The sequence below is a fragment of the Chanodichthys erythropterus genome, chromosome 10 (genome assembly GCF_024489055.1).
Source record: "Chanodichthys erythropterus isolate Z2021 chromosome 10, ASM2448905v1, whole genome shotgun sequence".
In the NCBI taxonomy this organism is placed as follows: Eukaryota; Metazoa; Chordata; class Actinopteri; order Cypriniformes; family Xenocyprididae; genus Chanodichthys; species Chanodichthys erythropterus.
Window position 1 is genome coordinate 40,793,777 of NC_090230.1, and position 288,358 is coordinate 41,082,134.

Genomic DNA, 288,358 nt, shown 5'->3' on the forward strand with positions numbered 1-288,358 from the left:
ACACTGATACAGTCTGATAAATGACCATGTTTCTCATAGTGCTTTGCCGGAAACTCACCCGGAGGGATGCATTACTCTAACAAGAACCAAATATACCAATAAGAATTGAAATATTGCCACACTTGGATGAGGCTGACAGCACACACAATCATCTCTCAACACCTCAAAGTCACGTAATCCACAACGGCACACCAGCAATTATCACGCATTCAGATGTAACGGTGAAATGTAGGTGAGGGATTCAGTAGGAAAGTATCTCTCATTGATGATTAAAGCAGGCAAAGCCACAAAGGAAAATCAATTTGCATAGTCTATGTTAGTTACATGCCTGCTATACACCTGCATGCACTGACAACTTTCACGTTGTTTTTATTTCATCAAAGTCGACTTAAGCCTCTTCTACCTTCCTGACCTTTTATTTATTTTCTTCTAACTTCCGTTACCCAACGTTGTGACTTAAGCACATGGCCTGCTGAACAATAGCCACTTGTGTTATGGAGAAAAACAACAATCGGGTAAGCTGGAGTAATCCGGCATCACAAGACCAAGCTGGAACTGAGCTTGTTGCTAAGGCTGAATGAGGCAAGGGCTTGACCTTTGACCCTGGGTCCTCCACCCCGCATGCCATAACCCGTTCAGAAAACCAAACCTTCAGAATCACTCAAGTCAACGTAAATGGCAGCATATCTACTTAAATATAAAGCCAAATGATGTCTATATTCATGATGATGAGGATACACAAAGAAAAAAAAATCATATAAATGACCTTTGAAAATACATTTATGGCATTGTAATATTAAACACAAATAAAAGAACAATACAATATTAAATAATGACAGAAAGGCCATTAGCTTCCACTAATGAGGTGATCTGGGTCACACTGTGCTCACTGCATTAACCATCAAATAATGTCAGACACCAGTAACTGCCACACAACAGCACTTGCACAAGTTTAAAAGGGTCCTTGAAGGCTCTTAAAAGCTTTCACCCACTCTTTCAGACACAACTTTGTCATATCAACTTTATATGGGTAGACACCATATTTAAATCGCAGACAAAACATTGATAATACATCAAAAAACTACAGAACTTTAGCATCAATAAACTTCATTTAAGCGATTAGTCGACTAATCGCACGTGTTTATCAGTAAGCCGTATAAATCATAATAATGAACCTTTAATTGCCTATATATAATACATAGTAGGGATGGGCGATATTATCGTTTGCGATAAATACCGTTGAAAATTTTCCTCCCAATAAAAATTTGTCTCCTCGCAATAATTACCATAAGTCTAGTTGAAACAATATGTCTAGTTAAAACAAGCACGCATGACGAAAGGCGGACGATAGGCGGATGTATATATATGAGGTCGCGTTAACTGTTTTTGTTTTTTAGCAATGACGGAAAAAATATGAAGGCCGTCCATCATTTTGACAGATTACTGAGGTTGATGTAGCTTGTAAATGTAATTCCCACCCCTGTCCAGTAGGTGGTGAGCGCGCTCTCCAGTGTGGCAGCAGAGCGTGAGTTCAGTCTCCAGAATAAAATGATGCGTTTGATACTTAAATAATTCAGTTTCTAATCCAGTTCGTTTTGTTATTTTTCTTGCTGACTAATGACTATCAAGTATATATATATATAAATAAATACCTGGAATTATCATGATAATTTTTTAGTCCATATCGCCCATCCCTAATACATAGCCTAATCAGCACATAAGCGCACGCATAAAGCTTGCCACAGTGCACCGGCAAAAATAATAATTATGAATGTGTTGTGAAAAAACAGTAAGGAGACTGTCTAAACATTTTAATAATTTATTGATAATGTTTTCTGTCTCGCCATCTCCACAGTAGTGGGTGCGCCTATATGACCGTAACGAGTTACATATCTGAGAATATTTGTTTTCCACTTGAATTGGTTGAGAATTGCTTGACATTTCAAGCTTTCTATAGATATATTTCTCATGTCTTTGAGGCATGTATACATTGAGACGCTGTTAACGGTCTGTTCCTCACGGATTATGCAACTTCACTACAAGTTTTTTTACCCCTGTGAAAAAGTGACTAATGCAGTTTTTAGTCGACTAAGCCTCTTCTAGTCGAATAACGATTAGTCGAATATTAGCGGGCCGCCCTATATTTTATATACCCTTTAAATTATATATATATTCAGTTTTCATTTTAATTGTAGTAAATTTAGAAATTAGTAATTTAGTAATCAGTAAATTTTAGTAATGTTGTTATGTGCTTTTGTAATTTTTTATTAGTTTTTTAATATTTAGCTTTAATTTAGTTTTAGTACTTCAACAAAATTATTTTAATTATTTTATTATTTTTAATTTTTTCATCAAATTTGTTTTTATTTCACCTTTATTTCAATAAAAAAAAGGTACTAATAATTTGTTTATACAATAAAAACACTGCATATAAGTGACCTTGAGATGCAATTTACATGTTAAAAATAAATATCTATTTAAAAGAAATACCATCAACTGAGGCTTTGACACTAGGCCAGACATCCAGGCATATCTTTGTGTTTTACATACTAATCTTGGAATGAAAGACTACACACAAAGAGATGGAAAGTGAGATACTGTACTTCTGCCAAATATGTTTGCCAGGAATCGTCAAAATAGAGTGATTTAAGATCTTCAATATGCGCTCGATGTGAGCCCCACACCTTTTCTGAACAAGAAAACAAGCTGAACGTAACATTTTTCTGTACTACATTTACCCATGACTATAGATCAGATGCCCATTGGCAGTAAGGACTGCAATGAAAATACAGACTGCAACCATGCTTTTTCTACCCTTAATCGATGTGGAATTAAATGGTTGGCTGGTTTGTACTGAGTAGAGAAGGGAAGACAGAACAAATTGAGGTGAATCAAAGAACATGACCGATGAAAATCTGCATAAAACGTATTAGAGGACATTCGCAGATGTTGACAGTGAATAATTCAGACTGAAAACTCTTGCGGTAATACCAGAGGCATAAAATTTATCATGTATCATTTCTTTCTGACTTATAAACAGGTCTAACAGTGTGCTCGTACACACTGAGTGAAAGTGCTCATGCAAGCAACAGTAGTTCAAATCTAGCTCTACTGTCCCTATAGTGGTAAAAAGACAAAAATAAAACTTGTTTGGATCTGACTCAACAAACCCCCATTTTTGTAAGCTGTCCACATATCCCCGGCAAATGTAGCGACACTTCAAATGTACAAAGTGATAATGAGTCAAAAGATCAGCATTCCAGCCTACAAAGCCGACTCAAATCCTCTTGTCCGGCTTATCTTTCCCTTCCAACCCGCAGGACTGTGCTCTCAACACCAGAACCAACATAATGTGGGTCCTAAATAACCCTCTTGAGCTGTTTATTCCCCCAGCATGCAACACAATGGCCCTGTAGTGCTGGAAACAAGAGTCGGAAAGCTTCTCCTCTCCATCGCTGCCTCTGTTCTTCACTCTCGTTCTCTCTTCCAACCCTCCCCTTTCTGTGCCTCTCTCTACCGCCCTCCCTCTTCTAGTCTAATGCCAGACGAAGAATGAGTCAGAGCGGCGAGTACGCCAGAGGGCATGTTGGAGGACAGACCCTTTACCGGTGCAAGATTTTACTAGGCCAGACTGAGTTCGAGCCCACTGCGAGACCTTGTGGCAGTTGGAGGGATTTGGGTGAACTCAGAATTCAGAGGGTTGGTCCAACTTCCCCCATCTGAAGGGGGGAAAACTAAATGAGAAACACAGCATGTGACCAAAAAGGGTGAAAGAAAAGAGAGAAAGACTAAACTCTAGAACTGTTTAACCATGACAATAGAGTGCTGCAGTGATGCCATATGCTAGTTTTCCAACCTGGAAGTTAGCATCACCCAGGTTCCCTCGACAAAAAGTCAAATAGGATTTTTCCATTGGCTTTTTTGATTATTGCAGAAAATATGCTCTGTGACCAACAACAGTTTCTGATTCTTACACATTCTGTTCATCAAGATAATCTTCACAAACGAACACAACTTTAATTAATTTTGAAGCCCAAATACAATCTCTAGAAGTAAAAAGCTAAAGTGAAGCTATAAACAAACTACATCACGCATGACTTAAACGTCACTATCACTATAATTCTGACAATAATAAATAAATAACTATAATTCTGAGCTCTAGTATGAACACAACAATGCTCTGAAGGAGGACTAATGAATATATGAGTTTTACTATTAATGATGTTTAATGTTCAAAAGATTCAGTTGGCATGCTAATTGCATTTGCGCCATGATATCTGTCTTAAAATGTTCTTAAACAGTCTTTACTAGGGGTGTAACGGTACATGTATTCATCCTGAACTGTCACGGTACGGACGTCAGACGACGAATACAGTCAGTCACAGGTAATCCACACTCCAATCCAAAAGAGGGCGCATGTGGTAATACAATGCTGTTTAGTAACTGCCACAACAGGAAAAAGCACAGAAGAGACGATCTATGCATAGATATGTTTACGTGTAATCTCAAAGTGTTTCAATCACGGAAAGACATCAATTAAACAGCTTCAGAATAATATCTCATGTAGCATTACATTTACCTCAGGCAAGTCCACAACTTGTTATTCACTAGAGAAATTAATTCTAGAGGGCAGAATTTCGCTAAATATATGCACTATATTAGCTTATATATTCATTATATTTACCTGTTAGTGATGTCTTAATTAATTAAAATATGCTTAAATAAATTTGTCATGAAAACAAGTTATGACAGTAACGGTGTAAATGATTATATTTAACAAATGAATGAATTGAATTGAAAAATTATTTTATAATTAGAAAGTTAATGCAAATCCTGCCTTATTTTTTTTTTTAGGTTCAGTGTTTATTATATCTAAAAAATAAATAACAACTGAAATTATTAGTTTGGGCTCTGCTGTTAATTGTAACCTTTAATATTATAGTAATGTACAAGAAAGGGCTCTCTGAAAATAGTTTACAGCCTTAGCTGAGATCAAATTTTCTAATTATAATTGAAAAAAAAATCTAATTATAATTGAATTTATTTAAAGAGAGACAGAATTTTTTCAATAAACCACTGTTTAATAAAAAAGCACTTTATGTGAACCGAACCGAACCATGACTAATACCAAGGTACATACCTGGCCGTCATGTTTGTGTACCATTACACCCCTAGTCCAATCTGAATTTTTTTAGGAGGTAAAAAAAAAAAAAACCTGCACGAAATTTCCTGCAACTGCCATATCTTGTCAATATGTAGTATAGATAATTTATCTTAGATGTTACCCAAAATTGTTGTGGGTTAAATTACTGCAAGACCCACTAAACTACTCTTCAGAAATGAATAAAGCTGCATTGTACTGTATTGTATGACTATTTACCTCAGGTTTGAATGACCTAGATAATACACTACATTCATATTGCACCACTTTATAAAACAGATCAATTCCATTTGCAGCATGCATTTATATTTTTAATAACTTAACGATATGTTTCAGGCTAATACAGTCACATGGACCCCCATACAGCAGAGTCTTTAGGTAAAACAAAAATGCCAGCTGGGGTAAAACATCATTGGAGCCTGTTTAATTCTGTCCACAAAGCATACCATGCTGCTTTTAGTGGGTGCAGGCAGCGGACAGGCAAAAAACTAGGCCAACATGAATTTCATATGACTCTCAGCAAGTACAAGAAAGATGTGTGTGTGTGTGTGTGTGTGTAGTGGGGGGTTGGGTCGGGTGGAGCGAAAAAAAATCAGTAAAACCGGCATCATATGCAGTGTGGTGGAGAATGCAATTGGCTGTCTGCACCACAAAAGTGTGTGTGTGTGTGTGTGTGTGTGTGTGTGTGTGTGTGTGTGTGTGTGTGTGTGTGTGTGTGTGTGTGTGTGTGTGTGTGTGTGTGTGTGTGTGTGTGACCCAGACACTAGTATCAGCGAAACTCTTTACAGCAAAAAGACGGAGTTTGTGTATGATCAGAGCAGGCACCTGGTCTCGTTCACAAAGAAAGACACATGCTAACGTCTACATACGTGTGTAGAACTCAAAACAAATCCTAGTGCCTGGCTACTCTATCCGAAATCATCTCCCTACACAAGCACTTGTAATTTTTTGTGTAAATGTGCCTCTGGTTAGACGTGAAAAACAAAAATCACTCCAGCAGCATAGAGAGTCTATAGACACGTACATGTAAATGCGAGCACTTCTCCGTGAACAGTTCGACAGTGGGACTTAAAAGCATATTTTCTCCCTGCTGCCCTTTTCTATAATAGATCCGTTGCTGTCTGGAACATGCTGATGGAGAAATGAACCTCTTTTCTGAAAAGCACTGAATTAAAGAAATATGACCTTTTAGCAATTCTTTTGAGGAGATGGACATCTAGTCGTGCCTGCACTGATGTGTTTGATTTTACACAAACAGCACACACACACTCACAAGAGATAGAAAAACAAGCCAATGTGCGTCAAATGCCTTTGTGTTAATGCAGTAAGAGAAATAGATGTGTGTAATCTAAAGGAGAGAGAGGAGAGGGGTTTGTTGTTTGGGTGGGGTGTCTGAAAAGGAGGGTGTGGTTTGCTAGATGCTGAAAAGCACCGTTACGTTTTTTGGCTATTTGACAAACATTATTCAAGATTATAGTTGGGTAAAAATATAAGTTTACATTTGAACATTCTCAATATCGATAATTAAAATCCAGTCTTAATTGAATGCATTAATGTACTATGAAATAAATGCAAGACACATCTTTCCTCATTTCCTTTGCTCACAGTAACATGAAGCGTGACCAGTGTAGTCCAGTTCTATTCAATTCTATTCTAATTCAATTCTAGTCCAATGACTCTTATGAACCAGTTCTTTTTAGTGAATCAAAAATATACAGCACAACTAGTATAGTCTGATTCATGAACAAATTATTTTTTGATCCTGTCTTTTTAATCAATCATTCAAATCAGTCTGACTTACTCACTGAATTCATCAGTTAATTTCAAAGGATACCTGTATAATTTACAGCAATATCTGAGAGAATTATACTAGCAAAAAAGACATCATAACCATTTTTAAAAATAAATTAATACTTCTATTCAGCAAGGATACATTAAATTGATCAAAAATGACAGTATAGACTTGGTTACATTGTTAAAAAGATTTCAATTTCTGTTCTTTCAGACCCCATTCATTAAAAAATCCTGTAAAAAATGTATCACAGTTTCCACAAAATAATAAGAAATGTTTCTTGAGCCCCAAATCAGCATATTAGAATGATTTATGAAGGATCATGTGATGCTGAAGACTGGCGTAACGAAAATTCAGCTTTTCCATCACATAAATAAATTATTGTAATAATATTTTAAAATATTTCTGTTTTTGACTATTTTTGATCAAATAATTGATCAGACTTGGTGAAAGTACGAGAATTCTTTCAACCCCAATCAAACAAAAACTGAAATCTAATCAAATGCATATGAATCAACATCAAATTGGCAAATGCGCATCAATACAGCAGTGACACGCGACAGGTTTTGCTTCAGGTTTATGTTGTATGTGAAATCTAGGTCCTGAAATTAATGTACCATGATATTCTGTAGTGCAGTATGATATTTAGACAGATACTCAAATACCCATGAGTATTTGGTGAATGGTTTACAGCTTTATAAGTATATTTTGAGCCCTGATTTTCTTCTCAAGAACATCTCATTTGGTGCAGAACAGCTTATCCGACTCATACCTGCCGATCACAGCTTCCAAGAGGCTTGTAATGCCTGGACGTACATGACATTCCTGCCAGCACTGGATGTCTGAGCTAAATAGAGACAACTTTGTTCACTATCGGGAACAAGAAAGAGTTTTATCCAACTTATCTGGAGATTTGATTGTGACATTGCAGTTTCACATTCCCAAATTCAACCTGGACAATAACGACTTGCAAATCAACCAAACCCATTTCATTCACAGCGCAATGACAGTTAATTAAAAAATGAAAACATGAACAGCAATAACAATGAGCACACTATGATATAAGCATTTGTATTTGTTTGTCCTATTATTGTTCCCAAACTGAAGTTGTTTGCAGCTGAAAACCATCAAATCTATTTCCAATTTCAATCATTTCAGCAGAAGCAGGAGCTTTGTTATCAGATGGCGTGACAAAGACTGTCTACTCAGGAGTCAGAATCATTCCATTCTATTCAGTTTATCATTTCATTTTTTGATTGTTTTTTTAATGCTTACTCCCAGCATTTGTGCCTCACGTCTAGCCAAAAGAGGTTCTGATTATTCAGAAAGAAATTGGAAGCCAGGTGGTACACAGTGTGTGTACACCACCATTACACCGCCTTTAGGAAAAGAACGGTTTAAAAGTGCTATGAAAAGGTCTGTCCTTTATCATCACATTGTCTGGCCTCTGACATCAATGAATGTGTTTTGACCTTGCAGCAAACACTCCCAGGATTCTCCTCTCTAGAAGCTGTTTTATTGACATCTTCCCACCGTTGAAACACTGATCGAGCGATTACATGAGACATGAGAAATCTATATTTTCAACCTAGCCCTAGTTGCCTCTATTCACCCTTGATTTGTGTGCTAAACCTCTGCAAAACGTTCCACCTCACAAAACCAGTAAAGCCAGGCAAAATAACTATAACAGTATAAATATAACAGTAATGGCTGTGTAGCACTTTACTAACTTTATTTTCCAATGGACAGCTGACATCGACAAAGAAGTGTGGAATGATTCAGTTGAAATACGTTCCATATGGTACATGTTTCACTTACGCTGAGGTTAGAATTCTGCTTCCGTCAAACACAAGCAAATTTATGATCGTCTCCGACTCAAAAATCTAACTTCAGCGTCAGATTCTGGGCTTTCATCCAGGGGACGCTGAAGAGAATCGTTCCCAGTGTGCAGAAGCTTGATGATAGACAATTGACAATACCAACTTATCTGTTTTGAAACAGCTCTGCAATAGCATAGAGATTACACGCATAGAGACTCTCATTGGCAGAGATAAGAGTCGTGTTCGTGAAGCTTTATAAAGAAGGCCCTGGACAGTGAAGCACTGGTTGAACTACGTCATGATGGGGCACTGGTTCCAAAATTGGCAGGAAGACTGGACCGACCTAGAATTATGCTACAGTTCTTTTTTTTTTAAACCCTCTTCTTTCATAAGGGCCTCTCAATATGAAAAGCTCTTTTATGAAAGGGGGTACTGCCCAAGTTGCAACCTTATCAAGTGGAATATAGCAGCCATTTTAAATCCAAACAAAAGGTCAAGATGAAAATCGTAGGAAAAGGATGTTTGTGCATCTAGCCCAGGCCTAGGTGGAATCTGCTGACATTTTAACATTTGCTGCACTGACGTTGAGCAAATATGGATTTAAACATGGTAAAATGTGCTAAAGGGAGCTGAGAGTGATCTAGCCCAAAGGGCCGTTTACAACAAGAACGTTAACTATATTAGCATCCACACCAATGGGTGATTGATTGATTGACTGACTGACTGACTGACTGACTGACTGATTGATTGATTGCCATACCAGCATCTATGGCTATTTTCATGTCAATTTATGTATTTAAAGGTGTGTTCACACTTGGCATGTTTGGTTCAATTAAAATGAACCCTGGTGTGGTTGTTCGATTAGTGCGGTTCATTTGAATAAGTGTGGACGCTGCCATCTAAAAACCCTGTTACGCATCAAACAAGTGGACCGAAACCGCTGAAAAGTTGGGTCTCGGTCTGCTTCCAACCGTACTCTGGTGCGGTTCGAATGAAATATGAATGCAACACAGACCAAAGACGTGTAAACAAACCAAAAACAGGACATGATGTCACAAGATAGGAGCCTAAAATGGACAGAATGCTCAAGCATACCCGTTTTTTTTTTTTTTTCATCATAGTCGCGATATGCCCTATTACATTTCGGTACAGACATCAGAACAACGGCCACTCGGCCAGATCTTCCTTTATGTGTGACGGAGGGATTCCTGCTGCTGTTTTGACTACTTTACACAATTATATATAAGCTCTTCATGAGGTCTTGCACTCAAAAAAATGAACTTTCACTGTTGTTAGTTTCACTCAAACCACCCTTGTTCACATTATTTAAACTCATGTAACAACATAATTTAACTGTGTTGTTTCTACTAAAATGAGTATTGTCAGCTTTACTTAGTAAGTGTTTGTTCAGTCAACTTAATATTGCTGAGTGAAACACACAAATTAATGTTGACATAACTAACTGGGCATTGGATCCGAAGTTCCCAGCATGCTTTGCAAGGAACTGCATTAGGAGAGTAAATTTAGGGATTAAAGTACTATTTTATGTGTTTTTTAGTAAAGGGAAAGATGTTGTTAGTTTATGTTTGTGTTTAATGTTCATTTATTTTGGACATTTAGAGTAGTTTCTGTAATGTTTTTTAATTTTGTGGTTACCATTATGCAGAAGACTGTTACCTGTGTTTAGGCTGTGAGCCTCATGCAGGTTTAGGATAGAATTCCTGCTCTTGATTCAATTGAGTTTGTTTAATTAGTTATTTTTTGAGTGCATTTTGTAATTTTGCAAGGTAAATTAAGTCAATAAATGTGTTCACCTTACATAATAAACATAACATTATTAAGTAAACTGCACATATATATAAGAAATATAAAGAAATTTTGTCAGCTGTACTTGAAATTCTTTTGTTCATTCAACTAAATTGTTATTTGTACAAATAACTCAATATACTTGCGTGGAACCACTTGCGCTTCTTTTATTAAGTAAATCCAACAATTCTTTTTTTTGAGTGCAGCTGGTCAAATTACCATCAAACTACACACATACAACAAGAACATTTAGCCCAGCACACAGCATTGTATTGAATGTTCGGTAATTTTCGTCACAAAATATGCGTCATAAAAGCCAACCAATCAGGTTGTGAACATATCCCTATGCCTTTAGGTTTGGTATCTTTAGGTTCAGTGTTAAAAATGCCAATGTGAACGATAAGCAGACCAGGAGTAAATATTTTGTTTTGGGTTTTTTTGTTTTGGTCCGGATGAAACTAACCAAGTGAACCGAACTAAAAGTGTGAACACACCCTAAAAGACACAAATATTGGTAACATGCATTAGTATTGAAAATCCACACCAATGGATGATAATGTTCTTTTTATTATAAGAGTGCTGCTGCAGTAAATGCTCGAGCTCTTTAAAGTCAGATATATTCTGATTTGATTTAAACGTTTATTGTTCATCAGCTGGAAAAAAAATCATTGTGAAAAGGATTCCAATGATATCATTCCTGTGTCGTTATCATTATAGTTGTAGTGTGGACTTCTCTATTCTCAAAGAAATAGAATGATTATTAAAACTTTATCATCCTTGGTGTGAATGGCCCTTAACACTGGGTCATAACCAGAGACAATATGACAAAACCCTACCTGTTCCATATTAATATGGGACAGTGACAAGAAACAAGCCACAACGAAATTGGCCACACTTTGGGAAAATTACATCACTAATAGTTCAGCTTTTGAGAAAACATTGGATGCAAATGTCAGTGGCCAACTGGTCATGGTGTGGAATGGAAGAGCAGAAGTGCTAAAAGCCCCCAGTCATGCTCGCCACGGGCAGCTAACAGGACACTGCTTTAACATGAAAAGTGTCAAAATAAGCATGATGGTGATGAGGGATGAACACACCATTCTGTCACAGGAGAAAAAAAAAAACATACATAAGTGAAAAAGGGCATGAGAGAAGTACTACAAAGTTGTCTTGATTTGTAATCAACAAACGCATTATAGCTCAAGGTAAAAAATATTGTAATAAATCTGCACATCAGGCATAGTCATGCACTGTAACATGATTTTAATCAATGCCTGTGTCCTTGCTTTATGTCCATCTGCCCGAGGATAAAATATGGACACAGCAAGCTGTGACACCCGCAGATGTTCAGCTTCGTCCTTCCCAACAAATCAGTCTCATACTGAGTGATGTTATGCAGTTCTTTACTGGATGACTTTGTGTGTGTACATCAACATAAACATTTTGTACATGCATATTAAAGCAAACTAGATGTCAAATAGTTGTGTCTGTTTTTTCAAATCGACATAACATATCAGAACCTTTACCTAGAGGTTACCACACATTATTAAGCCATGTTGAGCCCTGATGTTCATGTAGGAAATCCCAAATCATTTTCTATCTAATACACTGGTGATAAAATTAATCTTTCCGTTTGTACTTGGAATGATAATTTTTACATTAGAAACAATACTGTTAATCTGACTTACTACATATATAAAATATTTCACAGACCTGCCAGTTAAAGAACTGTATGCCTGAATATGATTCATAAAGCATTTTAGAGAGAGTGGCCCTTGCACCTTGTTATGAATGTAATCTATCACGATACATTGCTCACAAAGCATTGTCAGACAAGAGTATGAATCACTTCCATCTACATAACTAATGAGTGAAGTCAATAATGACGAATACCAGGAGCTGCACCCTGCCTGTATGCACTTGGTCTCTAATGAAACCGCCAGATTTAATGAAATTCTTGTCTCAAGGTCTTCACAAAGACAGATGTTATAATTCAAGCTCAAGCAATTTACATTGAAACAGGAAGTTTTGGCATAGAGAAGGAAGGACAAATCTTTTTTGTTAGATCCAATGGTCTATAGTTACGCAAGCTGCAGGTGGTGATAAGGAGGGACATTCTCATACCAGAGGGCATCTGATTGGACAGAAATCTGTGTAGTGCAAGATGAGTCAACAATATTTTCTCTCCCTTTTCCCAAAGAGAAAGACTATGAATTTTGCATTCCCCACTAACATTCAAAAGTTTGGGTCAGTAAGATTTTTTTTAAGAAATTCATACTTTTATTCAGCAAGGACTCATTTATGTATTTTTATATATTTTATGTAATGTAAATTATTGTATCATGTAAATTATTTATATTAATAAGTTATATTTCAAATAAATTATGTTCTTTTAAATTTTCAAATCAATTAACCAACTAATATTCCATAAAAATATTTTTCTCAACATCTATAATAAAATGTTTCTTGAGCACCAAATCAGCATGTTAGGATGATTTCTAAAGGATCGTGTGACACTGAAGACTAGTAATGATGTAATGAAGTAATGATGTTAAAAATGTAGCTTTGGCATTGCAGAAAAGAATATATATATATATATATATATATATATATATATATATATATATATATATATATATATATATATATATATATATATATATATATAAAAATAGTAAATAGTTTTTTTACAATATGAGTTACAATATGAGTGATTTTACTGTATTTTTGATTAAATAAATGCAGCCTTGGTGAGAATAAGAGACTTCTTTCAAAAACCTTAAAATATCTTACTGACCTCCACCTTCTGAACTGTATCGTGTACATTAGCCAAAAGTGATTTTAAATGTTTCATGAATACTCGCATATAAATGACCTCAAAGCTGAAATACATGCACTAAAAACCACAAAACACCAATTTGCATTTTGCAGGGTCTTTAACTCCACTGTGGCAGAGGCAGAGAGCACATATCCCCTTCTCTCTGAAAGCTTTCAGCGCTGAACGATGATGCAGCACTGTCACAGGTTAATGCAAGCACTTTCATTAAAGCAAGAGATCAGTCTTACAGTAGGAGGTAAAGAAGATTACCATGGCTTTGTTCACATATTCATTAGCTACTGTCACATCTGCTTGATCTCTGAAATGTAAATGTACAGTAAACAATTAATTAATTGATTATGCAGCTTATCTGATTGCGAGGGCCTGATTTCATATCTGCTCCTCTATTGTTGTTTAGTTCTGCAGACAGACAAAGTGATCCTATAGGCTACCTGCGCTGTGCCATTTTACGTTCCCCTGTGCTCTTCTGACCTTAGAGATTACTGATCCAGTGTAAGGAAGATTTGCATGTTCTTTGTCTTACGCTGTGCGGTCTCATAGCGTTCTATTCATGGCTACGTCCTGAATGAGCGTTACAGAGCTGTGCTGCTGTCTCTGTGGTCAACGAGGACTGTTTGTGCTGACTGTGCACAGCATCCTGACCTTGGTGATTCTGCAGAGTGGATGTGAATAATGAGATGATCCCTTTGGACAGACAACAACAGCTCAGCCACAAGAGAGAGCGAAAGAAAGAGAGAGGGAGAGAAAGATGCTCCTAATGTGTACTTAAGATACAAACAGACACCTCTAAGCATATATCATACTTTTCAATATTAAAACGCATTCTAACTCGACGTGATGTGAGAAAGTGCATAGCATAGCACTACGGAGCCTCGCCCAACATAAAAAAAAAAAAAAATTTTTTTTTTTTAGAAAATTAATACTTTTATTAAAAGGTAGGGTAGGCAATTTAGGAGAGGCTAGCAATAGCGAGCTAGCTTTGAAAGCATAAGAACCCACCCTCCATTCAAAGCACCTCCAAAGCCACGCCTCCTTCAAAACACATGAACGCATACAGCGGAGCAAAAAAAGCATCACGTAAGACCGCGTTAAACTACCTTATGTCTCAAAGCACATAACATTACAATAATAATGAACAAACAACTTAAAGAGCACTGAATGCTGCAAATTTATTTCGGCCTTGATAGTTTTCACACTGAAACAAATTCAAGTCACAAACCGCTCTGAGTATAACTTCACAGATTTCCATCTCTTCCAAATTACAGTAGTTATGGTGTGAATGCAGCATAAGCTCGTTGTTTTGGTTCAGGAGGAACTGTAAAAGGGTGGCTGGCTGCTGTTTTGGTTGTGGTGCTTGGTGACTGACCTCTGCATAGCATGAAACACACTGACAACATGCGATGTCTGGGCGAGCAGGGTGCGCGGAGGTATATTGACAGGTAGGCAGGACAAACATTTTATGGTCCAATGCCTTCAATAAATACATTTAGACCACTTTAAGGCACAATATGCAAGATTTTTAGATTAAAATATCCAAAAACCACTAGAACAGTGTTATATATTTTGTTGACTTGTGTACTTACATTATCCCAAATGTTTCCAAGAATGTTTAAATCCAGAGAAATAAGCAACTTTAACCAGGAGACGGACCGTGTCCATGTGTCGTCAATCAGTGACATCGTTCCAGCGTTACCCTCGGTTTCCAGTTTTATATTGTAGAAACCATGGAAACACCAAAGACGCTTTAATATATGATGTGTTTATACATTCATCGACAGAAAACTAATCATTGTTATATAGCTCAACACATTAAGTATTACTGTTTAAATATTGTTTTCTTGATTTACAGCAATACCCTGCTTAATATCCATCTAGCTTACTGCAGTGTGCAACAAGTGTCTTATAATAGCCGCAGAGCGAATGCAGAGAGTAGCACTATAACAACTTTCAACACACAAATGCATCTAAAATAAAACAGCACTGCTTTACCCCACATACACATGACCGGAAGTTGCGGAAGCACTGGTCTGCGGCATAATAAAAGCTTCACTGCTCTCGAGCCGTGTGTAGTGCTCGTCTCTCATTAGCAATCGCTCCAGCGGCCTTGTTCAGCCACAGCCTGCTTCATACTACAGTAATGTAAATAAATCATTAATACATTAGCTCATCCATGAATATGATTTCTGCCCGAGTCTCATCGGATTCTTTTCCACCGGCTGTAGATGTGAAGACAACACCTCCCATGATTCCACGAAATCAAGGCGTCATCGAGCTACGCCTTTGTTTTGAATAAGCAACCTCGAATGGCAAAAATTACATGTTGTGCCTTTAACGTAGTGTTTGCTTTCAGGATATGAAGAGACTTTCAACCAGCATAACAAAAAAATGTTTCTGGAACAAAATCACCTACCCTACCTTTAAGAAAGGATGTATTAAATTGATCAAAAGTGAAAGACATTCTTAATGTCTAGAAAAGATTCTTAAAGATTCCCATTTCAAATAAAGGCTTTTATTTTGAAATTAAGTTGCAGTACTTTTGTCAACTTTGATAATAACAAGAAATGTTTGAGCACCAAATCAACATACTAGAAATACTTACTGTTTTCTGAAAGATCATGTGACTGAAATCTGGAATAATGACTGCTAAAAATTATTTTAAATCATAATAATATTTCAGAACATTACTGTTTTTGACTATTTTTGCAAATAAGAATAAAATAAAACACTTCTTTCAAAAATATACAAACATTTTACCAACCCAAACATCTAAACAGAAGTGTAACTGTATATTAAAGATATGTTCTGATTGGTTGGCATTGCATCGCATTCCGCAGCATTTTCGTTTTCATTGCGCACAGAAAAAATGCTCGACACTGATAAGGACACAGATTAACTCATTTACATGGTTTAAAATATTTACTACTTTTACACACACCAGTAGCTTTAGTGTCAAATAAACTATTTTGTATATCCTCCTGTCCAGATCGCAAAGCAGATCCAGTTGGCCGGGAAAAGATGACAACAGTTGGTATGGTGGGAAGCAAGCAGCAAAATCCCATGGTGCCGTTTCCATGGCAACTATGATGCTTCACTAATGGCAGGGGAGACTAAACGTCAGGCCCTCGGTGCCAGTCTGTGCATGTGTGTGCGTTACGTGGGGGTAGAGAAAAGAGAGCGAGAAAAGCAGAGGGGAAAAAACGACAGACAGTGAGCAGATTGGCTCAGTGTGCCTCTCACAGGAGAAACTGAATGGCGGAAGGTGAAGGACGACTACGCATCAAAGAAAGGCAAATAAAATTACTGTATAAACAACATTGCATCTCCCTCGCCACGCACCCAAATTGCCACTAATATTATAATTTCAGCCTACATATTTCCAGTAACCATGTAAAGTAAACTGGAATTAATGTAATCCAGTACAGCAATCAAAAAGACGAAGCCCGTTTCCTGATTTATCTGAGGGTGAACTCCGCAAGATTGCAGCGACGACTACAATAGTAACTATGTCAGATCCACAGGGAGCTGTGAGCCCTGCATACAGTCAGGGAAGTCTTCATATGATCCACGCTAAATAAAAGACACTGTGACCCTATACACATCAACAGAAGTGATTTGAAAATAGACCAGCGGTAGGATTACAGTAAGAAATTGAGTCTTAAAATACATCTGGTAGCTAGGCTGCTCATCAACTGCTCGTAATAAACTAGAGCATAAAGTACGTTTGCATGCTTGCATGCTGTCTGGCACATTATAAGGAACTGCCCTCATGAAGAGGGCCACAGGACACTCTTTCATCCCTCTGCCAGATCAAGCCCTCTCAACACCTCCTGCGTGTGTCATTTGTTCAGAAGCTGGGTGGCAGGGATGTCTGGCATACCACTGTAAGGCCATGAGGTTGAGGACGAGTCTAATTACATTCAAGGTCTAACAGCAGTGCTTCACAACATGTGTTCTCTGGTCTGAATTTCAATAGCAAGTAGGGAGACACTGAAAAAAAATGGGCTTTTGAATCTTGCACACTGTACGAATTAGCCCTCAGAAACTGGCAAAAGACGAAGCCTACAGAAACAATCCATCATATGCGAACTCATCAAATGCCTTCAAAAGTAGAACAACCAAACCAAAGGCGAATCCTGTTCGGAGTATCTTTTTTTTTTTTTTCCTGAAACGCATAAGACCTCTCCCAAGCCCTGCGGAATCGCCAATTAATTAAGGTGATCGGTACATCTGCTCTGTTAAATGGCATTCACCATCAATCGATACTGGCTGTACTCAGGCACAAGCAGCGGTTTCAGACGAAGCTGAATAATACATAAGGTCTACCCCACCTACAGCTGTGTATCGGCATTGTGCCAAACGCCATGCGATGCTTCTCTGTTTCCCTAGTGCACAATGTTACGGTATTATGTTCTTTGACCAGCAGCATTCTCTCTTAAAAAAACAACGGCAACCATAATTTCTGCCAAAATACCATAAATCGCTAGTTATTGTTACTATTGCAACAGTAAAATGATCACAGGGATTCCCTTTAGTGTAAAACATTTTTATTAATGACTGAATTGTGTAGACTTGCATTAACAATAATCTTAGTAACTGTGGTATTTTGAAACCATTCAATGTGCATTTCACAAATAAAAAAATCTCCATTGTGACTGAAACAGTCAATATAGGCCAACAATGCACATCATCACGACAAATCCATTCCTCCCCACATATGAAAATCAATTTGTTGCAGGACCACATTTGGGAAAGTGCTGTAGTGCTTTTGTTACCATGTAGTTTTATCATAATACACAACATCCAATGCCCCATACCCTTTCATACAAGAAGAGTAGGCCTATTAAATATTATTAAATAGAGAGAGAGAGAGAGAGAGTGTTCAAATTTGATTAAAGGTGCAATATCGTTAGCCTCATAGCATAATTGCCCAAGTCATTTTTTGGCAAATTGTGATATCTGCCTTTGAAATATGATCTGGGCAATTATGCGATGAGGCTAACGATATGTAAAATGTTCTGTCCGCTAGAGAGGCCTATTCAAAACAAAAGGCGTAGCTTGATGACGCCAAGTTTTAGCACGGAATCTTGGGACATGTGGTCTCCACCTCAACGTCCGGTGGAAAAGAATAGGGATAGGACTTGGGCAGAAATCATGTTCATGGATGAGATTATTAACAATGCTGTAGTATGAAGCAGAGCAGGACCGAGTGTTGTGGGAGCTGAACGAGGCCGCTGGAGCGATTGCGCAACTCACGCCTCAGGAGCAGCAGAACTATTATAATGCCACAGTCGCCGGCACCGCTTCTGCTTTTCCGGTCATGAGTATGAGGTAACGCAGCTCTGTTTATCATATTAGATACATTTGAGTGTATTGAAAATTGTTATAACGTTACTCTGTGCGTTCACTCGGCGGCTGCTGTGAGACACTGTTGCACACTGCAGTAAAATAGATCGGTTTTAGAATATTACATTACATGCTGGACGGCTTGTGTTGATAAATGGCATGCAATTAATTTTAAAACGTATTGTATGATGGAGAAAATGCTGTATTACTGTTACTAAAAATAAAGCTGCATCTGATTATGCTATGTTAGCTACTTCACAAAATAAATGTTTTTCTCTGAAGCATGGTAAAGCATGGTACTCGCAAAAAAAAAAAAAAAAAAAAAAATCAAGAAAAAAAAATCAAGAAAATTTGATTTAAACAATAAGACTAAATATGTTGAGCTATATAACAATAATTCGTTTTCTGTCATATAAAAACAGTTGTTCCCTTGTATATTAAAACATGTAAATATTAAAGCGTCTTTGGTGTTTCCATGGTTTCTACAAAATAAAACCAGAAACCGAGGGTAACGCAGGTATGACGCAATTGACAGGCGACTGCTCACATTTCCCGGAGCCTTGGTTAAAATTGCAATTTTCTAACGATTTACAAATAGTTAGAAACATTTGGGATATTGTAAGTGCTCGAGTGAACAAAATATATAACACTGGCCTAATGGTTTTTGGATATTTTACTGCAAAATTCTTACATATTGCACCTTTAATAGATTTTCAAAATAACTATCTACTGTTGCTAGTAGGCCAATAGTGAAAGGCCAGAATATGTTCTACAAATATGGGCTATTTTATATAACACCGTTTCATACAACACTGAAATTTTACTTGTTGTGACTGTAGTCTAGCATTGTCAAGAACACATTAACAGAGTGTACAAAGCTTCTCATGACAAAAATATGTGATATTTACATATTCTACACTTGAAATGGGCCAAAATTAGCCAAAAACAAACAACAGAAGGGCTATGAGCTGAATGGATGTCAAGTGACCGGTTTAAAACGTTCATCGTCCGCTTCGTATTCTCCAAAGCGCAGCATACAATAGGAAGTGCGTTGGTATTTCATTCCGATCTGAAACACCGAACTCAATGGAGTCACATGACCCGCCGGTAGCTCCAGCTAGGAAATGGATCGAACCGCCTCTCCGCCGTGGTGCTGCGCTACTCTCTTCAGTTTAAATCGCGTTGGCTCGAGGTTTCAGAGCACATCACCACTGCAGCAACCCCCACCCTCCTCCTCCTCCGCCACCTGCTTCCACATGCACGGCTACAGGAACTCTGCATCCCTGCGCATAGAGCAACTGCTGCAGCATCCCTACACTGGAATCACCACTGACATGTTTCTAAACACCCAGCACTCTAAATTAATGACCCACTGGAAACTTCATGACCGACGCCTTCTATTAAAGAGTAAACGGCCTTATCGCTGCAGTAAGCACCAATTGTGACCATAAATCGACCGCTTATGGTCTCTATAGTGCATATAATTACCCAGCAAGCCTTGTAAACACGTTTTGCTAAGTCGTGGAATGGGGATAACGTCATACATACGTTTTCACAACGTTGTAGAAACATTGTTAAGAGGTTGCTAGCACGCAGTTTTAAGAACTGATACTAAATATAGGCCTACCTTCGAAAACTGTGAGTATACCAACACCTAAATATTCTCAAGACATTACTCTCATGGGGTATTTTCAAAACTTTTTAGAAGTTAACAAAATTTGTCCTGAGGTAAAAGTGTTTTACCTCAGAAATCCTGTCGAACTCTTATGTGCGCGTGCCGCTCATGTCGTTTAACGGTTTTTTTTCCTCTCATTCAAACATCATCCATTCAAAAAAAAAAAAAAACATATTTGCCGTTTGTAAATAAAAGAAAATAAAAAGTAGACAAACAAATACGCTCACTCCTTTCCATTTTGGTTTTGTTTTCATCGTAAAGAACATCTTTTTTTAATCTGAGGTGTAATTTCTAGAACTTTTTTTTTTAAACTGCGACGTTACCTGACTGCAACGTTGTCACATGTTAAAACGATTCATGCTTGCTAGTACAGCTTTAAGGAGGCCTGTCTCGGCAAATTGTAATTATTGATAAGGACGTCGGTAAAGAAACTCTCCATCCCTTCCTTCAAAACAACAATCCTCCCAGCATCCCATGCAGCGGGCATTACTGAATCTGTGTTAATACGTTTTCTAAGCCGTTTCATAACAAGAATTCAGTTAAAGCCCGCTTTAATCCACCTCGCTTACCAGCCTGTGGCCTCCATGAGCAAAAACAGCAGCCATCTCTAACAAATACGCACAGAGGAGGATATAACAGGTGCCGAAACACACACAACATACTATTAAAGCTTAAAAATAAGAGGCATCACAGACCACACGTTAACGCGCTCTGAATATTAATTACACCCACACTGCTGTACATCTATGAGAATTAATCCATGTATGCCTGCGTCGCGTAACACCCACCAGTCATATTTACACATCAAAAACGGAACCCATATTCGTAAATATCGTTTTGATAACACAAGACCTGTGTTTTGTATGTCGTCTAGGCGAGAATTATTAATCTAATTGTATATTCCGCGAAAGAAAAGATGCATTCCCTTATTTGGCGAGTCATTGTTGCAGGCCGGCGTGTTGATACACTGTCAATTTTGCGATCACTATGTAATAGTACGCTGGGAAAATGAATTATGACGTTATGTGTACGATATTTTGTCACCCTAAAGCAAAGCTGCTAGTAATGAATCTAAATGGGATGTCAACAAAAGACAGGGTGACATTCCTCAGGGTAATATTTCTGGCTTTAGGGCATTTGATCAAGAAATCAATTCAAATATGACATCATCTTATAACACCAAGCGCGCTAAATAAAACATGCGTTCAATACTCTATATATGCAGATGCTTACCAGATTTAAAACTGTCTCCACGATGTCTCTGTTGCTAACCTCCCCGACCTGGATCAAACCGATGAGCACGGCGAATTTCATCTTGATATTCCGGATCGGAACCGAAGGGTTTATCACCCCGGCCGGTAGAACCACGGCGCCCGATCCAGACACCATCATGTCCCCGGTAACGGAGCCCGTTACGACTTGCTGCCCCGAGCCCGGTGGTGCTGCTGGTGGTGGGGGGGCTTCTCGGTCCGTGAGCGAGGCGGAACCCGGTGCCAAAACCGGTTTCTCGCTCGACATTTCCGACCCGAATCCCAAAAAGGAGCGGTCGCCTCGGTCTCACCTGCTTTTGTATCACCGAGCACTGAGCAGCAGCATCAAATACAGATGAAAAAGGAAAATTCTCGATCAGGTGTCACAAGGCTGTCCTCCTCCTCCTCCGAGATGTGCACATCCAAACCCGATGCTTGCAGCCGTTCAGAGGGATGCACAGAATGAAATCACGTCTAATGTTTGGCGAAACGGTCCCTCTCTCCTCCCGATGTCAGCCGAAGATCGGTGCGGTGTCGGGCTGTGTTGTCTTTCTCAGGACGCCATATTGACGCCCCCTGTCTGCGGGAGCGCTCACCACGCCTGCGTGCTGCTGCCCGACTGTCAATCAAAAGGTGGTAACCAAGCAGGAGCACGTGCGCGCGTCCCATTAATAGGTGTCTCAGCATTAGGCAAATCAGATTAATGTTTTGTTGACTATAAAATTATAGTGGGATTATTTTGGACCGTTAAACAATTGTAAATAATGCCTTAGTCAAATGATGCGATCATAATGTGACATTCTCTCTCACTCTTTCACAGTATATACAGCTTTAAAGGGTTAGTTCACTCAAAAATGAAATTTCTGTCATTAATTATTCACCCTCATGTCGTTCCCAACCCGTAAGACCTTCGTTCATCTTCAGAACACAAATTAAGATATTTTTAATGAAATCCCAGAGGATTTTTTTTATCTCCCATAGAAAGCAACGAAATTACCACATTCAAGTTCCAGAAAAGTAGTAAAAACATCGTCAACATGACTACAGACTACAGGTTGAACACCTTAATGTTATGAAGTGATGAGAATACTTTTTTTGTGCACAAAAACAAAACTAAAATAACCACTTTATTCAACAATTTCCTCGTATAATCTAACAGTTGTTCTAACTAACCTTTTTTAGTAAACTTTACTTAATGTCCAAGAATTTGTTGAACTTACTTAAATAATTTAGTACTGTTTGCATCTAACAGTTGTTCAATCTAACCCTTTTTAGTAAACGTTTCTTAATGTTGAAGAATTTGTTGAATTTACTTAAAACGATTGAGTAATCTTTACTGTTATGTTACTCACAAAACCCAAGTAAAAAGTAGCTACTTGACTGGTTTGAGCACCATTTCATCAAGAAAAAAAAAGAAAAGAAAAAAGGGTAAGGCAAAAGGTTTTTAAGGTAGGGCAATATTAATATAATTTTTTCCACTTCTGCATCTTTCTTTAGTTGCATTCACTCAATTTCTTAAAGTGATCTTGAATGTTAAATTATCAATACAACTAAAACGTTTGGGATAACGTCACATAAGTTGACCATAAATTCATGCTGATTTCCTAAAATTTCTTCTCACCATTTTAGTGATTAGCATTTCCTTTGGTTGTGCACTTGGAACTTCACTTATATTATTATAATTCTCTTCCAGTTGATTCCAATTGATTTCTAAAAAGGAAATTACAGTTATTTTTGGTTTCAAAGGAATAGACGTATTAAATAGATTGCTTTTAAGTGACATAATTTGGCATTAAACCAATAACTAATTTAGATTTTGTGTAGAAGTTTGGTTTATTAGATTATATCATAGCCTATATATCATAAACACCATACTATTGTGAAACATCAAATTTTTAAAGGGGTTGATTCCTCTCTAGTTGAACCAGTGCCTTGCAACCTTGCTCAAGTCACACACAGATATCAACATTCAGCATGCAAAACACAACAATGGTAACAGTAAAGTTTTTTTTTTTTTTTTTAATTATAAGACCAATTCAGCTTTATTTGCTGTCATTGTTGGGGTAATACTGACACAAGACAGCAAATAAAATTGTAAAATAAAGCCACAAACAGTAAAACAAAGCAATTACTTTATTTGTGCCGCAATGCACTCTGGGAGTACATTTCTTCAGATCACAGACAGAATTAAGTTGACAAAACTTAAATGGTTTAACTAAGATCAACTTAATACAATTCAGTAAAGCTTTATTGAATTAAGGCAACGAGTTTGCACAATTGAATTAAGTAAACTGAACAAATTTGTTTTTACAGTGTATGCTGTCATTCTCCTGCAGTTTATGTTAAAGACACATTGCAGAGTTTGCGTGTTCTACGTCAGAACGGCGACTGTATTGGCCGGCTCCTGCGTCAGCATCACACGCATACATTGTGGCGCTCACGTGAACAGCGTCTGCCAATACTGAGCCGGGGTTCTTCGGACGTAAACACGGATAAGTGCTGCACTGTGTTCATGCAACTGCGTATAGGAGACTGACAGAGAAGAAATTGTTGAACAAAGTCATTATTTTTGTTTTGTTTTTGCACACAAAAAGTATTCTCATCGGTTCATAAAATTGTTGAAGGTTGAACTACTGATGAACGATGTCTTTACTACTTTTCTGGACCTTGAATGTGGTTAATTTGTTACTTATATGGGAGATAAAAAAACCTTGAATTTCATCAAAATCATCTTGATTTGTGTTCTGAAGTTGAATGAAGATCTTGCAGGTTTGGAACGACATGAGGGTGAGTAAATAATGACAGAAATTTAATTTTTGGGTGAACTAACCCTTTAAAGACTATTTCTCAGAGTAGGTTAATTTTTTTATTTTTAAAGCCAATTTTTGTATAGACACATATTAAAGTATTGGCAGCCATGGAACAACTGTTCATTGTGAAAAAAATGTTGGAAAAAATAATATAGAAAGAGAGAGAGAGAGCATACAAAGAAAACAAGTACTTGAGAGAACTTTTGTCCCTTATTTTTTACTGCATTAAAGCCCTTGTAAAAACTTTAATGCATAAAATAAATGCAATTTTACATATTATTATTGCTCTTTTGAGTGGGTTTTGAATATATGTTTTGAAAGCAGCATAAAAATCCACTGCTGGAGAAAACAAGCATTTGTGTAATGGGATTTTTGACCCTTATTGTTAATGAGAAAAAGCCCTTGTGGCTTTATTGTGTAAAATAAGTGCCATTTTGTGTACATCAAATTTGCTTGCATTAAATTGTATTAGCTATATCAGCCTTGAAATCAGCATTAGTCAAAAAAAAAAAAAAAATGAGTTGAAGACTACACAGAAAACATAAGACAGACTCACAGTTTTTCTTCAGTCTGCCTGCCATTGAAGAGAACCTTGCTATTGTGATGTTTTAATTTTAGCACTGCAGTAGAAAGCTGTGAATGGGGACGTGAGCTCTCCTTCACTCAGAAGGACACGAGTCCTACCTCATTTTGGCACAAGCCTGGCTAGCGGTTTAAAGTCTGTCTGAATGAAAGTGAGCTGTTCCTAAGCTCTTTCTTCCTCCCCCCACCCTTTCTTCTCTTCTCCTCTTTCTTTATTTCTCTTTTCTCTCTCTGTCTCTTCCTCTCTCACTCTTTAACAAGCTATTGCTGACATACAAAATTCTGCTATAGACAAAGCAAACTAAGAGATGTAGTTTTATTTGACTTTCACTTGCTTATCTTACAGTAATTTACAGTAAAGTACAGTACTCACTTGCTTATCTTACAGTAATTTCCTTAAAAGTCCCTTTCTTTCCTACTTTACCAGCACTCTTATCCCAAGTAGGATAAAAAAAAAGGTAAAGAGAGAGACATAATTCCTTTTTTAGTGTGGGGAGATGCATATATGGAGTGAAGCAGAGGAGGAGGGGTGGAGAGGGGGATGGGATCTGTTCAGAGGAGGAGGGGAACAGAAGGGACCAGCAGCTGGATAGTGAGGAAGAGTCTTCAGCCAATACAATGGCTGACAGGAGGCTGAGTCTGCATTCAGAGCTTTACGTCCCGTCACCAGACTGGAAACCTGCAACACTCAGACACACTGATGCGGAAAACATGCCCAGCATCTGTTTGTTTTTTCCAGTGAAAAAAATGTCTTCATGCCTTAAAATAGCTTTAATGTAACTCTATTGCTTCACATATGTGGATCTATGAATATGATAATTAGCCTTTATCTTTAGCTTTATCAAACAGCTAACAATGTGTTGCTAATGTTACACAAAGCATGTTTCCATTTGCGAGTCAGACAGCTGTCTTCTAAAAATCAATATCCTTAGAAAAGCTTAGTTTGGTAGTTTGTGACGTCAAAAACACCAGCGATTTCAAACCGCGTTTTTGAAACCGTCTGTAGATCACTGCAGTTTTAAAGAGAACTCAGCAATGGTGTTTGCACATGGTTTGTCTTAAAGCATATTAAAAACACCACATAAACAACATTAAAAACTTGATTTTCACCACAGGGGGTCTTTAAATATATATATTTTTAAATGTAATTTATTCCTGTGATAGCAGCCATTACTCCATCTTTAGTGTCACATGATCCTTCAGAAATCATTTTAATATGCTGATATGGTGCTCAAGAAGCATTTCTTATTATTATCAGTGTTGAAAACAGTAGCACTTTTATTTTTGCGGAGACCGTGATGCATTTTTCCAGGATTCTTTGATGAACAGAAAGTTCAAAAGAACAGCAACAGAATTTTTTTTTTCAGTCTTTACTGTACTTTTGATCAATTTAACGAGTTCTTGATGAATAAAATTATTAATTTTCTTAAAAAAACATACTTATCCCATACTTTTGAATGGAAATGGTGTAAAAGACAATAAAACGTCAATATTCAAATATTTATTTGGAAAACATTGTGTAATTTATTTAATAAACTTTAATAATTTAATAAACAGAGTTGCAAATGATTCCAAACAGGTTTCCTGGACAAGAATATCTGAAAAAAGTTGATGAAAGTAAATAGTAATTGTCAGTCTGTAAAGTTCTGCCTTTTTGTGGTCCAAAAAGAGAGAAAGCCATATTTGGAACTACATGAGAGTGAGTAAATGATGACAGAATTTTTGTGAACTATACCTTTAAGAGTGAGGCAGAACTGCTTCACTGTCTACTGTCATTGTTGGGGTAATACTGACACAAGACAGCAAATAAAATTGTAAAATAAAGCCACAAACAGTAAAACAAAGCAATTACTTTATTTGTGCCGCAATGCACTCTGGGAGTACATTTCTTCAGATCACAGACAGAATTAAGTTGACAAAACTTAAATGGTTTAACTAAGATCAACTTAATACAATTCAGTAAAGCTTTATTGAATTAAGGCAACGAGTTTGCACAATTGAATTAAGTAAACTGAACAAATTTGTTTTTACAGTGTATGCTGTCATTCTCCTGCAGTTTATGTTAAAGACACATTGCAGAGTTTGCGTGTTCTACGTCAGAACGGCGACTGTATTGGCCGGCTCCTGCGTCAGCATCACACGCATACATTGTGGCGCTCACGTGAACAGCGTCTGCCAATACTGAGCCGGGGTTCTTCGGACGTAAACACGGATAAGTGCTGCACTGTGTTCATGCATCAACTGCATATGTGTGCAACTGTGTTCATGCATCACTGACAGAGAAGAAATTGTTGAACAAAGTCATTATTTTTGTTTTGTTTTTGCACACAAAAAGTATTCTCATCGGTTCATAAAATTGTTGAAGGTTGAACTACTGATGAACGATGTCTTTACTACTTTTCTGGACCTTGAATGTGGTTAATTTGTTACTTATATGGGAGATAAAAAAACCTTGAATTTCATCAAAATCATCTTGATTTGTGTTCTGAAGTTGAATGAAGATCTTGCAGGTTTGGAACGACATGAGGGTGACATTGCAAATGATTCCAAACAGGTTTCCTGGACAAGAATATCTGAAAAAAGTTGATGAAAGTAAATAGTAATTGTCAGTCTGTAAAGTTCTGCCTTTTTGTGGTCCAAAAAGAGAGAAAGCCATAGAGGTTTGGAACTACATGAGAGTGAGTAAATGATGACAGAATTTTTGTGAACTATACCTTTAAGAGTGAGGCAGAACTGCTTTCCTGTTCTGATCAGGAAAAGTCTGAGACTTGGCCTCTCACTGGCTGGCTGAGGGAATGTCATAAACATAGCACTATTCTGCTCCACATCTTCTGTCACAGGAGAGGAAAAACCCCTTTATGTCCATATCAGGGATGAAAGAGTGCTTCAAAAAGGAGGAGGGAGCATTTATGTTTAAAATAGCTGCACCGTTCACCACTCGCCCACATCTCCCTGTTCCCGTAGAGCGTGTGGGTTTGACAGACAGGTCTGTTCTCAACTGGACTCAACAGCAAAACAACAGGAGAAAACACAAGAGCTGCTAAAGTCCGTGACTTAAGCATTCAGATTTTTACACTTGTTTTTTGGTTAACACATTCTCACTATTTCAGTGTACCAGAAAATATGAACTTTTATTTTGTTTTCTGACCAAAACAGTGTCTGTCCATCAAAAATGTGGTTTTCTAGATGGTTGTTTACTGGCACTATAGTCAAAAGATCCCATCTCCAGTCTGCATGTTATTGTTTTCCTTGCATATGGTAATGCAAATGCACTGATAAAATATTTGTGGTGCAATTTAGTGGAATGAATCATCAGGGCATCTTTTGGTGCTTATTTTAATTTGGCCCAGAGTTCAACACATCCTAGTATAATTTATCATGCACATGCCCAGAGGCTGTAAAACACGAAGTATAAGCATCAAGGGCTTTTAACCTGGCCAAATTTAATTACAAATATAAAAAAATCAAAACCAATAAACCACTAAGCAAATGCAAACAGCATCTCAAGAGCAAATTCTTAATGAAGATCTGAATCGGATCTCCTAATGAAGTAATTTAAACACTTAATATGTGCATAATTGTGAGGATAATCATTTTATATGCATGTTTATTTATTTGTTTGATATAAAATGAATCCCGACATTTGTTACAGAAAGGTAACAATTTTTTTTTTTTTTTTTTTTAAACAATCGGTTTATATCACCAAAACGCTTGTTTTGGTATCACGAACAGCTGTTGGTTATCATGGGTCAGTACTGTCCCAGTGGGCAAAGAACTAATGTGTGTGTGCTTTAAACAGCACGTGAACAGCAGGGTCCCAGCTGCCGTTGTACATTTCCATTTCGTATGTGAATGGGAAATGATTTGGCTTGTGCAGATACAGATGTACATCATCATTTGTTTTGTATGCTGAATTATGGCAAGGAGATGGAATCTTCAGGTTTGGTGGAGAGAAGTTAATAAAGAACTGTACAGTAGAAGTGACTTCCTTCAATGCTAACAGCCTGTCAGCATCATACGCCTCATCTCTGAAAGCAGAGAGAAAACAGATGAGAAAATGCTCATTGACCAAAGATGTTCTTTTCCTAGAGGAGAAAGAGGTGCAGACAGACAGGGGCGGAGAAAGAGAGCGAGAGAGAGAGAAAGGACGAATGAGTAGAGAGAGGACGGAGTGCTGTCACTTTGCTGTTTCACCCTGTCCATATATGTGACATGCTCAACACTGGCAGGAGAAATGAACAGGCATGTTAGATTAAAGTGACATCCACCACATACATTTATACACACACACACACACACACACACACACACACACACACACACACACACACACACACACACACACACACATTGGGTTTCCATGTTTAAACTGTATATTCTGTCCCCTAAACTTAAACTTATCGGATATTGCCATTTTTCAGGGGACATTTTTTCCCCATAATAGGGTTTTCCTGAACCACATGAATAAACACACACACACACACACACACATTCTTGTATCCATCCATTATAACCTTATATAGTATATTATTACCTTATCCCTAAAACAAAGTCTTGACTCTTGTCCTCACTCTGATGGTCTAAAACTCAAACCAGTCCTCTCTCTCTCACACACACACACCTACACACACAGGTTTGTTTTTGTGAATTGTGGGGAAATTCCATAGGCGTAAAGGTTTTTATACCGTACAAACTGTATTTTCTATCACCCTACACCTAAACCTACCTATCACAGGAAACTGTGCACATTTTTACTTTCTCAAAAAAACTCATTGTATGATTTATAAGTCTTTTGAAGAATGGGGACATGGGGTAATGTCCTCATAAGTCACCCTCTCCTTGTAATACCTGTCATACCCATGTCATTATACACATTTGTGATATGTCACAAAAACGCACACACACACACACTGTATATATAATATTTTTAGAAATATTATATTGTATTACCTTATATTATATTATAACCAATAATTGACAAAAATTTCATTTTACTAGTATATAAAAAAATATATTTTACTACCTTAAAGTATGTATACAATTTTAAGACATTTTTGACCCATTTATAATCTTTTTTACTTGTGAGCTCCTCAGTTATATATTATATTATATTATACAGAAATTAATAAAAATTAGGGCTGTCAAACGATTAATCACGATTAATCGCATGCAAAATAAAAGTTTGAGTTTGTATAATATATGTGTGAGCAATGTGTGTAATTAATATGTAAACATAAATACACACAAACTAATGTATATATTTAAGAGAAATATGTTATTTATGTACAAAAAAATGTATTTATATATATTATATAAAAATATAAATAAATACATATACTTGTAAATATTTCTCAAATATATACATGGATGTGTTTGTATTTATATATTCATAATAATTACACACAGTACACCCACATATATTAGGCAAACTTAGGGGCAGTGCAGTCGCCTGTCAATGACGTCAGTTACCTTTGTTACCGCCTTTGCTGACGTAGAAACCACATGACAACAGTGCCGTGGACAAATGTGGAAGTAGTGTCTAGCGTCCAGCAAACCACTAGCTTGCTTCAAGCAGTTCCTTATTTACTTCTTGCACGTTTTATGGTGGATTGTGTTACTTATTTATGGAACATAATTACTGTTTACCATCTGCCGCTGGTTCTGTCGACAAGGACAGCTCCCGTAAACTCATGACCGGAAAAGCGGAAGCGGCGCCGGCGACTGTGTCATAATAAAAGTCCCGCTGCTCGTGAGGCGTGTGTTGATCAATCGCTCCAGCTCCTCCTTCAGCTCCCGCAACACTCGGTCCTGATCTGCTTCATACTACAGTAACGTTAATAATCGCATCCACGAACATGAGTTCTTCCAGACTCCAATCCCTATTCTTTTGCACCGTCCGTTGAGTTAGAGACCACATGTCCCAAGTTTCCGCTCTAAAACTTGGCGTCATCAAACTACGCCTTTGTTTTGAATAGGCTTCTAGCGACCTCTAGCGGAAATAATATCACAAATTGTACCTTTAAGTAGTGAGATGGAGTATCTAAAGGATTAGTTCAAGAATACATTTTGATGTGTTTCTCACACAAAGCTATCATATGACTTCAGGAGTATTATAGCTCACAAGTAGCATGGTGTGTACCAAGGTAAAGTCCTAAGTAAATACCATGGTATGTGTATATGGATCCCATCACTGTACATGCCACAGTATTTTTTATGAGGGATATAACAAGCACATCTTCTCTGAGCAGACATGACAGCTGCATATATATCCTCACACAATAAAGACTGTAAACCCAGTGTATGTGACATGCATGTGACACACACAGAAACACATATCCCTGTGGACTAAAGTACCTGCTATCACAGGAACTCACAGATGAGACTCATGTTAGGTTCTGCTGATGAGAGGTCTAAGTAATTGGTCACATCCTGGAGTGGATGTGATTCACAGGATGTGCGCGTGTGCCCGAGAGAAAGGCAATCATCAGAGAAACCAGGCATAAGATGAAAGATACTTGTGATGTACTTAAAACGGATTGACCATTCCTAGAATAACATGGTGATTTCCAAGAATGCATATTGTATTATTCCCAAAACTGAAAGCTTTGCATGACATACTGTTGGAAAACGAATTCAGATTCAAGATTCAATCTCCATACTGTCACTGCCCAGGTATAATAGGATTTCTATATGTTGTAAAGCTTTTTAAAATCATTTTAAATCAGGTCTACCATAACTGCACATGCCAGCTTTAAGGCTTGTATTACAATCAGCAAATAGCTTTACATTTCCTAGAAAATGATTTAATATGCTACTTGCGTCACTGACAGCATACAGCCACAGTGTGAGAGACAGCGTGACTGTTTTTATGGGAGAGAGAAAAGTGTGTTCGCACATACGCAAGCAAGCAGAGTGTGTGTGTGTGTGTGTGTTGTCTGTTGAAGAAAAGCCATCAGTTGGAGAAAAGGAGATCGAACAATGAGTCATAGGGCAGCAGATGAGAGGAATCCTGAATTCAATAAAATCACCATATCAAAACCATGTTTTTGGTTGCTTGGTGTGTATTTCTTGCATGCTGTGTTGGAATGGCCCCGCCCACAACTCAATCTCATTGGTCCACCATTGTGCATCCTAATTAGGTGCGACGTGTGTTTTTTCGGTTCACAATGAAGAGGCGTTCACACTCTTGCAATTGCAAACTCATTCATTTTCAATTAGATGATTTCTAGCAACATGCCAAAAAGATGACTTTTACTTTATGCTAATGAGCAGCAACACAATATGCAGACAGTGATCAGTCACCTGATATGAGTTTGACTAGTAACCAACAGAAACTTGAGGACTTAAAGGAGCTACAGAGATCTTTTCGTCGACTGAGAAGCCAAAGACTGTTAGTGAGTTTTTGAAATGAGCGCATGTGTAAGAACAACCCCCCTCCTTCACAGCTCATTTCGAGGGAACGCCTCCCAAAACTCGTGCACGAGTATTGGAACACGAGTGTTTACCACCGGCATTCGCTGTGTCGTGTTAAAGGGATAGTACACCCAAAAATGAAAATTTGATGTTTATCTGCTTACCCCCAGGGCATCCAAGATGTAGATGACTTTTTTTCTTCAGTCGAACGCAAATTATGATTATTAACTGCAACCGCTGCCGTCTGTCAGTCAAATAATAGCAGTGATTGGGTACTTGAACAATAGGAGTCGAAAAAACTTCCATAGACAAATCCAAATTAAACCCTGCGGCTCGTGACGGCACATTGATGTCCTAAGACACGAAACGATCGGTTTGTGCAAGAAACCGAACAGTATATCATTTTTTACCTCTAATACACCACTATGTCCAACTTCGTTCAGCTTCCGGCTAGTGAGGTCTGATCGCGCTCTGACAACGGAAGTGATGTCTCGCGCTCATTGAAGTATATGGGCGAGACATCACTTCCGTCTTCAGAACGCGTTTTTTGACCTCACTAACAGGAAGCTGAACGAAGTTGGACATAGTGGTGTATTAGAGCTAAAAATTATATAAATAATGTTCGGTTTCTCGCACAAACCGATCGTTTCGTGTCTTAGGACATTAATGTGTCGTCACGAGCCGCAGGTTTTAATTTGGATTTGTCTAAGCAAGTTTTATTTACTGTTATAGTTGAAGTTCCCATCTACTGCTATTATTTGACTGACAGACGGCAGCGGTTGCAGTTAAAAATCATAATTTGCGTTCGACCGAAGAAAAAAAGTCACCTACATCTTGGATGCACTGGGGGTAAGCAGATAAACATCAAATTTTCATTTTTGGGTGAACTATCCCTTTAAGGCTGGAATACACTACATGATTTTTGCCCCGATTTTCCCAATAATAACCAACTGCAGAACCGCAGAACCATACGTCATGACAGTCTGAGGACGACAGCGCCAGACTAACAGCCTGAGGGCGGAAGTGGGCGGAGTAATAGTCTCACGTTGGATGTGGGCGGAGTTGACGACAAACAAGCAAACAATCATGGCGGAAGAAGCGAACACGGTAAAAAGTTTCTTTGTGTTGTGCTTTTAATCGATCACGTTTATGTGTTGTGTATTTATTCGATCGTTAACACTTAACATGACTCAGATATTTTGTAAATGGGCTTCAAAGTCACTTTATCACGTCTTTTGATATTTTACAAATCGTCTCACGTTGCTTGCGCCCAGGTGAATAAATACTATAGTCATTTATAGTAAATACTATAGTGTTTTTGAACCATACTATAGTACTATAAATACTTGAATTAATTTATTGTGGTAATTCTATAGTTGCTGTGATAATATGGCAGCTATAATAATATAAACAAATTACTTTACCCAATATTGTACTAAGTTTTCTACAATTTTAGGGTATATTATACTACAATATACACTACAGTTTACTGTAGTAAAAACTAAAGTATACTATTTATACTAGTTTATCAGTTCACTATAGTTAATATTATAGTATTATGTAGCATTCATTAGTGTTGTAAATACAGTATGGTTCAAAAACACTATAGTATTTACTATAGTATTTTTTCACCTGGGTGTTTACATATATTCATGGTTTGTTATTTTACTTGTTGTTGGTACTGTATTTTATTTAATTGGTTACATTTTACAATACTGATCAGTGTTTTTGTGGATTTTAGAGGCATATTAGTATCGGGAGATGCTCCGCTTTACTTCATTTACAGCGATGCAAAACGTGCTGCAACAACTTCCACTGCCCAGTGCTCTTAAACCGACCAGACGGCACAGGTTGAATGCACAGCTTCAAATTCACTTAAAAAAAACTGTCGTTCATGGAGGTATGAACGTTTCTTTTGTATTCTGAATTTAAAATGTTGTTTTTGCAATGAAGTAAGTAGTAATTTTGACTTTAGAAGAATGAAACTTGTTTCTTTTATGCAATTTTTATGGTTATATATCTAAGTTTTTCTTTGATTTTGCAATGCAGTAAATTGACAAGCAGAATCACCCCAGAACAAGAGAAGCTGATCAAAAACAAGGTTAGTTTTATAAGACTTTCATAAACACATAAGCTACTTATACAGATGGTGTGTTATATCTGTCACATCTTTTCAGGAATAACTTAATAATATTCTATTGTTTTAGAAACAGTTGACCGGCTGTGTGGGATCTTCATGTTAATGGTAAGCAAAAAAAAAAGGAAAAGTTAAAAGTTTTTAAAAATGTATGAACTTCTCTTTTCATTAGAATGAAAAACATATATGAGGGCTTTTCATACTTTAAATAGTTAACCCTGGGTGATTGTTAACCCCAGGTAAACAGAATCCTGGGTTATCTTGATTCACGTTTCACACTGATCATCATTTACCTGAGGTTAACAATTAATCCTGAGTATTCATATGCACTGTACATTACTAAACCCTGGTTAACATCCTTATTTGCAGTGTCAGTGTCACTGATTGGATGAACAAAGCACACAATATGTTTTCATAAATGCTTAGGCATTGCACATCCTCATTACATATAGTCAACTTCCTCATTACATATAGATCAAGTTTATCCTGAATGAACATTTCAGACTATAAAAGAATTAAACAGTATTTTCTGCTCTGCAATTGTTGCATTTTCTGTCAGCATTTGTTTTTTTTTTCTTTCCAATGCTGAATTTTCTATTTATATACAATGCACAGTGTTTCTGTGACTGTCAAAAGCATGTAAATATACAAGCAATATGTGGAGCGTTACTTTACCCACGGTTAAAAGTGGTGTTTAGGACGACGATAACCCGGGGTTAAATGTAGCGTGAAAAGCCATGTGAATTGCTTGCCTTTTAAAAAAAAAAAAAAAATAATTATACTGAACATAACTGATTAATTTCATTGGTGACAGAGTATGATTTAAGTCTTCAATATATAAACATGAGAAAAACAGAATGTCAAAACTTTATTATACATGCTGTGCTGCATCCTGACTACAACACAAAGTGTTGTTAAATACACTTTTAACATCTCATCCCATTTGTTTATACCCTTCTCTCATGAAGGAACCACGGATCACAGAAGACTTCTGCGCTGCACAACAATCAAAGGTCTTTACGGGTTTAGTGGAAGAGCTGTGCTTTCTGATATTGAAAGAAAAAGACCAGGAACAAGAACTTTCACAGGCTGAAACAGATGATGACAGACAACTGGCCAAAGAGCCTTTAGTGTTTTGCTTTCAAATTAAGGATGATATGGACATTTTACAAAAAAAGTCATCATGTACCTGCTGTTCAATCTACACTCAATTTAGTTTGATTTTGTATTTTTTTAGAGCAAAGCACAGCTAGTGGCTATATAATGCTTTTGCTCTTACATTTTAGTACATTTTATTAAAATTAAATAAATATCTTTTGTTTTTGGGTTTGATGGATCTGAATGTGTTTAATTCATGCATTCTAGTGTACAACCGTGTAATGCGTATTATATATTATGAAAAACAATGATTCATTCTGAAATGCTTAAGTAAAATATTTTATGACAAATTAATAAATGTTTATCGATTTTAGTGTTTAAGCTTTGTTGTGTTCAATTTATATTCAGTTAATCATTTAAGACATAAAACAAATTTATGAACTTTTAAAATATTAAAAGGTTACAAGGGGATTTTAATACACACATAGGCTATATATATATATCTTAACGTGATTGTGTATATGATTAAGCTATTAACACAATGTGAATCTATATCTATAATTTCAGTTAGATCGTTTTAATACAATATTTCACATTAACATGGTTTTAAACTTTAAAATGCTCCAAATGGAGCGATGCCTACGGAGATAAATTGGCTCCGCCCACTTCCGCCCTCAGGCTGTTAGTCTGGCACTGTCGTCCTCAGACTGTCATGACGTATGGTTCTGTGGTTCTGCAGTTAGTCCTATCTCGATTTTCCCCCTGATTTACAGTCTGAACAAGTTGACGCTAGTTGACAAAAGTCAGAGCTAGTCGGCAGATTTGAGCTAGTCTACAGATTCCATGGAAAATCGCATAGTATATCATGGTCATAGACTGATTTTTTAGCTTCAGATTTCGATTCCATCCAGTCGGAGGATATCAAACATGTTTGATATTTTGAGCCGATTTTAGAACACACATTAGTGTACTATATGTGTTGTTGATCTATATACAGTACACGATACAGTCATACGCTGCCCAAGCAATGCAAATCAAGGGTGCAAAGTCACAAAGATCGAGACAAAAAAATATGAGACTACTGTATAAAATCAGGTAATAAGGAAAAACTTACCTCATTCAGCGCACGAATCACAAGCTTGGCGCTTGATGAGTAATCATGTTGAGACACTAAAATATACTGCTTACAGCCGCTAGATGGAGCCGCGCCTGCGAGATCGCACATGACATTCATGAATGAGAAAATGCAGAATCTGCCGTTTTAGTATTTGTTTGCGGCAGTTTCGTCACATAGTCACGTCGCTCCCGAGTTGAAAAATACGGAAATTCTTTTTCATAACGCAATAAAAAAAAATCACTGAAGAATAAGTGGAGCTCCACCATGATAGAAAAATTGCTTCAGTAAGTACTGTACTGTTAGCTTTGTCTTGAGAGTTAGCAAACCACTTTCTGCGGTAAATCCGGATTCATTCATTATTAAATATGTTAATATTCATCACTATTATACATTTACGCTTTATCCTGGATATGTAGCTGAATTAAAATGCCAGAAGAATTATTGATTATATTACATTAAATGTACATAGCAACTGATAATGATAATTGATTACATTATAGGTAACTTGGATAATCATAAAACTACACAATTTACCTCTAACTCCTGTTGTAATCTGTCCATACTGACTGTGTCTACCCACCCCTGTCTATCTCCAAAAGCATTTGCCTCGCATCTTCCACTACTCATCTCTTGCATTTGTTTCGCCTGTCTGTCATGCGTCTCCTAGCAACCAAGCATGTTTCTGTTTGTGTTCCGAACGATTTTAAAGTCTGGTAGTGTATGATGCCCGGCTTTTCTCTGTAACCATTTACAAAGTCGGCAAGAATATGATGCCTAGTGTTTTAAAAATCTGTTCAGATTTTAAAAATCGTGTAGTGTATTCCAGCCTTTAGTGGATTCATTATGTCGGACTCACCGCAGGTAACTCATAATCTGCAGTTGTTATTCCGGTCTCCTGACAAAAACATTGTATGCGGCGCCTGTGGAGTGTGGAAAGTTACTGGAGCGCGCAGCCGCACTCGTCTCTCACAAGAAATGTCACGGCAGTGATTGACAAGCCAGAGGGCCAATCGTTTACGCGATGATCACGTAAACAATTGGCTGATGTTTTTAAGGCCCTACCTCGTGCACAGATGATGTATATTAATATTATTACTTTCAGTGCACCTAATAAATAGTCTTTTATCAGTTAGTAAAGACAGTTTCAAGTAATATTGCAAAAATGTATAAAACAAAACATCCTCTGTAGCACCTTTAAAGGATTAGTTCACTTTCAAATTAAAATTTCCTGATAATTTACTCACCCCCATGTCATCCAAGATGTCCATGTCCTTCTTTTTTCAGTCAAAAAAGAAATTAAGTTTTTTGATGAAAACATTCCAGGATTTTTCTCCATATAGTGGAGAATAGTGGTCAAAACAAAGTCCCTTTAAGACAAGTCATTTCACTCGGCGGCCATCTTTGAAATGCCTCTCGGGCATCCTGGGCATCATGCAATCTCTTTGAATGGGGAAACATCAAATTCTCCAAAAATGTTCGCCAACCTTACGATTAAATTTCATATCTGAAATCACCAATGAAATCTAACAACAACCGGCTCATAAATTTAGTTTCTACACGCTCGAATCATGACAAAAAAAAACTACTTTTCAGGCTGGATCAAGCTAATGCGCATGCGCAGACCTAAACGCGTGTCTCTTCGGAGGCGCATCTGACTGTTTCTATAGAAACCGGTGATTCTAACGGCCGCTGAAGTGACGCGATGGCTTTACCAGTCGCCGAATGGCTCTTATTTAGAAGGCGGGACTTATTCCGCCATATTGCGCGTTACACTTTCTCCCATTCAAAACAATATGAGTGACACGTCTTGTGTTATTCTATAGTCTTTGGTCAAAATTACAGTTTCACTGCAGTTTCAAAGGGCTTTAAATGATACCAGACGACGAATAAGGGTCTTATCTAGCGAAACATTTGGTCATTTTCTGAAAAATAAGAAATTACATGTTTTAGCCATAGATGCTCGTCTTGAACTAGCGTCTATGGTTAAAACTTAGAATTCCGGCAGTGTAGACACTGCTAAGTGTTTTACTGCCCTCCACAGGTCAAAGTTAGAACTTAATTGTCATATACAATATGCTAGTGCAAGTATATAACAATGAGTTCAAACTTTGGCCTGTGGAGGGCAGTAATACACTTAGCAGCGTCTACACTGCTGGAATTCTAATAGAAAAGAAGAAGAGAGCTAGTTCAAGATGAGCTTCTATGGATAAAACATATATAATTTTTATTTATTTTTTTCAGTCATCTCAATGGGAAAATGTGTCCCAATTTACCCGAATTCACCTTACACAATAAACACCTTTAATTTGATTGTCATTCACGGTGCTTCATGGGATTGTAGTTCTTTCCCTTGTTGAAGCAGTTAAGTACTCAATCTTATACCCAGTGCTGGGTACATTACTTATAATTTATATTCCGTAATGGACTACAATTTGTGTTATAAAAATTGTAGTTAGCAACGTAATCTATGACATTGCACATTTTAGGTAATATAATCCGACTACTTTTTGATTACTTTTGACCTAACTCATTTACAAATATTTAATTTTTGAAAAATTGACTACATAATCCAGATTACATGTAGTCACTTACTACCCAGCACTGCTTATACCTTTGCCTTTTTTCTTCAAATCAAAGTTTTTTTGTGATTTAGATGGTTGGTTTGGTTTAGTTCATGGCTTATAACGCTTTCCACGACTTAAAAAAATCCTATGGGAAAAAATAAATGTGAAAAATACTTCCAGAACAACCACTAAAAAAGTAGACTGGGACTATGCTGGTTATGGAAAAACAATACAGACTGAATTGACTTTTCCAGACCTACCTTGGTAGATCATATTAAAAATAAATACCTCAAGAACAAAATCTTATGAGATAAATAAAACAGTAAATCATACAGTAGTAAATAAGGACACCTAAACAACAAAAGAGGTTGTGCGGTTCAGGATGGGAAGCGAAAATGATAACAATAGACTGATAAAAAAAAAAATGATATGATTCAGTTGGTTTTATCCGACCGGTGAGGAAGAAAGAAAAATGGACGGTGAGCTCAATCCTGTCTTCCAGATAGCCCGTGTATTGTGTGTGAAATGGAAGGAGAAACAAAAGAAAAGACGATAGACGAGAGTGCTAGAGGGGCCAGGAGATAGTGAGGAAGTCAGTGACATGAACAAAATGGTAGCCAAGGCAACTGAATTTCTCTCTTTTTTGTCTGTCTGTCTCTCTGGGGCTGTTCGTAACTCATGTATTATTTTTTTCTCGATGTATGCATCTTTGATTCTCTCTCTCTCACTCTCTGCATATACATCTACATTAGGACTATATCTGGCCACCAAATTGACACTCCGTCAACTCTAAAAGCATGAGAGGCTGAAAAAACAGGTGAGGAGGGGAAAGAGAGGTCATGCTGCATGTCTCTGTACACTCCAAACAAAGTGAATTTTTAAAAATCCTCCACAGCTTCAGGAGTATAGAAAGGTAGACAGTAATTAGCAGAAGGTTGTAGCTCCACATTGCTAATTGCTATTCACAGGAGAATTATGTCTAATCAAGATTTAAGCTATAGATCTGTTTATGGGATGTTTTGCACGTTTTGTTTTGTTGAAAGGCCAAACCAGACATTATCCAAAGTGCAAAAACACCCATAGTCTCTCTTTCTCTCTCTCTCTCACACACACAGACACAAACATCAAGAATTCACGTATTTGATATTTTATTTATTAATGACCTTATTGCTGTGCTTGGATTGTCAGAACTACAGAAAGTGATTGCTTTTTGTTCATTTATGTTTTTGGAATTCAATCTGCCAAGCTTCCTCTGAGGCCGTGTGCATATCTGCACTGAATCTCTGAAAGAGAGTGAAAGATTTAGATGCCAACTGAAAAAAAAAAACAAGACTGGACAGCATGAAGGCATCATAAAATGATGATATGGTCACCATATCCTTGTCTATGTCAGCGCTGTATCATGCCTGCAGAGCAGTGGTCGATTAATATGGAATTTTCAAAGGCAGATGCTAATGCAGACATCTAGAGCGCAGGGTGGGGGATGCCTGATATATGTATAAAATTATACAAATTAATGATGACAAGTGAGACTTTCACAAAAATGCTCTAATTTAATGGACGTTTATAAAATATTTAATCAAAAAATCCACTCAAATATTAGAAAGTATTTAGAAATATTAGAAAAGGTTTTTTTTTTTTTTTTTGAAAGACAACATCATTACTTCAGTCTTCAGTGTCACATAATCCTTCAGAAATCATTCTAATATGCTGAGTTGGTGCTCAAGAAACATTTCTTAAAGGGTAAGATCGCCCAAAAATGAAAATTCTGTCATTTATTACTTACCCTCATGCCGTTCCACACCCGTAAGACCGATTCATGTGAGTACAGTGATTCAGTATTAATATTATAAAGCGACGAGAATATTTTTGGTGCACCAAAAAAACGAAACAACGACTTTGATACAATTTAGTGATGGCCGATTTCAAAGCACTGTTTCATAAGCATCGGAGCATAAATGAATCAGTGTATCGAATCTTGATTCAGACCGCGTATCACGTGACTTTGGCGCTCTGAACAGCAGATTCGACACACTGATTCATCTGTGCTCTGAAGCTTCCTGAAGCAGTGTTTTGAAATCGTCCATCACTAAATAAGTCGTTATTTTGTTTTTTTGGCGCTCCAAAAATATTCTCGTCGCTTTATAATATTAATATTGAACCACTGTACTCACATGAACCGATTTAAATATGTTTTTAGTAACTTTATGGATCTTGAGAGAGGAAGTGTCATTGCTCCCTATGGAGGCCTCACTGAGCCATCGGATTTAAACTAAAATGTCCTAATTTGTGTTCTGAAGATGAACGAAGGTCTTACGGGTGTGGAACGGCATGAGGGTAAGTAATAAATGACAGAATTTTCATTTTTGGGTGAACTAACCCTTTCATACCATCAATGTTTAAAATAGTTGTTCTGCTTAACATTTTTGTGACATTTCTTCAGGATTTTTTGATAGTTTTTTTTTTTTTTTTGTATGGGATATAGGATAGTATTAAGTATTAAGAATCTCATAAAAACTGCATATTCGGACATTCTACTTATTTTAACCTACTGCATTTGCATACTATGTAGTAGACAAGTAGCCTACGCATAACACATTCAGTGCTTTGTCCAATCAAATTTAGAGTTCGAAAATCTTGTAAAATAAATAGCTAAATAAATAAAACCGCACCGTCTAAAATCACTCTTGAAGGGAGATGCAGAAGGGATAGCTTGTCGTCTACAATGTTTATGAAATCTGACCTTCTTTGGTATAAAGACATGCCATTGCGTTTTTGCTCCCTAATGATGATGTATGGCCCGCAGTGAGTGTTCTCTGCCTTCAATACTTCTGTGTGTAAAGACGTGTTATTCAAATGGCGTGGATCAATAGTTCCTTTGGGACTCTCTCGGCTTCTGCAGACCCGAGAGAAAACACAATCACTGCTAATTACTGGCAATGTTATTCATAAGCAATTGAATAGTTCTGTGACCTCTAAGTTTTTTGTTTGTTAGTATTACTCCAAACGCACCTGCACTCAGGACGCCAAACATCAAATGCTAGTATGCTACTGTGTCTGTACAGTCTATGGTCTGTGGTGCATCCATACTGCCATCTGGTGGTAAGCCGTGATAGGATTTTCTTTTTCTTCAGCCTGTGCGATTCATTTTAGTTAGTTCGATTTACAGTTCAGTGTTTTAAGAAAGTTATATTTATGCTATATTTTGGACATGCCTATTGGAATGACAAACAAGGCAGAATAAAAAATATGTTCAAACCAAATAAAAAACCTGAAAACAGTAAACAGTACTGCATTGAGGTTTTATTTTTCACATTTCCAAATGATTGGAACTCCAATCACCCTGTTACTGTTCAAAAACTACTTTGGAGCCACAACATATCGCCCTCCTCCTGCCATTGAGCTCAAGTCGAACCCACAGTTCCCAACAGCACTGAACAAGCCAGCTGATTAAACCAGCTTGCAATGATATTTCAAGCAAAATATTGATATGAGGAGGAAATGAACTGAGCATAAAAGCAGATTAACCTGTCCATAAGCCTCGTTTCTGTACAAAATATACAACCAGAATCGTATCTACACATTTATACACAAACACACACAAATGTACAGCTTTTTGAATAGAATAGACATGCTTCTCAGAAGCAGTGAAATGAATTCATGTCCTAGACATTGTAGAGTGTGACACAGCAACATATAACAATGACAGCAATAATAATAATAATAATAATAATGCATACTTGCAACAATCATTAGCATTACCTGTATTATTTACAACTTTGATTTTTAATCTTAAATCATATTGCATTGTCAGAAGAGCACAGTACTGGTGCATTTATCGTGAAAATACATTATTGCTTACCTGCGAATGAAATCAAGGACTATTGTAACGATAAACAACATATTTCTTCAAACAGAACTTAGAAATAATATGGGCTTGTCAGTAAATACTTCACATCAATACATCACCAGGATACAATCTTAGTTTAAAAATATAGTCACTGTAACACTAGCTTCAGTCAAATGAGGATAGAACACCTAAATACAGAGTTTAAATAATGTTTAGACAATAACGTACCTAAATTTGGTTTGAGAATGCAGTACTTAAGGTTGAAGTGCTTGGTAAAACTAAACCAGACCTGCTGTGTTTTGATTAGCATGAGGTGGCTTGTCATCCACATCTGTTTGTTGTAAGCGAAGCTCTGAAGGTGCTAGTTAAAGCTGTCTGCTGTGGTAAAGACTGGACAACAGGAAGCAGCGTTATGACTTTTTTTTCTTTTTACAGACATGGCTTCATGGCTACGCTGGAGTCTGTCTCTGTCACTTTCTCTGTCCATCTTTTCAATCACATGCCCCCAAACACACAACAAATGCCATTTCAAAAGTGGCAGTTTTGAACAGCTGCATAAATTCATATGAAATAAACAGACTACATTAAATGCCCTATAAGGGGTAAAACACTCTAAAATGAATCCCAATGATCCACAGTCTATTAAACCAACAGGACATGGCAGTTTGATGTTGTTCAGGGGCTAGAAACACAAAAAAAACCTTTCCATTTGCTCGTCTTCTTTCGTGAATCTCTCCAAGTTCGTTCTCTGTGACCATCTGCCCTGACGGTGAACTACATCCCGCTTCCCTCATGTCTGACTCCACGTAGCCCTGCTCAGATTTTGGTCTCTGGGCCCTCAGGATCCAAAGCCTGGAAGGAGTTGCGGATGTGAGTGACCTCGCTAGCGCAGAGATGGCCAAAAGCTTTGTTGTACCACTCTGGAGACTTTCCTCTGGAACAGCAAGCAAATATACAGCATTTAGTGAAGCATTCAAGTGTAATTTTTAGGACAATTAAGAGTTATGTACTGCCTTCATTACACATGGATTGAGGAAGCACTTCACAACAAGGAATTTCTAATGAACCAGAAGAATAATTCTGTTCAAATTAAACAAACAGTATAAAAACAATTACAACCATGTCTGCTATATTAAAGAACAAATCACATGTGATAATAAAAAAAAAAAAATCATGACAACTAGGGAGATTTTTTTGCATAAAATATATATTATCACATGTGAAAAAAATGTGTGGTTCGTAATAACTTTGCAAATGTATTAAAAAGAAAAAATGTATATATATTTTGCTCACAAAGGCTGCATTTAAAAAAAAAAATACAGTAAAAACAGTAATATTGTGTAGTACTATTTTACTTAACTGTTTTTTATTTGAATGTTTTAAAATTATTCCTGTGATGGTAAAGCTGAATTTTCAGCATCATTACTCCAGGTTTCAGTGTCACATGATCCTTCAGAATTCATTCTAATATACTCACTTGGCCGTTTCTTATTATTATCAAAGTTGAAAATAGTTGTGCTGAATAATTTTTTTGTGGAAACCCTGATACATTTTTGTAGGATTCTTTAATGAATATGAAGTTCAAAAGAACAGCATTTATTTGAAAAATACATCTTTTATAACATTATAAATGTCTTTACTGTCACATTTGATGTGTCCTTACTATCATTCATCTTTCTTTACCATCAAACATGTGAACGGTAGTGTATACTTTAAGTGTTGTCTTTAATACACTTACTTCAGATCAACTCTGCATATATGTGTGAGTCTGGACTTGCCAGAGCCACATGGTTCAAGCAGATACTGTGATTCCAGAACTACCCCTCTCACTCCAGCCAGCTGTGGGCTTTCCTCATGGTCGATCGACACCGACACCAGTACACACACCCCTCTTGGCATATCTGTCCTCCATGTCCTAAACAGAAAAGAAAACAACACCAATATAATTCACAGCAAAAGCTCTGTTAGTGTGTCTGACATCCCTGACACAGACAGAAGAGATGTAGGTGTCAATCTGCCAAGTGCAAATTTGATTATCAAATAAAATGCAATATTCCAGCTGAATATTTTGCTTCGTTTAGATTACTGTTTGCATCTCACAAAATCCAATTTGTCAAAAACTTATCTTACAGTGGTATTCTGGGCATGACCTGAGTGGTCAAATTTGCTTAGTTCAAAGCATTTTATGTTGACCTAACAGTAGTGTGCTCAGTGAGTCTCCGTCAGTAATACTCCATGAATGCCCAGCTGTTCAGCAGGGGTATGCTAGACCTTTTTACGACCTTGAGAATCACAAGAACTGTGTGATGCACGAAAAGCTCTTGATACACATGCTCAAATGAAGCACATGCCTTTCTTGCAGCCTTAATGGTGTAATCAGTTCAGCTCATTCAGATATTTGCTAATGGGATCAAACAGTAAACAATAAGCAGGATTTGTTTTTGTACTCACCTGAGCACCACAAAGTCTCTGTTGGGGTGAGGGGCCATGCTGTTCAGCTCATACTGATACACCTCTGTCTGCTTGTCCAGAGTTTCTAGAACCTTCCACTGTAGCAGGCTACTGTCCCACAGGTGGCGCTCTCGCAGTATACGGTTCAGCACCACCGATGGAGGAGCTTCCACCTCTGCAGACACACGCCAGCGTCTCAACGGGGTCCCGTCTCCCACCTGTGAGAGACAACAGACTTCCCTCAGACTTTTATTTATTTTACGGAGTTTTGGTGTTTTATTGGATAGGACAGTCACAGCAGACAGGAAATTGGGGGTGGGAAATGACACAAGCCAGTTTCTAATTTAGGTCACCCATAAATGCAACCATGCACTACTTTCCATGTTATGTATCTAACATTATTTGTCCAAACTCAGATCAGATATACACCATGGTCTGTCTGAATACTTGATTCTGATTGGCTGGAAGGTGTGTACTAAAACCATTTAATGCACAGGTAGTTCTAAGTCAGTTTAATCACCCATTTATATGAATGAGTTTTTTTTATTGAAACACACACACACACACATCACTCACACAAAGAGAGCGAAGATCGCGCTGCGCACACACAGAACCATTCAGAAGCACAGAAACCTATCAATGCTGCCCCACGACTTTTATTAATAAAATAGCTTCTCTATTGAATCACTACATTATATTTCTCAGCAACGAGGGGATTACATTGCTATTCTGTAGTAATTATAGGTGCCCTAGAATCAAAAATTGAATTTACCTTGGCATAGTTGAATAACAAGAGTTCAGTACATTGAAAAGGCATACAGTGAGTTTCAAACTCCATTGTTTCCTTTTCTTATGTAAATCTCATTTGTTTAAAAGACCTCCGGAAAACAGGCGAATCTCAACATAACACCGACTTGTTACGTAACAGTCGGGATCATTAATATGTACACCCCCAAATTTGCATATGCCAGCTCATGTTCAAGGCATTACACAAGGGCAGCCAGTATTAATGTCTGGATCTGTGCACAGCTGAATCAACAGACTAGGTAAGCAAGCAAGGACAATAGCGAAAAATGGCAGATGGAGCAATAATAACGGACATGATCCACGATTACATGATATTTTTAGTGATATTTGTAAATTGTCTTTCTAAATGTTTCATTAGCATGTTGCTAATGTACTGTTAAATGTGGTTAAAGTTACCATCGTTTATTACTGTATTCGTGGAGACAAGAGAGCCGTCGCTATTTTCATTATTAAACACTTGCAGTCTGCATAATTCATAAACACAACTTCATTCTTTATAAATCTCTCCAACAGTGTCTAATGTTAGCTTTAGCCACAGAGCACAGCCTCAAACTCATTCAGAATCAAATGTAAACATCCAAATAAATACTATACTCACATGATCCGATCCATGCATGCAGTATGCGTGACGAACATCTTGTAAAGATCCATTTGAGGGTTATATTAGCTGTGTGAACCTTTTGTTTATGCACTGTATATAGAGTCCAGAGCTCTGGGGGCAGGGAGCGTGAGATTTAAAGGGGCCGCGCGTTGAATCGGGGCATAGTTAACGATGCCCCAAATTAGGCAGTTAAAAAAATTCATAAAAAACAAATCTATGGGGTATTTTGAGCTGAAACTTCACAGACACATTCAGAGGACACCTTAGACTTATATTACATCTTGTGAAAGAACGTTCTAGGGCACCTTTAAACTCACAGCTTTGTTGTTAATAGAGAGATATGCTAAACAGACGCAGGTACGCATCTCATCTCTCTCTCCTTCAATAACTAATTCAAATAAATGCAATAATTTATTCATTCAAATAAATGTAATATTACGCCCTACTTTATCTCCATCTCATTCAAAGCAGGCAGAATGGTAGATCTAATGAGTCGTAACTGATGAAAATAGTCAATTTTACCCTTCCGGTCAAATATTGTGCTGCAAATATCAATAACCGCTTAAAGTTGTCATTGTTGGCAAATTACCATGGTATAAGCTTGATAATCCACGGCTAGCTGCACATTAAACGATTTTAATGCACTTCTTTGTCGAAATTAATTCATGTTTTAATTTATAGTATTTTTATGAAAGTAATACTGGATATTATTACAAAAGTAAATATTCAAAGCATATTCCATATAACATGAATGAATGAAAGTATACATACATACTGTACATAAATCTATATCTAATATTTGTTATTACCTTTTTGAATGATAGCTCAATACTGTCAATGTTTGATCTGGCCACCCAGCCCTTGGTCTTGTCTTTGGCCTCTTTTGTCAAATTCTGTATCAGGCTCTCCAGATAAGAGCGATATGTGCTGTCCTCCTCTTCTTCCTCTTCCTCGTCCTGTTGCGAGTGTTTTTTACAGAGCTCGTCTAAAGAGGGCGCCAGCAGCTCAGCTTCCATGTATGAGTTCCTGGACTGGGAGAACATCTCCTGAGGAATCTGCACATACCACATTGAAAGAAAAAAAAAAAAAACATTTCAAAAGAAGTCTCCTTTTGTCCTCCAACTCTGACATTAAAATAAATAAATAATTGTGGTCAGCAAGATTTTTTAATGTTTTTGAAAGTCTCTTATACGCACCAAGGTCAAAAATAAAGTAAAAACAGTATTATTATGAAATATTATTACAATTGACCATATGCACGGTTACTTCCTGGTTTTCATTTAACCAGTTTGGGCATTCCGGTGAACTGTTCGCTGTTATTCCGTACTCACTGAACATCGACACAAAACCATCAATGGTTGACTTTTAAGTTATCACCTAATTTGCCAATAAACCAGTTTTATTGATTGCAATAAAGACAAAGCTAATTGGGAATGACTGAATAATAAATGTAACGTGTCTGTAATTGGACATGCACACGCAACATTTTTCCAACACTTTAAATGTTATTTTTAACGTGATGACCAAAAACATATTTCTGAAATTGTCCCCATTTATAGATGTCCCCATTTCAAGATGTAGGAAATCCAACATTTGATAGAAAACACTTTTTATTTAAAACAAACAAACAAACAAACAAAAAATATTAATTACTACTATAACCAGCAGATGGCGGCAGAGGAGCACTTATTTAGCCAAAACACACATTTTATTCAATGAATCTAACTAAGCGCACAATAAATCTTTAATTTACAGTGTGTTGATGGATTTTTCACACAAAAGAGTAAAATGCGTGAAATGGTCGAATTGAATTTTGTATAGGGGGAACACCGAGACACGTCTTTTTTATGTAGTCTTACATTTGAATAACTAAATTAACGTTTAAGTGACTATATTCTGATTATAATATAAGTATTATACTTTTAATGCTGTTAAAGCTACCTCAGGACATTGAAGATACCGACAAACCAACAAGTCACATTTCACTGGAAGTCTCAGCTTTTTTTTTTTCAGGCTTATCTGATGAATAGAAAGTTCAAAGTTTACAGCATTTATTTGAAACAAAATCTTTTCCAACAATGTAAACGTTTTTACTGTCACTTTTAAACACATTTAATGCATCCTTTAATAAAGGTATTAATTTCTTTAAAAAAAAAAGTTTTACAGATCCCAAACTTTTAAATGGTAGTGTATTCAAGGGAAAACCATAATGAAATGATTACAATGGTCAGCTAAACATTTTGTACTTGTTCTCCACACAGTTTTACATAGACAACCATGAATTCTCATTGCACACATACCTCATTGCAATCATGACAGAACAAGTATCTCGTACCTCAAATAGCTGATTGCATTCAGCAATCATGTGCGCAAGCCCCTGAGTGGCCGCAAGGTTCTCATTCAGGTCCTTTTGGTCTGGCCTCCCAGTGGCATACTTCTTCTGAATAGACCTGAATGCAATAAAAGACATCGTGTGCATGAGCTTCCATGTGATCCATAATATTATATGGCTGTAAGCATATAAAACAAACTATTAAGCCAATGAAAAACATGTCATTTTATACATGAATAAGTCTCATGATGCCCCCACCCCACTCCGCATAGTCTGGATAAGTCTGAGGTAAACCTAAACTATCCGTCTCTTTTAAAACGCCCTCCACACCTCCTCCTGTCTCTGGCCCTCAGGGAAGTATGTCTGCTCTGTGTCGAGTAATGCTCCCTAATGAACACAATGATGGGGGAGTTGTTTGTACATTGAGTTAATAAAACACTTCACGCCTTCTCACGACACCTCAGGGCCCTGGAGTCCTAATGACAAAGCACGCATACCATCCTATAACTCCTATACAATAATGAAACACAAGTTTCACCCTTTCTAAGTAGAGCACGTGTTGGAATGCAATAAAACAGAACTCTGTTACCTAGGCGACAGGTTATCATTCTTCATGATGTTGAGGTGGAAGAGCGAAGGAGCGAGGCACACTGCCAGGTTCATGGGGGTCATCTGGTTCTCCTCAACAGAGGAAGTGACATCATTTAGGAAGCACAACAGCGTCTGCAAGACCTCACGGTTTTCATCGGCCATCAGCATGATAGCTGCCTGCACAGCCTGTAAGCGTTGTTCTTTGGGGACATCTGGGTAGAAAAAAAGTACAATAAAGAGTGTTCGGGATTTGAAAGTACTGCATGTAGTATTGAGCTCATAACAGACAGGAAATGCTCTTACACTGGTATATGTGGAGGAAGGTCTCGCCCATTTTGCTTGTGAGGAGAGGCTCAGGCAGGTCTCTGAAGAACTGTTTGACCATGTCCGCCACGTCATACGCGGACTGATCCTCGTAGTTCACATTTTCTGGGGAGGTTTCACACATTTGCCTGAGAGCCTGAATACGAGACTTCACTCCAGATTTACGGAAAAGTCCCACCTGAAGCACAATGAGAAAAGCAAATAAGATTTTTACTTTTTATAAAGAAAACGTGAGGGGTGTTTGCGATGCTAGGGTGTTGTGGGTGGTCGCCTGGTTGCCGCTAAGTGGTTGCTCTGCTGTTCTTACTTAGAATTTTGGTCTTGTTTCCATTCCAAATATCAAAAAATTCTTAGATCAAGAAGCATTTTCTTGACAAGTAAAAATTATTTTCTTGTTTTTAGGAAAAATAAGTCAAAATTAAGTGAGTTTTTCCTTAAAACAAGCAAAATAATCTGCCAATGGGGTAAGCAAAATAATCTTAATTCAAACTGAAATCAAGATTATATAGCTTGTTTTTGGTTTGGAATAAAATTATTTTGCTTACCCCATTGGCAGAATATTTTGCTTGTTTTAAGGAAAAACTCACTTAAAGGTGATAGAGAGGATCTTTTCGTCGACTGAGAATCCAAAGACTGTTAGTGAGTTTTTGAAATGAGCGCATGCAGAAGAACAGCCCCCCTCCTTCACAGCTCATTTCAAAGGAACGCCTCCCAAAAATCGTGCACGAGTATTGGAACACGAGTGTTTACCACCGGAATTCACTGTGTCGCGTTTTTTGGATTCATTATGTCGGACTCACGGCAGGTAACTCATAATCTGCAGTTGTTACTCCTGTCTCCTGACAAAAACATTGCATGCGGCGTCTGTGGAGTGTGGAAAGTTACTGGAACACGCAGCCGTGCTCGTCTCTCACAAGGAACGTCACAGCAGTGATTGACAAGCCAGAGGGCCAATCGTTTACGCGATCGATTGGCTGATGTATTTAAGGTCCTACCTCGTGCACAGAAGATGTATATTAATATTATTCCTTTCAGTGCACCTAATAAATAGTCTTTTATCAGTTAGTAAAGACAGTTTCAAGTAATATTGCAAAAATGTATAAAACAAAACATCCTCTTTAGCACCTTTAATTTTGACTTATTTTTCTGAAAACAAGAAAATAATTTTTACTTGTCAAGAAAATGCTTCTTGATTTAAGAACTTTAAGATATTTTGACTAGAAACAAGACAAAAACTCTATTTTTTGCAGCGCGTGGCATTTCCATTGCTTGGTGAAATTTTGCTGGTGAAATCCACTCATTTCAGTAGGAATCCAAGCAATTGGGGGTTTTACAAGGGCACAGATCTTGCTCATTTTCATGTTGGTCACGCATGTACACCAACACAAATCTGTTTGGTTTGAAAGTGGCCTCTGTGTGAGTGGTGTTTCATGCATCGCTAAACTATCAACAATGAACAATAGACCTTTATTTGGCTATGAAATTTTGCTAATGTAGCGACACCTTTTCTGAAAGTCTATGTAAGTGTATTGACTTTTTCAGTCATTTGTTTTGTCCATCAGATGAAAATCATACATCTGATCACTTGGAAAAAAATAAGTAATCTACTCAACAAACCACACAATTTGAGGTATCATTCATGATTGTTGCATAAAAGTTTGTTCAATCCTAATCCAACATATGAGCAATAGTAATAATGATTCAAGCACCATTAACAACAAAGTGAAGCGAATATATCTATTTTGATCTTTGATCTAAGACATTAGCATACAGGGAAGAAAATCAAAAGACTATTAGGGATTGTAAACTTTGGCTTTTCTATTTTTAGAAATGAGGCAGTGACTGGACTAGACCATCAATATATTTCTGACTGACTCTGCAATAACTTAAGACTGTTACCTAACTTTATAATCAATCTTACAAATGTGAATGAAACTGTGTACCTGGTCCAAACACTGGCTCCTTAAAAAGCGCAGGGCAAGCTGCAAGCTTAAGGGCAGAGGGTATCCATACCGCTGGACATGGACAATCAGAGGAACGCCGAAAACCACCTTATCCTTGTAGTCTGGTCCCTTCATTCTCTTCATAAATTTTGGCACTGACCTAAGAAGATATACACACACAGTATTGAGATCAGTCTTGAATGTGTATAATGCAGGAAGGAGTACGACTGGAAGAGTGCAGAGTTGAAGGGCAGAACTGTGATTTACTGTAGATGGCGGGATGAGATTGTTCCACAAGCTCTGGAGGTTTAACACAAGACTCGCTTGACTGAGACACTTTGATCGGTGTGTCATTCAATAAGAGCTAATAACTGATGAGAAAACCCCCAATGACACTCCACAGGGACTTTCCAAAACTGATTCGATTTGATGCTTCAAAAGAGACCCTTGACTTACATATGTACACTACCATTCAAAAGTTCAGGGGCAGTACATTTTTTGAAAGAACTTAATACATCTATTCAGCAAGGATGCAAAAGTGACAGTATAGACATGCAAGTAATTAAAATATGATTTCTATTTCAAAAAATGCTATTCTTTTGAAGTGTGCATTAAAAAATCCTGAAAAAATGCATTACAGTTTCCAAAAAAATATTAAGCAGAACGATTGTTTTCAAAATTGATAATACTAAGAAATAGTATTGATCACCACATTAGAATGATTTATGAAGGATCATGTGACACTGAAAACTGGATTAACGACTGCTGAAAAGTCAACTTTGCATCACAGGAATAAATTACATTTTAAAATATATTACAATAGAAAACAGTTATTTTAATTTAAATTATATTTCACAATATTACTGTTTTTACTTTATTTCTGATCAAATAAATGCAGCCTTGGTAAGCATAAGAGACTTCTTTCAAAAAAAATCTCACCATCTCCAAACGTTTAAATGGTAGTGTACGCTATATGCTGAATACTTGATGTCACATTCTTTCTCATTGTACTGTATAAAGATTTATATTTTCCTAATGCTCAGTCCCAAACTTGTTTGTAGGCAACTCACCAAGTCCAACCATGCTTGTTGGACATAGAGTATTTTTCCATGACTGCAGTGAGACGCAATAAAGAGAATTTCTGCAGCAAGCTAAGCTGGCCCACTGATTGGCTAGATATCTGTAGCGAGATTCCTGATTGGCTGAGGAGGTTTGACATCCTGAAGCTCGGCCATCTAAGGCTAGAAATACAAAAAAACAAAAATATTCATGAAAATCAGATTATGGACAGATCATTTTATGCTGCTCTTTAAAGTATAAATAAAAAAAACTACTGCAATATGATAAAAAAAATGTTTTGTGTTCTTATATTTGAATGAGCGCCTCTCAGTATATCCCCCCTGAAGTCTTACTGTGGTCGTGTGAGAGAAGCTCCCACCCCCGAGTCCCTCCTCTCTCTGGTGCTGGAGGTGTCCGTGTCATTTAACGAAACCCCGTCCTTGTTGCCGTCGCTTGGAGTGGTCAGGCCTTCTACAGAGGTCCCCTCAAAGTCCAGCGTGATCTGACTGGAAGATTGGCCATCAATAATCCTCTGGTCCCGCCCCCTGATGCCCTCCCCCTCCCCTTCACTCTCCGGCAAGACGTTTTTGGACCAATGGTCCACGATCTGCTGCAAGCCATTCACATGCTGCAATATGTCATCTAAATGCGGGAAAATATCCTCCTTCTCAAGGTCTAACAAGTCCCCTGTGCTCGCATACAGGTGTGAGCCCGGTACGTTATCGTACACGCTGATCCTGCTTCCCCGCGGGCAGCAGCGCGTCACGGGCCGGAGTTCCCTTCCGCCAACTTTCCTGCATTTATATGGCTGTGGCTCTGAATCCAGAACCTTCCAGTTTCTTTGTTCCTTACTGGCTGGTGTCAGACTCTCGATTGACAGTGCTTTAGGGAAGGTACCAGGTTTGTGATCTTTTGGGATATGCACCAACAGCTCGTCATAGGAGCGGAAATCATTTTTTCGGCTCTGTTCAACCGGTCTCCTCCTCTGGGGTGCACCGGCGAGAACATCAATGTCCTCCAGGTAGATCCCTGCACGTTTACCAGGAGGATACAACTTTGAGACACGTCCCTTCGTGTTCGGCGTACTTCCAGCACTACCACTGGTCTCCGATTGGCTGCTGGCCTCACTGCTGGCCAACGAATTTGGGCAGTTGTTGGCAGGTGGCATGTTTTCAGAGTTTAGAGGCCCGTCGCTAAAAATCTGAACACATCTTAGAGTCTTTAGCGCCTCTGGCTCGCTTTGCAGAACTGGGCCGCTAATAACCAAAGAGCGTCGCTCTGAACGACCCATTGATGGCCCCCACGTCCGACCCAGCGTCTCCATCCTCCTCAAGAAGTCTTTGGCGCGTGTGCGTCCACGTCGCCTGCTCTTGGCAGGGAGTGAACCGTAATGAGGCAGCTCTCTGGGTAAGTGCAGTGGGGTGAGCGAGGCGGAGTCAGGCATGACAGCCAAGGAGTCTTCACTGTGGAGGGAGCAGATCTCCGGCTCACTGATGTCCGTCAGAATGCTCTCGCTGCTCACGGTGGTCCGCAGATGCTCACCCACCTCTGAGGGGCTCCGCTCCTCCGCTCTACCCAAGAGGTAGTCGATGTCTTGCAGACGTGACCAGCGCCGGCTGTTCCACTCAAATGTCCATCTATTGCTGATGGCCAGCAGGTCCTCCTCATCAGAGTCCTCACTCTGCGGGCACAAGAAAGCACAGGAATAGACTTTGTTGGACATATTTTAGAGTTTTAGCTCCTAAACTACAGTCATAAAGATAGGGGTGTGACGAGGTCTCGTGCCATGAGATCTAATGAGACTAAAACATGATGAGGTTTCTCGTTGAGGTGAAAAGCGATATAATATGCCCCCACTACATTTACATTACGCCTCCACTGTCGTTTTGCTTTTTAGAGAAATAAAAACCATTTAATTCGGTTGGATAATGGTCGCTTCAATTCCATCCAACACGAGATGAAGAGTCATACATAGTGCAGCAGGAATGATCTGATCACGTGACTAGAGTAAATGATGAGGTGACTGACAAGACCATGGCGGAGGATTTGTTGCACAACAAAGTCTGATACAGGTCTGACAAATGTTTGATCTTGTAGAATGTGTGCTGAGCACCGCTGCTCCCTATTCACAGAGTACACGCGATCACGAAATCGAGAGTAAAACGCAAGCGCGTATGCAAATATCTCCCAAGATGAAAGCTAACTTAGGCCGGGCCATGTCATTTAAGATTTTTTATTTTTATTTTTTGCTGTCCACAGCTATTTTCTTTCCTTCTAAAATAGAAAAAAATATTTTTATTGCAGTCAAATGACATTCATTTATTCATAGTTTATTTACAGTTATAAAAAACTTAAATTGTCATGAAAGTTATATTAAGGTTTCATTGTACAGATGTTACCAGTAAGTTTTATAGATAGTAAAGTCCAGACACGTGAGCTCACAGTACAGGAAAGAGCTGTGAAGGGCTCTGACACCCTCTCAGCATTGTATATACTTTCACAACCCATTTCCTATTTAAAATATCACAGACCTCATACATTTCAATTGAATAATAGAGGGTCATGGTATTTGAAAAATGTCAGGAGACTATTTCAAAAACATCCCCTAAGTCATTCTAGCTGGTTTGGGGAATTCTCAAATATCATCCAAACAAGAGGACATGAACATAACAGGTATCAAATCACCGTCTGGTTGTGTTAACACCCAAAGACCCCTTTCACATGCCTGAGACGTCAGTAGAAGCAGAAGCGTCAGAAATGACCTACTGAATGAGATCCACAGGTTACAATCATAATTAGAATGAAATACAACTCCTGAGTAAACAGTCAAAGAGTCTCGACTGAAGATTAAACTGACATTTCTGTGCTTAAAACCAGCATCAATTCTATTGACTGTGCACGACTGCTCTTTTTATATAATCTTCTTTATTATAAGCAGCCCGTAGGCCACATAATCCATTTTCAAAACCCAGACAGACAGATTTACTCTTAATTCACAGACATACCTGCACCATAAAACAAAGCCATTACAGTAATAGTAAAAACATATAGATTATTTATAGAACAGATATTTAATATCCATTTGTCTATAAAATAAATGGGTGAATCTTATTAAGAAATGTTTTTTCATTGATTAAAAATTTATTTTGCATAGACACTATTAAGATTATTGCATTGTGAAATTATTTTCATGACAACGAAGGACATTCTCTCCAAAGTTCTCATTACTATAATGCACAAAAAATGTAATGTAATCAATATAATGTAATATAACATTATATAATGTTATACAGTAATGATTAAAATCTTCATAACTTAAATTTGTGATATATACACTATATCATTCAAAAGTTTGGGGTACGTTTTTTAAACATTACTAGTATTATTCAGCAAGGACGCATTAAATTGATCAAGTGATCAGTAAAGATATTTATAATGTTTCAAAAGATTTCTAGCTTAAATAAATGCTGTTCTTTTTAACTTTGTCAAGAATGTACCACAGTGTCCACAAAAATATTAAGCAGCACAACTGTTTTCAACATTGATAATAATAAGAAATGTTTCTTGAGCATAAAATCAGCATATTAGAATGATTTCTGAAGGATCATGTGACACTGAAGACTGGAGTAATGAAATGAAAACCTGAGTTTTCTGAAAATTCTACTTTTTTTTTTTTTTTTAGAATAAATTACATTTTAAAACACATTAAAACAGTTATTTTAAATTGTAATCATTTTTCACAATATTGCTATTTTTATTGTATTTTTGATCACATAAATGCAGCCTTGGTGAGCGCAAGATATACAGTATACACACACACACACACACACACACATCTCTTTGTTTGCAAAAATGTCTTCATTGTTTGTAAATATGACAGATATTTCTTGACAAATTTACCCAAAACCCATTTAAGACAGCATTTTTCGATTAAATAGAAAACTTACTTTCTTCTTGGGGAGGCTCACGTCCAGTTTCATGGAGGCACACTTGTTCAGAGTGTTGAGTCGACTGGAAGAGAGGAGACACAGTCACTGGTGCATCCGTCACTCTCATCTCCACCACAAAGAAACCATACAGCCACAGAGAGAGAGAGAGACAATCCACTGTAGATCCTACACTCGTCTAACCTCTGTTTGCCTCTCTACGTGCAGGTATAGATTTCAAGAAACTCTTACTATCTCTGTCCTGATTGGCTGACGGAAAGAGTGACGGGACTGCTTGGCAGCCGTAGGTTCTAATCTCTTTCAAGACATGGCCATGAATGAATGAGACTCTGATGGGACTGCAGAAGGAAAAACAGAAGGATAAAGAGCGAGAGAGTGGGCAATCCACCTTCTCGTCCACCTCCCCTTTGATCTAACCCTAAAGCGCCCTTTAACGTTCTCATCTGACTGATCTTCACCCCTGAAGAGGTTTTCTCCACCCCTTTTTACACACACAGAGACACAATCTTCTTTACTCTACAAGAGACTGCAGACCCATCACTTTATATCCATTCCAGACACAAACAAGCTATTATTTTACCTATAAAACCAGACTTGTTGTTTTTGACACGCTAAAATGTTCCATCGTGACATCAGCTCCGTTAATCAGCTTTCTGCCGACACAATCTGCCCCACTTTTCAATCAAAATTCCCTAATTAAACATCCAGGCCCAGATGGCCACATAAATATGCGTAAATATCGTGTCTGTGGCGTGATAATGAAACGCCATTTCATGCCAGCAGACACCGTCCTAAAGAGCAGCGTGTGTATTCTCTGACAGTAAAGCTGTCAGATCTCACTAACGCTGTCATTAGTGGCATTAGACAGGGAGACAACCTGCTAGAAGCCCTCAACGACTCAAACCCCAGGCCTTGTTTCACACAAACACACACAACCATCTGTTAGTAGCCTATACCGCTAAACCCAACACCCCCCCCACATGCTCCCTCAGGCCTTTGAGAGGGACATCAGAGCGGACTCCATGGGGGCTGCATTAGGGATCAAAGCGTCAGGGAAGGGGACAGACTTTATGGAGGACATGGGTCAGACAGCTACAGAGGTGGGGTCGCCACTGGGCCAGCACCACCGAGCTTTCTCGTACTTGTACATGCAGGATTGGGGGGCAACAATAGTCTTTCGTCTGGTTGGGTACTGGTCTTAAAAATAAAAACAGCTGAAGTTTCTTCAAACACATTTGCTCATAAAAAGGACTTTTGGGGAAAAGGTGTTGTGCATTTTTAAAGACTTTATTAATAAAAAACAAAAAATAAAATAAAATAAAATAAAAAAGTAAAAACACATTTGCTCATAAAAAGGACTTTTGGGGAAAAGATGTAGTGCGTTTTTAAAGACTTTATGAAAAAAAAAATTGTAATAAAACGACTTGGGGAAAAGGTGTAGACAGTTTTTTTTTTTTTTTTTTTTTTTACAGATTTTATGAATATAGATGAACATACATTCACTTATACTACCCAACAAATGATAGGGACCCACTTTATATTAAGTGGCCTTAACAACTATGTACTTATATTTAAATTAATAATTTGATACAATGCACTTATTGTGTACATACATACATGTTTTTACATTGTACTTATATTTTAAAACACCTACATGTAATTACATCTATAATTAATTTCGGTAATTACATTTATAATTACACTGTTGACCCATCCCTTAACCCTTACCCCTACCCTTAAACCTACCCAATGTACCCATACCACCAAACCTGTCCCTAACCTTACCCGAATCCACCTAACCTTACAACCAATCCATAGCAGCAAAAGTGTTTCGCAATTCAATATGAACCCAATAAGTACATTGTACTTATTTTTTTTATTTAAGTACATAGTAGTTAAGGCCACTTAAGAGCTGTTTCAGTGGCAGTGAAAGCTAATAATAATAATAATAATAATAATGATAATAACTTTATTTTGTATAGCGCTTTTAAAAGTATTTCCTCAAAGCACTTTACATAAGTAAAATTAAGATACATAAAATAGGCATAATAAAAACACGTTCCAAAAGGTATTTATAAACAAAAATAAAAATTAGAAAAAAAATACATCAAAAACATCACATGACAACCACAAGAATCAATTTTTCACCCAAATGCTTCCCTAAAATGATAAGTTTTAAGGGATGATTTGAACATTTTTAGGGATGCTGCATTTCTAATCTCAGAAGGCAGAGAATTCCATAACTTTGGGGCAATTGAAGAGAAAGCCCAATCACCCATGTGTTACCGGAACAACTAAAAGACCAGCATCAGCCGAACGAAGATCACATGTCGGAATGTAGGGTATTATCACAACATTAAATAAGAAAGTAAATGGTAACAATTTTGATGTCATGATGTCCTTAAAGCTGTCATATTGTTCAACACTGAGCAATATAAATGGACAGAACAACACAGCCATCAGAGCACTTGATTGACAGTAAGGCCTTTGATTTTACAGCTGTCATTTTAAGTGAAGACGGTGTATCAGGTTCCATCCTGTAGACTGCAAGACTCTCAGTCTCAACAATCTCAAGATATTGAGATAATCTTGACATTTAGAAACTTACCGGCAAAGAGGCTCCACAAGGTCTTTGTCGAGAAAGTCATGGTCCCTCTTGACTGCGGATATTTCAATGGGAAACTGGGAATCTGTAGGCAGAGACAGGAAGAAGATCATTTTCTGTCCTGGTTAAGAGGTTTAATGTAAGCAACCAACATCTTCAAAATAAGTGACCACAGAAGTTCACATAAGGATCATGTGCGTGTTATTTAAAGGATTAGTTCACTTTCAAATGAAAATTAGCCCAAGCTTTACTCACCCTCAAGCCATCCTAGGTGTATATGGCTTTCTTCTTTCTGATGAACATCCACATCCATCCATCACCTGTACTTCACACGGCTCCCTAGGGTTAATAAAGGCCTTTTGAAGGGAAGCGATGTGTTTGTGTAAAACATATCCTTATTTAACAAGTTATGAAGTAAAATATCTAGCATCCACCAAAGCGCTTTCCGTGTTCAAGTTACAAAGAAAGTGTAAACTGGAGTCGTGTCAGTTACACTTTTTCCGTAAGCTGAATAGGGAAGGCGTAGGATGTAGCGTAAGCTATGTGAACTGCGACAGTTTTACACTTTCTTTCGGAAGGTGGTCTGGCGGAAGCTAGATATTTTACTTCTTAACTTGTTAAATATGGATTTTTTTTTAACACAAACGCAGCGCTTTGCTTCAGAAGGCCTTTATTAATCCCTCGGAGCCGTGTGGAGTACGTTTTTGATGGATGGATGTGGATGGAAGCACTTTCTTCAGCTCATACTCATGGGTCCCGTTCACTGCCATTATAAAGCTTGGATGCGTCAGGATATTTATTAAAATATCTCCGATTGTGTTCATCAGAAAGAAGAAAGTCATATACACCTAGGATGGCTTGAGGGTGAGTAAAGCTTGGGCTAATTTTCATGTGAAAGCAGTGTTAATTTCGTCAACGACATTTTTTCACGGACGAAAACGAGACGATGACTAAATAAAATGCGTTTTGAATGACTAAAACTATGACTAAAATCTACTCTAATTTTCGTCAACGAATAAAAATGAGACGAAAATGAAAGAGAGGGACAATTTGGGAAGATATCCAGTCAGAACTGCGGTCCTGTGTGGAAGATGCGCACATTTGAATTGTAATGTGCTGATCTAACCGCGAGAAACGCGGCGCTGTTGTGCGCTCTACAGGCTCACGCAGCAGCACATCTGACTGCTGCGCAATTAATGAATAGCGCATATTTATGCCATCCGATTGCTTATAAGCTAATGTTGATGAATTATGACAATGTTTACTACACAATGTTTAGCATGTTTTAGACGGTTGTAAGAATGCATATTTATCTCCCTCATGAGCAGCCTGCTACAGTGCAGACTGCAGACATTTCAGAATAAGAGTCTATTTCGGGATTGTTTATAATTATTATTTTTTTCCTGGTCATTATTGTTATTTTGTTTAAACAATAAACTGTATTTAATTTAATTTCTGTTTAATTCATAGTAAACTACTGTATCTTCTGTCACAGGAAGGAAATGTCACGATCATTACTGGGAGTGCCCTTGTCTGCCACCAGAGGGTACTCCAACCCTGACTGTTTACATCCTGGACTTTGGTTTTCACCCCACGAACTACATTACCCATAACTCACCTCCTGGTACTCATTATCCTTGTTTCATGGCACCCAGCTGTTTTGTGTTTGTTCAATTAGTGTCTGTCTATTTATACCTGGTTTGTCTCTGCTTTTGTCATGGTGTCTTCATTCATGTTGCCTGAGTCCCTGTTTTGGTTTGCTTTTTGTTTTGTTCCTGTTATTATTTTGTTTGGACTGTCTACCTGGATGTTTTGACTATTGACTGGTTTATGGATTACGTTTCTGGATTTCCCCAATAAATACCTGCAATTGGACCTACCCTGTTTGTCTTCGTGTGTGCCGTGACAGAAGACACCATCATTTTAGGATCCAGCAGGATGGGGATTTGGATCACTCCTCCAGCCACGGTGAGGGAGCGGATGGCTCTTGTTCGGGCGGTGCTGGCTCTGCGACAGGAGGGGAGAGAGATAGGGTGTTTTGCCCAGTTTTTCTGGACATTTTCAAGAGGGCTGCGGTATAATGATGAGGCGTTAAAAGGGGTTTTTAATGTATGCCTTGATGACCCTCTGCCCCAGTGTGAGTTGGAGGGGCTCCAGACCCTGGATTTTTGGGGTTTTACCCATTATCTTTCCCGCAGAAACCGTGGGCCAACTCATGCTCAGCCAGAGGCCGCTCTTGCCCGTGAGTCCGCCCCAGAGCCTGCTCTAGCCCGTGAGTTCGCTCCAGAGTCTACAGAGGAGGTGGGCACAGGTTCAGTGCTGCACTCACGTAAGAGGAGGAGGAGGAGGAAGGCTTCCATCATCCCTCAAGGCCTGGAGGCCTTCCCGGAGTCCGCTCCAGCCAGTGAGTCCACTACAGAGCCCGCTCCAGCCAGTGAGCCTGCTCCAGTCAGTGAGTCCACTCCAGAGTCCGTTCCAGTCAGTGAGACCACTCCAGAGCCCGCTCCAGTCAGTGAGTCCACCCCAGAGCCCGCTCCAGTTAGTGAGTCCACTCCAGTCAGTGAGTCCACTCCAGAGCCCGCTCCAGTTAGTGAGTCCATTCCAGTCAGTGAGTCCACTCCAGAATCCATTCCAGTCAGTGAGTCCACCCCAGAGCCCGCTCCAGTCAGTGAGTTCACTCCAGAGCCCGCTCCAGTCAGTGAGTCCACCCCAGAGCCCGCTCCAGTTAGTGAGTCCACTCCAGTCAGTGAGTCCACTCCAGAGTCCGCTCCAGTCAGTGAGTCCACTCCAGAGCCCGTTCCAGTCAGTGAGCCCACTCCAGAGCCCGCTCCAGTCAGTGAGTCCACCCCAGAGCCCGCTCCAGTTAGTGAGTCCACTCCAGTTAGTGAGTCCACTCCAGTTAGTGAGTCCACTCCAGTTAGTGAGTCCACTCCAGTTAGTGAGTCCACTCCAGTTAGTGAGTCCACTCCAGTTAGTGAGTCCACTCCAGAGTCCGCTCCAGTCAGTGAGTCCACTCCAGAGCCCGTTCCAGTCAGTGAGTCCACTCCAGAGCCCACTCCAGTCAGTGAGTCCACTCCAGAGTCCACTCCAGTCAGTGAGTCCACTCCAGTCAGTGAGTCCACTCCAGTCAGTGAGTCCACTCCAGTCAGTGAGTCCACTCCAGTCAGTGAGTCCACTCCAGTCAGTGAGTCCACTTCAGTCAGTGAGTCCACTCCAGTCAGTGAGTCCACTCCAGTCAGTGAGTCCACTCCAGTCAGTGAATCCTCTCCAGAGCCCGCTCCAGTCAGTGAGTCCACCCCAGAGCCCGCTCCAGTTAGTGAGTCCACTCCAGTCAGTGAGTCCACTCCAGAGTCCGCTCCAGTCAGTGAGTCCACTCCAGAGCCCGTTCCAGTCAGTGAGCCCACTCCAGAGCCCGCTCCAGTCAGTGAGTCCACCCCAGAGCCCGCTCCAGTTAGTGAGTCCACTCCAGTTAGTGAGTCCACTCCAGTTAGTGAGTCCACTCCAGTTAGTGAGTCCACTCCAGAGTCCGCTCCAGTCAGTGAGTCCACTCCAGAGCCCGTTCCAGTCAGTGAGTCCACTCCAGAGCCCGTTCCAGTCAGTGAGTCCACTCCAGAGCCCGTTCCAGTCAGTGAGTCCACTCCAGAGCCCACTCCAGTCAGTGAGTCCACTCCAGAGTCCACTCCAGTCAGTGAGTCCACTCCAGTCAGTGAGTCCACTCCAGTCAGTGAGTCCACTCCAGTCAGTGAGTCCACTCCAGTCAGTGAGTCCACTCCAGTCAGTGAGTCCACTCCAGAGCCCGCTCCAGTCAGTGAGTCCACTCCAGAGCCCGCTCCAGTCAGTGAGTCCACTCCAGAGCCCGCTCCAGTCAGTGAGTCCACTCCAGAGCCCGCTCCAGTCAGTGAGTCCACTCCAGAGCCCGCTCCAGTCAGTGAGTCCACTCCAGAGCCCGCTCCAGTCAGTGAGTCCACTCCAGAGCCCGCTCCAGTCAGTGAGTCCACTCCAGAGCCCGCTCCAGTCAGTGAGTCCACTCCAGAGCCCGCTCCAGTCAGTGAGTCCACTTCAGAGCCCGCTCCAGTCAGTGAGTCCGCTCCAGTCAGTGAGTCCGCTCCAGTCAGTGAGTCCGCTCCAGCCAGTGGGTCTGCTCCATCCAGTGAGTCTACTACAGAGTCCGCTCCAGCCAGTGAGTCCGCTCCAGTACGGCATGCTCTCCCTATCAGTCCGGTGATGGCCAAGAGGGCTGTCCTCACGTTCTATGTTTTGGCGGTCTTGCGTGCCTGGAGGATGCTCTCAGAGCAGCCCCAGCCTGAGCACGCTGCCGTCCCAGAGCAGCCCCAGCCTGAGCACGCTGCCGTCCCAGAGCAGCCCCAGCCTGAGCACGCTGCCGTCCCAGAGCAGCCCCAGCCTGAGCACGCTGCCGTCCCAGAGCAGCCCCAGCCTGAGCACGCTGCCGTCCCAGAGCAGCCCCAGCCTGAGCACGCTGCCGTCCCAGAGCAGCCCCAGCCTGAGCACGCTGCCGTCCCAGAGCAGCCCCAGCCTGAGCACGCTGCCGTCCCAGAGCAGCCCCAGCCTGAGCACGCTGCCGTCCCAGAGCAGCCCCAGCCTGAGCACGCTGCCGTCCCAGAGCAGCCCCAGCCTGAGCACGCTGCCGTCCCAGAGCAGCCCCAGCCTGAGCACGCTGCCGTCCCAGAGCAGCCCCAGCCTGAGCACGCTGCCGTCCCAGAGCAGCCCCAGCCTGAGCACGCTGCCGTCCCAGAGCAGCCCCAGCCTGAGCACGCTGCCGTCCCAGAGCAGCCCCAGCCTGAGCACGCTGCCGTCCCAGAGCAGCCCCAGCCTGAGCACGCTGCCGTCCCAGAGCAGCCCCAGCCTGAGCACGCTGCCGTCCCAGAGCAGCCCCAGCCTGAGCACGCTGCCGTCCCAGAGCAGCCCCAGCCTGAGCACGCTGCCGTCCCAGAGCAGCCCCAGCCTGAGCACGCTGCCGTCCCAGAGCAGCCCCAGCCTGAGCACGCTGCCGTCCCAGAGCAGCCCCAGCCTGAGCACGCTGCCGTCCCAGAGCAGCCCCAGCCTGAGCACGCTGCCGTCCCAGAGCAGCCCCAGCCTGAGCACGCTGCCGTCCCAGAGCAGCCCCAGCCTGAGCACGCTGCCGTCCCAGAGCAGCCCCAGCCTGAGCACGCTGCCGTCCCAGAGCAGCCCCAGCCTGAGCACGCTGCCGTCCCAGAGCAGCCCCAGCCTGAGCACGCTGCCGTCCCAGAGCAGCCCCAGCCTGAGCACGCTGCCGTCCCAGAGCAGCCCCAGCCTGAGCACGCTGCCGTCCCAGAGCAGCCCCAGCCTGAGCACGCTGCCGTCCCAGAGCAGCCCCAGCCTGAGCACGCTGCCGTCCCAGAGCAGCCCCAGCCTGAGCACGCTGCCGTCCCAGAGCAGCCCCAGCCTGAGCACGCTGCCGTCCCAGAGCAGCCCCAGCCTGAGCACGCTGCCGTCCCAGAGCAGCCCCAGCCTGAGCACGCTGCCGTCCCAGAGCAGCCCCAGCCTGAGCACGCTGCCGTCCCAGAGCAGCCCCAGCCTGAGCACGCTGCCGTCCCAGAGCAGCCCCAGCCTGAGCACGCTGCCGTCCCAGAGCAGCCCCAGCCTGAGCACGCTGCCGTCCCAGAGCAGCCCCAGCCTGAGCACGCTGCCGTCCCAGAGCAGCCCCAGCCTGAGCACGCTGCCGTCCCAGAGCAGCCCCAGCCTGAGCACGCTGCCGTCCCAGAGCAGCCCCAGCCTGAGCACGCTGCCGTCCCAGAGCAGCCCCAGCCTGAGCACGCTGCCGTCCCAGAGCAGCCCCAGCCTGAGCACGCTGCCGTCCCAGAGCAGCCCCAGCCTGAGCACGCTGCCGTCCCAGAGCAGCCCCAGCCTGAGCACGCTGCCGTCCCAGAGCAGCCCCAGCCTGAGCACGCTGCCGTCCCAGAGCAGCCCCAGCCTGAGCACGCTGCCGTCCCAGAGCAGCCCCAGCCTGAGCACGCTGCCGTCCCAGAGCAGCCCCAGCCTGAGCACGCTGCCGTCCCAGAGCAGCCCCAGCCTGAGCACGCTGCCGTCCCAGAGCAGCCCCAGCCTGAGCACGCTGCCGTCCCAGAGCAGCCCCAGCCTGAGCACGCTGCCGTCCCAGAGCAGCCCCAGCCTGAGCACGCTGCCGTCCCAGAGCAGCCCCAGCCTGAGCACGCTGCCGTCCCAGAGCAGCCCCAGCCTGAGCACGCTGCCGTCCCAGAGCAGCCCCAGCCTGAACACGTTGCCGTCCCTGAGCAGCCCCAGTTCGAACACGTTGCCGTCTCAGAGCAGTTCCAGTCTGAGCCCGCTGCCGTCCCTGAGTCCTTCGCTCTCCCTGATACGGCCACGGAGACCGTTACCGAGCTGTCCGCTCTCCCTGATACGGCCACGGACGCCGTCACCGAGCTGGCCGCTCTCCCTGATACGGTCACGGAGACCGTCACCGAGCTGTCCGCTCTCCCTGATACGGCCACGGAGGTCGTCACCGAGAGGCCCGCTCTCCCTGATACGGCCACGGAGGTCGTCACCGAGCGGCCCGCTCTCCCTGATACGGCCACGGAGGTCGTCACCGAGCTGCCCGCTCTCCCTGATACGGCCACGGAGGTCGTCACCGAGCGGCCCGCTCTCCCTGATACGGCCACGGAGGTCGTCACCGAGCGGCCCGCTCTCCCTGATACGGCCACGGAGGTCGTCACCGAGCTGCCCGCTCTCCCTGATACGGCCACGGAGGTCGTCACCGAGCGGCCCGCTCTCCCTAATATGGCCACGGAGCACCCTTGGTCTGTCCTGCCGCAACCGCCCAGATCTTCTGTCCTGCCGCCGTCATCCAAGCCTTCTGCCCTGCCGCCGCCGCCCAGGCTTTCTGCCCTGCCGCCACTGCCCAGGCCGTCTGAACCGCTGGAATCTGCCTGGTCAGTTCCTCCAGCGCCACCCTGGCAATCAGCCAGGATTCCAGACCCACTGGGACCAGCCTGGTCAGTTCCTCCAGCACCACCCTGGCACTCAGCCAGGATTCCAGACCCACTGGAACCAGCCTGGTCAGTTCCTCCAGTACCACCCTGGCTTTCAGTGGGGCGCCCTGGATCTGGCCCGCCATCCCTCCCCCTGATCCTCCTCCGGTCCACCTCCCTCCTGAGTGTTTGTGTTTTTGTTTTTATGTGTCTGGTGGAGCGTCTGGTAGCCGCTCCTTTGAGGGGAGGTAATGTCACGATCATTACTGGGAGTGCCCTTGTCTGCCACCAGAGGGTACTCCAACCCTGACTGTTTACATCCTGGACTTTGGTTTTCACCCCACGAACTACATTACCCATAACTCACCTCCTGGTACTCATTATCCTTGTTTCATGGCACCCAGCTGTTTTGTGTTTGTTCAATTAGTGTCTGTCTATTTATACCTGGTTTGTCTCTGCTTTTGTCATGGTGTCTTCATTCATGTTGCCTGAGTCCCTGTTTTGGTTTGCTTTTTGTTTTGTTCCTGTTATTATTTTGTTTGGACTGTCTACCTGGATGTTTTGACTATTGACTGGTTTATGGATTACGTTTCTGGATTTCCCCAATAAATACCTGCAATTGGACCTACCCTGTTTGTCTTCGTGTGTGCCGTGACAGGAAAGACTAAGAACATTATTTGACACATTATTCAATATATTTTACAAGTATAAGGGTTATTATAGTTCACTAAACCTAAAACCAAAGAAATCTTCATTACTTGAAATAAACATTAACTGAAATAAAAGATAAATATATAAAAATGTAAACTTATTTTATTTAATAGTTTCTAAGCTTTAGCTTAACCTGAGGTATTAAAATAAACAAATAAAAACTAAAAGACAAACACAAAAAATACTTAAACCTTTAACTAAAATTACAATGAAAGCAGGAAAAACTAAAAATCAAATCTAATAAAATTTTTTAAATGAAATCTATAATAGTAGCCTACCTCAAAGATAAGTGTGTCAATCCCTGAAAAGTACTGAATTTGTAGATTTAGTTGACTAAAATCTTATGATATTTAGTCGACTAAAACTAGACTAAAACTAAAACAATTTCCAATGACTAAAATATGACTAAAACTAAATGGCATTTTAGTCAAAAGACTATGACTAAAACTAAATCAAAATTTGCTGTCAAAATTAACACTGTTTGAAAGTGAACTAGTCCTTTAATGTTATTTTCAAGACATAGCAAATCACAGTCATGAATTAAAACAGAAAGGGAGAAATAAACAGATAGAGAGATAACTGGATAAAATGTTTCTAGTTTGTCCAGCCAGACATCTCCGGAGGTTCTGCAGAGGATCACAGACCCATAGCAGCTGTGGTATAATTCTTATAAAGAAAGTGCAATCTCTGGCAGACGCTCTTTCACTGATTACATTACACACAGCAGACAAGCTCTGAAACCGAACCTGGGGTTATCGCATATCTCACTCAGAATGACTCAAACAAATGCGGACAATTAGCAAAAAGGAGGGAAGACAGATCAAGATGAACACTAAGGTATTTTCCCAGTGGAATCTGGGAGTTCATTTATGTCATGATGGCATAATGACCTCACAAGGCCAAAGAGAGCTTCTTCCATTTTCTCATGAGAGCCGAGCTCTGAATTTACACGGCATTAAATATAGAATTGTTGACATTTTATCGCTCATTGACGTAAAGCATCATAAGGAGGAGTCAGGGGAACAGAGAGAGAGAGGCAGAGAGAACAGTATCCTCTCAACCCCTTTGTTGGCCTATGCGGAAGACTGAGGCAAAGGACTGTATTTTCCCGGCAGTGATAATGAAGACTTTTTCCCATGACCTCTTCCTCCCTTTGGATAGAAACTCTAGTCTGCAAATAGCTCGACGTGGCCCTAAAATGACCAGAAAAGATAAAGAGGGAAGAAAAAAAACATGCTGACAAATGGAGCACACAGCTGTATAAATGCTGTTTTTAATTCCATATGTCTGAAGCGGAAAATCAAGAATAATTCAGCCTGTGATCACTGCTTGGCTTTTGTCCGCCCAGCTGAGGTGGGATGGGATAGGTGTGATCTCAAACTCAAAGCAACAGTCATCTCTCTCTCTCTCTCTCTCTCTCTCTCTCACCCTACTGCATTCCTGATTTTTTACCGTCACTTAACTTCACAGCTGCGACCACACTGCAGACGTTTGTTGAAGCCACTGAATCAACGAACAATTCTTTGACATCTGTGTGTATGTTTATAGATATTAATCCCATTTCTTACCCTCATAAAGTTGGGCATACTGTGGGAATCCCGCCGCCCTCAGCCAGTCACATGCTTCCTTTGCCTCGATTTCTGAAAAGAAACAATGATACGATTCTTCAGCAGTTTATCTATTAATCAATTTCAACCTGATCTCACACACATGCTCATGGACACACACACACAGACACATATACATATATATATATATATATATATATATATATATATATATATATATATATATATACACACACAGTACAGTCCAAAAGTTTGGAACCACTAAGATTTTTAATGTTTTTAAAAGAAGTTTCGTCTGCTCACCAAGGCTACATTTATTTAATTCAAAATACAGTAAAAAACAGTAATATTGTGAAATATTATTACAATTTAAAATAACTGTGTACTATTTAAATATATTTGACAAAGTAATTTATTCCTGTGATGCAAAGCTGAATTTTCAGCATCATTACTCCAGTCTTCAGTGTCACATGATCCTTCAGAAATCATTCTAATATGCTGATTTGCTGCTCAAGAAACATTTATGATTATTTTCAATGTTGAAAACAGTTGTGTACTTTTCAGGATTCCTTGATGAATAGAAAGTTCAAAAGAACAGCATTTATCAGAAATACAAAGCTTCTGTAGCATTATACACTGCCGTTCAAAAGTTTGGGGTCAGTAAGAATTTTTATTTTTATTTTTTTTAAAAGAAATTAAAGAAATTAATACTTTTATTCAGCAAGGATGCATTAAATCAATCGAAAGTGGCAGTAAAGACATTTATAATGTTACAAAAGATTAGATTTCAGATAAACACTGTTCTTTTGAACTTTCTATTCATCAAATAATACTGAAAAAAAATATTGTACACAAATATTTTGTACAATTGTACACATTAAATGTTTCTTGAGCAGCAAATCAGCATATTAGAATGATTTCTGAAGGATCATGTGACACTGAAGACTGGAGTAAATTCAGCTTTGCATCACAGGAATAAATTACTTTGTGAAATATATTCAAATAGAAAATAGTTATTTTAAATTGTAATAATATTTCACAATATTACTGTTTTTACTGTATTTTTAATTAAATAAATGTAGCCTTGGTGAGCAGACGAAACTTCTTTTAAATACATTAAAAATCTTAGTGGTTCCAAACTTTTGGACTGTACTGTATATATATATATATATATTTTTTTTTTTTTTTTTTTTTTCCTGAAAAATCATTTTGGCTGTATAGCAGCTCTAAAAGAAAATAGTGTCATTGTTCAGCTGAAGTTCGTTCAGTGTTGATTCAGTTCTGTTGTAAAGATCATCAATTATTAAATCAGTTAATTTAATCTATAAAGCAGTTCTGGAGAAAACAGTGTTGTCATCATCCAGCTCAGTTCAGTTCTCATCCAATAGTGTCAGTGCTGTCAAATCAATGATATTGTTGAATATTCATTCCTGACAATCAAGCTACTCAACCTCGCCATTGTCTTCTGATATTTCCTAATATTTCCTAATTGAATAATATTATTTTTGAAAATAGTAAGCTGTAAACTAGCGAATTTCAGTTGTCTCATTACTCTGTATATTATTTGAGATGCGAACGATACAAAATAATTTGCGATATATGCAAAATTATGTATGGAAACGGCTCAAAGGCAGATTTTTTAAGAAATACAACAAAATGTACAATGCATTTTTTAAAGGATGACATCATTACGCACACCATTTATCGGTAAAAGGACAATTGAATGGAGACAGACAGACTGGAGACAGCAAATTTTACAAACATTTTTCTACACATATTCACTTTTTCAATACAAAACAGCACAAAAAAAAAAAAAAACTGTCCTTTTAGAATGATCCACAAGAGATGAAATAAGAGAGTACAAAAACAAAGAGTCTCTCAAAATAAGCCACCATAAAAGTAGACGGGTCAGGAAATGACCTCACCACAATCTGACAATTATATCCTTTTCTTACAAGATTCTCTGCATACTTGTGCTAAATTACACATTTGCTGAATGGAAACCACTCACAGTCTGAAGAAATCTCCCTCAGAACACAACACTGAACACATAACCCTTGATACACACACAGCGCCTTCCATCCATCTGTAGATAAACTCTAACAGTGGTTCATACACTTACTGGTTGTTCTCATCACTTTATTATGAAGAGAAAACATGTGTGTCCCTCAGATCTGAGCATCCCTTTTCCTCCAAGGTCTCAAAAAGTCCAGTTTTGTCCACAGCTGCCTCAGATAGCTGCCTGCTCCTCTGCCCTGAACTTTTTCTTTTGTCGTCTCTCACTCGCTCTTGAACATCCTCCCTCTGGCTGATGTGCTCATCCTCTCAGTCTTTAGGCCTGCCTTCATTTTCCTCTTCCTCAGCCTTTCTCTTTATACCTTTTGAGGCCTTGCAACCACCCTGAATACTCTAGCAACTGCATAGCACCCAGAACACATTAACAATCATATCACTCTAAAAAATGCTGGGTTAAATATGGACAAAACCAACCCAGGGATTGGGTTGTTTTCACCCTGCCATTTTTTTAAACCAATTTTGGATTATATTTTTTTTAGCCAGCAGTATAGTTTTTGCTCACCCCCAAATAGGGCAAATTTGTGGGGTATTTAAGCCGAAACTTGACCAGACTAGAGACTTACATCTTGTGAAAGAGGGCATAATAGGTGCCCTTTAACCCAATCTGCTGGGTTTGTCCATATTTAACCCAACTTGGGTTGTTTTTAACCCAGTATTTTTTAGAGTGTAGCAACAAACTGGCAACCACCATTCAGCCAACATTCTAGCTTTATGGAGGCAATGAGCCAACACCCCACATGAATACCATAGTAATTTATAGTGTTTTTTTAACCATACTATAGTACTTGAATTAATTTGTCGTGGTAATGTAACAACTCTAGTAAAATAAACAAATGACTTTACCCAATACAAGTTTACTATAGTAAAAACTATAGTATTATTTTTTTTCACATTTTCTTCAAAAAAAACTTTATAGTTATAGTGGAAAAAGACAGGAAATTATTGGAAGAGAGAAGAGGGAATGGGTACAACAACTCAATAAATCTGGAGCACATGGACCAAATGCTGCACCATGGCTCCAACTTCTATGAAATATTTTAAGTAGTCAATAAAGGGCTCTGGAAAGCTATTCATTCTTTCTCTATGTGTTCCTCCATTCACCATGATGTGAAAAAAAAAAAAAAAAAACACCAGGCAGCTGAGATGATAAAAGATGTTCTGTGTGTGTTTTATTGAGTAGAGCCAGCAGATAATGCCAACATTGACTGACAGAAGCTGTTCCGCTAACTAGGATTTCACACATGATTTAGTCAAAAAGAACAAAAACTAGGCACAAAATCTTTTTGTTTTGAAACATGTGGATGTGTCACCAAATTTGTTCAAGAACAATATGTTGATACATAAATCCCCGTCTGGCGTTTTTTATTCTGTATGTTTCTAATCTGACATTGTCATTCCACAGTTCGGCCTGTTCCTGGCAGCAGGACAGGAATTCCTCACACTTTGGTCTACAGCAGAATCCCAGTGATTAGCTCTCCCCTGAGGGGTATGAATTACTGATATACAATAATACCACTGACAAACACAAGTCCAAGTCAGAGAGACACAAATTCCCTTCACAGCACACTCATGTGTCATTTCCTCTGCTCATCTAAAGCATGCAGTAAAGGGACACGTTATGGAATTTTTTTTTGCTCTTTGAACAGATGATACTATATAGTAGGGTGACTATATGTGCCATTTTCCCAGGACGCGTCCTGTCCAGGATGTCCAAGTTGCATAAAATGTAGTTTTGGTTTTGTTTTCATATTTGCAGAAGGTAATGACTACTAAAAAATTATTTTACCAATAGCGTGCATTATACATAATCGACCAATCGTGGCTTGCGAGAAGGCTGGATCTACAGAGAACGGTCAAAGCATTGCAAATACGACAACATTTTAATGCATTGCATGAAGACTGTCAATAAGAACAGTGGCTTGCAGAGAACTCTGTTTAAAAATCGCGTTCCTAAATCATGTTCCGGGGGCACATCAATATGACCACTTTCACGATTAAAGAGGCAAGGGCTCAAGCCATTTTAGGCAATTTAGAAATCCTGGACAGGACGCGTCCTGGGAAAATGGCACATATGGTCACCCTACTATATAGACATTTGCTAACATTTGCAACACAGAGCTCATTCTTAAAACTGCTCATTCAGAAATCATTATAGTTATGACGTCTCAACCTTGAGCCCATATTAAAGGGTTAGTTCACCCAAAAATTAAAATTCTCTCATTAATTACTCACCCTCATGTTGTTCCACACGCGCAAGAGCTTCGTTCATCTTGATAAAATACGATGGCTCAGTGAGGCCTCTATTGCCAGCAAGATAACTAACACTTTCAATGCCCATGATACTAAAGACATATTTACAACAGTTCATGACTACAGTGGTTCAACATTAATATTATGAAGCGACGAGAATACTTTTTGTGCTCCAAAAAACAAAATAATGACTTTATTCAACAATATCTTGTGATGGGCGATTTCAAAACACTGCTTCATGAAGCTTCGAAGCTTTACGAATCTTTTGTTTCGAACCAGTGGTTTGGAGCGTGTTTCAAACTGCCAAAGTCACGTGATTTTAGTAAATGAGGCTTTGTTACGCCATAAGTGTTTTGAAATTTCAATGGTTCACCACTGGGGGCGTGACTTTTGATACACACTCCAAACCACTAATTCAAAACAAAAGATTCGTAAAGCTTCAAAGCTTCATGAAGCAGTGTTTTGAAATCACCCATCACTAGATATTGTTAAATACAGTTGTTATTTTGTTTTTTTGGTGCGCAAAAAGTATTCTCGTCGCTTCATAACATTAAGGTTGAACCACTATAGTCACATAAACTGTATATCAATCAATATATCATGAATATATGTAGAATATAGCTCCTTTACTATTTAAAGCATCTCTAAATTAAGTTACACATAATAATCCCTTGTATGTTAAAGATGCCCTAGAATTAAAAATTGAATTTATCTTGGCATAGTTGAATAACAAGAGTTCAGTACATGGAAAAGACATACAGTGAGTTTCAAACTCTATTGTTTCCTCCTTCTTATATAAATCTCACTTGTTTAAAAGACCTCCAGAAAAACAGGCGAATCTCAACATAATACCGACTGTTACGTAACTGTCGGGGTGTACGCCCCCAATATTTGCATATGCCAGCCCATGATTGAGGCATTACACAAGGGCAGAACGTCTGGATGTGCACAGCTGAATAATCAGACTAGGTAAGCAAGCAAGGAAAACAGCGAAAAATGGCAGATAGAGCAATAATAACTGACAAGTTCCATGATAACATGATATTTTTAGTGATTTTTTTAAACTGTCTTTCTAAATGTTTTGTTAGCATGTTGCTAATGTACTGTTCAATGTGGTTAAAGTTACCATCGTTTCTTACTGTATTCACGGAGACAAAAGAGCCATCGCTATTTTCATTTTTAAACACTTGCCGTCTGTATAATTCATAAAAAACAACTTTTTTTCTTTATAAATCTCTCCAACAGTGTAGTGTTAGCCAGTTAGCCACAGAGCATAGCCTCAAACTCATTCAATATCAAATGTAAACACCCAGATAAATACAATACTCACACAATCCGATGCATGCATTCAGTATGCATGACGAACACTTTGTAAAGATCCATTTTGAGGGTTATATTAGCTGTGTAAACTTTGTTTATGCTGTGATAGAGTCGAGCGCTCGGGAGGGGGCGGAGACCGCGCGATTTAAAGGGGCCGCAACCTGAAATAGGCTCGTTTCTAAATATGCTTTAAAATAGGCAGATAAAAAAAATAATTTAAAAAAATCTATGGGGTATTTTGAGCTGAAACTTCACAGACACATTCAGGAGACACCTTAGACTTATATTACATCTTTTAAAAAAAAGTTCTAGGGCACCTTTAAATGTTCATTCAATACTAGTTCAGCACTCAGAATCACACACACATGGAAGCAATTAGAGAAAGACACACTTTTACAGAGTGCAAACACAAGAAACAACGCTCAGCGGGAGCAGCCAACCATGCTGTCATAGGCAGGAAAAGCCCCCCATGTCACCACTGTGGATGTTTGTTCTGTTTTAATGGTTTGTTTGTTTGTTCACATTGACAGAGTTAAATAAAGCATTGGGCTTTTGGATCGCACAAGGAGTCGATTATCGACAGACACATCCATGCAAGTAGCCGAGGAATTTAAAGTGTAATGGTGTGTAATTAAGGACATTAGCATGCATAAAAGATGACATTACATGAGCTTTTATGATCATTTGTGATAGTCATAAACATCTACTGAAGTTGTGAATCAAGAGGATGTCATATTAGTACATGATATCAAGTCAACACGGTCAAGATTGACCTGATTTAAGAAAAAAATGTAATCATACATTAAAATGTATTTTTTACGTCACCAAAAATTACTTCTCTTTCCAGTTGACATCACCAATTAATCATATTTTTCAACCCCTCCCCTCCAACTGCATGGTAATGCCAACTTTTCCACAAACAAATAAATGTGGATAAATCAAGACTCATCCAACTTAAACAGAGGGAAAGAAATGCAGAAATCATTCAGATTTTATAAAAAAAAAATATCTTAATGTTTGGAATATGAACAAAAATTTAATTTGAAACAACATGAGGGTGAGTATATGATAACAGAATTTTCATATTTGGGTGAACTATCCCTTGTAAATACAGTAAGTTGAGTCGTGGATAAAACTAACTCTGTATCACGATACATATCGGTCACATCACTGATACATATTGTCGCATTTTAATATTGTACTATATCAATATAACGTTACACCCCTTATAAAAAGTGCTCTTTTATAATGATTTACAATTGGTTAATCTCAACTTCCTGCTTGCCTTCAATATTACAAAAAAAAGGCATGGTTCTCAGATCAGTAGTAACAACAACATGTAATGAAGCGCTCAAATGAAGCCCAACCACTGGGCTTGTTTTGCAGAACTTTAAAGAGACTCTGGGACCTTCTAAAGCTCAGAGGGGAATTTGGGAAGGCCTAAGTCCTTAGAGTGTGGGAATAAAGAACTGCTGTGAAGTCAAGAGTTTAATTAACACATACCATTAATATCTAATGTCCCCTGCCAAGAACCAAAGGACCAAACCAATACAAAGGGTGCCCAAAACAATATACCTCAACATAACCTAAAGCAAAGCAGCATCATGAGTCAGCCAAAGTCACACAACTCACACAATAAACCACAGAGAGCTGCTGGTAAAAAAAAAAGTCACAGAAACAAACACAAAGCAATCACCTCTGCATAGGGTTACGCTGCTATGGCATCTAATCCCAGCAGCCAGGACACGCAGCCCCTCGTGACCCAGGCATTCCTGATCACCTCGACGTGACAACAGGCAGAACGCCATGAGAGAGAGCAGCAGGCACGGATGCCACACAGAGCCTGGATGCCACAGGGCGCGGGGCACAATCAAAGGCATTCTTGTTTTGATTGAGCAGGCAAGATCTCTGATTATATAAGAACACAGGTCCTGTGTCCTTAAAAGTCACCTCGGCCCACAAATGACTCTCTCAGGTCTTTGCATTCTTTCTGGGGTTTTTTCTTCTTTACTCACATACACCTTTAGTTCTGGTTCTATTCCTGCTTTCCGAGCTAACATTCTGGCAAGGTTCTCTCAAGGTTAAGAACAAACGTTCTTCCAGTAATATTGATAGAACATTTGATCAAAGTTATCTGATCTTTAATAACGCTCTTAAACGTTAGCACAAATATCATTGGAATTACTTTCAGAATTATATTTTTCAGCTGATGAACAAAAATATCGACCAAGCCACAGCCAATTGGAATCCACTCGACTATTTTTTTTTCTCTACTATGGTAGTCAATGGGGGGGGGGGGGGGCGACATCTGGTTGGTTACAAACATTCTTCCAAATATCTTCCTTTGTGTTCAGCAGAACAAAGAAATTTAGACAGGTTTGGAACAACTTGAGGGCGAGTAAATGATGACAGAATTTTCATTTTTGGGTGAAATATCTCTATAATGATTTTATTCACTAAAGAATATTACTGTGTGTTGGTGGGGATGCTAATATAATTATAGTTTTCATAATGTTTGTGAATGGGCTTTTTCAGTTAGTAAAAAGTATAAAGGAAGTATTTCTTAATTAAGTAAACATTAAATAATTTTTCCAAGAAATGTTTCAAATGAACAAGTAAATAAAAGAAATAACATGATGGTGAAATGTTGCAAGCAGGATTCAAACCCATTGCTCCAACCAATGCAAACTATTTTACCATATATTCTCAAACACATACATATTAAGACCATGCAGAGAATGTGTGTGTGTGTGTGTGTGTGTGTGTGTGTGTGTGTGTGTGTGTGTAATCTCAATCTTTGTGATACTGTTCAGCTCTGTTATGCTATCATGAATGCGAGTGCTATACAGCACATTCAAAGCTGTATCTGAATCATAAATGTTTGACAGTAATCCCATTAGGCCATGTATTACCAGAAAAGTCCTGCTGTGCTCTTAAGAGATCCCATACAGTACCTCTACAGCACAGACATCAGTCCACGTTGCCTATGGAAAAACACTTAATCACTCTAAGGCTAACAAAAACTTCATAGTACAAATGTTCAATCATAATCCATACCCTAAACGCAGATAAAACATACCTGGTGAATAGGCTAGACAGAGGTTAAAAAACAACAACTCTAATGCTATTTAATTTACAGTCAACATGAATTACAACACATTTTACATCCATGATGTGAGGTATTCTGGAATTAAACATTCAGGATATTGAAAATGCAAAAGTAAACCTCTGTTCTGAAACTATCAATTGTGTCAATGAGCAGTGTAGTGTGTAGCAGTGTGTGTTAAACTGTGTGAACTTGACTCTCAGACCACCAAGGCAGTAAAACTATGATCCTTTTTGAGCGTTGTAATGCAAACTCTCCCACAAACATGCAGTCTCTAAATACTCACACACACACAAACACACACACCTCCCATGGGGTTTCTCCAGACAGTTCCTGTATTGCTCATCAGCGCATGCAGGGTTAATACACACACACACAAATACTTATGGACCAATGCCATTTTCCCACACATGCTAAAATGATTTGACATCCATCCATGGGGATCATAAGGAAGTTTCTTGTTTAACTAAACATGACTCTGAAATTCCATTAGTATGGACCATGTCCTTCATATTCAAACTCAGTCATGAGAAAGAAAAATCATAAAGGAAGTATTTAAATATCTCAGTTATTTCTCCTAGGCAAGCCATACGTTCAGATGGTGAGCAAATGGATACTTTTGTTTAAGTATCAGATTTTGCTCCTGGGAAAATAACCCGAGTGATTTTAGAATAAGCATCAGAGACAAAGTCGCTTAAATAAAACATAACTGACATAAAAGAGCATGATTTGAGCAATAACATTTCCTCTGTGTACTTCGAATAAAGGAAAAAAAATAGAAAAATTTAATAAATTTTTTTTTTAAATTGACCAAATAGTAAAAACCAGATGCATATCATAAAGTAAAAAAATTAGCCATTTGGGCTTCAGAGTAAATTGAAGATGCAGTTGGTTTGTGGTACCTCTAGGCATCGGCAGGCAGCTGTGTTCATGGGTAAGATCCTAAAACCATTGCAGATTTTCCAGTCGAACATTCAGTGATTTATTCTGTCAGTCCACTAGAAGATCCCGTTCCAGAGCCGGTCCTCTCCACCGCAGACCTCAGCTGTATGTTTCTCTTTCTCTACACTTCACCTCCTGACTGTATCGCTTACGTGCCAGTCTCTCTTCCGCCCTCCCCTCCACTCCTCCAAACAGCTGGAGCATGTACAGTCTTCAGCCCCCCCGCCCTCCTTCTCACCCATGAACATGTGAGAAAATGAATGTGCTTTTACCTTCAGGGCGCCACAGATCATATGCACACACACCCGCAGCTGGAGATGCAACCTGTTCGACTGCCTGTTCCCAGACAGTGACAAAATCTGTTCAAGTTCTGGGAGAAATGTGAAAAGCACTTTGTTCAATTTCTGTTGTTTTTAAATGCTCTATAGAAATAATTACTGTAGAAATGATAGTAATACAATAAAATCCAAATGTAATAACTTTCTGAAACTACTCGATAATATCACAGCCCAAAATGTTTCGATCCAATCAAACCTTCCATCTTACATAATATGTCACATTACAGAAGTTACATTCATTGTTTTATGTTGCCTTTAAAGCAGGGGTTTTCAATTTATTGGAGCAATATTTCTAAAACATGCCATGCAAATAAATTAGAACTATTAATGATTATTTGAGTTGATAATATTTTAATTTATTTTGACTTTAGTACTGTACAAATGACAATATAAATTCATGGCAATTATTTAAAGTCAGCATGAAATTAAAATTCCTATCTATTTTCTAAATGTATATTATGTATTTTTTTTAAAAAACATAATTGTAATGTTTACATAATCAAAACATTATAACTAGACCTTCCAGTGAAAACGACAAACGTCTCCCTGGTATTTTCTTTTTTTCCCCCGATAATCCGTATGTCACAATACAGAAGAAAAGATCTGTCTCAGTTTCAGCATGACTTTATTTAAAAAATATATATATAAATATATATATATAAATATATATATATATATATATATATATAAATATATATATATATAAATATATATATATATATATATATATATATATATATATATATATATATATATATATATATATATATATATATAAATATATATATATAAATATATATATATATATATATCTTTACAATACTACACTTACTATGGGCCTGTTTACACCTGGTCACTTCATGCATTTTCTTTGATTGTATAGCTATCCGATAGTAAAAAGACCAGGTGAAAAAGCTCTCCGAAACGAAACTGGACAAGTGTAAATGCATCTGGTTGTTGAAACCACATATGTGAATTTTACTCCTCCAAAAATGTTAAAAAATAAATGTGTGAGAGGGCAATATTACATTATAGCAAGATATGATAGCTCTACTCCAACATACATCGCACAGATGACTAGCTCCATTTAACTCCATTAAATTTGCATACAGCGCAGGAATTAACGATCGGATCACCCTAAAATAAAAATTCGGTCATCATTTACTCACCCTCAAGCTGTTCTAAACATATACGAGTTTCTTTCTTCTGCTGAACACAAAAGAGGATATTTTGAAGAATACTGGTAACCAGTTTCTAGTCCAAAGTTTTGAATTCCAAAGTTTTTTTTTTATTTTTTATACAATGGAAGTAAATGAGGATCAGCAACTGTTTGGTTATCCACATTCTTTAAAATAACCTTTTTTGAGTTCAACATAAAGAAACGCATACAGGCTTAGAACAACTTGAGGGTGCATGAGTAACTGATGACAATTTTTTATTTTATTTTTGGGTGATATATGCCTTTAAAGATCTGTCTGTTATTTACTTTTCCTCTCTTTCTTGCGCAGTCAAGCAGTGAAATGATAGGAGGAGGAATAACACTGGAGAAGAATGGTTCACAAAAGAATAACAACAGAGGAGAAAGAGAGACTGTTGTATGTGTGAGAGAGAGAGATACCAGAGGGTCAAGTGTGGGCTAAGTGGCTCTGGGCACACTCCCTAGAGTCCTCACACATTCCCTTCTGGGAACAAGATGTGGCTGCACGTGTGAGGCTGTGTGTGTGACAGAAGTGGCAGACAGGAATGCAGGAATCATATAGCATGAGGGAAACCAGGGTCAGAAGTGAAAGAATAACAATCTATTAAACTGTAGGCTACTCTTATTGATTTTTGTGTTTTTTTAGCATGTTGTTATGCTGTAGTGTTCTGTATACTAGGATGTTCTGTATGGTTACTAGGCAGTTGCAAGGAAGTTTTGAGTGTTGCTAACTGACCCAAGTCAAAAGTCTTTCAGGTCTGTTATATTCCGCTCTCTTGATTTGAGTTAGGTCTCTCCTTCAATGTAAGACTATGGAATATTTTTAAACTATTTTATCATTCACCAGGGAATTCACCAGCATCTTTCTGACAGCACAAGCTGCATGATTTCAGGTATCAGTCATGTTTGCAGCACCAACAGTAAGGACAAGTTATGTGCCAAATTATAATAATTAGGGTTGGGGCTAGTTCAAATAGTTTGCGCAATATTAATACTGATTCTTGCCTTAATAAACACAGCTAGTAAGTAATATTCTGTGATTGACATGTATGATCATACATCTTTTACCCAACAGAGGGCAACCAAGAGCAAGGGAAAAACTTCAAGATGTCAGCCCTCTGAAACTTCATCTCAAACAAAAACAAAAGTGGATGGCATTGTAACACCCTTTCTTATTAAAACAATTACCATTAATGCAAATACCAATTACGACACGCACAAACAATAACCAGAACCACCACAGTATTTGATTATGTCTTGGTTCTTTATTATGCCATTTACACAATTCAGTTACTCAATTTACTGATCCTACAGAAGTGTTTTGTCTTAATTTTCCATCTTTATAGAGCATGAAATCATGCACTGCATCCCTCACATACTGCTTTTTCATTTTCTCCTACACACTTTCCTGCAACAAATTCAGGCTCAAACCACTTGTCACAGATTTCATTAGGACTTTGATGTCAATCTTGAGTGTGCTTTTATAAATGTTATATATTAAAAAATGTACGATAAAAGTTTGAAAATCTCCTTTGACTTACGGAGCTCAGCGTAGATGAGTACACCCCCTTTGAAAAGTAACATTTTAAACAATATCTCAATGAACACAAAAACAATTTCCAAAATGATCACAAGACTAAGTTTAATATAACATCTGTTTAACTTATAACATGAAAGTAAGGTTAATCATTTAACTTGGATTACACATTTTTCAGTTTTACTCAAATTAGGGTGATGCAAAAATGAGTACACCCCACAACAAGAAGAAAAAAACTACTACATCTAGTACTTTGTATGGCCTCCATGATTTTTTATGACAGCAGCAAGTCTTCTAGGCATGGAATGAACAAGTTGGCAACATTTTGCAACATCTATCTTTTTCCATTCTTCAAGAATGACCTCTTTTAGAGACTGGATGCTGGATGGAGACTGATGCTCAACTTGTCTCTTCAGAATTCCCCATAGGTGTTCAATTGGGTTCAGATCAGGAGCCAATGAATCACTTTCACCCTGTTCTTCTTCAGAAATCCAACAATGGCCTTAGATGTGTGTTTAGGATCATTGTCATATTGGAAAAGTGCACAACGACCAAGGGCACAGAGTGATGGTAGCATCTTCTCTTTCAGTATAGAGCAGTACATCTGTGAATTCATGATGGACACTGCCACCACCATGTTTCACCGTAGGCACCATGCAACATTTTTGTATTCCTCACCTTTGCGACGCCATACAGTTTTGAAGCCATCAGTTCCAAAAACCTTTATCTTGGTCTCATCACTCCAGAATATAGAGTCCCAGTAGTCTTCATCTTTGTCAGCATGGGCCCTGGCAAACTCTAGGTGGGCTTTTTTGTGCCTGGGCTTTAGGAGAGGCTTCTTTCGTGGACGACACCAATGCATGCCATTCCTCTGCAGTGTACGCCGTATTGTGTCACGGGAAACAGTCACCCCAGTTTGGCTTTCTACTTCTTTAGATAACTGCAGTGAACTTGCATGCTGATTTTCTTCAACCCTTCTCATCAGAAGACGCTCCTGTCGAGGTGTTGACTTCCGTGAATGACCTGGACGTCTCTGTGAGATGGTTGCAGTTCCATCTTATTAAAATTTTTGTACCACTTTTGCTACAATATTCTGACTGATAAGCTTTGCTGATCTTCTTGTAGCCTTAAAGGGTTAGTTCACCCAAAAATGAAAATAATGTCATTTATTACTCGTTAATCTTCAGAACACAAATTAAGATATTTTAGTTGAAATCCGATGGCTCAGTGAGGCCTCCATAGCCAGCAATGACATTTCCTCTCTCAAGTTCCATTAATGTACTAAAAACATATTTAAATCAGTTCATGTGAGTACAGTAGCTCAATATTAATATTATAAAGTGACGAGAATATTTTTGGTGCGCCAAAAAAACAAAACTTATTTAGTGATGGGCGATTTCAAAACACTGCTTCAGGAAGCTTCGGAGCGTTATGATTCTTCTGTGTCAAATCATGATTCGGAACTTTGTGTCAAACTGATGAAATCACGTGACTTTGGCGCTCTGAACCGCTGATTCGACACGCTGATTCATAATGCTCCGAAGCTTCCTGAAGCAGTGTTTTGAAATACTTACTTCTTATTTTAATACCTTCAGAAAATTCCATTCAAATACATTTCAAACTACCACACTTTTAACCACTGTAAAAACACATAGATAGTTCCCGCTTTTTTAATGTGTCATTGTTTTGAAAATGCTTAGCTAGCTGTAGACAAGAGATGATTGTTTTTGGATTAAGGGGCTGAACTGAATCACTGGCCCACAGAAGCCCAGCCCTACCTCTCTCTGACTGCTGTTGAGCAAGCGCACACATGCCACAGCAGCTCCTGATATGACAAATGTACATATTCACCATCCAGGAATCCACTCTGCATAGAGAGTGGATGAGACACAAGGGTTAGTAAGGGCACTGATCATGACTCATTTCAAATATTGTTATATTTAATATAGTTTTAATTATAAAAATAATTCACTACTGCATCTAATAAATGAGGCAAAATGGATTGAGGAATAATAAATAGATCTAGAATTATGGAGTATTTAATTTTTCATTATATATTTGGCAGGTTTCCTTATAAAGACATGACCTGCGTGCAGTCAAGAATGTCTAAGGTATGCTGTGCGTGGGTGAGGACTGTTTTTAGATGAAACATTTTTCTTTCCAATACAAAAATAATATGAAAGTAGTTGGCAGGCTTGTACATAACTGTTAGAGCTGCAAACCACACATTAAAGGAACAGTTTACTGAAAAATGACAATTCTGTCATTGGTTAAATACAAAAACATTTTTCCAAACCTGTATGATTTTCTTCTGATGTAATGAGGTCACAAGTGTATGTTTGTAGAGTAAATTACAACAGCTTTGAACGCAGCTCATCCAATCAGAATCAAAGACTGTTTTATAATGCAAAAGATAATATATTGATCAAGATGACTTATGTACCGGTTCATTTTGATGAACGACTCTTTTTGCTGGTTCTTTTAATGAATAATTAAAAAAGAATTGTTCAAACATGGTTTGAATCATTCTAAAACACTGCCTTGTATAATTTACAGCTTACTGTAAGTAAAGAGAGCAAAAATAACATTCTGGGCCCTATTTTAATGATCTAAGCGCATGGTTTAAAGTGCACGGCACAAGTGCACTTAGGGCGTGTTCGAATCCACTTTTGTTAGTTTAAGCACAGGAAAAAATGGTCGGCGCGCCCAGCACATAGTCTAAAAGGGTTGTCTCTATTCTCTTAATGAGTAATGGGTTTGTTTTGGGCGTAACGTGCAATAAACGAATCAGAGTCTCATCTCCCATTCCCTTTAAAGTCCCTGTAAAGTCATTTTAAAGTATGTGTTTTGAGCTTTTCACACCACAGAAAAATGTGTTATTTACCACCCAGCCAAATTTGAATGATTAAAAAAATCTGCAAGTATATGAAATAAGTTATCAAAATCTCGAAAAAATAGGCAGCGCTCTTTGCTCTCAAACGCTAGGGGCGTGTCCGCTGTCGGCGCTGAAACCACACCCACTCGCGAGAGCTGCCGTCTCAACTTACTTGTCTAATGAGTCAAACATACTGATGCATATAAACAAAAGAATCCCGTTTGAGGGTTGCACATTTTAGTAAAGTTACTGTGGACTACCTACTAATTATAACATAAGCAAACTCGGTAACTTACACTCATTGGTGGGCACGTAGCCTACTGCTGGACTGTTGTCGAGTCGACAAATGACGGTGCCGCGAGACGGGAGGAAATAAGAAGACCGAGCTGTATTGTATATTATAACAACCATGTTATATGCATTTGCGTGACGAAGGCATTACTAGCTAAATGTACAAAGGGGTGTATGACTGTAATGACACTCGAGACACAGCGAGTGAACCGCTGTAGAGGCGGCGCCACGCTCGGTGCGTCATCGACAGTTATATAGTGTTAGGGGCGGGGCTATGCTCGGGGGACGATGTGCGTCATTAGACCCCCGTTTTAGCTCCGCCCAAAAAATCCTGAGCAGAGACTTGGTGAAAAACTGTTTAACGCTCTTACTTCACAATTAAGCATTACTCAATTCACACACTTTGTAATGTGTTTTAGCAATACATTTGTAACATTTATAAAGTGTTTAGAAAGAATTCTCAGAATTGACTTTACAGGGACTTTAAAAGCCAGTTGCGCTCTCACCATGGCGGATTCGCTGTTTACGGAATTTGTGGAAAAACTGAACGCTTCTCTAGTAAGGAAACGGATCTGCTCATGCACAAGGTTAAAGCGTGCGAGCAGACCATCTACAGGAAAAGCCGGATTCTACCAAAGCATTTTTATCTTTATGCACACAATAATAATCTTTTACACTGTTATCCTTTTATTTTTAATATTTGGCATGTTTGTGTGCTGCTGCGCATCCCTGTGTGTAATAAGCAGAGTGTATGCGCGTTGTGCACTTGCATATAGGCGCACATTACTAACGTGCTCTTTAAAGGGGTGGTTACATGCAATTTCCCTTTTTTAACTTTAGTTAGTGTGTAATGTTGCTGGTTGAGCATAAACAGTATCTGCAAAGTTACAGCGTTGAACGTTTAATGCAAATGGAGATATTGTCTTTTAAAGTTATGGCATTTTATTGCCTACGAAAACGGCCTGTTTGGACTACAACAAGCTTCTTCCCGTGTTGGTGACATCATAAACCCTTGCTATTAACAAACACTGCCCCCGGGAACACGCAACAAAGTGGGCGAGGCCATGTGGCGCAGCATAATGAAAGCGGAAGAGTTGTTTACACCGAACGCGAGCTGTGCGACGCGACGCGTCAAAAGATATAGAACCCATTATTATCTGTGATATTTTCTACACTGGATGCGGCGCTGAAGACAGCTTCCTGAATCTACACGAGTTCAATGCTGGATTTGCACAAAAGCTATTACTGAAAGATGAAGCAGTTCCCACTTTTTGCTGTTTATTGGCTTCAAACTGTAAGTACATTTTATTGGTTATGCTTGTCTTTTAAACGTAATGTTATAGTTCTGTTGCTATTTTGAATGCATCAAGGACATATACAAAGAGCAACTCGTTTTTGCTAGCCAGTTAGCTAAGTTCTAGCGCAACAAACACCAACAAACTTCTATGTTCATAGATAAACAGTTGTTCATGCTATAAATTAAACGCTACCTTTACAAAAATGCGACTACTCAGTCATGTATTCGGCTACAGTAAAGCTTTAATCAGGATAAAACTGTATATTGAAAGCTAACAAACAGCAGTGACAGCATATCTAAACACTTTGACACAAATACTAAATTAAATACCATTCATAAAAGTCCTTTAAAAGACGCGATTGCAGAGGTTCTGCTTTACCCCCTTCATCTGGGTCTGATTCGGCTCAATTTGATTCAGCAATACAGATGCCATTATTTACATTTCCAGCTTAGTGCATAACTACAAATGGTAAGGGGCGTGGCGTTTCCGGACACTTCAGCGAATCATGATACACTGGACCAGCTACCAACCAATCTGAGCACATTGCGTATTTTGGAGGGAGTGGCTTCATAGAAGCAGGAAGTCAAACGAGCCATTCATATGAGAGTGGAAACAGAGGTGTAGAATAAAGCTAAAATATATGAAAAATACAGCATTTTAAAAGAAACTAAGCATTAAGACATGTTAAACTGTGCCCCCAAAACACAATCAAGCCTAGAAAAAAAACACTGAACCACCCCTTTAAATAACAAAACAAATATGGGTTGGTCAGTTGGTCAATGGCGCAGTCTATTTCAGTTGCCTCAAAATAGTAACGTGCCAGCAATGTGCTTGAACACCTCGTTTTCAGACCAGCACACCCATGGGTGCACAAATAGGTGCAAATGCCTTTGCTATTTAAACGTGGTGCAGGACATGAAAATGATAACTGCGTCGGGCTAAAACACTTGCTTCAAGCCTGGCGCTGCATTGCGCAGGGTGTATGATAGGGACCTCTAACTAAAATATACCCAAATCGAATCAATTTGAGAGCTTGTGAATCAGAATCAAACTGAATCAAATCAAATTGAGAGCTTGCAAATCAGAATCAAGAGTGATTGAGAATACAAATCAAATCAAGAGCTTGTGATTCAGAATAACAACAATCAAATTAAGAGCTTGTGAACTGGAATCAAATCAAATCAAGAGCTTGTGAACCGGAAACAAATCAGTCCGAGAGCTTATGAACTGGAAATCAGTCTGAGAGCTTGTGAATCTGATTGAAATCAAACTGAACCATAAATCAGATTTGAATCAAATCAAGAGTTTGTGAATCAGAATCAACATCAATATAGTTTGACTTCTCCCTGACAAAAGACCTCTCCAAAGACAGACTTGTGATGCACTAAGCTAAAGAAAGTGCAAGAGACATAATCAAGGGGACTCAAAAGATGCTCATATTTCAGTCTCAGTTTGGCATTGCCTTCAATCCACACTTAGCTCAAACCATTCACAGTGGCAGACCCACTTTATCAAAGTGCTGCACATGACAGGCCCCAGGCCTAGTTTTTGATGGAATGGGGTATTCTTGGACCCGATTCATGGTGCAGCTGCTAACACTTAGTCTGCAGTCAGGCAAAAAAAAGGTCAGGTTAAGATTTGAGACAAAAGCAGTGAGAATCTCTTAACAGCTGAATTTCATACATTTACTATACTTAGCTCACCGTCTAAAAAATGAAATATATGTCAAATAAATAATATGTCAAACTATCTTATTAAGTGTGGGATGTAAATCATTTCAAATCAATAATCTTGTCTAAGATGGAGATGAATATATCCTGCAGCATGATACAGGTATGCATCCACATGCCACAGTCATGACTGGATAAGCCCGTGATTCCACAAGAGCTCTCCAGCCATCCAGACCTCCACAAGCCGAATGACAAAGTAACCAGCATGCAGTCCAAAGATTCCTGCTGCTGTGTGAGAAAGAGAAAGTGTGTGTGTACGTGTTCAGATTCTCAGCCAAAAATAAAGCTACCACACACCGCATTTCTATTGACCTCTAAAGCATTTCACTGTCAAACCAAAGCTAAACATCAGTAGTACTATTATAAACATATTTAACAAATCATATTTGTACATGTATATATGCTTCTCAGTAATACTTCTTGTTAATGAGCAGACAAACCAAAACAAACTGCCCTGTTAGACCTCCAAGAACATAATGCAGCGCTGTTAACCTTTTGAAAACACTTGTCATGCATTGTGCTATCATACGCATTAAGTATAAAAGGGTTATTCATTAATAATACTGTGGATTTTTGGATAATACTTTGGATTTGGACAGACTGTTCTCTAGTGCCAGAAACACAAAGACTCTTTACATCTAGAAAACACAAGAAAACTTTGTCTTGTACCACTGAAAACAGAAGATCGGCTTAGCATGTCAAAGCCGAGTGCAAAGTGCTTCATATTCATGTAAACAAGAACAAAAAATAAGGCATTAAATGAGAACGGTCACATATAATGCCTATGGAACATGTTTAACTTCAATGCGTTATAAGTTTCACTCACGTTTCATCTCGTAGGAACGAAAAACCTCAGATGAAAACGTTTTAATATCTAAATTGTTGTAACAAAAAGACCCTAATAATCACACATGTGATTTTAAAAAACTCAATGTCACTCTCAAACTGTGCTCAGATTTTCTAAAGACTGCAATCAAAAGTCACAGATTACAATATGAAGTATTTTCCAAATCCAAATGTTCTATGCTCTCCAGTTATAGCGTTATATACTTACTGTACATCAAAGAAACATCTCCTAACATTTACAATACACTTCTGATATAAATAAAAATAATAACCAAAATGCAAAGAAAGATGAGTACAAACTGTTAATGTACCTAAATCACTTCTCATACCTTGGGATATTTTCTTTAGCAGCTGTTGTCTAGCGATGATACGGGCCAGGCGTAGTCCAGAACGCCTGTGGTAGCTGTCCAGTCTGAGGTATATATCTTGAGTCTCTGGAGTCATGCTTCCCAAACACTCACTATCCATGCACTTGTCTAAGAGGTCAGTCAACACTGTGTCCATCTCTCCACTGTCCTCAGGTACAGAGTCAGCCAAAACTGCTTCCTTCAAACTTATCATTTTGTCACTCCCTTAACTTTCACACACAGTCGAATGAACTGCTGAAATACACTACAAAGTGTGATCTTTTTGTCATATACTCGCTGAACACTGACAAATATAAAAAGACTCAAACACACCTAGGCATGAAGTCAGTTCTGATCTGAGTGCACACTTTCATCTGCACCACCCACTTAATGGTCGTGTGACCACGAGAAGAGCCAATAGGGTTGGGAGGGTAGAAAGCACTGTGCAGCCAACTGAACTTCAGCCAAAAACCTGCTTCAGAGTGATTTTAGAGTGTGTTTTTCAAGTAGTCTGTGTGTGTGTGCATGTCGTGTGGATGTTTCAGCCAAAGAAAAGAGAAATGAATGGTGCACCTGGGGAAAAAACACTATCCAACATACTTTGTGCTAGATAAGAAATCTTAGTAGAAACAAAGAGTAAAAGTGAGATGCAGTGGGAATGAAGGAGCTGTAAGAAAGTATTGCAATATCATCAGAGAGCTCAGTGCTTCTTTCTATAGAATATCTAGCATGCTAAATATCTAACTACAGAATAATATGGTATTGAAGCAATAACAACTGCACTTAAAGGTGATAAAGAGGATCTTTTCGTCGACTGAGAAACCAAAGACTGTTAGTGAGTTTTTGAAATGAGCGCATGCGTAAGAACAGCCCCCCTCCTTCACAGCTTGTTTCGAGGGAACGCCTCCCAAAACTCGTGCACGAGTATTGGAACACGAGTGTTTACCACCGGCATTCGCTGTGTCGTGTTAGTGGATTCATTATGTCGGACTCACGGCAGGTAACTCATAATCTGCAGTTGTTACTCCTGTCTCCTGACAAAAACATTGCATGCGGCGCCTGTGGAGTGTGGAAAGTTACTGGAGCGCGCAGCCGCGCACGCCTCGCACAAGGAACGTCACGGCAGTGATTGACAAGCAAGAGGGCCAATCGTTTACGCGATGAACGCGTAAACGATTGGCTGATGTTTTTAAGGGCCTACCTCGTGCACAGATGATGTATATTAATATATATGTAATATGTATATTCCTTTCAGTGCACCTAATAAATAGTCTTTTATCAGTTTCAAGTAATATTGCAAAAATGTATAAAACAAAACATCCTCTTTAGCACCTTTAAATGTTAAGTTAAAGTCAAGACACAAGATATTTGGCCATCAAGACCATTCACATTTGCTTGATCTTGGGAGATTGCTATAGGGTCAATCAATCCAGAAATAATCAATACTTTTAGATACTGATGATGTATCAAGGGGACTACTTATATGGACTGCTGGTAGAATTTTTGTTAAGCATGCCAGAGGTCCTGAGTTCTAATCCACTAATCTATATATTATATATATATATATATTTTGTTATTAAAACCAAAATTGTTCATCTGTGATTATATATCAATAGCAGGGACACATTTGTGTGCAGTTTGTTTTTGATTTCACCGGAACGAATAGAGTCTCTGCACTGGTGTTAAGCGATTGATTGAAGCACTCATATGTGCAAAGACGGCATGAGCACCAAGAGAACACTGTTGCCTTCCGCCATTGATAACAGCGGCAACGAGCACTCAGCATGAAAAAACAACACATTCTAGTGCCAGATCGCTTCTTATTACACAAATGAATGAATTGCTAATCAACTGGAGATGTTTCTTTTGTAGCTATTAGGAACATCTGTATGCCTCGAGATGTTTCAAAAAGTGATGGGGACAATATCGACACTGACAAAAAGTGGTGGGGACATGTCCCACCCATCCCACCTGCAAATTACGCACCATGATATATTATATTATATTATATTATATTATATTATATTATATTATATTATATTAATTAAATATATTATATATATACAGACATTTACGTATAAAATGTTTTTAAATAGTGATAACTGCAATGATTTATTATATAGTATATTTTATTTATTTAACTTGGCTGTATTTATTTATATTTATTTAGAATGAAAATCATTCCATTAAATAAGTTTCAAAGTGAAGTGAAACAACTGTAAGCTACCAGTTAGAGGACAGAGTTATATGTGCATTTATGCTGAAAACAGAAGCTTAAAAGTTAAAATGTAATTAGAAATTGTTGTTAAAGAATGGTAGACAAAAACAGATCTGGTCATTTACAGTTTAAGGTAAAATAATTAGGCTTATCCCAATAATTAAAAAAAAAAGGATTTCAAAAATAATGTTGAATGTTTATGATCATGCATTTTATCTTCAGATTAGGGCTGTTCAACGATAACCGTGGTTATCGTGTACAAAATAAGAGTCTGTGTTTACGTAATATATGTGTGTTTGTTTTGTGTATAATTATTATGTTTATATAATACACACATACATGTATATATTTAAGAAATATAAGCATGTATGTATAAATATATATATTTTTATTTTTATATATTTAAATTATATATAAATGTAAATATTTGTATAGAAATACAATATATTTTTCTTAAATATATACATGTATGTGTGTATATTTATATATATACATATTAATTATACACAAAACAAACACACATATTACGTAAACACAGACTCTTATTTTGTACACGATAACCACGGTTATCGTTGAACAGCCCTACTTCAGATATTGGAAAAAAAATTGTATAAGTTTCAATATCGGCAACACTGGCCTTGATCATATCTGGTATTGGATCAAAAAGAAAATGAGTGGTATTGTCAATCTTTAGAGACCTCTGTAAAATGTTGTGGGCTCGGAAAAGATCTTGTTCTTGTTAAACTCCAAGCTGAAAAGACATGTGGAGCTCGGAGAAAATCAACAGTTATAGACCTGCCCAAACATTTCTACTGAACCATGATATTGAAAATGTTGAAAATTCAAAGAGGAAAATGGCAAAGCACTTCAAGTCAATGATTCAGACGCCACTGGAGACAGCTTCACATTTTTTTTGTATGCAAGCATTTCTGTTTCCACTTTGAATGCTTGAAACATGCATGGACGAGCCTGGGAAGATGTAGTTTCAGACTCAGACGTCACGCTCCTGGACCATTGGCTGAATGTCTGATGCATATGGCACACAAAAGGGGAAACACTTTGCGAGTTTCAAAGTTGTCATCTGGTTGAATTCTCCAGGATTTCCGGGAGACGTGTGTGTCGCGGTATTTAACTGTCCATATGGAAATAAAGCAGTTGTGTCACCAAACCACCTTATGGAAAAAGAACACTGTTGTGTTTACAACTGTGACAATGAACGCTTATCAGGGTCAACTAAATGCTGGATTTTCATATGTGAAGTCCACAGCACCAGTTAACTTGCACTATGCTCTTGAATTAATTGTATGCCGGTCTGTTAATGTGGAGACATCTACTTTATATTTACACGCCCCTAAATTGGTTGCTTTACATGTCCGTCAGACGTCCTCTTGGGCTGCCCTTGGCCAATGAAAGCTGCGATGGAGTCATGACCATCTCTTATCAGCCTGAAGGTCTGGCTATGAGAAACTAGGAAAGATGCTGTTGAAGAACACTGGCATTCTTGAGGGAGAACCTGACCATGACTGCCATCTGGTGGTCATGAAATGCAATTCATTTAGAAAAAACATTCATTATCGATTCAGTTCAGCTGAGGACTTGCTTCAGGCTGCATAACTGCTACAGAATTCAGTCCAGCCAAGACCACCACATAAGGGCTGTGCCTAAATTACCTAAACATGAACTTGATCCATGAAAACAAACCTGTGTCATTATGGGCATTCACTTATGAGCTAAATTCAGTAAGGGTCAACCAGAGGTGAGTTGTTCATGGTCTAAATCGGGGAGACACTGCTTACAGTAATCCCACATGTTTTATCAGTAACAAGAGTCAACAGGTTCAATATCCACTAGAAACAGGCACAAAGCTACAAAACACTGTGGTTTTAATATATAGTTTTTATGTTTCTTTATATGCGATGTTTATCCAGGAGATAAAAGGTCTGATTGCTGGAGCAGAAATGAATCCTCAGGTTAAAAAGAGAAGAATGAGGTTAGTAGGTTGAAGGAGAGAGAGAGAGAGAGAGAGGAGTGTCTGTACAACACTCAGTCCAGATTGCTTTTAAATGAACTTTTCCTGTCATTTCCTCACTTAAAGCCACAAAGGAGTAAGCAGAGCCCTGCCATTCATGTTACAATGGACTCTATTTTACAAGAATTACTTTATTCCCCATGGTGGAAAACCGCTAAGTGTACAAACAAAGATGTCTCTAAAATACTACAGAATATGCATGCCCCCTCAGATTATTCATTCAAGTGGACTTTAAATGCAATTTCCAAAATAGGGTATTATTCTGCATGACTAAAAAAAGCTATTTTTGACAGAGATCACTCATTCTTTCACAAATCATCATCCTTACAATGCTTCGTATGAGTTCTTTAATGTGGAACAAAGTGTCAAAGCTTCTATACAACAAAACTGCTGATCACTGGTTGTCAATTTGCTTTTTTCTAAAATATTTTGCTATATTTTCAGGATTTGAACCCTGCACCCTAAACAAATGGGTCTTAACATTGTTGAACTTGTACTGAAACTAAATTAAGATGTACTACCTTAAAGACTGAAATTTTCTTCAAATTTTAAATAGGCATCTGATATTAGAATATAGGCTACAGCTGATATTTCAGAGTGTTTGGAGGACAATAACACTACAAAACGAGAGTTTTTAACATTTATGAAAACTACTGTGCTGTATGCTAGGCCAATATATACAAGTACTGCTAAGCTATATATACAAACATGTTGAACTTGATGTGAAACATACTAACATGTCGGAATGCACAAACTGAAACATTGAAATTCCATGCACTGAAAAAACAAACAAAAACATAATACTCAACAACATGCCACTTTTGAGAGTGTAAAGAATATTTAAAAACTGGTTTAAAACAAAAACGTGACATGGATCGAGTGTCCTGATTAGTTTTTGTGCAGGAATGCGCATTTAATCGAGTTGAGAGGCAGCAGACATCAGCTAATGACATTACAGCGCAACTGCGCCTTCACGCGCACAACAGACCGATGGAGCGCAATGTCAATGTTGATTTTAATTATTTATAGACAGCACAAGCATTCTTCACATGCAGGCTTATTAAAACCACCCCAGTCAAGAGGGCACAAAATGACCATGACCTAAAACTTGACCTTCCCCATGCCCATGTGGTAGTAGGCATATGATTAACTGGAAGATGCATTGTTGTTTATTTGTAAAAGTTAATTCGTGTCCTGTCACTGACCTGCCAGTCGCTTCTCCCGTATGTTTCTCCACAGTAAATCCCAGGCTTTCGACGTGGAGTCGCGCAGCTGCTCGCTGATTGACCGCCGAAGCTGCAGTTTGCTGGACTTTCTCCTCGTTGTCATTGTGAACGGTGACACATATCAACACCGAGCCCGGGTTTCCTCTGAGAGGACCGTTATCCGCTCGCTCGCGCAGTCGCCCGGGTCGGTCGGGCTCGCTCTGGTGCCGCAGTTGTCGTCACTCCACCTGATACGCGGCGCTGCGTCACCTTGCAGCAGAGGAACGGCGAAGCGTGTTTATATTTCGCTCCGGCACGAGGCTGAATCGGACGCAGAATCCACTCGGATGGGTCTCATGCTCTCTGAGGTTTTCCCGCGTCTCTAATCAGCACAACATGACAGCGAGAACAGCTGTGTGACGTTTCCAGCACTAATGCAATGCAGAGGCGCATGGTACCCCCACTACAACACACTACAGCTCTCTCTCTCCCTCTCCCTTCTCTCACTCCCTCCTCTCTAGGTGAAATATTGACCCTGGGATCTCTCGTGAAATTGGGTAGATGACAAATAAATGTATATATAATAGGAGAGATTAGGGCTAGTTGTCACAATTCCTACTTCAGTATTTAGATGCATTTTTTTTTAAATCATTTAGCATAAAAATGCAAGCAAAAGAAAGAAAGAAAGAAAGAAAGAAAGAAAGAAAGAAAGAAAGAAAGAAAGAAAGAAAGAAAGAAAGAAAGAAAAAGAAAACATTTCCTTTTTTTAATGGCTGGGGGAAATGGAACAGTTCATCAGACAGCAGTGTCTAATACTCACTATTTTGCACTCTAAAAAATGTTGTGTTAGATAGACAAACCCAGAGATTGGGTTGTTTTAACCCAGCAGTTGGGTTAAATGTTAGCCCATAGTGCTGGGCAGTTTTATTTAACCCAACTATTGTTTAAATATTACTATATAACTGGCTTAAAATGAACCCAAAATATGGGGTTGGAAATTAAAAATCAGACACATAATTACTGGTAACATTAACAATCAAAAGATGAACATTAATAAGGAATTTAATAAATGTGACCCTACACCACAAAACCAGTCATAGCTTCATAAGGGTCCATTTTTTTTTTTTTTTTTAAATATTTGGTCGAGATATAACTATTTGAAAATCTGGAATCTGAGGGTACAAAAAAAAAAAATCAAAATATTGAGAAAATCGCCTTTAATATTGTCCAAATTAAGTCCTTAGCAATGTATAGCCACTCAAAAAAATACATTTTTGACATATTTACTATAGAAAATTGACAAAATATCTTCATGGAACGTGATCTTTACTTCATATCCTAATGATTTTTTGCATAAAAGACAAATCAATAATTTATTGTTGGCTATTGCTACAAAATACCTGTGTGACTTATGACTGGTTTTGTGGTTCAGGATCACGAATGTTTATTGTTTATTTATTTATTAAACATATTAATAAATGTTAATTTATTACATTTACAACATATTATGGGTTCATTTTAAGCAAGCAATACAGCAATTTTTAAACAATAGTTGAGTTAAATATAACTACCCAGCAGGTTGGGCAAACATTTAACCCAACTGCTGAGTTAAAACATTTTCAACCCATCTTGGGTTGTTTTTAACCCAGCATTTTTTAGAGTGTGGATTTGATCAATACAATAAAAACAACAATATTGTGAAATATTATTACAATTTAAAATAATGTTTAATCTATTTCAATATATTTTATAAATGTAATTTATTCCTGTGATGTCAAAGCTGAATTTTCAGCAGCCATGAACACCAGTCTTCAGTGTCACATGATCTTTAAAAAAAAAACATTTTAATATGCTGACTAATGCTCAAGAATCATATTATAATCAATGTTGATAACAATAATATTTTGTACAAAATGTTATACTTTTTTTCAGGACTCTTTGATTAATAGAAAATAAAAAAAATATATTTGAAATAGAAAAATCATTTTGCTGAATAAAAGTATTATTTTCTTTAAAAAAAACAAAAATAATAAATAAAAACTGTACTGCCCCCAAACTTATTTTATGTCAATTAGGGTGAGAAAAGTTATGTTCAAAACATTAATATTTAGGGTTAGGGGTTACTTGTGTTTTCTAAGGCTGTGAAAATATTATTTAATATAATACAGCATGTCACACTGCAGGACACTACTTACAAAAACTTATGTCAACTATCCAGTTACACCTGAAGTCAATGTAATTCATAAGTCATGTCTTTCTTTAGTGTCCACATACACATATACATTCTCTTCCTTACTCACACACACATTCCAGTGTCTGTGGGTGTCAGGCATTACATTGGCTCAGCTCCTTCTCACAGGGGGGGTTCAGAGGGGAAGTTCTGCATTGGAGATTTATGTCAGTAGGTTACAGTGGTGACATGACTGGAGTGAGGTGTGGAGAGAAAGGGAAAGACATGAACGCAGAGGTAAAGCAGTCAGGCCATCCTGGGTGGGTCAGAGTTAAACCGGATATGCCGCTGTAACAGAGAGCCTAAACCTCCTCAACACACAAACTGAGGGGGAAAGATTGTTACCGCAACAGAAACCTCAAAATAAAAACGCTGGTGTAACCCTACCCAGAAAACAGCGGCACAGGAGCCAGTCTGGCGCTGAAAGGGTCTCAACCCCACTGAGGTCTCGCACTTCAAGAAGAACTGTTAACATTTCTATATAAATCCTAGTGAGGTGATTGATGTTGTATGCACTTTAAAAGAACAGGACCATAAAGAAAATCAATAAAAGCCTCTAATAAATCATAAACAACATTTTTGAGCAATTTGAAGTTTTAAAGAATTGAACTGACACAGTATTAAATAACTTAAATGCCTCTATATGGCCTGCAAAAAAATCAAGAGCAAAGCTGTCTGAATGTGTAACCTGTAGCCTGGCCCCAAACGTCACTCCATGTTAGCGTGGTTATCACACAGCTAACTGCTCATCTGTGTGAAAGAGTGAATTCATATTGAGTCACCGGGGCCCCTTTAGGAGACCCTAATGAATATTCATATTAGAGGCCAGTGGGTGTCAGAGGGAGTCACTGGCCTCTGGCATCCTGTACTACATTCTTAAAAACTGTCCAGAATGCAAGAATGTACAGCAAACTGTTCCGTGTCCTTCACTTGTTCCACAAAAATCAGGACAAATCAACCCCCAAATGCCTTACGGAGAGCAGCCAATCACAACAGCAGACCTGTTTTTGTGAGCAAACATGCCGTTGAGTGGGGGCGTGTAATGGGATAGAATTAGGACAGACAGACGTTCACAGAATCAATGGGAAACAGGGACTTAAGAACGGCACAACTCTCAGTTTTTCTACCTGTCTAGATAAGGCTTTTTCCCCCCTCGTTTCCTTTCAAAATTCTTTACACATTTGAACTTTTGAATCACATAATACGACTTTAATGTCGAATGTTTTTTAAAGAGTAACATCACAGCAAATCATACCTGAAATTAATAAAGCAAAAATAAGATCAAATTTATCACGTCATAAGGTGGGGGTCGCATTAGCGACATTTCACGGCTAAAAAAAGGTCCATTGTCAATAGTGAAGCGATGTATGAAACAGCTCACACTGAGGTCACGTTCAAACCAAGCATCTTTTTGTGGATCAGCGCGGCGAATCCGTGTGACCAACTTAAACCTGTTACAAAATCAGCATGAGGAAATCTTTCACCCTCACGTGAAATTCCAGATTGTGTGGATTCCTATTGAAACTGGATTTCGCCCATGAAAATGTTCTCTTTTGACAATGCTGGAGAGAAAAGCATGTGTGTGTGGATATCAGTGTGGGTAAATAATTACAGGGTTGTGGTCGTTCAGTGACGACGGAGGAATGCAGGGCCACAAGGTCAGATGGACGTAGTCACTGATCTAACTTTCAGTATAGAGGCTTCTCGAGGGTCATCTCTGTCAAAACATGATCTAGAAGGAAATCCCCTTCAAGTTTCCAGTACATACAACACTATTTCCTTCTCCCTTTTTTTTCCTTCTGCAAACGTATACATCTTTAAAGGCCCACTGAAGTGCCTTGGAACGTGCAGCATTATTCAATGTGCTGAAAACTGGAAGACAGGGTGGGAAATAGAGTCCTGAGTGCGGCGCAGGCTTTAAGACACTACTCGTGTGCGGGTTGCGGGAGAATCAAATGATTTGTGGGACTCCCGCAAAACAGAAATATCTAAACATAAAATATCTAAAAACTAATAAATTTTTATTCATATATTGCAAAAAAGCAACAACTAATATAAAAAAACCCATTTACAGTCACAAGCATATGTGAGATTCTATTTATGACTTGTGTTTGCAGTGTTGAGCAATGTAGCCAATCACAGACATATCTGTTGATTTCTGAGACGCAACACAATCAGGTGTTTATGTTAGAATCCTCTCACCACTCAAAACGCCGGAGTTTTTATGCAGTGCTGAAATTTGTGTTCTCACGAATCCTACTATTATAACACACAAAGTGTAAACATTATGAAAGATTCATTGTTCATGTATTTGTGTTATAACAGAGCTTTGTGAGATTGCGATGAGCTGAGATGTCAGCTTTTTAAAGTAATTATAAAGGGAGCGCTCTTTGCGCACAATCTGCCATACCAAACCATGCACGCAGCAGCTTGCTTTTCGGTTAAAACTAACTGTGGTTTGTGAATGTTGATGCTTTAATAACAAATATTTTATTGCTGTTTATGCTGGGATGTTGTGGTGATGCATAACTTAATATTTCATTACAATATAACATATTTTTTTGCGGGAGCGGGACAGAATCCTGCAGGAGCGGGCGGGTGCGGGACTGGAAAATCCGTCCCGTGCAGGTCCCTAGCGGGAAATGTTGAACAGGTCCTCCCATTTTTTTTTTTAAATAGCCAACAGTATTTTGTTTATATCACAGCTCGGCCAGAGCCATTGAGCTTGGTAAAACCTCAGTTTCTTTCTAATCTCTAACTGTTTCTCCTCCTAATCTCCTCCATATCGCTTTAAAATATAACATTCTGTGCAGAATTCAAATAGATCCATTATGGGCGGGATGCTTTAGATTCTAGAAAGCATTTGATTGGACAGAAAATCTGATGAGAAGCTAAAGTGCAGCGTGATGTCATCAATCCATATTGGCGGAAGTGAGAGACAGTAAGGTTTGAATGCACATATCTTCTATGAATTTTGTCATTGTTTTGGAGCACAATAGCTTATAGATAAGGGTAAAGGTCTTAGCACACCAAGTCCGAAATTTGCGTCCGAAACTTTTGCACGGTAAAAAAGTAAATTCAACCTCACGTTGTGTCAATCACGTTTTGACACGTTTGTGTCAAACACTGCCTCTGTCATAAAAATATTCAGCTCAGGTTCGTTTTTCTGCATTTTTCGCATTTGTGGCACACATTTTGAGAGACGTTTTGACAATTCAGAGCCACCATACAAGTAAACGGCAAAATCCTAAATGCCATCTGACAAGTTGATCCACCATCGTCTACAGCAGTGATTCTCCACCTTTTTTGAGTAATGGACCCCTATCATATTTGGAACCATCTTCAAGGATGACCGTTGGCTTGGTGAGTTCTTACCTTAAGTCTAACATATTCATACTAAAAGCCAAAAACTTCAATTTTGATTTCATGGGGACTTTAAGACTGGACAAAACAACCCCAAAAAGTCATCCTCAGACTTTCCCCTAATCCCAAACATGCATAATACCCTAAAACTGAATTTTCCCTGCTGTTTCTGAAAATCTGTAGACCCCCTGTTGCTGTGGAACCATCCCTCACCAGTTTTAAAATGAGAAACATCAAGATTAGGAAGAAGCTGTCTGCCAGATGGTGCTGTTTTCATTGACCTTATTTGTGGGTTTGTGGCTACTCTTCCTGTGGGGAATGTTTTAATCTGGGGCCAGTTTTTTTAGAGGTGATGAAAATCATGAAAAAATTTGCCTTTTTTTTGCAAAAAGAAAAGAAAAATTTGGTTTCAGGTAGCTTAACTTTAGAGGTTTTATAAGGACATGATATTCTGATGATGATTTTGTTTGGCTTACACTAATGTTAGTTAAAGGTGCCCTCGAATGAAAAATAGAATTTATCTTGGCATAGTTGAATAACAAGAGTTCAGTACATGGAAATGACATACAGTGAGTCTCAAACTCCATTGTTTCCTCCTTCTTATATAAATCTCATTTGTTTAAAAGACCTCAGAAGAACAGGCGAATCTCAACATAACACCGACAGTTATGTAACAGTTAGGGTGTACGCCCCAATATTTGCATAATGCCAGCCCACGTTTCCAACATTATAAAAGGCATTAGACAAGGGCAGCCATTAACGTCTGGATCTGTGCACAGCTGAATCAACAGACTAGGTAAGCAAGCAAGAATTATAGCGAAAAATGGCAGATGGAGCGATAATAACTGACATGATCCATGATTACATGATATTTTTAGTGATATTTGTAAACTGTCTTTCTAAATGTTTCGTTAGCATGTTGCTAATGTACTGTTAAATGTGGTTAAAGTTACCATCATTTATTACTGTATTCACAGAGACAAGAGAGCCGTCGCTATTTTCATTTTTAAACATTTGCAGTCTGTATAATTCATAAACACAACTTCATTCTTTATAAATCTCTCCAACAGTGTAGCATTAGCCGTTAGCCACGGAGCACCATCAAGCTCATTCAAAATCAGAACTAAACAATATAACAGTATACAATACTCACATAATCCGACGCATGCATGGCGCATGCATGACGAACACTTTGTAAAGATCCATTTTGATGGTTATATTAGCTGTTTAAACTTTGTTAAGGCACTGTTTAAGGCAAGCGCGAGCTCTGTGGGCGGAGAGCACGGGATTTAAAGGGGCCGCAGCATAAAATCGGCGCGTTTATAATGATGCCCCAAAATAGGCCATTAAAAAAATTAATTAAAAAAAATCTATGGGGTATTTTGAGCTGAAACTTAACAGACACATTCAGGGGACACCTTAGACTTATGTTACACCTTTTAAAAACATAATCTAGGGCACCTTTAAAAAATCTGATTGAACAAGCCATTATTTTTGCTGCTTTGCCTTCAAGATTTATTTATGTAATTTATTGTTCAACAATATCTAGTGATGGGTGATTTCAAAAGACTGCTTCATGAAGCCTCAAAGCTTTACAAATCTTTTGTTTCAAATTAGTGGTTTTGAACGTGTATCAAACTCCCAAAGTCATGTGAACCACTGAAATTTCAAAACACTTATGATGTAAGGAAGCCTCGTTTACTGAAATCACGTGACTTTGGTGCTCCGAGCCACTGATTCAATACAAAAGATTCGTAAAGCTTTGAAGCTTCATGAAGCAGTGTTTTGAAATCGCCCAACACTAAATATTGTTGAATAAAGTCGTTAGTTTGTTTTTTGGCACACAAAAAGTATTCTTGTCACTTCATAACATTAAGGTTGAACCACTGTAGTCACATAAACTGTTTTAAATATATCTTTAGTACCTTTCTGGGCGTTTGAAAGTGTAAATTAACTTGCTGTCAATGCAGGCCTCACTGAGCCATCGGATTTGATCAAAAATATCTCAGTTTGTGTTCTGAAGATTAACAAAGGTCATACGGGTGTGAAATGACATGAGAGTCAGTAATTAATGACAGAATTTTCATTTTTGGGTGAACTAACATTTCAGCATTGGTCACTTCAACAGAGAGTCTCTGAAAAATGGGTCAGAGGCTGTCTGGAGCCTCGATCAAGTCCTGCCCTGCCTAGAGCATCCCATCTTCGGATCTCCATTCCACAACATAAACACACCAATACATTGTTTTTATCCCTGGAGTTGTTTTAATTGGTTCCTAAAGTACTTACTAATAGGTTGAGATTATTATCATAGAGGTGAGGATTACTGGGGCTGAGGGGGTGGACTGGGGCGAAACAATGGCTAATGGACGCAGAGGAAATCTGTTTGTGTGTGAGAGAGTTTCTACTATCCAGCAGAACCCACTGTTTGTGTTGGCCACCCAGAGCAACTGTTTTCCCCTGAGGCTGAGTGGGACAAAATATCCTGCTGGATCACAACCTCCCCTCCTTCTCTAAATCAGCCCCCTCAGGCCACTCGAAAACTCTCATGGTGGATCTCACAGATGCCAGAAGGGCTAGAGAGATGATGGCTCTCATGTGAAGTTGAAGTTGAAATTAAATAAATTTCTTAATCAGTTTTTAAAAAAAAAATTATATATATATATATATATATATATATATATATATATATATATATATATATATATATATATATATATATATATATATATATATATATATATATATAAAATTCTTAAACAGTGATTAATAATGTATTAAATTAATATATATTTTCAGAGAACATCTTGAATTAAGTATTAAGTTCTTAAACAAATCACTTAATAAAATGATTAATAATTGATCTAGTTTTAAGGATATATTGATTTAGATATTAAAGATATTATTTTCTTTTTTCCTGTCATTAGCATACTGTGATCAGGTCATTCCCAGACCACAGAATCCTCTTACACAAATGAAGATAAATGTACACATAGCCCATTACAGTGCATTACTAAAACCTCATTTATGTCCACAATGCGGACACACACACACATACAAACGCAGATAAATGTACACAGGCTCCATTAGAGAATATTACAGAGAGCCCATTTAAGCATTTACTAGAGTATGAGGTAAAGAGGATGTTTAAGCTAGGGCTGCATTTCTGAGGAGGATTTACTGATGTCTGAACTATAAATAGACAGACAGTCTAGCACAGACCACAACCACAAACACAGCATCAACTACAAAACACTCAGCAAGGGGCCAAAAGGCAGAGAAAAGTGTGTGTATAAACTTGTAGATTTCTGGCAAGAAATAAAATCAGTGCCTATGCATGGACAATAACAGTGCTTACTGCATTATTAGCCACTTTATTAACCCATTATCAAAATAAAGAAAGAAAAACCCAAAGCTCATGAAGAAAGGTATGATACTATTAAGATTAATATGATAAAACTTAAACCACAAAAAAAGTCCAGTCCAAAAGTATTTTATTAGCCTTTCCATTTTACTAAAATTATCATATATATATATATATATATATATATATATATATATATATATATATATATATATATATATATATATATATATATACACACACACACACACACACACACACACACACACTCACAGACACACATACAAAATGTATTAAATAATTAGAAAATGTATTACTATTTTTAATATATAAATGATCAATCAGACTACTAAAGGTACAATATGTAATAATTTTGTCCACTAGAGGTCGCTAGAAGCCTATTCAAAACAAAGGCGTAGCTTGTTGACGGCGAGTTTTAGAGCAGAATCTTGTAGTGTTGTCAAAAGTACCGACTTCGGTACCTAGTCGGTACTGAAATTTTAAAAACGTGATGCTTTGAGCGCTGTTGAGTGGATTCGTAAACATCTCTGATTGGCCGTTGTGTTCACGGCTCATCAGATATGTCTGTGATAGGCTTCAATGATCAACGCTGTAAAAACGTTGTAAATAGTCATCAATTAATCTCTTCACTAAGCGCTTACACAGATATACACGGGAGCGATTGAAAGCAGGCGTCTATCGCGGATTCGGTCTACTGTTAGACGCTTGCTTTCAATCGCTCGCGCTCCCACTTTCAAAACGCTTTCAAATTTAAACACTTCCGTGTGCTTTCAAATGCTCCCACGCGTTGATCATTGTAGCCAATCACAGGCATATCCGATGAGCGCGTCAACACAATGGCCAATCAGAGATGTTTATGAATCCGCTCAACAGCGCTCAAAGCGTCACGTTTTTAAAATTTCAGTACAGATAGGTACCGAAGTTGGTACTTTTGACAACACTAGAATCTTGGGACATGTGGTCTCCATCTCAACGTCCAGTGGAAAAGAATAGGGATGGGAGTCGGGAAGAACTCATGTTCATGGATGAGATTATTAACGTTAGTGTAGTATGAAGCAGAGCAGGGCCGAGTGTTGTGGGAGCTGAATGAGGCCGCTGGAGCGATTGCGCAACACAAGCCTCACAAGCAGTGAGACTTTTATTATGACACAGTCGCCGGCGCCGCTTCCGCTTTTCCGGTCATGAGGTAATGCAGCTCTGTTTATCATATTAGATACATTTGAGTGTGTTGAAAATGATGTTATAACGTTACTCTGTGCGTTCGCTTGGCGGCTGCTGTGAGACACTGTTGCACACTGCAATAAGCTAGATCGATTTTAGAATATCATATTAAATGCTGGATGGATCTGATAATGCTATGTTTTTCTCTGAAGCATGGTAAAGCATGTTTCTCACAAAAAAAAAATCAAGAAAATTGATTTAAACAATTAGACTAAACATGTTGAGCTATATAACAACAATTTGTTTTCTGTCTATAAATATATCATAACACTTGTTCCTTTGTCTATTAAAATGTGTAATATTTTAAAGCGTCTTTGGTGTTTCCATGGTTTCTACAAAAAAAAAAAAAACGAGGGTAACGCGGGTATGACGCAATTGACAGGCGACTGCTCACACGTCCCGGAGCCTTGGTTAAAATTGCAATTTTCTCATTATTTACAAATAGTTAGAAACATTTGGGATATTGTAAGTACTCGAGTGAACAAAATATATAACTCTGGCCTAGTGGTTTTTGGATATTTTACTGCAAAAATATTACATATTGCACCTTTAAGTATTGTCTTTATTTAGAATGAGTAAAAATATGTACATTTATATTATAAATATGGTTAAACATTAAACAAAATTAAAATAATAATAATAATAAACACTATAGCGCATTAAACTAACACATCCAGAACAAATGCTACTGGAGTACTAGAAAGAGTTTAAAACAACTCAAATTGCCATCCAGGAGTAGGGGGCCGGGAATCTTAGTGCCACCCAAGTGGGCAAGAGCGAGTGCCACAGTCGACTGGAAAACACACCCTGATGCCAACAATTCCATGGGAGGGTTGATGGTTGTGTGTGCGGTTTGTTGTAGGAACAGAGTAGGCTGTCTGCCAAAGCTCAGAGTGCTGAATTAGCAGTCCAATTAAACGCACTCAACACTTGCACAGCAGGCTAATTAAAAGACCTTCGTTTAGAAACAAACTAAATTGACATCCTACTGGAGTGGAATCTCTGAGACTCTCAAAAGTCTCTCCAGATATTACAAACATCCAACAGTTTTACGCTAGAGATTAAAGAATCTCTATAGTGTCTCACTGTAATAGCAACGTGTGGTTTTAAATGTGATGCCCTGTTAACTGCTGAGCCAAGAGCTTTCTTTTTTACTGCCTGCAAAACATGCAGTCCCACACAACAATCTTTTTATTGAGCGTTATTTTTTAATCAGATCTAAATACCACACAAGATGAGTCTAATTGGAAATACGCAACCATTACACGTATACCTTTCTACAACATGGCAAATGGTACCTATGGTTGCATGTCCCCTGCCTGTGCTCATATTAGCCACAGTGAGTTTCCCCAGCAGAACACATGCCTGAAGTGCCAGAGAGTTTGGAAAATATCACTCTGTGTTCTATCAGGTTCTGTACTGACAGGCTGTGTCTAAGACACAGATGCACGTCCATCCTCATGTGCGATACACAAAATCCCTCCAGCCTGACACTAGAATGTGCGTGTATATTCCTCCAAAACTATGTAACGCATTACTGTTTACACAGATTTACATGTTTCACATCATTTCTGATTAAAAATAATAGTCAATGTTTTGGATTCTACATCGGCCTGTATATAATCTATAAATTTACTACACAGATGGAGAGATTTCCATCTAAGCTCAGTGACATTATTGAGAACATTTTTAAAGAGCATTAATTTTTGATTGCATATTACTGAGGGAATCAAGTGAATGTAAAATCCACGTTGAAATGCTTTTAGGAGCACTTCTCTTGTCACAATATAAAGGAACTTATCTTTATTAAGAAAAGCTCTTTGAAGCCAAGCTGGAAAAGTGTTTTAAAATGATAGATTTGGAATGTATACAGCATAGCTTCACTGGTCTGTCATTTCTGAACAATCTACAGTATGTTTGAGCCTCGGATTAGAATGCATGTAATAAATACATTAAAAATAGCCATTTTAGTGGAAAACAAAAGGAGAAGCTCCAAAAATGATCAAAAACAGCATAAAACAATCAGTCAAGACTAGGCAAGAAGGTGACACAGGAACATAAAAATACTAGTGCAAAACCAGAACATATCATCTTGTAAATGCAAAATATAAACATTGTTGGGGTGACAGTTTAGGGGAGACAATATATTTAAATAAATTACAGTTTTTTTTTCAGGCTGGGTTAGCATTTCATAGATGCAGTTCTACTGCACCAGCTGCTGTATGCTGACATAACTCGTCTCTCTCTCTCACACACACACACAAACACACACATACACACAGATGCACATGCATATATGCATACACATTGCTGACCCAGGCAGGCCCAACAGCTATGCATGCACTGTCACTTTCAAGCTCCACATATGTAGACAACATGGGCATGTTTGCAGTAAAAATGAACACAAATATCACTAATAATGCATTAAGAGTCCAGCCTAACAGTATTTAACTGTAAAATGCCATTAGAGATTTGATTGATTGGATTAATTGACAAAGAGGCTTTAAATGTGCAAGCATGCACGGACAGATGCACGCTACCAAACACCCACCCACCAAAAAGCATACAGACTCTCTCTCTTACACACAAATAAGCTTGGTAAAACATTATGTCCCAAGGCAATGGAAAACAAGCTAGTGGACACTTGGAAAAAACATTTCCCCTATCCTGAGATGTGACTGAGACAAAAGCGCTCATTCAATAAGAAAGGAATGACAGAGTCAAATGTGCACTACAAATTTTGACACACATACACAAGGGACACAATATGGGGGTGTGTTTTGTAGGTCATAGAGACATCAAAGTGAGTGGATTAGATTAGTCCAGATGGAATTGAAATTTTCAAATCAATGTGGTCTGTAAGCGCTTAAGCATTTCTAAAGATAATACAACACTACAGAATATTAATTCTCGGGGTGAGATGTGTTGTAGGTTAAATCATTCAGCTGGCTTTGAATGCAGAATCCAATTTCTCTGCAGCCGTGGTGAGCCCCAGGGCAAGTAGGAAGTAGAGAAAACAGTGGGAAATTCTACATGACATGGGGGCCATTCACACAAAATGTTTTTTTCCCCGTTCCACTGTGCTACTTTTCCATTGTTTTTCAATGTAAACATGCACTAGACGGACATATTTAACCGTTGTGCTCACATCTTGATGCATTGCAACAGAGGGGAAAATATTTGAATTTAGAAGAGAATATCACTGAAATTGTAGTGTATTTAATTTCAAATTAACAGTAATAATACCAAAAATAATTGTTTAAACTAAATTAACTAAATGAAATTAAATTTTAACAATTACCTCATTGACTATATTTATTTATACAATTTACAGGCCCCAGTGAGGTAAATAATCCCTGTAAAGCGGAGTAGTTTACTGCTTTTATTGTGGCATAGAATTGAAAAATCAATGGCGCCACAAAGCATTTAGAAGCTGGTTTTTCATGGTCAATGCAAGACCAGCACAGACCAGTCAGAGCACCTGACGTCCAGTAACCATCAACCTAATAACACCAAGAGCACAACAAATGCTCTCTCTTCTCTTTACAACATTTCAATATCTCTCCCTCATGTTCCACAGAGTCTCTCAAACACACAGACAGTGCATCTGCTCCACACTACAGCAGGCAGGAGCTAAATTTAACTCAGAGGAGGGAGTGGAGAACATGTTCTCTACCTCTGCTGGTTTCTGAGACACGGGACAGAGAGGATCTGGGGTGGAATGACCTTATATGCAAAACACACACACATAATACAGCTGTACTAGTAAAAGTGAATATTGATTTTTCAGTTTCTTGCAAAAGCACACTGTTATTTGCACAGTACAGAACAAAGCACAAGATTAAAGAGCATTTATTCAGAGAAATCCCAGGGTGCATACTACTAAGCTACCTTGCAGTCTACATAAACAGCCATCTTCTAAAGCAGCACCCCAACCTAAATAGAACCTTGTAACACTATTAATTAGGGATGCAAAATATACTGTCTATCGGTACTAGGGATGTGCAACGATTATCATGATTAATCGTTTGCAAAATAAAAGTCTGTGTTTACGTAATATAGGTGTGTGTTCTGTGTATAATAATTATGCATATACTGTATAAATACACACACATACATGTATATATTTAGGAAAAATGTTATATTTATATATAATATATTTATATTTATATGTAATACAAAATATATATAAATATATATTTATTTAAACATGCATATATTTCTTAAATTTATACATGTATGTGTGTGTATTTATATATGCATAATTATTATACACAGAATACACACACATATATTATCGCGATTAATCGCTGCACATCCCTAATCGGTACCATATAGGTTGGATATTTAAAGGGTCATGAAACCCCAGAACACATTTTTTGAGATGTGAACAGATATGTACAGGTTGCATGTCACTGAAAACTCTAATATCACTCATAAAGATTATCAACAATTGGAAACTGGTTATTTTTGCATTTTTCAGAGCAATTTTGTACTTCTGGTTTGAAAAGCAAAGTGGAAGCTACGTCACTAATCTGACATAGATTCAGGCCTTGGAGTGTGTATATAGGCTTGCGGGGGCGAATCTATGTCACCCGGTTCTAAGCTCTTCTCTACATTTATTCATGAAAAAGATATAGGTGCTAGTTTCCTCAGCGATACAAAAATGTGTTTCCTGCGACGTGACCAGAGCTGAAGTTTTGTTGCTAGTGGTTTGTTTTGCGGTTTGTTTTGTTATATGCCCGCATGAGATCAAATTATAGCAGAGAATTCAAATGTCAAACGAACACAGTGCGTATATGAGCTATGCAATGAGTTTAACAACTCTGGCCACGTGGATTATAAATCATATACAGAATAAAGTATGCATGTTTAAAGATTTTATAGATGTATTTCACACACTTTCCTGCACCAAACATGAACCAGCATGGTATTTGCACACATATTTCATCATGTCTTCTTCAAATGAAATATATGTGCAAACTGGACACTGATACAGTGGTGTATCTGAAAGCGATGACTCAATTATTCTGATGCACAAAAGAATTATTTAGACCGAAAATTCAAAGAAGAATGGACCAAAAAATAACTAGGTCTTTTCTAATTTTTACATTTACATTAACCTTTGCCATTTTCTAAAACACACTTAAAGGGTTAGTTCACCCATAAATGATTAATTACTCACCCTCATGCCGTTCCACACCCGTAAGACCTTCGTTAATCTTCAGAACACAAATTAAAATATTTAGTTGAAATCCGATAGCTCCGTGACGCCTCCATAGGGAGAAATGGACACTTCCTCTCTCAAGATCCATAAAGGTACTAAAAACATATTTAAATCGGTTACAGTGGTTCATTATTAATATTATAAAGCGACGAGAATATTTTTGGAGTGCCAAAATTATAACTTATTTAGTGATGGCCGATTTCAAAACACTGCTTCAGGAATCTTCGAAGCATAAATGAATCAGTGTGTCAAACTGCCAATGGCTGAAATCACGTGACTTTGGCGCTCTGAACAGCAGATTCGACACACTGATTCATCTGTGCTCCGATGCTTCCTGAAGCAGTGTTTTGAAATAAATCACTAAATAAGTCATTAATAATAAATTTATTCTTCAAAAATATTCTCGTCACTTTATAATATTAATGTTGAACCACCGTACTCACATGAACTGATTTAAATATGTTTTTAGTACATTTATGGATCTTGAGAGTGGAAGTGTCATTGCTCCCTATGGAGGCCTCACGGAGCTATCAGATTTCAACTAAAATATCTTAATTTGTGTTCTGAAGATTAACGAAGGTCTTACGGGTGTGGAACGGCATGAGGGTGAGTAATAAATGACAGGATTTTCATTTTTGGGTGAACTAACCCTTTAAAGTCGTAAAAATTCACTTTGAAAATCGTTGAAAATATTAATCATTTAATAATGTTGTTAAATGTGGTCTTGAGCTAATCTTAAAATGAATATCCATTCATTGTACTGTATATGCTGCCTAAATTCACTGATTTTAGTTTTTAAAGTTTTATTTTTAATTGATTAAGCCAAAATAGTATACAATTTTAATATCTGTCATTTATCAGGTATCAGCAGTAATAGGAAAGTAATATATTTCTTTCAAACATTCTTCTAAAGGTGCCCTAGAACTTCCAGCTCAAAATACCCCATAGATTTTTTTTAATTCATTTTTCAACTGTATAACCTATTTTGGGGCATCATTATAAATGAGCCGATTGAGGGTGTGTGGCCCTTTAAATCTGGTGCTCCATGCCCCAAGAGCTCGCGCTTGCCTTAAACAACATAAAAAAAGTTCAAACAGCTAATATAACCCTCAAAATGGATCTTTACAAAGTGTTCGTCATGCAGCATGTCTAATCGCGTAATACAGTGTTTATTTTGATGTTTACATTGATTTTGAATGAGTTTGATAGTGCTCCGTGGCTAAAGCTAACATGACACACTGTTGGAGAGATTTATAAAGAATGAAGTTGTGTTTATGCATTATACAGACTGCAAGTGTTTAAAAATGAAAATAGCGACGGCTCTTGTCTCCGGGAATACAGTAAGAAACGATGGTAACTTTAACCACATTTAACAGTACATTAGCAACATGCTAACGAAACATTTAGAAAGACAATTTACAAATATCACTAAAAATATCATGATATCATGAATCATGTCAATTATTATTGGTCCATTTGCCATTTTTCGCTATTGTCCTTGCTTGCTTACCTAGTCTGATGCTTCAGCTGTGCACATCCAGACGTTCTGCCCTTGTGTAATGGCTTGAACATGGGCTGGCATATGCAAATACTGGGGCGTACACCCCGACTGTTACGTAACAGTCTGTGTTATGTTGAGATTCATCGGAAGTCTTCTAAACAAATTAGATTTATATAAGAAGGAGGACACAATGGGGTTTGAAACTCACTGTATGTCATTTCCATGTACTGAACTCTTGTTATTTAACTATGCCAAGATAAATTCAATTTTTGAATCTAGGGCACCTTTAAAAAATATTTTAAAAAATCTTACCAACCCCAAAGCAGTCAATTTTTTTTTCTGGGATCTGTAAAGTATAATTGCAGTGCTTCTTTAGATTTTTTATTTTTTTTTGTCAAAGCTACTGTATGTTAGCAGCCAGACAGTTATCTCAGTAGTGTGCCTATAAAACTCTATATGTAGGCAGCTCCCTAGGCTTTGGAAAAAAAGAGTGAGAGTGTTAGCTAAAACATCATCCATCGCACAACAAACACAAATAAATGATGATATGACTTATAAAGATTCCTACAAATATATTAAGCACCGAGGCATTCAGCACATTTTCAAACACACGCAGTGCTTGTCGCCAGCAAGGTTATGTGAGAGGGCATTTCAAGGTCTAGAGTGGCATGACCTCTGACCTCAGGGATCCCTCCAGGGGCCCATTACACACATCCACATACTTCCCCAAGGCTGCTCAATAACAGTAAGGTGACGTGACTCCTGATAATGGCCCTGTTTTACTGGGTGTCCAAGGTAAACCTGAGTCCTTTATAAACAATGCGAAGCTGGTCTGACACTTACTCACTTGAGCTAGTGTCTGTGCAGTCTGACGCCTGACACTGTCAATCACGACAGTGCCAAACCCTCCTGCAAAGAAGATTGTCTCTTTGTACAATAGACAAAAACATTGGCAATTGGCTTTACAATCATTTTGCTGACATGGAAACCGCATGCTATTTTCTAATGTTGTTGTTTAACATGTCTCTACATAGTTATCAAACCACCTTTAAAAATAATCTGTAACAAAGCCTCAAATATTTTAAATAAAAACACAGAGATACGTTTTAAAAACTAACATTATGAACTATCATTTCCTTCCCCAGACTTTTAGCTCACATTTTCAGAGGCCACAGAAGCATGAAACAAAAACTATTTCACAACGCTAAGCAGGACATCACAAAACCTTCTGCAACCACAAACTCATGGATATGAGACTTAATGAGAGAGATAGAGCAAGGGAGAAATAGCCATCTAAAACATGGTCTTTTCTTTCATTTCTTCTCATTATCATCTGTTCATTTAGGCCTCTCTGTGTGGATTCTGTGGTGTGGTTGATTCTTTTGTGAACGTGTTTTTTTTTTGACAAGCTGTGTGGCATAAAGTGAAAACAGCCTGTCATTATTTTTGGAAAGCTAGCTTTGACATACTGGAAAGACCTGAGAAGTCATTCCCAGAAATCCTATTTTACTGTCATGCATGGAAATAGATGCCTGTGAAGAGACATTCCATGAGTAAGTACTTCTAAGTGTGTGGGAATTTAAATAGGAAATGGAATTAAAACAGAAAGGGAAAAAACTGTTAATGGAAATAGGAATGTTAATAGGACTGGAAACAAGAACAGAAATTGGAACGGATACAACAAAAACAAAAAGTTTTAGTGGATACAGGAATAGGAAAGGAAATAGAAGTGGAAACAAGAACAGGAACTGAAACAGAAATCAACGTGGAACAACCAGAAGGGAAAATCATAAAGGAATGGATATGGAAATAGGAGCGGAAACAATTAAAAGAATTGGAATGGAACAGAAATGAACATTTAATGGAAACAGAAATGGGAATGAAAAAAAAAAAAAAAAAACAATTGAGAATGGGAATCAAAAGAGTCTAAGAAACTATAAAGCAGAAACATTCATAAGGAACAGGAATTAATTTCTAAACAGAACTGGAATCGGTAATGAGAATAAAGGTCTGCCTACCTGGTAATATTGAATTCATTGTCACCCCCACCTAGGGAAAAAAACAACAAAATGCTAAATGAGTCACTGACGATATGCAGAAAGTGACCACAGATAAACTTCAACTCTGACATTTGACCTCCAGAGGGTAAGTGAAAACTTGAATGTGGCAACAGCTTCAAAAAGTGAAGACATGACTAACATACCATCAAAGTTCAAAAGGCCATCAGCAATGCATTCAATTTCAGACAGTTGGCAATAAAATGTCTCTTTATCGCATGAGAAACAGTTCTTTAAAAATCATGATCATTAATTAACATCAACATTCCAACATTGATAGCTGGCTATACATTGGCTTACAGCCTATAAAAGAGAACATGTCTTCAGAAGAAGCAGAAAAGGTATCAGAGAAACTCTAAACTGGATGTGTGAGCTTCTGCACTGTATTTTTCTTGTTGTTTTGCTTAGAGTAAACTAAACTTATTTACTGTGCTTATACAATTGATTTGTCCATATTGACTAAATAAAAAAAAAATTAGGTGAACTTTCGGAAGTAAGTAAAACTCAAAAAAAGAAACATATGAGTTGAGATTTTTTTTACAGTGTAGGGAGGTTTGGAAGGAATACTTGTCCTGAGAGCTGATGAGGTTGTTTCAATTCGGAAATCCAGCAAGTGCTGATCTCATGCTTTCTTATTGATTGAAGGATCCAATTACACAAGAGAGCCAGTAGACAGAGATCTCACTCAGCAATCAATGTACACTCTATTTTAGGCTTTGATTTCAGAGCTATATTATGTCTGTAGAAAGTGAATTGACAGGCTAACTTCAGTGCAGCAAGTGAGAAAGGGTCAATTATTGTCTTGAAAGTACACATATACCAAGATTCCTTGGAGTACCATGTAAATGCCATTCAGTACCAGCATTAAAGGTGCCCTAGAACCTCTTTTAAAAAGATGTAATATAAGTCTAAGGTGTCCCCTGAACGTGTCTGTGAAGTTTCAGCTCAAAATACCCCATAGATTTTTTTTAATTAATTTTTTTAACTGCCTATTTTGAGCCATAATTACATATGCACCGATTAAGTGTACGGCCCCTTTAAATCTCCCGCTCCCCCGCCCCCGCGAGCTCTCAACTGCCTTAAACAGCAAACACAAAGTTCACACAGCTAATATAACCCTCAAAATGGATCTTTACAAAGTGTTCATCATGCATACATTGATTCCTGTGAATATAGTATTTATTTGGATGTTTACATTTGATTCTGAATGAATTTGAGGCTATGCTCCGTGGCTAACGGCTAATGCTACACTGTTGGAGAGATTTATAAAGAATGAAGTTGTGTTTATGAATTATACAGATGGCAAGTGTTTAATAATGAAAATAGTGACGGCTCTCGTCTCTGTGAATACAGTAAGAAACGATGGTAACTTTAACCACATTTAACAGTACATTAGCAACATGCTAACAAAACATTTAGAAAGACAATTTACAAATATCACAAAAAATATCATGATAGGAAAGGATCATGTCAGTTATTATTGCTCCATCTGCCATTTTTCCAGAGGTCTTTTAAACAAATGAGATTTATATAAGAAGGAGGAAACAATGGTGTTTGAGACTCACTGTATGTCATTTCCATGTACTGAACTCTTGTTATTCAACTATGCCAAGATAAATTCAATTTTTCATTCGATGGCACCTTTAAGTACTAACATCAAAGTTAGTAGACTGTTGAAAATACATTATTGCTAAATATATGTATTCACGCAGTAAAAAAATAAATCAAATAAAAATTTCATAAAACCAGAAAATTCACAGTATAAATCAACATAGGCCACATTAGACGAAAAAAAAAAAATCAAGGGTTTAACCTCTAGCTCTAAAAATATTGACACTTATAGAGAAGCGGGCGTTTATTTTTGGGTTGTTTCTGACCCTCATTCTTAGCTAGTCTCAGGGGTGTCTATGAACTGATCTAGTTGGGAGAGAATGAAGGCCATTCGACTTGCTAAAGGAATAATAGTTTTCTGATATGACCTACATATCAGGCTTGCATGTGGTATTCTAAAAAAAGAAAGGACCCAGAGGAAATGCTGGCCCTCCATGTCTGACCAAGAATAACTTCAACAATACATGAAAGTGTTAGTTGAGACTATACAGTTCGAAATGTTCAAAGGGGAAAGATCACATATTTCTAGATCAACTCCCACACCGACCACAAGTTTATTTGAGCAAGACTAAAAAAAAGGAAAATGTGTGCAGCACTATATCATGCTCAGACAGAATCACAGTCCTCTGACACCAAAGGCAGACAAAAGCAAAAGTTATCTCTTCCTTTTATACCATCTTTAGACCCTATAAACGCACTCTATACAAGTATGTGAATGCATTCTCAATACTGCCACAAGGGGTGCTATAGAGGGTAATAGCATAAACTGGTTTTCTTCTATGGTCAGTTTTCTATAGTTTCACTTGACCACACGCTTACAGTGACAAGCATTTTTGTCTGTGTTCTTGCTCTTTGGCCTTAGAAAGCTTCATCCCAGAAAAAGGGAAGGACAGAACATCACAAAACATCAAGCCTGGCTAACGTACAGGTTTCCATCTAACAGAATTATCTGATTTCCCTTATGTTTACATAACCCAGGAGGAACAATGTAGCTGTGCAAGCGTGCTGGTCGCAAAAGGCTATATTCTCGACCCAGGGGTTGGGGGAGGACAGACCCGTTATCTGTTTTGCCTGCAGATGGCTGGACGGTGTGCAAGGCTGGATGCGTTCAGCCCTCTGCGGCTCGCTCACCACTCAGAGACGCATTTAGACAGCTGCATTTTATCAGCGGTAGCCAAGGAAAAATAAACTCATTTGAAAGAATGGTATGATCCCACGACCTTCAACTCCAACATATGCATTAAACTAAACAAGATGATTCGAATGATACTTTCACATTCTCTCATAGACAAACATTGCAATATGTTGCAATATCTGCTTTCTGATACAGGAAACATCACTTTTAGATGTTAAGTACACAAACAACACAGTCAAGTGCTGGTTTTAAATCATAAAGGTTTACTGTAACATCTAATTTTCTCTCCATTTCCTTTCTAGGAGAAAGAACTGAGATATTAAAGAGACCCAGCTGTGATTAAAAACAAAACATTTGACTAGATTTAAGAGCATAATGTTTCACGGTTTTGTTCAAGAGCATAACGTTTCCATGTTTGCTGTTTATTGAGAGTGATGGTAAGGGTAAAAGGTATTAAGGGAAATTGGGGCCATTTTTGCGACCTCTGCCTGACTCAAAATCCGTTGAGTTCCAGGCAATGGATGTCCCCTGCTGCAGCTTTACCGCTACCCCAAATTTCACACACAGCCCCTCACAGAGCCTGGAATTAACAGATATTACTCAACTGGGTCTGTAAATGAGGCATGCATGGGTTTGGTTTCACCATTTGTAACCCTAATCCTTTGTGTACGGAGTTGTTTCTATCTTCATTTGAAAGATATTTACAATAATAACCCCCCTTAAAAAATAGAACTCCTTTTCACACTCTCTTACTGACATTGTTCAGTCTGACAAGATAAAGAAATCAATAAAAATTGAGGGAGAAAGATGTTCTGAGGTGCATGTCCTATATTAACTGACAGGTCGCCACTCTGCAGATGGGGTTTTAATCGACCGTGAGGGCTGTAGCAATCTGAGGACAATCACATTGGTCATTGTTTTCTGAAATGTACTTCATCCGCCCTTAATCCCCAGATGTGTTTGACAACATCGACACCACACAATCTCAACATCACAAACCTGATTCCACCTGATCCTAAGACGAGGCCATGAAGCAAGGAAATGAAACGAGATAAATAATTCATTTGCATTTGGTGTAAACGTAATCATTAGAATTAGCACAGTCACCATATTTCCCTCCTGTGAGTTCTCACACTAGACAGGAGACTAGTCCAACTCAGCCTGGGACTAGAGTCACAAGGTTAAGAAATGTCATATGGGATCACAAGGGGTGAAGTCAGGCCGTATGTATGATCTCTGACGCGTTCTAAAGTGGGTCAGTCTATAGAGAGTGAATTAGGGGAGAGAGAAATGAAAACGCTCATACTTTATTAAGTTAAACAACCTGCAGGTGATACATTTCTTATGCTAATATACATAAAAAGGAAGACTCTAAAAGTAATAATCCACATATCATTACAGTATACTCGGATTATTACATGATGTTGCCTGATTGTTTTTTGTTGTTGTTGTTTTTTGCTGCTGGATCCATTTGGTTTTCCCTCAGACAGACTAAATGGAAAGAATAACCAAAGACAGACAAGTAACTAATAAGTTAGGATTTTGATATGACAATACACTACTAAAACTTCATTAAACATTAATTCTGAAACCATCTCTCCATCCACACAAACTAAACGTTTAGTCTTATTGTTTCATTTTCTTGATTTTTTTTGCAAGAACCATGTTTTACCATGCCTCAGAGAAAAACACTATTTTTTGAAGTAGCTAACATAGCATTATTAGATGCAGCTTTATTTTTAGTAACAGTAATACAGCATTTTCTCCATCATACAATAGGTTTTAAAATTTATTGCATGCCATTTATCAACACAAGCCATCCAGCATTTAATATAATATCGATCTAGCAGCCACCGAGTGAACGTACAGAGTAATGTTATAGGTCCGTGTATCTTTTGGTCATTCGTTTTTTGATGTAATAATGAAATCGGAAAATGAAAAACAGCACCTTTTTCGTTTTTCATTTTTTTCAAACAAAACGAAAAACAAGAATTCGGCTTGATTTTTCGTTTTTCGTTCAGGGGTAGAAAATGAATAAACAACTTGAATATTTGATCTCAACATGTGGGATGGAATGAAACGCCCCTTTTCGCTGATTGGTCAACCAAACATTAAACTGTGCTGTCATCAGCTCTTCCGCAGTTCAGAGCAGAATAATAGTCCTTCGCTGCGATGGATTTAACTCGTTTATTGCACCTATATAATCACTTTTAAATGTACATTTAATCTTAATCTCTATCTCTCAAACAGCCACACTAACGAATGACTTGAGACACAAATCGAGGCAGAGCCTATAGACAAGGCTTTCTTCTGTGTGTCCATAAAAACACGCGTTTAGCTCAGAAATATTATAATACTTCAGAAATAACAATTTACTTCACACCTGCACTCACAACTACCTAATAGCCAATACCTTTGAAACACTGCCTGCTTTATTATTTTGCTGAACACTTATCAAAATATGTGTGGCAACGCTGCGCGACTCACGCGACAGCACAGAGATAGCGGCGCGCACTCAAGAACTGCATGCGCGAATGCGCTGGCGCGCGCTGCATTTAAAACAGAACTAAGTAACTTTTTTTACCTTCATAAATAGTTTTCTACGTCCTTACGATGGTTAATTGACTTGTAGTGGTGTGTTTGAGGCGATCACTAACCCCCTCTGGCACGTCTACGCCAGAATACAGCACTTGCAACTTGAGCTGCACCGACCCGAAACAATCTCGTCTCACGTTCACGTTCACGCGAGAGTGACAAAATGCTTTACGGTAATTCAAAAACAATGTATATATTATGTCTTTATAAGACAATTTCGAAAATTACCCACCTCCATCGAGTGTACTGTATTTGCAAATTACCCACCTCTTTCTTGTACTGTATTTGCAAAACTACTGCGCTGGCGAGTGTTGTAGTCGTTGTAGTCCAGAGCTGCGCTTGGAGTATTTATGACAGTGTCATTCACTGAAGGAAACTGTAGGGGGAGCTTCGCGAATCTTGCTTAGTTCTGCTTTAATTACTTTATTAAATAAAGCGCAAAAGAAACTACGAGCAATGACCGTCGTTGTTCTGTTGAGTCAGTTAAGTCATGAAATTACCAAACATGCGATTAAAGCTACCTCAAAACTGTGCATGCATTTATTTGATGACATGGTTTTAAATTGTTATCTAATTTGTTGGCCTTTAAACGTCTTAAAAATGGACATATGTACACCAGGGAGATCTAAATTTTCGGTGGAGCATGCCCCCGTACCCCCCTAGGAAACTACATTTTCTGACCTCGGTAGTGTGTCAAAGGTATTGGCTGTTAGGTAGTTGAGAGTGCAGGTGAGAAGTAAATTATTATATCTGAGATAATATTTATATTATATATATATATATATATATATATATTATATATATATATATATATATATATATCTATCTGAGATAACCTCGATTTGTGTCTCAAGTCATTCGTCTTATCTGGCTATTTGAGAGATAGAGATCAAGAGATAGAGATTAAGATTAAATGTACATTCAAAAGTAATTATATAGTTGCAATAAACGCGTTAAATCCATCGCAGCGAAGGACTATTATTCTGCTGCTTTGAACTGCGGAAGAACTGCTGACGGCACAGTTTAAAGTTTGGTTGACCAATCAGCGGAAAGGGGCGTTTCATTCCCGCCCACATGTTGAGATCAAATATTCAAGTTGTTTATTCATTTTCTACCCCTAAACGAAAAACGAAAAATCAAGCCGAATTCTTGTTTTTCGTTTTGTTTGAAAAAAATGAAAAACGTAAAAAGTGCCGTTTTTCATTTTCCGATTTATTATTATATCAAAAAACGAATGACCAAAAGATACACGGACCGTTATAACATCATTTTCAACACACTCAAATGTATCTAAAATAAACAGAGCTGCGTTACCGCATACTCATGACCGGAAAAGCGGAAGCGGCGCCGGCGACTGTGTCATAATAAAAGTTGCGTCTGTTGCGCAATCGCTCCAGCAGCCTCGTTCAGCTCCCACAACACTCGGTCCTGCTCTGCTTCATACTACAGTAACGTTAATAATCGCATCCATGAACATGATTTCTTCCCAAGTCTTATCCCAATTGTTTCCACCGGCTGTGATGTGAAGACCACAAGACCACCCAAGATTCCACGCCCAAACTTGCCGTCATCAAGCTACGCCTTTGTTTTGAAGAGACCTCTAGGGGACAGAAATATTACATACTGCACCTTTAACAAAATGTTCCAAATTTGCAATTAGATCACTAATATTGGGCAAAAATTAAAGGGAAAAAATCAGCAGGAACAGGATGGAGGTAAAATAAAACACAGATTCAATTTTCAATGTATATAATAAATTTATTCTTGATTATATAACAAATAAGATAAGTTTAGAACCTCCCATGGTGGGTATGACCCACTAAACCTTCCAGCAAAGAAATGTTGGAAAGCATTGATGTCACTCAAAGTAGATCTAAAATTGACTCTGTGACACAGTAAACAAACTGCTCTTTTTAGATGGAAGTATAGGCAAAGAGAGCTCAGGCATAGGCTACTACAGTAAATTAATCAGACTTACATTCTCACTAATGTGGAGGCAAACATGGAGGATGTGCATACATACTCTACCGTACATTTGCTGTTCACACACACAAAATATAAATCTTATCTAGCAACACCTAATGAAAGTCAAACAAAGAGACTAACATGGGAAAGAGTCATTCAAGGACTCAGACAATGTAAACATGATGGAATGTGGTGAGGGCTGTTTTTCTCCATAGCCTTAAAGACTCAAGGTTGCATTTACATCCTCATGTATCACAAATTAAAACAAAATGGCAGTGTTTGTTGATTGGGGGATTTTTTTCTGTGTCAGAAAGGAGGGTGGGCTCTCTCTGCTGGATTCATAAAACTAATGCATTTGAGCTTCAGCCTGTCTGCTTGCTCTGTAAATACACCTCATTCCATCAGTGTCAGCACACACTTGATTTCATTAATCAAGACCCTTAAGAAGAAACGTCTAGGGCTTTATTTCAAAGGGGAGCTTGTCACGGGTTTGGTGTGTTCTAGTCAAAACAGGTGAGGAAATACTGATACAAACTTTAAACACAGAGGAATAACAGGAGAATCAAAAGAAGGAGATAATAGGAGACTCAAACTACCATGTACACACTCTACATTAAGACCATACAGGCCAAACTGACGGCTTATATACACAGCAGACAAAGGGCGAAACTAACTAGACACACCTGAACTGAGGAAACCAATCGCTTAGTAACCATAGAAGCAGGGAGAGAATGGAGGACAACTGAACTACAGACTAGAAGAATAAAGAAATTCAAACATGAACAGAACTAGAAACGCTTAAGGCCTTCAAAACATTGTTTCAACAAAGGGCTCCTTGTAATGATACAGACTCAAGTATTCTCTTGAAAATTAAAACTTCTTGTCAGGAAATACTGTTCAAAGTTTAGATTTTTTAAAATAAATTAATACTTTTATTTAGCAAGGATACATTACAAACCCGATTCCAAAAAAGTTGGGACACTGTACAAATTGTGAATAAAAACAGAATGCAATGATGTGGAAGTTTCAAATTTCAATATTTTATTCAGAATAAAACATAGATGACATATCAAAGGTTTAAACTGAGAAAATGTATCATTTTAAGGCAAAAATAAGTTGATTTTAAATTTCATGGCATCAACACATCTCAAAAAAGTTGGGACAAGGCCATGTTTACCACTGTGTGGCATCCCCTCTTCTTTTTATAACAGTCTGCAAACATCTGGGAACTGAGGAGACAAGTTGCTCAAGTTTCGGAATAGGAATGTTGTCCCATTCTTGTCTAATACATGCTTCTAGTTGCTCAACTGTCTTCGATCTTCTTTGTCGCATCTTCCTCTTTATGATGCACCAAATGTTTTCTATGGGCGAAAGATCTAGACTGCAGGCTGGCCATTTCAGTACCCGGATCCTTCTTCTACGCAGCCATGATGTTGTAATTGATGCAGTATTTGGTCTGGCATTGTCATGTTGGAAAATGCAAAGTCTTCCCTGAAAGAGACGACGTCTGGATGGGAGCATATGTTGTTCTAGAACTTGGATATTATTTGATATTATGCACTGTAGATGATGATAACTTCAAACTCTTTGCAATTTTTCTCTGAGAAACTCCTTTCTGATATTGCTCCACTATTTTTCGCCGCAGCATTGGGGGAATTGGTGATCCTCTGCCCATCTTGACTTCTGAGAGACACTGCCACTCTGAGAGGCTCTTTTTATACCCAATCATGTTGCCAATTGACCTATTAAGTTGGAAATTGGTCCTCCAGCTGTTCTTTATATGTACATTTAACTTTTCCGCCATCTTATTGCTACCTGTCCCAACTTTTTTGGAATCCAAAATGAGCCAATATTTGGCATGACATTTCAAAATGTTTCACTTTCAACATTTGTATCTATATTCTATTGTGAATAAAATAATGATAATAATAATAATAATAATAAAGTTTATGAGATTTGTAAATTATTACATTCCTTTTTTATTCACAATTTGTACAGTGTTCCAACTTTTTTGGAATCGGGTTTGTACATGACCAAAAGTCTATTTTTTGTAATAATGTAAAAGCCTTTACTATTTCAAATGAATGTTATTCTTTTTAACTTTTTATTCACCAAAGAATCCTGAAAAAAAAGTAGTTTCACAGTAAATTCACAGTTTCCACAAAAACGTTAAAAAGCAACTGTTTAACATTGATCATATACTAAAAAATGTTTCTTGAGCACCAAATCAGCATTTTAAATGGATCATGTGACATTAAAGACTGTAGTAAAGTGTCCCATCTACCTTTGTCAGATAAGCACCACTCCCTTCACTCAAGACGAAACAAAACAACAGGACCTTCCCTGTTCATTCTGTCCAGTTTGGACCTCCAAGTGAGAGATGATTCTGCACTGCCAACACAGTAAACAAGAACTGAAACTCCAAAACCCCCCAATAAGAGTCACTGATTCAAGTATACACATCAACAGAGTGGAAATGATCTTGGCAGGGTGACAGCGATATGACCTCACTTCCTCTCCATTATATCTTTCTCAGATATAGCCTGTTGAGCAACAGCTTTATGGAACAAACATGTTATGTTGCTCCAAACGGAGAAGCCGTAGTTACACCCTCATCAAGAATACCACTTTTGTCTTCAGGACTCACAACAGACTAAAGCCAATAGATCCAAGGCATGTAAAGCAGCTATTTCTGCAGGGTGGGTGTGTGTGTGTGGATTGAACTGTGTGGGTGTGTGGATTGAACTGGGGTGTTATACATGCTCTTCCCTCTCAGCCGCCCTCAAGTCCCCCTTGTTCGTCCTCTCAAGAACCCTCAGCCATCACACAATAGTTGTCTGTCTCGCTTGACTCTGGAGGAATGTCCGGTTTGGATCGGACACAGTCTGCACATCTTAACACTCTGCTGGGTCTGTGAGGGCACCACTGCAGCACCCCCAAAGATGTCGTCACAGGCCCCTCTTTACAGACTGAAGTTCTCTTGCTAGAGTCAATATCGCAGTGGAGTCAGTCGGTGGTCTCTGACAGTTAATTAGGAATTTACTAAAAGGTAACAGTTATAGATCAAGTCTAATATATTTTTAAATGTAATTTATTCCTTTGATGGCAAAACTGAATTTTCAGCATCATTACTCCAGTCACATGATCCTTCAGAAGTCTTATTTGTAATGTTGAAAATGGTTTGTAGAAACCATGATTTTTTGAGAATTTTTTGATAAAAATTTTTTTTTTCAAAAGATCAGCATTTATTTAAAATAGAAATCTTTTGTAACATTATAAATGTCTTTACTGTACAAAATGCTGGGATAAAAACACCCCAACTTGGGTTGAAAATGGACAAACTCAGTGATTGGGTTGTTTTAACCCAGCGGTTGGGTTAAATGTTTGCCCAGTGTGCTGGGCAGTTTTATTTAACCTATTGTTTTAAACTATTGTTTAAAAATAACTATATGGCTTAAAATGAACCCAAAATAGGCTGGTAATTAAAGATTAGACATAATTACTAGAGGCAACAATAATAATCAAAATGTGAACATTAATAAGGAATTTAATAAATGTTTATTTTTTACATTATTATTCATTGACCTTATTAATAAATGTTCATTTATTAAACATATTAATCAATGTTAATTATTTTGGGTTCATTTTAAGCAAGCAATTCAGTCATTTTTAAACAACAGTTGAGTTAAATAAAACCAGCAGGTTGGGCAAACATTTAACCCAACCGCTGGGTTAAAAACAACCCAGTTGATGGGTTTGTCCATTTTCAAACCATCTTGGGTTGTTTTTAACCCAGAGTGTACACTCTAAAAAGTGCTGGGTTAGTCAATTTAATATTGGTTTTTAATTTTAAATAATAAAAATGCACTCTAAAATGTCTCTGTACATACTAACAGTTCATATACAGGCAGGTAAAATGTGAGACTACAGACATCCAGTTTTAACTGGTTTGGCACAGACTACCCACCAAGTTACATTTACCCAGCACTGGGTAGGTATAGCAGCTGAGATACAGAAAAACTACCCAGTACCTGGGTAAAAATATTAAAAAAATAACCCAGTAAAATTACCCAGCAGGCTGAACCCAGCATTTGGGTTAAAAAAAAAACAAAACAAAACCCAGCTTTTCCGAGAGTAATTTAGATAAATTTTAATACATCCTTACTGAATAAAAGTATTAATGTCTTTCAAAAAAAAAAAAAAAAAAATTCTTATCTCAAATTTCACTAAAATTACAATGGAACTACAGAAAGACAAATTTTGTTTTTATCACAAAAATCACAGTGTGATTGTGCACTATTGGTCTCTATAAGTGGTAATTTCAGGAGGATTCAGCTGGGGGCCAGATGGCACATTCTGTTAACCAATAATAAAATAAAGGATTTTACCATGGAAAAGTAACCACAGGTTTTCTCCAAAACAATTATCCTTAATTAATTGCGGGTGTTGTCTACGCACATGGCAACACATTCCACTACTGCTGTCATGACTGCTGATTGTTTCATACAGTATGCTGAGCTGGTGTCAGTAATTATGTTTATATAATGTTTTTCACACTAGGAGTTACACACCATAAACACCATATATGCATCATGTAGCTAGTGCTACGCAATTTATACTATATCATTTATCCATTTTGTGCTAAATTCACATCAATTTACTAGTGCTGGGTGTTTCTGACATTGTGGAGATACATATCAGGGCAACGTAGAGGTCCTGGATGAAATGGTTTTAAACTGCTCAAAAAGTGGTGTTGCTCACTGAATAATGTAAAGAAATTAAAATATAGTGTATCTGTATATAATACCTTAAAATATAACTATATGGTTATAATATATTTGCACATAGATTATTACAATGTACATATCAATATTAAAACTCAAATACTATATTTATGGTATTTAATTATTTAAAGATGCTTCAAAGAATATCTGCAACATACAACATAGGTACTACAACATTTTTCAATATCCAAAAACATATTAAGATTAAAATATGGAAGGCTATTTTTCAGTAATTCTGTCTGTTTGCTATGTAACATGCCCAACAAACAAGGTATTACCATGGGATTTTTGGCATGCATGTTATTGTAACTATTACAACATGACAAAAATTAATTTATAAAACGGATAGTTCCGGCTCTTGATTCTGATTCTATTAAGCACTTGTAAAATTCCTGAAAACATACAGCTGACCGCATTACATAAGTATCACTGCGCCACTGAATGTGTATGTCGCTGCGTCAGTCTTAGCAACGTAAACATGTTTGTTCTCTATTGATTCTGTTCATTGAAGCTGCATTATGTAGAAGAGTATTGTGAGAGATAGAGTGTATTACCTGCATTTCAATTTAGCATTTCCCTTCAGGTCAATCCTATGTTCATAATAAAAATCCGTTTGAATATCTGTTGCAATCTTGTCCTTTTAACAGTTAATGGGTTTCCCCTGCTGACACTGACAGCGCTAGTCGAAAGCATTTGTCATTTGCGTCTTGTTCCGTGTTCACAAGAAGTTTCGATATAAAAGTCTTTGTGCCTCACTCATGAAGACAATCTTTACCGCCATCTAATGGCGTAATAATGTAACTTTTATTGCTCTTCACGGTCAGGGACTTGTTTTCCCCCCAAGCCTTTTAATGATTTTACTTCATGAAAGTTGCATTGATACATTTTTTGCCGTTATTATTTGTATTGTGTGGTAACCGTTTTATAAAAGCAATGAGCCCCGTGAAGCTGTGGTTTACAGTGAATTTATAACAGCTAAGGGGGTTTTTACTTGCGCCTGGTCGTGCCTAACAACACCCCTTAGCTGTTATTCACTGTAAACCACAGCTTCTTGGGGCTTATTGCTTAAATAAAACATCATTGATCATTATATCTGACCATTTCCTTAGCAGCTTCATATGAAAGCACCTTTTCACCTCAAAAGGTAACTCTGATATTCCTCATAATTGTGTTTTTTTTTTTAATATAATAATAAAAAGGGTCATTCTTAAATCACTAGCCAATGAACTGTGGGCCGAGTTCTCCTCTATGATTCGGCGTGCTTTGCTGCAACATGAACATTTAATGAATGCTGAAAGCACTGCAGTGTATGCTTGTCCTGCGGAGAGTGCGTCTGTGTGAACGTGTCTGTCTGTCAGTGCATGTCTCCGTGTGACTCGCTGCAATTCATAGCTGAAGACATTCCACCACTCTATGCGTTCTCAACACTCCCCCAGCCTCATGCGGGTAAAAATAGCCCCTCTCTCACACAAACACTAGAGCTGTGTGTTTGGGAATCTGGAGATCTGGGAAGTGGCTTCGTCGACAGGCACTAAATGAGGGTTCTTTTTTCTAATTGTCGCCATTACTGGGGAAAGATTGGTGAAATTGGAAACATTTTCTTTCTTTTTTCAAGACTCAGAAGTTGCTCAAAAAGGCCCTTATGCGAGTGCCGCCGCTGACTGCCACTAAGCATCTTGGGACTTGAGTACCACAGTGCAAAGCTAGTCAATTGTTCATTTGCCTGAAGTGTCCTAGTTAAATGTGGTCATCTATTGCATCAAAGCCCTCTCTTTCTCTCCGCACAATAATTCTTTTCAGGCAGGTGTCACCGTCAATGCCAGGACAGGTAGAGATCTCCCCTCAGAGATCGTGGGGGGTGTGGAGAGAATTTAGGGGTCATAAAATCAGAACAGGATATGTTTTTAACAGTTTAAAGATGACATATTAGTCACTCATCACAACTTCCTGATCAACAGCAGAGTACTGATTTAACTCTGATCATGAGACAACCCGCATTACGTTCACACAGAGGAACACTGGCCCTGACCGTGACCATGTGGTTTGCATGGTTAAAGAAAGTTAAAATAGAACAAAAAAAAGGAAGAATGACAGACTGACCCACTTTTAACAACACCTTGGCATCACTGAGAGCAGAAACAGCTTATGCAGCATTTTATGAGCCAAGAATGCTATGTATTATTCATAAGTGAAAAGAGGTCAGTGTAAATTATTGTATATTTACATTATTAGCCTTCTCTCATTTATGTATTCTAAGCGGATTATTAAAAAATAAAAATAAAAAACAGAATTTGAACAAACCTCTAAAAATAACCCTTAAAGGGTTAGTTCACGCAAAAATTAAAATAATGTCATTTATTACTCACCTTCATGACGTTCTATACACCCGTAAGACATTTGTTCATCTTTGTAACACAAATTAAGATATGTTTGATGAAATCGGATGACTCTATTGAGAGCAAAGCCATTGAAACTCTCAAGGCCCATAAAGGAACTAAAAACTATTTGAAACAGTTCATGTGAGTTCAGTGGTTCTATCTTTATATTATAAAGCAACAAGAATACTTTTTGTGCGCCAAAGGAAAAACAAAATAACGACTTTTCAATCTATACGATTTCAAAACACTGCATCAGAGCTTTACGAATCGAATCAGTGAATCGGAGCGCCAAAGTCACATGATTTCAGCAGTTTATCCGTTTGATAGGAGATCCGAATCACTAATTCGAAACAAAAGATTCACGAAGCTCAGAAGCTTCATGAAGCAGTGTTTTGAAATTGGCCCATACAGATAGTGTTGAAATTTTTTTTTTTATTGTTTTTTTTGGTGCACAAAAAGTATTCTTATCACTGTATAATATTAAGATAGACCTGCACTGAACTCACATTAACTGTTTCAAATATGTTTTTATGGATCTTGAGAGTTTCAATGGCTTTGCTATCAATAGAGGCCTCACTGAGTCATCGGATTTCATCAACAATTAGAGTTGTGACGTTCGCGAACGAACCGATTCTTTTGAACGGCTCATAAACATGAACGATGGGAGCCGAGTCGCGGCTGGAGGGGAGCCGTTCTTTCTGTCGTTCTTTTTTCCTATGCGTGTTTCACACAGATGCACACAAATGAGCTCCTCCGCGAGACAGAACAGTTATAGGGGGAGGGGCGCACCCAGCGCAGGCCAACCCTTTATAGCGTGATGATATTAGTTATTAGTTGTGCACGCATCCTTCACGTGAGTACTCCAGTGGAAAAAAATACTGTGATACTGTTCTTGTATTTAAATTTTTCACTAAAAGCTGTTTTGCACATTCATTGCAGCCCACTTTGTTATTGTTCATTGACTTGAAGGGGCTGATGTCCTATTTGCAAAGTTTACAGTAGTAATAGTATGTAGTATGTAGACATTTCCATTTTATTTATTCTAATTTTATTTACTTAAAATATTTTTTGTTTTCTATCAAAATGTTCTTGTGTGGAAGTGTTTGTAGTAAAAGCTGTTTTGCACAGAAATTCATTGCAGTCGGCTTTATTTTTTATGTTTATTTGTGAGTAGGTATTGTATGAATAACATAAGTCAACGTAGCTTTACACACACACACACACACACACACACACACACACACACACACACACACACACACACACACACACACACACACACACACACACACACACTTTGTACTCAAGGTAAATCCAAAATAGTGATGTAACTGTCTAAGCAGAGGGATTTGTGCGACCCTATGGAATATAGTCCACACATGACAAATGAGGTAATAATCAATATTTCAGAATAATTCAAACTCAGATATTGGTGTGTGATATCCGAGTTTTAATTATTTGACTACAAATCTCACCTCATCATTCCTCCCAGTGATAAACTGAGATGCCCCCAAGCTAGCTTCTTAAAACTGACTAAATATTTAAAAAGAGCCAAAAGAGCCGTTCTTTTGAACGGCTCTTTGAAAGGAACGGATCGCGAAGATCCGGATCCCCTCAAAGAGCCATAAATCCCATCACTATCAACAATATCTTAATTTGTGTTCCGAAGATGAGGTCTTATGGGTGTAGAATGACATGAGGGTGAGTAATAAATGACATTATTTTAATTTTTGGGTGAATTAACCCTTTAAGAATTCAATGCAGATCAATGTAAAGCTCTACTCATATAGGTGTAAGGCTTTCAGGCATAATGAAGCCTGAATGTTCATCCCTGTTCCAACTCACAACCCATAGATATAAATAAAAACCTTATGGGGTTTCAATGTGTCTCTGAGCTGCACTGACAGGAAACAGACTGACAGTGATGCAAAAAGCAAGAAGTGCATTGTCAGAAGTCATAACAATATGCTTATGCAATGCATGCTGGGAAAAGTGAATACCAGGACTGCCTGGCATCTGATCACACTCACCATACTGATAAACACTTTAAATGCTTTACAGTCTCCTGAACAGCCTTACCTGTACAACACAAACTACAATACATGCTAACTTTTTAATCTGACATGAAAAAAGATGTACATTAGTAACCTAGAATGGATATCTTACACTATTTCAAATGTTTAAAGTCTGTAAGATTTTATTTTTTAAACATAATATTGTGAAATACTATTAAAAAATAAATGTAAAATAACTTAAAAATAACTATTTTCTATTTGAATGTATTTTAAAATGTATTTTGTTTCTGTGATGACAAAGCTGAATTGTTAGCATCTTACACCAGTCTTCAGTGTTTCATGATCCTTCAGACATTCAAACATTCTGTATGATGAGAAATATTATTATTATCAAAGTTGTGCTGCTGATGATACATTTTTGAAGATTCTATTACAAACAGAAAGTTCAAAAGAAAAGCATACATTTTTCAAAAACTGAATCTAAACTTTTGAATGGTGTATAACTTTCTACAGGAATTAGACCTTCAGAAGCTATAAAAAAAAATTATCCATCTATCTACAACTGTTACTGCCATCTAGTGGCATAATTTTAGCAAGTTTTTTTCCTCAGTCCATCTTCCTTTTGAACAGTTAAATGCCCCCACTGGGCAATACATGTGCAATAAACAACACTGTATACTTAACACACTCTTATTTACATTCCCTTCCATTTGTATATAACATATCTGTATATTGTCCATTGTCTTTTTTGTATATTGTTTATTCTCTTATTCTGTTTTATTCTATTTTTATTATCTGTCTTGTCACTGTCATTCTGTCTGTACTGTAGAAGCTTCTGACACCAAGACAAATTCCTTGTATGCACAGACATCAAGATTCTGCGTATGATCCTCAACAATGGTGACAAAATTTTCAGATAAACAGATTAACTCTGAGCATCACAAAACAAGCTACTAAAGTCACAAAAGAGATTTTTGTTTATCGTCACCATTGTTGAGGATCATACGCTGATTCATGATGTCTGTGTGAGTCTAAAAGAAGCTGATCAAAACTCTGTCTGTATAATGAATTTTAAAATCAGAACATTTGACTGTCATAAAAAAGACATACAAAACTAACAGTTAAAGGGTTAGTTCACCCAAAAATGAAAATTCTGTCATTAATGACTCACCCTCATGTCGTTCCAAACCCGTAAGACCTCTGTTCATCTTCGGAACACAGTTTAAGATATTTTAGATTTAGTCCGAGAGCTTTCTGTCCCTCCATTGAAAATGTATGTACGGTAGACTGTCCATGTCCAGAAAGGTAATAAAAACATCATCAAAGTAGTCCATGTGACATCAGAGGGTCAGTTAGAATTTGTTGAAGCGTCGAAAATACATTTTGGTCCAAAAATAATAAAAACTGCGACTTTATTCAGCATTTTCTTCTCTTCCGGAATCCTTTCCATTGAATTGATTCCATTGAGTTGAATCAGGTGTGATAGATATAAATTAGATATTAAAGGAATATAAATTTATATTTTACTTCCATTTTTTCGGTAGCTGCTTTTGCCATTGATCATTTTTTTTAATGATCTTTAATGCCAGGCATTTCATGAAATTATGATATTTATGTCTATAAGGCCCCGTACACACTGTAATGGTGCGTTCAAGTCATGTCGGAAAGATCGTATTTACGAGCAGAACTGACATGAATGCCACCACAATGTCGTAAATACCAGTGGGAAGCTCGTAATTTTCTTTAAGCTCCGATCTGTACGAGTTGGGGGCGTGTCAGTCAGAAACATGGCGAAATACCACAATATTACAGGTATTTAGCAGTGAATTGTCAGGCTTTTCTATTTACAACAAAGTAAGCTGATTCCCAGCAAAAAATACAATAGCATCACAGTATAAAAATGTAATATGCAACAATAAAGTTTACAACAGCTTCATAAATTAATTAAAAAACATAAAAAAGCAACATACAACTAATGTACATTATTTGCTCTACATTTTCTAGAAGCAGAAGTGTTGTAATTTTGTGTAATTAATTTAGAGAAGGCACACCGCCATCATACTCCGACGAAAGTGACTTGAACGCACCTACCGTCGTACACACGATTTCCCACCTCGTAAATACGAACTTCCCAGGAAGACTTGAACGCACCTTAGGTTTCAGGAGTGACAACCGCATTTAAATGCAGGAGTGAATCCCCTAAATTATCATTACAAGTGTGTATGTACGGAACAGGACTCACTCTCGACAATGCGATGATTGACAGCTTGGAAACCATAACGACGTTTTGGCGTCTCTCGTGTTTGGTATCCTTTATCGTGACCAAAGTTATATTACAGTGACAAAACACTCGTTATTTTCAGCAGTTTAAACACAGTCGACTGGAACGTGGTGTTTTGTTTATGCTTGTACAGCCACACAGAGCGCGCTCTGTGTTGCCATGGTCACTCATTATAAGCGTTTTTGGGCTTGTTTAAGCTCGTCTCATAAAGCAAACGGGTTTGTTGAGTTATTAAAGTGGGTAGACACGAATCGCGATATTTTGGTCTTATTTACAGCATAAAGCATTTGGATTTATTTAGGTTTATTATGGGCTTATTCTTGTTCGCTGATTTTTCTAGCAAGATCTGGCAACTCGAATGAAAAAGGCTCGCGCTTTCCCTGTGATTCACCGCGCATACAGAAGAGAGACACATCTCCGATAAAGGTTAAAAAACGTTATTAACAACAAGTTGTTGAGTTCCGTACATATTACATTTAATTTCTGTAAATGTGGTTGTCACTACCTGTATTTTTCGGGAGTTAATTCGGTTGTAAAATGCGGTTGTCACTCCAGTATTTTTCTGAACTCTTTGTGTACAGAACGAGATTGAGCACTAAAAGGTGAACTGACACTAAAAGGTGAACTGTACGTGGCCTCAAATGCTTCTTAAGAAAAAAAAATGTAGGGCGGCACTTGATTTTGTGCATCAGGAATTGATTGGATTGTTGCTGTGGTTTGCTATTGCTGTGAGATCATTTGAGCACCTGCCCTCGCATCAGTAAACAAATCCGAAGAGAAGAGATGTTGCTGCAAAAGGAAAGGGAATTTATTTTGATTAAAGATTACTAGGGCACGTGAATTTTTAAAAAATGATGTAATGATGCAGATGAATAAATCATTTACACTATGGACAAAAGTGTTAATTAATTGATAATTGACTTCAGGTAATCAGACCCATTGCCACAGGTGTATGGAATCAAGCACCTAGCCATGCAGTCTGCATTTACAAACATTTGTGAAAAAGGGTTGTTCTGAAGTGCATTCAAATATGGTCCTGTGATAGGATGTCACCTTTGCAATAAGTCAGTTATTCATACCTGAAATTTCATCCCTGCTAGATATTTTAAAGTCAACTGTAAGTGGAAAGTGGAAGTGTTTAGGAGCAGCTGCAACTCAGCCACAAAGCAGAAGACCACATAAAGTCACGGAGAGTTTTGGCATTCGATTGACTTTGTAAGTAGAATCTTTTTATTTTCTAAATAAAAGTCCCAAAATGTAGACAACTCGAAAGAAATAACAATGTAAATAAGTCACAAGGTCATGGAAACTCATTCCATGAAGCTCTCACCACAGTTTTTGAGCTGATATTAGTGTGTGTTTTAAAAAATGTATTTAGTTACCACTTGTAGCACACTATGGGTTCAGATGTACTTTAAGTGGTATCTAAATACATACAGAGATAGTGTATTAAAAGCACATTTTAGTTCATATTTCATGGTGTCTCAAAGTTGAGCATATAAGATTTTATCTTAAGAAGTACTAAAGAATATTTTTTAGTATATAAAGTACAAAATTAGTGCGCAAAAAATTTAAGTACATTTACTTAATTTAAAAAAAAAGTTAAATTTACTTTTCTTTCACCTGGGGTACCAACATATTCATAAACCAGCTTGAAGTTCCAATGGTCCAATATATATATTGTGCATAATCTCAGTAAAAAACTAAGAGGGTACTTTACAGCTAAACATGCATGGTTTATACTGGTGACAATGGACTAATTTCAAATCTTGAACAGTTTTATAATAGCCGAGAAAAAAAGGGGAAGCATTTCTGTTGTGTTGTGGCTTGATTCTGCAGTGTTGTTGTTTTTATATTTGCTCTTTTAAATTTTAGTCGTGTTGTGCAAAACTAGGTCACCTTTCTGTTATTTCTGCTATTATGAGTGCCTCAACTAGGCAAAGACTTACATTACCGCTCAAAAGTTTGGGATCGGTAAGATTTTTTTAATGTTTTAAGCTTGGTCTGCTCACCAAGGGTGCATTTACTTAATTAAAAACAGTAATAATGTGAAATATTATTGAAATTTAAAATGACTGTTTTCTATTTGAAAATATTTTAAAATTGTATGTATTCTTGTAAATGTCTTATAAATGTCTTTACTGTCACTTTTGATTGATTTAATGCATCCTTGCTGAATAAAAGTGTTAATTTCTTTAAAAAAAAATTCTTACTGACCCCAAACTTTTGAACGGTAGTGTAAAATGTTACAAAAGCTTTGTATTTTAGATAAATGCTGTTCTTTTGAACTTTATCAAGGAATCCTGAAAAAAAAAAAGTACACAAGTGTTTTCAACATTGATAACAAATATTTCTTGAGGAACTAATCATCATATTAGAATGATTTCTGAAGGATCATGTGACCTTGAGTAATGATGCTGAAAATTCAGCTTTGCCAACATGAGAATAAATTGCGCTGTAAAATATATTCAAATAGAAAAGTTATTTTAAATTGTAGTAATTTTTCACAATATTGCTGTTTTTACGGTATTTTAATTAAATAAATTAAGCCTTGGTGAGCAGACAAAACATTCAAAATCTTGCCGACCCAAACTTTTGAGCGGTAGTGTACTTGTACTCAAACTCTTGTATTCACTGTGAAACACCCGTTCAGCGCTATTGCTTCAAATGGACCAGCCCACAATGCATTACATACTACAGTACAAAACCATAATACATAAATACAATAGAACAGCATGGAAAATGGGCTTGTAAATGAACAGCAATTGCTTACCATGCAAAAGATTGCCCAGAATGCATTGTTTTTAATGGCATCTGCTGTAAAAAGCTGTATAAAGCTCCTAGATCAACTGTAAATCAAGTCTCTGTGTGGATGACTGAGAGACAGATTCCGAGGGACCATCTGCAAAGTGCAAAACCCAAAAAGCGAATACTACAAAAACGGTAACTTCACTGTAATGCACTGTACTGTCACCAAATTCAGCTTTCACGTCACTGATGTCCTGATAGTTAAGTAACTAACTAACTAAGTTAACACTTATTTTGGGGAAATGGCTTTTTGTATCATTTTTATATATTTAGATAAAGTTACGAAACTGCAAAACTATAAGGTAACGAAGCACGTTACAAATGGCTATTTAAAGCATATGTAATCTGTAGTAAAAAAATATCCTTCTCAACACTGTCAAAACGACAGATTTTCCAAATAAAAAAATGTTCCAGGGAAAAAAAATTGCTATGTTTTGTTTTCCGGTTACAAAGTTATAAGTTCATTTATTTATTACGATTAGTATTACTAGCATTACATATGAAGACTTCAGATGCAAAAGCCTCTAAAGCCGTGCACACACTTAACGATTGTAAGGCCGATTATGAATGTAAATTGATACTTATGACTGATCGCGCTTAAACGCGTCCAGTCAGAGCCAGTTGCGTTCATTCTGCGATTACAGTCTGTGTTCAAATTCCATGTGAAAATATATAAATCTGCTTCAGTCGCAGGAAACAATCGATGTATGTTGATCACAGTCTTAGAATCAGTCGTTAAATGTGTGCCCGGCTTAAGTGCCGTCTCAACTTTTCTTCTAAAATAAGCATTTTTATCAAACTTGTATGTTAAGGTTTAATAATTTTACTTTAATGACAATTAATAGGTCCTTTTCATTGCCATGACAGTGAAATAAGTGAACATAAACACACGCTTCATAAAAAAAGGCTACTAATTTTAGAAGAAAAGTTCAGATGGCACTCTTCATATATTCTACAAACATTATATAAAAGAAATAAAATAAAATATAAATGTAAATTCTGTCAAGGCAATATCAGTGATGGAGGCAATGTCATTGGTGCTAGAGAAGCTCTTCAGGTGCAAAGCATCTCTCGTTCTCTTCATGGTCCAGCATTTTATAGACAATCTGACCTCTTGAGGTCCTCTTCTTTGGAATTTCTCTGATTTCTCGGTCTAAAGGCTTTTGCTTTTGTTCCCGGACTCTTCTCTTTTGCATGGTCCTAATAAAATCTTAAAACAACAGTTGTAGTGTCTTTCTTTATAAACTACATTCTTATTAAAGTACTTACAACAACCAGTTGTATTGTCTTACTTTAATAAACAGTTATCTTATTAAACCTTTTTACAAAAACAGTTTCTTAATAAACAATTATTACATTCTTTATTAAATGCTTTACAAAATCAGTTCTCTCATTTTTAATGAGTAACTAATATATGCTTTAATAAATGTTACACCAGTTGTCTTTTTTTCTATAAACCAAACATCTATTTCTTCTTTAAATAAAAGGTTATCTCATATAAATCTCTAATGTCTATTTTTCCACAGACAAGCTGTTTTTTCTTTATCTTCAAATCACAGTTGTGTTTGTCCATAATATTAGTCTTATAACTCGCTTATCTCAATAAGTGTTTTTGTTCTTAAATCTCAGTTGTGTTCTCATTATTATTCCTTATAAGCAGAAGAGGTACAACTAGCACAGAAAAGTTACATTTCCCAATGAAGCAGGATGTGGCTGATAACGGTTTACACACATGAGGAATTTGTCTTAGTGCTTGTTGAAAAAGTACACACATAAAGGCAATAAAAATGGAATATCTATCAATAACAAAAAGTAAGCAATGCAATAGAGTACTACAGATACAGCAAAAAGAGACAGGATCATATATGTAGGGATATATTTACAGATGTACAGTTATGTGCAAATGGAAGTAAATGTGCTACGTGTTATAGTTATACAGTTTAATTTACTTATCACATCTTAATTTAATCATGTTAAATTGTTTTAAACAAGTTGAGACTACATGAACTATCAGGACATCAGAGATGTGTGAACTTCATTTGGTGACAGTACAGTGTATTACAGTGAAGTTACTGAATTTAATTTCCATAATAGTCAAGTTATGGAATTATTTTCATATTTAAAAAAAATCATAAATTGATTATTAATTGAAATACATTTCCCCAAAATAAGTGTTGTAGTATAACTATCAGGACATCAGTGATGTGAGAGCTGAATTTGGTGACAGTACAGTGTATTACAGTGACGTTGTTGACTGTTTTTGCAGTATTCGCTTTTCGGGTTTTGCACTTTGCAGATGGTCCCTTGGAATCTGTCTCTCAGTCGTCCGCACAAAGAGACTTACGTATTTTGTCCACCGCGGAGGGAAGCTGATTTTGAGGAAAATTGGGTTGTAGTTTTCTCTCTACATTACTACGATAGAAAAGAGGTGTTATTGTGTAGTAACAGCGTTGAGCTCAGGAGTCATTGACTCGGGAAACTTGAATCTGTGAATATGCGGCCAACTTTACTTAAGTCTTCAACTTCTAGACAACACCATCAGCTTCTTTCCACAACAAACACAGTCACAGCTGCCAAAGTGCAACTAAAGGCCTGGGAGTCCCAGGCTGGGACACAGACTAGGCTATTTTCAAATCTTAACACATTTTAAAACTCTGGGAGACCACAGACATGACAGTTTCAGCCGATTTTTTTGGCATTATAATCCCCTGAACGAATACTAGAGGATTCAATCGGACCACTAAGTTACACCACACACCTGTTGATCGCGAGATCAAACCTGACTTAGAAGACTTTGTCAGCAGGCTTCTGCAACACGTTGTGCTTTACAATGAAAAAGAAAATGGAAAAATAAAATATGGTTGGGCTTCTTTCTCAATACTACACTTTCGTGGAATGTTTGTGGCTGCCAAGCACGCAACATCAGATTGGTGATGCTCTCATTGGCTATCGTGGTTATCACGTCAGCGGCAGCCCGCTCATTTGAGATCTGGGACGTTCAGTCTCGTTTGGGAGCAGTTAAATAATCGTAGTGACACCACACAATAGAGGATTTTTTTGGACAAAAAATCGTTTGCGATAAGCCTCGAATCTAGCCATTCGAGGTATACAATATTCATTATGTAATAAATCACATTATATTTTGCAGTGTATATATATTCCCATATATGTTTGCTACATACGAGGTCTATGGAGCCCTGCACACCCACTGAAGCTAAGCAGGTTTGAGCCCGGTCTATATATGGGTGGGAGAGCTCCCCCAAACTGGGCTCATAAAATCTTCATGTGTGTGGATAGGCATGCGCGAGGCGAGTGCTCTGTAAAAGAACGTGTGTTTGCGCATGCGCATATGGTCTTTCTTTACAAAGTGACATCGCCAACTACTTCTCTGGCATGCGTAATACAGCATTTTAGTCGTTAGCGTGGATCCATGTGAATGGGGATTTTTGATAATGTTGTCATCTGTACAAAGAAAAAAAAGTTTTTAGTACGTTGTCATGTAAACATACCTTTAGTGTTAGTTTTTCTCTTGCTGCTGAAATTAACTGTGGCACAAATAGCAAAGGAAAAAGCAATGTTGACAACATGATGATGATGAAGAGGTTGTCATCATCTAGTCATCTCATCTTACACAGTTTTTTTGTTGTTGTTTTTGTTTTTTATCATGTAGATGTAATGCAGTTAATTTTAACTTAATAATAATCTGTTATAATACATCGCAGCATCAAGCATGTCACCATTGTTGAGATTTGTATTCAACGTAAGTGGTTATAATAGAGTTGGAAAAGCTGTTTGAGCAGCCTTGCAGCGGTCAACCTGAAGCTTTCACCTGCACACCCACTGAAGCTAAGCAGGGTTGAGCCCAGTCTCTATCTGGGTAGCTGCGGGAAGAGGTGTTAGAAAGGCCAGCAGGTCTGATCAACCTGTAGGCTGAGTGGGTCCTAATGCCCCCGTACAGTCGCAATAAGCTGTACTGTATAAAGGGTGTCACCCTGGTGTAAAATAGTCCACACATCACATACCGCCCAAAGCCCCCGTACAGTCGCCATAAACTGTACTGATAAAAGGGTTAAAATAAACCCCAGAAAATAAGGGGTGTAACCCTGGGGCAAAAAAAAAATCCCTACATTATTTTCATATCACAAATAGTTATTACTTACATGGAAGCACTATATATATTTTCTTTCATTACTATTTTTAATGATTTTGAAAGATCTCTCATATGCTCATCAAGCCTGCATTTATTTGACTAAAAATATAGAAAAAAAGTAATATTGTGAAATATTATTACAATTTAAAATAAAGTTTTTCTTTATTAATATACTTTAAAATTAATTAATCAGCCATTACTCCAGTCTTCAGTGTCACATGATCCTTCAGAAATCATTCTAATATGCTGATTTATTACCAGTGCTGGAAACAGTTGTGCTGTTTAAAATTTTTTGGAACCTGTGATATTTTTTTCAGGATTTTTATTTTTTTATTTTTTTGGAGGAGGGGTAGGTTTTGTATGGTAGAAAATGACAAATTTGGTATTGCAGAACCCTGCATAAGCCAACAAATCTAACAATGTAAATTAAATGACAATATGCTGAATTGTTCATATGTTGTAAGCATTTTCATCATTTTCATTATATCTCTTAACCACTAGGGTGTTATGTGCTATACAAGAACGGATTGGCCGATCAAATCTTTTAATAACTTTTTGCCTGGAGTGCGAGTAGATGCTACATAGCAAATTTTGTGCAAATCGGACAAACGCTCTAGAAGTTAGAAAAAGTAGGTTTTTCGGAAAATTCAAAATTGTAGAAAATTTTTAATGTTTTTTTTAATGACATTAAAATATCGTAAAGGAACAAAACATACCATATTGAGATCGCAATCTCATTGAAAACTGACGGTCACTGAAATCTCGTAAAAGAACAAAACTGACTGTCATTGAATCTCATAACAGAATAAAACTGACTGTCATTAAAATCTCACAGAGGAACAAACGATTGTCATTGAAATATCTTAAAAGAACGAAACATACCGTATTGAGATCTCAATCTCATTGCAAACTGACATTCATTGAAATCTCGTAACCAAACAAAACCCACTGTCATTGAAATCTCAACCCAGCAAAACCGACCATCATTAAAATCTCAAACTACAAAACATACCGTCATTGAGATCACGATCTCAATCTCATAGAAAACTGACAGTAACTGAAATCTTGTAACTGAACAAAACCAACCATCACTAAAATGTTGTAAAAGAACAAAACTCATTGAAATCTTGTGAAGGAATGACACTGACTGCTATTAAGATCTTCTAAAGTAAGAAAACCGACCATGATTAAAGTATCGTAAAAGAACAAAACATACCGTATTGAGATCTTAATCTCATTGAAATCTGACAGTCATTGAAATCTCTTAACCGAACAAAACCAATGGTCACTGAAATCTCACTGAAAACATATTTAAATTTCAATATTATTTCTATTGAGAAATTACTACTGTAGAAATTAAATATTTGTTTAATTCTCACCAAAGCTCACTCTAGTTTGCTGTAGATCATTAAACTGTCACGCTGCCTCAGAAGTCTGTCTGAAATCAGTTTTGTGCGGTGCTTTCATGCAGAAATGCTGCCTTACAAGTCAATCTCTTATAAGGCAGTGAGGCAGCAAGACTGCTACCTAGGTAGTACCTATAGGTAGACTGCTCCCCCAAACTGGGCTCATAAAATCTTCATGTGTGTGGATAGGCACGCGCGAGGCGAGTGCTCTGTAAAAGAACGTGTGTTTGCGCATGCGCATATGGTCTTTCTTTACAAAGTGACATCGCCAACTACTTCTCTGGCATGCGTAATACAGCATTTTAGTCGTTTGTGTGGATCCATGTGAATGGGGATTTTTGATAATGTCGTCTGTACAAAGAAAAAAAAGTTTTTAGTACGTAGTTGTCATGTAAACATACCTTTAGTGTTACTTTTTCTCTTGCTGCTGAAATTGTGTTAACTGTGGCACAAATAGCAAAGGAAAAAGCAATGTTGACAACATGATGATGAAGAGGTTGTCGTCTTACAGTGTTTTTTTTTTTTTATCATGTAGATGTAATGCAGTTAATTTTAACTTAATAATAATCTGTTATAATACATCGCAGCATCAAGCATGTCACCATTGTTGAGATTTGTATTCAACGTAAGTGGTTATAATAGAGTTGGAAAAGCTGTTTGAGCAGCCTTGCAGCGGTCAACCTGAAGCTTTCACCTGCACACCCACTGAAGCTAAGCAGGGTTGAGCCCAGTCTCTATCTGGGTAGCTGCGGGAAGAGGTGTTAGAAAGGCCAGCAGGTCTGATCAACCTGTAGGCTGAGTGGGTCCTAATGCCCCCGTACAGTCGCAATAAGCTGTACTGTATAAAGGGTGTCACCCTGGTGTAAAATAGTCCACACATCACATACCGCCCAAAGCCCCCGTACAGTCGCCATAAACTGTACTGATAAAAGGGTTAAAATAAACCCCAGAAAATAAGGGGTGTAACCCTGGGGCAAAAAATCCCTACATTATTTTCATATCACAAATAGTTCTTATTTACATGGAAGCACTATATATATTTTCTTTCATTACTATTTTTAATGATTTTGAAAGGACTCTCATATGCTCATCAAGCCTGCATTTATTTGACTAAAAATACAGAAAAAAGTAACATTGTGAAATATTATTACAATTTAATATAGTTTTTCTTTTTCAATATACTTTAAAATACTTATTTTAAAATTTTCAGCAAAGCTGAATTTTAATCAGCCATTACTCCAGTCTTCAGTGTCACATGATCCTTCAGAAATCATTCTAATATGCTGATTTATTACCAGTGCTGGAAACAGTTGTGCTGTTTAAAATTTTTTGGAACCTGTGATATTTTTATTTTTTATTTATTTATTTATTTTTATTTTTTGTAGGAGTTGGTTTTGTATGGTAGAAAATGGCAAATTTGGTATTGTAGAACCCTGCATAAGACAACAAATTTAACAATGTAAGTTAAATGACAATATGTTGATTTTTTTTTTTTTTTTCTTCATATGTTATAAGCATTTTCATCATTTTCATTAGGGTGTTATGTGCTATACAAGAACGGATGCCGATCGAATCTTTTAATAACTTTTTGCCTGGAGTGTGAGTAGATGCTACATAGCAAATTTTGTGCAAATTGGACAAACGCTCTAGAATTTCGGAAAATTCAAAAAGGTAGAAAATGTTTAATGATGGAAATGACATCATAGCATTCAAATCAGCATGAGCCATGGAATCAGAGGAAAAAAATAATTTTGTTTCTAGGAATTAATGCATCAAAAGCATAAACATGAGTGAATCTTTGAACGGTTGGTGGTGCTAGAGGGTTTGAGGTAGAGACTCCAAATTTGCTATGGTAACATTTCAGACTGTCCTCTATCTGTGGCCCTTTTTAAAAATTTTACCATATTATTCTATGGGCTGCCATAGACTCAAGAGCGGAAGAATTATATTAAGAAAACTAACAATTTAGTCCCTTCGGTGCTTGACCTCTAATTATAATAATAAAACACTAATTCTCACATCACTAAAAGTGTATATGTGTATTTGATTGTCAAAATATTTGGTATTTGAACAAAATTTCATGGAGATATATTCACATTTCATTTTCACAACACATTTTACAAAAATATATTCAGAGATTATAATTTTTTCTGTTGGAAGTAAAAAACCCTCTGAGTGGGACTTGAACCCAGGTTTGAGCCCCTGCCCCTTTGATCACTACAGTGAAAGCGCCCTTTACGGTCCAATCGCAGTACCCCCGTTTGTTGAAAACTGTTCACACTGCACAGACATTACACAACCCGTCAAACACTGATTCAACATGTTCAGTCGGGTGAAAACAGACTCCGACCAACGCCAACAGGGGTATCCCAGCTAACAGGGAACGTTTCCATAATTTTCACTAACGTTATGTAAAAGTTTTGTAAATGTTAGAAAAAACCTTTCTAAAATAATGTTTCAGGAACATTCTTATAATATTTTCATAGTTAAAATACATTCTCATAACGTTGAGAGGAAACATTCTTAGAACAACATTGTTGGAACGTCCAATTGATGTTATTTGTACTTGACTGATGTTCTCATACACTCAAAAAAAAAGATTTTTTTGATGCCGTTCAGTTTATTTAAACAATTTATTTTGATTCAACACCATTGTATCAGGTTTCTGGTTTAAATGTGATTGCTTCATGTTAAATTGACTTGAAACTATTACTCTTTGACTTAACTTGATGTTTTCATATTGAAATAACATAAAACCCAACCAGGACTCAATCAAACAGGATTTTCACTTCCCATCATGCTTTGCACAGGGGCTGAACTAGGAGTGTAAATGTTGAAATAAAGTGTTATTTTAAGCAGTTTTTAGGAAGATGAGAAAATGGAAAGATTTTTTAATGTTTACTGTTCTTCTATGTTGGTATTTAAAAGTTTCTGTTAATTAATAGTTTTAGGGTTACCATTGTGGTGAATTGTTGCACTTGTGCTTGGGTTGAGGACCTGCTAACAAACTTTCAAATTACTTTAATAAGAAAGTAATTACTGTGGAAGTGCTCTGGGTTGTATTTCCCAAAAGCATTGTAAGGCTACAGTATGTTTGATTGTAAAACCATTGCCACTAATGGACTTTAATCAATTTAGACTTTACAATGTTTTTGTTTAAGGCAATTTAGGATGAATTCTAACACAGAATATCACGAAAGTTATATGAATCACAAAATTAAACAAAGAGAATTATTTGTAAAAATTAATGTATGAAAACAATTTATTATTTATTTATTTATTGCTTTTTATTTTCCAAAACATTGCAAATTAGTTGGGCTGACACAATTAAATTAAGCTGTGCCCAACCATAGTAAATAAGTTGATCCAACGCAAGTGCATTAAATTGGAATAACAGAATTGCATAATGCTGAAATAAAGCAACTTAATCATGTGGAAATCCTTTCCATGATTTTTTTTTTATGTTCGTTCAAAGAGTTATTTTTTTTTGAGTGCAAAACATTGCAAAAACGTTCTCATAACAATGTTCTTGAAACGTCTTTATCACGTTATTTGTACTTGACTGATGTTCTCGTAATGTTGAGCAAAAACTTTCTTAGGATAACATTCTCAGAACATCCTTTTAATCTTATTATTATTTGCTGAATGTTTTCATAATGTTATTATTATAATACGTTCTGAGTACAACTTTGATAAAAAAACGTCCTTACATTGTAATCTGTACTTAATGAATGTTCTCATATAGAGAAAACGTTGTGAGAACAACATTCATGGAACGTCCATACAATGTTATTTTTACTTAAAGAACATTCTCATAACAAGAGAAAATGTTCTTAGAACAACATTTCCGTAGCGTCTTTATGATGTTATTAATATTTGATAAATGTTTTTGAAATTTTAGCTGGAAGTTCATCTAACATTTTTTTAATTTTTTTTTTTAAATAGAACTGAAGAGAAAATGAAGCCACATTGTGACATTCTTTGAACATTCTGGGAATGTTACTAGGTGACCGTTTACCCCGCTAGAAATTTTACGTTCCCAGAACATTCTCAAAACATCCACTGGTGTTAAAGGACATTGTCTAGTAACGTTCCTAGAACGTTCGGAGACCGTCACAATGTGGAGTTCTTTTAAGGGTTGGGGGACGTTATTTGGTGGACCTTCAGGGAACATTCAGGACATTCTGGGACTGTTTAGGGGACTATTTCTATAGGACATTGAATTCCCAAATGTCCTCTTTGTAACATTCTCGCGCGACCATAAAATAACCAAAATAGAACGTCGCCCTAAACTCACATCGGGAACGTTATTAAATGAATCAGGATCATGTGGCAACGTTCAGTTAAAGTACAGATGAAATCAAAATCGACACTATTTACTTTGTTAGTGCATATTACTAGTCTTGTGGTAAACAATTAATCTGTGCAAGTTAAAACACAGTAAAAAAATTGTTTGTCGCGGTAATCTTTAATCAAAATCTGAAATGTTACTTCCGGTCTGGAATGGCATTCCTTCTCTAATAATGTCTGCTTAATAACTTAACTTGTCTGGTTGGTTTTAATGCAGTTAAAACTGCCCAAACAAAATCTAATATTAAAAAAGTGAAGGGTCAAGAGCTCAACTAAAACAAACCCTGACCTCGATGATGGTAACTTAAAAATAGTGATTTTCTCCTTTGGTGATTCTGCTTGTTATCATCAGGTGTCTTTAATAATGGTCAATCATCACTCAATTAATCACTTATTTAGCTCATTAATGCTTCAGTGGGTGGAATAAAATTATAAAAATATGGCAGGACTTTTACTCTCTGACCCCTGGACTACCCACCTCTGGTTCTACACTGTAAAAAGCACAACGTTAGGTAAAAAGAGTGCAGCAATGTATTGAGTTTTACGAAACGCGAAATCACTTGTCCTTCTTTGCTCCCTGTAGTTGCCGTTCTGACAGCGCGCTGCGCGGGTTTATGCTTCGCGGGAGCAGGAGACTCACAATAACATCTCATTTTCTCAACGATATTTTCATCATTCAGATTGAAAAATGAGTTTATGGGTGGATAAATACAGACCAACGTCCTTGGCTAAACTCGACTACCACAAGGAGCAAGCAAACCATCTGAAAAATCTGGTAAAATAGCATAAACTATATAGAAAGCGAACTGGTGTTTATGACAGACTCAAATCATGTCAAACAACTAAACGTGAATTATATTTTACCAACATGTACCTCACTGCGCACTGAATAAATCATTTAAAGTTAATTTGCTTTTATACAATTGCAGTAAGAATAGTTTACAATAGCGGTGATATGAACTGAAGTGCGCTTCACATATTAATAATGTTGTCTAAAATGATTAATTAGATAATATAATGGTCCCTCACGGTTTCATATACAGGTCCAGTGTGGGGATTTTCCACACTTGTTGGTTTATGGACCGTCTGGTGCTGGTAAGAAAACACGGATCATGTGTCTGCTCAGAGAGTTGTATGGACCCGGTGTCGAGAAACTCAGGATTGAACACCAGTCCATCACGGTATTAAAAAACAAAAGATGCTTTGAAAACCTACTAATTATATAGTTTACTACAGTATTAACTGTTCATGTTTGTCTCTTGTAGACTCCATCTAAAAAGAAGCTTGAAATCAACACTATTGCCAGCAACTATCACCTAGAGGTGAATCCAAGGTAAAAAAAAAAAAAAAAATCCACTTTGTATGTTCGGAGTCTTCACTAGCAGATCCTCATGTCTGATCTGTTTTCCTCAGTGATGCTGGGAACAGTGACCGTGTGGTCATTCAGGAGCTGATAAAAACTGTCGCCCAGTCTCAGCAGATTCAGTCCAGTGCTCAGAGGGAGTTCAAAGGTTCGGCTTTGTTCTTTTTGGGTTAGATCATTAATCTGAATCAGCTGAACAGTAAAAGCTGAGTTTGGATATGATAACCTTTTTATTAATGATCCCATATATTTACAACAATCATGGCAATGATAAATCTATTCACAGTGGTGCTGCTGACGGAGGTGGACCGTCTCACTAAAGATGCCCAGCATGCCTTGCGACGCACGATGGAGAAGTACATGTCCACCTGTCGACTGATCCTTTGCTGTAACTCCACCTCAAAAGTGATTGGCCCCATCAGGAGCAGGTGTCTGGCTGTGAGAGTCCCCCTGCCAAGTGTGGAAGAGGTGAGATTGCAGAAAGATTTTTATTTTTTTTTTGAAAGAAATTAATACTTTTATTGATCTAAGAATCCTGGAAAAATGTATCAAGGTTTCCTCAAAAATATTAAGCAGCTCAGCTTGTTACTTGAGTACCAAATCAGCACATTAAAATGTTTTCTGAAGGATCATGTGACACTGAAGACTGGAGTAATGATGCGGAAAATTCTGTTTTTGCCATCACAGGAATAAATTACACTTTAAAACATATTTGTCATATTGTGAAGTAATATTATTGTTTTTACTGTATTTTTGATAATATATTTTAAATTAAATCTGAAAACAACCCAGCCTTCTTTATCTTCTCAGGTGTGTGGTGTTCTGTCAGGCGTTTGCAGGAAGGAGGGGCTGCTGCTTCCTCCTGAACTGGCCAGACAGATCGCTGAGAAATCTGGCCGTAACCTCCGTAAAGCCCTGCTGATGTGTGAAGCCTGCAGAGTTCAACAGTGAGAGTCTTCGCTTTAACCAGAATAAAGATACTGTGATAATTACCAGTGATAAATAAAACACGAAGAATTGTAACTCACCTGAAGTGCATGCAATGTATTTTATCTGTTCCCAAATTTACTTTCCTGCAGGTATCCATTCTCTCCAGACCAGGACATCCCTGAGACAGACTGGGAGGTGTACCTCAGAGAGACCGCTAATGCTATAGTCAGCCAGCAAAGCCCTCAAAGGTCACAACATGCATAAATACAAGCAATTTTTTTTAAAATCACCAGTTGTCTGCCAGTGCAGATGAAAACACAGGACCTAAAAAGCAATATAAAGTCAAACCAAAAATTATTCAGATACTAGATATAATTTTATATATATATATATATATATATAATTTTTTTTTTTTTTTTTACTAGTGAGTGCAGGAAACTATAGTTCATTTATGTGAGGATAGCAAAATAAAGTAAACTGTGACATATTATACCCTGTGGACTACTAGTAAAATTGATAAAGATTTGGGACCAAAAATTATTCAGACACTTTGACCTGACCATGTTTTGCTTAAAGGTGTTATAGAGGATGTTTTCGATGACTGACTGAGTAGCCAAAGACTGTTAGTGAGTTTTTGAAATGAGCGCATGCGTAAGAACAGCCCCCCTCCTTCACAGCATTTCGAGGGAACGCCTCCCAAAACTCGTGCACGAGTATTATTGGAACACGAGTGTTTACCACCGGCATTCGCTGTGTCGTGTTCGTGGATTCATTATGTCGGACTCACCGCAGGTAACTCATAATCTGCAGTTGTTACTCCTGACAAAAACATTGAATGCGGCGCCTGTGGAAAGTTACTGGAGCACACACGTCTCTCACAAGGAACGTCATGGCAGTGATTGACAAGCCAGAGGGCCAATCGTTTAATCATTTGGCTGATGTTTTTAAGGCCCTACCTCGTGCACAGATGATGTATATTGAAATTATTACTTTCAGTGCACCTAATAAATAGTCTTTTATCAGTTAGTAAAGACAGTTTCAAGTAATATTGCAAAAATGTATAAAACAAAACATCCTCTGTAGCACCTTTAAGTGTTATCTGACATTATAAGTTAAAATTTTTTTCTGACACAGTTCAACTCTTGAGTTCTTGTCATGTTTTATTACAATTTTTTTTTTAACTATAGCAAATAAACTGAGCATGACTTGTCAGTCCTTTTTAGGGTTAAGAAAAAAAAAATCATTCACTTCTTTGGTAATTCAGCTATTTGATTTCTTTACATCATGATAACTTAATAATTAACTTACCAGGCTACATAAACCTAAGTTTTAATTTTTATTCTAAGCAGAATAATTGAGCCATTTGCAAATGGCTAAAAACTAAACTGTTTTAATTTTGCAGACTTTTGGAGGTTCGGGCACGATTGTATGAACTTCTAACTCACTGCATCCCACCAGAAGTCATCATGAAGGTACAGCTGCTTATTTTCAGCATATAAAAATATGGAAACACTTTACAATAAGGTTCATGAGTTAAACATTAGTTAATGTATTAACAAACATGAACTAACATTGAGCAATACATTTGTTACTGTATTTACTAATCTTTGTTAACATTAGTTAATGTTATAATTAGTTCATGTTAGTTCAGTGCATTAACTAATGTTAACAAGATTTTAATAATGTATCCGTAAATGCTGAAATTAACATTTAACAAAGATTAATAAATGCTGCATAAGTGCAGTTCATTATTAGTTTAACTAATGTAGTTAACTAATGAACCTACGGAAGAGGATTAGGGCCAAGCAATAATAAAAAATTAAAACCATCTCGAGATTAAAGTTATTAAATTGAGAAAAAACTCGTTATATTTTGAGAAAAAAAGTCAAGATAAAATGTTGAGAATAAAGTCATAATTTAATGAGTTTATTCTCAACATTTTATCTCAACTTTTCTCAAAATTTAATGACATTTTTCTCATAATTTAACAAATTTGTTCTCGTAATTTAACACCTTTTTTTTCTTGTAATTTAATGATTTTATTCTCAACATTTTATCTCGACATTTTTCTCAATTTAATGAGTTTATTCTCAACATTTTATCTCGACTTTTTTCTCAAAATTTAATGACATTTTTCTCATAATTTAACTAATTTGTTCTCGTAATTTAACAACTTTTTTTTCTTGTAATTTAATGATTTTATTCTCAACATTTTATCTCAACATTTTTCTCAATTTAACAAGTTTTTTTTCCTCGTAATGTAACGAGTTTATTCTCAACATTTTCTCGTCTTTTTTCTCGAAATTTAACAACTTTAATCTCGAAATGGTTTTATTTTTTTATTATTGCTTGGCTCTAATCCTCTTCCGTATGAACCTTATTGTAAAGTGTTACCAAAAATATTTCATACTGCGAAATCGATGTTAAATTACAGCTTGATTTGGTGCACAATCACTGAATCAACACGGTTTATTTGCATTGGTATTCCAGGGCCTGGTGACAGAGTTGCTAAGTAACTGTGATGGACACCTGAAGGCAGAGGTGGCTCAGATGGCGGCGTACTACGAGCACAGACTGCAGCTAGGCAGCAAAGCAATCTACCACCTGGAGGCCTTTGTAGCTAAATTCATGGCCATCTACAAGAAGTTTATGGAAGATGGACTTGACAACTTTATGTTCTGAGCTATTGTAGCCTAAAAAAAATAAGATATATTAGACAACTGTTTGTTTTTCCATAATAAAAGCTATTTAAAATGTTTTGGGACTGTTATTGTTATTTTGTGTACCTCTTTGGGCACCTTGGAACTGTATGAAATTAGCAGAAAATTAACAACATAAAGCAAAAATATAAAGAAAACTGCACATGAATTTTACAAAGCTCCAAAGATTTTTGAATTGTAGATATGACATAAAAAGGCTTAGATATGTTACAGAAAATTATAAAAGTGCATGTAAATTATAATAAAAAAAATTAAACATCTTGACATTTAATTTACTTTGGCAACATTTATTTAATATATCTGACAATGACATCACCTACACTAACCATAGTAAGGTTCTCTAACTTTTTTTTTATAACCCGTGTGCAAAAACCAAACCAGTCCAAACTTGACTGAATAATGCAAATATCTTACTTTTTACAAATAAATAGTTTTTACATGATAATGCTGAAATTAAATAATTGGCTAGGTTTTCCTGGCTCATGTAGTGTTCATTGAGAAATACCAGAGAGTGAAAAGCAGTGATACACTATAGGCTGTCATAAATGAACCATTAAAACAAATAAATTAAAAGAATAAGAGTCCACTGGAACCATTTTCCTTCACTTTTTGGTGGCTATTTTGTGCCTCTTGACTGCGTAGTAGATAATAAGGCACACTGTGATCAGCATGCAAGAGCTCACTAGAGAGAGAAAGCCAACGACAGGCTGCTTGGTGAGGATATAACGGCCAGAGCTGTGCACTGGAGCATGGGGACACTGTTGCTGAGATGAGCTTGTGGCAGGGAAGCCATTGTGGTGGATGATGTTTTTGTAATGGGCCAGTGAAGATTTCAGAATGACTTCCTCCTGCACATGACCATACATGCCAAAGCCTGGGTCCCGGTGGTCGCTGAACGCGTATGCAAAATAGCCTTTCAGATTGACTCCATCTAGCGTATATGCTAAAAAAACAAACCAGAGGTTAGAATACGAGTAAAGTGAACTCATGATGTAACTATAAAGCGAATTCAGATGACAAGGTAAATAAGGCCTTGCCAGTGTTTTGAGAATAGTAAACAAATATTTTTCCAAATCTCAGATGGAGAGCGGCTCGCTAGTTTTCCTAAGGTCAGCAAACTGTTTCCCTAGTTTTCTGTTTAATAATTAAGCTGCTGCATGTGGATGTGTGTGTACAGACTGAGCTTTGTGCCTCTAAATAGAAACGGCATAGATTTGAGTCATCAGAACTTATCCAAGTGGGTTACTGTACTTGGAAACTTAAACTAATCAAACAATTGAAAAATTCGACATCTATGACACCCAACCGATATTTTAAAAATGTATGAAATATATAATCTATAAAATGACACTGAATAATACAAATAATGAGTTTGATTACACTTAATATAATTAATATTAATGATTCACATTTCCTTTAATTATCATTTTAATAAAATGTATATGCAATTTATAATAAAAGCACAACCTAATTAGGAATAAATTATTAATTTGAAAATTCATTATAATACAATATTTCTGTGCTTGTTTCTTTGATCAGTTAACCAATGTACAGTATTTGAAATATCATTTTAATTCAGTTAAGTGACTGAGACAGAGCTACCCTATTGAAAGCCAACACATAACATTATATGGTTTCTTACCTTTCAAGGCCTCATTAATGTAGTTGTAAAGGTAGTAGACACGCAAACTATCCTTAAACCTAGCAGTGTCCTCTTGAACGCCATTGGCCATCACATAAATGGGAACCCCTTTGTATCGAGAGTTAACCCAGTTCAGTGCCTTGCGAAGACCCCAGGGGACCACAGGAGAGTTGCGTCTTGGAGACATGATCCAGGTCACATCAGATATTAGCTGAACCTGCAACTTGTCCTTGAAGGTGTATTTGTCTTCCACTCCATCATATACCATTGAGGTAGTAAAATGGCTGATGGCAAAGAAATCGTAGGTTCCTTTTACCAACAGTTGATCCTCTTTGCTGAACGTCGGTAAGTGGTAGTTGAAGAGATCGATATTGTTTCGCTGTTGGAGCCAGCTACGCATCACCTCTGGGTAATCACCTCTACCGAAGATGGGCTCCGCAAACCAGCCGACTCTAAAGTCCAGGACTCGGTTTGCAGGTGCTACATCCTCCTTGCTGAATGAAAACGCAGGTTCGACCCAGTCCATATGAAGAACCAGTGATGCGTTACCGCCTTGGGCTTTGCGAAACTCTCTATCGTAGACGTGCCAAGCTAACGCGTGTGCACGAAGCAGTTGGTGGCCCACAGCGTATTCAAGATCCTCTTCGTTAGGCTCATTCAGGGTGATCCACAGTTTGACATGAGTTCCTAGGCGCTGGAAACACAACCTGGCATAGTCTGCAAAGGCCTGAACTGTCTCCTCACTCTGCCAGCCCCCACCAGCCTCCATGGATGCCGGTAGACTGGATAGTTTCCCTGTGTGGTGCCAAAGGGTCACAACAGGGGTTACGTTAACCTTTTGTAGTTCACTGACAAAGCAATGGTAGTATCTTAGCAGTGTTTCGTTAGCATCAGACACCCGGCCTGTTGGGATGATGGAGGACCAGTTGAGGGAGAAGTGGAAGTGTGAGACTTGCATACGGCGCACATCAGACACCTGCTGGAGGATGCTGCCGTAGTCGGCGCAGTGACGTGTCCTGTGCATAGGGGGCGCCTGCACACCAGGGACCTTTTTCAACTCTCCGTTACCAGAAATGTTCCATATATAAACGTTAGGGTCAGCAAACTGGGTAGGTGTAGTGTCGACCTTAAAACAGGATCAGAAGACATCCAGATGATATTAGATACAAAATTTTAAAAGTAAAAAAAAAAAAAAGAATAAATGCAAATGATGTTTATCAATGTTTGGCAAAGGTCAAAGACTAAAGCTAAATACATCATATGATCTACACAGAATCTAAGTTCTGTAAAATTGACCTTTGAATGGGACAAACAAGAACAATCAAGTATGATTGATTTGCTGGGCTGCACTTTACAAAGTAAGGCTATTTTCTACTTTTTGATGAAATGTGTGCAGTTATTTGTAATCTGAAGTTAACTATCACAATTTGTTTATTTAAAAATGGACTATGTGCATTAATAAACATTCAAGTAAATGAAAATGTACCCAAGTTAGCAAAAAAAGCTAGTATACACACACACATACATATATATATGTGTGTATTTGTGTGTGTATTAATAATATAAATAATATGAAATATTACTATAGAATACAAATTTTATATATATCATGCATATACACACATATACATAAAATTATTAATAGTTTTATTTCATATTATATAATATGTAATCTAATAATAATCTGTAATTTAGGTAAATACATAAAAATTAAATAAATAAATAAAGAATTATTTAAACATGACAACCAAGGGCAAGCTGTACCTGTATGGAGTTGGCAGCAACTCCCCAGGCAAAGTCACATGGAAAGACGCCCTGTGCAGGGCGGTTCTCAGGAAGCTGAGGGAAGCCATTCTTCTCAATTAGTTTGCTATAGAAAGTGGCAGATGTTTTCGGCTCTCTCTTAAGATCAGGAGTGTTGAAATCCACAAAGAATAGCCCCCGTCGTATTCCATATTCACGGTACCACTCGTACCCATCCAGCAGAGACCAGGCTGTGTAGCCAATCACATTTACTCTATCAAAGCGGATTGCTATAAAGAGAAGAAGATTGTTGTTCATAATCAATTGTTGAAAATAGCAGTGCTAAATGATAGTTGGAACACAATGTAAATGTTTCTTTGAAAATTAAAAGTTATTACAATCTCAAAATGGCTATACAGTACAGTATACTGATTGATATGTTCCATTATCCTCAGTTTATGCATGTACCTTTCAGAGTCTCCATAATAAAGCGCTTCAGGTAATACATATGCTTGGCATCCTTTGTTTTCGTGTTGCCACTTCCATACCATCCGCTTTCCACTACAAAAATTGGAGGATTGTTGTACTCGGCACGGACCCAGTACAGCAACATCCTTAGACCTAGATCTTCTGTCTGGCCAAAGCGCAGACTGTCATTGATCAGCTGAAAACTAAGAGCGGGTCCGTGAGACAGGGCAAAGAAGTCCGCTGTTCCATTAACATACATGCTCTCAGCCTCTGTGAAGGATGGCAGTCTATGGGTCAAATTGTGTTTCATGCAGGGTGGATAGTCTCCATCAACAAACAACGGACGGGCAAACCAGCCGAGCACGAAGTCCAGAGAACACTGGCAGGCTCTGCGGTTCTCCTGCCTGGTTCTGCTAGGCTTGATCCAATGGGAGGCCAGAGCCATGGACACTAGCCCACCCTGACTGGAACGATACCGCTCGTCATACAAGTGCCAGGCCGCAGCATGAGCCTAAACGGCAACACAGGCCCGAAAGAAAAATATATGGCTATACATTATATTTGAAATACATATACTGTATACAGCACTTTGAACTACACTGCGTTCCAAATTATTATGCAAGAGACAAATCAGTAAGATTTCTGTACAATAAACATTCAGATTTTAGTTTTTCTAAGACAATGTATGTTTGTTTATTTATCCATGTCTTTTTAGATAACTGGTATCAATCTCAGACAAAATAATTTGCCAAGTCTATGGAAACCCTACTTAGAGGTTGTTCCGCATTATTAAGCAAGTCACAGTTCTCATGAAATATGGGGAGAAAGAAAGATCTTTCTGAAGATGAAAAGCATGAAATGGTGCAATGTTTTGCAAAAGACATAAATAACAACTAATATTGTGTGAAACTGAATGGATATTATCGAATTATCATAAGATTTGTGAGTGATTTAGAGCACAGCAGAACTCGGTCAGATAAAGGCTTATTATTGAAAGTTCCTGTCAAAAAAATTAATTGTATTAAAAGGGCAGCTATAAAAAAGCCAGTGTTGAGCAGCAAACAGGTATTTGAAGCTGCTGGTGTCTCTGGAGTCTCAAGAAGCTCTCCATGCTGGCTGGCAGTTGTGCGTAAAGATGCATTTTAGCCACTCCAAACCAAACCTCACAAAGAGAAACATTTATAGTGGGTTTAGAAATACATGAAGATTCATTTTAAAATAGTTTTATTCACTGACTAATGCCTTACTACAATGGATGGTCTAAATGGATGGATTTCTGGATGGCCACCACGTTCCAACAAGACTGTGACGTCAGCAAGGAGCTGGCGGGTGATGATTTGGGCTGGAATATTGGGAAGTGAGATGGAGGGTATTAAAATGACTTTTGCAAGATATGTGGAGTTCATAACTGGCCATTTTCAGCTATGGTATAAAAAGGAGATAGTGCATAGTACAATGCACTATTGTACAATGCACTATGCCCTATCCCATGCTGCAAAAAACACCACAGCAATAAAACTTTGTTAGGTTTGGTTAGTGGTGTCTAAAATGCATCTTTACGCACAACTGCCAGCCTGCATGGTGAGGTTCTCAAGACTCCAGAGACACCAGCAGCTTCAAATACCTGTTTGCTGCTCAACACTGGCTTTTTTATAGCTGCCCTTTTAATACAATACATTTTTTTGACAGGAACTTTCATTAATAAGCCTTTATCTGACCGAGTTCTGCTGTGCTCTAAATCACTCACAAATCTTATGATAATTCAATAATCATCATTCAGTTTCACACAATATTAATTGTTTTCATGCCTTTTGCACAACATTGCACCATTTCATGCTTTTCATCTTCAGAAAGATCTTTCTTCCTCTCCATATTTCATGAGAACTGTGACTTGCTTAATAATGTGGAACAACTTCTAAGTAGGGTTTCCATAGATCTGGCAAATTATTTTGTCTGAGATTGATAACAGTTATCTAAAAAGACATGGATAAATAAACAAACAAACATTTTCTTAGAAAAACTAAAATCTGAACAGAATTTGTACAGAAATCTTACTGATATGTCAATTGCATAATAATTTGGAACGCAGTGTACATAAATTGAACCAACATAATAATAAAAAATATAATAAAAAAAAGTTAACAATATCATCCTAGCTTTGAACAGTTACCAGATCTCAATCCAATAGCGTACCTCTGCAATACAGACCAAAATTTCTGAGGAGTGTTTCCAGCACCTTGCTAAATCTATACTACAAATGAAGGCAAATATGAAGGCAAAAGGGGGTCCAAGGTGTAGCTAATAAAGTGGCCTTGAGTGTGTGTGTATATATTTCTGAAAACATGTGAATTGTTGAACGTAATGCTAAATTATATATATATATATATATATATATATATATATATATATATATATATATATATATATATATATATATATATATATATATATATATATATATATATATACACGCACAGACATAAAATTATACATATAGATGTGTGCAATTTTATCTGCACTAATTTTTCTATCTATAAATTTGTTTATTAGATAAAGAAATAACTTAAGCTTTTGAATATGTGGCTCTAATTACCTTCAGAAGATTGTGTCCCACTCTGAAAGGCAAATCGGAGTCATTTTTGATACCAGGTGCCACAACCCCAGTTCCATATCCATGCCAGGCCACAACAAAAGGATTGTCAATGGTAATCCAAAATTTCACATCCGATCCAAATGTTTTAAAACAAAAATCTGCATATTCTCTGAATAGTTCCACTATAACCGAATTGCTCCAGCCTCCAAAGAGGGTTTGCAAACTGTCTGGCAGGTCCCAATGATATAAAGTCACAACAGGCTGCACTTTAATATCCTTCAAACCTCGAATTAGACTTTTATAATATTCCACACCTTTTTCATTGTAACTTTCTTTGGTGCCGTTGGAGAAAATGCGTGGCCAGGACAGAGAAAACCGGTAGTGACTAACTCCAAGTTGCTGCAGGGCTCGGAGGTCTCCCGGGATGTTGTGATAACTGTCACTGCCTACGTCGCCTCTGGACACACGGGTCCCTCCGCGAGTAAAAGTGTCCCAGATAGACTTACCCTTCCCGTCTTTTTCCCAGGCTCCCTCAACTGAATATGCAGCGGTGCCAACAGCCCACATAAACTTGTCGGGGAAAATGTCATAAAGGAAGGCTTTGTCACCGGGATATGGAAGTTTGCTAAATCTATCCCATGTGTGCAGTCCTGCGCCTGGATCAGCTGCTGTCCACTGTAGCTGACTGAACAATACGAGCGCCAAAACAATCCATGCAACTGTCATGGTGTCAGAGAACTGGACAACTTTCCAAATGTTAAACAAGTGAGTCGTGTCCCTTACCTCACTCCGAGTTGCTTGCAACTGCGGTATAACGCACCTGGCCCCATCTGGTCCCGTTTTTTGTCCTCTCAGAAAATCTATCAATTATTACCCAGGCACTTGACGGGTAAATAGGTATCCAAGCGCTGCGCAATTCCAGCCTCCATAATAACACATTTCCTCCTGCTAGTGTATGATAGGGCAAATATGATTATAAAACAACAACAACAACAAAAAAACAATTAGATTTTTCCAGTGGCTCTAAATGACAAATGAATATCTTTTAAGACTGAAAAACCTATATGAATTAATCGTATATTACAGGAATACTGATCACCTAGTTATCCAGTAATCCAAATAGGTTATTCAATGACTTTCAATGACAAACAATTTATGAATGAAAAATATCTACAGTGCATTACATTAATGTTAACAGCCCATACTTTGTATACAACACATAAGCAGAATTTTAAAAATACTTCATACAGTCAGTTCTTATCTATATAATTTTGTTTTGGATGCTTTTGCACAGATTAAACCGCATGTTGTGGAAGTGCTTCAAACAGGTGTGTTTTTAATAGCTAGACTTTTATTACGTAATATAATGTATGTAGTAGGAAACAGATTTGTGCATTTAATTGAATTACATGTGTAATATATCAGAATGCATATATGAAAAAGTCTCTCCATCTGGAAGGCTAATGGTAGTGTCCTGAACGGACCCAGAAGGAAAAATTGCCCTTGTAATACATTAATGCCAATAATATGTTCCCCCGAGATTGTTTTATTAGCTTTAAACCAGCCATTGGGGTCTCTGAAGGGGTCATGTGCACTTTATATGGGCTATTTGCCTGTCTGACTCAAGCAAAACATCAATATTACAGTAGCATTGACCACATTGAATTCATTGAAATAATTTATTACATCGATAAACATGAAATTATTTTTATTGTAACTATCTGCTGCTCTCAAAAATCACACAATAATATTTTTCGATACCTAAATATAACAAAATGTTATTTCTCAACACCTATCCTACCTCATCACACCCATGTGAGGGAAAAATCAGTGGTGTGAGTCTTGTGTTTCCCCGCAGGGCTTGTTTGTCAGTCACCTGTTAAAGGTCAGTTTATTTGAATTTATGTTGGATGGCGACGCATGATGTATTTTCCATTTCAGAGTGAATTGCAATTGTGTGTTCCACTGTCATTAAAGTTCTGAAAGGTTATATAAATTTATTTCATCCCATATAGATAAATAAATAGAGATTGGATAGAAAGAGAAGACAGAAAAGGAGGGCAAACAAATCCAAACAAGTCTATGTATGATGTAAATGTGTGATGCTTTCAGCTGGAATAAAAACAATACACCCACTGAGCATTGAACTTACTTAAAAATGGAAGAGTGAATGTTCGTGTATAAAATGTGTCAGGTCTTCCTCTGTACTGGGTGGTGGTAATCCAAAGGTTGTTCATGAGGTGAAGAATCAATGGGATCACTTTTGTGCCTAGATCAAGGGCAAGTTGATCCAACAGGACTGTCCCTGAAATAAAAGTTGCTTTGGTTGAGACAATGTCTGCTACTACTACTAACAGTGCTTGAAGACATCCCAGTTATATTTTTATCGTAAATCACATCATTTTGCACTGTGCAGCAAACAAGTGATCCATACTTTTTTTCATTTAATAATAAAAGGAAAAGGTTCTTGACAAAAAAAAAACAAAAACAACAACAATCTAAAACAGAACAAAATCCTCAGCATAAGAAACACACTTATGTTTATTACACCAGTTATGCAAACTAGACTGAATAGCTTAAACTATAGTGAACCTAGAATTTAAGACCTTTAGTAAACCTTTAGTTCTCGTTGTTTGCCTTTCATAAACTGAAGCATAACAGAGGGTTTTAAATCCAGCTTTTATAACCCTCCACTTATTCGAATGCCTAGCAACATACCTCACAAATTATTTCTGCTCTTCAAATCTCGACTCACAGTCAGTAAAAGAAAAGACTATTCTGTACTCGAGTTGACAATTATAATCACCTTATTTTCAATAAAATATATTTTTATAAACATATATTCATAGTTTTATAAACATTCATTTATAGATAATATTTAAATTTTTTAATTATTTCATAAACATTTATATTTTTGTGATAATTTTTTAAAGTGCAAATATTCAGAGGTGTCTCAATCATTATGAGGTCATAAAAATGGCATAACATATATACAATAATTTAAAAACAAAAATAAAATGAATGAAATAGTAAATTTGTGTTACATTCTAATGGTTGTCTCCATTTAAAGCTGCAGTCTGCGATTTTTCCTCTTTGTCGCCATCTCTGTTTGAAACCTGCAATTGCAGTCATATGTGGAACAGTTATCTGTACGTGCGTTGTGCCTCGGCACAGCTCGTCAGCGCGGATGAATATAATGTTTGCTGTCAGTCAGCGCACCGGTGTGGATACTGTACTTCAGAATCACAGATTCTACGTCTTGAAAGTATGACCAATATAAGAATTTTCACTGGAAAATATAATCTGAAGAAGTAAGTAACATTTCTGCCACTTTTGTTCTGACCAACTGAGGAAAAAAGCATTAGGCCTACAATAAATCACACTGCCAATGATGATTAAATCTAACAATCGCTTAGCTCGGATCACGCCAAACCATGCAAATTATTATTACTGTTATACTTTGTTATAAATGGTTAATGTTAACAACATCAGCATTGCGTCACTATGTGTATTTAGTGTGTATTAGCGTTACCTGTAGATTTCAATTTCTGTATCCACTCCATAGGCCCAAAGTCTTTTGCTTTTTGACTATGGCTGAATCTCCAGTTGTCACTGATGATTGTCTGATGATTGAATTTAATTATTTTAGCTGCTGTGAGAACAGGCTATAAATGATCCGCTACCAGTAGCATCCTCACGTGATAAAACCGACTAGCCTGGACTCCTTTTTTCTGTTTACGGACGTAATGACGCACAGACGAACCGCTGCATGCTTGAATTTCCCGCAGAAATCCACCATGTCGCTCTTATTATAAAACATTATTACAAGCTTACTGTTGTGAATCGAGCTAAGATAATGAGATAGTTTTGAACACTGGCTGGTTACGTACTTGCTCAAAAAATGATTATGGATAATTTTTAATTAAATAAAAGTTACGGACTACAGCTTTAATTTCAATGTAAAAACCTTGCTATTTTAAAAATAAAGGCAGGTGAAGTTGTGGAACCTGTGTTGTCATTGCTTGACTTATGTAAAATACTGTACACAACTGCATTTTCAACTCGTGCTAAATATATATATAAAAGGGGGGAAAGAGATCATTACCTTACCTTATGCTAATGCATCACATCCGTACCGTTTTGCTGAGCCACGCCCACACGTGATCGATGCTAATCAGGTCGCGCCAATTAAGGCGTGAACTAAGGGAGATCATAAATATTCAGCAAGGCCGTTGCTAATGATCATACCACAATGGAAGAGTTTCTCATCCCACCTTACAACTGTGGAGGGTATCCTGGCTATTTCCCATTTTATCCCGGCACCGCGAAATTTAAACACCAAAACTGGAATAAAAAGGGAAACAATTTATATGTTGCGCCAGATGCCCCCGATTATTTTGATGTTTACAAACGCGCGCAGTTGAAAGCGATATTATCTCAGGTTAACCCAAACCTGACCCCGCGCCTCCGCAAGGCCAACACTAGAGAGTTCGGTGTGCAGGTAAACCCAAAGGTAGATGCCATTGTCCAGTGCTCACTTGGCCCCAAAACGTTGTTTTATCGCGGTGACAAATGGGACTCACCGAGGACGCCGTCCATCAGCCCTCTGAAAGACACTCTGCCCAGCACACCTGTCAACTCCGTACGCTTCTCCCGTCCCGTCGCCATCTACTCCCCCGTCTTCGACCGCAGGATTTTCTCCTTATCCACGAATGCCGGTGAAAGTAAGGACGATGGAGGGGATGACGAGAGCAATAAGACGGACAGTGAGACGGACGACGACGAGAAGTGTGAACAGGATGAAACCACGCGCAACGAATCACGGCAGGAGAAGTCGTTGATTCAGCGAAATAAACGGTCTAACTTTCAGGTGTGTTAAGGGGGGAAAGGTTTACCATGGCAACCACAATTTCTGCAGTGAGGTTAGGTGACTTTTAGGTTGTTAATTAATCGTAGGTAGTCTTAAATTCTTATTTTATTCAACTTGAAACTTGCAAAAGCGAACAGAATACTACTAAACAATATTTAAAACGTTTTCCTTTGTTTACGTTTCCCTCCTTCCTTTTACGGAACAAATGAATATGTAATGAGGTTAACGCTGAAGCAATTTGATTGGTTGTCGGTTCCTTAATTGGAGTTTTATTTATATTTTATTTTATTTATTTTTTATCTTATTAATAAATTCTAATTTAATCTTATTTAGTTTCTGGAGCAGAAATACGGATTTTATCACTGCAGTAAGTGCAATATTCGATGGGAAAGTGCATTTGTGTGGTGCATCTCGGGAACCTCCAAGGTAAACTGCAGTGGCTTTTTTTTTTTTATTATTATTTTTAATAAACTTAAAAAAATTTTAAAGGGATAGTTCTCACAAATGAATTCTGCCACTTACCCTCAAGTATTTCTAAACTTGTATGAATTTCTTTTGTTCTGCTGAACACAAAGGAAGATATTTGGAAGATAACCAAACAGATCTCGCCATAGTATTTTTCTTCCTATGGTAGTCAATGGGGGGTGAGATCTCTCTGATTACCAACATTCTTGCAAATGTCATCCTTTGTGTTCAGCAGAACAAAAATTTAAACAGGTTTGAAACTACCTGAGGTTGAGTAGATGACAGAATTTAAACTTTTGAGTGAACTATCCCTTTAAACTTAAGGTTTAAACCTAATTTGCAATCATTCCCACAGGTGTACTTCAAACAGCACTGCAGGAAGTGCCAGGCTGGACTGAATCCATATAGGGTGGAATCCATTCAGTGCCAGGTATGAGTTGTTGATGGTAAGTGCATTTTTAAAGCTGTTTTTGCAGTTTGACAGCGTTCTGTTTCACCAGGTTTGCTGCAAGACTCGCTGCTGCTGTGAACGAAAGCAGAGGCACATTGACCTGCGCCGTCCTCACCGTCAGGATCTGTGTGGCCGCTGCAAGGGCAAAGGCCTTTCCTGTGACACCATCTACAGTTTCAAGTACATAGTCTAAATGTTCAGGTGTATAATGTGTTTTAGAATCTACATTGGTGGCCCAAGTGACATGTTGGGTGGGATGTTGTATTTTTGTATTCCTAAAAATTTGTAAATTTATAAACTAATAAAGTATTGCAGCAGAATACCAGTGTCCGTGTGAATGTTTCTGCTTTGTGAATGACTTGGTTCACCCCAAAATTAAAGTGGTTATATACTTGTACTCATTTTGTTCCAAACTTGTATAATGGCAAAGTCTCTTTAAGACCAATCATTTCACTCGGCGGCCATCTTTGAAACGCCTCTCGGGCATCCTGGGCATCATGCAATCTCTTTGAATGGGGAAACATCAGATTCTCCAAAACTGTTCGTCAACCTTACGATTAAATTTCATATTTGAAATCACCAATGAAATCTAACAACCGCCTCATAAGTTTAGTTTCTAAACGCTCGAATCATGACAAAAAAAGCTGGATCAAGCTAATGCGCAGACCTAAATGCGCGTCTCTTCGGAGGCTCGAGTCTGACGGTTTCTATAGAAACCGGTGATTCTAACGGCCGCTGAAGTGACGCGATGACTTTACCAGTCGGCGATTGGCTCTTGGCTTTAGAAGGCGGGACTTATTCCGCCATATTGCGCGTTACACTTTTTCCCATTCAAAACCGATACGAGTGACACGTCTTGTTGTTCTATTGTCTTTGATAATGTTCTTCTGCAGAACACAAGATATGAGAAATGTTTCAACCGTTTTTGCCATGCAATGATAGTCATTGGGGTCCAAAACTATTTTTTTTTTTTTTTTTTTAAATGGCAATTCATAATGGCAATTTTTGCACAAGACTATGCATGTGTGAAACCCTACAGTATGAATAAGTGGCCTATGCAAACATTAGAGGTGTTTTTTTTTTTCTTTTTATTGAAATGAACAGCAAACTGGAGAATCTCAACATGAAGAAAGCACAATTTATTTCACAAAAGCTTTTAAGTATTTACATAGTGGGGGAAAAAAAATTCTCAAAGATACTTTACAATGTGCAATCTGTCTAGGCATGCACTAGTGACAGACTAATCTCCATGTGATGCATCCCTTTTCCACTTTATACAAATAACATTTTAATAAAATACAACTTTCAATAAATACAACTCAAAAGTAAATACAATGATGCATGCTTGGCAACTTGAATCGACAAAGAACAATTTCAAAAACTATGTTCAACACACTGATTTCTTAAATACAAATTTAGTCTAAAGGTGAGCCTGTGTATGGCCGAGCGCAGGATGTCGATTGAAAAACAGCCAAACAATCTTGTATCAGCACTTGAAGTAGAATCAGCTTCAGCAGTAGGTTAGTTGTATGAACAAATCACTGAATGTCAGCCTGTTTGCGTGTGTCTGTGCAGGTGCGGAGGCTGATATTTAGCGGTACGCAGGTGATGGACAGGTTCACAAAGACACAACCTCTCAGCTTTAAACAGTTACAAGTATTGTGATAAAGACCGAAGACGTCCACATAGTATCCTTTGTCTTTCCTTCAGTTGTGCGGCATGTCCTGTTCGCTTTTAAGGACATTCTTGAACAGTTACAGTAGAAAGGCATCCGTTTCAATGATCCATCATTGCACATTCCCCATGTTAACAAACAAACCAAGCAGAAGTTCTCACTCGGGTGCTTCCTTTCCAAAAATGCAGCATTTCTCAGTAACAAACAGGATTTTTTTTCTCCTCATGATTTACGACACGAAACGTCAACGTAGTGCAATAATTAAAAGATGCGTTTGAGTGACTCAATCTAAAGAATCTCGCAGGAGCAGCTCCGTTTCTCCGTTATTGCTGCACATTTGAGGACCTGAGGACACGCTCACTCTCAGGAGCCCCTTCCTATTTAGTACAGTCAAGGATGCTCGTGCAAGTTTCCCTAAGAAGGGCACAAGTTTATGAGTTACACCCTCAAAAGGGCGGCAGCACTCCCAAACGTCACACTGGATCTGGCCTGGAGCGGGTGGCAGGAGTGGAGGATTGTGGGATGAGGGCTGGTGCAGGAGAGGTTGGGTGACTATGGAGGGATCCAGTGGTCGGGGGGTCCAGGCCACGGCTGGTCTGGGGTGCCGCAGGCTTCCTGTCAGAGACTCACGCCGGACACGCTGGAGTCTAGGAGGCTGGATGAGATCACCTGGTACCCCTGAGCGCGGCGGATCATGTCCCGGATCTCTCCGTTGAGCTCCATGATCTTTGTGCAGACCTCGGTCATGTCCTTGTTTGAGCCAACCAGTGCGAAGGTGCCAGTCTGGCCCAGAGTCTGGTGCCGGAAGTAGACGTTGAGGAGAGTCTGGATCTCGTCCTCTGAGCCGCCCCCGAAAATGTCATTTGGCCACATTCGTCTAAAAAGGAGAGGAAAGTTATGTAACAGTGAAAATGAAATCATTTTCAGTAACTGAAATAAAAATACATACTAAACTAAATACATTTTCATGCGTCCAAATCTAACTACTAAAATAAAATTAAAATGGACACAAATAAATTTGTTTTTGATACACAATGTATGGAAATTAAGACATTTACAACCCACCCGCATTAAACATTATTACAATAAATATTGTAGCAATAACACTAGACTGTGCTTTAAAATTTAACATTGTTAAAATTAAAAATATTTTTATAAATGCTACCAGTTTGTGCATTAACTTCATCAATCTTAAAAAACTGAAAATGAACTAAAATACAAACGATACAGTGAAAACTAACTAAAACTAAATTGAAAAGACACATTGATAAATAGTATAGAGTAAAGCTAAGTTAAAAATTCTAAATTATAATAATCTTGGAACACACTCTATTAATATTAAACATCTGAAAAATGTACATAACCATATGTTTTTTATTGTTGGGTGTGTGCAAAGTATTTGCTCGTCTTTACTACCTAGTTACAGTTTTTCTCAGTCGCTTTGGTACATTTCTCAGATCAGAATTGAAATTCTCAAAACTACCTGTTCAATTCTCACATCATTGTGTCACTTGTGCACATCAAAAAAGCAGTTTCTCATTTCTTTGAACACGTTGCAAATGCTTTGGTACATCCATGCAAATGATTATGTACAATTCTCTGTTGTTTCCTACATTATCAGTTGCTTATGTCATGTTGATCAAAATGTATTATATTGGGTCTCTGTTGAATAGTCTCACCCCCCACAACATTTAGGCACAAGCTCATAGCATAAGTCTTTACATGCAAAATGGTTGAACAAGTTATCATAATATGTCAAGCATATTTCTATACTTTCTATATTTCCGTTAGACTTTTTTCTAAATCTGTCCTGAATTGGTAAATTGCTCCCAGGTGAATCTTGACGACATGACATGACTCAATAACGACATGACTCAATGACATGTTCTGTCAATAAAATACAGTACAAACAGTAAGAGAGTAAATTTGAATCTTTTCCATTCTCTTGCAATTACACTCACACATACACTAAGATGTAACTTATAATTGACAATAATTGTCATCAAAACTTTAGCCATAGTTTCCATCAGAACGTCCCTCCAGAGTAAACGGTAATATTGAGAACATGACTAAACAATTTGACTGTCTTATCCGTACACAATGACACAAGGACTTGTCATTCTGATGGCACTGACATGTTCATTGACACAGATATTTACTTTTGAGAGATGAACTAAGGATTTTGAGTAAGAGAGTGGCTTTTGCAGGTTATCCATGGTGTTTTGCTATTTGTACAAATTGTTTTGAGAAATGCACTTACTGTTTTGCAAATTGTGAGTTTGATTCGAGAAATGTACCAAAGCGACTGAGAAAAACTGTAATAGTGTTTTGTCTCTCCCTAGTGGTGACATAGCTCACCTGCACTCTTGAGTGTAGCGGATGGCCATAGAGAATTCGTTGTTGTTCAAGCACTCCAGGATGGCCTGTACAGCTGCCTCTGAGCTGGGGAAGATGGGCTGGGAGCCGTGCCTTTGCCGGTCCTCTAGATCACCAGCTAATGAGGCTTCAGCTAGCCGCAGGCAATTTTTCAGATCGCTCAATTCCCGAGACATGTTCCACAGCTACAGATTGAGAGCACATGATCAACATTAACATTACAAGTCAACCAGCTAGTGGCTCATATATATATATATATATATATATATATATATATATATATGTACAGTACAGTCCAAAAGTTTGGAACCACTAAGATTTTTAATGTTTTTAAAAGAAGTTTCGTCTGCTCACCAAGGCTACATTTATTTAATTAAAAATACAGTAAAAAACAGTAATATTGTGAAATATTATTACAATTTAAAATAACTGTGTACTATTTAAACATATTTGACAAAGTAATTTATTCCTGTGATGCAAAGCTGAATTTTCAGCATCGTTACTCCAGTCTTCAGTGTCACATGATCCTTCAGAAATCATTCTAATATGCTGATTTGCTGCTCAATAAACATTTATGATTATTTTCAATGTTGAAAACAGTTGTGTACTTTTTTTTTTTTCAGGATTCCTTGATGAATAGAAAGTTCAAAAGAACAGCATTTATCTGAAATACAAAGCTTCTGTAGCATTATACACTACCGTTCAAAAGTTTGGGGTCAGTAAGAATTTTTATTTATTTATTTTTTTTAAAGAAATTAAATAAATGAATACTTTTATTCAGCAAGGATGCATTAAATCAATCAAAAGTGGCAGTAAAGACATTTATAATGTTACAAAAGATTAGATTTCAGATAAACACTGTTCTTTTGAACTTTCTATTCATCAAATAATCCTGAAAAAAATATTGTACACAAATATTTTGTACAATTGTACACATTAAATGTTTCTTGAGCAGCAGATCAGCATATTAGAATGATTTCTGAAGGATCATGTGACACTGAAGACTGGAGTAAATTCAGCTTTGCCATCACAGGAATAAATTACTTTGTGAAATATATTCAAATAGAAAACAGTTATTTTAAATTGTAATAATATTTCACAATATTACTGTTTTTACTGTATTTTTAATTAAATAAATGTAGCCTTGGTGAGCAGACGAAACTTCTTTTAAAAACATTAAAAATCTTAGTGGTTCCAAACTTTTGGACTGTACTGTATATATATATATATATATATATATATATATATATATATATATATATATATATATATAAATAGATAGAGAACAATCAATAAAATGTTCTCTATAGTTTCTCAAATATGAATTACATTACATAAATTGTTTGTTTTGCTGGCCGATACGGTTTGATTTACTATTTAAATTCTACAAAGTTTGTTTAGATTTAATTCAGGCTCATTTAAATAATGCTCACATTACAGAATATATTAGAATAAATTCTAATTCAAATTAAATCAAGCAAAAAGACAAATGATCATGAGGTGTATCAGTGGGGGCACAGGTGTACCTCTGGCACAGAGCTGATGGTGTTCACTTGTCCTATGAGTTTACAATAGGACTGAAACAGCAGAAGGAGCTGGAAGTGAAGTTTGTACAGTCGCTGACACAACTCCAATTGCTGTGGACGATACAAATACATTGGTAACATGATATAATAAGGGAATCACACATATGAACACCCACAGAGAAGAAACAAACAAACAAAAAAACAACAACTCAAACTTCCATCACTGAGTGTGTTTATATGCACAAAAAATGCTCATCTCATCTGTTTTAAGAAAACCACGTGTACATTTTTAAATGATTTATTACTTCTGCTGTCTTGAAGAACACTTTACATGATCATAAAAGTGTTCTTACGAAGCATAAGCTCGAGTAACATCATGCATGTAAACACACTCGCTGGCAGGTACACTGAACTGAATGCATGTACTAAACTATAAAGCTGTGAACACAGATCACTCACTCTAACAGATGAACAAGAAAGAGAACAGTTCTTAGTTTCAAAACTTACAGCCAGAGTTTCCATTTGCTGCAGAGTAAGCATGTCATAAAAGAGGAAAGAGTTGAGAAGGGAGAAACAGACAGCATTAATACCCAGCATGCAATCTGTGAGACTGAATATGCGCCACTGTGCTCAGAAATCCCATCCACATAATTAGAAGATTAGTGCCAGTTGCATTCAACCCAACAACCCAGCCCATATAAATCATGCAGAGGATGACAAGAAGAAGGCGCACAGAGTGAGGAAATATTACATAAATATTGCATTGCAATACATTGCCGTTTTAAAGTTTGGGGTCAGTACGATTTTTAAAAGAAATGAATGCTTCTATTCAGCAAGGATGCATTAAATAGACCAAAAGTGACAGTTATAATGTTACAAAAGACTTATTTTTCACATAAATGCTGTTTTTGAACTTTTGAGCTTTCTATTCATCAAAGAATCCAGGGGGGAACAATGTATCATAGTTTACACAAAAATATTAAAATTATAATTATTTAATAAAAAGAAATGTTTTTTTTTTTTTTTATAATGATGCTGAAAATTCAGCTCTGCCATCAGAAGAATAAATTACATTTTAAAATATATTACAATAGAAAACAGTTCTTTTGAATTGTAATATTTCACAATATCACTGTTTTTACTGTATGGAGCCTTGATGATCACAAGAGACTTATTTCAAACACATCCAAAAATAATACCACCCCTAAAGTCTTGAACAATGGTGTATATGGTCAAAAGACCCACTGAACAAGTCTAGCAGAAATGATTGTGTACATTTTATGAAAGTTGGTTTCATGTAAACAGTGGCATGATGAAAGATCTCATTTTAAAGAGCACAGACGGCTGTTTTTACCTTCTCCTCAGAGTCTCCAGGCTGACAGGTAATCACACCATCATCAGGATACCTCGGAAATGTGGCCTTACAGTTCTGCAACCACTGTTAAAAGAGGAGAGGAAGCGGATGTTCTTGACTAAATTCAAAACAGCTGACTCACAATCAAAATGCAAGTAGATTTGTACAAAACCCGTCACCATGATGCTGTGGTGCCAAGCAGTTCTTCATGATTTTAAGTATATCACTAAGCTGTTACTAAGGTCTTTAGGTACCTCTTTAAATGTAAATTGATGGGATTTTTCCCCCCTGGTTCATAATGCATCATGCGAAAATTGTAAGTATTGGGAAACCTCTACTCAGTAAGTCTCATTCACATCTGTAGCACACACGATTTTAGCAACTCTATGTAGCTGCTTTTAGTGCTTCTGTATGAGTAGCTTGGTGGGTTAGAAGGACTTACTGAGACAGCGGCTTCATCCCGGGTGTTATATGTGTCCAGATACTCCTGAAGCTCAAGAACACTGAACTTCATCTTTTCTAGAAGCCCATATGAAACAATCTACAAGAGGACAGAAGGTATAAAAGACAACATGGTTTAAACATAGTTTCTGACTAATTTAAAAGTTTATATATATATATATATATATATATATATATATATATATATATATATAAAATGAATATTCACTGACCGTTTCTGCGTCCACATACAGTGTGGGACAGTCTGAGCATAAGGCCAACATCTCTGATGACCGCACAAATTTTGACCCAATTCCCCTCAGGCTGTCTCCAAGGTAACTGGCAGCATCGTTGGTCAGGGAGCAGAACTTATTTTGAATGTTCTGTAGAGGGAAATGCATTTTAACAATGCTAATTGTTATAAATACTTCTGGACTTCTAATTAACCAGTGTAATTACCTAGACTCTGGTGGCCTGTCACAATCTAATCTGTCCCATCACAGATTCATAATGAACTGTAAATTATTTTTCTACTTCTCATAATAACATAAAATGTCTGTAAGATTGTGTTTTCCACCAAAATAAAAGCTTGAGGGTTTAACTCTTGCAAGTGAAAAATTAAGATAAAAGTATCGTAATTTTTCTACTGTAAAGTAAAAGAATGTACAGTACATAATACAAAAATTACTTTTAATTTGAATTATTTTACAGTGCAGTTGTATTACAAAAGTAATATATTACTTTTTTTCGTATGATAATATAATGGTATTATTATAATTATTATTATTATTATTATTATATCCTAATAGTTTGGCTTCCTATAACACCAGTGCAAATATAATGTGAACTCAGACACTGAAAAGAAGGACAGAGGTCCACCCCCTCCAGTCTTACAAAATCATGTGGGAAACACTAAATTAACTATTATGAACCAAAATGTTCAAACAGGACTGCTTTGTGTATGTATAAGGGTGACGTTACCTGAAACATTGCAGAGAAAATGTGGAAAGTGTAGACGGCGCAAGACCCATCTGTATCACACATCAGCTGGTTAATGTGACTCCGCCAGGCTTCTTCGGCATCGTCACACACCGTGGGCTGAAATGCTGCCAAGATGGCAGAGAAAAATGGGGAGGGTGGAGGAGGAAAGCCCAGCTCATCCAGATCATCTCGGTCCTCCCCAAAATGGTAGCTAAGGAATCCAGAAGAAAGGATGTTACCCTTAAATAACCATGCCAGTTAGCAGTTGTCTAATGCTATAAAACTGCACTGAAATCAGTATTAACCTGGGCAGGGAGTTTGGGTTCTGGTTTATTCCAGCTCGGTTTTGTTCTGCAGGAAGGTCCAGATTAGTGCTAGAGCCGCAGTCAAACCTCATTGGCAGCTCATTCACACTGAATGGCAGGTCGTCCTCTTGGACATTTGACTCCTCGTCTTCTGGTAAAACCTGTGAAGATGGCAGAAGATCATTATTGATCTTCATTATTGATCAGTAATTAAGTCTCACAAATATGCCAGCAATAATTGTAAACTGCATGCTGAAGCAGATTTCATTTAGCTTAAAGGTTTGGTGCTATTGAGACTCTTTGAAGAAGTTTTGATGGGCTAAATTTTAAACATACAGGTGGCATGATGTGGTCATCTGGCAGCGATGTTCCCAAGCAGGGTGTTGCTGCGTTAAGGGAATTTGGGTCAGCTGATGTGGTGTCATAGGAAGTGGACAGAGAGTCTGTATGATTGGTGTCCTCTGAGGGGGAGAGGTTCATGGTCTGAAATCAGAAAATTCTCAGCTTTAGAATACTACCATTAGGCTAAAACAAAAATGAAACAAACAAACAGACAGATAGAATGACAGATAAACAGAATAATAGGTAGAATGATAGATACAATAATAGATTGAACATTAGATAGAATATTAGACAGAGACAGACAGACAGACAGACAGACAGACAGACAGACAGACAGATAGATAGATAGATAGATAGATAGATAGATAGATAGATAGATAGATAGATAGATAGATAGATAGATAGATAGATAGATAGATAGATAGATAGATAGATAGATAGATAGATAGATAGATAGATAGATAGATAGATAGATAGATAGATAGAAACTGTAGTACATACTAGTTGAGAGTGGGATAGGCTTTGGCTGGTGGAATTGGACTCTTCCTCTGAGGAGTCATCAGAGTCTTGCTGGGGGTCGTGTAGGCCGATGCAGGGGGTAATGTCGGAGTGCTGGCTCTCCTCCAGGAGCTCAGTCAGGTCTGTGCTGTCCAGAGAGCGTCGACGCACTCCCCAGTTAAAGTTATCCATACTCTCACCCTATTAAAACAAACACCCAGCACTGATTTAACAGCTATTTTTCTAGCAAGAGCTGATGTTGGGAATGCATCACTCTGGCCTTCTTAGGCCCCAGCAAGTAGACATAACACACTTCTAATTAATCATGCAAAAATGAAGAACACATGCAGACATACAAAAAATACAATAGAACAATATCTGAATATGTTTTTTGTTTCTGACTTTGCAAATAATAATAAAAAAACACTAGTAACCTCCTTTGTAGTCTAGGTGAAACAAAGCAAAACAAAACACAAAGGAAGGCTGATTTTAAGGATCTTAGACCTGCAGGTTTCTCCAATAAGAATTTGAAATGATCTGAATTTTAATAGTTTTCTAACTAATGATTGGAATGAGATGCTGCTAACATGCACTTCGATTGTATGTAATATGACATTCATGAATTTAACACATAAAAAAAAAACATCTAAATCACAGCAGCCTATGACAGATGAGAGTCTACATGACTGACACACATCATTTTCAAAGTGACTCTGAGCAGGTATGAAAACAAGATCTCTGCCATTCTCTATGTCACATGCTTACACAGCTGTTCTTACCTGCAGCTCCTATTGGCAGCACAGGAGAGAAAGAGAGAGAGTGTTAGCTACACGGTGAGAAAGCCCAGAGGAAAAGCAATGGGCACATTAGTCAGGCAGACTCTTATCAGAGCAAAAGAGTTATTTCATTATCCAGAGAGAACATGAAAGAAATAACTGAAGGAAAGGGAAAGAAAGTTAAAAGGAACTGGGATTTTGTTAGTAGGGAGGGGAATTGTAACTTTGAAATCAACATCTTTTGAGTTCTATATAACTAAAATATATACACACTACACCGTGCAAAAGTTTAGGTTCAGTAAGATGTTTTTGACATATCTTATGTTCACCATGACTGCATTTATTTGATCAAAAATACAGTAAAACAGTAATATTATGAAACAATTTAAAATAACTATTTGCTATTTTAATATATTTTAAAATTATTCCTGTGATGGCAAAGCTGAATTTTCAGCAGCCATTGCTCCAGTCTTCAGCGACACATGATCCTTCAGAAATAATTCTAATATGTTGATTTGAAGCCAAAATAACATTTCTTACTAATATCACAGTTTAAAAAAGTTGTTCTGCTTAATATATAAGCGTGATGCAATTTTTTTCAGGATTCTTTGATGAATACAAAGTCCAAAAGAACAGCTAATATTTGTATTAGAAAAACTTTTTTAACATTATAAATGTCTTTACTGACACTTTTGATCAATTTAATGCAAATAAAAGTGCTCATGTATTATTATTATTATTTTTTTTTTTAAATCTTTCAGATCCCAAAACTTTTCAGTGGTAGTGTATGTATTTTTAAATGAAAAGTGTTCAACTGACCTCTCCATCTTCCAGCTCTACGTCCAGGAAGTCAAAGTCTCTGAAGACTCTGAACTGCTGCTCTGATGTGGTATCATCCAGGGTGTCCTCCCGGGTCCCATCCTCAGAGGACACCTGACTGGGCTGATGCTCCATGAGGTCCAGATCACCACAGGATGAGAAGATCACCTGAAACAAATAAACATGACAGTGGAGTCAGCATGGAATCTGAGTATTCAATTAAGGCATCATGCAATGGTCCCATTACTAAGATGCCTTATAAGCCTTACAGGCTTATTTCTTCATATGTTATAATATTATATGCATGATAATTATGATTTTATAATAATCACAGATTTAATCTATTATTAATCTATCTAGAATCTATCATTCTATAAGACTAAAGTGATAAGTATCATATAAAGCTTAATCCTCATAATAATAAAATGTATGGTTGTCTACATAGAGTGTCTTCCCAGGAATGACAGTGAGGACTTACAGACGGGTTCTTGGTGAGGCCAACTTCCTGTCCGCAGAGTGACAGAACATTCACCAGCTTCTCTCTCGTTCGCTTCTGGGAAACAAAAGTAAATTACCAGCTGAAAAAGCCAACTCTGATAGAACCATTAAGATCATCAAGATTTTCATAGCATCACAGTAAACATTAAAAGACAAGAACAGTCCAAAGAAATAAAAAATTCCCTCCTTCATACCATGACTAATATGAACAGCATAAAATGTTGGTCACCTGTGATGATTGTGGCCGTTTCCAGCTGACTGGCACAAGGACGGTATTTGAGTTGGACCCTGAAGAAGTAGAGGACGTGCTACGGGTCACTGCTATCACACGAGCTTTCCCATCTCTCCCTCCAGATCCCTGCAGGTCATCATATCTGCGGCCAATTACCGGTGTCTGGACACAAACACATGCATAAAATACATATTTCACTTATTAAAAACAAACATATATTACAATAAAGGCTGAACATGGACACATAACTCCGACACAAACATAAGCACACCAGCACAACAACAGGTCCTGAGCAGTTTGGAGACACTCACAGACTTACACTACCCATGAGTCACAGCCTTCCTGTAGATAAAGAAGCACATGTGGAAAAACAGCCTAATTGCTGGACTCCTTATCAGTGTGCACCCACTCCATCTGGACAGGATATCACTGCTTCCATCAGGGTGGACAAGAGGTAAAGACTCAATTCTAGGAACTCAGAGGGTTTCCTGTAGTTGCGCATGAAGCCACAAGAGGGCAATCATACACAAAGTTGGCTCTAAGGAGGTCTTTGTTATAACTGGAGAAACAGCACTTCTGGTTCCTGCACCAGCTAAACAACTGGATTTGCGATGAATGGGAATGCAAACAGATAGCTTTCTACAGGTATTACACATTTCCTTGTTTCAGATCAGATGTCAAGCAGAATCAGACTCTGAAATTGAACATTATTATTGGACAACCCAAGATTGTTTAAGCTTTAAGTTATTTGACCTATTCAGTGTCAAAATTCACACAAAAAACAGTCACTTTCCCTGAAGTTGTCCTAAAAGATCACTTCCTGTCATTAGGATGCAGAAGAAACCCTCAGAGAGGTGGGGTCTTAATCACATCCACCCTCACTTTATTCTGAGAGGTTATTAATCACAAATGCAGTCAAAACACATCTCTCCAAACTTTCCGTTGACTGTTATCCCCATATCGCCATCTGAAAGTGAACTGAGAACTTGAGTGACTTCCCCTTAGCCAAAAATGTACCAAAAACAAAAGGAAAAGGGGCTGCGCCTTCATGGGATCTGATAACAAACGTATGCTCAAAAACAACAACATGGCCACACCTCAAGAGGTGAATGAGTCAGAGAACCTGTTGCGTGTAACTGCACTGAAAACTGATGTTTTCTAAAGCATAAATGCTTTTTGTGCCTGCAGAAAACCAAAAAACCCATGCATTTCAACAATTGAACAACAAAATATATTGTGCACACTATGTAAAGTACCTCGGATATGTCAAAATGGAATTCCAGTGTCTTTCCTGGCAAGGCTTTAGATGAGCCATCCCACATCATACGGCTAACCTCCAGGTGGGCTAGATCGCCATGGGCGTAGGATGGCAGGGATAGGCTGGCTGAGCGGGAAACGACCAGCTTCAAAATGTTCAGAGCTTCTTTCCAGTGAACCGTCTATAGAGGACACACATATTGGTACGACAAATCAGATCGAAATTCTTACAAATTACCAGATTAATCCTAATTCAAGTGTTTCAGCAGAAAGGATCTCACCTGTACAAATTTCTCAATGGTCTTTAACACCTCTACATTGAAAGGTTTGACCTGAATTCCTGCCAAATCCATGTGGCTAAGCAGACTGTAGATGATCTGCAGCAGGGGCTGTTGCATGCTGGGTAATCCTTTATCTAGCAACTATGAAGAGAGGTCAGCTGGTTTTAAAATGGTGTTCTTCACATACAGTATAAGCAGCACCATATCTGCCATTTCGTAACTTATACTTGAGGATATTTAAGCCTGTCAGGACAGCTCACCTCAGCCATGTATGTCACCAGACTAAGCGTGATGTCAGAGAAAGCCTCGTGCAGGTAGCGACAGACCACATTAACCCACGAGAAGGGGTCTCTGGTGTAAGAACGAGTCTTATATAGGGTCATTACATGAGCCAGGTGAGATAGTTTAGTGTTCTTGTCTTTCTCCTCTAGACACACCTAGAATACACACCACACCATAAACACATAAATACAGGTGTAACTGTGTTTAAAAAAATAAATATTATTAGTGTACACAGACAACTACTGACATTAGCTCATATATTTCCTTATTTTTATAATGTTTTTGTTTTACTTCATTTTTTATGTATTTAAACATTTGGGAGCTCATATTATTTGTATACTTGTATGATGTAATATTATTAATATTTTGTTTTTTGTGGCCAATTGTTTATCACATACACACAGAATGTATTCTACTACTGACTGACACTGTTGATCAAAATAAGACACTAGAAATGTGCACACTAGCTGAGATTTTATAGTAAATACGTAATAGTTTTCCTGTTACAACAAAACAAACACTTATGAATTGGGATATACAGGTGCTGGTCATATAATTAGAGTATCATCAAAACATTGATTTATTTCACTAATTCCATTCAAAAAGTGAAACTTGTATATTATATTCATTCATTACACACAGAGTGATATATTTCAAATGTTTTTTTTTTTATTTTAATTTTGATGATTATAACTGACAACTAAGGAAAATCCCAAATTCAGTATCTCAGAAAATTAGAATATTGTGAAAAGGTTCAATATTGAAGACACCTGGTGCCACACTCTAATCAGCTAATTAACTCAAAACACCTGCAAAGGCCTTTAAATGGTCTCTCAATCTAGTTTTGTAGGCTACACAATCATGGGGAAGACTGCTGACTTGACAGTTGTCCAAAAGACCACCATTGACACCTTGCACAAGGAGGGCAAGACACAAAAGGTCATTGCAAAAGAGGCTGGCTGTTCACAGAGCTCTGTGTCCAAGCACATTAATAGAGAGGCAAGGAAAGGAAAAAATGTGGTAGAAAAAAGTGTACAATCAATAGGGATAACCGCACCCTGGAGAGAATTGTGAAACAAAACCCATTCAAAAAATGTGGGGGAGATTCACAAAGAGTGGACTGCAGCTGAAGTCAGTGCTTCAAGAACCACTACGCACAGACGTATGGAAGACATGGGTTTCAGCTGTCACATTCCTTCTGTCAAGCCACTCTTGAACAACAGACAGCGTCAGAAGCATCTCGCCTGGGCTAAAGTCAAAAAGGACTGGAATGCTGCTGAGTGGTCCAAAGTTATGTTCTCTGATGAAAGTAAATTTTGCATTTCCTTTGGAAATCAGGGTCCCAAAGTCTGGAGGAAGAGAGGAGATGCACACAATCCACGTTTCTTGAGGTTCAGTGTAAAGTTTCCAGTCAGTGATGGTTTGGGGTGCCATGTCATCTGCTGGTGTTGGTCCACTGTGTTTTCTGAAGTCCAAGGTCAACGCAGCCATATACCAGGAAGTTTTAGAGCACTTCATGCTTCCTGCTGCTGACCAACTTTATGGAGATGCAGATTTCATTTTCCCACAGGACTTGGCACCTGCACACGGTACCAAAGCTACCAGTACCTGGTTTAAGGACCATGGTATCCCTGTTCTTAATTGGGCAGCAAACTCTCCTGAACTTAACCCCATAGAAAATCTATGGGGTATTGTGAAGAGGAAGATGCGATATGCCAGACCCAACAATGCAGAAGAGCTGAAGGCCACTATTATAGCAACCTGGGCTCTCATTACACCTGAGCAGTGCCACAGACTGATCGACTCCATATCATGCCGCATTGCTGCAGTAATTCAGGCAAAAGGAGCCCCAACTAAGTATTGAGTGCTTTACATGCTCATACATTTCATGTTCATACTTTTCAGTTGGCCAAGATTTCTAAAAATCCTTTCTTTGTATTGGCCTTAAGTAATATTCTAATTTTCTGAGATACTGATTTGGGGATTTTCCTTAGTTGTCAGTTATAATCATCAAAATTAAAAGAGATAAACATTTGAAATATATCAGTCTGTGTGTAATGAATGAATATAATATACAAGTTTCATTTTTTGAATGGAATTATTAAAATAAATAAACTTTTAGATGATATTCTAATTATATGACCAGCACCTGTAATGCAGGATTAGGTGTTGAGAATGGATCAAGTTTGTCTTAACATTTAGGTGTAAATGTCAATGAAGTGCAGGGTGTGTTTTATAGTAGGAATGTGTAAAGAAAAGAAGGCAGGGCAGACCTGTGCGATCCTCTCAGCACTTTCTTTACAAAACTGTGTAGGGCTACCGAAGTGTTGCACCAAGTGGGGCAGCAGACAAAGCACATTCAAAGGAAAACCTGAGTAGACAGAAAATAAAACATGCAATTATGAAATTTTGAAAAATTATGAAAACTTGCTAAATAAAAAAAAAAAGATCTGGAAGCATATCAGTTTGAGAAGCCTTCATTCAAAATCGTCTTAAACCTTTCACAAGATTTTTATACAAAATTAAGCTTGGGACAAGATACTTTTTTTTTTGCTCAAACTAGCCTAGTTTAAACACTAACTGTTTGTACACTGACAAAGTCTACAAACCGACCGAATCAGGAGTAAAAATCAATCATAAAGTCATTTAGCAACTTTAGACCTACAGTATATAAAGTTTTAAGAATCTGCCACTACAAATATCCACTCTACCCACCTATAGCCTGTGATGTGTCCACCACTGGCACTCGTGAAACAGGTGTAAGCTGACAGAACAACTGAAGCGTAAGATCATTTGTTGCTGGAGAAGTGAATCCCTTTAAGAGCAGCTGCTGCAACCCGGAAAAGCCACTCCACCTCAGTTGAGCCTGGAGCTTTTCTAGTCTCTCCCTGTTCTCCTGCAGATCCAACGGAACCCGCGCCAGCAGTTTGTGAACCAGCCTCAATGACATCTGGTACTCGAATTCAAAGTCAGACTCCATGAGCGACACCGCCACCCAAAAGATGGTGGCGAGCAGGTTGGCTGGGTGACTGGAGTGGGACGGGTCGGTGATAACACTTGTGTCAGCGCGTGTGGAGTTGGAGGACGTGCTGCGGGCCGATCGCAGCCCCTGTTGGGTACAGGCTTGGATGCGGTCTAATGTGGCACTGCGAGGAGGGTTGGAGGAAGAGTTTTCCCCGCTTTCGCCAAACTTTTTAGGGACAGAGTAACTGCGCTGGTGCCTGTTGCGCTCATTAGTCCCACCCTCTTGATGCAGGTTCAGCTGCCCTGTGCTCTTACGGTTTGGGTTAAGTTTCCCGCTCACCAGAAAGTCTGGCGATGAATCTCTGTATTTGGAAGAGACATAGATAAAGAAAAGGTTAATTTGTTCATATTTTTTTTCTCTGAATATATTATGTATACTACCATTCAAATGTTTGGTGTCAGTAAGATTTTTTAAAATGTTTTTGAAGGAAATCTCGAAAGATGCATTTAATTGATTAAAAATAGAGTAAAACAGTAATATTGTGAAATATTATTACAATTTAAAATAGCTGTTCTGCTTTTTTTGTGGAAACTGTGACATTTTTTCAGAATTCTTTGATTAATATAAAGTTCAAAAGAACAGCATTTATTTAAAACATTTTGAAAAATGAGCATTTCTGTAACTATGTAAAAGTTTAATTTATTGCATTTAATGCATCTTTGCTGAATAACTGTCTTAATTTTTCTTAAAATCTTAACTGTCATTTCTTTCTTTTTTTAAAAAAAAAACCTTACTAATTATAAACTTTTCAATGGTAGTGTAGTTATAAAATATTTTTAGATTGAAATAGTAGGAAAGCATAAAGTACACCATGAAATTCTAACCTTGTCAAAGCTGCCATAAGTTCACTGTTGTTCAGACATTCAGCTAAATTATCCACAACAGATTCCAGGGTAAGTAAAATCTCCATGACGTAACCCTGGAAAGCAAAATAACATTAAAAACTACAGCAATGAGAAAAATAAGAGCATACAGAAATATTTGACCACTAAATGCATTTATTGCATAGATGTTATTTAACAGTCTGGTTGATGGATACACACCTGAACTTCATCCCCGTGCTCCCCCACAACCTCCACGAGGCGTGAGAGCAGGTCGGACACAGCGTGGGCAGAGAGGGGCTGTCTCAGGGCTCGGAAGATCTGGAACGAGCGTCCAGCGTAATGGCGAGAGGAGCTGCAGAGGGCCGTCTGCAAAGCAACGTCGCTCAGCTGATGCTCTAGATGGAAATCTGACACATGACAGAAACACTTATCAACCGAACACTGTGGCACTGTAATGTATAAGGTATTTCATTCTGTCAACATGAAACATAAATGCACTAAAATGTTAGGTAATTACCTGATTTGGACTCCTTGAACACAGAGACCACATGCCGCAGGAAGTTGGTGAGCTGCTCAGCGCTCTTAGAGTTGGGGTTCTTCGGCGTGATGTCTTCGTGGCACCAAAGCGGTCCGAAAGCCCTGAGTAAGGACAGGACAGTACTCCATGCACTGTACCACCACAACCACCACCAAAATCACAAATACATGAACTACTACTCTCTAACTGCCTGATTTACTGACGCTGGAAAATGCCCAAAAGTTTTGCTGAAGAAAAAATGCAAACAACATGTGAATGACATATTTATCAAATTGCATGTGTGTGAGTTTAAAATGTAAAATAATTAAAATAAATGTACAATTATTTTTAGTAAACTAATTTAAGAAATTAGAATAATTTAACATAATAATAATTAATAATTACACATAAATGATTTAAGACTAAAATTTTTTATAAATAAAAAAAAAAAAATTCTTTGGCCACTAGGGGATGTGTGAGCTTGTAATATAATAAAATGTTGATGCACCATCCATTTTTGTCTTGTCATCCTGGTTTATATGCATTCTAGATCAGCGTCTAACTCCTCATTTATATCAGGCTTGTGTGTATTTTTTTAAAAAAAATAATGGGAAAAAAACTGATTTGCGTTTTAATCTATTTTCATCCACGTATATTGAAACAACTTCTATAAATTGCCACATACCTGGTGGTGAGGAACTCAATGAGCTTGTTGGTTTTCTCATCTGATTCTGTGGAGGACTCGTCCAGCTCCTCAAGGTCAGCTGTAATTTGTGGCAGGTTTCCAATGCTTCCACCCAGGCTCACACTGGAGGAGGTGGAGGATGAGCTTAGACCAGAATCCGCCACTGGTGACGCTTGCCACTCTCGCAGGAAGTCGAACCCCCCTGTTCAGACATGAGTGTGGTTTAGTGACGTAATGCAAGCAGGTTATAAATCTGTATGTGCTTAAAATGTTTTTGTTTTCCCTTTTCTTATTATTGTGCCTGTGGCCTGGTTTCAAAATTAATCTTAGCTAATTCGCCTGTAGACTTCGCTGCAGGTCTGTAAGATTAGCATATCAACCACACTTATCTAAAAAATGCCAGGTGTATTCCAAGCTTTAATTGTTAGCAGTGACTTTTCACATGTGTGTCTATTCAGATATCAGTTTAAAAAAAAGGGGGGTGGGACATCAGTGACATGCAGGATGAAAGATTAAATGCTATAAAAACCTCAGTCATAATGCAAACTGGGACTTGGCATAGTGTCTGGCCTAATTACCTCCATCTCAGTCTCTTCTATAGTAAGAAAGACAAACAGCTGCCAGAAATACTTTGAATTCTATGCCAAAGAAAGTTAAATCCTAACCCTTGGGGTTTTGTTTGATAATAGTTACCTACTTCCTCATTGTAAATTCAAGCTGTGAAAGAAATGTAGGTGAATCCTATACTCAGTGGTTCACACTGACTGCTCTGTGCTGCAGGTGATGTGACAAAATAAGGTCAGTTGAGTTTTAGGTAAGGTTTTTGTGCATTGATTATGCTGTGCAAGTTGCCAGGAATGGAATGTTTTCGTACAGTTGCTGTATTTAAACCAAGGAATAGTGGGTAAAGAAACAATTGCTGCACCCAGGAATATTTCACAGGTTGTTCGTCATAGATCATGTTTGATTTGAGTGTCCACTTTGTCTCTCTCCTGGATACTTTGATTTGAGAACAGTTATCTTTTCTGATTTTTTTTTTTCTTATGGGAACCGAAACAAAAGAAATTGTAATTGGTTTTGCTCCATGGTATGAAGAAACTGTCTGTGAAAGTTTATTTCTGTTGGTGGAGTCTTTTTGTGTCATGCTGTATTTAAAGCATGGGATTCTGGGTTGAGAACTGATTGTACCTGAGTAGGAGTATTCAGGCTGGTAGCTGGATTTAACGGTGAGGGTCTTGTTGTCACCGATCTCTCTGGTTAGTAACAGGACAGAGGCAATGACCTGGAAATTGTTGTTGCAGGAGAGGGCGATGAGGAGATGCAGGAGTAACCTCTTGCTGTGCTCAAACACCTCCGGCCTGTAATGATCCAAACCTGAGAGGACAGACATGCAAAGGTAAATGAACTGAACTGAATTGAGCTGAATAGAACAGAAGCCAGTGAAGCGGATAGGAATGAAACACATTCTGAACATGAACGAAATTACTTTCAAAGGGTGTTCCCACTGTTGTACGGTTGCATAATGCGGATAACACAACATGTTTCCAAGGAGCAGCACAGAACACAAAACAGGGCTCTGTGCAATAAAGCATACTTGTAATATAGTCTAAGTGTTCAGTAAGTTTTTTAAAATAATGTTTCAGACCTACCACAGAAGATATATTTTTCTGTAATTTGTGATTTTAAGTTAATTAAAAAAAAATTGCTGATTTCCATATTAAGAACTACCCTTATCACTACCACAAACACAAACTTCATGATTTGATTCGATTCTGATTCAATATGATTTGATTCAATATCGATTATTTTGGATATATATCAGATACAGTACATGGCAAATTTTCTCAAGGAAAAAAAATCTCTCAAATAATGCTGTAAAGTATGAAGTATACTGTACATAGAGTCAGTTGGTACTGCAGTACTGTAATATTGAAGGTTAAAATGAACTGATTTGTATACAAACAAATTACAGTCAAGGACGTTTTTATAATAATTAAGTTATAATACTAACTTTACAACTACATAATCATTTCTACACCATTCTACTTCGTTTTTGAAATATAAATATTTAAATGGTGGCTGTCATAAAAACTTGATTTATTCAGACATGCATTGAGTACTGAAGAACATTATATGGTGAATATATTTAGCAAAATGCTCCTTTCTCATTTTTCTAGCTGACTAACAAGTTTATGATTTTTCTGAGATAAATGTGACGTTACGTGACATATTGTTTACAAGCTGTTTTATTGACGTCTTTCCGTGGTTGAAACACTGATTAAGTGATTACATGACACACGATACAGATTTCCATGAGTACTCTATCTTTTAACATATCTTCAGATATTTATTTCGCACTGTAACTGGTATTAAAGTGGAGGAGATGATCAGTTCATGTGCGCCTCGCACTGGTGCTTCTCTTGAACTGAGGCACTACAGTGATCTGTCACGCCACATTAAATAGCACCAAAACTGTATCTGTTTTTTGAATTTCGTGATAAAATGGAAATAATTTGACATCTGAGACTTTGTTTTATATTGAAAGTAACAAAGCACAAAGACTATTGTGATTTATTGTATGGGAGGCGTGCTACAATGTTCCGTTCATTCATCAACTGAAAACAGGATAGTCAATTCTTGGGATTTAAGAATCAGTATCGGATCGTAAAAATGAGAATCGATTAAAATCGAGAAATCTATATTTTTTACCCAGCCCTGATATATCTGTATACACAGGCTGTGGAGAAAGTGAACAGTCACTATTGTGCTCTATATGGATGAAAAACAAAATATCACAGGCATGACATAAAGTCAAAAGACATAAAGAGAAAAACGTTGTTGGCACGAGGTGCTGATGACATCAAGAGTCTAAGAAAGATAAGCCATGAGTAGATGGCATTTCGCCAGCCCTCTCTTTCTTTTCTTCTCCTCCTCATTTTCCATCACAGACATTTTTCACATTTCTGACATTGTTGTGCTGTGTTACCCAGACAGATTGCTGGGGTGAATTATGGTGGAGAATGCGGGCACTATATAGACCAGACAAAAGATGTGCGTTCTCACAGCGAGAGACCCAGACACAAACACACTCCTAATTTTTTATAGCTAAAAAAAACACTAGATAAGGTGTTCCCCCACATTTTAATAACATTCAAAAAAAGAGAGACAAAGAGTGCTTACCTAAGAAGAGAGCATGAAGAAGCAGTGGCAGGTGTAGGGCCCAGTCTTCTCTCACACTGTGGTCCACCACCATCTCCGTCATGAAGATCACAGCTATATTGCACCTGTTAGCACACACACACACAAGAACACAGCAAGAAAAGTGTTAAGACAAAAATCACACTGCAACAATACACAGAGAACAACAGATTACAGTATGTCACATCTCAGATTCCTAGACTGAATCAAACGATTCAACATGTTTAATCAGCAAAAAAGAGAGCTGACAGATGCCGACAGGGGGTAACACACTCATCTGACAAAACTTGATCAAGCTGAGGGATGGACATATTCAGTAACTGCAGCCATCAAATTATTTTTACATTTCACAATCTTTGCAAACAAATATTGTCCACTATTTCCTGTCCTCTCTTCACTATTGCATCTATAAAGATGGTAAAACGGGCCTAAAATGAAGTTGTATGGGGTCAGGGAGAGCTGTGACTATGACTCACCTAATTAAATTTAAGATCCATGAAATTATAGACTGGTATAGACAGATGGGCTCTTCATTTGGCTAGTGCATAACCAGACAGAATACAGAGAGGGGAGTTCTTTTTTTTAGCAGATATTCCTGTTATGCAATTCTACTCATATTTTCAATAAGTCATGAGTTTTGATGTATATCTTCCTGTTCAGATGTCAGCGTGAGTCTACACAGATCTGATTAACTTGACAGGTGGTTTATAAAAATCTCAAACACGTTGATGTACCACCCTCTGATGCATGCCTGCCCGTCCATTCCTCCCTCCTGAAAAATCACTGAACGTCATAAGGATGCTGGTAAGAATCACTGTTGTCATGGTAATGGAACAACAGTTCCTTTCTTGTAAACAAAACAGAGCTGAGGGTGACCGCTGTAAAATGCTAGAGCAAACTAACACAAGTGAGTTTTATGGGATTGGGTAAATAAAATTCATCCACTGGACATGAACAAAAGATACTCTGTCAGGATGACTTTATTGTGTGAATCCATGTATGTCTGTGTAAATGTTTTCCAAGTAATGTATATGTGAGGCGGTTTTGTGGGAGGGTTGTAAAAGTTGAAACACAAAAGGGACAAAATGACCTTGAACATTTAAGACCTTTCATAAATCTTCTGTCCGAATAAGTCTGACTTCATTAAAATGCAAAGGAAGCCAAGAGTAGATTAAAAGCTCAGGCAGTACCTGTGAAGTGGTCCCCGTGGGGTGATGGTCTCGGGCAGGTAGTCCACAAGCGGAGCCCAACAGCCTCCGTTTACGGGCATGGGAAGTGGCTGAGGTCTGTTACTCTCTAATACACTGATCAGCCAGGCTGCATATGGCGGCAGAGGGTCATCTGTCAACACACACGATTGGCATCAAAAAATCATCTAGAGATCATCGTAACATAAGAGTGTTCAGGACCCTAACAGGTAAACAAATCTAAATCAGTTTAGCGCCACTATACAACATTTGACCACAGAATGCTGTGATTGACCAATCAGAAACATTAGTTTTTAATGTGTTTAGTTTCACACAGTGAACATTAAATATGTATTTGAATAAACTGAATCCGAGTTTCTATAATCAAAATCAATCAGGAAACATTTATAAAATCCATGCTGGAAATTTCTCCTATCATATAGTATTATATAATATTATTTTATCATTATACTAATTTTAAGGAAACGTAATAATTATAAATAAACCAACAATCATTAAAAAAAAAAATAATACATTGATTTAATTAATAAATTAAAGAGAAATTTCAGTCTGTCATATGATCATCTGGTGTGAGGAGTCGATTTAAAGCACGTCATCCAATCAGCTAGTCATTTATCTCCATTAGAGCTGACATATTGCAACCCGTCCATCAGCTGTCATGACAGGTATGCAGAGAGGACAAAAGCTGTTGGCTCCCACACCCATATCACAAATACGCATGCACAACTTGCTGACATGGCACATACGTGAAAGTACATACAAACAAAAGCATGCAATGTGACCTTAATTTCAGTACCGAATTCCTTAATACGAAGCCTTAATGCCCTAGTGAGCATGTATTATTGGTATATGCAGTATGTACCAAATGGTAAGTCACATGTACAGATATCAGCTGTTAGAAATCTACAGCTGTAAAACAATGAGTATAAATGTATCCTCAGTTTTATGCGTCAGTGAGTGGATTGACAGCTGTGAACCATCTGTTGCTCTGTTCTTGTAATCTAGGGGATTACTGACAGTAACATATAAAGTCTGAAGGTGCACAGAGGGCTTGTGATTAAAAAGGCATCCATAACTATGTCCATAATACAGGTCAGATGAAGAACTTACTCTTCTCCTCATCGTAAGAACCTCCCGAGCTGTTGCTGTAACGTGATTCCAGACGGTTATGAGCCCGGGCTGCATTGCTCAACCTGAGTAAACGTGTGGACAAAACACATGTTAGGGAACATGGAATGCACATACTTCCTAAATTGCATATTGACTTAACATGTGGTCACTGGCTGTTTAACAACCTAGTAGCTACCTACTTTTTTTTTGAAATCTTAATTAAATAAAAAAATAATCTCAGTTGCATAAAGAAAGATGCACCTCTCTTCATTCTCTCTGACGATCTTTGCCTCATCTGTCTCCTGGAAGTTTTCTTGCCCGGCCACTACTGTATTACTGCTAGATGTTGTGCCTTTCCAAACAAACAAACAAACAAAATATAAAAATTACCATCAGAACCATACAATTCACAGCATTGGATACAACCCAGGGATCTGCAATAAAGATGGCACAAAGCCACAAAACTGTCACTGCTCAACTGCTAGTCACTGCTAGAACTACAGTACAGTCCAAAAGTTTGGAACCACTAAGATTTTTAATGTTTTTAAAAGAAGTTTCGTCTGCTCACCAAGGCTACATTTATTTAATTAAAAATACAGTAAAAAACAGTAATATTGTGAAATATTATTAAAATTTAAAATAACTGTGTACTATTTAAATATATTTGACAAAGTAATTTATTCCTGTGATGCAAAGCTGAATTTTCAGCATCGTTACTCCAGTCTTCAGTGTCACATGATCCTTCAGAATTCATTCTAATATGCTGATTTGCTGCTCAATAAACATTTATGATTATTTTCAATGTTGTAAACAGTTGTGTACTTTTTTTCAGGATTCCTTGATGAATAGCAAGTTCAAAAGAACAGCATTTATCTGAAATACAAAGCTTCTGTAGCATTATACACTACCGTTCAAAAGTTTGGGGTCAGTAAGAATTTGTGTTTTTATGTTTTTGAAAATAAATTAAAGAAATGAATACTTTTATTCAGCAAGGATGCATTAAATCAATCAAAAGTGGCAGTAAAGACATTTATAATGTTACAAAAGATTAGATTTCAGATAAACACTGTTCTTTTGAACTTTCTATTCATCAAATAATCCTGAAAAAAAATATTGTACACAAATATTTGTACAATTGTACACATTAAATGTTTCTTGAGCAGCAGATCAGCATATTAGAATGATTTCTGAAGGATCATGTGACAATGAAGACTGGAGTAATGATGCTGAAAATTCAGCTTTGCCATCACAGGAATAAATTACTTTGTGAAATATATTCAAATAGAAAACAGTTATTTTAAATTGTAATAATATTTCACAATATTACTGTTTTTACTGTATTTTTAATTAAATAAATGTAGCCTTGGTGAGCAGACGAAACTTCTTTTAAAAACAATAAAAATCTTAGTAGTTCCAAACTTTTGGACTGTACTGTACATTGATGTTGAAACAAACGTATTTGTTAATTTATAGAATAGTGCATCCAATAATTTACAGATTATAGACCGTTATTATAAAAGTTGCATAGCATTTAAAAATAAGTCATTTCCTGTACACCTGTTCCAAAGTTGTTCTTAAAAATGTAAAGATTTAAAAATTAAATTAAAAATGTCACCAGGCCAAGTAAAAATCGGTACTACTAGCAGACATAAACCCTATTGTTGAGTCCTGTATCCTGTGGATAACCAGTAGTAATGGTAAAATCAACTAGGCATCTCCGAGTTGGGGATCATATGTGCCTCACCTGAGGCCACAACGGAAGTCTTGTTGCTGGCAGCAAAGCGGTAGAACGGTGGGTTGTCACAATGTAGAACCACTGGGTTTACTGGGTCTGTCTGTTGAAGCTCAAAGAGCAGCTCCTCCATGGTCTGAATGGTGTTATTCCGACACAGATATATCACCACTTTCTTAATCTAAATACAGTTAAGAGACAAATTTAGATCATTATACAGATCTAATAAACTGACCATGTGTGTTAAGAGTGTCTGTATTTGTTTTTTCCTTACATATGGCAGCAGGGTGGTGTCACTGCTGACTCCGCATAAGCTTATGAGGAACTGCAGCGTTATTCTCAAGTTGTTACTCCACTTGTCATTGGCCACAAGAGCATTCCAGGCGTTCTCCATCTCAGGACCTGGGACTTCGTCTCCATACTGATGAAAAACCAACAACATAATTATAAATAAATATTAACAACAATAATATTTTAATATCTTAGTTGATTGTCGAACCTTTAAAGGGTACACTTTTACAGCATTGAGTTATTTTAGGCAACAATTCTGGCATAAAGAATATTCATAATTTAGTTTTCTTTTCCAACTCAACTCCTTGCAGTCTAGGACAAACAATTGAGATATTAAAAAATCTAATTTGTGACTTTTCTTTCGTATGGATCGAGTCATCATCACCACAGCTGGTATTTACACAATAGAGCCTCTTACCTTTGCTGTCATGAACATGAGGTTGTTTAGGACCAGTGAGGTAGCCTGCAGAGAGCCCCAGCCGTTGCCCTTAAGCCTGTGGGCGATTCCCAGGTTGTCGCCCTGCTCACGGGCCTCTTCCTCCGGGGTGCATGGGCTGGAGGTGGGGGGAAGCAGTCCTGTGTCCACCAGCTCTATGTTGTTCAGCCACGGCAGCAGGTAGGTCAGCATAATCTGTCTGCCGTTAGGGTGAGTGGTAGGGAACCTTTGGCTGACCTCTGCATGTGAGAAATGATGTTGGAGAAAAAAATGAGCAGGCAGGTTTAGGACAAGGCCAAAAGTTGAGCTGCAGTACAATAACTGAGCATGCTTGACCAGGCCCATTCTTTTGCATGTAAGTGTTTATTTGCTTTTAGTGGGGCAACAGTTTGGTGACACATCCAAACGTGGCTAAGAGGTATTCCTTGAAAAGCATGAGAAAGTGTGTCACACATACACGCACACCCTACCTGAGAAGAGAGGCAGGGTGAGTTCAGGATACATGCAGGCCAGCTGGTTTGAGAGCTGGAAGAGAGAGACGCTGTATAGCGGCGGTAAAGGACCATGTGTGCCATACAGGATATTTCCTGTTTTCTGCCCTACAATCCTCTTTGAGTAAACAGACAACTTGGACTCCAGAACCTGAGCAATAAAGAAAATAGAAAGAATAGAAAATACACTTGTATGTCACTGTTTCCCACAAAAAATGTGATTATGAATTAACAGCTTCCATTGGGTTGGTAATTTATTTATTTTTAGAATGAGAACTTGTGTAATCATTACTTTCTAACATACATAAAATTTGCAGCAATAAATAAATAAATACATCTTTCAGTAATAATCTGAACTATTGGCTTGAATGAACCAGCACAAAAAAGATTAAAAAAGAAAAAAGGTTAAGTACCTGCATGAGCTGCATGGATATCTCGTAAATCTCTCTGCTCGTGTCAGATGACTTAAACAGCACCAGATTCAAAAGGGTCACAATGTCACATGGATAATTCCTGAAAAAGAATTATGATGTGAAATATGACAACAAAATATTTGAAATTTCATTAAGAGTAACCATAGCAATGATGAATGTTCTAATTACCTGCTACCACACACAGTAGCAATAGCTTTGAAGCATCCTGAAGCAAGCTGGTATGATCCAGTGAAGCAGCGATCTACAGCCCAGTTAAACAGATTCACCTGATCTGGGTTTAGTTCCAGGAGCAAGATGACAACCTCACAGCCAAGCCGGTGCACCTTCAGTCCAGACCAATGATATAAACATTAGTGTTTAAAGTGTGCTTTTCCCATAATCAAATCCGAATTAAAGTTATTCCATCCTGCTAGTAATTTAAGTTTAATTGCAGGCCTAAACAAATAAGATTACTCATTATTTGAATAGTTGACAATTAAGAACCAATAAAGTCAACAAAGCAGAAAAGCATATAAATCAAAATATGTCAGGATTGGCGTATGAAGTTTTAATGATAAGCATTAAGCCTGATGCAAGTATTAAAAGCAGCTATAAAATTTAAACAGGAAACCTGTTCCGCATCAACAAGTTAAGACAAGGACTACAGCTGACACCTGACTAGCAATAGAAAAAGAGTGAATGCATGCATACCCGGAGATCATGGCAGGCTAAGATATTGTCCAGCCACTTGTAGAGGTATCCGTCTGTAGAAAGTCCCACGTTATCGAACACAGGGCCACAACACAATACCGCTGACATAGCCTGAGGACAAGCCGTGTACACACACAAACACAACATTACATCAAAGGAAATCTCATATCAGCACTCAATGATTTGGAGCATGTGCACAAACCACAATTCCGACCCATTTTAACATGAATCGTCATCACAAGACTAAAATTACACAGTTCTCTCAAACTTTATACACAAGCTTCTTCTGTCTAAAAGTTCTGTCTAAAAAAAAAAAAAAAAAAAAAAAGATCAGAGCATCTAGTACCTGCCAACTTCATGCCTGTTTGGACAAAGAGGGAACAGAGAGCTTGGGGAATTTTCTGTGTACAGTAACTTCTGTATACAGCATACAGGTACTTTCCAGATTGGATTTCAAATGTTTCCACTTGATTTAGTGGCGCTAACATGACTGTATCATTTCTTCCTTTCACTGACTTGAGCCAAAGAGACAAAAGGCACTGAACTGTGATGGCAAATTCTCAACAATTCAAAACGTGATCTGTTCTCTTAAATTACGAGATATTTATATAAGTATGAGGGAATAAAGACTTGTTTGATAAAATGCCTCCGTGGCAAACCTCTAAGAGACGTCAATAGCAGATTTTTTTATCGAGGTTTACCTTCAAAGCGCAATACTGGTAGCGTGTAATCTGGTGGTTACGGTCGCTGTAGCGGTCCAGAGGTGTGAACATGACACTGAAGGGTCCGGCCCACTGGCTGAAGAGAATGAAGAGGTGATGCCTCAAGCTCTGCTGGGGGAACAATAACCGCCTGTTGTGGACTAAAAAGAAAAACACAAACGAGACTTGAGTAACTAATATGCTTTGATGTTTTGTTTGGTTTGTTTCTTTTGCTCTCACACAATAATGAATCTATTATTGTCTCAAAACAAAATGTACTTAGATCATAAAATGTGTTTGGTCTAAATCTACATTTATTTAAAAAATACAGTAAAAACAGTAATATTGTGAAATATTATTACTATTTAAACTGTTAATTTACTTTAAAATGTAATGTATTCCTGTGATGATAAGGCTGAATGAATTTTCAGCAGACATTGCATTCTTGTGTCACATGATTTTTTTTAGAAATCATTCTAATATGTTAATTTAGTGGTCAAGAAACATTTCTTATGATTATCAATGTTGAAAACAGTTGTGCTGCTTAATTTTGCACATCTGCAAAGTGAAAAAATAGCAAAAAAGTGAAAAGTGTCTTAAAAACAGACCAAAGAGCAGACGTTTCAGCTCACGCTTTCTGAAGAAAGTTGTTTTTAAGACACTTTTCATTTTTTTGCTTTTTTTTTTTTTTTTTGTGTCAGACCCTTGCTTTGGTCTAATTTTGTTTTTCAGTTTGCGGACAATTTTGGTTTCTTTGATTAACAGAAAGTAAAAAAAAAAGCAGCATTTATTTATTCATTTTTAGCATTTAGAAATCTTTTGTACCAGTACAAATGTCTTTACTCTCACTTTTGATCAATTTAATGCACGCTTGCTGAATAAAATTGAATGAATTAGTTTAATAAGTTTAATATTAAAGTATAATAACTATTATAATTTATAATAAAAATTTGATTGAATCAACTACATTAAATTACACAAAATAATTAATGGTCAGATCAAGTAAAAATAGCTCTTTAAAGTATCATGTGTGTACATTTGTCCATTTATTTGTAAAGGTAAAAATAAACTCCCATTTTAACAGGTAAAGACTGTTATATTTATTTATATAAAATGCTAATATTCATCACATATTTTACAGGATGTGAACATACTGAACAGCCCTAAATCACAACCAGCTTTTGATTTGAGAGCTGGCTGTGACGCTGTGTTTTTGGTGGGCTTGCGTAGGCTGCTTGTATGTCAGAGGGGATGTTGTGTTTTACTGGTCTGAGGGTTTTCTTGGTCAGTCAGCACGTATTAATCAGAGCCAGCACAGTTCTATTCATAGCTCTGCTTCTGGGTCTTTAATAAGTGACTCACTCAGTGTTAGAGCCTATTGAGTCTTTGAAAGGGTGGAATGTTTGGATAACCTTAGACATGTATCAATGGCTCTATTACATCAGCTAAAATAACTCACCTGCTTTCATTTGGTATTCAGGAGTACACTTTGGAGTATTCTGAGTATAAATTATACATTGGGAATGATCTTTAAGATTCTAATGGAGAAGACTGTTCTGACTAAAACAATAAAACTGGGATATTCAAAGTATATGCTCTATATTTTTTAATGTATAATCTTACCTGGAACACACTGGATGAGGTTGGCCACCATTCCACTGAAATGAGCTCTCATGTCTTTCAAAATATCCAGCTCTTTGTCATTCTCTGCTTCTAAGAGCATCCGGGTCAGATCAACATACTCCAGGAAAAGGGCTCCTAGAGCCAGGGAATCTCGCTCCAACGCCCCATTAGTACTGCAGAGAAGAACAGAGTTAAACAGGCGCACAAGGGATTTTTACAAGACTTTCTCTTTCATCTTTAATTCAACCGAGGTCAAAGACTCGCTTTGTTGTGAAAGAAGATCAGTTTAAAAAGTTAAACCCAGGATTTGATTTCATAAGTCCACAAAACCAGTCAGTGGGACCAGTAGACAAGTTCACCTGTCACTGATGACCCCTGAGTCAGCAAGAAGCTCAAAGATACGCAGCAGCTGTAGCCGGAGCAGATCTCTTCGCTCTCTACGCTTCTTATTCTACAGAAATAGAGAAAGACACAGAGAGAGATCTTTTAAATCTAAAAATATAAATACTACTGTGCACGAGCACTGCCAATACACTATGAACCCAACAGTACACATTATGTTATCTATGGGGTTTCCAAATTCAGCTGCATTTGAACAGAGCTCTCACCTCAGGCCTCCTCTCCAGAGCTTCTTTCATTAGAGGATGGAGTTCTTCCACCAGCTCCCTAATCAAACACACACACACAGAATAATCATAAAAAAACCAACAGAATAAAAGCAACACAAATATTCCTGGAGTAAATAAGGCTTTATCCTGCAATAAATGCAATAATGTTGCTATGAATTCATATCTGACATAAAATGTCAAAATTAAAATCCATATGTCTAGGGGTTAAGGCACATTAAATAACCAGTGTTATTTTAGTATTTTTATATACTATTATAGTATTTTTAATGTTTTGAATTAGCCTAATGTTTACATTTACACCTCAGAAAAACAGGTGAATCTCAACATAACACTGACTGTTACGCAACAGTCGAGATCATTAACATGTACGCCCCCAATATTTGCATATGCCAGCTCATGTTCAAGGAATTAGACAAGGGCAGCCAGTATTAACGTCTGGATCTGTGCACAGCTGAATCATCAGACTAGGTGAGCAAGCAAGGACAATAACGAAAAATGGCAGATGGAGCAATAATAACTGACATGATCCATGATATCATGATATTTTTAGTGATATTTGTAAATTGTCTTTCTAAATGTTCGTTAGCATGTTGCTAATGTACTGTTAAATGTGGTTAAGGTTACCATCGTTTCTTACTGTATTCACGGAGACAAGAGCCGTCGCTATTTTCATTTTTAAACACTTGCAGTCTGTATAATTCATAAACACAACTTCATTCTTTATAAATCTCTCCAACAGTGTAGCATTAGCCGTTAGCCACGGAGCACAGCCTCAAATCATTCAGAATCAAATGTAAACATTCAAATAAATACTCACAGGAATCGATGCATGCATGCAGCATGAATGACGAACACTTTGTAAAGATCCATTTTGAAGGTTATATTAGCTGTTTGAACTTTGTTTATGCTGGTTAAGGCAGTCGAGAGCTCGGGGGCGGGGGAGCGTGGGATTTAAAGGGGCCACAGCCTGAATCGGTGCATATATAATTATGGCTCAAAATAGGCAGTTAAAAAAAAAATTATTAAAAAAAATCTATGGGGTATTTTGAGCTGAAACTTCTCAGGGGACACCTTAGACTTATATTACATCTTGTTAAAACTGGTTCTAGGGCACCTTTAATAGTTTTAGTTAACAATAATAGCTTTGGTGAACTACTAGTAGTCCTATAGTACCTGTAGATATCTATCCACTTCTAAGTAACGGCACACATTAGAATGGAATGACAGTCATCTCTGCTATTTTGTTTGACACACACATTACTTCCTGCTCTTTTCATTCGCTGTTCTCAAACACCTCGCATTTTTGTGCCAAACACCAGTGTAGCTGCCAGAGTGCTTTGATATATCTGCTGTAAAACTGCCCTGGTTTAGAAAATAACCCATGAATAAAAAAAATCAATGTTTTCGGAGTAAAATTATGCCAAATAGCTCATTAAGTGAAAAAGAGGCATGTTTATTAAAAACAATACCTGAACACAAGGGAATTTGTTCGCCCAAAGCCGAGGACCAGACACTCTGTGATCTCTAAACTCTCCGATCTCATGAGGGGAACCAGCTGTTTCAAGAGCCATGCCACTGATGGTGTGCCAATCACCTGATCAGAAACACATACATGTACTCATGACATCACAGTTTTTTTAATTTTCCAAATCACCACTTTCCTACTATGGCCACAGCATACCTTGTTATCATACGTAACACTGCCATCAGGTGTGGTAGCCATGATCTCAGGTGTGGAGGCTCTCAGGTGACCTGGACTCATGATGCTGGGTTTGGCAACACCGAGGCACAATATCAGGTAATTCCTCCACAGCGTCACATAGCCATCGACCGGGCCTGGCGTGCTGGTCTTTTTGGCGTAAACAGGACTGCTGCAAATGTGTACCAGAGAAAGGGACATTTGTGAAAGTCTGTTTCCCCCCCCCAGTATTCGTGAACAAAATAAAACAAAAACTACTATAAATGGCAAGTTTTAAGAGTAAAGTCAAGATAGAAAAACTCACTTTGGGTCAACAAGTGGCATAAGCAGCTGTAGGCGTGTGAAGGCATAGGGCCAGGCATAGCTGAGCGCCGTCGAGCAGTGTTTGGGGAGGTGCTCCGGCCTAAGGAAGCTATAGAGGCAGAGCACCCAGGGATCCTTCACCGACTGGGCGAAGATCCACACGTGAGAGGGACTCTTTACATCATAGTGGCTGTTAACCAGGCGAGCGTTCCACTCTACCAGCCACTGCAGGTCCACGTGATGACTCATGGGCAGTGTGGCCTTCACAGAATACAGACTTTAATAGCTGAACTTGAGCAACATTGTGAGCAACATAACATCATGAGTGTTATGACTCTAAAGAGAGACATTTGTCAACTGAATTCTATAAAAGCCTTGTGGCACAAATCAATTTTATGCAAGTAGAGGTCAATACTGAGAATGACACAAATATATGGATACACAAACTAACAGAAACACATCCGGCGGGTTAATAGGGAATGCTTACAGAGTCAGAGACAGCCACATGGACGAAACTATCCAGCACGCTTGGGGCCAGTTGGTCCATAACATCGATCATAGACTTATCATCATCCTGAGAGCAGAATCACATGACAGTTATAAGGCTTGTGTTGAATAATGTTTATGATACACTAACAGGTCTAGTACTGATTAGTGTTGCATTTGATGTCCACTGCATGTAATGTATGTTTATGATGACTTCTATGGTCAAATGACATCAAATTCAATACAATCAGTCAATAAGCTTTAGCTCCAACCTAATGTTTGGTTATCATCTGTGTTTTAAATTATATCCAAGTATGAAACTAATTTCTCCAAATTAGTTCTCTTTCTTTTCTTTTCTTTAATTTTTTTTTGTGTTTTCCAAGTCATTGTACTCTGTTCAATTCTATCCTTTTCTATTTTGTCTCTTTCTATTCTATTGTTTGTTCCAATTGTTTTTTTAATTCTGTTTCTATTCTATCTTAATCTTTTCTATTGTTTTTTTTAATTATATGCTATCTTTCTCTTTTTTTTCCTATTATGTTGTCTTCCATTCTATCATATTCTATTTCGTTATATTCTGTCTTTTTCTATTTAATATCATTCTATTCTATGCTATGTTCCCCTTTTCTTTACAATTTTGTCTTTTTCTATTCTACCAGATTCTGTTCTATTATATTCTGTCTTTTTCTATTATATCTTATTTGACTCTGCCTTGTTCTACGTAATTCCATTTAGTTTAGTTTAGTTTAGTTTAGTTTCTTTTCCTGGCATAATCTGCTATATTCCCAGCAGCCTGTCTCACCTCGGCTTGTCCGATGGTTGTAAACAGGCAGCGTATCTCTCGGAGGACAGACACAGCCAGTTTTCGAGTGCTGGTCTGGCAGGAGCACAACAGCAGCAGGGCTAGACCCTCCACAGCGTGCAGCACCGTGGAGTGAGGACTGCGCTCGGGCGGCAGTCTGGAGCTCCCGCTGCTCTGAGATCCCATCTGAGGTCAGCAAACATATACACATGATCATGCACACAGCTCCCAAGAGCCATTTACACTGACTAGGTGTATATAGCCAGTAAAGAGAAAAATTTCATGCAAAACATCAAGCGGCACATCACGCTGATACCTCCGCCGAGCGTTTTCCAGGCGCCTGTATCGCCAGCCTCCACTGTGTCAGGAAATGCAGCAGCAGTTTAACGGAAGAGTCCTGCAAGCCCTGCTGCGTGTCTTGCACCTCACGCAGCAGGAAGTTAGTGTACCCGAACAGCACGTCCTCTCGCCAATCGGAGAAGTCCAGCAGCAGACTCTGCAGGGAATTCTGGGCAATGAGTCTGAGTTCATCATCCATGTGGACCGTTAGCCTGCAGAACGCAAAAAGATAAACAATCAATGACATTTACAGCTTCCCTTTTGTTTTTATTGCACAGTGTATTGTTTAGACAAAGGGTACATGGTGAACCCCACCTGGCCAAGAGATCGATGAGCTCAATTTTTGACAGGCCATCTGGCAGGATACGGGGAATGGCCGCAACACACGTCCGGAACAAGTCAATCTTCGGTTTTCTCTCACCCCTGACCCGAGAGAAGGGATGAGTTATGAAAAAATAAACAATGAGAGAAAAGAGAAACACAAGGAAATAGAAAAAAAAGAGAATGTCAAACTGTCTAAACAGGGTGTGTGTTTGCTGAACATGACTCATATGTCGTCTGGCTGTGAGCTTTTCCTTCACCCACTCATGTTGCGCTTGAAGATAAATAATAGTTGGAGACAGGCCAGAAAAAGCTGCTTACGTGATCATGTCTTCGGGTTCCTTGTTGAGCATCTGGGCGTTGGTGAGCATCATGCAGCGGCCCACCTCCTTATCCAAGTGCCTCAGGATGTTATCAATGGCTTTCCTGACCTGGGAGTAATACAGTGCCATACCTGCAGGGAACAGCATAAACAACCCAGACTATGAAAAACTTCAAAAAGTACAACACATACAGGCAGGTGTTAGCAATAGCTAATTGCCCTGACCTATAAGTTTTGCTTCCTCCTCAGTTAGAGTTTTGCTGAGGTAGGTTTTTTTCTTCTTCAGTGTGTTCCCAGAAGGCAAAGTAGCCCCTGTGTTTGGCATGGGTGGTTCACCATCTTTCTGCTGCAGGTTATCAGCTATGACGAGGAACGCTCTCAGAGCGATGTTCATTCTCTGGACAAACATCAGAAAATAAACAAAATATGTATTTCCTTATCGCAAGATCTAAACTCAAGACAGTCTTGGGATGAATGTACTTGTATGGGTTTACTTGGCAATAGAATTTTCTATAACACAATTCTATAATTATAATACTTTTTTGTTTGTTTTGTTTAAAGCATTTTAGGTAGTATTTATAATGAGCTTTATATAAAATCATTAGAATATTTGAAGTAAACATGTGGGTGTGTGTGAGCATTACCTCTGGGTTTAAACTGAAAGCTTTGGCTGATTTTCCAACACTCAGCAAATCACATATTATTTCTTTCATCGCAAAATCCAGTCTTTCCTATAGCCAGAAGAGAAACGAAAATAGTGTTAAATGATAAAGCTATAATTTCTGTGACAAAAGTTTAAAAGTGCAGGACCTGCAAAAAGGCACAAGAAAACATGTGGAATATTTCTTATATGCGTATCAGCTGTCAATATGTGTATGTGAGAGTACAAACCTGGGCGATGAACTGAATTATCTTGACAAAGATATTGAGGGGCATGTCTCTGGGAACAACGCTCCGTGAACCCTTAGGGAACAGTGTTGATATGATTGAGGTGAGGCGGCTGGAATGGATAAAAAGATAAAATGTCATATAAACGGATGTCAAACATCAGATCCAACATTATTATTTTCTTATTCCTTATCATTACTGTCAGTGCAATGCATTTGAAATATCCATTATATTTCTTATATTAGAAATATATTTCTTAAATTGTGGTTTGTATGTTTTCATTTTTCAATACGCTACCTTTGTGTTGCAGTGTTGCTTTCACATTTGATTCGGATCATGTAGACCCACAGCAGCCGATAGAGAGATTCAAGTGCCACCCGGGCCATTTTGTGGTCTTTGTTCTGAAAGATTACAACTTTGTTGTAATTTCCTGTTATGTTCCTGTGATACATCTTTTAAATTATGATCACCAAATGTGTTAATTTTTTATACTTCTGTACAATTTCCATAAATTCCACAATTTTCACCAGTTTCTACCAGTTCCAATAAAATTCTTCCATATTTTTCCAATAAAAAGTATGTAAACACCTTTAAAACAAGATACATTTACTTGAGAATATATGAAAATGGTAACTAATAATAATTTCAGTAATTGGCATAAATCTAACAAAAAAATCTAACAAATTGTAGTGAGGTTTATGCTGAAAACAAGAAAATTCAATAAATATTTTTTTATATAAGAAAGAAATATACAATTTATAATTAAAAAATATATATTTTTTATATTTATATTTTATATTTATTTATAATATTATATATATATCTTCTTATAATGATGTTTAGATATTTTTACTGGCAAGACAAACATATTAAGAAAATTATTTTTCTTTCATGTTTGGTGTTTCTTGGCTTTGGTGTTCAATTTCCTTTGACTTTTGACCAAATGTGGGCACTGCAGCAAACAGGATCTTTTTCCTACAGGTCAAAACCTTAATTACATAACAAGTCAGCAGCTCTCAGACTGCAGCAGACAACATGAAGACTGACTGAGAGATAACAGAAATCAGATAAAGCTGAAATCTCCACAGAGTGATCCAGGATCTTATTAAACATCATTGCCAGAGGGTCTCTCAGTCCTGCACATCATGGTTGTCTTTATTATGCACCTCCTTTCTGTTGCCCAGACTCATTTCATGTATTCTTTCTACCTCTCTCACACCCCCACACAGGTAAAGAGACTGAAGTGCTGAGTACAAAATGTACTATGAGATGTTTCAGCTAATGATAAAGGATTCTTCTGTCCTACCGGCCTCCCCTTCAAGCAAACAAAACATTCCTGCAATCTGCTGCCCTCCCTCTGCATTTCACACATTTTTAACCACTATTTGCTTGTAACTGCTGCCACTTTAAATATTTGTGGACTTGACTGATGGGCTCCACTGGTTAAAAGAACTTGCAATCACATGATGCTTACACAACCCCCTTGCACAACAAAAACTGCATTCCTTTTTGCATGTGATCTGCTGTTATATGCTGATCTATAAATGATATATCATACAAGCTTTGTAGATCTCAAAGACTCACTTTCAGGTTGGACAAGCAGTTGTTGAGAAAGACGTGCCATCTGTTTAGAAAGATTTGCTTCTGGCTCACACACAGAAGACACGTTACCAACGGATACAGAGCCTAAGAAAGAAAAGGAGCAAGTCAATGGTTACATTATATTTGCTTAAAAAGAATTACGTAATTCAATGACTGAACAAAGACAGTGAAACACTCTAGAACAGAAAAATATTCAAACTTTCTTTCCCCATGACCTAATAAGACATTTTTTGTTTACTCGAGACCATAACCATGCTATATGCTACATTTGCAACATATTTGAGTTAATATCTTTTCTCTTTGTGTATAAAACAATTCCAACACACACATATTCTTATATAAATCAATATTATTTTTTTTAAATCAACATTTTAACTAAAATGACCATTTTGACATGCTTATAATCTTGCATGATATGTTCAAAATGATAAAATGCATTCCATGATATTATAAAGCCTGGTAACCACAATTCCAATAGTTAAAATAGTTCTTTCTTTCTTTCTTTCTTTTTTTTTTTTTTTTTTTTCTACTAATGAAACTGTGGAAACTTAAGACATAGACGGCTTAAAGGAGATATGCATTTAATATTTTTTATAATGTAAAAATAATTGCAGCTACTGTGTTAGTTTGCAGAAACTAGTTGCATTAAAAAATGTTGCTAAGGAAATGCCTGAGCATTTGCTCTTAGTAATTTCATTTAATCTAACTTATTAAAAAATTGGGGTTGGGACCCAAACCTTCAGAGGCATTGCCCTCAAAAATATTTTAGAAAGCACTTTCCTGTCACAATAATTTTGCACTTGAGTTGTTATCTTTCGGCTGGATTGTAAAATATTTATATGGCAAACAAATCAACTGAAATTTTTAACAAGGGCGTCAAAATGCACAACACACACACTGCTATTGTGTGCCACTGGTTGGTAATGTGTAAAATCAAAAGTTGTTATGTTAAGTCGTGAAAAATATTTAGAGATGGGGTATTTGAAACATGTCAGCTATGAGCCAATTACTGTAGATGCATCTCCCTCTACTGCTCTCAAGCGTGAAAAATGAGAGCAAGACTTGCCAGAGAGTGTTTCTTCCTGGATGACAGGTCTAAAGTTGTGTCGTAGAGGGTTTCCACAAAATTCCTCAAACAGGGCACGTTCACCTCATTCTTCACTGTCTGAAGAGAAACATCACATCAAGAGTGAATTACAGTTTGGACAGGAAACACATTATTACGTTATTTAAATGTATATTTGGCAAACCTTTCTTACTCAAATTACAATTTAGTGAATTAATAAAAATAAACATTTAAATGTTTAAAATATTTAAATATTCAAATATTATGTTGGCAGTGTTTACTGCAGCCGATCTATCTCAGACACCTGTACTTACTGCGGCTACAGGGACGAGAATCTCTACAAAGAGTCCAGCCAGAGAATGTTTAATGTCCTTATCTTTCACCTCCAAGAAATACTGAGCACACTCCTATAAACATATAACAGTATAAATATTTTTAAATACAAAGAGATTTTTGGTAGCACTTTATTTTACAGTCCTGTTTCACACGTACATACTATATACTTATTGTAGTAATTACAATAACTAAGTAATAACTAGGTACTAGTCCTGAACCTACTCCTAAACCTAATTTTAACCCATGTAGTTCCCTTATATTATTCAGTACTTTCTTGGAAAGTACACTGCAAGTACATTGAAAGTGCATGTACTGTAAAATAAAGTGCAACCGATTATTTTTATAATTATGTACATTGTTTTTCAAATGAAGTAGAACATTTGAGTAATTTTGCATTGTGTACCTGCATAAACTGGAAAGATGCTTCGAAATCTTCCACTGGGTACATCTTAATGCGGAAGAACTTGACCCCCATAATGAGGCTGATAGTACTTTGGACCACATATGGGCTCTGCTCTTTCTGCCTGAGCTCCTTCAACTCTGAGATGAACTTCTTCCTCACTGCAGGAAACCTGGGGAGATTGGGAGAGAGGGATTCATTTTTATAAAAAAAAAATAATAATAAAAATAACAATAATTTAAAAAAAAAAAGATATCACAATACAGCACAGTTTTGGTTTGAATCCCATCATTTTGAACTGGCTTGTGAGATTTAAAGGTGCGTTGATTAAAAAATTGAATTTACCTCGGCATAGTTGAATAACAAGAGTTCAGTACATGTAAAAGACATACAGTGAGTCTCAAACTCCATTGTTTCCTCCTTCTTATATAAATCTCATTTGTTTAAAAGACCTCACAGGCGAATCTCAACATAACACCGACTGTTACGTAACAGTCGGGGTGTACGCCCCAATATTTGCATATGCCAGCCCATGTTCCCAAAATTATGAAAGGGATTACACTTCTGGATGTGCACAGCTGAATCATCAGACTAGCAAGCAAGAACAATAGCGAAAAATGGCAGATGGAGCAATAATAACTGACATGATCCATGATATCATGATATTTTTAGTGATATTTGTAAATTGTCTTTCTAAATGTTTCGTTAGCATGTTGCTAATGTACTGTTAAATGTGGTTAAAGTTACCATCGTTTATTACTGTATTCACGGAGACAAAAGAGCCGTCACTATTTTCATTTTTAAACACTTGCAGTCTGTATAATTCATAAACACAACTTCATTCTTTATAAATCTCTCCAACAGTGTCTAATGTTAGCTTTAGCCAAGGAGCACTAGCCAACTCATTTATAACCAAATGTAAACATCCAAATAAACACTGTACTTACGCGATGAGACATGCTGCATGACGAACACTTTGTAAAGATCCATTTTGAGGGTTATATTAGCTGTGTGAACTTTTTTTATGTTGTTTAAGACAAGCGCAAGCTCTTGGGGCGGGGGAGCAAGAGATTTAAAGGGCCACACACCCTGAATCGGCTCATTTATAATGATGCCCCAAAATAGGCAGTTAAAAAAAATGAATTAAAAAAATCTATGGGGTATTTTGAGCTGAAACTTCACAGACACATTCAAGGGACACCTTAGATTTATATTACATCTTTTTTTTAAAAAGTGGCACCTTTAACAGTAAGCTTGTGCTTGCTTACCTATATTTGCACAATATATCTTATGATAAATAAATTGGTTACAATGTTCCACATTTGTAAGTCATACTGGATAAAATTATCTCCTAAACGAATATATATGTAAATGTAAGCTGAAGCTGAAAGATGGTATACAAAAATGTGTCCTGTCTGAAAGCATCCCACATATTCTTTGGGCAGATTTTCTGTGCACAAAAACTCAATTTACAATTCACTCAACTAAAAAAAACAAAAAACACTTGGATGTTTCTTGTACACATGTGTTTTAGGGAGTGTTTGTGTGTTTGTGAGTTCACTCTGACAGAGAAAGAGATCTTCAGCCCTATATTTAGAAAGGCATCTGGAGGGGGAATAGGAAGGCATCTCTCTCCGTGTCTCTCTGCAAGCCTTAATGTTTGTTTTAGATGAGCTACAAACTAACTGGCTACTTTCACAGAGAAATAAAGAATCCTTGTGTATACTATCTGCATTACACGCTGTTTGGCAGAATTATGCTATTTATCTTGTACTGTACTGGGGTGATGAAACACAGACCCATGTACAGTATGTCTAGCATTTCATTTGACTTTAACAGACGAATGTAGACACCAGAATTTCAAGACTTCCTTATTATACGTACAGCCACAAATACATTTTTCACACTATTAAATATGGAAAGAGGCCATTACTGTCAGGACTAGAGCTCTCATACTGAAAGGGAAAAACTCCATCTTTGTGTGACACTGATAGAGCTCCCTGTGAACATGACGAGACGTCTCGTCTATCAGCATAATGGCTTCCCATTAGTGCTTCATCTAACACTAGACACTCTGTCACAGGAAGAAGAATGCCGGCATCATTTTAAGCTCGAAACCAGGTCGCTGGCTTCAACAGGAATCATGGAGCCATCCATTTAGGGTTTAAGTGAGGTGGGAATTTTATTGCAAATGGAAGTGGTTTTGCTTCAAGATCCAGATTTTACATTGGACTTCAAAGTCGTGACCCAACACATTACCAATCAAAAATATACTTGATATCAGATGGTTTTACTGGTCCAAAATCCCACTCCACATATACAGTATAAATATGAAACATTAAATAAGTTCTTATTGGCTGTTTTTGCTGCTTCATAATTTACCTGGACTGGGCCACGACACCGACAACCTCTGCATACAGATCAGCCACTATGTGCATGTTGGTCGTGTTGGGCCCAAGGTATCTGCAGGGCAGAAAAACATCATAATTCTTCCTGTCCTTTGGTAGAATCCAATCACACTTACATTTACAGTGAGTACACATGATTTAGTGAAAATCAAAATGATGTAAGATGCTATTTAGGCTGATTTACTAATGCAAACACATGCATGAAAATAATGGCTTATGGTGAATGGAGGAAATAATTTAAATGGATCATTACCCCTCTTTGTACTTGAAATGTTTGAATGCCAGGTTAATGACTTCCTGAATGAGGCCATCCAGAAGAGGATGGAGAGGGATCTACAAACAGAAAAGAGACTGGATAAGTAAGAGGAATAAACACTGTATAACATAAATTAAATAAAAGAAAAAAATAAAAGAAAAATTATTTATATATTAGTTATATTTAAAATAAGGAAAATTAAATACAAACATTTAAAGGATTAAAACAAAATTAATTAGTATTAATTATAAATATAAATGGTCAAAAGGTTAAATTATGACAATACAAATTCCAACCTGCCCTGAAAAATAAAATATATATATTAATATAAATATTTATTGAAATTTATTTCAGTGCAGATTTCAGTTTACTTGTCATTCAATCATAACCTACCTGTTTTAAAACCTCAATAAGCACAAGTGAGAACATGAAATCTATTGCCAAGTCCCTCCTTTCCATCAGATAATCTTTCTGCTGTTCATCACTGAAAGAGAGACGGAATGAGAAGAAATTGAGTAAATAGCATTTTGATTAACAATCACTGCTTGCTTAAGTCAATAATATAAGCATGCTTCTGAGTTCTGTGCAATGAGAGCTTCTGAAATCGTCTATGGTCTGTTTTTGATTCTGAAGCACTGATTCATTCAAACCTAACTGCCAATAGCATTATTTGATTACGTTCCATGGACATGAGATCCCATATCCCTGCTGAGGAATTTCTGCCTTGCCTTTACCACTAATTTGTGGCAAAGAATTTAAGCAAAAAAATGGGACTCATTTCGAAAATACACTGATATTATAACACTATAATAAAAGCAGGCTTGCATAAAACAGCCGATCATCACAGCTCTTTAGCTATTACTGAGCTGCTGCACAGTGCACTGCAGTAGAGATTGTATTTCATCAGATGAAAGCAAGGCTTCCTGATGACAGCCATCAATTACAAGCTCCCTTCCACACTAGATCACACATGCATAAACACACAAATATACACTTGCACAGAACACCATAAACACGCTTATGCAACAGACATTAAATCAGATTATATTGAGACCTGTGGAAATGAGACGAGCAAATACTTGACCTTCTATGCTCTAGTTTTATCTAAAGTTTGCGCTACAGACAAGGTAGAAACTGACTACACTTTTCGCCATACCGTCCAATGGCAATTAAGTAGGGATGCACCCAAAAAAGAAAATTCAGGATGCACTCAGGATGACCGAAAACCAAAACCGAAAAATTATCGAAATAACAAAAATCATATAGCTAGAACTGAGTTGTAAACATTTAAACTGCACATAGTTTTTATATCAACTTTTTAATAATAAAAAAACTGTAATAAACTGTAATAACTTGTTTTCATGACATATTTATTAAAACATACATTAAATAATGAAGACATCACTAACAGATTAAGTAAAAATATAAGGAATATGTAAAACAGTGAACACAGTCAAAACATGCCATTGGAGAAGCACTAATTAAATGTTTATTTCGGTCACTGATTTTGCCCTCCAAATAGCTGTTTCAAAAGTTAGATATCAATACACTATATGCAAGTCTGAGGAGAGTTCACACACTCCTAATGGCATTCCAGTTAATATTTTCTAATTTAAAAATTGTTTAGAAATGTAACTTTAAATGTGGGCAAAGGGAACTCACTTTTTGGACTTTGTGTTTGCACGTGGCCGGTACTCATGGGACTCATCTTCCAAACCGTTCTGTCTCTTATACCAGTCAAACAGTGTCCGCAGGATGGAGGGAAGACAATATTCAGCAAGAGAGCTCATAGTGCTGATCAACTGTGGAGAAAAAAGGAAGTAATTTCAGAAAATTGTTCTGTTTTGTCACAGCACTAATTGTACAGCTCAAAATGCAATGTGATTTAACTGAGGCTACACATGGAATGGAATATTAGTTGTGTACTGTAGTTTAAACTGTACACCACCTATTTTATAAAAATAGAATGTGAAACAGTATGCAGTTTCCATCAATTATCAACAGGAGTAATTTATGCAGGCAGAAAATTTGCATGCTGTGCACATTGCGTAATTAAAAATTAAAAAAATGGGTAGTATGGTGTGCTGAACATAGCCTGAATGTGTCATATGAAAGAACCTGCACTGCAGGATGCACGTAATTATAACACAGTCCATTAATGACACAATTATGACATGGTCCCAAAACATGCCTGTTCTTCTCCTACATACTCAAAAGTATGTAATTTTTCTTCACAAAAAGTGTACAATCTTTTAGATAGAAATGTTACTTTGGGTGGAATTTGGGTAATCAGAAAACAGCCAGAATTAAGATCCAGGGAGCTGATGTGGTCATACAGGCTGGGCTAAACCAAATAGAGGAAAGGAGGGGTGTCTGGGCAGAGCTGGCCTGGTATTCCCCCCAACTACTGTGAGACGTTCAAGAACACACACACATTCAAGCTGCTTAAGAATTCAATACAGAAGGGTAAAGTCAGGACAGCACAGCACCAGCTACAGGAATGCTATTCTTAGAGTCTGACTGATGATGACTAAAAATTAGTCTACCAATAGAGAAGGACAGAAAAAGTCATTCTTTTTCATTCTTTTTCAACATTACTTTATCATTTCTGGGGCTATCAACTGATTGTGGAAAGAAAAAACAAAACCATGTCTCAAAGCCATAACTGTTTCACTGTCAGCATGTATCAGATAGGAAAAAAGTCTTAAATGTCAGGAAGGATGTGGAAAATGTCATTTAATCTCACCTGATCAAATTGCGGGTCTTCTCCTCTTTGTAGAGATTTGGTGAGGGGCTTTTCCTGCAGAACATCAAAAGGAACTTAAGAGGCATAGATCATTGGCTGCAGATTCCCAGCTGGAAAACAATCTTTCTTTTGTAATGCATGAACTTGAAAAGTCCAGATAAAACATATAACCAAGGCCTAGGGGTGGGTTATATGACCAAAATCTTATATCACGATATGAGTAATTTTATTTCATGGTAATGATATATATCCTGATATGGTTATTTTTGCTTTAAATATGGTTTTTATGATATCAACATTTTTGATACTATTGAAATTTCATAATTCTTGTCACCAATTTCAATAGCACAAAAATGAACTAATACTAGCCTAAGTAAAAAAAACTCTTAAGCTTACAGAAGACAAGTAAACAGTCAGTGATAAAATAAGAACAAAGAAACTAATTACAAGCAATAGGACAACAAACTACAACAGAACACAGACATAAATTAAATAGACCTACCTGAAAATCTTCAAGCACTATAAATACTACATAAATACTATAAAGTAATCAAATGTATGAAAAACACTGCAGTCTTCACTGTGTTACAAAAAGTTACAAAAGTGATTCAGTCAAAAGCAGTGTGAGATTTTCTTTTTTGTTGTTTGATTAACTTGATTAATGCCATCACTTTAAGATCGAATGCACAGATCCAACGCATTTTCTCTCTCAGCTGTTTACGTTCGCTTAAGACATAAATGACTGTGTTTATGAGGATACTTGCAAAGAAGGGTATTTTAACACGCAAGTATGTGTATTAAATCATTCAAGCCCAATTACACAGCAAAAACTCAGTTCTGTTTCAGTTTTTGAGCAGCGGCTTTATGTGCGCGTGTCTTTCAGAAAGCTCTCAGAAATGGTCTCTCAGCGAGTGCATATAGCGATATTTATATTCCGCAGCTCATTGCGCTTCAATGGTTTAAAATCACTTGTTTTCAAACCACAATGCTTAAAAAACATGTAAACGATAAGCTTTTGTAACCATGTAGCACAGCAACTGCGATAACTGCGATAACTGTTGACATGTTAAATATTTTGGCTAATTTTGATCAGGCGTTCAGCAGCCAATAAAAATGTAGTACTTTCAGCTTTGTTGAACACATTATTAAAATTTTTGCCTTAAAATCAGTGTAGGAAATACAAAAAATATTGTCTTGCTGTGATTATCAGTGGCTTCAACAATCAGTGAAGACTCTGATGCTAAAACAACTGTAATCCTCTGAAACTGAACTCTAAACAGGACTAAACTTAATCTGAAGATGTCAGAGCTTTAATGTGGATAGAGAACAAGCGTGGGAAACTGGGCCAAAGAGCCAAGAGAACAACTTAACTGGGGCTGGGTCTGGAGGTCAAATCAAGTGATTAACCTTATAACACGCAGGCACACTCGTGGACACACTCACACGCTTTCAGACTGACAAAGATAGACAGGGTCACATGAAAGGGCAAAGAAGAGCAGGGATTTTACAAACAGGTTAATGTCTAGGTCATGGCTTGTGTTCTGCTTCTAAAGTTACTGATTTCTAGCATAATTGAAATTTGTTTTCTAGATGTTAATCGATGATGTTAATGTGATCAGTAAACTGAGAACTGTACATTGCTGGAGGTTGACTGGAAAATGCACTTTTTGATAAAACTCAGCATCTCAACCGTGATGACAAACTCATGAATATGGAAATAATTCACTTAATGCACACACTGTTTGGCATGGTATGCATTCAGAGATGGGTGTGCTGAGAGCTTTGACTGCTTTTCATACAGAGTAGACGAACCCCATTCCTGTCCACTTAAACCCACACTCCAGCATAATGGAATTACAATGATACAGAGAGACCAGGCAACCTGAGCCACTGCAGCAAAAACAGACACAGTATCTTACGGCTATTAGTGCAGTTTGAAGATATATTGTGAAGTATTAACGTTCGATTCCTGCCAGCTAAAGCAATTACAAATGAAACCCACAGCAGAGTCATTAATAACTTGTGTGCCAGCCAGGGCTGTTAGATATCTCGCTTGCTCTGTCTAACTGATTTAGACAGCATACTGTACACTTCCTGTTTTTCCAGACTACTCAACATACCAGAGAATCAGCAAAAAACAAGGCGTAAAAAACCTCAAACCCAACTGTGACTTGTGGCAACTGCTTGTAGTATGGGCTGGATGTTATTTACTTGCATTTGAGGTCTTGTGCCTTAGACGATCTGCATGTCATCATAAATTTTGTCTTGTTTGAAAAATGTCTGACAAATCTTTAAAAAAAAATAGGTTTCTTACCAGTGGTTCTGCCATGATGATGCGTATTTTACGTTCAGACAGGGTGGTGAAGTTGGCGAACAAACTTTTGAGGACATACTCGCCCGGTTTGCTCTCGGGGTCCACGGTAACCGGCATGGTGGCAACAGGACCTTTCCTCTCACCCGGAGCGCTGCTCACTTGGGGGAGGGGGCGCTTTCCTACGGGGGATGCTGGGAAAGGACAAAAAATACAAGATTAGTTTATCTTATTAGTAGCTCAGTTGTTGTGCTAATTGTATGACTTGAGCAGTGCACAAGTTCTGACATGTGTAATACTGGTGACCTGAGTTTGAATTCAGCTTGGGTCATTTTCTAATCCCACACAGAGGCAAAAATGTCTGAACAATCAAATGCTTTGAGATGGAAATGTTTTGTCACATTAGCACATTTAAAAACATGACAAAAAAATTGAAAGTGGTGCTGTCAATGTTAGGGTCTGAGTCTATGCCTTGAGAGTACCATCTCACAGTCGGCCAGGGCTAGAGCAGCTGGTGTTTTCATTTTTGGCAAGACCATGTCATCGCTCCCAAAAGAGGGAGGAGGTCAGCCGGCTGGCCGGGGCCGGGGGAGCCCACGTCATGTGGCTGCAGGGGCTTCGAGCATGTGCTCCTCTTAGAATAGACCCCTGCAACCTCAAAAGTCACAAGCAGAAAAACGAATGGAAAAATGTAATCTTCCCAACAGCAATATGAGCAGTTTAAAGAGACATGCAGTCACTTAAAGCGAGGCAATTACCTTAAAATGATGATTGCCTAAGCAGTTTTATCAACAGTTAGAGATTAAGGCTGTTAAAAGACTGTTAAAGCGGTCTCTCATGAACATGCTTTTGCATTTAAAACTAAAGCAATTCATGTCACAACACTGATGCACTGCTTCTGCAATAACAACAAACAAGCAGCATCAAAGTAGACACACAATCCAAATAACACTTTTTTAATTTTAAATGTCATCTAGATTTTTCAGTTTTTGAAGAATAAGTAAATGATGTACATGCAAAACTTGTTGCACAACAACACAACACAATATTACAGTGTTGTAAATGTTTGCTACTGTATGTGGTTGTGTTCTCTATGATATGCTGGTGTTTAGATATAGTATAGAAAATGCTTCTGTAGGTCAGGCTGATGTTTCGCGAACTAAATTTCCCCTCGTGGACCTCAGTACCTGAATAGTTTAAACTTCACACCATGTTAATGGGAGTTCATGACCTGACACCAGGGTTTCACTTCTCAGGTCAACGAGAGAACATTGGAATGACAGTTACTTCAGTGTGCTAAATGACATGAGATACAAACTATCTAGACGGAATCCTGAATATTTAGTGACTGTTGAATCATCAAACGATACTAAAACAGAAGTCAATTGCAAATTTATTTATGTTCGAATTAAAATTGCTACATATGGTTGACTTGACAGTCATCTGCAGATAACATTAACGTCAACGTTATTTATGGGCAAACAGCGGACATCAATTGACACCTCTGAAGTTGCTGTCGAGCCTGAGCAGTTTAAACTGAAGGAGAGGAGTTGCTGAAAAGGAATTGTGAAATATTTTGTTCACTTCTTGAGTCTTGAACACACTACCAGGAATCCACAGAATGCAACCTCCTTACAGCAAGCGTAGAGAACAAGAACAACACCCACACACCCGCAGACCTTTCACTCAGTGGCACCTACCAAGGCCCTTGATGAAGCTGATGACGCTGGCCCGACTCCACCGTACGGGAGAAAGCTCCATGGTGCGGCCACGTCAGTTCCAGTAATCCGACACAAAACTAGCCCTTTACCACCACCAGAGCTCCATACTTCCCATCTGTCTTCCCGTCCTGTCTTTGTGGACCTGCACCATGCTGGCAGCCCTATCAAACAGCCATGAACTTGGGATAGCTGGGATTTGCTCTTGGAGTTATGGGAGTTGGAGAAAGCAAGTTCAAGGAACACACCCTTTCCTGTGTCTAGCTCCTCATAGACTTTTGACAGAAGCAAGCCCTAACTGAGGAGAAGGTCAAGCTGGAATTCTAGCAAAGCCAAGAGAGAGAGTTTGAGAGAGAGAAATAGAGAGAGGGTAGGAGGGACTATATGGTGCTATATTTAACCTCAGCACTGACACACACTATTCTAACATATTCATTCCTTTTTACTGTGAGCACAAATGAATGATTATGATTCTAAACATGCATACATACAAGATTTGAAAATTATAAAAAGGATTATATTATAAAAAAGCATTAGAATGCCCTCTATGATATCATAATGGTGCTATGATTGCATCATAAAACCCGTTATGACATCATAATGACATTTATGATGGCATCACTGGGTTTCCCTGAAATTCATTATGACACACTTCAGTGAAATCCAATCATTATATCACAGTATTTCCAGTGAAATCCAGTGATGATATCCTAATGCTATTTATGACGTCACTAGATTTCACTGTAATGCAGCAAATGTCTTCATAATGCAATTATAACATCATCACTGGATTTCACTGCAATGGATTCCAGTTATGATGTCAGAATTGCATTGTGATGTCATTCACTGCATTACAGTGAAATCCATTGATGATGTCATAAATTGCAAATAATGTTGTTCACTGGATTTCACCGCATTATTCACAGCATTCCAGTAAAATTCAGTGAAATCTAGTGATGATGCTACAATGGGCATTATGATAACATAAATCTTCCAATGAAAACATCATAATGTCCATATTAACAGCATCATTGGGTGCATATTATGACATCACAAAAAACATAAAGTGGAACTAGCTTAAATTGAGTCACAAAGAATGACTTATGAACTGTCTCTTTCTTGTCACCAAAGGGGGCCAAATTAGCAAAGGAAACACAGTAGTCCCTAAACTACAGCAAAGTAGGCCTATATATACACATAATAAATGTGAATCAGCTAGTGCAAGGCAAGCCCAGACACAACATCTTCTGTGTAATGACTACCATACAGTCCGAACAATTGCTCGGAAATACAGTACGATGCATTAATCGCACTTACTCTTGATAATGAGCAGTTTTAAGTGCGCATTAAAAAGAAAGCAGCACTTTATTTATCAATATAATCATAAAGCCTCACTTCTCCATTCATCTGTTTTTCTTTATCTAGCCTTGGTTATTTGTTGCTCCATCTCATCTCAATCATCAGTTTGTACACAAGCTAATTCACAGCAGGTTGACCTTATATAAACAAGGATTGATCTGACAGAAAAGACAGGGCATCTGGAAAGCGTAACAAGTGATAGGGAATGAAAGTGGTGGTTTAAGGAGAAAGAGGGCATGCAGAAAAAGAGATCAGGGAAAGAGATTGGAGTGGATTTGCTTGAGTGAGTTAGCAGACTGTTATCTGGCCACCTGTTCTACTTCACACAGGGATTGAGCAGCATGTCTAAAACACATGGGAACAAATTAACAGCCACTGTACAGCAACACGGTTCCTTTGTACAAGAAAAATGCATCTTTATCACCTTTAGCTGATAGTTCTACCACTGCTGACGACGCAAGTTAGAGATCCCTCAAACACACACAAACACACTCGCAGCACAGAACAGTGTGTATTTGTGAGGTTAAGACCTTGCTTACACAGTTTAAACTTTCAATTCAATTCACATTTATTTGTATAGCGCTTTCCGCAATACATACAGTTTCTTAATGATCTAACATTTCCTACCCCAATGACATGAATCATTTCGCACCAGACTTATCACACTGTGCCTTCGATGTCAAATTCTATTCACTTCCTGATTTGATTTGACATTCAAATTGAAATATCTGTCCTATTTTGTTAATGTTTAATAATCAATGAAATAAACAGATTAATCAATGATCAAAATAGTTGTTAAATGACGCTGTAGATCCATTTAATCTAAACTACTGACTAGTATATGGAATTATTCGGGTACGTTGCATCCTCCTTTTCTCGCCCTTATACAACAACAACACTTGTACAAATCACACCCCATATTCTACTCAGCCCTTGTATAAGATCAGTGATGTAAATCGGTCTTACATCATCAGAGATATATGATGTCACTGTCACCATCATCATCTTTATGTACATCGTTCGAGACAGAGAATAACCTTGACATTGTGCTCTCTCACACACAGTGATGTTTGCACACTGAGAGGCAGTGACATGCTCAAACACTGCACGTGATGAAAAACAACAGCACAAATCCTCCTGATCACGTCATGAGCCCCTTTGGTCTGCAGTCATTACATAACGCAACCTCTCCAGCCAAACACTAATGAACCGGACACACGCACATATATTTAACATCATCAAGTAACATCCTCTACGTGCGTATATATTGGATAACTAAAATCAATAATCTCATTCAAAAGCAGGATGTAAACATCCCAGAGAGAACTGAACAATTTAAGACTCCTGATAAAGTTGATATGAAACGGATGGGGTTTCGATTTCATCACTAGCACACTAAGGCATATAAGACTTGAGGAAAAGAACCAAAAAGGTCTTCAGCAGAACATAAACAACTGTGTCCTACAGAAGGGTCAACACACAAATGCAGCTGCATCTCACATGGATGCAGAACATTGCGTGTGTGTGCTGAGTTTGTACTCACTGCTGCCCCAGGATTTCAGCAAAGACTTGATGCTGATCTCAAAAAAGCCTGAGTCCTGCTGGCTGGCCATAGCTGGGTAGCAGGTCTCGGTCGCCGTAGCGACACGGAGATGAGAGTCCAGGCAGAGAGATGAAGAGAGAGAGAGAAAGGCCGCTTTACAGCTCCATACGCTGCAGCACTGCCTTTCCCTACGTGTCCTGTGTCAGCTCTGAGCACCAACTGTTCTCTCTCCTCTACATCTCTTTCCTGCCCCCTCCCTCCCTCCCTTAAACTCTCTCATCAGCCGCTCTCACTCTCTCGCTCGCTCTGCATTAAGAGGATTGGCTCCCAGAGAGAGAATGAAATAGAGAGAGAGAGAGAGTGCTGCTGTTTGTGTTGTCCAGCCTCCCTTAAAGGACATTAAGAAAAGAGGAGGGGTGAGGGGTTTGTTTGTTTGTTTACCGCAGTATTCCCTGAGCAGATCGGTACGACCGTACCTCAATGTTCTTGTTTGCCATCCTGACAATTTGCTAAAATGTAAATTTGTTCTCTCTAGGATGACACTGCAGAGATTGCAAGTTGACTCGCTGATGCTTTCATTTTGAATGTCTTTCAGCAAATCAGCTTGCAATGTATCTGGCTGCCTTAAAAACGACACACATTTGCTGATGCTCCATATTGTATACAGTATTTTAAAGGCACAATATGTAATTTTTGGCGCTAGAGGTCGCTTATTCAAAACAAAGGCATAGCTTTATGATGCCTTGATTTCGTGGAATCATGGGAGGTGTTGTTTTCATGTCTACAGCCAGTGGAAAAGAATCTGACAGGACTTGGGGAGAAATCATATTCATGGATAAGCTAAGATTTATTAACACTACTGTAGTATGAAGGAGGCTGTGGCTGAACAAGGCCGCTGGATCGATTGATAATGAGAGACGAACACAACGCACGGCTCGAGAGCAGTAGAGCTTTTATTATGTCGCAGACGCGCGCTTCTGCTTCTTCCGGTCATGTGTATGTGGGGTAAGCAGCGCTGTTTATCATATTAGATACATTTGTGTGTTGAAAGTTGTTATAATGCTACTCTGTGAATTCGCTCGGCAGCTACTATGAGACACTTGTTGCAAACTGCAGTAAGCTAGATCGATATTACGCAGGCTAAACCATGATACTCGCAATCAAGAAAACAAGATTTAAACAATAAGACTTAAGCTCTATAACACGATTAGTTTTCTGTCTATAAATGTATCCAAACAGTTGCTCACCTGTCTAATAAAACACATCATATATTAAAGCGACTGTTTTCATGGTTTCTACGATATTCGAGGGTAACGCGGGTATGATGTCATTGATAGGCAACGCACACACGGTCCGTGTCTCTGGATTTAAACATTCTTAGAAATATTTGGGATAATGTAAGTACACAAGTCAACAAAATATATAACACTATTCTAGTGGTTTTTGGATATTTTAATCCAAAAATCTAACATATTGTGCCATTGATATTTTTATATAAAAAATTATATTTACTTAATAATACTGTTTAATATTTTATTTTAGCATTAGTACATTAATATTAAATTTTATAGCAGGTGGTGGAGGTGGAGGGCAACAGCCTGTCACTCATGGATCATGTGATCCTGTGTGTTCACTGTGCATGAGTAGATGACGAGTGTATGGGAATGGGATTACATCGTCACACCATCTGCTGGCTGACAGCAGCACTGCAGCAATACACTGGAAGTTCATTCAAGACACATTGAAACTGAAAGTATTGTGCAGCTTTCTAAAGCAAAAATGTGGCTAAATACTGCACTGCTGAACATTTAATTTAACTCATGCGGAAGGCGCAACAGTTCACATTATGACATCATTGTCTTCTGTGTCTGTTAGGCTTTTTTAAATCCCCATGATAGTGATGTCACCACTGGGCAATGCCCCAATAGGACAAAAGGCAACTGAAAGCTATGCTTCAAAATAATAAACAAATCAAAACTATTCCACATAATACACCTCAATCAAATTACAACACAGCTTTTGCTTTTCACATTTAAAAAAAAGAAAAGAAAAGAGAGACAAAGAAGAGGGGACTAGAGCTGTATTTGAACCTGTAAGGCTGTTCTGATCATTTTGTATCATGTAAATGTATGGCCAGAGATTCCTAGACTATGGCGTCATGTACAAATCTACATGTGTAGCTGTACTTACAAGACTGTAGAGAATTTTTTTTTTTCCTTTTTTTAAAAAAATAATACCCCCACACATTTGGACAGTAGTATATGATTAGTAGAATTCAACAAAAGCATCTTATTTACAAAACACTCTGAGAATGGAACAAGCAAAGCACTGTGTTGCATTAATGGTTGATACACATCAGTAAAGGAATGTGATGCTAATATCTCAGATGTTCACTCACGGCAGACAGAACATAAGAGCTGTGGAAGAATGAGAGTAAATAGTTTCCATGTGAAAGCAGTTGCATTTAATTTTTGTTAACAGCAGTTGGGGAGTTACCAAACATGTTCTCCTCAATGCTCTTTATCTTTCCAGAAATTCTTGTTGTTTTTCATTTTTGTTCTTTTGCCCTGCTTATATCACTAACCCTAAATATGAGCAACTGTAATAGTTATGCTTACCTTAGCAGTACGTTTACACCAAATGAACAATTTTGCCTCTGGAAGGAGTGGTGTGTTGTATATGACAACTTGATTGACAGAGCATGTAATTACTGCAGTATATCATAGCTCTCAGCAAAAGGTTTAGAGGGAGATCATTCACATTCTGTCACATCCGAATAAATATGAAACAGAGGGGAACTGATCTGTATTCTGCGGGATGTGTTACCAAATTATGTACTATTATGCATTATATTATGATATTACGCAACTCAAGATACAAATGAGGGAGATTAAATATGTATATTGTGTAAATCGCTTTAAACTGCTTATAAAATTGGTATTTTATTTTAATGTTACTCATTGCATATGACAGCTGCAGCTTGCTTAATATGCAGAGAGCCATAAAAACGTCCTATTTATGACAAAGCTCCGGTAAACACTGACAGTATTTATAAAGAGTAAAGTGGTGCAATAAATCAATGCAAAATGAATTGTTGCAAAATGAATTGTGTTTGCGCTGAAAAAGTTTGGAAATGTGCTGTTTGCAGTGGCTTGAATTGAGGAGTGTCTGGGTCTCTTGAGGGTTTTACTGCTACTGTGGAGTCTTCCCAGCTGACACTGAGCTCTCCCAGCTGCCCCGGGCACATCTCCACAACAGCTGGGGTCACACCCACCACTTCCACCACACAGAAACGCTCTCACGGTTTCATCTGGTGAGCTGCTTCAAAGAAATCACTTAAAAGAACAGCTTACTGTCCAACTGAAAAAATAAATGATCACAAAATACAAATTTTAAGGTGTTTTCCAGTTAAATTTTTTTCTGGAATTTGATTAAAGGGTTACACAGTCAAAAAAACAGTCATCAATCTCTCACCCTCATGTTGATCCAAATATGTAAAAGATTCATTCATCTTTGAAACAAAAATGAATTTATTTTTAATGAAATCTGAGAGATTTTGTCCCTGTTTTGTCAGTCCATGAAACTACCACTTTGTCGCTTCAAAAAGTTTATAAAGAGAGTAGTTTAGTCCAAATTTTCTGAGTAGACACAATCACTTCATATGATGAATGGATTGAATTAAGGCTTTTATTCACATATAATTATTGGTAAGCAAACAACTCAAGCTCAATTGTACTTGCTTGATGCATAAAAACAAACCTCATTGGTTCTTGCGGAAGCTCAAACGTGCTGCATAACACACGAGAATGAACCTCATTGGTTCTTGCGGAAGCTCAAACGTGCTGCATAACACACGAGAATGAACCTCATTGGTTCTTGCATGTCAAGCAAGAATGCTTAAGCTTCCGTTTACCATTTCTGATGTGTGCATTGATGAATGTTTATTATGTGTAAAAGCCTAAACTCAAATCTGTTCATCATATAAAGCAATCGTGTCTAATTAGGACTTAGTACTAAACTGCTCAATTCATGTAGATTAGTTTTATGATCTCATGAAATTTTCGAGGCGTCAAAGTGCAGTTGCGTGGACTGTCAATGGATAGAAGGAATTCTCTCAGATTTCATTAAAAAATATCTTCATTTGTGATGTCGAAGATGAACGAATGTCTTATGGGTTGGGTTAACATGAGGTTGAGTAAATGATGACAGAATTTGAATTTTTGGGTGAAGGGATTTTAAATTGTGTTAATCAAAAATGATGTATAATCAATTCAATTCATAAAACTTTAACAATTTAAGTTCTTTTTCTGATTAAATACATGTATTATCAAAAACAGTGGTAATCAAATACATGCATTAAACTTTATCAATGTAATTAATCTTTTAAAATGTAATCAAATGAAATTTGAACAGTTCCTTTCATTTTTTGGCAGAGGTTTACTGTTTAAATTACGACATGGATGAAAAATTGCAGAACATGCAGAATTCATATTCACTTTACAGTTTAATATTCACAGATACTAGTTCATATCACAGTTTGATTTATTGTTCAGCCCTACTTTTGATTTATTCATCCAAGTTTGGCTCAAATTTGTGATTTTTTTTATTTTTTTTTTATCCATTTTTATGACTAGACTCTGCGATTCTGTCCACGTTTTTTCATATTGCAGATATTGTAGGGCCATAACTGAACCCTCTTGACTTCCATTGTATGGACAAAATATTATGCTGAATTGATATTTAAACATGATAAAATGGTAAAATATGTACGGTGCATGTTTGTTTTACTGTGTTGCTTGTTTTGACATTCCTAGCAAACTGTTCATGATTTTATTCTCTGCTACGAGAGCTTCACAGCAGTCATGCTCGGATAATCTTTACAAGAAACCCCCAGAATTCCAAGCATTTGGAGCATCAGGCAGCTTCTGCCAGCTGTTAGACTCTGGCACAGGGATCACTGACTCATAACTACCCAGTGACAGGGATCCTGTTAACATGAAACTAGTTCCGTGTCAGTGCTGGCAAGCACACTGGCTTCTAAAACCCATGATCTAATTGAGCTGTTTCCAATAAAAGTCAATGAGGGGTCAAGATGCTAAAATTAAATAAGGAAAACCAAGAGAGACTCCTTCAAATGTTACTTGCGGACATTCTTCAAAACAAATCTTTGATCAACAAGAGGGTGAGGAAATTCTTTTTACATTAATTGCGGTACAGGATTTAGGATTCAGAATTCAGGATATTCTAGAAATCTAACTAAAACTCCCTCTTTGTGTTCAGCTGGCTTCTCCTCTGACAAAAGGTCTCTTCAGCCAACCATCAGTGAGGCTTCTGTGAGGGTTCATGGTCTTTCAGGCATCCAACACACCTGTTCAGTACAGCTCTGAAAAACCAATCATGGGAGACACATGTGCCCACTCAGCAGAAACCCCTAATATATACTCCCTTTTTTAGCTTTGGAGAGGAAAGGACAAGATAATTTAGCACCAGATAAAACACAAGACATCATTACCACACAAGTCAAACCTTTGGAATAATAAACAATTTAGTTGTTTCAATGTCTTCAAAATCTATCCACTTTCCCTCTAAAGTCTCCCTGCCCAAAGTCTCTATCTTCTCTCAATCTGTTTATTTGTTTTAAATCTTTTTTGTTTACTTTGTTTGGTTTCAAATCAATGCTGTTATTTTACTTTCTGAAAAAAATACAATAGTTCCTACAAAAATATTAAAGGTGCCCTAACCAGTTTTTACAAGATGTAATATAGGTCTAAGGTGTCCCCTGAATATGTCTGTGAAGTTTCAGTTTCAATATCCCATAGGTTTTTTTTTATTCATTTTTTAACTGCCTATTTTGGGGCATCATTAACTACAGTATGCACCGATTCTGTGCATGGCCCCTTTAAATCGTGCGCTCCTTGCCCCCCCGTCAGTTATTTTTGCTCCATTTTGTCGCTATTGTTCTTGCTTGCTTACCTAGTCTGATGATTCGGCTATGCACAGATCCAGACGTTAATACTGGCTGCCCTTGTGTAATGCCTTGAACATGAGCTGGCATATGCAAATATTGGGGGCGTACATATTAATGATCCCGGCTGTTACGTAACAGTGTCATGTTGAGATTCGCCTGTTTTTCGGAGGTCTTTTAAACAAATGAGATTTACATAAGAAGGAGGACGCATTGGAGTTCCATGTACTGAACTCTTGTTATTCAACTATGCCAAGGTAAATTCAATTTTTGATTTTAGGGCACCTTTAAACAGTGCAACTGTTTTCAACATTGATAATAAGAAATGTTTCTTGAGCATAAAATCAGCATATAAGAATGATTTCTGAAGAATAATCAAAAGATAATAAAATGGAAACTGTAACTGTAAAAACATGTTGCTATGACTTATTCATATTTTTTTGTGTATTTTAAATTGTAATAAAATTTCACAATATTACTGTTTTCAATATTATTTCTGATTAAATAAACGCAGCCTTGGAGAGCATGAAAGTGTTATTTCAAAAACACCAAACTTGTGAACGGTAGTGTGTCACTAATTTTTTACTCTGTCTACAACGTCTAAATAAAAAATTGCATGTGAACAAAGTCACTTTAACTTAGACAAACACATTTGTTTCTTTTCTTTTGTTTACTTTGCCTTTTCCACTATATGTTGTCTTTGTATACGGACCATCCCAGCTTGAGGTTCTGGAAGATTTGAGATGCTGGTTTAACTAAGGTCTAATTAAAACCCAAAATGATCTCTTTCCTGATGTTGATGCTATCTCTCATCATTCACATCCACCCTTCCCCTATTCCATCATCGCTCATGTAGGCACAGTTAACTCGCCAGATTGAGGTCCCAACTGAAGTCCCTTAAGATCATTAACTCTTTCCCTGCCAGCATTGTTTAAGAAACGTTGCCACCCACCGCCAGCATTTTGATCATTTTCAAAAAACTTCCATGGCCCCCAGAATATTTTGTTGTATGAATATGAGTAAGTTTAATTAAAAAAAAAGCAATATTTTGAACAAAATCTTTTTTTTTTCGCCCAAAGACTACAACGTGCATAATCAATTTTTTTATGGCTTGTTTTTGCTTCTTGTTTTCAAGTGTTTTGATCTGGAGATTCTGTCCCCTTTAAGGTGTTGCGTAATAGCACCCCCTACAGTATAACAGTGAAAATACGGAAAGCCGGAAAATTCCGTCAATGGCGAGGAAGCGCTGTCTCATAAATTATGAAAAATTCCGTCAACAGTGGGGAAACGTTGTCTTGTGTGGCCAAGACTTTACCTGTGTGGCCATGGTCCTTTCTACTCCTGGAAAACATCTTTTTTTGTCTCTAACTCCAAATAAATCTCCACAATGAACATTTCAGGGTGGAGGTAACATTTTATGTCTTCTCAAAACCTGACTCTAATAAGGTGAAAAGAAATTAAGTACGATACCACCCCAACCAGCCACAAGTTTCAAGGGAATTCCCGCCCCCTCAGTGATCTCTAGCTGAAGGCTATACTAGAAAGTCTTAAAACAGTCTCTGAATGACATCATAGTGTTGTGTCACAAAGTTTCACGCGATGAGCTGTACACTGAGACAAATTGCAGGCTATCAACTGACTGACTAAGAAAAAATACCAGAAACACAAGTTTGATGTCCTGTGTGTGAGGTAAAGATGGGAGTCTATGCCTTGGTTGGACATAAAAGTCAAATCTAATTAAATCGCACACCATGAAGGATGACTCGCGTGTCATAACACATCAAGATATTAAAGACAGCGGTGTGCCTGACTACTAAAGCAAAACCTGAGCGGTACCTTCTTTGATGATGGTGGGTCTTTTTCTCGGCTGGATCTTCCTGAACTTCCCTTTAAAGTCTGCTGGAGTGAACATATGCATGGAGAGACTAGCCATCTGGACCAAAACAATCCCATCCTGGCTCTGAGTTTCACAAGGGTTCGGTTTACCATCCACCACAACTCCGGTACTGTTGACATCCTCCACGGACATATCCGACACAGATGACAAAAAGAGGTACCGCTTTCACCTGCTACGGATCAGCATGGATACGGATCTCCAGAGAAGCTCCTCTCAGTTCTGTTTGTCTCTTCTTTTGTGTTTTTTTGTCCCTCTTTCCTCTGTATTAGGTACATGAGCTTTTAAGTGTGAATTCAATCAGAGAGGGATAATGCTCTCTGTCTGCTCTCACAGGTCCAGGCTGTTTAGCCAGTTACAGTAACACGCCTGAATGGGGCAGGTGTTGGATTACTCAAGACGGACACGCCTCTTTTGTGAGAGAGAGGGTGGAGATTTTGAAAATAAAGGAGGAGAGACGGGGCAAGTGTGACTGTGTACAGTGTTTATTTTAATGGGAATCAGATTGTTTAAAAAACAGTGCCATTTGGGGGATAGAACGCAACCTATCAAAATGACCTGCTTCTGGTTTGTATTAACTTGTTTTATGTTTTGAGTCTGAGGTGTTTTCAAAATGGTTGTCAAGGCATCATGTCCCCCAAGTTTGATTCCCAAGAGCTATGTGCCTGACAAAACAAACACATCATTTATAGGTTGTTTTTTAATAATGTCAGAAGGAATGGACAAATGTGAAGTCTTTGGGTGAGGGTGTTTATTTGGACCACCTTTTAATAACATTAAGCTAACAAATAACCACACTGTTTACTGACCTGCAGGCGTTGCTGATTTTATAGAGTAACCTTTTTGAAGGCCAACATGGAACAACTACCTTATTCTCTGAGTCTCTCCCTCCGAGTGGCCCTGGCTGAAAGTGCTGATGAAAAAGAAAAAGAAAAAGAAACAGAGAGACTGACCACTCCTTCTGAGAACACAAAACAGCCCTTTTCTTCAATAAACAACATTTTGATGCAAATCCAAAAAGGGTCAGCGTCTCTTCCCAAGGGCCGTCTCAGCCATCTCAGAGCTGCAGAACTGAAGGCTACTCTCTCTTTATGCCAGCAAAAATTAGTTTTTGAGGGAAATAAAGTCAAACAGACTGGCTGGCTGTATAATAATTTCCCAGTCAAAACTTGAATACAAAGTCAAACTCTGACTTCCAGACATATATCTAGAGCTGCATGATTAAACGTTAAAAGTTTGCAATCTCGATTCAAACACCCACACAATCTCATTCCTAAATGACAATGATTCTCCTGTGTCTATTAAACAACAAATTGACAAAATCACACCGTAACGTTCAAATCTACCTTCGTGCTGCCGCTGACCCAGAGAAAGCAGGTATGAAAGGTATGAAAGCAGGTATTTGTAGGTATGAAATAAAACAGTCTTCATAAACAGTCTTTTCAACCACACAGTATCGTTATTTCTGTCTTATAAATATTCATATTAACACAGACGAACTGGGATAAAAATGTTTATAGTTCGGATGTAAACACTGATGTCTACAGTAATGATCAAAATAGAGCAAATCACTTACTTTTGAAGTGACCCGGCATTTCAAAAAAAGATTATATCGAATACATCTTTATGCCACTAGGTGGCGACAAGTGACTGTTAAAAACTTTATTTGTCATTGAATCATTCATTCAAGAAATTCGTTCAAAACACTGATTCATCCAGCAATGAAACAAGTGAAATGATTGAATCTTTCATTCAAACTGATTTTTTAAAATAATTCAGATCATTTAACATTTTAAACAGACAGCAACAATTAACATTTTATCAGAACCTCTAGTAAATTACGCTATTTTGTTTAGTTGTTCTGCACTGTGTCTACAACGTAAACGGCGTAGGAGGATGACTGGGAAGAAAATATATTGTTGAATAAAGTCGTTATTTTTGTTTTGTTTTTGCACACAGTAGTCATGTGGACTATTTTAACAATGTCTTTACTACTTTTCTGGACCTTGAATGTGGAAATTACTTTGCTTTCTCTTGGGGATCAGAAACCTATCGCATTTCATCAAAAATATCTTGGTATTATGGAGTTTTGCATGTTCAAACAATCACATTATTTCAGAAAATTAAAAAATGTAGTTTTCAAGTTACAAATTAGTAAAGGGCTCCAACAAAATCTGCATTTTTTTAAAGCTAAATGACACAAAAACAATCTGAATGTACAATGGCATGTGACCTGGACACACCCAAATGTTCATGTTTACAGTTAATCTATTGACAATCTATTGACCACACTTACGAACAACACACAAATAAACTCTAAAAATACACATAATGAAACCATGAAAAAGCATGAAAACTCATCATCCCATCCTTCAAAAATGTGTCATTTATATGTAACACAGATAAAAATACAAAAGTACTGCAAATATCACTGGCCTACCCGAAAATAGCACATCTAATTGGTGCAGCCTAATTACTGGAGATAACCTAGAACTCCAGACTCCACACACACACACACACACACACACACACACACACACACACACAATCGTGATCAACACATCAAGGCAAGGTTTGTGTTCATGTACTCGCAGTGATCTTCAGATATCACATTCCTCAGATGGCAGGACTGGTCTGCCAGGAGAGTGACGCTGTCCGGCAAGAAAGGCATTCTGAGACACTATCATGTGACTTCTTGGAGTTAATTGTCAATATTTACAAATTTTGACAAGTTGGTTTAGTCTTGTTTTCTCTTTGTTTGGGTGATCTTTTGTAGACATCAACTGATTTCGAGCCGTCCACTGGCTCTTCATCTCAAGCGCACTTTGAAATGCTCTTCTATTGATTTGATCTCTCTCAACAATTTATGCATTAGCAGGGTCATGTTTCAAAAGTTCTTCAGTTAAAGTGCCCTATAAAGGAAAGTGGAACTGTTATTTAGGAACTGTGAAAATGGTATGAAATCTTGATTGAAGATCTAAAGAGAGTCAAAAACACAAAACAGAGATTTTTGGTTTTAGAAAAGAGAAAAGGATGTAGCGATTTTCGCTTGACATAAAGGGGCAACAACTCAAAAAAAAAGCTAGTTCTCATTACAAACATTTCTATAAAGAATTGTGAGGGAAATTAAGTGTGAGGCTGCCCTCTAGAGTTTAGTAGAGGTACAGTTCATGGGTTTATCTCAAACTAATTTCTATAACATTGCTATCAAAATAACTTCAACCAAGGATAATGTTAAGAAGCTAAATTTCAGCAAAAAATATTGTCTCTCTTACATTATAATTTTACATAACACATGTTAATGTAATTAATAAACTGTATTCAACCATTCAAAAGTTTGGGGTCAGTAAGATTTTTTTTATGTTTTGAAAGAAGCCTCTTATGCTCACCAAGACTGAATTTATTTGACCAAAAATACAGTAAAAACAGAAAAATTGTAAAATATTATTACAGCTTTAAAAAAAAAACTATCTATTTGAATATATTTTAAAATGAAATGTATTCCTGTCATGGCAAAGCTGAATTTTCAGCAGCTATTCCTTCTGTTTTCATAATGATCTTCAGAATTTAATCATTCTAATATGCTATTTTGGTGCTCAAGAAACATTTCTTATTATTATCAGTGTTGAAAACAGTTGTGCTGCTTCATACTTTTGTGGAAACTGATACATTACATTTTTTTTTAGGATTCTTTGATGAATATAGCTGATCAAAAAAACATTTATTTGAAAGAGAAGCATTATAAATATCTTTTGAAGCATTATAAATATCTTTACTGTCACGTTTGATCATAAGCTCATAATGACTAATGAGCAATATATTTTTACAGCATTTATTAATCTTACATATATACAAAATGCAAAAATATAATTGTATATTTTCCATCCATTCATCATTGTCCAAACCTCTTATACTGTGTAAGTTCATACATGTACATTACATTAAGTCAATTCACGTTACATAAATGTAAACAACAGATACAACTAGCAATTTTAAAAAAATATTAATAAATGGAATTAATATTGAAATCATCTAGAATCACTTGTTTACTTAGAACTATTTTTCATACAGGTTAACTAATATTAACAAATTAAACGTTATAGTAACGTGTTACTGAAAAAAAAAAAATTATTTTGCCACAATTCTGTTTTTTGGGTAGCTGAGTAGATCACAGAAAGTGATCTACACTAGTGTCAGTGAATAGGTGTACATCACTTTGATCACTGAGTCTGAGAAACCATCAAAAAAAACAAAAACAAAGAGATAAATAATTTTAGATAAGTGATGTGAAGATGGATGGAGATAGAGATGAGAGAACAATGCAGTGTTGCTATGGCTATGTCCTTTTTTGCAGCTCTTACTCCCCAGTTAATAATTCATGACTTGAGCTTTGAAAAACAGCCAGAGTGAGAGGAGAGACATACGTAATATTGAAACAGCAGGTGAAACAGTGAAGTGACTCTTGACTAAAAATTGGTCACCATAGCATAGCACAGAGGCTTGTTTCAAATGCATTTCACTTGTGTTTCTAAAACTACCTGTCAGAAGCTGTTATATAAAATCCTGTAAGCACCCACTAACCTACACACAATAACCAAGACTATCTCTCTAAGATTACATAATGTCTGTGTGGGTTGTGCATCACACATTCAGTCAAGTCTCTTGTGCGCTTGTACAATATACCACTAATATGAACAAAATGAAAAACAATTGGATTTGCATTTCCTGAAGAAAATACCAGTGCTTGCAAAGCAGCAATCACAATTATTTATGCAAACAAGATGTCATCAATGTTGTTTAGATTTTGAATTAAAAATTTCTAACAATTCATTAAAAGGACAGTTCACTCTAAAATGAAAATTAAGTCGTCATTTACTCAACCTGGTGTTGTTCTAATGCAATATGCTCTTCTTTCTTTTTTGGACTACAAAAGGAGAATTAAAAAAAAAAAATGTCCCACTTGCGTTTGTCCATCTAATGGCAGTTAATAGCAACCAGCATCAAGCTTTTTTAAAAAAAGACACAAAAGTATCACAGAACAATCCCATGCGACACACACCGTATATTCCAAAAAACAAAACAAAATTTAGTTTAGAATTTAATAAAAAATCCTGACCTTGGCTGTTTGTCTTCTTGTGTTTATGAGACTCTAGTGCCACAGTTCGCTCCGTCTCACCCAGAAAAAGCACACAAGTTATGAGAAATCAAGATTAACAAAAACGTGAAATGAAATACAGTCCATGTACCTTCTTCTCTGAGGTGAATACTGTATATTCGTTGTGTTCTTCGAAACAGGAAGTTATCACATTCACATGTCTGTCATTCTGAGTGTTATCAGACAAAAAGATTTCCGGACTGGAGATATATAACTCAGTAAAGAAAGTACACGGATACTTTCTTTTTTTTTTTTTTTTTTCCAGATGCTGAATTTCGTGTTGCATACTTATTCATTTTGATTTCTCTCAACTTGTCTGCTTTTTTTGGGCCATAGTCGTGCACAGAAGACCAACGGCCAAGGTCAGAATTTTTGTTAAATTACACATTAAATGTTGGTTTGTTTTTCACCAAACCCTATCGTATACCCCCAGAGCACTTGGAATATATGGTGCGTGTCACATAAGATCATTCTGTGATACTTTTGCATCTTTATTGAACCCTTGTGTGTCTTTATGGACATTTTTATCCTTTTCATTATTTTGTTTTTTGATCAGTTTGCCTGTGTTAATGCCAACTGCATAAATTTTGGCTCAGGTGTGCATTTTTATTGGAATTTAACTATTTCACCCCATTTCCTTTAATAAATCTATTTCAGGACCTTAAGGACAAAAACAACCCCTTTGAAACCCATTAAAATGGAGGTTCCCAGGGCCATTTAACTATAAAATGATGCAATCTTTGTTAATAGGCTTTCATTCTGTTGGCAAGGCTTCAAAATTACAAATGGTGCCATTTTCTCGGGTTTTACCTATAAAGCAAATACTTGCTTTATTCCTGTTTTCTGCTTCTGCATATTAAAGAGCCAAGTGGATAAATTATGCAGCTATAATTGTGCGGGTGTGTTGGTATGGATGTCAGAGTGTGGCTTATATGTGTGTATTAAAATAATTGTGTGTGTGTGCTTGTTTTTGTGATTTATGAGGACACAAATTTGTATAATGACATGAGTATTACACTGGTATTAAAACGTAAACATGAAATATGAAGACATTTCATGAGTCCTCATATTTAAAATAGCTTTAAAAACATACTAAACATTTTTTTATTCAACATGTAAAAATGCAGAATGTTTTCTGTGATGGGTAGGTTTAGGGGTAGGGGTAGTGTAGGGGGATAGAATGTACAATTTGTACAGTATAAAAGCCATTACGTCTATGGATGTCCTCACTTTGATAGCAAAACAAACCTGTGTGTATGTGTGTGTGTGCGTAATATTTGAGAGAGAAAAACTCTACTGTACTGCAAAATCACAAATCCAATCACTGTGTGTACCAGCAGAGCTTTGCTGGCATCTAAAGGGGTAAATTTGGTACTGCAGTCAAAACAGAATTTTACTGAAAGCTCATTTTTTGAGATATCAACCTCAAATTTTACAACTTATTTAGATTCATGGCTTTGATTTTCTAGCAGTTTTAGAGTTCAACATGTTTCATAAAATAAATATTTTATATAAAATAATGTTCATAAAGCATTTTCATAAACTTATCATAAACTCCTATAACTTTTTTCTTATTTCACTTTGTAAACTTTTTTTACTTCAACAATAATATGCCAAGGGTCTGCTTTAAAATGAGACCAAACTTAGGTCTGTGCTCCCAAGTTTCAAATTTTTGGACAAGGACATTTTTGTCCTTTTTGGACATATGTGTAACTTTTTTTAATTTATGCTGGTCGCTTTTCACTACCATTTTATGGACGAGTGCGAGCGGGGCATTTAAAAATAAATAAATACAATTCTCATTTTGTGGTCCAAAAAAAAAATAAAAGAAGGGTATACGGCAAAGGGTGAGCAAATGATGACTTAATTTTCATTTTAGGGTGAACTATCCCTTTAATTTAATGGGAAATTTGAAGTTAGGAAACAAAAATACAAGGCAACCTTAAGCCCAAATTATCTACAATCTGCAGATATTACAAATTCTGATCCAGAGAGCATGTCTTTGTCATGAGAACACAAACACATCTGGATCATTTGGATATTTTTTTACAGATTCATAATATGCCAAACCATCATACTGGCTAAAATATGTCCTTTAATATTTAATCATGCATATAATATGGTTTCCACTGTGAAAATAAAACCAAGGTTATCTTCACTAAATGCAGATGAGCAATATGACTCAATTACAACATTAAACCATCTACTGTACGATAAACACGCCCACACCCTGACAAACAAACAAACCGCAACTCAGTGCAACCCAAAATCCAATGAACTATTTGAAAGACCTATGCAAAAGCTATTCAACATATTGGATCAGCATATATGTTACAAATGATTAACAAAACATTTCAAGCTTCACAAATGGTTTCAGCAATTGAATGTAAATATTTACAAACCCTCAAGTAAACACACATGGCTCAGAGCAATGAAATGAGCAAAGATGGCTGTCCGCTTTTGTCTGAACTACACGTAATGAATAAAGCACAGTTGCAAAGTTGTTCCTGCCTAGTGAAAATGGATAGACTCAAAACAATCCTCACTTGAACCTCTACCAAAACAACAACTAGAGAGAGAGAAACCTGACACACAGTAACAAAATACACTTTTATACACTATTTTTTTTTTCTCTTTTAGTCCAGTTTTTCCATTTATTATTATATAATTAGCATAACAAATTCACATGGTCACTGTCAAAATTTGCTTATTTTGTTAGTGACAAAAATAATGCAAGTATGCAAGTATTTTTCGAAATCAATATATGTTTAATTAGATTTTGTGTGTAGCTTCAGACTTTTGGACCCTTTTGAAGCCCACAAATTTCACATAACAAGTACGAGTGGTTCATTAGTATTAGCTACTCAGAACTTAAATAGCATACAATACATAAACACTAACATGAATACAGTAATTAAATAATGACAAACAAACAAAAAAAAAACTGTCACGACTCACCCTGTTTAGACAAAGGAGGATGCGATTGTTGCCATGCAGAATACAAAATCATCCAATTTCCTGAAGGAAAAACACAATATCAGTGATGCTTGATAGTGATGATCCGTATCAAAAGTAGATGTGTCTCAAAACCGCGTTAGCTGCACATTTTTTAAAATATTTAAGTCACGCGCAGAATTTCAGTGTATCGCAGGCGCGTTCCACAAAAGCAGCACGCGCCCGTGATGCCCAAAAAATGCTGTCTATGTAGGCAGCACACTCGGTTTTGAGCACAGCCGCTATTACATTGTTGTCATAATCACAGCAGACATCTCTCTCCATTACAGCTATATGTAAATTACATTTATTCCGCTTCTTGAACCCAGAACACCGATGGCAACCATTTAGACGGCATAAATTATTTCTAATTATGCAAGGGACAGTTTGAAGCCAAATCTGTTGTGCTGTGTTTGTGTTATCAACAGACAAACAAACACAATCTGTGCTGGTGGTCTGGCCTCCTCAAGGTTTCTCCGTCAATTTAAGGCGGTTACACAAATTAAAGCTCACCAGTATGGACACAGGATTACATTTCAATCCCTCAAAACATTGAGCAAAAACACCATACCTTGTGTGTTTGTGTTTAGCAGTTTATATGTTCATATCTTTATCCAAGCGTCGTCGCGGAATTCTGCTATTTTCACTACATTAGTCTGGAGTCTCCTCGCATCGACTGACAGAAAAAAACGGCCACTGAGGATGGCGCGACTCCGCCCATAGCGACAAATCAGATTGCAGATATTTACCGAAGAGAGAAATGGAGATCGCTGATTGGCTGAGACGCACGTCCGTCTGTTTCGTTCCATCCATTAGTTTCTGGAGCGCCTGGAAGGATGCTGCTGGATACTGACAGGTGCACAGTCTCAAACAACACAATTAAAAGGCATCAAACGCAATATTTTTAATGGAGTTTACCTTTAAAAGAGCACAATTTCATTAAAAACGACTGGGAATTTATTCTTCCAATGCAGTCTAAAAACGTTTTAATGTTTAATTTAATTGAGTAATACAAATGGTATAAAACTGATTATCAGAACTTACAATTATATTTGGTTAATGTCTGTCCTACCTGTTAATGTTCACAGCATAAGCAAAAATGTACACGACCTGTCTTGAATAATTAAAAATGTTCTTATATTAAGTCTCACCTAGGCTGTATTTATTTGATCAAAGATACAAAACAGTGAAATAAAATTACAATTCAAAAATAACTGATAATGGAAAATATTTTAAAATGTAATATATATGCTGATCAGTTATTATGAATTATTATTGGTGCTGAATTATTAAAAATTTTCAATTATTAACTGATAATTGACGAAAGCAGTTTTTGCTGCTTAATATTTTTGTGGAAATTATTATTATTTTTTCCGGGTTCTTTGATGAATATAAAGTTCAATGAACATTATATATTTGGAAAATTATTATAATTATAAATGTCACTTTTGATCAGTTTAAATGGTCTTTGCTAAATTTTTAAGTATCAAGTATTAAGTATTAATATTAGTATAAAGTATAAAGTAATCCTTCTTTCTTTTTTTTATCTTAGTTACATTAATTTTTTGAATGGTAGTGTATAAGGGTTTCCACAAAAATACTAAGCAGCAGCATAAACTGTTTTCAACATAATAATAGGTGTGTCTTGTGCAGCAAATCAGCATGTTGGAATGATTTCTGAAGGATGTGACACTGAAGACTGGAGTAATGATGCTGAAAATTCAGCTTTGCCATCACAGGATTAAAATATATTTTGATATATATTCAAATAGAAAACAAATAAATGCAGCCTTGGTGAGCATACGAGACTTCTTTCAAACAAACAAACAAACAAACAAACAAAAACACCCATATATAAACTTAATTATTCCAAACTTTTCATTGTGCAATCCAGGCTGTGAATGAACGATCACTCATTTGTGGGGTATATTATCTTTTATGATAAATTATTAACAATCAACAGGCTTTTTAACATACAGAGATTGAAGTAAGAAAATCCTTGACACTATCATTAGTACTTTAGATGGTCAGATATTTTATATTGCTTGACACATTCCATGACACTTCGGACTATGAACATATTTACATCTGACTTTCAATGTTTGTTTACATATCTTGAGATGCGTAGAAAAACCGAACTTATAAAGTGTCTACATGAGTATAAAAATAAAACGCTTTTGCATCATCGTTAAAAATGACAAAGAACAAACAAAAACAACATTTCTGTTATATTATACAGATGAATGCTATGGACCTCTTTATCTTGATTGCATGCTTTTGTTCAGTCAGCAGCAATCTGCTTTGTTGACCAAGAAACTGTGAGGCATTTCCCTTTAATGAGCCTTTTCTCTGAAATGGCAAAGCAAGCATAAAAACCCTTTTACTGTACATTACAATTAACTTCTCAAATTCAATCTCCAAATCCAAACATCTCCGCAAACAAATATACACATTTTCCTTCATAGAAATGATGCTCTGCAGTAAATACTGACAGTCATCTGCACTGTTTTTGTAGTCTTCTTTAAAATCTTTTGACAAAATCAACAAGCCCAGCTCAAGGGCTACGGGCCAGACATGGTGTTTAGGGTGGAAATGGATGCTGGAGGGGATTGAGGCTCTAGATGAACCGTTCAAAAATGTTTCTCCTAATGGAGGGCTAGAGTCACGTGTCTAAAAAGAGCACTCCATATTGGAACAATGAATCAACAATGCCATCCTTTCACTTAAATTGTTCCAGGAAAGACCATCATTCTCCTTTCTGAACATAGATAATGATTATGATAGGCCTACACTTTGATGCCTTTTACTCACTGGCTCTTTCACCCATATTGGTTATCCATGTCTGCCAAAGACGGTCGTGGCAAGGAAATTTTTGCAGGGTATTCTGCATTTCGAGAGGTCTCCATGTAGATAGTGGAGCTGGTGAGACTCTTACGGTCTTTCTTTGACGCAGAGTGTCGCTGCCATCGGCACAGGAGAAGCTCCACCTGCTCTCTGAAGAAGCTGGTGGTCAGGGTGTAAAGGATGGGGTTAAGGGCACTGTTGATAGGAAGAATGAAAATCACCATCCAGGAGTTTATTGTCCCTGCAGAGATAAAGACATTGATGTCAACAGACGAATCATCTTAAATTCAGGATTTGTGACACACTTGGCTAGAGATAACTGGGTCACTTTCAGGTACCAGTGCCATTTTTGCACGAAAGAGAAAATAATTTATTTTGTTACAATTTCATTTGAAAAGGTTACTGCTAAACATTTATTAAAAGTGCTAAAGAGGATGTTTTGTTTTTACATTTTTGCAGTATTACTTGAAACTGTCTTTACTAACTGATAAAAAACTATTTATTAGGTGCACTGAAAGGAATAATATTAATATACATCATCTGTGCATGAGGTAGGGCCTTAAAAACATCGCGTAAACGATTGGCCCTCTGGCTTGTCAATCACTGCCGTGACGTTCCTTGTGAGAGACGTGAGCGGCTGCGCGCTCCAGTAACTTTCCACACTCCACAAGCGCCGCAGGCAATGTTTTTGTCAGGAGACAGGAGTAACAACTGCAGATTATGATTATACTCAAACTCCAGTGTTTCTTCCTTCCTATATAAATGTCATTTGTTTAAAAGACCTCAGAAGAACAGGCGAATTTCAACATAACACCTGGGACGTTAGGTAACAGTCGGGATCATTAATATGTAAGCCCCCAATATTTGCATATGCCAGCCCATGTTCCCAACATTATGAAAGGCATTAGACAAGGGCAAAACGTCTGGATCTGTGCAGAGCTGAATCAACAGACTAGGTAAGCAAGCAAGGACAATAGCGAAAAATGGCAGATGGACCGATAATAACTGACATGATCCATGACATCATGATATTTTTAGTGATATTTGTAAATTGTCTTTCTAAATGTTTTGTTAGCATGTTGCTAATGTACTGTTAAATGTGGTTAAAGTTACCATCGTTTCTTACTGTATTCACGGAGACAAGAGCCGTCGCTATTTTCATCTTCAAACACTTGCCGTCTGTATAATGCATAAACACAACTTCATTCTTTATAAATCTCTCCAACAGTGTAGCATTAGCCGTTAGCCACGGAGCACTATCAAACTCATTCAGAATCAATGTAAACATCAAAATAAACACTGTATTACGCGATTAGACATGCTGCATGACGAACACTTTTTAAAGATCCATTTTGAGGGTTATATTAGCTGTTTGAACTTTTTTTATGTTGTTTAAGGCAAGCGCGAGCTCTTGGGGCATGGAGCACCAGATTTAAAGGGCCACACACACCCTGAATCAGCTCATTTCTAATTATGCCCCAAAATAGGCAGTGAAAAAAATGAATAAAAAAAAATCTATGGGGTATTTTGAAATGAAATTTCACAGACACATTCAGGGGACACCTTAGACTTATATTACATCTTTTAAAAAAAGTTTTAGGGCACCTTTAAGCCTTAAAGTTCTGCATAATTAAGGGTGTGGTCACTGCTGTCTGTGAGCCATCACTTTACCTCAGCTAATTCCAGCCGCTGAATTTGGCATCTCAGCAGTATTTGTGCTTTTTTCTCGATTATTTTATACAATTATAAAATATGGCTTGCTGAATATTATTCGTGATTGATGTGTGTCTGTGTAGATAAAACAGACACACGTTGTTGGATCGTGGCATTGGGTGAAAGTTTTGTTTGTGAGATTTACTACAATGACAATGGCGGGAGGATATCAAAATCCGACAGCACTGCTTGGATATTATAACTAAAACTGCTGCACTATTTTGAAAAAAAATATAACTTTGGACATGGCTCATTTGTTTGTTAGATACGATCATATAGAGTTTTATTTGCTTTATTTCTTTAAGAATGATGACAGAGAACAGATCATTCAGAAGAAATGTGATGCAAACAATGGATAATATATAAATCTTTCATGGACAAAAAGTACTGTTTTTTTATTTTGCAATGGACACTCATATTTTACCCAAGTACCACAGATTGGATTCATCTCGCGATCTCTATTTCTTTATAAAGGTATGAAGCAGGGACGTGCACAGGAATTTTGAGGGGCAGTTGCTAAAAAACTGACCTAAAAAAAGGGCACTCCCCTACCATGCGTGCAGCGCTGCAGCCACTTAAACAGAGTTTGCCCTTCCCCTACTGACTTTCACTTTCGGACGGGTGCCCGAATATGTAAGTGAATGAGGCTTTGCGATTTTTTTTATTTTTATCTAGGCCTACGTGAAATTCTGCATCCACTGATAAATTTTTTTATTTATTTTTTTCCACCTCGGAAGGTCAATGTGAGTCGAGAAGGGCATATGGGCAGTTGCCCAGGCAACCTGAGCAACCCCCCTGTGCACGACCCTGGTATGAAGTTTGATTTTGCATGTTGTTATTTGCACACCCAACACTGGTGTTGGAGGATCTATATCTTAAAAAAACACCATAGATTGACAGTAAACCTTTAGAACTTTGTAATGATAAACTTATCTTCATTAATATTAATAGATCGTATCTAAGATAGATAGATAGCTCCTTTGCCTGCTAAGATGATCACGACAAGCTAGGCGGGCGTGGTTTCAGCAACCAGTCACATCAGCTCAAACCACCTCCCCGCCTCTTTGCCCATTTTCAGTTATCCGGGAGTGACGTGCGGTGACGCGCAGCTAAGATGGAAGCGGCCTCATTTTCGCATCAAAAATGCTGTTCAGAACTCTATGGGTGACGTCACGGACGTTACGTCCATAATTTTTTACAGTCTATGGTTGAGTCCGACATAATGAATCCACTAAGACGACACAGCAAATGCCGGTGGTAGACACTCGTGTTCCGATACTCGTGCACGAGTTTTGGGAGGCGTTCCCTCGAAACGAGCTGTGAAGGAGGGGGGTTGTTCTTACGCATGAGCTCATTTCAAAAACTCACTAACAGTCTTTGGTTTCTCAGTCGATGAAAAGATCCTCTTTAGCACCTTTAACTTTTATGAAATGTAACTTTTTAAATTTATTTTAACGTCATTGTTAGGTCTAAAATACTAGGGTCATAACAGTTGTAAATATGTGGCTAAAACCTGGAGAAAAAAAAAAACAATAGTTATTTCTTATTACTCACTATATTATCCACCTTATTTTCTGTGAATGAGACTTCCGATTCATTAGCTGCTATAGGTGAATAAGCAGAAGAATAACAAGTGCAGCTCTAAACCTATTTGAGCTACAGACCAGTTTATAATTATGACAATACATTAAATTTATTTGGTAAGAAATACCAGTTTGCAATATCAAGCAGGATAACGAGCTGTTTTGTACAGCTAAAAATAACTGGAAGGGGATGAGACTGGAAGCCTCAACACATTCAGTTTACAAATGGCTGGCTGTTCTTACTTTAAAAATAAAGTGGGTAACTAACCAGAGAGAACAACACTATTTCAAACCCATCACAGTAAGTTTGAAATCTTGAATTCTTTATTTGAAAATATGACTCAAATTAGTAAATTCTGGCTGCATCACAGTGCCTTATTTTAAATAACTATTGTGCCAACTGCCTTACATTCTAAATGTTAAGGGGTTGAAGATTCATGCAGAATTGCCTAATAACAACCTTAGCTAACTATTTACGGTCAGTATTCATGAACAATATTTTTCTGTAAAAACTGGATAATTATGTGTTTCTCTATAAAAGAGCAGTGTATATATGTGTAATCGTAATTGAATACTGATAAAGACCGTTAGAGAAACATGACTCGTTTGAGAAACATGTTTTAACTATGTGGTCAAAAAATTATGCTGCAGAAATACACAACATACCTGGAATCTCAACTTTTAGAAGAGAGAGAGTTTTGACCAAAAATATGGGTATCCAGCAGAGGGCGTCAGAGAACACAATAAAGAAAAATCGGTTGGCCACAGCCACATCTTTGTGTAGCCGACTGCGCACATCTGTGGCATTGATGCCAGTTTTATAGATGGAACAGAACATACTGAAATAGCAAACGACAATCACCAAGAACGCCACCAGATTAAGACCTGGGAATACATAAAACATAAATATAATAAGGAAAATATTAAGCAGGATGCAGAATTTAAAAATTACTGTACATATATATATATATATATATATATATATATATATATATATATATATATACACAGTCATGTGAAAAAGTTAGGACACCCTATTGAATTCCATGATTTTCCATATCAGAACATAATATACAATCATCTTGTCCTTGGCAGGTCTTAAAATTTGGAAAATAAAACCAAAGGCCAAAATGGAAAAACCATGGGTGACCAAGTAAGTAGCAGTCAGGCACTGTTAATCAAATACCTTTGATTAACCCTTTAGAACCTGAAGCTAAAAGGTTTTCACTTTTTTCTTTCTTTTTTTCTTTTTTTATAAATTATAAGATTCTAACACAATGTGCTAAATTTAAAGTGCGATGTGACATTTGTTTCAGAAAACAATTGGCTTTCAATAAATTACAGTTCTTGACAATAAATATGTATGGTGAGTTCGTAAATAGAATTTTAAATAGACAAATTTTGATTTACATGTCTTTTTGTGACACTGAGTTGCACAGTTTTCATTCAGGAGACTTTTTTTCATACAGGCACACATATACACATGCACGCATATACAAATGTGAGCCTAGACCACAAAACCATAAGGGTAAAGTTTTTGAAAATGAGTTTTAATCATCATCTGAAGAATAAATACATTTTCCAGTGATGCATGGTTTGTTAGTATAGGACAATATTTGGCTGAGATACAACTATTTGAATAGTTGGAATCTGATGGTGCAAACAAATCAAAATATTGAGAAATTTGCCATTAAAGTTGTCCAAATGAAGTCCTTATCCACTCACAAAAACAATTTTTTATATATATTTATGTTAGGAAATTTGCTAAATATGTTGAAGGACCCATATTTTGACCCATACTATGCATTGTTGGCCACTACTACAAATATACCCATGCTACTTATGGTCCAGGGTCACATATGCATATAGATCATCAGCAAGTGTGACCGACTCTATAAAAGCAGAAGTTTTGGCAGTTTGCTGGTCTGGAGCAAGTAGGAAAGACATCAGCAATGATCTTATAGAAGCAATCGCTGCTGCCATCAATCTGAGAAGGGTTATACAGTCATTTCCAAACAATGAAGGACAATGAAGTCCATTTAGTACAATAGATTATTCACAAATGGAAGACATTCAAGACAGTTGACAATCTTCCCAGGAGTGGACATCCCAGCAAATTCCCCCTAAGGTCAGGCTGTGTAATGCTCAAAGAAATTGCAGACAACCCAAGAACTACACCTCAGACTTTAGCCATAAAGTCAAGTTTGGTGAAAACTAAGCATATCAGCACAAATGCCTCATAGTCAAGCATGCTGGTGGAGGGGTGATGATTCTGTGCTTGTTTTGCCACAGGACCTGGGCATCTCAGTCATTGAGTTGACCATGAACTCCTCTGCATACCAAAGTATTCTAGAATCAAATGTAAAGCAATCTGTCCAACAGCTCCAGACGCCAGACCTCATCCTGACTGAAATGCTGTGGCAAGAGCTGTGCATAGACAAATGCCTACAAACCTCAATAAACTGGAGCAACATTGTAAAGAAGAAGAGTGGGCAAAAATTCCTCCAGAATGATGTGATAAAATCATAAGAAAATGGTTACTAATGGTGGATCTATAAGCAAATGAATCATAGGGTGTCCTTAGTTTGTCACCCATCTTGGCTTTATTTGTGTTACGTAAATAATGGTATGGTGTAATATATCATGTGTAGTTGTTCATCTGAGGTTTTATTTTCCAAATTTTAAGACCTGTCAAGGATTTTTTATTATGTCCTGATACGAAAAACCATGGAATTCAATAGGGTGTTCTAACTTTTTTGCAATATTGTGCATACATATATATAATATATATATATATATATATATATATCAAAAAAGTGAAGAAGAGAGATATCGAACCAAGAAATATCCCAGTGGAATATCCCTTGGCTGTTGGTTTCTCCAGCCTATCAGAATGCAGAGGGAAACAAACTCCATTTCGTCCATAATAGTTCCCAAACAGGTCTTCATTTAGTAGGGGAACAGCTGCTATGACAAATCCCAGAATCCAGATGAAGGTGAGAGCCAACACTGTCTGCAGCTTCCCTGGCCGCAGATGACTAAAGGGGAAAACAATAACTAGGAATTTTTCTAGTGTCAAGTAGGTGAGGAGGAGTACAGATACTTCAGAGGAGAGCATGGCAAGAAAGCCAACTGTTCGGCATTCCACACTTTCCATCCAGATAAGAGCGTTCCGGTTATATTCACCACGGAATTTCAAATCGAATATTCCCAGGAAGAAGAGATAGACTCCCATCAGACAGTCAGCAACTGGAAAACATTAAAGCAAAACATTTTTTTCAAAACCTTAAGCATGGCCTAGGTTCCTTAAGCATGATGTGATACAGTACTTAATATCTTCATTAATTAAAAAAACAAAACAAAACTATAGGCTTCTTCAAATAAACATAACGCTAAATGTGTTTCAATAAGTGCCAGCCAGTGGAAAATGGGCTCCCATCGCCGATGCTTGGTTTCTTATTCACCAAAGTTCTTCAGTCCTCATTTCTTTACTTTAGAAAGAAAGACAACATCTGCATTGATTATGAGATTGCTATTCGTGGATTCAGGGTTCTTATACCCTCTAGTTGCAGACTATTTAAATTGATTTAAAACAATAGTGACTAGCTCCTGCTCCATCAGTTTGTGCAGTGGATGTTAATATCCACAGAGCAAATTCTGTTCCTCACTACCAATGTAAAAACAAAGACACATGTGGTCAGAAGTGGCATGAAGTTGCTTGTCATTTTATTTTAGGCATTTCCCAAAGGATGTGTGAAATTTTTGACAGCTGCTCATTTCCTGGCTGTCCCACAAGTCAGACAGTAAATTTAAGAATTCTCCAGTTGTCAAAAAAGATTATGAGAAAAGGGAATGTGTTTTAGTAATAATGTATGAACGCATCCTTCTTCCTTACAGTTTGATGGAATACATCATGAATCAGAGCCAGGCGATGGTACCACAATCTTGTTATAGCAGGCGATCTTTGATTGTTGCATCATGGTAAAGGTGAGCAGAGGGATGATATTAAAGTCAGTGAACAGCAGAAGGTAAAGGCCAAGCTCATTTTCCCACCCTGAATATAATTGTCTTGACACACTGCTGTAGCTGAGATTAACAGACAGAAGGTAACTGAGAATGTGTCACCAGCTATATATAATTATATATATGAAGAGTTCATTTGCAAAAACCGAAAAAAAAAAAAAAAAAAAAAAAGTGCTGTGCATTACTCTCCATATATAGAACGTTCTGTACCCTAAATCCATTTTGTCAGAAAAGCCGGTATTGTCCACTGTCAGCCATCGCAAGTTCACGTTTTACAGCGGAAGCCAACAAGCGCCCTTCTGTTGTACAGAAACCGATAAGTCCGTTTTAGCGAATCAGCGCACAGTATTCAGGTCAGGTGACAAGGCTTCTAGTCACTTCAAAAAGATGCGCTAGCTGAGGGAAGTTTTGTCAGAGCTGACTAAAAGTGATCGAGGATTTATAATGTCGACTCCTGTAAGTCCTTGTACACCATACACGACTTACATGCTTAAACCTTGGTGGTTCTTTTGCGTGTGTGTGTGAGAGTGTACTTGTGTGCCGATCTGTTAGTGTGTGTGCGCGTTTGTGTGTACGCATGTGTTTTAAATGCAATAACAAAGCAATTACATGGGTTATGTTTAACTCTGAAACATGAAATGTGGAGTTATCTGCTTTTGCCAAAAAACGACTGTTGGAGTTATCTGCTTTTGCTAAAAAACTAACTTTTAATATATATAAAAAACATATTTTCTATGAACATTAATTTTTTAATTTACCTGTATTTTTTAGAGTTATTATTACTTAATCAAAACGACACAACTGCAGTTTGATTGATATTACTTGGAATGCACAACAAAAAAACATGATTTGTGAGAATTAATAAAAACGGAGTTATCTGTTTTTGCAAATAAACTCTTCATATGTTGACTTAATTTGAGCAAAAGATGATTTAGCTAAAGAACAGACCGATGGCCAGTAATATAATCTTACTAAGTTTCACATCAAATTGTGAATGCACAGGAAAAGCATAAAATTACAATTTTCAAGATATTATGTCTGACCCTATTGTATGCATGTCGGTAAAACTGGAGTATTGGGTGGGTGAACATCTATTCATTTTCTCATATTTATGTCTGAAAAAAAAAAAAAAAAATACATCCGTCACAGATTTTATTGTTATTGTTCAGTACGTCGTGATCAGACTGAGGAACAGTCTGTAACTATACCCTTTAAATAAGTTAATAATGGCACATAATGTTCAAACAAGCATATGAAGACAAACAAACTGTCACTCTCTTAATAGGATTATAGATGCATGCATAAATGCTTGGAAACGAACAATCAAACATGCACAAGGATATACATAGTCACAAAAGCAAACCAAATCATAATAGGCTTTACTGAGAGCTTCCATTATTCAGATAAATTGTTACCCTTACCCTTGTTACCCTTGGCTTTTCCACTAATACCCCCATTCATGAAGGCCTTAGCATTACTGGGTATATTTTCTCTCCAGGAAAATCCTTTTTTGTTGTTGCTGTTGTAGAATGTCTAGCCAAACATTTTTGGAGCAATTTCAATTCGGGCCATGTGGACTTTTATGAGGCTGTTGCAGACAGATGACAACTCTGTATGTGTGTGTGTGTGTGTGTGTGTACATGTTTTTGTGACATATCAGGACACAAATGTGTATAATGACATGGGTATGACATAGGTATTACAAAAAAAGGACTTATGAGGACATTCCCCATGTCCCCATTTTTCAAAAGGCTTTTCAAAATCAGTTTTTTTGAGATAGTTTTTTTTAAATAGTTTTTTTGAGAAAGTAAAAATGTGCACAGTTTCCTGTGATGGTTAGGTTTAGGGTTAGGGGTAGTGTAGGGGGATAGTAAATACGGTTTGTACAGTATAAAAACCATTACGCCTAAGGAATGTCCCCACATTTCACAAAAACAAACGTGTGTGTTTGTGTGTGTTTGTGCAGCTAACTCTGAGTTGTAACAAGTAATTATTGGATAATAATAGTGATAATAATAACAACAACAGCAACAACTAATAATAATAACTAATTTTGTTATTGATTATTCTGGTCTTTGTGCTGTACACTTCATATATATTTTTTTAAATAATTACTTTTTTATTTGTATCCAATGTATGAAATGTTCAGTACAAAGATCAGACTAATCAACAATGAAGTTAGTTCCTTTGTTATTTTATTATTCTAAAACATTTTTGCACACAATGTATTTATTAATTAAATACTAAAAATAGTTCCAGCCTACTCACAACACAGGACTTTGATGCAGGCTGCATGCAGGTTGTTCTCAGCTCTAATGAAGGAGCGCATTCCGATAACAAAGAGATTCCCAAAGCAGGTAAAGAAGGCCATCACCCAGACGGACACCCGCAGAACCACGCTGGCTAACAGGTCTTCAACTGATGAGATTCCATCTGTGTTAGGTTTACATTTCCGAACATGTGGGGCATACGAACAATACTGAAAATCCTTAAAATATCTAGAAAACACAGATATAAACAAATAACAGATTACAATCTGAACATCTTGCTTCTGCAGATTATTACACAGACCACACAATGAGAGGTACGTACATGTGGGACAGGTTCCCCATTGGAAGAAACATCTTGGTGGTTATATTAGGAATTTCAAGGCCTTCCAGACTCCTGTTAAACACAAATGAATGTTGTATTTCATCTGACACCTACTAAAAAGGACTTAAAATGCATTCTTTTCAAAGGCAGAGAGCAAGCAGTGCTGTTACTTACAGAGACTCAAGTTGGACCAGGTGATCGAAGTGACTGGCATGAATACGGAGTGCAGGATTATGGGATATGTTGCTGCAAACATTAATTGGAATATGTCAGCCTAAAATTTCACATTTCAAATCTTTCTCCTCAAATTTTTCTCTTGCCAGCCAACAACAGTGGATAGTTACCCCGAGTCGTCAAGCTCCATAAAGGACATGAAACACTCATACACTATATTCCAAGTCTTCTGAAGGCCATCATTTTTTTTGGCATCAATAATGGCATCCACATTTTTTATGAATGCAGATGTGTGCTACAGACAAGCTTAAATTTACGTCTGTTCCTTGCAAAACACTACCATATGGCTTCAAAAGCATATATACAGACTACTTTTGTGGTGCTTTTTACAGCCCCCAAATATAGACTTGTTTGTTCCATGGAAGAAAAAGCAGCACAAAGTTTTGGAAGGACATGCGGGTGAATGACAGAATTTTTCCTCTTTGGGTAAAATGTCCATTTAAAAATGTTATTTCATCGTATTGTGTCAATCATGGTGCTATTTATTGCATTGCATGCACCATCCAATTCAACACTTTTGAAATAAACGATGTGACTGATATTTGCATGACTCACAGTTTCTGCAGATATTTTAAAGTCTTGAAAGTGTTTTTAGGAAGATCGGAAAGTCTGTTGCAAGACAAATCTCTAAAAAACAAGAAGTTGAAACAAACAACAATCAGATGAGTGAAATTCATGTGCATACAAAGACACCAATTCAAGACATCCATTATAATGTGAGTACAGAACATTATTAGTCTCAAATCAGAAGATGGTGCATTCAGATTATGTGCAGTACTCACAGTTCAACCAAAGATCCAAGAGAATGAAACGTGCTTTCTGGAAGGATCTTGATTTTATTGTCATGCAGTGATCTGGGCATATAAAATGAGAGAGCAACTTAATGTTACTTTCCAATGAGACTAAACTACAACATTTTCACTTGTGTAGAAAGCCTCTAAGGACAGCCACTGTCCCGTGAAACAGCTAGATGATAACGAAACCCTTCTGCTTTTTGCCACATTTTCCATCTTATTTTTCTGGCAAGGGCAAGCTGACCCTGTTTGCAGAGATACCATCTCTGCCTCAACGGCTCATTTAAGATATGTCTGACACTTCCCCACATCTATTACAAAAGAGAATAGCACGTCTTAATAATAAACTAATAGAGCCTTGAGAAAATGTCTGGAAGGGGTATTGTCGCTGTCAGAGACTTCAGTCTGTCCGAATAAGGCAAATTCTTTCTGTCATCACACTGTTCCTATAGGAGACATCTTTTTTCATTTTCAACAGATTTAGGGGGAAAACACCAAGGCTGCAAATGAGTAAGATTCACAGCTTCTCTCTGAGAAACTGGGATTAGATTCCTCTATTTTTATACTTAAAATGTGATCTGCCACAAATGAGTCAGCCCATACTGTATATAAACATCCCGAGGTATTGATTAACTAGTGCAAAAGTTATGGGAGTTAGATCCCTATTTCCCAGGTAATATCAGTTGCATCAAACTCTGTTACTTTGCCCAAAGCAAAATGAGAAGGAGAATAGAAAGTCTGTTTAAAATAAATAAATAAATAAAATGAAAAAAAATTGGCAGATGTACTGTATCTCTGAATTGGAGACCTTTCAGCATATTCTTCAGTGAAATGCTTCATCTTAGGCCCAGTCCAGAAACACAAATGTCAACACATTTGAGCACAGCTCATTTTTAATCTGTGTTAGAATTGTAAAGATTGCAAAGTTTGCTCTGGTAACTACAAGAATTAACATCAGATTAACTGAAATATAAGGTCACTGTATTTAAAGTTAAGGTAGGCAATTTTTTTTTATAAACATCCTGATAGCAATCAATAATGGAAATGGTCTAAATATTTAAAAAGTACATATACATTATATTGCCAAAAGCTTTAGGATGCCTGCCTTTACGTGCACATGAACTTTAATTACATCCTATTCTTAATCTGCAGGGTTTAATATGGAGTTGGCCCACTCTTTGCAGCTATAACAGCTTCAACTCCTCTGGGAAGCCTTTCCACAAGATTTAGGAGTGTGTTTATGGGAATTTTTGACCATTCTTCTAGAAGCGCATTTTTTGAGGTCAGCCACTGATGTTGGCGAGAAGGCTTGGCTCTCAGTCTCCGCTCTAATTCATCCCAAAGGTGTTCTATCAGATTGAGGTTAGGACAGTCAAGTTCCTCCACATCCGCACATCCATGTCTTTATGGACCTTGCTTTGAAATCAAATTTAAAGAAATTATCACTGTGATGAAGCAGAGTGGGGCAGAGAACTGTGGGAGCGGAGCAAGGCCAGTAGAGAGAATGATAATGAGCGAAACCTGCGAGACCCAGTCTTGAGTCCCATGGAGGAGCTCCGGAGGCATAAGAGGAGGAGTGACATCAGTGGAAAGGAGAGAGGACCAGGCCTGGGACATTTTGTTTCTTTTCATCACTAAAGCTGTATGCTGAACATTTGCCGGTTCCCACCTCCTTTGTGCCCTGAACTGAACACTGTTTCAGGGTGCTTACAGACCTGAGCATTTGTTTCGGAACCTGGCGCGTTTTCCCCTTTGGTTCGGTTCATTTATGCATATGTGAAAACGGCAATAATGCTCGGACCCGTACCAAAACATCTCGATTGCAAACTAACTCTTTAATGGTTTGCTTGAGATGTGAAAGCAATCCGACCCAATGGACAAACGAACCAAACTATATCATAATTCATAACACGAAATGTGTTATATAAAAATGTAGTAGCGTCTGGTTCCGTGAGTGAGCACATTAGTTACCATAGTTGAAAACAATTGAGCAACTCTTCATCTTAAGTTGTGTAATTGCGCTTCTCTGTGCAAGAATGCTGTCCCGACAAAGCTGGCTCTACCTGCATTATAACCCAAATTATACGAAAATTCTGACCAATAAGAGCACAGATGTACTCACATGTGACTTGCATAAACACATTTTGATACACTTTGAAATGTTGCCTTGTGAAAGCTAACTGAACCAAGAAGAAAATGCAACATTGTAACAAATTTAGTCCCTGTTTCGGAACAAAACAAATGATCCATAGGTGTGAAAACACTCACAATTACATTTATGTAATTCAAACAAAATATATAAATCTTTTTAACATATTATTAAAAACATTTTAACATATTATTAGTTGTTAGGTTATTACTCTGACAATATAATTTTAATTAAAAAAAATGGTGTAATAAAATAAAATTGTATATGATACTGTAAAAAATTTGCAATGTAACCATTATCAACAGTGGTCCCAAATTATTGTACCCACAGTATATGGCATTTAATTAATGTCCCACATTTTTTAAACTTGCAAGTAAATTAAGATGATTTCAACACATGTGTTACATCATTCTTCACAAGGGCATCAAACTTTGTTCTTCACTTGTAAGAAACACATGCATGCAGACACATTCTGATGACTAAACAAGAACAAGCATTTCCCTTTAGAGATAATAAACCGGGAATAAAAAAAAAAACATGAATGGGATCCAAGACCAACATTATAAACTAAAACTGACATCTGTGCCACATTCAATTAAACTGACTCTTAAATCAAATTCACCATTATATTGCCATTATAAATTGTAATGCTGGCATCAGCTTATGTGTAGCCATCACTTACACAATGAAACCAACTACGGCTGAAGGTAAATGCAAATAAAAACACTTACAGCACTGTGAGCTCGGTGCATGTCATCAGAGTTGAATAATTCAGCAACTCAATGTGGTTCTCAGCAAAGTCCCTGTGAGGAAAGACAAGCCAAGGAAATGAAAGAAAGCAAAACAGCTGTTAATTTAAAAAATACATATAAATCCTGAATTCGATGACATAATAGAAAGATAGCGCCACCGACAACTGGGAGAACTCATCCCACTGCTCTGCAACAGCAAAAATAAATCTGATCAAGAGCCATAGGTGCATGACAGCTACCTGAATAATAAACTTGCCTCATGAAGCCCCATGCTGAAATCGTTCATTCAGTGAGTGCCTTGATGAGAGGATAGTGATAGTGATAGTGACGCTGATAGTCTTTCTCTCGGAACTGCAAGTCTGTATTTGCAGATGGCAAATTGTCATTCAGCGGCAAGCTTATCACAGCATAAACGAGCCTGCTGATGGCCATTGTCCGTCTCTTTCCATGCTGAATATAATTACCAGTTACCAGTGCATTGCTCACAGAAATGCGGAAAACAAGTCCAAAGTGCTCATTATGAAGGGGGAAATGCTCAAAAATACACAGACGACAATTTGCAAAAATGCAGGCACTTTGAGAGGAGTTACAGTCAGACCTTTGACTAAACAGCACAAACAGCTTAATCTTGTCTACAAGCACCCACTTAGACAGGAAGAGAGTGTCTAAAAGACAAAACACAATCTGTTTTGCTCACACTAACCTGAAAAACTTGCAGATCCAGAGATTATTTCCTCTTCAAAAGCACTCGTCGTTTCACCTGGTACCTCGTAAACATGACTTTGTTTCCAAGTAGACTGATAATAAATGTTGTGTGCCCTTACCCCAGGAAGTTACTTAAAATCAGCCATTCAGATTAAAGCTTGCCAGAAAATGCTTTCCAGTTTTGTGTGCACTACGCATCAGACAGTCAGTCAGTGACCTGTGGGCCAGTCCGTGGGTGTCCTGTCTGATAATAATCAGTTTTCTAGGTTATTGTTGACTATAAACTTCAGTGAACACATCTATAAAGGTTTTTCAGGAAGTGAGTGTGGTCTTCTCTGCAAGGTTCAGCTGATCAAAGCAACTTATTACAGCAGCATAGTTTATATTAAGAGGTTTAACTCGGACAACTGTGGAAGTTTGCCGAGTGCTGATATGATTTATGCTGAATGAGACTAAATTCAAACCTACCTAACAGTGTACTTTAATAGCATATACTAGAGAGGATTATGATAGGGTATCAGAGACCATCAGGTACTGTATATGTTACGGACTCTCTCTGTTTGTTAACCTTAGAATGACTTTTTCAAATAAACCATGTGTTTGATGACTAATATACTAATCCTCAAACATAGGATGAGAAAATAATCCATATAAAAATAAAAAAAAAACATTACAAAATGTGACATAGAAAAGTGTATAAATCACACTGTCCAAAAGTGACACCAGCAGGTAAAGTTACAGCAGGATGCTGCGTCTTTCATGCCTCCCCTCAGCCCATTGAATTTTAACAGACCTCCTAATGCATGCGGTGGGTTTAGTGGGGGGTAATTGAGAATGAATGGGGAAAGACACGTGAGAGGAGGCGATGCTATGATTAGATGTGATTGGTTAAGATTGGCTATGATGTTTAAATTGTTGCTGCCTTTAGTTATTATTTTGGAATAAATGTAAAAATGCTTAAAACACTAACTTGATGAGATTTATACTTAATAAACAGAACATTAATTACATTGTCAATGTAAAAATACAAAATAGAATTGTATTTGGTTTCTTTTTTTCCTTTTTCTTTATTTTTTATGTAATGTAAAGTAATGTTTATTTAACCAGGAAAATGTGACAACATTAATTGTAACTGGGACATGAATTTACATTTATAAAAAAAAGAAAAAGAAAATGCTAACACAGCTGAAAGTAGCAAAAGAAAAAAAAAAACTTCCCAGAGTACCAAAAATTTACTGAGAAGTCAGTTTGATATGTTGAGGCCACTTGGATAAAAAATAAATGCTCTCTCTAAATAAGATTTAGTGCAAATGTACACACACAGAAATAAATGGAACAGCCAAGAAGGCTTTAACATTATTAAAGTATCATGTACACTGGTACACCGTAACAAATATCCAAAATTTACGGTAAAAAAAACAGCAACTGTGATTGCCAGAAATTCACAGTAAAAATACCGTGACAATGTTTCCAGTTTTACAGGATGCCTGTATATCTTACAACTTATAACTGTATTTCATTAAGTGATATAATGTTAATATACATAATTTACCAAAATCTTACAGTTAACCACTTAACATGTTTTTACTGTAGCATTTTTACAAAAAAAAACAAAAAAAAACAAACTCCAGTGTAGTTTAGCTGTGTCAAGAAAATTCAGTGAATTGGAATGATTTATTACAGCCAGAATTAATGTGAGCCCCATGATGCCAAGTGAAATTACACAGCCAGACCACTTTTTTTTAAATTTCTTCTAATGAGCCTTTAAAATTTTGCATATATGCCAGCATTAAATTCACCCACTGATGCATGGTGTCCACCACAATGGATGGATATCTAAAAGCCATTTTATCTAATCCGACTAAGATGTTATATTCAAACCACCTTCGAGCCTGACTCATAATTCTACATAATTCTTTATATTTCAGTGTTTCCAAAAATATTTGATTTTGAAGATTTCTTTTTTTTTTTGTCTTGCATAATATATTTAAAAAGGGCCCATCAACCACAGCTGCCATTTTTGTTTTAGCTAAAAACATTTTTTAGATGTCTAAGTAAATTTTCTACACAGAAGGAAAAATTTGTTTAAATTAGTTAAATTTTATGTCGAAGCATATTTATGTAGGCCATACATATATCATATATGTGATAGTTTTGTAGGCAAGATCACCTAAACCGAGACCAAGTCAAAACCAAGACCGGTGTATGTCGAGACCACGACCAAGACCAAGGAAAGTCAAGACAGAGTCAACACCAAGACCAGGCTAGCACTCCTCAAATTCGTATTAGAATAATAAGACGTTATATAGAGCTGTTACCAATCAATTGAAATCAAAGTTTATCTTTAAACTGCAGAGGTGGAACAGAAGTTGCATCTGAATTGGTACAATTACAAATGCATAAATAATGTTGAGATTAATATTTTAAAAATTAAATTTTGTTTATTGAATGTTTGTAAAAAATCAATATCACATTTGCAATTGTGCTCATATTTGTGAAAACAGCCTTCTTTCTTGTGATATTGCTTAATTGCTTATATTATATCACGTTATAATATAAATATCAAGATCTTATACAAGTACTTTTTTGAAATCATATCTTGAATTTTGTAGATATTTTTTACACAGTCCCTTGTTGATTTCTGACCCGGCACAACAATAGCAAAATAAATCAAATTAGAAATATGTTATTGATTGCATTTGGAGTAGGCAGTTTTACATCCATTCAAATGAATGATGTTAACAATTAAATCAGACAATGCAACGGCAATTGCACAAGACCAAGACCTTTAAAAAATAAGACCAAAACTGGTCTAAAGTACTACAACACTAATAAGTGAATTGCCAAAGTATAATACCACATTATTATTTGGCTAAACATTATCCATTCATTAACAGATTAAACATTTTTCAAAATGATAGATGTAGGGTAAACTGTACCAGATTCTTTGGGGTAAGCTGTGTCAGTGGCTCAACTGACATAATAAATAATAATATTTGTAATTCTTTTTATAATCATGAATTTAACATTTTTATGTTTAACTATTTCACACATGCACAAAAATTTAATTGGCTTATTACAAAAAATAAATAATATATATATATATATATATATATATATATATATATATATATATATATATATATATATATATATATATATATATATATATATATATATATATATATAATAAAATAAAGATTTATATAGTTTTTTGTTTTACCTCATCTCATTTTTCCTTGCCTAAAGGACAGCTACTGGCACAGATTATCTCATTCTCCCCTACTTAATTTAGAGAGGAACCTCAAAAACACAATCCACTATTTTGTGAAAAAAGTGTTAATAACATGAAGTACTCACAGCCACCTGAGCAAGGGCATGTGCTGACAGAGACTCGCGTTGGGCAGCCACATCAGGGACGTGTTCACCATAGATCTGCGATTAAGCACAAAAATTTAAATCAACCACCTAATACAACAACCCAGCCTCAATGTGCAGACTATCACAGCAAGAGCCTTTGAAGGTCTTTATTGTAGAAGTTAAACAAACACCCTGGAGCACTTCCAGATGTGACTGAATACGTTTCAGAGAAAAAAAACAATCAAGGCTTTCTGCCAGACTAGCTGTGTGCTATTCGACGACAGGTGTCCTGTTTCACAAGCATAATTAGCTGAAAATTGTGCATTAAATTAGCTTTTGTAAAATGAGTCCTTAATTATTAACAACTAAGATATTAATTCAAACCCCTGAAAGGAGGTCATGCATTTAGTCAAATACACCAGAAAATTAGGAATGAACATTAAATGCAATAAATACATAATTTAGCTAATTATGCAAATTTAGAGAAGAATTTCATTTGTATGTAAATGCATGATTAATGGAGTGCTTGTTATGTGGCGGACACTTGTATAACTAATTTGCAAGGTAGTATTTATTTAATAATAAATTGGACTCAAAAAATATTTTTCTGTAAATACAGACTCCCGCAAGCTCAGCTTTTGCATGCAATGGCTAAACTTAAACAGAGCCAGGCTTCTGGAAAACATTACATAAATGTACTATTATTTCAGCTATAAATGTGTCACAAAGCAGTGAACTGCCTAGAGAAAACATTCTGGGCAAGTGTGTAATCTCTTTTGGGATGACATTAGATATATATCTTCATTCATGAAGGGTAATCTCACGAGGTGCTGTTCTTTGCATTGATACTTAATATCTATTTTGGTTTTTCTGTTATTAGTTAGCAGTCCCTGAGAGAAACCTGGTTTTCATTAAGATGGAGGAACAATAGATGAAACATTTCTTTAAAATATCTCCCTCCCTACAGGACAGCAGTGATTCAGTGATTAAATTATACTTGGCAAGCCAAAAGTGGCAAATAATGTGACAAATGCCTTTTCCAATTTGAGAAGCTGATTTTTAAAAATACATTTCTGTCAGGACCACTACTGTCAAAGATGACTAACAATTAGCATACAGTTTGGATTGGTGGTATTGTTCTGTTCTGGGCAGGAACATCCATGCAGCCTAACATGGATAAGATTAGGGAGCGCAGCAATAATAACCCCCTTAGGGTAAACAGAACCAACATAAATGTATTACAGATATCATTAATGTGCTTAATGACAATAAATAAATGTAAGAACATAAATCAAGATAAATGACAGTCTAATTCAAAGAGGAATATCAGAAGGCCAAGTCCTGACTGTGGACAAGAGGAGCTGGGGAAGTAGGAGGGTAATTAGCCCCTGAGCAATGTGATAAAGCTGTTGATAATGCTGAATGATGCCTATAGGGATGCTGTGATAAGCGTCGTATTCCTATAGGTAGACACTGATCAGCCGAAAGTCAGCTGATGCGAGCTTGACTGACGTGACTCAGAACTCTTGATTTTTGAAGAATTAATTAATTGAATTTGCTAAGTGTTAATAAATTGTAAATAAGAATTAAAAATACATTTAAAAAAGAGATTTTAATGTTGATATTTCTGCAATGTTCACTTTTCATGTTTTCAGTTGTTAATTGTCATTTTAAATAAGTTCATCACATTAAAAGGAGAAAAATATGATTCTAAATACGATTGTACAAGTGCTGATGCACACTTGGAGTATATTTAATTAATATTTATTATGGCAATAAAATAAAAATAAATAAATCCATGTAAAACGTACAGTAAAAATCTATTTTTGTATTCATCATGATATTTGTTGTATTTAGAAAAATGTCTATAGCACCTGTTTGTGTGAAAACACATCAGGCAACCATTTTATAGAACAACTCCAGCATAGAAAACAGGTTTTTAAAAAAAATAATAAAAAAATATACTCCATAAATTTATTCTGAATAACAGACATCAAAGATGAATTTAAAACTCTCTATTTTTTTTTTTTTTTTTTGCCAACATTGAAGACACCTGATGAAAAAAAGTAGAATCACTGAAGGAAAGAGAAACACATTGATTTAAATGTTGATTTTATTGAAAATGTTTGGTCACCATTATTGTGATCAATGTTTCATTTAGTTGGGCAGATTGACTCTACAAATTTTAAATGGTTGACTTTTAAGGAATTAATTTGATTGATTCTAGTGTTGTGATGGGAATACATTTCCTTCTTTTACTCATTTTGCACAGCAGTTATCACAAAGCAGGCAGTGGAAGCCAAATGATATTAAAGACATTAGCCTTCAGGCAACTTTTCAATGTTGAAAAGTATTAAATGTCTGTTAGATTTCTGTGGGTACAGACAGTTCTGTATTATGGTGAAAAGATCAAAGTTGTCTCAGCAACGTTTTGTTGAGTTTTGTTGTAATAAAAAATTGGCTATATTTCAGGGTTAGTGATCCCTAGATCCCTTTCTTTGTTTCTTGAATGACATTGTGATATTTCCTTGACATGACATTTCCTTGACACGACATTTCCTTGGACATACTTGTTATCAACAAGTGAATAAACTCAAGTGTGTCTTTGACATCTCAAATTGTTGTGGGAATTGATTTAGTTCAGAGTGACAGGCAAATTCTAAACAGAGAAAAAGTAGTAAAAAAATAAAAGACAATATCGCTCAATTTCATCCTCCTAAAGTTTTACATTTTTCTTGACTGGTCAGACACAACTGTATCAGAAATAAATTTATTAAATTTGTAATAAAACAAAGCTTGACATTTTCCTTTGAGAGATAACTGTAAGGACAAGCTGATTAGACTAAATGCCACACTGAAGAAACACCATGAAATATTTTAAAACTGCAGGATATACTTACAGAAATGTCAGCGACCTCAGACCGATGAACGTATCACGGGTGATGCTTTTAAGTGGATTGTGATCTAATACTCTGAGGAAAAAGGAAAAATACAAGAACTGAGGTGTCTTTTACAAAATGTTAAGCACAGGAATATATCGTTATAATGTCAGATTTGAACTAGTCTTTTCGTTTTTTTGCATGATAGAATGAAATATTTTGTTGGCACATCTTCTGTCAGTGACAGTGATTGTTATAGTGCTGCATAAATCTGCCCAACCTGCATCCGTGCTGACTGCCAACAAGCCACCCAAGGCATTCTCTGCTTCTTTTTTGCAAAATTATGTTCTTTGTTCAGCACATTTCAGAACCAAATTCTACTAACTCACAGTTATTCCACAGACAATATTTTTTTCTGTGTGATTATGCCAATTTTAATTAAGTATCTCTTTAAGGGAGGAGTGCCTCCTCGAAAATTTGGATGAGAAAATAATATCAAAGTACACAAAATAAAAACAAACATTACAATATATGATAGGAAATGTGTATGAAGTGTGTAAAGCCAAAGAATAACAGAAAAAGTAAAATATAAACACATAAAACAAAGAAATACATATAAAAACATGTAAAATATTAAAATATAATGAAAATTTTAATTTTGTGAAATTTAAATTTTTGTGATAGTTATTGAATGCAAAAGAACAAGAAGCCATTTTCCATTTTCTAATTCATTAAATGTGTAGAGATGCATACTCACAGCCAGTCTAATTTGTGCAGTTCTCTGAATACACCCGGCCCTAAATAGGTTATGTGGTTTTGGCTCAGAAACCTGCATAAAAAAACAATGTTTATTTAGTGATACAGACTCCATCCGCTGTCAAGGTTAGGCATTAAATTGTCCAAAGGATTGATTTTGATTTATATAATAATAAAATGGCCCTGTTAGGAATCCAAATGAATACAAATGCTGCAAAACTCATTTCTGCCTCATACACTGTCCCTCATCTGAGATGCTGTCAAATGAACTAAAAGAACAGAAAAGAACAGAAATAGAAAATATCGTAATTCCTACAAAATGGTTTAAGAAAAACTGATCATGTCATTTCTCATCCAGACCCAACTTTCCCTAATGATATATTGTGTTATACATCATCATCTTCCCAGGATTAGGTTTGTCCTTCATCCTGCTGCTTATGGGACTGAGGAGATCTCAGAGCTACTGTGAAAGAAAGAAAATTACTATATGCTAGTCGCAAAGAGTTCGATCAAACCGCCCCTTAAGAAATGGTCTTCACCTACTTGGCCCCACTACAGATCTACAGATCAAAGAAGCCATTGTTCTCTACATCACTGAACACATGCTGTAATTTTGTGCAAGGGTGCACACTGTTTAATACTCAATCAAAGACTGTCATTTCTCATCTCTAGGTCTGAACACCTCTTCCATGACCACACACTCTCTCACTGGCTTTTTATGAAGGAGCAGACGCTAATAAAAGTTTTAAATTGCAGTAAAACCAAAACAGAATTATTATTTATCAACTTTTTAAAAAAGTGAAAGATAAGAAAAGTACTCACAATTTTTCTAGAGTGAACAGTCCACTGAAGGCATGGCTTGAGACCATCTGAATAATGTTGTTCTGAAGAAACCTGTTCAAAAAGAAAGAAAATATTTATGGATGCTATTATTCGGCTGTGTTAATTTGGACGTCTTTTCAGCCTAAAAAGTTGCTTTGTGAACATTTTAACCACAACTTTGTATTTGCACTCATCATAATGTAGTTCTCATGCTGTTCACTAGAGCTTCCATTATAAAAAAATTACCTAATAAATACACTTTAAGTCAATTAAAACCTAATTTTTATAAGCCTCATTTACAATGTTTCAACATTGGGTGGACTGAGACTATTAAATTGTTTACCTGTCATCAAACAGACATAACTTTCCTTTTGTCAGGCCCTTAATGATTTAAGTATAGTCATCTCTTTATGGAAAACAAGGCCATAAAGTATTAGAACATTGAGTGAAAGTCACTAATAATAATTGTGCACATGTGTGAGACAGAAAGCAAGCAGCATTTACTTGTATCTCTACCTGTTTACTTACAGGGATGGAGCATAATCTCATAATAAGCTAGAGAAAGAGAACAAGCTTCGGCATCATACCCACATGTTGTCTGTTAATTTATTTCATTAATACAGAACTACAGTACATCTCATCTTGAAAATACTGTTGAAAATAAATGTAATAAATCCTTCTTTCAAAAAGAAGGATATCCCAAGACCCCCAATGCGCGTCACACTTTCACCAAAACAATGCGAGTGGCGCTCTACTGTTTGAATGAGACAGCTCAAAAAATGAAGAGAACCGCTGCCCAGCCGACTATATTAAACTGCTGGTCAAAGAGAGACGTTAAAAAGAATATTCAATATTTAACATAATTTCTTTCTTTTTAGAATCACAGTTATGTTAGAATTTGATGAATGATTATACATAAATTTCATGAAGTTATGATAGATAGATAGATAGATAGATAGATAGATAGATAGATAGATAGATAGATAGATAGATAGATAGATAGATAGATAGATAGATAGATAGATAGATAGATAGATAGATAGATAGAAAATAAATTATCCAATAAACGTTACACACAAAACAGATTATTTTTTTAATTAAAAAAATAAATAAATAGCAGACAGCATACCAACGTTCAACCCCCCCCAATTTTGAAACCAAATCTACGCCCTTGGTTCTGAGTGACAGTGTGTGTTATCTCAGTGAGGGTTGTGCATACTAGTGTTTGGCTGCACTGAGCCTGTTTTGAGCCATGTGTTAAGATTTTTGTTGCTTGGAATGAGTTTTGCAGGTGATGTGAACTGTTTAGCTCAGGTGACTGTTGGTAGTGCAGACTTTAGTTAGAGTTTTGCACATGTAGCTCCAGTTGTAAAACTGTAAAAGCTGAACTGCCGCCTGTGAGGATGGAGGGTAAATTATGTCTACCTGGGGCTAGTGTGAACAAGACATTCTGTGGTTTGCAGTTTTAAAGTTTTTTTAATTGTAAAGTTTACAGTACATTATGTTGGGCATTTTTGGGGGGACAATTCCATGGCATTGGATTCAAAGCATAAGAGTGCAATTTGCAACAAAGACTGAGGAATACATTGGCTGTCAGTAAATAAATAATCTGGCAATTAATTGCCATTCCAGCTGCTGCCAGATTCACTCATACCATAAATATGTGCTGTATTTGACAATATTTGACCATAAATATGAAGCTGTATGTCCTGCAATAGGCAAAAACTCAAAAATCAAAATGCATTAGATAGAACTGAAACTGGCTTTCTTTATTTTAAACAATGTGTTGTACATTCAATGCATATAAATACGTTTGAATGGGTAGCAGAAACTCTAAGATTTTGAACATAATTCAATAAATGGCCTCTTTTCCAAATATTACTACTTTAATTTGGAAGAATGATGATAATCTCATCATTTCAAGGGTGCAAAAGAGCATAAAAATTAATGTGCAATTCATGTAAAATGAGATCAAACGCATGCTCTCAATTCAGAAGTTTCCTCCAGTCTGTGAGGGACACACTGACCCGGTGAGATTTGCAGAGCTCTGAAGCTCTTACCTGCAAACATTATCAGCCATCACCATGCACTTTCAATGAGACGAAAGGGAATATAGTGATGGGAAGCAATCATTGCATGCTAGGAAGAACTGCACATAACTGAGAAAGAATGAGCTTTCTCTGAGCTCACAATTTTAAAACAAAAGTATCTGGACAATTTAGGGTTTTCAAAAGTTAGTGGAATGTCTTCATAGTCAATAATGTAAAGAACTACACATGTGAACAACACCGTAAACTTCAAAATGACTTTGTACATCAATATATCAATGACCACGCAAGTAAACCGCGTTTACAAAACTTGATTTAAAAAATGGGTTATTTCCCTGTAGAGATGTCAAAAATACAAATGCAGCGTTTTGACTGAACCACTTCTACTTCTGTTGCACGATATGAGTCCATGTTTGTGATATTTCCTTCTTTCTTTCCTGCAAAACGCTCGCTCTGTCTGGATGCATTAAAATCTGCACTAAGGATGCGTTTCTGTCACGTATCACACATGCACACTTCAATAAGCCGACAGAAAACAGGTTAATGCGTTTACAGTACATGCCGTGCGGAAACGGGGTAAGAGGCAAAAAACCTACCTGTTCCGACCGGTTTATGCTTAAGCCGTTTATGAACTTACTCCAATAAAAGAAAATGGGTTACCACGATTACAAGACCACATTCGTTGTAGGAATGCTCTCAATGACTTCATACTTTTGTTTTCAGAAGCCACTTTGTTTGATATTTTTTAATATAATACAATAACATTCATACAAATTAAGTGCTTCTAATTATAATATTAATTCTCCAAAAGTGTCCAAATAATTTGAGAACCTATGGGCCAACAGCTAGTTTTAATGCAAACTCTTTTTTGGCATTCAAAAAATACTGTCGGGATTTTTATAATGGCTGCTATAGTGAACAACATGAGAACTACATGTCTTTTTTTTGATGAAAAGATACGAACAGTTACTTTTGTGGCTGACCTTATTGCATATGAATTTGTAGGAGTTTCCCTTTCAGATTCAAAATGTATCGGATAAGCATTTAAATAAAAAAATCATGCAACACAGTTTACTAAGGTTTGCAGTAATAAGTTTACAGGTATTTTTGTGCAATTATTTAATGCCCAAAAAATCATGTATTTTTTGTGCTTGATATGTCTGCAATAGTTGCGCCAATTTTGGTAGATTGCATTGGTCATAATGAAAACGAACCATCTGGGTCTGTGTGCCAAGCGCAACGCAAGTGTTTTTTGCTAGTTTCATCCAGTTGGGCCCATTGGCGCGCTGGTCTGAAAACAAAGTGTGTTCAGGCACATTGCTGGCACGTTACTATTTTGAGGCAACTGAAATATACTGAAATAGACACAATATTTGTTTGTTATTTAAAGAGCACGCTGGTAATATGCGCCTATATGCGGGTGCAAAACGTGCGTACATTCTGCTTATTACACACACAGGGATGCGCAGCAGCAGACAAACGTAAACATAAAAGGATTACAATGTAAAAGATTATTATTGTGTACATAAAGACAAAAATGCTTTGGTGGAAGGTGCGAGCTGTTTCGCTAAAACGCTAAACAAATAGGACATCTGTCATTTAGAGTGCTTACATTTCCACAGACAGTCGTAACAGCCCTTCACTGTCCCTTTTATGGCCTTCTAAAAAATGCATTAGTCTGGGGCTTTAGGGGTATTTTATTCTCATTACCTCAAGTTTTTCCAATATCAAGTGAAAAAAATAAAACAGGATGTTCAAGACAAAGTTATGAAGTTATGCACAAAACATTAATGTCTGTTTGGAATTATGCGTTTCAAAAAATCCCCCAAAAAATATTTCATCGACACACACAATAATATCAAACAAAATTCTGAATTGACAGACTGTGCCAAAATTAAATGTGCCCTTCTGCCTGGCAGAGATCAAACATATTTATTTATTTTACCATTTATTTTAATGTCTGGCTGAGACAGTACTCAATTCTCACTCAATTCATTTTCACTCGCTTGACATCTAACTATGGGACTTAAGCCCTGTTTTGTGTAGATGCACTGTGCAGGCCCATTCCAACTGTTAGATAGGGTGGATATAAAGACTCTTCTCAGTTCTTGGCATAGTCTAAAGCTAGTTGTGTCTCTTCTCTTTATTTCTGACAGGGCACAATTGATCAGACGCCTAACCAACATTTACTACACAATCAAACATCTCATCATCAAATAATCATTCATGTCGAGCCAAAATAAAGTGAAAACAACCACATTGATGGGTACATATCTCACACAGTGCATATTATCTCACAAAGTATAACAAACGCATTATTCGCATGGTGTAGTACACAAGTTAAATCATAAACTTCACAACAAAAAAAAATCATTGCATGTTCACTACAGCCAATATACAGAGCAGTATGATTAAATCAGCTTGACACACCATTGACATTTATTTGAAAAGAAAGTATGCACAAAAATCAATTATGCAAACTTGTTAGCCCTCTACCGCATAGTGTTGCCATATGGCAACATACTCTTTGTGTTCATTTCCTTGCCATTGTCTCTTTAAGAGAACTTTCTCGTTTTTTTTTTTTTGTTGTTGTTGTTGTTGTTGATAAGAGAAGACCTTAGTTTAGCCAATGATGTGCTTTGGTTAAGTCACATGACATGCAATATTTTTGCGTGCTGCGTGATTTCTGACAGACTGCCGTCTCTTGTCGGTAGTTGCTGAAAGCAAACTAAAACGTCAGTAACAAACAAGGACCTGCCCATGTCACATTCACAAATAAATTGTTAACATCATCTCAGGTAAGTTATGATGACATATTCAGCACTCAAAAAAGTTTTTATGAAATTAGTTTTTGGTAAATCGATAAGATGTCTGTGTTGCCATATGGCAACACTGTGCAACAATGGAATGACATTATTGTAATAGTTTAGCTAGCTAGCAAAGGCCAGCTGCAGTCTGTTAAGCTGTAACAATAAAAACATTAATGCTAGTGATATAATGTTGATTAGTTGTATGTTAAGGACTGCCATGGCATTTGTATTATGCATTAAATCACATCAGAGATCTGCCACCACAGCCAGCACTACTGGACCAGACCAACCACTGGCCTACCATGAGGTCTCAGAAAGGCAGGTGCAAGTGGCTGTAAGTGTATTGTTAGGGTGAAGTGCACCAAATGTGATGTGTACATGTGTCTCACCTCTGAAAAAAAATGCTTTTTGAAGTTTCGTATAGAAAAAAGGTGACGTTTCAAGGATTATGGGGGGGTTCATGTTTATAACCTTCCTCTCATAAGATAGCATAATATTGAATTTTCATGAACTGCAATGATTTTGGTTTTATGTCAATGTTTTATGATACATGATAAACAGTATTATATTTGTTTTTAACTGTCTGCATTTGCAATTTAAATATTATTCACGAAAAACATAATGAAATTCAAAGAATATGAAGTATTATCCAGCAAAATAGAATGTAATAAATAAAAGCACAAGATATATATAAGAGGTTTTTTTAATAACTGCTAAAGATTATAATAGCACCAATTGATTCAATAAAAAACAACATTTCTGAGGGAAAATATTAACTATATACACTTACACTTATTCTAAGTTATTTCCACTATTGCGCGTTGTTGCCATATGGCAACATATCATAAAGTACCTTAAAATAATATTTTTCTCCATTTTTTTTACAGCACTTCAAGTTAAGCCATTCTAAGAAAAGAAAAAGAGTCAAATATTTTTTTTCTATAAATTTATCATAATGTGTGCGTTAGAGGGTTAGTGACTTTCCAGTCGAGATATGGCAGCCTATTATATCAATTACATTTTAACTGAAACCATAATGAAGCTCTCTCATGACTGGAATTTAATTTTCAAGTTTCTCTCATATGAAGAACTAATGAAGTTTTTTTTAATCAAGCATTATAAAGTATAAAATGTGTAAAGCTCTCATTTTATAGTTACTCTGACTTAAACTTACTGCTGGTACAGGGGGGAAAAACTTCTTCGTCTTTCTTTCCAGTAAAATCCCTAAACATTCTTCAAATTTACATAAGAGGCAAAACTGCAAAAAAAAAAAAAAAAAAATCAGAAAAGATAAACTTCACCGGTCTAAATTTATAGCTCATCAGCTCAGAACAATCTGCATCATGAATGAAGATTTACGCCTGAACAGTATACGGAGGCAGGAGGAATGCTTCCTTGCTGCACTGGCCAATGGCCTAAAATACTTTTAAAAAGAATCCGTAAAAGAATTTTACGGATGGCCAGCAGAAGGGTGAGATATTGCACTCATCTCCCTCAGAGAAACAGGGTTTGAGGCATGGCCTAAAGTTCTCAGTACTGAGAAATTTTGGTTCATCGGATATTGGAAATTTCACAGCATCCATAAATTTAGGTGTCAACAAGAACTGGCGATACACAGCGAGTGGAAAACTGTAGAATGCTCAAAAGACATTGGCTGAAGACTTTAAGCAAATGCAAAGGCCCAACAAGTTTTAATTTTAAGTATAGATGACGTTAATTCAACAGGAATGCTCGTGTTTCTGTTCTTTTCTTCTTATTGCAGAAACCAGTGAAAAACAGAAGCATTTCAGTATAATTTGAACTGATTATCTGACTTGTCTTTTTCATCAATGGATGATACTGGTTATTTATCATAGTACACTTTCACACTTGATTAACTGATACTCACAGTCTCTGCAGTTGTGTATATTTGGAGAAGATGTGATCATCCAAATTCCTAATCCTATTGTTCTTCAGAGACCTGTACAATTATAAAGCATTGAATTACAAACAACACCGCATTACTATCAGAACATTCACATTAGTTCATCAAAAAAATTCTGTCATAATAATGTTGTTTTATATTCCATGTAATTTCCTAAAGTTATATGATATTTTTGTGTGTGGACCAATATGTAAGTAATTAGTTACTGAAAATCCTCCTCTCAACTCTGTCCTCTCATAACTCATTCACAGACTCAAATTCATGGACTTCTTTTTTTCATTTTCCAAAAACATCCCCAGAATCCAAAAGATCATCTCCAGAATCCTTAGTCATAAATTATCTTTAAATTCCACCCTGTATATCTCAATATCTCTTCAGAGTCCAGATCACAATAAAAGTATCAAAAGCACAATTATAACTCATGCAGAACAACCAAAACATAATAACAAAGCAAACCCCCGCCTTTCAAGCACTGTGCATAATTATTCTTTCTTTCAGTAATTGCTCAGTCCAAAGAAGCTCTTTATCTCCTTAAGCTTCATTACTCAGTGCTTTAAAGCTTTATGTCTCACTGATGTAAAATCTGTACTTCTCTTCTCCAACTACAGATTAATAACCTCTAGTGGGAGCAAAGGAGTAAAGCTCTGCAGTAGTTAGCTCCCAGTTTGATGTACTTACAACCAAGTCACATTGGAGGAGAAGACGGGTACAACATGCAGGTTCACATCCACACATTCCACCTCTGTCTTAATGCAATCACAGCTCTCCGGGTACTGCTTCAGAACTGCACAAGATCAACATAAACACACACTGTAAACTCAGTTATTAAAGTAATACAACATTATTCGATCTAATACATAAAGCTGTAAAAATAACCAAAGATTTGTTGCATTTTTGTTGTGCTTTTGGTTTACTTACTATTGTGATGTTCTAAGTTCAGGAGTATTCCTGTATTCCAGTATTTGATGATTTACATTAATGCATTTTTTGCTGTTCATATTAGACCTACACTAAGAAAAATATTGTTTTACTCCCTTTTGTCCTATTTCTTGTCATTGATCTCTTTTCCTGTCCCTTTGCTCTTTTAAATATTCCTTTTTTTCTTTCTTTTTTTTAAGGGCTACTATTGGTCATTTATGCTCATTTACACATTCATAGTTTGGATTATGGAGTTTACTATATGGTTACATGATCATTTAATGTTTAAACAATTATTTTTGATTGTAATTTACATTGTTGCAGCACCAGTTTTTGGATTCTTTAAAACTCACCTTCTGAAAAACAGTCTGCTCTGATTGGTCAGCTGGCCCCAGTCTTTTGTGATTGGACTTAGAGTAATAATTCCCCTTACCATAATCAGCGAGTATCAGCTCCTGAGGTACTGTAAACAGTAAACACTACTGTAACTACATTAACTGTGGCATTAGTTTTGCCAAATCAGTTCAAGTCCGAGTTCTCCCCAGACAAGAAGAACAAGCTGATCAACCCAAACCACCTTTGCAAGCACTACTTGTGCAGGAGTGGAAAAACAGCATCTCAATTTAACCAGGGGCCTGTTGCATAAACATAGCAACTAAGTAATACTTTGTACTGGACAAAGGCCTCACCCTCCCCTTTTTGTGTATTTAGGCAGGAATTAATTAAATGAGGGATACTGTGACATGTATGTTCCTGAAAGAAAACTGAAGACTACAACTGAGGCATTTCAGGAACAGTGTTTACTACACTCTAAAAGCGATTGGGTTGTTTTAACCCAACTGTTGGGTTAAATGTTTGCCCAACCTGCTGGGTAGTTTTATTTAACCCAACTATTGTTTGAAAATGACTATATGGCTGACTTAAAATTAATCTAAAATGAAATTAAAATGTTAATTTATTAAACATATTAATAAATGTTAATTTTCAAGATGTTTTGGGTTCATTTTAAGTAAGCAATACTGTCATTTTTAAACAATAGTTGAGTTAAGTAAAACTACCCAGCAGGTTGGGCAAACATTTAACCCAACTGCTGGGTTAAAACAACCCAATCGCTGGGTTTGTCCATTTTCAACCCAACTTGGGTTGTTTTTAACCCAGCATTTTTTAGAGTGTAATATAGAGAATAACTCCTTTTGGACTGGACTTTGTGCTTTGTAAATTGCAAACCTTTTTTGTTTTCAGACAGCAACATTACACTAAAAACGTGTAAAAAATGTAAAAAAAAAAAAAAAAAAAAAAAAAGCATGGTAACACTCTAGATTAGGGAACACATATTCACTAGGAGTTTTCCCTTAATAAACTCCTAATTACTGCTGATTACTGTGGTTACATTATATCCCAAAGGGGCACAAAATCACTCTAACGGACCTTCTCCGGGTCTGTTTCTGGCTGGTGGAATTACTAACCACGCTCTATCCGAGTAGTCTTTAGCCATTTTCAAAAAACTGCTAAAGACATGTCAACACTTAACCCAGTAATAGTAGCACTTACTTTTAGCACTTACTTACATTTCACTTTTCTTTTTTTCGATTTCTATTTCTCCATCTATTTGTGTATAAAGAAAAGAAAAGAAAAGAAAAGAAAAAAAAACTTTGCTACGAGCACTTCACTGATGAAACTGACTTGACACAGCAATTACATACTGTTGTACTCATGTTGATTTGATTGCTTCTACTATTCTCATTTGTAAGTCACTTTAGAGAAAAGCGTCTGCTAAATGACTAAATGTAAATGTATTAAAGGTGCCCTAGACCTTTTTTTTAAAAGATGTAATATAAGTCTAAGGTGTCCCCTGAATGTGTCTGTGAAATTTCAGCTCAAAATACCCCATAGATTTTTTTTAATTAAATTTTTTAACTGCCTATTTTGGGGAATCATTATAAAGGAGCCGATTCAGGGTGTGTGGCCCCTTTAAATCTGGTGCTCCACGCCCCAAGAGCTCGCGCTTGCCTTAAACAACATAAAAAAAAGTTCAAACAGCAAATATAACCCTTAAAATGGATCTTTACAAAGTGTTCGTCATGCAGCATGTCTAATCGCGTAAGTACAGTGTTTATTTTGATATTTACATTGATTCTGCAATGAGTTTGAGGCTGTGCTCCGTGGCTAACGGCTAATGCTACACTGTTGGAGAGATTTATAAAGAATGAAGTTGTGTTTATGCATTGCAATAGTGACTGCAGACTGCAAGTGTTTAAAAATGACCTTGTCTAATGCCTTTCATAATGTTGGGAACATGGGCTGGCATATGCAAATATTGGGGGCGTACTCCCCGACTGTTACGTAACTGTCGGTGTTATGTTGAGATTCGCCTGTTCTTCTGAGGTCTTTTAAACAAATTAGATTTATATAAGAAGGAGGAAACAATGGAGTTTGAGACTCACTGTATGTCATTTCCATGTACTGAACTCTTGTTATTCAACTATGCCGAGGTAAATTAAATTTTTGAATCTAGGGCACCTTTAATATGTGCTTTATACTGTTAGTACTAATAAACAGGCAATATGCTAGTAATATGCATGTTGATAAGCAACTAGTTAATAGTGAGTATGTGTTCCCTAATATTACACCTATAAGATATACATTTTGTATAACATTTCACATTGATTTAGCTATTATTTCAACAAAATTCCATTAAGCTTGTAGGAGACAAAATGGAAGAAAATAAATCCTCAGGGAAGGAATGCATAAAAATGTCATAAATATTATCTAGTTACACAGTATTAGTGATACTACTTGTGTGTTTATTAAATAAATATGTAAGACAATGTTTAAATTGTATTTAATCTGCAGTCTTCAAAAGTCATAGCAATTTCAAGAAAAAAAGAAGTAAAAAAGTCTGGATAAAAGGACAACCTTAAGACCAAATATCTGCTAACCAGTGCTGTCAGTAAACCAAACAGATAAGCAATAATTCAACTATGGTTCATGCCCACTTACCTGCCTCTCAGCAAATCAGTGAGGACGATAACTAGGCAAGTGTCAAAAAATGAACATTCATGATCCATATTCATAAAAGTTTATAATGTTCCCCCAACCCAATTTTTCAGATTAATACGAAGTTCCTGGTATCTGGACTTTGAAAGCAAATCAATTTCAAACCAGGTGCTTCTACAAGATTGTAAAACCCATGCAGATTTACGACGCATTACAGTAAAACGCAGCCTATAGCATTTCTGGCTTAAGAAGTGCCAAGTAGACTATTGAAGGCTAAGGATGTAAATTCATCAGACTCGGAAAATCTGAGTCTGGCCTTACATGAAAATTGCAGCAGCATTTTGGACTTGTTTTTTTTTTTTTTTAAAACACTTATGCTAATCTATGTATTCCTGTGTCTCTTCCAAAGGAAATCAGATCAAGACTGAGGCACATACAGCAGTCATTAGGAAGGTCCTGTGGCTCTGCCTTTTTAATGGTGCGATCAAAAATATCCGCCCATCCGCTGTTGTCCCCTGCAGAAAGTAAAAGCAAGTCTTTGTATAAGAAAGTCAATGTAAAAATCTAAGATGAAACTTTAAAGATATAAATATAAATGTCAGGATTTCTCCATGGACAGAAAAACTGAATTGAGAACAGCTTTAAGTGCATCTACTAAATTTTGTGCAGTCAGCAATATGAAAAAGGTAGATATATATGGCCTCACCACAGTGTTCCTCATCTGCTCCATTCTTGCAGTCCTTGTGGCCATTACACTGAAGGACCTGGGGCAAACACACACTCATGTTCCCACAGGGAAACTGGCCAAGAGGGCAGCCTTCTGTCACCGCCCTGCTAGCCATCATGGATGCTGCTTGCAGCACTGAGAAGATGGCAGAAGGAAGAGAAGGAAAAGTTATGAAAGTACAAAAAGGACATTGATGAAAAGCTCTTTAAATCACCACAGTAATTTGTGGTTCCATCAGGGCAAATTAGATGATTGGAAGCCCTCCAGCAGTGGTAGATGGGAAAGCACAAGCAAACGCTGATAAAATACAGCAGAGTTCGATTGAGTTTGACCTTTGATGTAAACTAAAGATTTGGAGAGTGTATCTTTTGCATATTAATTTTACAATCCTAACCATGCACAATTACGGCTACAGATGCTACAGTAAAAACATACCTAAAGCACGCACTAATAGCGCATGGCGACAATGCTGTATTTGGTAATCGGAAAATATGACGCAATTATTCTTCTTTCCATCTGACATGACAAAGAAAGGCATCAGGCCAGAATATACAAGTTAAACATTCTGCTTTTTCGCAATAAAAAATAACACTCTAACAGCTTAATTTTGCATAATAAATTCTCGTTTGTGTTTTTTCTTATTGGCTCTCATTGACACTCATCACAAAGTGGATTTGTGATAAATTGTGAGGGTGGGTGGCTCTCCCAACACTTTATCACATGTCCTTGTCTCTAACAGACTTATATACAAGAAATACGCTGCTCAGTCTGCAGCTATATGTCACAATGTCTATATGTCACATTGGGCGCTGGTGAATAATACAATTTAATAAGCCACTGAAATGACAAAAGATGTCAGGGTATTTGCAGCTTAGCACAAATATATTTTATATTTTTGGTTTATTCAACAACCAGTGCTAGTTATAGCTGGTTAGTCTTATATAACTTCTGTATAAGACTATAACTGAAATATGTGGTCTATTCCGCACCATAACGTTTCCTTATGCATTAAAAAAAATTACAGAAAGGGGGTAAACAGCAGGTTTTTGTGAAGGTAAATTTAAGACTTTTAAGACCAAATAAAGAAAATTTAAGGAAACACTGTCTGAATTTAAGGGAACACATTACGTCAATATGTTCTCTAACTGTAAATACCTAGGGAAAAACACAATGAGTTGTATTAGCAACACTTCAGAGTTTGAAGGGGAAAAAAAACAACTTCCAACAAATATCCATTACTTTGTAATACATATCTGAATGAATTTTCAAAATCTGTAATATAGAAATAACTTCATAACTCTTCCTAAGCATTGTTGTCTTGTTTCCAGTGCAATAGTCTAAAGATTTTTAAATCAAGAGGTCACACTTTAGTTTGGGGAACACAAAAGCTCAAAAGAATATCACTGGAATGAAGGTTTATGAGTGGGCAAGCGATTTAGGACACGCGTTTATATTAGAAAAGCGAATTCCAGAGCTGGAGAGAGCTAAGCGGGAAGGCCTGAAAACAGATGCAGAGGCTGCTTTCATTCGGCTTCACATGTGAGTAATACTGGGTTTTGATTGTCTGGAGCTGCTGTGCTGTTGGTGACTAACAAAAAAACACTTTGTATTAACTCTTGTGTACTGTACGTTCTTTTTTTGTGCTTCCTTGTCGTTCGTTCATCAACTGCGCTTTATTTTTCGTGAAGCATTTTGTTGCACATCAGCTTTGATAAACAGACATCCACTCTAAAAAATGCTTGCGTAGCAGAGGCCAGCTGAGAGTTGTGCAGGTAAACACTGCACACTGACGACAGCAAGAGAATGCAGTGTTTAGCATCACTGTTAGTGCACTCGCCTCACATGACAGCAGCAATCAGGCCAGGGTTTGAGACCAACTCGGAGCAGGGTGGTTAGAATTGGAGTGTGACTTTTGGAGGTGGAGCAATGAAGAGAGCGGTGGGTTTGTTTGGGTTGATTTCAAATATCAATAATGTCCAAAATCTGCTGATCCCACCTTTAATTAAGGGATATAGAATATGGTCATGCAGATTAAGGCATTAAGGCCCCGTTTACACATACATGGTTATTTTGAAAAACGGAGACTTCCCACTGTTTGCGCCCTTCGTTTACACGCAAACGGAGATTTTGCCTCTGAGAACCAGTCTTTCTAAAAACTCCGGCCAGAGTGGAGATTTTGAAGATCTTCGTTTGCACGTTAGCATGTAAACTGAGACAAACGGGTGTTTAGGCAGCCACCGTCACAGTATGCGCCAGATCTCACACCTATGTTTACATGTGATCATGGAAGCGTTTAGAGTAGCAGTCGCATTTATGTTGGTGCAAACTCTTCTCGTGTGTTTGCATTTGCAAATACAGCTGCTCCATTATGTGGAGGAGCAGAGACGAATGAGTGCTCGGAGATCAGCAATTTTGCAACAACTTCGAATCACTTCAAGAGGAATTCGGGATTCTGATTGGCTTACGTGGGCTTGAGCTGCTCGTTACACTCTTGACGTCATATATACACGGGTACGTGTAAATGAACACTTTTCTGAAAACTGACGTGTGCAAGATGTTATTTTTGAAACCGGAGAGGTTGAAATGTCCGTTTATGTAAGCCGCCCACGTGTAAACGTAGCTTAATATGTGCTTTATAAGTTCTAATAAACTGCAAATATGCTAGAAATATGCAAGCTAATAAGTAACTAGTTAACACACTCAGAAAAAAAAGGGTACAAAAGTTGTAACTGGGGCAGTACCCTTTCAAAAGATACACATTTGTACCTAAAGAGTGCATATTAGTACTTCAGACGTGCATACAGTAATGGTATCAAAAGTGCACATATTAGTAAAATAAAAATCTTTAAATCAAGATACATTTACAGTAGATGCAAATGTAAAATGAAATCTCGAAAAATTTTACAAAATTAAGTGCATTTATGACTAAGACAAGAATAAATATGTCAATGAGTTATAAAGACTTCTGAGCCCAATGACAGATTGTTTTAATCATAAACTCACTTCATTTTGATCAGTTTCATATAAAACAAGACTTCATATATTATGTCATTTTACATCTAAATATTAATTGGTAAGTTTAGTTTGGGGACCAATTCTCACTACACTCTCAGAAAAAAAAGGTACAAAAGCTGTTACTGGGATGGTAACCTTTAAAAAGTTTCTAATATGTACCATTAGGTATTTGTATTGGAAATGGAAAACAGGACAACAATACTGAGGAAGATATTAAAGGGCTAGTTCACCCAAAAATTAAAATTCTGTCATTTCTGTCATTCTTTCTGGGCATTGAAAAAGGAAATGAGGCAATGGATGCCTCACTGAGCCATCGGATTTTATGAAAAAAGATCTTAATTTGTGTTCTGAAGAGGAACGAAGGTCTTACAGATGTGTAATGACATGAGGGTTTGTAATTAATGACTGAATTTTCAATATTGGGTGAACTAACCCTTTAAATTATTTCACATGCAACATTTACCCCAGTTTCACAGACTAGGCTTAAGCTAGTCCTAAACTAAAATGCATGTTTGAGAGTTTTAACTGAAAGCAACTTGTACTGACATCTCTTACAATATGTCAGTGCCATTGTTTTGTCTCAAGATGCACACATACTTTTGTCTGGGGTACGTTTATAAAAACTACTTAAATGTCCTAATTGAACTATGCTTGCTATAATTCCTGACTTGCTATATGCCATGACTTTGAAACTATGAATTTTAGACTTTCTGCTCTGATTTAAAACCTTCTAAATGCCTTAATTTGTGCAAGGGTGAATTAAGACTTTTTAAGGCCTGTATACAACAATTCAGACACTCTTATAGGTTACTGACATTTATTATTATTATTAAAAAAAAGTCTGAAATAACTAGATTCTTTTCTTGAACCACAAATTTACTGCTCCAATTTGCCCTGTTTTTATCATTCTGAAAACTGTATAAATGCTTAGAGCGCAGGCTAAATTAATAAAGCTTCCAGCTTATAAACACCAAGTCATCATCATACAGCCTCAAGTCAGGAAGATAATGCCACAGGTACCAGAGTTCTGGTAATGAAAAACAACTCCACATGGAACAATATTTTTGATACTGTTGTTTTAGAGGTGTTTCAATATAATTATTCTAGCCGCCAGGGCTCAACAGAAATCTTTCTGTCCACCAGCCAGTAGTTCAGACTTCATTTGAATTTTTAACTATTCTAGAATGATTATTTATATATCTTTGTCCACACATATAGTTTTACATCATATGTTACATTTTCTTCACTAAGACAATATTTGTAATAATTATACAGGAAACTCCAAGACAGCAATAAATTCATAAAATCATCCTGGAAAATGATAGCATACATGGCAAGATCTTACTTTTTGGTTTGAAATTTTCAGCCAATTCCTGCTGATGCTAACAAGACTAGTCATTTCTGCAATTTCAAACCTCATTTATGTCAGCCAGTTAGATAATTAATAATAGTGGCTGACCAGCTTAAAAAGTTAATAGGCACATTTTGCAACTAGATGTCAAAGAAAGTTAGCACAGGATAAAATAAATGTACAAGATTAAAGATATGCTGCTGTGGATATAGTGCTGAGCCAACAGGGCAAGTAACAGCTCAGTCAACTGACCCAGAACTCTCTCACACTGACCCAAGGCCAGTAGACCGTCCTTATTGTTAAGCTTTGAGTCTGAATGCTAAACACAGAGGAAGAGAAACATCACATCCAGTCACAATATAACCATTATATTACCATTTTTTATATTATCTTTTGTTTTAGTCTTTTTAGTAGACTGTTTCTGTTTGTGCTGGCTGTCTGTGACTTCGTTTAAATCTATATTTGGCGACCAAGAACTAAAAAACATGTTTTTTTCTATCAAATATGTATAAGCCAGTTGGAAAAGATTGAATGACACACCAGACTGAATGTTGTATCCCTTGTTAGAAAGTGCAAGTCAGTGAAAATATGTTCGCGTGTGTATGTGTGTGTGTGTGTGTATTTCCTATGTTGTGGGGACCAAATGTCCCCACAAGAATAGTAATACCAGTAAATCTTGACCTTGTGGGGGACATTTGTGGGTCCCCATGAGGAAACAAGCTTATAAATCATACAGATCTTTTTTTTTTTTTTTTTTTATCTAAAATAGCAGAAAGTTTTCTGTGATGGGTTAGTTTAGGGGTAGGGTTAGTGTAGGGGGACAGAATGTACAGTTTTACAGTACAAAAATCATTATGCCTATGGAAAGTCCTCATAAAACATGGAAACCCAATGTGTGTGTATTTAATATTCATTATTATTACATATTTTTAATTCATTAATTAAAAATACAGTAAAAAACAGTAATATTGTGAAATATTATTACAATTTAAAATAACTGTTTTCTATTTGAATATATTTCACAAAGTAATTTATTCCTGTGATGCAAAGCTGAATTTTCAGCATCATTACTCCAGTCTTCAGTGTCACATGATCCTTCAGAAATCATTCTAATATGCTGATCTGCTGCTCAAGAAACATTTAATGTGTACAATTGTACAAAATATTTGTGTACAATATTTTTTTTCAGGATTATTTGATGAATAGAAAGTTCAAAAGAACAGTGTTTATCTGAAATCTAATCTTTTGTAACATTATAAATGTCTTTACTGCCACTTTTGATTGATTTAATGCATCCTTGCTGAATAAAAGTATTCATTTATTTAATTTCTTTAAAAAAAATAAATAAATAAAAATTCTTACTGACCCCAAACTTTTGAACGGTAGTGTATAATGCTACAGAAGCTTTGTATTTCAGATAAATGCTGTTCTTTTGAACTTTCTATTCATCAAGGAATCCTGAAAAAAAAAGTACACAACTGTTTTCAACATTAAAAATAATCATAAATGTTTCTTGAGCAGCAGATCAGCATATTAGAATGATTTCTGAAGGATCATGTGACACTGAAGACTGGAGTAACGATGCTGAAAATTCAGCTTTGCCATCACAGGAATAAATTACTTTGTCAAATATATTTAAATAGTACAGTTATTTTAAATTGTAATAATATTTCACAATATTACTGTTTTTTTACTGTATTTTTAATTAAATAAATGTAGCCTTGGTGAGCAGACGAAACTTCTTTTAAAAACATTAAAAATCTTAGTGGTTCCAAACTTTTGGACTGTACTGTATAATAGTACAACTTATTGTCACTGCTATCAATGGATCCCTGTTTATGAAAACCAAAAATAAAGTATTAAAAAAAAACATTCAATCTGTGACTTCAAAATTAGTTTTGCTCTTCTGCAACCAAGATTACATGTTTTTCACACAATTACTGAAATCCTTATGTGGCCCTCAGGGAACATCAGTACTTAAAAACTTGTCCAAACAAACAAGTTAGCTCATTTTTAGACACTAATCAGAATAATCGCTGCAAATTCATTAAAGAGGCATGTCCAGAACAAGCATATTAAATGATGACAACCATCTGGCTGACTAATGGGCATCTATGCAGCAGGCAGTGTACATTAGATAACGCTGATTACTAAAGCTGCTGAAGTAGCAAATACCAGATCAATAAATCAAAAGAAAAAAAAAACAGAAACCTCCTGACCAGTAACATTAAAAATGTTTTTATTGCCTGGTTGTGGGCTTAGATATTGTTACTGATGTGGAACATCCAGACATCAGTTTCAAAATGTATTCTGTGTTTTTGTGAACATTCAAAAATAAATAATTAAAGAATTATTGACTGAAATCAATTAATACTGAGTACATAAGTCAGGTTGAAAAAAATTATAATAATTTGATTACTGATTCACACACACTAACCACTTAGAAAAAAACACAATTGTGCTTTTCAGACATTTCTAAGCAGTCAGGAAACTGACTGACCTTAAATCAAAAATTGGACTGAAGCAGATGCTAATTAAATGTTAAAACTGTGTGAGATGGATGAGAAACCAGCATTCAGCATGAAAATGTGTACTCTGTCTCCACAACAATGGAAATGCATGTACACTATGTCAGGTCATGTTGATCATCAGCAGAACCGGTGCTGGTATTCTTCGCCTAGATAACAGGGGCTACCTGACTTTCTTTCTTCCGTAGAACATAACTTTTCTAAAGCCGCATGATAGCTTTATGTGAGGAAAAGAACAGAAATTGAGTAATTCCATCCCAGCGCAAATCATTTTTTATTTGTAGGCTCCAGCAGGGGTAAAGATTAACAGTGAATAAAAAGTTATCATTATGCGTTCAGAAGATTTGGAAAAAAGCATGAGTAGGAGTGTAAACTATTATTATGGGGTATTTTTGTTTCTTTTTTGTCCATTTTGGAGACTGGACAGTCCTTGTATGGGGAAGAATCTATGTAAAAACTTCTATTGTGCTCCATGGAAAAAAATTACAACAAAGTTTTTGGACAGCATGAGTAAATAATGACCTAATGAACAAAAACTAAGCACTCACATCGCTTCAAAAATTGAGTTTAAGCCACTAGAGTCTACTTTACTGATGTCTTTTTCCTACCTTTCTGGACCTTGGATTTGTAGTTGCTTTGGATCTCTATGAAACGACACAAGGGTTAGTAATTAATGACAGAATTTAAATTTTTGAGTGAACTTACCCTTTAACAAAATTTAGCAAGCTTCATTATTAAAATATTTAAAAAAAAAAAAAAAAAAAAGTCAAATAAGGAAAACAAGTTATTTGCATCACATGAAAATTTATCTGATCAAGGATATTTTTAGAGGAAAATATGGCAAAAATCTTTTTGTAAATGTAAAGTCATGGAATTATTGTAGGAGACTTTATACATATTGACATATGATAATTACTTGTAACTATGTGTAATTCACTTAATGAACTAGAAATTACAGGAATTACTAGAAAAACAGGAGTCACTCTCAAGTTGTCTGTCTATAAGGCCTATAAAAACCCAGTCTTCATGTATTTTATAACACTTCAGCTTGTGATTCTTATTAAGAGCGGGTCATTTTTTAGGATTCTTTAGCTAACCTAAGTCTCTGAGATCCTGACACCTCGCACTTCTGGAGACTCCAGGTGGGTTCCTGATGGTTTCACACTTAATTCTTCACCTTAATTCTTAATTATTTTGCAGTTAACATGTGTCTTTTCTTCTCCAGCTGTTTTTGTATGACCCCGCTGACCCAATGAGCATTTTGCTGTCCCTTGGTCATGCTTTAACTTTGCAATTTCTAGTATTGCATCCTTCTCATGAGTATTTAATAATTTAAATCTCTTTTTTGGCTCATTATGCCTGTAAAAGAAAACCTGCCTAATAATTATGCACACCAGAATATAAGGCATTTTTCATTTCCAGCCTTCATGAACAATTATATATCACTTATAAATTATTAAAAACAATATTAATAGTAGTTATTAAGATTGATGTGGATTGGAATTGGTAAAATTTGCTTTGGAAAAAAAATATGATCAGAAAATAAACTTGCCTAATAATTCTGCACACAGTGTAGCTCAACAATGTTTTTAAATCAGCTGAAAAAGTGAAAGTGACCTGACGTGTAGCCAAGTATGGTTTCCCATACTCAGAATATGTGCTCTGCATTTCACACATAGTACACACACACAGCAGTGAACAACACACACTCACACTCACACCATGAACACACACCTGGAGCAGTGGACAGGCATTTTTTGGGGGTTAGGGGCCTTGCTCAAGGGCACCTCATTTGTGTGTAATGAGAGTGGAAGAGAGCACTGTTCATTCACTCCCCCCAACTTTATTTCCAAAATGATGCTACAGAAGCACATTCAAATAGAGAAGAAGAGAGAGCCTACTGCATGAGACACAGATAAGGAAACCAAATATAACAAACGGCACTATACAGAGCAGAACCATGCTCTGTAAAACTGTGGAAATGTTTTAGATTTGCATTTAGTTTTTAGTTTAGTGCAATTGAGGTTTGTAGGTCTCTGGAGGGCTCACGTGAAACACTGGGGCGCAAACTAATATGTGCCTCTAACATCAGGAAAGAGGCTCATGACAGTGGAAATAGGATTTTTAAGGCAATGTTGCCAGGCAACCCTACTGGGCAACAGAATAAGATACTACCAAACCATCAGTAATATAGTTTTCTACATCATTATCCACTGTCCATATAATAGCTGAAATGCATTCAATGCATCTTCAATCCTAAGAAAAACACTCAATTCAAAGCCTAGGCAGGACAAAGGACATAGACTATAAGTGAAAAGTGAAGTATAATACAGTGATAATAGCAGTCTGCAGCACCACGACACCATTATTAACACCACCATTGTTAACACAAAGCTCTCAATTTGTTTATGGTAGCATAACAGCCCAAAACTGTATTTCCCGATAACGTTGTCTCTTAGCGCGCTACGAAGACTCTAAAAGTAGACCTTAACTGAAGATATACCGTTTCTAGGTGTGTTCCCCGAACTATCCCTTAGGAGGTTGCTTAAGGTTTATCTTCTTAAATGCGACGTTACCAGGTGCTGTCCATGGCGGTGGTGCTGAATTGGTTGATATCGATGGCTCGAGAATAAATAATTCACTCTAAACAGGGGCTGCTTCACTGCATTATGTGAGAAATAAGTGTTCTTTATAAAAAGAAGCACTTCAGAAGTAGAAATTGCTTTTATCAGGACTCATGGGATGTTATAAAATTAATCCAAATTGCAAACTAAATCTATATTGTAATTTATCTATATATTCTGGGGGCGCGGAGCCCCCATCAGCATGAGTTTAAGGCGACCATTATTTTAGAATGTTTTAATTCCGCGTCATGCAGCTGACAGACATGTAGGCCCCTAGGTATTGCGTTTATATTGTTTTTTCTTTTTCTTTTTTTTGCAAAATATTCACAAATGTGTTAACTATATCATGAATTTTATGATATATTCTGATTGTAAAATATGTGGAAGTGAATGTGTTTTGTCGTGCAATGAGTTTGCATGGCAAGTCAGAGCTGTTGGATTTATTAAATATTCACAGAAATATATATAAGTATGTGGCGGTGAACTGGGAGAAGAATAGAGTAAACTTTATTGTTTAATACACAATGTGTATCTGATATGAATAAAGCACTTCGTCAAATTATATAACTGAAAGGGTTATTGTTGCAGCTTCCATAGACATCAGTACGGAAGAGGATTAGGGCCAAGCAATAATAAAAAAATAAAAATTAAAGTTGTTAAATTTCGAGAAAAAACTCGTTGAATTTCGAGAAAAAAGTTGAAATAAAATGTTGAGAATAAATTCATTAAATTCCGAGAAAAATGTTGTTAAATTTCGAGAAAAAAGTCAAGATAAAATGTTGAGAATAAAGTCATTAAATTACAAGAAAAAAGTCGTTAAATTATGAGAACAAATTCGTAATTTAACAAATTTGTTCTCGTAATTTAATGACTTTATTCTCAACATTTTATCTCGACTTTTTTCCCGAAATTTAGAGTTTTTTCTCTAAATTTAACAACTTTAATCTCGAGATGGTTTTATTTTTTTATTATTGCTTGGCCCTAATCCTCTTCCGTACATCAGTGTATGGAATTTGATTTTAACAAACTACAAATGTCTTTTTTCATGCAGTAGCCTACTTAATTCAAATGTGCATTTAAAAGTCTGAGGCAAAATAAACCTGATGAGGTTAAAAACAGCGAATAGTTGTGACACGACAAGTGCAGGGTGTGCATCTGTCTCTGGATCAGCGCTAAAGCACATTTGAATTTAGTACCGAATCTTTGCATTTTATTCTATGCCATAATCCTAATCGAACACTGGGTGTATTACAGCTTCAGAATTATATTCGTATTGACTGTCAACAGTGACAAGGTATAGCTAAGAATGGTCCAGACCAACCTTACGAAAGTATGACTTACAGACGTATTAACGTTAAGGTACAGCTTAAGGTATAATTTAAGAATGGCGTAGGGTTAAGAAGGTTTCGGGAAATCCAGCCCAAGTCATTACCTGAACCTCAAAATCAAATAAAAATCACAAGAATAGCCCGCCTACCCATAATCAGTTTAATAGAGCCAAGTCCTGTGGGAAAACAAACTGCTCAAGATGATAGAGCCAAAACTGAGCCTTCATGAGCATCTAATAAATATCTAAGGAAGCACAGCTCCTTTACAACTTAATTTACAGTTAATCTTCTGGCTACAGTGCAGGTCTTTGTCACTGACCATCACTTTTAGCTGAGAATGTACTGAAAGAAATATGGAAATGCAGATGCTACCATTAGAACAAATGGGTTTCTCTCCTCTTAGACAGGGATCGATCAAAACAGATGTTGATATCACGGCACGTTTGCATTGAGAGTGCTCCCTGATCGATAGAGCAAATCCTGGACAGAATTTGGAGTGTAATCTTTAAAATCCATGTGTAATATTTTGTCTTTGAGCAAAGGTACCTAAAATCCAAGGCTATAGAACAAAGACCCAACACTCTTTCCTATAAAATTTCTTTGCTTTTAGATCTGGCACTTTAAAGAACCCAGATAAACAAAGAACCTATAAACAAAGAACCAGTACATTAACATTGAGAACTCTGAAGAACCACATAACCTTAGTCAGGATAGACGCCATACTTAAAGCTTCAGTAGGCAATTTCTGAGAACGCTGTTTAAAAATTAAATCAATACCTATACAAACAATTTCTGTTCTGTGGGTGTGCTTAAAGAATATTATACAAAAATATACAAAAATATTGTGTTTGTACATAGTACTGGCTGTGTAAATAGGAGAAAAAAAAGTGGAATGGAGAACCAAAACACTCTTGTTGCCAGTCAGAAATATGGGGCATTTATGGTCATGATGGAGGAGAAGAGAGAGTGAGCAAGCTGGACATTTGTAGGAAAAATGTAACTTTGGTTTTTGCTGTTTCACAGAAGCAAGATATGCTGCTGTATGCTGTTGTTTTTGTTGAATCACAGCTGATGACAGCTGCGCGAGCTGTACGATGCACAAGCTGTTAGTGGTTGCCTGTGTAGCGTGTTTGTTGTTTGGGGGTGGAGGAATGAAGGGAGGGGTGTGTTTGTTTGGGTGTTGTTTCAAATATCAACAGTGATTCTCAGAAATTGCTTACTTGCTTATTCGGTCTGAATGCAATGAATGCAATCGTCCGAAAGTAATGATATGGATGTCCTACCTGCCTGTCAACCTAGGTATTTCCATACCTCCACACAACCTACTCACACAGATATCACACGTCATCAATGAGATGATGAGCCATAAGGTAATGTAGAGTTGTTGACAGTTACCAAGCACAGCAAACAAACAGCAGCCGCCTTTTACAGTTCCTCCTGAACTAAAACAATGAGCTTATGCTGCGTTCACGCCATGTAATTACTAGGGCTGGGTCAATATATCGATTCTCAATTCTCAATTCACAATACAATGATTCTAGATCAATTCTGATATTTTCTCTCTCTAATCGATTCTTAGATTTTTAACAGAAGATGTTGCTCTAGGCTGCACATTTAAATGCTCACGAAAAAGAATGCTGAACAGCGCTCAGTGTTTTCGACTGAGTCATGTAAGTGGTTAAATATAAGCAGCTTTACAGTGATAACTGGTATATAATTTTGCCTGCACAGCAGCTCTTAAAGAAAATGGTGTCAATGCAGGCAGATGCAAAGCACTGTTGAATATCAAATGTCAAGTGTCCCCAACTAAGCAAGCCAAAGGCGACAGCAGCAAGGAACCCAGACTCCAACAGGTGACATCAGGTGGCAAACAGGTGTTAAAATGGAGGAAAGAAAAATTGGGAGAAACCAGGCATAGTCGGGGGGCCAGTTCTCCTCTGGCGAACAGTGCTTTGTTACGATTCAGGTAGCTATCATAAGTCCGATGGGATCGCAACATTCTAAGTATTTATTCCAGTTCCCTCCAGTTGAGGATTGTATTCATCACGCCGGTATGGACAGTTTGCTGAGGAACTGTGCCACTGGCTGTCGATGTAAACACAGCCCACTGCTAACAGCCTCGTAATTCGCTTCAACCTTTTCGAACTTTATGAATGATTATTTTAGGTATAAGTGTGTAAAGCAAGCAAAGTACAGGTTTTTCTAAAGCACGTAGTGCCACCTGCTGTTAAAAACTAAGCTCAGAATCGATTAGAGAGAATTGCGATACATTCGAAAAATATCAGAATCTTCAGATTCGTTGTATCGTGAATTCAGAATCATTGTATTATCCCAGCCCTAGTAATTACCGTAATTAAGTGATGGCAACCCATGACGTTCTACCCGGAGCTGTTCATGACCTCAGACTTTGTGTTTCTATGTCAATGCTATTAACGCCGAAATGAATTTGCAGCAGGAGCAAGAGCACCTTAAGTTGTTTACGTTCATTATTATTGTTTACGTTCATTATTATTGTAATGTTATGTGCTTTGAGACATGAGGTAATTTAACACTGTCCCTCGTCTTGTGATGTTTTGCAGACTCTGCTCTGGCTGTGCACGTTCATGTGTTGTGAAAGAGGCGTGGCTTTGGAGAGCGATCTGAAGGGAGGGTGGGATCTTATGATTTCAAACAGTGTTGCCAGACGTACGATAATTATTGTATTTGTACGATCATTTTGACCTCTGTATGATGTACGATCATTAACGGAAAAAAAAATCCCATAATGTACGATAATTTCAGGATTTTCTGACACTTCAAATGATGGTCGTTGTAATCGGCTTACATTCATTGATCTATCTGTGGATCCTCTATGTCATGATTGTAAGGAGAATGTGAACAGTTGTTAGGCATGTCTTCCATCTCATCTCATGTTACGTCTTCTCAGCCAATCAACGTGGAGAATGACTCTCTCTCTAACGAGCTAACATTCGTTTGATTCGTCAAGTTACCTTTACTTATCAGTGCTTCCCACACATAGACTTTACTTGGGCGGGCCGCCCACGTATAATAACGGCCGCCCATGTATATTCGGAGACACATTTTTGCTTTTATGATTTTTATCCTGTTATACTTTTATATCCGCGCAAGATAATGAAACCATCCGCAATCGATTAACTAGTTATTTCGTACCTGCTCGTTATGTGTGTATCAGAACTGTTTACTCCCGCTGACATTCCCACGGGTGCTGCATTTTGCAAAGTCACAAGGGGGCGCTGTTGTGCGTTCTACAAGCCCGCACAACAGCGCTTCAGACTGCTTCGAAGTGATTCTCAATCAATGAAAAGCGCAGATTTATGCCAAGCGATTGCTAATGAACTCAAGTTGATGAATCATTACAATGTCTATTTTATGGCCTTTTATATAAAATGTTTTAGACGATTGTAAGAATCTGAAGGATCAGCCTGCAATAGTACATACATTTCAAATTAAGAGTCCCGGTGTATTTCGGGCTTGTTTATAATTAAAAGTCACACGCTAAGTTTTTTCTTTTTCTTTTGGGCATTATTGGTATTTTGGTTACACTATAAATTGTATTTAATTTGATTTCCATTTAATTCATAGTAAATTATGGTAGTCTCCCCCACAGAAAGAAAAGACTAAGCACATTATTTGACACATATATTATTCATTTTATAAATTTGACTAGTAAAATCTGTGTCCCATTCACTGAGAGACACTATAGACACAGCAAGGAGAACATAGGAAAAGGTGAACCATTTAAATATTGTAATTTTGCATAATTTACAATGCATAATAATGTAATAATTTACAATTACATAATATTACAATGTAATTAAATTTAATGTTATTTAATTAAAATTAATTTCAATAAATAAAAATACTGTTAAAAATCACACATTGTTTGTTTGTCACATGTAGTAGACAATTTTTGTGCCGGGGGTAATAGGAGGATTTTTCACCCGGCTACCACTGCAAGTATATTTCAAAACTGTGGGAAGCACTGCTTATATAGCGCTTTTTACAATGCAGATTGTGTCAAAGTATAGCTTTACAGAGATAGAGGGAACATAATTTGGCTGTACAGCAGCTAAAATAGTGTGATTGCTCAGCTTAAGTAAGTTCAGTACTGATTCATTTCATTGTAAAAATCATTAGTTATTAATTTAGTTCATTTGTCTATACTAAAAACTTGTGTATGATAATTTTCTTCCAAATACGATAATTTTGAGCTTCTGGTACGATACTTGGACATTTCCAATTTGGCAACACTGATTTTAAAGCTAGCTTGCTTTTGCTAGCCTCTCCAAAATACATTACCCTACGTTTAAGGTCAAATTTTTACAACCACATATTTATTTTGACCACTGCAATTTGTTCTTTAGGCCGAATGACTAACAACAAGGTACAATGGCCCAACCCAATATGCTTGAATTTCTGCATAATTCATAAATTTATTTGTATATTTGTAAATGGACTACTTGCACAACTACTTCCGGGTTGTTCTTATTACTACTCTAGAGTTTCCGGTAACAGCGATCAGTGCACCTACATACAGAGAGTTACTCATGAGAATGCAGATCATTACTACATTTTATGGCTGTCAATCGATTAAAACATTGTTCTTTGTGTTAACATGTATTATTGAACCCAATAATGTTCTTAAAAATATTTATTTTCTTATAAACTGTGCATTCTGAATAATAAATAAGTATAGATTTCCCCACTAACTTGCAGCAGTCCAGTGCTCATCTTCTCATTAACAGTGTTTTTCTCTTCATACCTGTTTACTTTTCTAAATGAATTTGACTGATAAAAAGGATTGCTTGTATGCATTTGGTGCTCTTATTCCAGTCTTTTGATTGAATGCATGCGCGTGTAATACGGTGTTACATGACGAGAGTGTAGCAAGAAACAAGGACGAAGGAGAATACATAGAGTAGTCTTTAATGACAAAAACCGGCAGGATCACACTAAACAGTCAAAACATGAACAAGAACGGATGAGGAATAAGGGAGAACACAGGGCATATATATACAAGAGGCAAACAAAGGGAACTTAAGATGATTAACAGGACACAGGTGAAAGAAATGACTAATTAAACAGACTGGGGAAAACTAGGTCAAACTTAAGGAAGACAACAATGAACATGTAACATACGGTATGTACCATAATTAAATTTCACAATGTTAAATATTAAATTAATCTTAAACAGTAATGTGTTGAAAGTGCTACTACTTTGAATATTAATTAAGAATTTTGCCATAAACATGTAAATTATATACAGTGAAATGACTGACAATGAAAAATGAGAGAAGAGTGATTAAATTTTTTATACAAATAAATAAAGTTTCGTAGTGATCTTATTTATTAGGTCTCACACTCTCTAGCTTAGATGAGCACTGACACCCTGTGAGGAAATAATCACTTATGTTTACCACCCGCTGCTTTCTCAGATCAGCTTGGGTTGGATTAAAACTTCTTGTTCCATGGAGTTTAAATGGTATTTAGTGACTAGAGAACATTGAAAATATTCATAAACGGAAATAAATTAGTTGTACTATTTCAAAATGGAAGTGCATCATGAAGTAGACTACAGTGCAAATAGTCCATTGTCCCACTGAACTGAATGTGACAATTTACATACTGTAAGAATGGTTTTGCGCATTATTCACTATTATTAATTATTAAATTATTCATTATTAAAGCGCATTAAACCGACTGCATGTCTGCCTTTCAGAGCATCATCTTTATTCTTGTTAAATAAAACATGGCATCTACCAAGACTCTTATAATGATTTAGAATGGTGTTTAGTCTTCTTCTGACTCAAGCATCTGATATAAGATCCCTCTGCACCAGGGCACAGATCCCCTGTATTGTCTGCCCGTGTCACCTTATTTCACCTCATGAAAGCCTGTAGCCTATTTAACTCTATCCAAGAGAGGAGTATGACTTCATATGGTTCTATAAGAAACAGATGAATACTGAGTTCACTTATTTATTAACCCTTATGTTTTGTTAGGGTTCTGAGAGACCTTACTGCCCTTTTAATTTGCTACATATGTATAAACACAATTCCAACATAATCCAACGAACATAAACTATAGTCTTTGACATAAACCAGAAAAAAAGAAAGTCATTGGTTATATTCATTCTCAGAAACTCCAGATGTAGATGAATAAATGCAAATAATTTTCACATGAAAATTTCTCTTATTTGCATGTAGTATTTCACTCCAGCTAACTGTTTTGTTCAATGTGTATAAATACTGGCAAACTGTTTAAGCATGAAAACAAATTGGGAGGTTTATACTTAAAACAATGTATTATTGGTCATAATTTTACATCTCAAGTAAATTTATACTATTAAGGGTATTTTACTGGCAATTGTGACCCCCAAAAAATGTTGTATTTTTTTGGCCATGGTCAATTTGGCCCCAAACAGAAGCAATATTACTACAGCATCTTGGATTGCGGTCACAAGTCTTTACTTATTTTCTGACATACAGTAATAGAAGGATAAAACTTCAGTAATATAGAACCATGGGATTTGATTAAGTCAAAGATAGGCCTACATATTAAATGAATTTGAAGGGAAAATAAGAGGACCTACAACAAAGACAGCAAAATCTCAAAGGAACATGATGCTTAAATAAGTGTCAACAACCCATAACTAAATAGATGTGAACTCTTTAAATAAGGCTTATTTATAGAGTGAACTAAGATATGTAAATGAAAAGGGAGAAAATAAATAATTAAAATTCGATGTAATAAATTACAGTAACAAAAAAATAAAGTCAGTAACTAAGACTGAAAATAAATGTAATTAATAGAATACTAAATTAAAACTTTCCCAATAAAGCAGCTATAGCTCTCCATCCACTGGCCCATTTGCTTTTTATTCATAAAACATGATGTCCAACGCTTATTTTTCTTTATGTCTTAGGCAATGTACTAACTTTATATTCAAAACTTGTCTGAGTGACAACCCGTGCCAGGGACTGCAGTGCGCACAGGCTGAGAAGCAATTCAATTTAGTTATAATTTTATGTGGAAAGAAGCACCTGGAGTGACTGACCAACTAAATCAGAACCTGTATGAAACGTTGTCCAGTAGTTTGTAGACAAGCAGCGAGAAAGCCACGTTTTGTTTTATCTTAAATTCGTGAAGTCAAAGAACGGGTAATCAAGTAAAATATTGTCATGCCAAAGAACAGAGTGTACCGCGAGAAAGGTCAAAAGTTCCTCAGAGGTGTTTTCTTCTCTTCGGTGAGCTGCTTTGTCTTGTCTATAATTATAATACATTGATGATCATGTATATGTCGCGTGTGATTTAATTATTAGTATATTAGCTCCATTCGGTAAGTTAGCCACGTCGAATAATCATCAGAACGCTCTACATTAAAAAAATGACTAGCTTATTTAAGAGGTTAGCAGATCACATGGACGAATGAGTAAAAGTTTGAAGGAAAAAGAGAAATACCACCATTTAGCTTACATTTTACCATTACACAATAATAATCCATGCGCCAACGAAGATCTTACCTTCGGTTTCCATCCTTGAGTTTTGAATGAAAAGAAAAATGACGGTTAATTCCAGAAGAGTGTTTGAAGGATATTTTAGGGATTTCATGCTGAAGCTTCACAGCGGTCCTCCAAAAGCATGACCGACCGGAACGTCTTTTCCCAAATCACACTATTTCCAAAGGAAGATGTGCGTTTGTAGCTTTCGTCGGAATGAACGGTGGAACATCGCTCGGTTGATCCAGCAGTTTCTGTCACCTGCAGCGTCAACGGCGCTCCCGCTGAGAGGCGCGTAATGTGCTGGAGCGGAGCTCGTTATTATTCGTTGAGAATTTCGTCATTGACTCGTGGTTGGGGGTTAAAATATGTACATAGTAAAGCCAGAGGTCGTTGTTTTCATTTTACACTTTCGTGAGAGTGCCAAATCATCTTCCTGTGTGAAATAAAGAGAGATGAGAACACGTGGAACACTTACACATCACTACAGCCACACAAAACCAGCCAAATTAAGTGAAAATAAATTACACCTCGTAGGCCTAATTAGGTCAACAAAATATTTACATTTGCTGGAAAAGCCTATTATTTTAAGTAACTTCTTTATACAGTCACGTGCACACAGACATAAAAGGGGGCTTGAGCAATTGCCCTTTTCTTCCTCGAGAGAAAGTGCCATTTTTTTAAATAAATTAATATTACTGTTTGTGCACAGATTCCCTGTCAAACAAATATATTTACTGAAAACAGACAAAAAAAAAATACTATCAGGTCGGCTTTGTCGAGTTCAGATGCCCTCCCTCCGCGACACGCCATTAATTTCCGCACCTCATGTTTGCAGCTGGCTGACAACTTCTGACAACAGCAGACAAAAGACAACAGCTGTCTGGCGATGCGATGCGAAAAAGAAAAAAGCCCTAGATGAATCCCGTGCATTTCTTTCAGATAGTTTTGGCTATTGAAGCGTGAGATTTTTTTTATAGCTACATTTAATGCCGCGTTAATAACTTAGCCACCAGAAACACATCTGCTTGATTTGATACTAATGCAATTTATGTTTGCAATAGGCAATTTATTAATAATTTCAGTTATTCTAATGTGCTATGCATTGCGTTTTGATACCGGAAGAGGCCCTGCTTTCCATTCGGAAATCCCTTCAAAGGGTTTACCCTCCGGAGTGAGAGCGAAGGGATGAAGGGTGTAAGGGTAAAAAAACAAACTCTTTTTTTGGAACGCACTTTTGCGTCATCTTAAAGAGACAATCAAGGAAGAGTAGATTGTGCAAGCTGTGCCCTTTGTTTAACGTTAGTTTATATATTTATTTTTGGTTTTATCGCACCATATTGTATGTATTTGAAACATTTGAAAGGATTGATAAAGGGAGCTGCAAAGTATTTTTGTTTAAGTACAATGTCATTTTGACCATAATAATGTACCAAATCTAACTCGTATAAATATTAGGCTACATAGTATAGAAAAATACTATATTTATATGTAAAATCGAACTCCTTACCTCCTGTACCTATTCTGTTACATCAAAGAACTTCCCTGTGCAAAGGATCATGGGGGTCCGAAGTGTCCATCAGTTGTACCCTTCGAAATCCATCATTCCGAAGAGCCCTTTGAAGTGGCCAGTTTTGAGCACTTCGGTTTGGAACGACCCTTCAATATGGCGGCCATGATGATTTTCACTCCGAAGTGCCCTTCAGAGGGCGATATATCCCGTTTGGATCGCACCGAGGAGCATTCCATGGATGCGCATACATGAACCATATCACATTTGTGGGATTGTGAAGCTTGACGTCCATAGGAATTAACTGTAAATGCTCGCTCTGCTCCGCCCGCCCCGTGCCAGTGGACACCTTCCGTTAAGGCAGGAACAAACCAAGTCGACAAGCTCCGACACCTATTTAGCATGTCGAATTGGCTGAAAAAAAGCTGACGGGGACCAACTTCAGCCAACGGTGCAGAACACGCTGAGTCGGCCAACGAACAAAAACTGCCTGACAGCCGACTGTCAGCTTGGTGTGTTCCTGCCTTTTGTTTGTTTGTTTGTTTGTTTTACTTTCCAGTAAAATATATCACCTTAAAACAACACATTTAATTGAGATGCAAATTGTTTGTAGAGACTATCCCTTATGAAAAAGAAGTATATTTCAAGTTTTCATTTTATCAAGTATACTTAAAGGTGCAATATGTAAGATTCTCGGAGTAAAATATCCAAAAACCACTAGGCCAGTGTTATATGTTTTGTTCACTTGAGCACTTACAATATCCCAAATGTTTCCAACTATTTATAAATAACGATAAAATTGCAATTTTAACCAAGGCTCAGAGACGTATGAGGAGTCCCTTGTCAATTGAACTTTTGCCAGGAGTTTGATTGACAATCGATCTAACCAATCAAAACACAGAATCCGCCATTTTGTCAGACAAAGCAGTCAGGAGTTAGAAGATTAACTACGGTGGACTTAAACTTGAAAAATGTATGTACTGACGTCTTTCCGTGTTTGAAACAACATTTCTTCTCTTGTTCATTCATGTTTAATTGATGCTATAAATGAAGTGGAGGGAAGAGATGATCTTTAAATGGTCTCTCAATCTAGTTCTGTAGGCTACACAATCATGGGGAAGACTGCTGACTTTACAATTGTCCAAAAGACGACCATTGACACCTTGCACAAGGAGGGCAAGACACAAAAGGTCATTGCAAAAGAGGCTGGCTGTTCACAGAGCTCTGT

At 37.2% G+C, this 288,358-nt stretch overlaps 7 protein-coding genes and 1 long non-coding RNA gene across 26 annotated transcripts in view; 3 read left to right on the forward strand and 5 right to left on the reverse strand.

Moving 5' to 3' along the window:
- The window catches only part of nbeaa (neurobeachin a), a 157,800-nt gene extending 135,589 nt beyond the window's left edge, over nucleotides 1-22,211 (reverse strand). Inside the window, exon 1 of the mRNA XM_067397734.1 lies at nucleotides 21,670-22,211. Coding sequence (XP_067253835.1) covers nucleotides 21,670-21,954 — 285 coding nt within the window. The 5' untranslated portion in view covers nucleotides 21,955-22,211. The remainder of the gene's footprint in view (nucleotides 1-21,669) is intronic.
- Nucleotides 22,212-33,443: 11,232 nt separating this feature from the next.
- Nucleotides 33,444-36,390, forward strand: LOC137029588 (uncharacterized). The gene is made up of 5 exons (XR_010896297.1): nucleotides 33,444-33,598; nucleotides 34,233-34,391; nucleotides 34,541-34,592; nucleotides 34,699-34,736; nucleotides 35,597-36,390. It is a non-coding gene; the product is annotated as an uncharacterized lncRNA (long non-coding RNA).
- Nucleotides 36,391-42,678: 6,288 nt separating this feature from the next.
- On the reverse strand, nucleotides 42,679-123,408 carry stard13a (StAR related lipid transfer domain containing 13a). 8 transcript variants are annotated; one of them, XM_067397740.1, is made up of 16 exons: nucleotides 123,342-123,408; nucleotides 113,713-113,743; nucleotides 69,165-69,236; nucleotides 59,921-60,002; nucleotides 57,313-57,376; nucleotides 53,719-55,046; nucleotides 53,377-53,547; nucleotides 52,307-52,466; nucleotides 50,343-50,541; nucleotides 50,038-50,251; nucleotides 49,452-49,566; nucleotides 49,058-49,135; nucleotides 47,926-48,171; nucleotides 45,709-45,926; nucleotides 44,996-45,172; nucleotides 42,679-44,191 (listed from the first exon to the last, which is right to left on the reverse strand). In XM_067397740.1, the coding sequence occupies exons 2-16, from the start codon at nucleotides 113,729-113,731 to the stop codon at nucleotides 44,074-44,076; spliced, it is 3,261 nt and encodes a 1,086-aa protein (XP_067253841.1). In that variant the 5' UTR covers nucleotides 113,732-113,743; nucleotides 123,342-123,408; the 3' UTR covers nucleotides 42,679-44,073. The 8 variants fall into 8 exon arrangements, with proteins under 8 accessions (XP_067253841.1, XP_067253843.1, XP_067253838.1 ...); XM_067397742.1 differs by lacking the exons at nucleotides 113,713-113,743; nucleotides 123,342-123,408 and adding exons at nucleotides 79,131-79,228; nucleotides 94,771-94,843; XM_067397737.1 differs by lacking the exons at nucleotides 113,713-113,743; nucleotides 123,342-123,408 and adding an exon at nucleotides 94,771-95,185.
- A 22,339-nt stretch (nucleotides 123,409-145,747) lies between these two features.
- On the forward strand, nucleotides 145,748-150,335 carry rfc3 (replication factor C (activator 1) 3). Its single transcript, XM_067399209.1, has 9 exons — nucleotides 145,748-146,004; nucleotides 146,273-146,410; nucleotides 146,495-146,562; nucleotides 146,643-146,740; nucleotides 146,879-147,060; nucleotides 147,403-147,539; nucleotides 147,672-147,770; nucleotides 148,925-148,994; nucleotides 150,013-150,335. The coding sequence occupies exons 1-9, from the start codon at nucleotides 145,918-145,920 to the stop codon at nucleotides 150,202-150,204; spliced, it is 1,071 nt and encodes a 356-aa protein (XP_067255310.1). The 5' UTR covers nucleotides 145,748-145,917; the 3' UTR covers nucleotides 150,205-150,335.
- A 43-nt stretch (nucleotides 150,336-150,378) lies between these two features.
- On the reverse strand, nucleotides 150,379-157,480 carry kl (klotho). Its single transcript, XM_067399208.1, has 5 exons — nucleotides 156,689-157,480; nucleotides 154,096-154,606; nucleotides 153,649-153,917; nucleotides 151,885-153,010; nucleotides 150,379-151,185 (listed from the first exon to the last, which is right to left on the reverse strand). The coding sequence occupies exons 1-5, from the start codon at nucleotides 157,412-157,414 to the stop codon at nucleotides 150,845-150,847; spliced, it is 2,973 nt and encodes a 990-aa protein (XP_067255309.1). The 5' UTR covers nucleotides 157,415-157,480; the 3' UTR covers nucleotides 150,379-150,844.
- Nucleotides 157,481-160,940: 3,460 nt separating this feature from the next.
- zar1l (zygote arrest 1-like) lies at nucleotides 160,941-162,780 on the forward strand. Its single transcript, XM_067399210.1, has 4 exons — nucleotides 160,941-161,558; nucleotides 161,892-161,984; nucleotides 162,379-162,453; nucleotides 162,524-162,780. The coding sequence occupies exons 1-4, from the start codon at nucleotides 160,941-160,943 to the stop codon at nucleotides 162,665-162,667; spliced, it is 930 nt and encodes a 309-aa protein (XP_067255311.1). The 3' UTR covers nucleotides 162,668-162,780.
- A 776-nt stretch (nucleotides 162,781-163,556) lies between these two features.
- Nucleotides 163,557-222,827, reverse strand: fryb (furry homolog b (Drosophila)). Of its 11 annotated transcripts, none has more exons than XM_067397752.1 (63): nucleotides 214,617-214,638; nucleotides 210,479-210,644; nucleotides 210,000-210,190; nucleotides 207,686-207,739; nucleotides 206,602-206,741; nucleotides 205,333-205,423; nucleotides 204,937-205,016; nucleotides 204,658-204,738; nucleotides 202,279-202,447; nucleotides 201,854-201,946; nucleotides 201,540-201,638; nucleotides 200,456-200,557; nucleotides 199,169-199,272; nucleotides 198,875-198,983; nucleotides 198,628-198,714; nucleotides 198,209-198,380; nucleotides 197,983-198,115; nucleotides 197,656-197,763; nucleotides 197,318-197,552; nucleotides 197,002-197,187; nucleotides 196,201-196,287; nucleotides 195,715-195,974; nucleotides 195,393-195,582; nucleotides 195,181-195,305; nucleotides 193,691-193,748; nucleotides 193,442-193,533; nucleotides 193,083-193,255; nucleotides 191,460-191,620; nucleotides 190,759-190,869; nucleotides 190,237-190,391; nucleotides 190,048-190,147; nucleotides 189,614-189,785; nucleotides 189,126-189,382; nucleotides 188,691-188,837; nucleotides 188,429-188,597; nucleotides 186,946-187,036; nucleotides 186,685-186,767; nucleotides 185,557-185,707; nucleotides 184,349-184,452; nucleotides 182,357-182,542; nucleotides 181,169-181,370; nucleotides 180,484-180,635; nucleotides 180,186-180,373; nucleotides 179,967-180,061; nucleotides 178,833-179,443; nucleotides 178,391-178,488; nucleotides 176,096-176,272; nucleotides 175,836-175,976; nucleotides 175,554-175,736; nucleotides 174,295-174,459; nucleotides 174,046-174,120; nucleotides 173,568-173,735; nucleotides 171,976-172,173; nucleotides 171,469-171,615; nucleotides 171,133-171,293; nucleotides 170,828-171,038; nucleotides 170,080-170,229; nucleotides 169,848-169,946; nucleotides 169,406-169,489; nucleotides 168,559-168,576; nucleotides 168,052-168,162; nucleotides 166,508-166,710; nucleotides 163,557-165,026 (listed from the first exon to the last, which is right to left on the reverse strand). In XM_067397752.1, the coding sequence occupies exons 3-63, from the start codon at nucleotides 210,114-210,116 to the stop codon at nucleotides 164,768-164,770; spliced, it is 8,928 nt and encodes a 2,975-aa protein (XP_067253853.1). In that variant the 5' UTR covers nucleotides 210,117-210,190; nucleotides 210,479-210,644; nucleotides 214,617-214,638; the 3' UTR covers nucleotides 163,557-164,767. The 11 variants fall into 11 exon arrangements, with proteins under 11 accessions (XP_067253853.1, XP_067253852.1, XP_067253851.1 ...); XM_067397751.1 differs by having other exon boundaries at nucleotides 210,479-210,651; nucleotides 214,617-214,631; XM_067397750.1 differs by lacking the exon at nucleotides 214,617-214,638 and adding an exon at nucleotides 211,697-212,388 and having other exon boundaries at nucleotides 210,479-210,651.
- Nucleotides 222,828-233,443: 10,616 nt separating this feature from the next.
- rxfp2a (relaxin family peptide receptor 2a) lies at nucleotides 233,444-285,750 on the reverse strand. Of its 2 annotated transcripts, none has more exons than XM_067399211.1 (18): nucleotides 285,645-285,750; nucleotides 267,234-267,389; nucleotides 266,965-267,042; nucleotides 263,291-263,396; nucleotides 262,577-262,648; nucleotides 255,831-255,902; nucleotides 255,010-255,081; nucleotides 254,274-254,345; nucleotides 251,374-251,448; nucleotides 247,288-247,359; nucleotides 244,396-244,467; nucleotides 244,169-244,240; nucleotides 243,554-243,625; nucleotides 243,380-243,451; nucleotides 243,056-243,285; nucleotides 239,603-240,013; nucleotides 237,431-237,649; nucleotides 233,444-233,709 (listed from the first exon to the last, which is right to left on the reverse strand). In XM_067399211.1, exons 1-18 carry the CDS (start codon nucleotides 285,730-285,732, stop codon nucleotides 233,444-233,446), a joined length of 2,277 nt encoding a protein of 758 aa, XP_067255312.1. In that variant the 5' UTR covers nucleotides 285,733-285,750. The 2 variants fall into 2 exon arrangements, with proteins under 2 accessions (XP_067255312.1, XP_067255313.1); XM_067399212.1 differs by having other exon boundaries at nucleotides 267,234-267,377; nucleotides 285,645-285,732.
- Between the last annotated feature and the right edge of the window lie 2,608 nt (nucleotides 285,751-288,358).

What these genes read in the sequence shown, in the direction of transcription:
- zar1l (XM_067399210.1), top strand. Translation starts at nt 160,941, where the DNA reads ATGGAAGAGTTTCTCATCCCACCTTACAACTGTGGAGGGTATCCTGGC. An exon ending in GCATCTCGGGAACCTCCAAG is followed by an intron (nt 161,985 to 162,378) that starts GTAAACTGCAGT and finishes TCATTCCCACAG; the next exon opens with GTGTACTTCAAACAGCACTG. An exon ending in TGGAATCCATTCAGTGCCAG is followed by an intron (nt 162,454 to 162,523) that starts GTATGAGTTGTT and finishes CTGTTTCACCAG; the next exon opens with GTTTGCTGCAAGACTCGCTG.
- kl (XM_067399208.1), bottom strand. Translation starts at nt 157,414, where the DNA reads ATGACAGTTGCATGGATTGTTTTGGCGCTCGTATTGTTCAGTCAGCTA. An exon ending in TATTATGGAGACTCTGAAAG is followed by an intron (nt 153,918 to 154,095) that starts GTACATGCATAA and finishes TTCTCTTTATAG; the next exon opens with CAATCCGCTTTGATAGAGTA. An exon ending in TTGCTGCCAACTCCATACAG is followed by an intron (nt 153,011 to 153,648) that starts GTACAGCTTGCC and finishes TCCTGTTTTAAG; the next exon opens with GTCGACACTACACCTACCCA.
- rxfp2a (XM_067399211.1), bottom strand. Translation starts at nt 285,732, where the DNA reads ATGAAATCCCTAAAATATCCTTCAAACACTCTTCTGGAATTAACCGTC. An exon ending in CTGAGGTCGCTGACATTTCT is followed by an intron (nt 251,449 to 254,273) that starts GTAAGTATATCC and finishes GCTTAATCGCAG; the next exon opens with ATCTATGGTGAACACGTCCC. An exon ending in CTGCATCAAAGTCCTGTGTT is followed by an intron (nt 240,014 to 243,055) that starts GTGAGTAGGCTG and finishes AATGTTTTCCAG; the next exon opens with TTGCTGACTGTCTGATGGGA.
- stard13a (XM_067397735.1), bottom strand. Translation starts at nt 89,532, where the DNA reads ATGATAAGTTTGAAGGAAGCAGTTTTGGCTGACTCTGTACCTGAGGAC. An exon ending in GGAGCCAGTGTTTGGACCAG is followed by an intron (nt 50,542 to 52,306) that starts GTACACAGTTTC and finishes ATTGTGCTTCAG; the next exon opens with GTGGGACTTTTCCGTAAATC. An exon ending in ATATGCAGAGTTGATCTGAA is followed by an intron (nt 44,192 to 44,995) that starts GTAAGTGTATTA and finishes TTGCTGTTCCAG; the next exon opens with AGGAAAGTCTCCAGAGTGGT.
- rfc3 (XM_067399209.1), top strand. Translation starts at nt 145,918, where the DNA reads ATGAGTTTATGGGTGGATAAATACAGACCAACGTCCTTGGCTAAACTC. An exon ending in TGCTCAGAGGGAGTTCAAAG is followed by an intron (nt 146,741 to 146,878) that starts GTTCGGCTTTGT and finishes ATCTATTCACAG; the next exon opens with TGGTGCTGCTGACGGAGGTG. An exon ending in CACCAGAAGTCATCATGAAG is followed by an intron (nt 148,995 to 150,012) that starts GTACAGCTGCTT and finishes TTGGTATTCCAG; the next exon opens with GGCCTGGTGACAGAGTTGCT.
- fryb (XM_067397744.1), bottom strand. Translation starts at nt 222,610, where the DNA reads ATGTCCGTGGAGGATGTCAACAGTACCGGAGTTGTGGTGGATGGTAAA. An exon ending in CCAGGAAGAAACACTCTCTG is followed by an intron (nt 200,558 to 201,539) that starts GCAAGTCTTGCT and finishes TTTCTTTCTTAG; the next exon opens with GCTCTGTATCCGTTGGTAAC. An exon ending in GGAGGAAGCAAAACTTATAG is followed by an intron (nt 198,116 to 198,208) that starts GTCAGGGCAATT and finishes TGTTCCCTGCAG; the next exon opens with GTATGGCACTGTATTACTCC.